Here is a 288358-nt window from a genome sequence, read left to right as displayed (position 1 = left end):
AATAAATATCAACAGTTTAAATGCAAAAAGCAAACGGCCCTCACAAGCACACCCAGATGCAGAGAGCTGTGATATTACAAAGAAGCTGATAACCCCAGCTCCTGATGGTCCGTGTGCTCAGCACACTGCCATGGCAGACCATGAGGAGATGCAGACCTCAAGCAAGGGACATCACCGGTGAAAGGTCCACAAAGTCACACTCCTTCAGCACCGTTTGGCATGTGGCCAACATCCTGCACGTGCCGTGTGTGGATGGAGCCAACCTCTAACTCAGCATAGGGACTCTGAATGATACCAGTGATACCACATAGGAATACAGAGACTAATTTGGAAAAATCAGCTCTGTCTTTCCCTTTATAAATATGAGCTTGGAAACTATTCAGAATTTTGTTTACTTTTGAGGGTTCTGTTTGTTTTCCCTGGAATTAGAAAAACTGACTTTTAAGGATCAACGGTTCTGGAGTATTTATCTTCTGCAGTGGAGTTTTGGTTACTCTAAACCTCCATAAGCCGAGTAATATAAACAAAGCAAATAGGGTAATATATGTTAATGGCAGTATAGGATAGCTATTATTTTATTAAATAGTTAAAGTTTTTATGTTATTAAACCCGAGTATGACTGACCTGTATGGGTTTGCCCCACCATGGATCTGCAGACCCACCATGAGTTCCGTAGAGCTTGCAGCTACCTGGTGATAATTAGCACAATTTAAAATATAAAAAATGGAGTTGAGAAAATACTAAATAAGTTACTTTTGACTTTAGTTTTTCGAACAGGAATCAGAAACCTTGTTATAGATGATGAAACAACCTCAAGTCTGAGAGTGATGTGGGAAATTTCAGACTACAATGTTCAGCAGTTCCGAGTGACCTACCTCACTGCGAAAGGTGACCGTGCTGAGGAAGCGGTAAGAATGGTCTGTATGGGTTTTGTGAATGGCTTCATAAGCTTGAAAAGTTTATTTAATAATTGCTAAGGCATGATCTCTCCTTACAACAGTCACATTGCAATTAGTAAAAGAGCCATATTTGGTGTTACTGTGGGACTGAACTTCGAAGTTTTAATCGTATAGGGCCTGCTGTAGTGCAGGCAACAGCAGTCAAATGTAAGATCAAGGCCCAGTCACACAGATGTTTCAAGAAATCATAGTTAAAAGACTAGATGCCTGTCCTGTTTTTCCTGTATTTTAAAAATTTCTCTAAATCTGGGGGAGTTTTCTGTTTTGGAATTTTTTTTACTCCTAGGCCTTTTTCTACCCTGAGATTGTGGTTTAAAAATCCTAAATGTTTGTACAGGACAATATTAAATATTTTTTTTTCCCTTCAGTGATTTTGTTCTCTCTCTAAAAGTCTCATTTTATGCTAAAACAACATAATTGAAGTTTGAATGCAGAGTTTTCATATTGCTCATTAACCTCAACGTGTCACAATAAAGACAGGACTTTTTAATCTAGAGCTTAAGAATATTTGTTATCTTTCTAATACCATGTGAGGATCAAAATTAAAATTGTCTTACACGAAAAAAGTTTCTGGTGATCAAGATTTTGGAAAATATTTGAAAGAATGAAGAGTGCTATGTGTACTCTTTTGTGCATATAGTAAATAATAAAAGCTCTAGCTGTATTTTAATGTATCACAATTTTTGAGATAATTTCAGTATTCTGGGAGGCAAAGTACTTTAAAAAAAAAAGAAAAAATTGGGGAAATTTTGAGATAGCTCTATGTAGATACATTTAAGAGATTCAATTGTATAATTTGAGGTTATTTTCTTAGTAAATAGCTGAGAATGCAGAAATATTCCCCATATCACTCTCCTTCTATGTCTGTCATGTGGCTCACTTCTGTTCATAGAACAGTTATATCGAAAATATGAGATATTCTTGCATGTCTAGTAGCTGACATTTTTAGCCCTGTATCAGACTATATGGATTAAAAATATTACAAGGTGTTACTTGAATATCTTTTTTCTAGAAAAATATGAATCAGTCTTTTTTCATTTTGGTTTCATTCATCTTTTATGAGTCTGTGCTAGAAAATTACTTTTAGCCATCTCTTTCAACTATAATCTGAAAATGAACTTTAAATATAGTGGTTTCCTTTTGGAGTGGAAACATGCTTTATGAATTTCCTTGACTGTATTATAATATAGTATATGATACAGTGGCAAACTTGCACAGCATGATGGCACAAATTGTTTTTCCAACAATAACCCAAAGTTTCTGAAGTTCAGATCCCAGATTTACTGTTTCAGCTTTAGGAACCTCAGTCATATTCATCTGCATGATATAAATGTAGTTCTGTTTTAGTATTCAACGACTGTAATTTTAAAAGGAAATCAATACTGTAGGAAGGGCATTCACATTCTGGCTATCTGAAGGATATTAGAGTTGACCCAAAAGCTCATTAAGGAAAATTATAAAATTGTAAGATTAGGGAGGTATCTTGGCTCTAATTCCGCAAATTATTTAATTTTAAGCACACTCTCAAGTCTTATAATCTTTGGTCACAATTCAGCAAACAGATTGACTACATGTTTAATCTTTGAAATTAATCATGTGTCTAAATACTTTACTGAATAAGGAATGATGTAAGATTGTAGGAAAAATTAAGCACATTTTAAATGGAAGGAATGTGTTTTATCATGTGGCTTCAAGCACCTGAGAGGTGCAACACAGATGTCAATGGAAAGACACAGACATTCAGTTTTTAGGGGACTGTTTATATGTTTAAGTACATTTCTTAAGAAGAACCAAAAAGTTTTGTGGAATTTGGGCTTAAATATACGATAGCGTGACAATTCTGTGGTGGACGCTTAAGTTTTTTGGCTCCCTTTCCATAAAAATATTAATAAGTTTTTTAATCCCACATGCAATTGGCTGAAGGTCGGGGACTAGAAAATGTAATAGGATACTTTTCACTACAGAAGGGTCAAGCTCTCAATTGCACGTATGTTCTTGGGTGTGCTGTACATACTGGAAGGATCATATTTTTTATTTTTTTTTTCCTTAAAGCCAAGAATGTTTCTCACTGCTGAAAACTATATTGTTCTGTAGATCTCCAATGTGCACATGTGGAAAAGAGAGAGTTCTCAATGCTTGTGTCCCCTCTTCTAAAAAACAACAACAAAACATAGTTTGTATGTTTTGGGTTTATGTACGGAAGAGTTTAGCATGGAAATCTTTCATGCACAACTATTTAGATGGTTTTGTCCAGCTTTAATCAATGAAGTACTTTTTGACAAGGCTTAACACCTGGGTATGCTAGTTTAATTTCCTTCTGTGTATCACTTGCCAAAATTAGAATGTATCCTGGAGTGTTAAAACTGGTGAGAGCTTTCTTCTCTGAGTATATGCTTCAGAAAACTTTGCCCTCAGCAGACGCATCAGTCTTCTTTAAAACAACAAAATACTTTAGGCTCATGTTCTGCTTTTCCCGCTTGAGCTCAAAAGGCCTATAGATCTCTCAACTTCTTGCCAAATATGTGTGGTTGCTGGCTCAGATGATAGTTTCACACAACAGACATGGGCCAGGGAGGGTCCAAAATGAGATAGGATCTTGGCACTGTTGCTTCCAACAATGTTACTTCATAGCACAAGTTTGGTGCATGAAACATAGCATTAGTTTCTCATTTTTACTATGTCTGCTCTACATACTAGGTAGCTCCCATTCAGACTTTGGAGGATCTCTGAGATTAAAATTTTACTGACAAGTTAAAAGATTTCAAGGCTTTACTTGGGCACCTCTACCACCACTATTATGATACTAGTTTTTGGGGCTCTGGCTAAAATATCCTAATCTATTGAAGAATTTCAGAAATAGATGCTGGTGGCCAGACCTTGTACTTCATTACAAGAAGCAGTGCTCAATTCAGCAGTTTGAAACATTTGCTCTAGCACACCCAAAACTGCCTGGATGGATTTCTACAACTTCTCTGCTTCTACTGGGTTGCCTGGTTGGACTTCTGATGCAGATCTTCCATGTTTCATGGCAGTTTTGGACCCTCTGCTATTTGTGGGATGTACTCCTACTTCCGCTCCTAAATGGCTAACTTCATTTGCTTGTCCCCAGACTAGATGCAGATGGGACAAACATGTTTTATTCCTACTTGCTTGGTTCATGCTTCCCAATTTCCTGAATTCATTTTCCTTCCTCCAAAGAGGAGGAGGATTTTCTGTCCCCAAAGAGCATTAACAATCAACTTTTATTAATGAGCATATCTTTGGACAGTCATATTCATAGCAAGAATAAATACAATTAGAGGATTTATTCTGTCTGTACTAACCATCCATATAGTACCAGTGGTTTACGGATGTTGTAGTTTAGCTCCAGCCAGCACTAGGACCACGTGCTACTCACTTACCCCTCTCCCCACTCCCCAAGGGAATGGGGAGGAGAATTGGGAATCATATAAAAACAGTTTAAGAGAACCGCAGAGGAACAGGTGAACAACAAAAGCAATAACAATGAGAGAATATATAAGGCAAGGAATACACAATGCAATCGCTCACCAACCCAGAAGACCGATGCTCAGCCTGGTGCTGAACAATGATTCTCCGAGCAGTGATTGCAAACACTGGACCACGCTTTTCACTCAAACAACACTGCACTTCACCACCAGTCCCCAAAAACAAAGTTCCAGACAGCAGCGATTCCTCAAGCAGCGAGTTCCTCTCCCAGCCAGCTTCCCCCAGTTTTCTACTGAGTGTGGTGTCACACGGTGTCAAACATCCCTTTGGCTAGTTTGGGCCAGCTGTCCTGGCTGCATCCTCTCACAGGTTCCTGTGAAAGTGAACTCTGTCCTAGCTAAACCAGCACAATGGGGCTGTAGTGGCTCACAAGTTTAATATAAAGCTGTTTTATTCTATAGGTGCATTCTCCTTTTTATTTTAGTCAGGTATAACTAGAAGATCTGTTAAAAGCATGGATAATCTTATTATTTTACCATTGAGTATCAGAAATATCTAAAAATGGAAGCTATACAGCAATACCAGTGGAATGTGGTGTCAGAGATCATGTAGGATATAAAAAGCCTTTGGCCCTAGTCGTTAAGCTTGATGGTTTCTGTTTTTCTGACCATCCAGGTGATGGTGCCTGGGAGACAAAACACTCTTCTGCTTCAGCCTCTGCTGTCTGACACAGAATACAAAGTTACCATCACTCCCATCTATTCTGATGGGGAGGGCGTCAGTGTCTCGGCTCCTGGCAAAACTTGTAAGTATTATACAAACTTCCTGCTTGTCTTCGGCTGGGGTATGAATGAAGAAAGGCTCACTCTTTTGGCCTTTTTCCTTGACTGTAGTAATATATTTCAGTATAAATGATGGCTTATTTTGCATTACTTATATGACTCAAACTTTATATTAAGATTGGTTCAGTGATTTATAAACAATGGGTTGCTTCTAAATTGATAAATTATATTTTATATTCAAATACTGTGAGTTTGCAGAAACTTGTTGAGTAATAAAGCTGTTAAGTCCTTGATAGTTAGCCTACCAAGGCCGAGCCAACTAATGCAGAAAATAAAGTAAACAATGCCTGCTGGAATAGAATCAAATCAACCATTGTACTGTTACATTTTCTTTTGTGTGAGATCATTACTTTCTAAAGGTCATTAGAAAGTAGAAATTAGAAATGCTGCTGAACTTTCTATAAAAGTGATTGCATTATCTCTAGAGCTTTGACCAAGTACCAAAAGATTACTCAGCTGTAGCTTAAGTTCCCTCTCTACTGTATATTGGCAAAAAAATAATCTTATTGTGCGCTGCTGGTCATGACAGTGTAATTTTATTGAACTATTCTCCTAATTTACATAATTCCTGCCTAAATTGAAGTGCTATTTGTGCAGACACTTAAATCAGTTGTAAATCATTCCTTTGATTCCATTTGAAAGCAGTAAGTGTTCACAAGAGCATGATTTATACATTAAAAACTTCAGTGCACTTGGATTGAAAGAAACTATGTAAATAAAAGATAATTATCTATGAATTATCTTACTTTTTTAATGTAGGGACAAAGTTGGGAACTAATTGGAAAATTCATTGTTTGTTGAACAAAGTTAATAATTAATCCTTGGTATAACTTGGTATAACTTTCTTAAATATATCAATATTAATCCAGTAGCATTAATACCAAGGAAGAATTTGATTGAAGACTTTCATTCTGGCATTTTTAAATGTAAATGTGAGAGTACTGGCTATCTCACTATTTTCACGTGCATGTGTTAAGTTTTATGCCTGTGCTTGTATGAGATAAACTTGTAAGAGTTCAGTTTGGTTTCTTTTCAGTACCCTTGTCTGCTCCTAGAAATTTGCGTGTCTCAGATGAATGGTACAACAGATTACGTATCAGTTGGGACGCCCCACCGTCACCCACAATGGGTTACAGGATTGTCTACAAGCCTATCAACAGTGAGTTTTTAAACTGAATTCTTTGGTCTTTTGGTTTTGATTGTACAATGTCCTCACATCACCTTTTGCTGAATTTGGTACTTAAATCATACAGTTGCAGTTACAGCCTTGAAAGTGCTATTATTTGGGTGTCTCAGGTTTTGAAATGAGAGCTTCACGGTCACAGAATGATGCAGGTTGGAAGGGATCTCTAGAGATCATCTGGTCCAACTCCTTGATCAAATCAGGGCCAGCTTAGAAAAGGATTCTCTGGACCTTGTCCAGTCATGTTTGTAGTATCCACAAGGATGCAGATTTCAAAACCTCTCTAGGCATCTGTTGAAGTTTTTTACTACACTCACTGTGAAATTGTTTTTCCTAATATCTAACCAAAATTTCCCCTGTTGCAAATTTTGTTTTCTCTTACCATCTTCCTGTTTGCCTCAGAAGAGATTCTGTGTCTGTCTTCTCTACCCCTTCTCATTAGGTAGGTGTGGGCAGCAGTAAGATTCCCCCTTAGACTTCCCATCTTATGGCTGATCAAAACCGACTCTTTCAGTCTATCCTTTAATGTCATTTTACCATTGCTCTTTCTATTTATTTCAGAGACTACCTTTGCTCTTTACCTCTCTTCTGAGTTCTCCTGTCCTTCAACTTTCTTCCCCTTACAATGCAAACAAAGCTTTAGTTTCCTTGACTTTTTCCCCCTCCCTACATCTCCCCAAAAATCTTGCCATTTTATTTGTTGTCCATTTTGTTTGTGTCGCATCCCTTGCCCACCAGCACATTTCAGCTAGACAAGGCACACCTCTTCCTTTGAGTTTTTTTTAGAAAATCATGGTCCTCTATTGAGCACAAAACACAAATGTGTGACCATTAAGGGACTAAATACTGTCCAAAGATGACACTATTGCCTGGTTTCTGGAATATATCCAGAACAGCTGAGAGGTGACAAAGGAGCTGTTTGCAGTTCTGAATTGGGAAAGTATTATTCTTTTCTATTTTCCTTATCATTTTTACACAGTGTTAAATGATGCTGTTGTATAAGAACCCTGTAGGGACTGTTTTGCTGGCTGGCGTCTGCTGTCCCCCCGTTGGTCCTGGCACACCGTCAAGCTGAGGAGATCTTTGGCTGCCTATTTAGGGCAGTAGTAAGTCACTGAAGCAGAACAAAAGAGTCTTAACAGATGCCAGTGTCTAGCCCTGCCCTAATGAATCCCACTGCTGAATTTCCTAAGTGTATTGTGGCCTCTGTCCATGCAAGGACTGAGTGGAGTGTCTTTGTTTTTGTGTTTGGTAAAAGAAAAAAACAGGAGTAACTTTAGAAGATCATAAAATTTTAAATGGGTCTTAAAATTTGTTTAAACTACCTGCTAATTCAACAGATGAGAAAATTGTTTGCTTTTTTTTTTTTTTTTTGCAGTTCCTGGTCCTGCATTGGAGACCTTTGTAGGGGATGATATTAATACCATTCTCATTCTAAATCTCTTCAGCGGAACGGAGTACAGTGTTAAAGTATTTGCCTCATACTCAACAGGCTTCAGTGATGCCCTAACAGGCGTAGCCAAAACCTGTAAGAATGATTTCATGCTATTCAGATCTCTACAGGCTGTTTTTTGCTATAACTATGGCTTTGTGCAGCTCTCTGTATAAATTTTCACGTGGAAGACTTTCTCAGTTGTGTGCAAGTTTTTTTTTCCTGAAATGAAACTCTATTGTTTTTATCAGGCTTTAAGATAATCTGCTGCATGCTAGCAGGACAGGGATAATAAAGCAGATGCTATTATTTATCAGCCAAACATGTTTGTTTAGTAGTAGATATAAATCTCCTTAATGGAAAGTAGATTTAGCCTTTTTTGGTCTAGCTCCGTATATATAATAAGATTTAGTCTTTATATAGCTAAAGCTTACTTTTAAATTAGATTTTGACAGAAGTATTGCTGTTATAATGATATTTTTATACTTGTTTGTAGTAACTGAATTTTTACCAGTGTTCATTATTTAGTCTTAACTGAATTAAGTTCCTAACTTTTCATCAAAAGATTCACTTTTTTTTTTTTTCCTTCCTGTTTTGGATTTTATTGCCTTTTTTTTAAGTGGCTTTTGAATTTACTTGTTAAAAATAAATTGGGACAAGTGTTTCACTACAGTTCATTTGTAATTTTTTTCTTGTATGTCTTACTAGAGGTGTAAATTTGATTTTTGGGTATTTAATTTTCAGTGCACCTGGGTGTGACAAATTTGGATTCCTATCAAGTCCGCATGACGAGCCTCTGTGCTCAGTGGCAGCTTCACAGACATGCTACTGCATATAGGGTAGTTATAGAATCCCTTGTAGGTAAGTCACATCATTCAATATGTACCTACAGCCTAACCTAGAGAACTGAATTGCTTAAGTTAAGTAACTGTATGCAGTTTGACCTGTAGCCTGGCTCTTGAAATACTGGAAATGATGAATGAAAGAGAGTTGTGTTCACATGGAAAGTTTCAGGAGTAGAAGTAGCATTGCTGTCCTTTTATATCAAACAGATGTTGATAACTTGTCCTTTTTATTGGGGGGAGTCTTGTCTGTCAGCAGAAGATAAGTGATTATCCGAGCTTTTCACTGGTGTGAAGGACAGAAGGTGGATGAAGGATGAACTGAGTACATCTAGGATTGTAAATAAACCGTCAGTGACAGCTCTGTAGGACTAGGATGGACACAAGAGGCAGGTAGAAGGGCAGGGAAAACTCTGATTGAATCCAGATTGTGCTCACAGAGTCCAGTTTTGTCTATTCTCATTCTGTTGATCATTAATTATAGCTTGTAGTAATGTTACTCTTCTGCATAAACATGAGATGTTCTTGTATGGCAACATATGGTGTCTTGATGCTTTTAGCACTGACTGTGTAGAAGGTGAATTGCAGCCTTTTCCACCTCTATTATTCTCAGGTGTAGCCAGAAGAGGTTATGGAGAAGTCACTATTTGTGCAGACTGTTATCTCCTGTAGACATCAGTGATCTTTTGAATTATGACAAATTAGAAATTTTAATAACTTGAGAGGAGTTCAGTTAATAACATTTAATGGGATCTGACAAAGGTGTCATGAAAAATAATACTAATTCGGTTGCAAAATTAAAGATCTTTCTGTGGAATGGCAAATGGATGGTAATACTGTTTATTTGAAGTCCCAGAATATAGACAAGCTGTTCAGAAAACAAAGATCTTGGCTGGCACAAGACAGCACAGATTTTCTTCTCATCTGGGACCTAGCCAACATTCTGTTTTCATCATACAGAACTTCCAGAGTTGTTTTAACTGAGCCAAAAGAGCCTAAATGTGAGCAGAACGAGCAAAAGTGTGAACAATTGATTCTTATTAACGTCTGTCATGAAGAGTTTTGATTGTCAAATTAGGTGTGTGTCTCATTAAAGCAGTGATCAATTTTTCTTTTATACTAATGTAACACCTCCTGATCAGCATCAGGTGTTTTTTCCTTGGCAGTGAATGACATTTGGCATTTTTCGTGTATACTCTGTAGAGTATGAGATCAGTTGGTCGTGTTTCAGTTCTTTCTGCTACACCTTATGAATTGTGCTGATGATTTTCTTATTATTAAAAAATGCCTTATGCTATTTCCAGTACCTGGCTTTTTTCCATTGACAACATGTTTTCCAATTCAGAATTTATCAGAATCAATTTTAGAACACTGTAAATACTATTCCTTAACGAACTTGTTAAGTGGTTACTAGCAGAAGCTGGAATACAATACCTAGTTTAGTCTCTCTTGCAATTAGTAAGCACATTACAGCCTCTGAGAACCAGAGGCATGGACAAAGGATGCCGTAGAATTACAGAATGCAAGAATTCCTCATTAGACTCTGATAATTTAGGACTTCATCCAGAGCCCATTGATGACAGTGTTAGTGTTTTTCATTAACTTCAGTGCATGGGGTGAAATTCATCTTTTTTTCCTGCAGATGTCTGACACATTCCTCAGCTCCTACTTAATAGGAAGGATGAAATGTTACAGAGACCTCTACACAGAGGTGAACTTCCAGAAATAAGGCAGCATGTAGTTTATTAACTCATGTCAACAGCTTGCCCTTCATCTGCTGTCATGTCCCCTTCTTATTTCAGACTTAAATTACATGATTCAGTAAAACAATAAAGAAATGTTTTAATGGTCTCTTTTACAATTCCAGACGGGAAAAAGCGAGAAGTACATCTTGGTGGAGGGACACCTAGACATTGTTTCTTTGAGCTGATGCCTGGAACTGAATATAAAATCAGTGTTCATACCCAGCTTCAGGAGATAGAGGGCCCTGCTGTCAGCATCATGGAGACAACATGTGAGTAAAATAGATCAGAGTTCAGCCAGCAGCGATAATAATGCCTGATTGCTCCTTGTGTTTTGCCCTTTGCCCACAGATGTGCTGTTCCTATGCAGTTTCCTTCAGCTGAGTTTTTAATTTTTAAACTACATTGTGACTCCTCCACAGAGGTGCAGGATTCTGACACCGCTGCTGTGTGTCACTTGTGAAGTCACATTCACCAACTGTACTGCACTTCTTCAGGGGCATGAAACAGGGAGGATGGTTTTAGCTTTCATCATAAAAAGTCCCACTAGGGGATACTCTGAAAATCTATGACTTCGGGGAAAAAAATAAATCCAGAAAAATGAAGCAAACAGAGAAAGTTTTCTATCCTGCAGCTCTTGTTATTTAGTAAAATTGTAAAATCTCAGCACTGCCTGAATAATTTACAGTTAAACAGGACCTTGATACCAAATCTATTAATACTTATGTATTTTTAAATAACTAAACAAACCTATCTTTTCATTATTATTCTCAATAACACACACACAAAAAACCAAGCCCTCAGAAAACCTCACATCTGTTTATGAAGGCAAGATCCTCCTCTAAATACTGCAAAACAAAACACAGGATGAAAAAAATGAATATTTTAATAATCTCTTTCTTTCTTAGAGCCCATTTTCTCAGTGATACCCTTCTTCTCATACTATATTACTATACACCACAATGCTCTTCAGAGTAGGCAGTGTTTATAATCTTCCTCTTTAGGTGAACACTCCCACACTTACGGTTTCACACAGGAAGAACTTGCACAGGTGCATGACTCTGCTTCTCAGTTGTCCAGGACACCTTCTCAGAGCAGTGAGGAACAAGCCGAGCTCTTTGGAAGAATGGATTTTGTGTGCTCTGCAGTTTTGGGAGTTAAGAGACATAAGGAAGAACACACCTTGGCCTACATATCCATTTGAGAAAGATGATTTATGATGCAGACAAATGACTGTGTCACCTCAGAAGATGACACTCTTCAGGGTGACCTGTAGGTCTCTGGTGCTCAGAGAGCAGCCTTTCAAGTCCCCTTACTGCAGAGGTGACCCTTTCTAAATGAATCCAATCCTGCTCTCTCTGTGGCCATGGAGGTCCCGGGCCCTAGTTTATTGTAGGTATTTCAGAGTCTTGACCTTTTCTCTTGTTGAAACCAGTGTTGAAGGCCCACATCTGCTGCAGAGGGAATCAGCTCGGATGTGGACATGAGGCTTGTCGTGAATCCTGTTGTCACTAGCCTTTCCCAAAGATAGGTGCCTTTTCTGGAGTTGTCGTATCTAACTCTATCCATTGTTTATAAATGTAACTTAGATATTCTAGTAAATAACAAGTATAGTCTTGAAAGAATGATGTTCTGTCATCTGTGGCTTCGTATGTGCATTTCATTGAAAAGAATTGGAGAAAACGTCCTTGAATGAAAGCGTAACTTTTCCTCATATGCAGTTGTGGAAGTCAATGTCTGTGTATGTTATCTCTCAGAATTCAACCAAGACTATATTGAAAGGCACTAAACAGAGCTCTTGCATTCAGCAAAGCTGTCAATCAGTTATCATGTATTCAGCTAGGTTTCTGGGAGACAGTCACTTCAAAGCTTATTTTCAGGAATAGGATGAGACAATTTTTGGAAACTCCGTATTGTAAGCTTAGTAGAAGTTGCTCCAGGCAGGTCCTGTCGAGTTGTGGTCAAAAACGCATTTCTAGCTGGAAGCATAATAAGGTCTCCCACAGAATTTAGGGAAATCTTCATCAGGGCAGGCTGTGATCTGCTTGGAATGAGGGCACTGGCTTGCTTTTGCACAGTGTCTTTGTATTTTGTACTAATACCTTTGTATTAGTACAAAGAGACTAAGGACTGGTTGTGGTCAGAAAGGAACCTGATGCTAACCTTTTACAAAATGAATTATGGATTTAGGTCAAGAATAGGGAAACCCAAAAACAGGCAGTTCCAGTAGTGGTTCAGTTGTATCATTGTATCAGTCCCACTGAAATGCAGCCATTAATTGCTGTGTAATAGTATTATCCTTTTTCAAGTGATCAGTACAGGAGGATGTTACATGCACATGCTCACATACTTTTCTCTCCATTTACATAACTAATTGATTACAGATAGTGAACTTTAAATGTGGAAATGAGTGGAAAATGCTGTGTTTAATATAAATAAAATATATAGGGATTTAAAACATTTTTTAAACATTCCTTCCTTTTATTCTTCAGTACCATTTCCAACTCAACCACCAACAACACCTTCAACACCACCTCCGCCACCGACAATCCCTCCTGCGAAAGAGGGTAAGTGCTGCCTGTGTGGGTTTATAATAATTTTAAGGTGTGTTTTTCTGCTTCTGACACTATTTTAGAAGTGTGGAGATCAGATTTCAAAATGCATTTGCTACAGCAACACTGTTAAGGCAGCTGGCTTAAATTTAATGAGCTAAAAATCTGACATCATTATTGTATTGTTGAAATGTGCAGAAAGGAGGGTTGATAAGTGTGAGATTTTGTTTTTTCAGAACTCCTAAACCATACATATTTTGCACCTGAAACAGGCGTCTGAGGGTGATTGAACTTCTAAAGCAGCATGTTTTTTAAAAATATGTCTACTTTAGTTGATGAGAAGAGTGTTGGCCACATTCGGTCTCTTCTCTCTTTAAATACAGACTTCCTTCTGTTCATCGTTTGAACACGTAGTGTTTTGTACAGAGTCTCATAAGTATTTCTGTGAGGGGAGCATTATTGTTGGAGACTGAGGGTCAAATCCTTCAACTTGCAGTCAGTGGGGAAAACTGACCTACTGAGAATTTAGTTTGTAAGTACAGAAAAAAAAAGACCTTGTGTATCTGCTTTAGAACTGCATAGCAACAGACTTTCTTAAAATCTAAGGAGTAATCAACAGAAAACAAGAAATACAGGTATGCAACTTCCTGTCCCATTCTCTGGATTTAGATGAACATTCTTCTTCAAGATGAGATATGTTGAAAAACATCGCTTTGCCTTGAGACTGTTTATTTCTGACCCCCAGCAATAGACTTGGGTTCCATAGGGCGTTGAAGGTTCCAGGTTCCCGTGAAAGAGTGAGCAGCCTGTGTGAGCAGATGTACAGCTCTGCTGGCCGTTTTGCACAAGAACATGCTAGAATAAGATGAGATGGGGGAAACCTGTGTTGCTTCTGAGAAGTGCAGTTAAAGGGGTGAGCACTGGGCACTACAGAGCTTAGGGTAACTTTTTGAATGGACAGTTTCCCACTGGGAACCTCCACAGTCGAGATTCTCTCGTCTTCCTTACTGTGTCATGCTAGGAGTCTGGGATTGTGTAAGTTCCTGTGTGACTTTACTTAACAACCTAAATAATAATGAAAATGTTTAGTGAGATTTTAAAGAACTGTTATAGCCTTGACGCGTAACTTGCGATAGGATCTGCCAGTGCAGAGCGTGCACACCTTGCAGAGCAAAGCTGGTTCTGCACCTGCACTGAAGTCAATGCCAGCAGGTCTGTTTGCTAAAGCATTCTAAACTAACATTAAACAAGGACTTTTCATGACAGTTGGATTTTCTTAAGTGATTTATGAGATTTCATGAGGAGGTTTCATTACTCTAATTCCGAAATACTTTCTTCTCTTTCTCAGTGTGCAAAGCTGCCAAAGCTGACCTAGCATTCCTGGTGGATGGGTCATGGAGTATTGGAGATGACAATTTCAATAAAATAATTAGCTTTCTGTATAGCACCGTTGGAGCTTTGGATAAAATTGGTCCTGATGGAACACAGGTAATCAATATGTACAGAGGTGGAGGGCATATGAACTTGACAGGGTATTTTAGACTAACACCAGAAGTGAAATGAATCAAAAAGTAATTGACACCATTTCACAGTTCTTTTGAAAACATAAACTGGTTTAGGACAGCATTTTTTTCAATATCTTCTTTTCTACACACCATATAGTGAAATTCATTATATGAATTTTGCTAGCATGAAGGCTAAGTATAATTTCAGTCACCTCTAAATCATTCTAATTAGATTTAAGTTGCATTAATGTTTTCAGTATTGGTACTCACTGTGGTAAAAATGATATTGCTAAGGAAAATTAAAGATTTGTTTGTTTAAAATCACATGGTCTACAGACTCTACAGTGCTTGAAATAAAATATATTTGCAAATATCATTCTCCCTATGTATTTGTTTAGAGAGGTGCTTGGATCTGCTCCATAAAATATTGGCAGATATATTCATGTTTGAAGTGTTACCTATATAATATGCAATTTGGGATAGCATTGAAAATTATTTCAAACTTGTCCAAACCCTGAAAAATGCTGAGTTTTTACTGTTTCTTCCTATTCAGTATTTTCCCAGAAACTTGTGCTTCAGAACCTTATGCACAAGCTTAAGCTTAAGCATGTAAATAGCTCCTCTTAAATCAGGGATGCCACTTACAGAATATGAAGTTCAATGTATGTTTTGTGAGTTGTAGGGATTCAGTGTATCATATTGAAATACAGGCTCTGGATTCATGTAGCAGCATATTTGGGAGAGGCAATATTTCAGAATATGTTCTTACATCTTTCTCTTACTTGCTTCAGTATTACTCCCTAACTTAGGTTACTTATGTCCAGCTATTAATTTGTGGAGACTGAATGAAGTCCCTGAGTATGAGTAACTGTACACATGTGAGCAGCTGTAACAAGGATTTTGCTTTTGAGCTCAACTGAGAGTGCTTTTGCCAAAGTGGGTTTTACTTTTCTCATCCTGTTTGCTGCAAAACGAAACCAGAAAGTGATTCCAGCCAAGGCTGCAGAGAGTAAAATTAAACTTTCTTTAGTGAAAGCTGCTTAAAAAGAAAAAAAAAAAAAAAGTGTGGCTTCAATTTAAAGATGAAGCGAAGTTACAAGATAAAACCTTGTTTTAAATACGCTGATTCGCTTACTTTTGGTCATACACTGGATGGTGCTTTAGTAATGAACATGTCTTCTGCGTGCACAGGTGGCCATAATTCAATTCAGTGACGATCCCAGAACAGAATTTAAATTGAATGCATACAAAACAAAAGAGACTCTTCTTGAAGCTATTCAGCAAATAGCCTACAAAGGAGGAAATACAAAAACAGGTGAGAAAGATCACGATTATGATGCAGATTTTCTCCCTGCTACCCTCTGTGCAGCATTTCTTTCCCATATGCCAAGTGATTTAATATATCACTGCAACACCAGTGAGAACATGGTATCTGCACACTGGAGGTGGAAGGTTGGGCTTTGAAGTTAGAAAGTTTTTGTAATCTGCAGTTTACAGCCTTCACCACCTACTGCTGGGTGTTCACCCCCCGGGGCAACAGTGAGGTCGAGGATCAGGGAGGAGGGGAGAGAGGCAGGGAGGCAGAAGGGAATGACTGGGGAGTAATATGAAATCAGCTCAGCAAGTGGAAAAATAGGAGGGGAGAGAAGGTGGGAGGGAGCTTGCAGAGCATGTATGGAAACAGTGGACAGAGTGGAGGAGCTGTTAGGTTACAAGCCAGGACAGGTCAGCCTCAGTGGTATTTTTAAGACTGCACTGTCTGTTAACTGAAAGTAGTTACATTTTAATTAATCCCTTAAGATAGCTCTCTGAGATGAAGACATTAAAGCTGAGTACTGGAAGGGTTAAAATCTGTTTTAATTAGAAACCATATGTTTTATTATTGTCAGGCTGCACAGAAATTTATTTCAGCTGTTGCATTGTATCCAGTCTCAGCAGTATCAAAATAACACATTTTCCATTTATTCAAGAAAATGCTACAATGGTACTTCTAGTTGTTACCTGGACTGTGCCGTACAATCCAGTAAGGGAAGATTTTGTTATCTCTAAATTGCACAGAATATGCATTCTCACACGTCATGCTCTTGAATTTTACCTTCTGGATTGAAGAAATGGATGACTAAAGCCATCAAAATGTAAAGATTAAGGTCAAAATGAAACTTTGCTGAATTTCTATTTTAATAACTACAGAATGCACCAATTTACAGACTGGTGAGGACCCAAAAGCTCTGCCTGACATCCATTTATAGTTAGGTGCTCAGCTTTCTTCAGTCTCATGATAAGTATTCAGGTCTTAAATCATAGCTCTGAGTAGACAACTTTGAGACAGAGAATGTGGAGATATCTCCTTTGATGTTTACCATATGACATGAGAAGCCAATAGAAATTGGATTTATGTCACAGCGAAAGTATGTTGTCTATTTTTTCTGTTCTAGGCAAAGCCATTAAACATGCAAGAGAAGTCTTGTTTACTGGGGAGGCAGGCATGAGAAGGGGCATTCCAAAGGTTTTGGTTGTCATTACTGATGGGCGATCACAGGACGATGTGAACAAGGTCTCCAGAGAAATGCAACTAGATGGTAAAATGTGTAGTTTTAAGAACTATTCATATTTTCCTTTTTCTTTTTAATTGTGACTACCTAAATGTGAGCATGATATAAGGGTAACTTTTACTTTAGGAAGATTTTCTGGAATCCTGGAAAAAAACAGACAGCAAATGCTGAGAAACTCAGAATATCACTACGATGTGGTTTGACTGTGGAATTTTTTTGTGATTAACGTTATTACTTTTCATTTTGGCGGCAGTGCTAAAATCACGTACTAGCCAACGGAATTGCTCCCATGATGAAGAATTTAGGGGACATGATCCTGAGACCGTCATCTATGAAGTGTAGTGTTGTGGTTACCAGCAAGCTGAATGGTTTTGTTTTCTGTACAAGAGGTGTCTGATGCTGAGGTTTTTATCAAAACCCAAGGGGCCAGTGTATCACATGGAATAAAACTAAAGGGTGAAAGAAAAAAGCCATCATCCTTCTAATGTGAGGAGATCTAAGAAGAAATTACATTTTTGCTTTTTTTATATGCCTTTAGACTTTGGCAGCTATAAATTTCCCAGTGAATATTACTGATTCCTGAAAGGCAGAGCAATCGTTGAGTTCAGGGCCTTCATAAATAAAATCATATCGCAAAATAGGAGAGTGTATTGAAGAAAACCTCATATTTATTATTAAATTTGAGTCTATGTCTTAGATGAACAAAAAACATTCAACTGTCATGTAAGACTTGCAGTCACCTTATTAACTATTAGACTGGCAACAGCCTCTAGAGGAGACGGCATGTTGTGGGACTTCGGTTGCAGACCCAAGGGATGTCTCACCTTGGCCAAGTGACTTCGTCTCTGTCGTTCCCTATTGTGCCTGCTGTGTGCTCAGGCTGCAGATAGATTGGAGCTGGTGCTGACTTGCATCTGTGATAGAGACCGGCGCAAAGAGGTGCTGATCTTGAATGAGACTTGAAGGTGTTGTTAAATTATAATTAAAACAAAGTTTTGTTCTGCTAAAAGCTCCACAGAAAGTGAGGAATGTCCCTCGGCCTCATTCGAACTTAAACACAATATTGCTTGACTGGAGTAAATTTGGGACTGAACCATGCAAGAACAGTATATTTGTTAACAATATTCAGCCTGATTTAGACAGGTTTTTTCTTTTTTATGGAATGGAAAATGTTGAAAAACTTTTAGCTAGTTTGCTATTCTTCCAACATATAGGGTACAATTCCCCTTTCATTTAAACCTTTGAAGTCAGGCTCAAATTTTGAACTATACTTGTGCCGAATATAAAGAAGATACTCAACTACTGCGGTTAAGTTGCTGATGAAATGAGAATGCATTTATTTCAGTGCTCACTCGTGAGGAGGCGGCGGCTTGAAAACGGATTAATATATGGCACAGACCAAAAACTGTAGAAGACCTACAGGAAATTAATTTTGATGTTTTTTATTTCTGATATACTTGATACATTGATGTTTTTGTGTGTAATATAGTACAGCATTAAATTAGAAAAGCATTTAAACATATTCTAAAACTTTAAACTACTGAGTAGTCCTATATATCTTCAAGAAAACACTTAAGCATTAACTTTAACTGATTAAGCATAAATAGCCAAAATAAATAGCTTACAGAGAATGTATTACCTTTTAAATTACATGCATGAATTTTCTCTTGTTATAGGATATTAATAAAATTTCCATCTTTGTACTTAATCAGGAAAGCAACCAGTGCAAATACAGTCGTGTTCATATTATATTTCCACTCTCTAAATGAATGACTCATAAGAGCGTTCTTTTTTGTTTTACAGGTTTCAGCTTTTTTGCTATTGGAGTAGCTGATGCTGACTATTCAGAGTTAGTTAATATTGGCAGCAAGCCCAGTGAAAGACATGTCTTCTTTGTGGATGACTTTGATGCCTTTACAAAAATTGAAGATGAGCTGATCACTTTTGTTTGTGAAACCGCATCAGCAAGTTAGCCATTTAATCTTACACTTACTTCTAGAATAATAAGTGCTAAATACTTGGGGGGGGGTGTGTTCTATTATTTTTCTATTTAGAGGTATTCTCAATCTTTTAAACATAATTTATTGCAGATATTATAACTCATGCTATTTCCATAAAAGATTAAGGAAATGAAGGCCTTATGACTTCAAAATAATTAATGGTTGTTTGCTGTAAATCCAGAATACACCCATTGGTTGTCAAAAAGTTATTTCAGGTTTGAAACATTGTTAATGGTTCAGAATTTAGTCATAAAAGGTTAATTGTATTTTATTTTCTAGGTTACTTTAACCACCTCTAAGAGTAGAGTTAGCTACATCCATTATTACTCAAAGCACATGGTTAATTTGGTGGATTTGATGGATGGACTGTTCAGTTGATGAGGAATTGGCTGGATGGTTGCATCCACAGGGTAGTGGTCAACAGCTCAATCTCCAGGTGGAGATCAGTGATAAGTGGTGTCCCTCAGGGGTATCTGTACTGGGACCAGTACTATTTCATCTTCATCAATGGCAAACAGTGGGATTGAGTGCACCCTCAGCACATTTGCAGATGACACCAAGCTGAGCGGTGTAGCTGACATGTCTGAGGGATCAGAAACTATCCAGAGGGACCTGCACAACCTTTCTCAACCCTTCTCAGTGGGCCCCTGTGAACGCCATCAGGTTCAGCAAGACCAAGTGCAAAGTCCTGCGGGTCGAGGCAACTCGTGGTACAGGCTGTGAGATGAAGGGATTGAGAGCAGGCCAGCAGAGGAGGACTTAGGGGTTCTGGTGAATGAAAAATTGGACAAGAGCCATTTTCTGGGCTGCATCAAAAGGAGCATGACCAGGAGGTTGAGGGAGGTGATTCTGCCCCTCTACTCCACTCTGGCAAGATCCCATCTGGAGTCCTGTGTCCAGCTCTGGAACTCTCAGTACAGGAAAGACATGGACCTGTTGGAGAGGGGTCAGAGGGGGCCACCAAGATGATCAGAGGGCTGGAACAGCTCTGCTGTGAGGACAGGCTGAGAGACATGTGTGTTCAGAGGAGGGGAGGGGAGGGGAGGGGAGGGGAGGGGAGGGGAGGGGAGGGGAGGGGAGGGGAGGGGAGGGGAGGGGAGGGGAGGGGAGGGGAGGGGAGGGGAGGGGAGGCTCTGGGGAGGCCTTATTGTGGCCTTTCAGTACTTAAAAGTAATTGAACTTGAGACAGAGTTGGGCTGGAGAAGGTCACAAATAGAGAATTGGGGAGCACTTGGTTAAAACCCAGTATAAAACATACTTTTTTTTTTACGCAGCAGGCAGTGAATTTGTTGCCACAAGAGGTTGTGAAGGCAGGTTCATAGAAGGATAAGACAAAGTAATAGACAACAAATCCATAAAAGGATATATATTGGAGAAACAGGGATGTACACATTAACTTTTTTGCCACAACCCCTGTAGAACCTGAGGAGCTATAACAGAATGGAGTAAAAAGTGGCCAAGTTTGCATGCCCTTCCTAAACGCCGTCTCTTTTTGCCACTGTTGGGGATAGAGTAGAGCTTAGTAGATCGTTGTTCTGACCCAGTAGGACATCTCTTGTATTCTTAAATATTTTTTTTCTTCTTTTCCAGCGTGCCCATTGGTAGTTAAAGATGGCAACAATTTTGCAGGTACAGAATTTTTGTGTTCATTATTGTTCCTGATTTATGTAATAATTTTCATTACCTGATTTTTCACAATATTGGGCAATAAATTTCCCTATATGCTAGAAACTGTTAAACACATGGTGATATGAAACTGTTTGATGCAACTGACTTTGTCCTTTTTTAGTGTTTTTGATGTGGTATTAATTTAAATTAATAGAATATATATTTTGATGCCTTCCAGGATTTAAAATGATGGAAATGTTTGGATTGGTGGAAAAGGAGTTTTCAGCTGTGGAAGGGGTATCAATGGAACCTGGTACATTTAATGTTTACCCATGTTACAGACTGCACAAGGATGCCCTGGTATCCCAGCCTACCAAGTATGTATTGACATGTAAATATTCATAAAACACATTAAGAAAATTGTCCAGTGCAGGCAATTATTCTTTTCAAGGACTAGTAATTTCATGTTGGAAGAGCAGAGACACTTTTGTATATCGACATTATACTAATGAACAGGAAGACTGTTTGGTGTCCTGAGTCCTCAATCAGTTTCATTCAAAAATAGCAGTTATAGGTAAAAGTAGGTGAACCCACTGGCTGTTCTGGGTTTTCCACATGAGCCAAATTCAGGCTGGTGCCAGTTTAGCACCTAGCAATTTCATGCAGGCGTATGTCTGGGCAGATTCGAGTATGTAGAATTATACTTTGTGGAAGGTTCTTCTGCAATGTGGGTTGAAGGCTCATAGAGTGCCGAATATCTCAAGGGAAGTGATGGAAACTCTCAATTTCTTCTATGAACAGCGTGTATGTTGTGTTTAGTTCCGCCCAGTCCAGTCTGCCACTTTATATTAACTGGCACCAGAATAAAGCAGTGGCCCTACTGGGTTAAACATGGGAAGGTGTAACGAAAAGTATTCTTTAGCTGAGATAAAGAAGAAAGAAAAACAATGGGAAATTAATTTCAAGGTTTATATTATATCTCGTCTTAGTCTTCTTGTGTGATTATCCTGTTGCGTCCCAGTTGGAGCTAAACTTCTTGGAGCTGCTTCACATTCTCTGTGCTTAATTTCCTCCTGGATCTAGATGGACTGGAATTTCCAGGGATTAGCATTTCTCACTTATTTTTTCCTTTCTGCTTCTTTTTAATCGGAACTGCTGCATTTATATGCTCTTCTCTAGCTGCCACCCCAGCCCAATCTTACTGCTTCGTTAGGCTTTCACTCCCTTTCATGGTTCAGAGAATACCTTTCTCTTGATGATCTACAGGTATGTCTGAATAGTATCACTTGTTTTTGTCATCTCATCAGTGCACCGAGTGTCATTAATGTTATTCTTTTTGAGTTCTGCATCCCCAAACCTCATGTTTCCCCCAACCTGCCTATTGAATTTTCTTTCATTTGTGCTCGGTACAATGGGCACGCTGTAAAGCTTTGTTCATCTGTTGAGTTCCCTCTGTCTTGTCTCTATGGAAATGCACAGTGTAACATCATGTTTGATCATCTACAGATCACTGTGCAAAATATATTGATTATATGTTGCATTTAACTCCTTTTCCAGCGTGATTCATATCTATACATCTTATATGTGCTAGAAACACTTTATAAGGAAAATACCATATTTGGGGAAAAGAAATTGATTAAATAACCTCTTTAGACATCTTTCAGATCACCCTTTGTTATGATTTTAAGGAATCAAGCTAAGTAACATTTTCAAAATGTAGTCAGTAATTTCAGACATTTGTCCAAATTTCCAAATTTGGGATTTGACAATGAAAGGTTAAATTAAATGGAAAGTACTAAATAACAAATTTCAGGAAATGGCATAAAATAACATACTACTTTTATATCATAAACTTCCTCTCTCTTCTGCAAAACATCTGGGAGAACAGATTGTATTTCTGTATGTGTGTTCTGTTTTGACTTCACTTTCTGATAGTTGGCTTTGAAATGTATAAACTACATTCCCTGTTATTCCTAATTTTTATCTGTTTGTGACGGTTTAATGACAAAGAACCTGTCTATTGAGATGGGTCTTTCAAGCAGTTTCTATTTTCATTGTCTGTTAAACCAGACAATAGCAAAGGTCTTGCAAGTGGCTACTATTTTTAAAAGCTTTTAATATAATTAATTAACTTCAAAGTGACCTCTGATTTGATCTTCAAATTAAAAAAAAATAATTGAGGGCAGTTTTATAAATTTCAAGGAAAAAGATAACTTCTCCTTTCTCCATAAATATTCTTTTGGTAGCTATCAAGTTAAGTAGATTTTGCAGATGTTTCTTCGTATCACTTCCCAGTCTTGATTTCCGAGGAAATATACAGAGTAATAGAAAGTGTGTTAACTGAGCATCTGGTGAAAAAATCACCAGATTTAATGTTTGTTTCAGTTTAAAAGACATTATTTCTCTTACAGGTATTTGCATCCTGAAGGTCTCCCTTCTGATTACACCATTACGTTTCTCTTTCGCATCCTTCCTGACACACCTCAGGAGCCATTTGCTCTTTGGGAGATTTTAAATGAAAAATATGAACCACTGGTTGGAGTTATTTTAGATAGTATGTATTATGTATTTTGTATTTTATCAGTGATTTTTTTCTTTAACTGTATGAATAACTCATTCTGTGTCTAGATTTATTATTGCCAATGTTTTAATTTGCTGCCAGACAACTCCCCAGATCTGGAAGGTGATAGTCTCCAATGGATGGTTTTTAGATTTAGTTTAACTGAGTTTAATTTGGAGTTAGAGTCAAATTATGAATATGCTGCTCTAAACTGGGAACAGTGATACTGAAATCCAAAGAGCTGTACTAGAGGTAAATTGATATAAGGGAGCTACTCATTTGCTTTTAAAATTCCCACTGCTCTGAATCTGGTTCTAACAGAATCTGTTTGATGTATGGCAGCGATGCAGACAGTACAGCACGAGGAGAGGCAATGCAATCTGGTGGGTAGCAACTCAGAGCTAGAGACATGAACTCTCGATGACTCCCTTCATTGCTACTTGATTTGTCTTCCACAACTGTAAAGCAGGGATTATAATTCAGAAGGATTTGATATTTACTGTTGAAAAGATCTAGATACCATGACAGCTGTTCTTTAAGCTGCCAATTTTAAAAGAGATATATTAGTACTTATCTTTCTATCTGTCTTTCCTATGATTTTTTAGATATGTCGTATTGAAATAGGTGAGAATTAGACATTTAGCTAGCTTGAGGATCCATGCCTCCTTTCCTTGTCCAGGTCTCCCAGAGAATTAGTGGGAGAGTAGGTAGATGTGGGTGAGGCAAACTCCCAGTTGTTGGCCCATCCTTCTTCTCAAACCAGGGAAGAGCATTTCTCTGAGAGAACTTGTTACTTCTAGGTCAGTAAATCACTTAAGAATATGTTTTACTAACATTTGATCTGACATCTCTGATCATCTTTGTTAAACACAAAAGTGACCTTTTCAAATAATGTACAAGGCCTTTTCTTCCTTGAACACAGAGCCTTTATTTTTATTCTCACACAGATGGTGGTAAAACTCTGACTTTTTTTAACTACGACTACAAAGGAGATTTTCAAACTGTGACTTTTGAAGGTCCTGAAATAAGGAAGATATTTTATGGGAGTTTTCATAAGGTTAGTAATGGTAATAGGAAAAAAAACCCAACACTCTGAATACAGGTTTTGGAGCTTTTCATGTTTTGGAATCTTCTGTCATGTGGTCAGCTACTATCAAAATAAATGTATTTTACATATTCAGAATCATCTATCAAGCTTTCTTAAGTTTCTTTGCAATATTGAATTAACATTAAAAAATACTAATTTTTCTAATGAAGCTGATGTGATTGGTTTTAATCTCATGCTTTGTGCTTGTATTATAGAGTCAATTGAAAATACTTGCCATCAAAAGTACTTTAGAAATAAATTTACTTTTCCTTTTAAGGTTTGGATTGGAAACGTCACTCAAAAGGAGAAGAAAAGGTCCAGCAAAAAGAATTATCGTTCTTTTGACCAGAGTTGTTATTTTTAGACATATTTTAAGGGCTATACCATGTCGAACTTCTCTTGGCTGTTAGAGAACTTGTAACATTCTTTCTGAAGGCAGATGAAGTAGTGCTGGGATTATAGCACATATTTGTTGTAGAGAGACATTGAGGGTATTTACAGAGCTTAACTTTTCTATGCTTCGTTTTTAATCAGTGGAGTGAGAAAGGGAAGGCAGGTCAGAGCTGGGGTCTGATTCTGACTCTTTTAAGTTGTGCTTTGGAGGAATATATGAGATTTAACCAGATTCTCCTCTTAAGCATTTTTCTGCATTTTTAAATGATGATCCTTGCTGTACTTGTGTTTGAAAGGCACAGGAGACCAAATTTACAGCCAATTTTCAGTTATTGAGTTCTAGCTGAGCCCATAGCAAAGCAGCTACAGGAGTTCATCCTGGCGTTCTCTCCTACGCCTTGAGCTCTGATCTCCATGTAGTGGCCTGGTATCGAGCAGATACTGCATTTCTACCAGGTCTTCATCTGGTCTACCCCCAGAAAAATTGTTCTTTCCTTTGCTTAACTGAGGGTTTGTACATGGCAGGACAGTTGTGGGTAGGATTGTCCTCTCTGCGATGGACAACAGAGTGCGAGGCAAGGCAGAAGGAAGTAACTTTGCTGCTGTGCTCTGCTTTTCTGTGCTGCGTTAGATGTGGCTTGATTTTTTCGGTATAAAAACTTTACTATGAAAGGTCTTACTGTGTGGTTAATGTGTAATTTGGAGGCTAAATTTTACTGCTTAGTTTTGGCTTTTGCAACTGGATGTAAAGGATGGATTGGTGAAAAACATACAAGGGCCAGGAATTATCACTGACCATATAAATCAAGGATTCTTTGCAATCTGGGTGGTATATGAACATTGGGATAAATTATTTTCTTAATGAATAAATTATGCAAGGTGCCTACTAGTATGCAAATGTTCTATAAGCAGTAAAATAAACTAAATCCATGAAACAGATTAGAATCATAGAATAATTCAAGTTGGAAGTGACCTCTAGAGGTCATTTAGATTATTTTCTATGGTTTATTCTCAGTTTCATTAGCAAACATGGAGTTAGGCGCTCATTTCAAAAAATGCCCCCATTTTCCCAGGAGATTAGTGTATCCTACATGTTTTTTTTGTGTTGTTAAAGCATCTTTTCTTTTGCTTAGTTGCATGTTGTTATCAGCAAGACTACAGCCAAAATAATTATTGACTGCAAGCAAGTGAGTGAGAAGACCATTAATGCAGCAGGGAATATTAGTTCTGATGGCATAGAGGTGCTGGGGAGGATGGTCAGATCCCGAGGACCAAGAGACAACTCTGCACCAGTGAGTAGAACAATTCTTTAAACTATTTAAATTATCCTAAAAACAAGTGTTTGGAATCTTTGCAGTTTGTTTTAAATTAAAGTAGAGTGAACTCATATTTGAAACAGTTCATTAAATAACTGAAGTGGTTTGAAACGGATGGCTCCCCAAAAACCCTGCCTTAGTATATCTAGTTCTTTTATAACATAAAATATTTTAAATGTGAAAGATCCTCCCCAAGTTTAAGTGCTCTCTCATTCCTCCAAAATTATTCTCCTAGAAGCAGTAATTGATCTTTCTGTTTGCACAGCAACCTATGGGAGTCTTTCCATTTGGCTTCAGATGGCATTAAGAACGTTTGTTTGGGTTTTTCAGGTGTATTTAGTTGTTGGGGAAGAACCAACTGTCTGGTGATGATCTCAGGAAGGCTTCTTTTCCATGCAGTACTATTTGCTGATTTTCTTTGAACTTTCTTGACCCTAGAATGAGGTTAGCAGGGAATGTGAACCTTGAACCCGAGGCTTGATTTGAATAGGAATGAGGTTTCAAAAATGCATTTACTTGTTACTGTAGGGAAGTACTCTTGTTTAGGAAAAAATAAGCCCTCAGCATATATCTCTGTGTACAAAAAAGAGCCTTTAGGCCTCAGACTTATGGGTAATAATTATATGAAGCCTGTAAAGACAATTACACAGAGAAACCTTTGTAGTCACATTTCAATAGAAACAGAAAAAGGCAAACTTAGGAAATCTTGGAATTAGAGAAGGCTTTGTAGAGATCTGGAAAGAAATGGTGTCTTTTGTTAGAACCCAGGAATCTTTAAAAGATAAGTCAGACGGCCCACTCACTGAAAAATTTGGTTTTGTTCAAATGAACTGTAAAACTGACGTAAGACTACAAATGTGTAGCTACGGATGAAAATTCTTTACTCCATAGTACTGTTTAGCTGCCTTCAAATGTTACCACATAGACCAAATTACAAGCAGGTCAAGAAAGCACCCAAATACCATTCTTTAAAGTCTCCATTCTGCACATTTTATTCATATTGAGCAGAACTGGTGTGAATAGTCACATTTAAGGCATGAACGAGTTGGTTTCCTCTGCTCCAAAAATTAGAGGACATCAAAGGAAACTGATAGGAGGCAGGAAAGACGTTCTTCTCAAAACAGGTGGCAGATCAGTGCAGCTCCTTACCATAGAATTTTGTGGGTCCTAAATAGTTATATAGCTTGTAGAGAAGGGAATAAAAGGGAAATATTGGTTGTTAACAAATCTGAGGCAGGAAACCCCTGATGTGAAAGTCATTGGAAGCTTGTAGACCAAGACAGAATTTTAACTTAGGCCCTTGGGCTCCATTAGATATCACTTGTGCCACTGTTGCAAATAGAATTCTGGGATTTAGTTCATTCCAGTATCTCCACAGTTTTAAGAGGTGTTCATGAAGGCATACATACGACAAAATTTTGGTTTTGTAAAACGTTCTGAAAATCGTTTTGAATTTATATGAAAATTGGTGTTTATTGATAGTTCTGAATAGGTCTTTTTTTCCCAGCTCTATTTTCATGAAATGCTTTAATCTTGGTTTTAGAGATGCTAATTACATAAAATAAAAGCAGGCAGGCAGTTATTCTGGAATAAAACTGGATGTTTTGTTCTGACTGTATTCACGTGGAACAGTTTAACATTGTCAGAATGTTTTTTTGTTGTGGGTTTTGGTTGGTTGATTGGTTGTTTTGTTGTGGTTTTTTTGTTTGTTTGGTTGGTTGGTTTGGTTTGGTTTGGTTTGGTTTTTTTGTTTTTTAATAGAAATTAATCCAGTGCAATCAACTGAATTTTGCAAAACATTTCCTTTTTGAAGGAATATATTTGCGTCAGTGTTTTTTCCCATCAATGCGTGTGGTGTGCAACAGTTCAATGAACACACAGAGATAGGACAAAAAGGGGATTAGGCTAAAGATATCTTTTAACATCCTTTGGTAGTGCAGTGTCTCTGGATTGGGCATTCCAGCCAGCTAGAGCAATAAAACCTGACTGTGACATGCAACAAGTAATGTTCTTTATTCCTTCGGTGGGATTTAATGAAAAGTCCAGCTTTAAAACACAGTTTGTTTACAGTGCACAAACCTTCTCTTTATTTATTTTTTTTTTAATATATTTGTTTACCCTGTGTATATATACTGTTAAAAAAAAGTAATATGTGATGTGGTCTGCTCTTGAGAAATCTTTCCAGAACTGTAGCCTGTTCAGACTTTTCTCTCTTACTGGTTCTGCTTGCAGGCCTGAATATTTAGAAAGCAAAATCACTATGAATACAGAGAATGATGAACAAATGTTTAACAGTAGCAAAGAAATCTTTGTTTGGTTATTTAGTTTGAGACAAAGCAACCCACATAATATTTTAAAATAAGAATATTGAGTCATTCAACATTTGGGTGGTGAATACGGCAATTGAGGGAATGTCTGCTATTTATTTTACACCAACATGCTTTATCACTATGGATCTCTAGATTGTCTAATCCAGAGAACACAAATGCCTACATACACCTATGTAGGGCTGCGTAAATTCAGCCAATACTGTCAACCTTCTGATCATGGTAACAGAATAGGAGGGACTGGGTTATGGGAAACATGGCAATATCACTTACACCTGAACATAAGCTGCTTTCTGCACAACCAGCTCAGGTGTTTCTGTACTCCTTCTCTGGCATGTCTTGGAATCACAGAATAGTTTGGGTCAGAGGGCGCTTTTAAAGATCACCTTGTCCAACCCCCTGTTATAAGCAGGGACATCTCCGACCAGATCACGTTGCTCAGAGCCCCATCCAGCCTGGCCTTGAATGTCTCCAGGGATGGGGCATCTACCACTTACTTTAGCGTCACAGAAATGCCCAGGGTTGTTCCGAGTCCCAGAGCTGCATGTTCATGCATGTTCATGTGCTACTGTGCTCAAGCTAATGAGTCCCCCCGGAATTAGTAGTTTTGGCATGTGTAGTGAAGAAGCATCGAAGTGGTTCCACACGGAGCCATCTTGCATTTGACCCAGCCAGGGACACAGACTTGTTGGACTCCAGACAGACCTTTGTGGAGTCAAACCAAGGGTCCAAAAACTGCCTTTGTGCTGCACTTCAGCTGTCTAAGGCATTTAGCATGGAGCAAGCTCATGTGTGTCTGTTTCTGCATTACAGCATATCTACAAACCACCTAATCTGCTGGCAGATAAGAATTTCTATGTATATGAAAGTATTCCTTTGTTTAAAATATTTTATAAGAAAAAAAAGTGGCAAAACCAAAGGTACGCATATGTAGTTCATTTTAACAACTTTAGAAGCAATGCGGCTTTAAGAAAGTGTTTAAATTCATTCCTCTGTTCTAGTGTTAAATTAATGCCACTGAAAATAATAATAGAAGTAAAACCAAAGCGAGTTCTATCTCTAGCAGTTCCTCAAGTTTTTTAACATGTGGGGTTAATTTAATGGGATGTTCTGTTCCATTCCCCTCTCTACTCAGTATGCACATAAATGAGCCATGGAAAAAAAGTAGAAATAGTAACAGAAGAAGGCTTCATCTCACTAAACCCTTCTGTTCAGTTTAAGGCTGTAAGGGAGACAATTGGTTTTACCATTGAGTCGTATTTAGTATACAGTTTCTGAGTACCTAACAGCCATTATTTTTAACAAATGTGTGTGTTCTTGTATGTTAAATTAATTGTCCAAACCCTTTTCCAAGACCTGTGGTGAGAATTTTCTGCCCCATGTTATCATGTGGTGAGCAAGCTTTTCACCATCCTCAAACTCTCGTTGCCTGGGGATAATATGGATAAGAGAGGGCATATTCTAAAGTAAAATAAAACTGGAGAAGATGATAAATATTATTTGTGGCTCAGCTCCAGTGTAAGTAATAGCCTACAGGAGACCTTGTCCCAGATAAAATCTGAGCACCATAGGAGTGGGTTAAGAGAAATTACTTGGTTTTGAGAAGCTGAGCTCTCTTTTGCCTGTCTTTTGATGCCTCCTTTGCTAGAAAAAAAAAGGTGTTGAGAGGCAGCATTGGGCAAAGTAAGGAGTTTAATCGAGAAGGTGGGGATAATCCAACAAATTCCTTCAGCATTTAACTTTGAACAGCTTGCTCAATCCATGTAAATTCTGATAGTTAGGACAATTTGGTTAGAACACAAGCCTTTCACCGTTTAATATAGCATGTTTGTGGCTAGCTGGTTGAAGTTGATAGCATTTGTCTAATCTGAGTGCTTGGATCAAGGTAACTTTTCTTGCTGAAGGTTCCAGTTTGCACCAACTAACGGTATTTTGTACATCACCCTTGTTTTGAAACAGTTGCAGCTACAGATGTTTGACATTGTTTGTGCCACCTCATGGGCCAATCGGGACAAATGCTGTGAGCTTCCTGGCTTGGTAAGAAACTTCTTCCAATAACTGCAGAATTTACTCTTTACTTTCCCCTTTGAGACAAATACTTTCATGTAAATGGACACTTTAGAGTTTTCAAAACATCCCAAGTCTGCTTGGATTACTTGTCCTATTGAATGTGATGGATGTTTCTAAATCAAATGGGTGCTTTTGAGGCATCCACACAATACTAGGTCTTAGATTCCTAAAATTCTTAACTTCTTAATCTAAGTTTTGGACATCATTCTCAACCTATCTTGATTTTTCTTTAGAGAGATGAGGAAAATTGCCCTGCCCTTCCTCATGCTTGTTCCTGTTCAGAAGCTAATAAGGGTCCCCTTGGACCTCCTGGACCACCGGTAAGGTTTTATTCAGGTTTGTAGTCAACTGTGCTGAATAGTCCACTGACCACCTTTACTGCAAGATGTGAATACACTCCCTTTGTATAACTAATTAGGTTAAATTAGGGTTTTAAATGTTGGCAAAGAGATAAAATTACATACATAGGGAAGATGCCAAGTTAAGATGATGTAAAAAACCTTCTCATCCAATAAGTCCATTAATTTTTTAATGGTTTCATCAAGACCTGAAGCAGTTAGGGTAATCTTTAGACACTGAATCCTGTTACTGGTCTGTAGCATTAGTAGACATGTCATAGTCAGTACCATTTATTTTTGCTATCTGTCTACTCTAGCACATGTATATGAAATGTAGCTTGGAGTTTTGCTTTCTGAAATGCTCAGTTTACAGTATTCTTATGAATTAAATATATGGGGTATGACAATGCCACTTGTGTGATACATGATGAAAGAAGACTTTTCTGTCTTAAAAGCCCTACTTGAGTACAATATTTATGGGAAAGCAGAACTGAAGTGCTGGTTCTTATGAGAGCTCCCCAAGGCAGAGAGGTGCCCAAAACCGGCAAAGGGAAGACAGGATGAAATGAACTGGCTTTGGTGAAAGTTGAATAGGAACTTTTTCTAACTTGCCAGTGAATAATGAAATACAGAGTCACAACTTTTACTTGTGCGCTGTGGTGTTAGTTTGATAGCACTCATCTAAGTGTTTACTGTGTAAATGTTAAGTCAGTGTATATCTAAATTCCGTGCATAACCAGTGGAACTAGATAGTCTTTCCTAGAAGGCAATTATTTAACTTCCCTTCCATCTCAGTGTAGCAGCTTAGAAAGATGGGATAAATCTCCTTTTTCTTTACTGGCTCATGGAAAAACTCAGATAATGGATCAGACCAGACAACTGAGATACAGGTCACTAAAGTTAGATAACTCAGTCTCACATCTCAAGGCTGGTTTTTAGCAGTTTATAACAGTTGTAGGCTCTGTTTGTTATTGGTTTGGTTTAATGAGACTCCTAACTGGCTTGTTCGTAGAATGGTCACATATTTTTTCTTTCACAACTAGACTGATAACTTTGATTGGAATTTCAGGGCTGCTTGCTAAGTTAGCTTGAAATGAGGCCCTCTTGTGAACAGGTTTGAACTGCGTATTTCTCTGCTCCTACTGCGTCTGGGATGTTTTGAAGAGAAAAAGCCAGTGAAGAATGTGAAGGAAAATAAGTTTCTGAAGAGGCTGAAATATGCAAATTACATGAGTTACACATTCAACAACAAAATTAACTTGCACAGAAGACATTAATGTAGTAGATCCTAACAGACATTTATCCTAGTAACAACTCAGAGGTTAGTCTTTTTGCAAGAACTGTTCTTCAAGCCCTGGTACAAAACCTTGAAAAGGAACTCAAGAGAAAATTCACTGAAGAGGTGTAACTTGAACAAGGAAAAATTAATTCCATTCTCTTATTTGAATGTAGGTTATAAATCAAGTATGGATTAAAATTTTTAATTGCTGTATACAGGTGTCTAATTTGTGTTCTGTGAAAAAGAAAATGGATAATTCACAAAAAAATGCAACTGAAATTGAGTGGTTTGACCACATTTCACAGTAAAATGAAAACTATTTAAAAATTAGTTGACTGAAAGTGTGTGTTTTACTATAGTTCAGAACGCATCAGGAATTGCTAGAGCTTAATCCAGCAGTAAAATAATGTATTTCTATTTATTACATTTAGATTAACAATATTTTGAGTAGCATAGTGCCATGCAAGAGGAGGCTTGAATTCCAGCAGGAAAATCACTGTGTAGACAGGGAAGTATGTGATTCTGGAACTCAGCCTCTTAGGAGTGGTACTTTTTTGCCGGTTAGATGGCATAGCTCTGGAAAAAAGTAAGAGGCCTAGGAAAAAGCAGTGCAAAAGAATAAAATCAGCATTCATCTCTGCGCCAACCAAAAGTCAGAAAGTCACATGTGCTATGTCTGGTCAACACTGCTCCAAGTCGTTAAAATGTCGTGTGACTTTTCTCTAAGCCAAGGAGTTTTCTGTTTAAGGGATCAGGATTCTACCATGTAGCCAGTTTTAAACATTAGACTAAAAAGACTCCAAATAAAAGGCTTCCATTTGTGTGGGATACTATCTCTGGAAATACTTTTTTAAGCTCTTTTAGGAAGTGGGTCATTTTGGGTAAGACAAAGTATCGTTTAGAGTTAAGATTAACTGGCAGATTTCATTATGGGACACTGGTTTTATAGGATGATCTTTGCCAAAATTTGATCATGCTGTCTGAAGTTCTCCATGCAAAGTAAAAGTAGGATAGCACACAAACCTGATGGCTGCATTTTGCAAGGAGTACTGCAGAACTGGAGAAGGTGAGGAAAGAGGAAAAAAATAGTGGAGGACTGGAGAAGTTTAATTGCAATGAAAAGCTTTCAGTGCTCCATAGGCTTTAGCTATTAAAAAGAAATAAGACGGTGACTTGATAACAATTGATTAAGAACTGTTTCTGTGGGAAAGCACTGGCTATTAAGAAGTTATTTAAAATAAGATAAAAAGGCATAACAGGAATTCTTGGCTAGAAGTAGAAGCCAAAGAAATGAAAAATTTCAAATTAGTCACACAAGCTTAGCAGTGCTGGTGAATAACCACCAAAGCAAGTTTATGAGAAAAATAAGGGAGGCTTCTATGATGTTTTAATCTTAAATCAATGCTTTTCTGGAATTTGTGCTTTTACCAAGCAATGGTTACTGGGTTCAAAGCATGGGTAAGTATACCAAGCTCAGTGTGAATCTTAAAGCATATGATTTAATGGCTCAGCATCAGGCTATTCTTAAGTATATATTTTTATTCAGTAAAAATGTGATCCATTTCTGAGAACAAAATGAGAAAACACTGTGTGATTTTGTGTATGTTAAAAAGTTGCAGTTATTCTGCTGAATATTTGCAGAGGAGTTTTTAGTCTGAGAGGTAGGAGAAAGGGCAGAAGGAGCTGCTGGGTTGGAATGCAGAGATGTGAGGACCTGGAACTGGGGAACTGGCAGCTGGAACGTGGTTCTGTGGGGAGTGTGGCGTGAGATTTTAGGGTCAGAGTGACTGTGATGGAATGGGTAGTGGCTACAGAGCAGTGGGATGGAAGTGAGAAGACTGAAGGAGCTGAGGAAAGGAGTAGAAAACTGCTCTGTGGTTACGCATGTGAAGAGTGGATCATGATGCCTTCATTGAAGAGCAAGAGTACTCTGGTACTTTCAAACATTTCTGTTATTGCCATTCCTATAGAAAGTCTTATAGATACTAGATATGCATTTAATCTGATAAGCATATTTTCTATTTTAATGTGTTTCATGTAACTGCTGTTATTTTTATAAGTACTCATTGTAACCTCTAAAGAGCACTATTCAGTTACGAGGCCTAGTTGTACAAAGTTCTTTTTGAGTACAAAGAAGGGCAGAATCCCTGTCAAGCTTGTATTCCAAGAGATTAAGCAATATTATCAGGTGGGGGAAGAGGGAAATAGATCTGAAAGAAGTAGAAAAAATAATATGTCTATACTTATGCTGAGCTAGAGGACAAGGCACATGCAGCATGTATATGCAAAACATATTCATGGCAGCCATCCACAGATATATGCAACTCCAGTGTCTCAGATGGTACTAATAAAAAAGGCAACAGTTGGTTAATAAATGATTAACAGATGTAGGCACTGCTGAAGAAAGCAAAACAGAGAAAAACAGGCAAAATACTTTTACCTAAGAGCAGCTCTCAATTAAACCATGATAAGTCTAGTAGATCCTGGAGTTGTGCTTGCTGAAAGATATTCCAGAGTCATTGGAAACTCAGCCTTTAACAGTGTGGAGATTTTGGTGAGAACAGATAGGTGTGCAAGGGGTTTCAACAACTGGAAGGGAACCCATGACCACATATTTACATTTCCATCCCTATTGTAGCTTTCAGTGTAATTTTGATGCTTATGTGGTGTGCATATTTGGCTCTAGAAAGCAGTCGCATCTGGTTTTAAATCTGTTTTTGTGTATCACCACACTTAAGTATGTTCTCCGTTTAATTACTCCAGTGGAAAGAGATGGACAGGATATTCACTGATTCCTGGACACTGATTCAGGAACAAGAAAAAAATGTTTGGGCTTCTCTGGGTTTTGTTTTTGTTTATTTGAGAGTTTTGGTTTTCAACAAGTGCTGTGCTTGTGCTTCACAGGGTGGTCCAGGTGTCCGAGGTGCCAAAGGTCATCGTGGTGACCCTGGTCCAAAGGTACTTCATACAGTGCTTTACAGTTCACATATGCACAGGTTCTTGGTTTATCTCTGCTGCATGTAAACCCTGAAATTAATTCCAGATTGTCTCTGATGTCGCCAAGGAAAAGCACAGTGAAATGCCATTGGCATTTGCTGTGTCTGTTTTCATAACAATTGCTTGTCCTGTTTGTTCCTTGACAAAAGATATAAAATTCAGAATACTGCTGTTGCAGCATAAATCTTCATTTTTTGGTATTTATAAAGGATCCAGGCAATTTTAAATTGAACCCTAACTGCTCAGTCAAATCTTAACCCATATTTCAGATGTTTTTGTGTCTACTGGTATTTAATTCTTCAAACCAAACAGAAGCTGCCTTTGTCCATATGATAAGAGCCTGACTTATGTCTTGTGCTACTTTAGGGACCAGATGGACCTCGAGGAGAAATTGGTGTTCCTGGGCCGCAAGGACCTCCAGGACCACAAGGACCCAGTGGACTTTCTATTCAAGGGCTTCCAGTGAGATTTATGAGATCAATAGGGTTCTTTCCTGTGATGTTTTGAACAGCACATCTCTTAGATTAGACTGAAATATCTTTTGGTGTCCTGATCAGAATCTGAATTTCAATATTTGAGGTGAAATCACAGATTTGTGTTTAATCTATAGGGATGTAGGTTCACTGTCAACATTCCTGTTTGCACTTGGACCTGAACTTTTAGTTAGCTGAAGGGATTTGATTGCAGGTTGAGTATGACCGAAGTATCAGGACTCAAGCCTGGAGATGAGTGAAAAAAACTGCAGTGAGGGTTTTAACATGCCCCCTAACTGAAATGTTATTATTTTATCTTTTTCTGGTTGTGGTATTGCTCATCACAGATGAGTTCTGACTTGAAAGGTATACCAAAGCAAGAACACCACATTCGCTGCCAAAATTAAGCAATCGTATTCACTACAGTTAGAGAATCTATCATCAGAGGAGATGATTAAGCCTGGAGTTTGCAATGCTCTTGTGAAATAAGTCTCAGAATTTCATCATTAAGACACGTTGGTAGAATAATGAACCAGCAGCACTAATATTATTTCATGTATGTCACTGGTGGACAGGTACACACAAGCCTTGAAAGGTAGTAGATGCATCTTTTTCTGCTAGACTTTTTTTCAGAATTTACTACAGTGTAACACACTTCCTTCTTTTTACCCTATCTATATGATATTGCTGTACCATGTAACGAAATCTGTATATTCCTGATGATGCTGTCATCAGAGAATAATACAGAATACCTTAATTAGAATAATAGTTATTTGATACAGAATTTTTTTCTGCACAAAATGTAATTAAAATTAGTTAATTATCTGGAAAAGTATATCTTTATCATGCCTGTGTACTGTAGAAACATGTCTAGTTTCCACAGAAATCCATTAGTTTAATCATGATAGGAAATACTTCTGAGGGCTGAAGACAGATTCCTTTGAGAAGAAAAGAAAATAACTACCTTTTTTGTAACATAATGGCTATAGTTTTGTTGGGTTAATTCTAGAAACTTTAAAATGGTGAAGGGAAATATAAAACCAAAAAAGTAACCATGTGTTTGGTTTACTATGTGTGATTCTTAATTTGCAGGGCCCACCAGGTGAAAAGGGAGAGAAGGGAGATCTTGGTTTTCCTGGCCTGCAGGTATTCCCTATGTTATTGCTTAGCCTCTCACTTACTAAGTTTGAATGTTGAATTGACATCACTGTGAATTTAGGGCACATATTTGAAACAATGGAGAAGTGTGTTGTTGGGGTGAATTTGAACAGAGATTTAGAATCAGGAATCCAGGACCGAATCATTCAGGGCCTGAGGAACCAGTTACTTTCTTGACCTTGTTAAGCACTCAAATATGGTCTCTGTAGACTCAGAAACTATCCACTCTTAGATTTCTGCTTACATAGTGAATAATTAGCATTTGTTTTTTGTTTGTTTTTTTTTTTTCACTTTAAACCCATTAAATTCCTCCTGGAATTACCTAGAAGGACAGATCAGGCACTTAATCTTTTGATGCTATCTTTCACAAGAATCAGCATCTTAAAGAACTGTAGTATTCAGTGCATCTTACTCAGTTTGGTGTCTGCTATTTAGCCTGGAGATTGCATTCCAATTTCTTGCTGCTTTCCAGGATCATTTACACTTCAGTTTTCAGATGCTCCTCTTCTGCTGATGATACACGTCCAGTATTTATTGGCTGTTACCTCTCTTGTTCATATGTGCTAGGGATAGTAAACTTGCACAGCTTTTCCTCATCAATCAGGTTTGTGAGCCTTCTGGACCACCGCAGTGATGGTCCCAGGCTGCTGCTCTGCGGCCGTCCCGAGCCAGAGAGTGACATTTCATCTGAACGATGGGGAACAGCTGGATGTAACATGCGATCCTGCTCAGACAGGATTTCTCTGACTTCAAACATTACAGTAACAGAATATGTTTTAGCAAGGAGAGCAGTTGTATTTTTAGGTTAAGGTACTGATGTTGTGCAGTGGAATTACACTGACACGACATCGGAGTGATGTAGGAAATCAATCTCTTGTCAGCTTAATGAGTTGACAAAATTGTCAGTGTTCTTAACAGAGGATTGTAGTGAGGGGTTATGAATCCTGTGCATTTTAACAATGTGTTTAACCATCTCTTATTTCACAGAAATACCTTCTTTAATCAAGCTCTTCTATGGCCCCACCCATTATTGAATTCCCTACTTCCATTTATCTAAAATATTTATCCAAAAGCATGTAATCCAGTTTCACTGGAAAGTGATTTGGTTGGATTCTGTTAACTTGATCTCATCATTTGCTTAGGGTGTCCCAGGAGCATCAGGTTCACCCGGAAGAGATGGAGCTCAAGGTCAAAGGGTAAGGTAAAATGAACATGTTTTGCATTTGTTTAAAGAGTTTCCATTCCATAATGGATATTCCCAGCATGGCTGATTTATTATCATTTATGTCACTTGTATTCCATCATTTCTTGAGACCTATATCTCTGTGCCAATCAACCGAGAAGACAGAGATAGGGTGGAGTATCCTTCCATCTGGTAGATCAGGGTTGAGAAATACTAAACAAGTAATGGGGAGCCAGGCACTATGTTTGTGTTCAATGCGTTTGACAGGAGTCGATGTCACTAGTGTCCAGCATTGCCAGTTAGACCATTTGCTTATACATTTAAAATTAGATAGTGGCTAAATGGCACAAAATCAACATGCAATATCCAATGCGATGATCTAAATTTGCTTTGTAGGTAATTAATGAATAACAGAGGCACCTACAAGGGAATTTAATATTGAATGTATAATCATGTATAATAATCTGTCTAGGAATTGGTAAAAAAATCTTCACGTGTGCAGTTAAACCTGTAAGTCCTCCACCCTGTTTCCTTGGTGGGATTTTAATTTCATTATTAGATTGATGCTGGAAAATTACTGTTAGCGTAGTACTAGCTTATTGTCTACAGCAAAAGTTAATTATTAAATATGACCTTTTGGTTTCACTTGAACAAGATTTACGTATTCGTGATCCTTTTTTTGGATATGTTAACCTCCTCTGGATTTCCGGCATTGACCTGAGACCTTGTTGTAAAACAAAACTCCTTATAGCGAAACGTGTGTTGGAGCTCACTGCTACAAATTTAAGCGTTGTCATATTTTTATGTATAAAACTACTTCTGCTGAAGTTACTGTACAATTTCAGCAATGCATAGATGTTTTTCTCTAAAATCGAGAAAAGAAAGTAATTTTATTAAGATAAAGATTGATACAGCATTATAGTCATATGAATAACCTTCTAATCAGATGAATAGCCTTCTAATTTTCAATTAAGTTGTGATGAAATATGAAGGTAAATGTGTTCCTTTTCCTACTTTATAATACTGTGATGCTTCTTCTGTATGGAAGATCATTTTTGCCCTTTTGGTTGTTTTTTTTTTAATGTTCTTTTTTACTGTAATGGAATTTTTCCACCTGAATTCCCCCAGCTTGGTGTCGCCTCTTCATCTCCAGGTTAATAAAGACCTGGAGCCTGATGAATACTTGGATTTTTGCCACCACGCTGTCTAATCTTGGTCACAGCCAGGTGGAGGCGACTTGGTGTTAGACGCTGTACATGTGAGGGTTACGTGTCTCCTCTTTCTGCATTCCTGGTCACAAGGGACACTGAGAATTCTGCAATTCAGGGAACAGGGAACTCTGTGTTTTTACTTTATTCTGCAGCTAACTTTCTATCTAGCAGTGGAGGCCCCCAGCCTTGTCTTGGTGTCAGCCAGCAGCTCAGAGCTCTCATAGTTCTCCCACCTGGAAGTCAGCAGGTTGTTGCAGAGACAGCACATCTTAGAAAAACTGGGGTGAAAAACTAGTTCAGCAAAGGCTTTTGATACAGCCTGGAAAGGTCATGCGGTGCTTATTCTGTACGAGACCCCAGTGTCGTCTATACTAAGGCAGGGCAATTAAATAAATTGCCAGTTTTTATAGATATGGTAATGGTGTTTGGTTCATGTGTTCACTTTCTTTTTGTGTTAATCAAAGAAGCTGGATAAATCTCCTAGATCTCATAACACTGGTCTGTCAGCCTGTTATTTTCTCTGTGTGACCCTTGTGCAATATTGTCCAGCAGCAGTTATTTCTATGGCAACAAACAATGATGTTATACTAATTTTGTGGTGGTGTAATTCATTTGATTCCTATGAAGTTATGACAACATAAAATTGCTTTTAATGGATGAAGGTTCAAACCAATGATTTTGCCGCAGTCTCTTTGAAGGCTGAGCGCTGGAGAAAGGCGTAATTCTAATGGGCATAACTGCAGCAACAGCAAAGCGAACTGGAGAATTCCTGAGAAGCAAATTGCCTTTTTGTAAAATGTTCCTTTTGTTGGGCTTCCTCCTGTTAGCCAAGATGCCAAACTGTTTTGCAGATATTATACTACTAGAACTTTTTCTACATTATTCTTCACTTGGCTTTCATTTCCTCTTTAGTATATATTGCTCATTTAAATATTTTGTATTATAGTGGTACCAATGCTGAAAAGTAATTAAACAGATGTCTAAATCACAGTGATTTTAATGAGAGTAAGCACAGGACTGATATTTATTAGGAGATCTCTGAGACCTTTGTTGAACTGAGGATAATGTCATGCTGGACTCAAGAAGTCCTGGAATGAGATTTTTTCCTTCCAGTTGCTGGTAGTGGATATCATTTCACTTTTAGTTCTTTTTCCTACCTTTTTGCTTTGATTTCTAGCATTCACAATTTCTGTTTTTATTTCTGAGATCAGTCGAGAAAAGGCCTTTCTTTCATCTTAATGTTTTTATTCAACAATTAGTCTATAAAGATTCTTTTTGTATTTCTGCTCTTCTGCTTTTTAGTTCCTGGTTTGTTTGTTTTTCGTGGTTTTTAGTACCTCATTAAGAAATAGAGCATCTCCCTTCTCAGTTGTGTGAATTCATACAAAGATAATTTTCATAATGAAATACCCTCCCTATGAAAAACATGGGATGTAATAAAAATACTGTGTGAAGGTTGAACCAGTGTAAAAAGGAATATGCATGATAATATTTTTAAACTTGTCTGGTAATTGGTTTAAATCTACATCTCAGACTCCACACTAGGAACAGTCTCCTTGCCTCTCATCAGCTTCCAGTTATAAAAGAGTGTTAGAAAAGATTTTATAAAATAGAAAATGGTTTATTTTTATTTTATGGCTGGGTCTGCGGTTGCTTCACATCCTCTCTTACTGTCCCATATCTGTAGCTGGCAGTATAGAAATATTTTACTGAAGAGAACAGATTGTGTTTCTCCACCAACTCTCCCAAGCATATCATATTGAAACCTATAGCTTGAATTGCACATGCGGGAGAATCCAAACCGACATCGTGCTTCTGGTGAGTATGTAGACAGGAATTAGATTCTCTTGTGATTTTGGTTCATCTCTTTCAGCCAAGAACATAAAGTCTGGAAGCAGACTGAGCCTGACCCTTGTTAAAATGTGTAGGTGTGGGGGAAATTCTTCCTTTTCCCATATCTCCATGGCTACTATCCAAGGTCAGATCACAATTGCAATCCCTGTTCTTTCTTGCAAAGCGAGGCCACTCGAGAGGACAGATCTATGCAGCTGCAACAAGAGAAACCCAATATATCATCCTGAGTGGCAAGCATGCTCTGATTGATGACAAAATGTAGAGAGGGACCTCCATCCTTCAGATTCCCAACTTTGTGTCTCCTGTACCTGTGATGTTATGACTGTTCACTGTTGCTTGGTGGTTTCCTCACGGGTATGTTCTCCTGATCAAGCTTCTCCTTGGCAAAAAGGCATGGCTCTTCCTTAGCAGGTTAAAAAGTTCTGGAGGAAGCTCTGCTGGATGTGTTTCCCTATATATCTTTCAGGGTTGGGAGCAGAGAGTTAAACCGTCAAGGATTGATTTCCATTGCTCAGGTGCTGCAGCTAGCCTGGACTCCAGAAGCATTAACCAATGCTACCTGATCATGCTTGAAGCCCCTGGTCTGCAAAAAGATACCTCTAACTGATAGAGAGGATGATTCAATCTCTTAAACATTTCTTCAGCTTCTAATGGCTCCTGGTCAAAGCAGAAGGGCAAAGGGACCAGCTGTGAGACACAAAGCCCGCATCCAGACTAGTAAATTAGATATTGTCAGAACATGGTTTTGGGCACTGGCTAGTGACCTCTGCAGTGTATTGCTCGTCATTCCTCTTGACTGTGTTATATCGGGCCAATTGCAACTCTTTCAGCACGTGGTTCAGGGCATGGCATAAATCAGAAGCTATTTCCAGTAAGCAGTTTAAATGCACAGTCTTATAGTGGGATTTATAGAACAATAAAATTAAGGTTGGAGGGGACCTTAGGAGATCATCTAGTCCAACAGTCTGCTCAAAACAGTTCCGATCAGATCAGGTTACTCAGGTGCATGTTAAGCTGAGTTTTGAACACCTCCAAGTGTGAAGACTGCATGTCTCTGGGCAACCCATAATGGTATTTATTTGACTGCCTTCACTGTAACATCTTTTTTCCTAACATGTAATGATAGTTTCCCTTGTTGCCATTTGTATTCTGGCAAATAAAATCCCTTATAAAAAATTCTGTCATAGTTACACTGTTTCTCCATAACTTTCTTTCATGACATTGGCAAAACATGTCCTGACTTAAGTTAATCTTCCAAAATAATATGCATCTTGATTCTAAACTGCCCTGCATCTAAGGTCACACATCAAAACCTGTCTCATCCTACATGCAGCTGTGTGGAGGAGATTCAGTGGCTCTGTACAGTCATTCCTGTCCTGGGTGTGACAGCATCAGAGAGAAAGTGCTGTTGTGCTACATAATTCCCCCCAGAAATTCTGGAGATGGTTAAGCAAAGAGGAGATTTCCATAAGTGGGAGAATGAATAACACCTTAAAGGCTTTGGTGCTCTTAATATAGCTTTATGAATTCTCACACTGCTCTATTTTCTTCTACATTACACAGACTAAAAATAATGTGAGAAAGAGCCAGAAGAAATACATTCCCAGTCTTCCTGCCAATGTCCTGGTACTTACTGATCTCTTTTGCTCACTACTCACAAGTTCAGAAAGAGTATCAGATCCATTCAGGCCATCAGATGGTCTGAGTAGCATCAGCTTCAAACCCTGTTGGCAGCAGTAACAAGTATCTTTTGTCTTTTACCTGCATGAGAGAATAGATATTACCGTACTCTTTCTTGAACCAAACCTCTCTTTGACTTCATTTATAAACAGTAATTTTCACATGTAACAAATACCATAGGAGGTGATTTATTTGTGGCCAAGTGATACAGACACAGTGCCAAGAGAAATGAATCCTAGGAGAATAGGCAGGAGATGATTCTTGAGCAGCCAAGAGTAAGAATACTGCTCAAAGGAAAGAAATGGTGAAATATATTCAAAGATAGTGTAATTATGGTCATACTGTTAGTTCTAGGATAGGAGAAGGGAGTGACATACAGCATTCTTTTTCTTTAGAAGTTTCTGTGAATCCACGCTAGATCCTAGAAGTTGGTGGAAAGCTCTACATTTCCCTCCAAGTTAAATTAAGCACTTTAGAGGGTCCAGCCAGTTTTCATCCTGCCTTAAGAATGATCAAAAATAAACAGAGATTCTAAATATTTTCTTTAGAAAGTGAAATATACTTACAAATATGAGGTTATCAGTGTTCCTCAAGATCCTACTGTTACAAAACCAAATCTAGTTTGCATTACTTTTTAGGAACTTCCATGTTATTATGAAACTGTGAATAGTTATCGTTGAATTTTTCAAAACCTTGTTCAGAACTAAATGCTTCTTCCAGAGAATATCAGAAACTCTATTTTATAGTTTTTAATGCATTTCAAAGTTCCTTATGCCATTGTCTGCTTCCTTTGGAAATATGAGTCTTGAAGACTCAACATGCTTTCCTTTGCACGTTTGAGCTATGCTTGCAATCTTTTCCCTGTGTATATCTTAAAAGTACTGTGACAGAGACACTAGGAGTGTCTTTATTTTGATGCCACGTAGCTGTTACATTTGCTTTAGTTCTTACTGTGATACAGGAGCTACTTTGGTCCTCAATGCTTCAGGAACCATCTGGCTACACTGTGAAAGGGGAACGTATTCCTTATCAAGACTAAGGATGCATAGATGATGTAATATGAGTTGACTATATGGCTTATTTTATCATTGAAACAACCTTCCTGTGGGATTTTAAAAAATCCTTTCCCAGTACATGGCAGATAATATTCCCTAAGCAGTTTTTAGTACCATAAGATAGCAGGTTTGAATCATAGTTTCCAAATTATGTAAAGCATAAAACTAGTAGTTCATGCTATATTCATTACTAAAAATGTGTCAGAAATAAAGTTTCAGAAAGAAAAGTACAAAGTGAAAAAGATGTGATTTTTTTTTCTTTTTTTTTCTGAAGCTGTATGAGTTACTGAGGCCTAGAGTGTTCCTTACTGTGTGTGTCATCATAAACACATTCAAACCCTTCCTTTCCTTTCCTTCTACTCTCGCTTCTATATTCTGGCCTTGAGCCACACATAGCATCACATTCTCCTTTTCAGGCTGTGTAGTAATTAAGGAATTGACTTAGCACCAGGCTGTTCATAAACCTATGTGTTATAGCAGGTGGATACAAAATGTGCATCTGGGTTAATTTGCAAGAATACTTTATTAATAGTGCATTTTCTTCTACATCTGGTCAGTCTTTTTTTTCTCATGATTTGCTTGCTTTCCACTTTCCAAGTTATCTTTAGTCTTTGGCTCTTATTTCTGGAAGTTCTGAAGCACGTTCATAATGGAAACCACATGAGCGTTGCTGCTGCTCCCTGAGGCAGGACCTCGGTGATGGCTCCTGCTCATGCGCAGCATCGCTGGGCAGGGAGATGGACTCACCATTGCCATCTTTCAGCACGTAATCAGCGGGACCATGAATAATTGCAACCACTGAGATGTAGGCATGTGACCCATCTTATGATAGAGCAGTCTGACAGCAAACACTCTCATTTACTCGCTACAGCAACGTTGTGAGTGAAATTTGCTCTGAGGTGAAAGTTGCCGGTACAAAGAGTCTTGCATTGCTGTTTCAAAAATATTGTGAGGCTAGTTGGATTTTTTTTTTAATGTCAGCTATGATATAGCTTCTTTTCAGGGCAAATAATGGACTTTTCTTCTAAAGAAGCACTACCACTGGTCCTTAATTTAATTAAAAGCAAAAGAAAAAAGAAAGACTTTAGATGAAATAGAACAGGTTCACAAAGTTCATATAAAAAGCAAGTAAAATTGCATATATTTCTCTCTTATAGGGCCTTCCTGGCAAAGATGGACCCACAGGCCCACAAGGACCTCCTGGCCCAATGGTGAGTATTGACCGTGGAATTAATTACTGTAAAAATCATCAGGATTTAGGGGGATTGTAGATCATGGTTATCTAGGCTTCAGCGGATAGACCAAGGCCAAGGGTTCTCCTTGGAAGTTAAAATTCTCATGACGCATAAGGGTTGGCAGAGAACTGCTCGTCCAGTGTCATTTCTTTCAACTCTTAATTAGCTCAAGAAAAAATTTCTCCCTTGGGAAGGAGAGACCATTGTTCCATCAGTAGATTGATAGCTTGTTCTTAGTCAAGTAACTGCAATATATAAAGGGTATTATGGCTCTTAATATGGCTCTTAACTTTTGAAACAAGACTCTTTTTTTTTTTTTTTTTGTTAGAAATTCAAATCAGTTTTGTTAATTGAAGTAAATTGCCAAGTTTCGCTTGGTCTGGAGGCAGGCAGTGAATGCAGGTATTCAGATGTTCTCATGAAGTAATCAAGAGACACGGCAAAGGCCACATTCAGCCTTCAAAGCAAGACGTGATGCCTCCAAAATCTGTCTCATCCTTCTCAAATAGGGCAGTAGAGCAAGGTTAATGCCTTCTTGATAGATTTAAGAAATCAGGTGAAACTGCTGATGGTATTGAGTATTCTACAAGCAATCCTGTTCTTTGTACAAAGAATTTTTCTGAGCCGTTGACCCCAAACATGGTAGTAACATCACAGGATTTAGTCTTGTAGTCCAGCAGTCCTGTTCCAGAAAACAAGCTACACAAGTCCTTTTTTCTCAAGAGTTTTTTTCAGAGCTATGCTTTTGTTGCTCTTTTCCCTGCAACATACATTTCTTAGTCCTCTCTCTCAGCATCTCTGATCTTTGGCAGAACTGTCTGCTTTGTGCGCTTCCTCTCCATCACAGTTATTTCTCTCATCAGTTTCCATGGATGTTGATTGTTCTCACCACTAAGTATTTTCTTTCTCTTTTTCCATGTAGGGCATACCTGGTGCTCCAGGTGTTCCAGGTGTTACTGGGAGCCAGGGGCCACAAGGTGATGTTGGAGCTCCTGTGAGTAAAATTAATTAATATTGCAGTATTTGCTATTGTGTGTTGTTTCCTGTTCCTGGCTTCACTATTTTACAGAACTCCTCAAAATTTATAGCTTGGGATCTGTTTGATGTTAGTGCTTAACCAAAACATGTTATTGGTCTTTCTTTGTTCATTCTTTATAATTAAATTCATTTGTTATTCTTACATACAACGTTTGCAATACAGGGATTAGAGAGTCGAACCACAAGATTAAAATGCAGAAGTTAAAAACATAACAGTATGTGAATTTGTAGTCTGTGTGTAATTACTTTCTCCTTTTTTCCCTTGCACTTCAAGTACCACTCAGGAATCCGAAGTATCCATTTATTAACCTGAATATTTCCAAAATATTATTCTGATTTTCACACTGTGAAAATATTGCATGAATGAAAAACTGCTTTCATGGTTACTCTGGATTTACATCAGAGCAGCTGACTAATGATCAAGTCTTTTTCTATAATGTTACTATAAATTTGACCATCAGTTTCATTGAGTGGAAAATTACACCCTCTATACTGAAAATAAGTATTAGGAACCTCTAATACTAAGTTTGTCTTTCAGATATTATTTTCTTTCTATGAAAAAAAAAAACCAACAGTTTAGCTAGAAGAAAGGAATACAACTATAAAATGGGTGTGTAAATTATGTAAAAGAGAAGATTTGCAGGGGACCTCTTTTTCACTGTAACAGTTCAGATAGTATCGTGTATTCACTTTTTAACATTTGCCCACTGAGTTAATTATAAAGTCTGCTCAGTGTTTTTCCAGTGAATAATCATTTTTAAGGGCATCAGAGTATGACAGTGTGTACTTCTGACATAATTTGTAGAATTTTTTTTTTTAATTCAGTTTGCTTTGGAGCTATAGTCCAATGCAAGAATTTTTATCTAGCTAAGTTGAAATGAATTGACTGATAATATATAAGCAAAGATAATAACCTAATGCCCAGTTCTGCATAGTTTCTAAGTGTAATCATGCAATTTACTAAGGAGATTTGGTGAGCTATGGAACTTATTACTGTCAATGTATAACATGCTGACTAGTCAGTTCCTGTCCAAACACATGTTCCAGATATTGAACTAAATTTCCTAGAGCATAGATATTCCCGTGGGTCATGTAAGACCTCTGCTGTGAATATTTAGACTCTAGTAGTTCTGAAGAAACAGCTAGGTGGGTGAAAAAATATTAGATTTCAATAACTGTCTTTCCCAAAAGGTAAAGTAATAGAAAAGTGGTTTAAAATGATCTTGTAGAAGCTGTGTCTTTCCCAGGATAGAATAAGCTGTGCTTTAACCATGCATCAGTGAGATGGTTGGCTCTTTGACCAGATCTTTGCTTGCTTCAGGAGTTCCTGAGAGTTGTCCAGCCTGCCCCAAAATCCTCCAGTGGTGAAGCTGTAACTGCCCCAGACAACTTGTTCCTAGCAGGTGCAGAGCCTTGGTGCAGCAAATGCTGCAAATTTCTGACCGATATTTTGTCACACACCAGCCTTCTCTTCGTCAGTGACAATTAGACCCATTTCAACCAGGTGAAATGCCGTGTGGCCTGCCCTTGCTGCCATTTTTAACAAGTGTAGTCAGTACGTGACAAACCCCTGAGAAAGTCATTGTCTCCATGTAATTGCCAAAGGTGAACATTTTGTTGAGTGCTGAAATGGAAAAGGTATATTCATTATTGTCACAGACCCTCCAGAAACATTGTTCCTTGATTGTTTTTTCTCCTTTTACTGTGGTGTTGCAAGGGAGACAATGTTTAGGGGTTAAAAATCTTGAGCTAGAACAAAATGAGAATTAATTTTGTATTGAATCTTTCCACAGGGTCCTCCTGGAGCTAAGGGTGAAAGGGGTGAGCGGGTAAGTCTATCTTCATGTTAGCCACCATTTTTTTTTGTGGTTTGGCCTTCTGTCTCGTAAAAAGCTTTCTGTCTGATAAAAGCTTTCTCCAACAGTTTGTGTTTCCCTGTGTTTACAGGCACAATAGTTTTCTCTATGCAATCAAGCAAACTTTCCTTCTTTTCCAGACAGTGTTTTATATATAGCTGCATTAATGTTTTGAAGGTGAGAAGTAAGAGGCATTAGGCATTTCCCCAAATCTGTCATTAGGGTTATCTTCTCAGACCTTTGTTTGCTGGCTAAAAACACTCATGGGAAACAGGGAAATCCCAAAACTACTTTGGCTTTTTTCTCATCTGTGAAGGTATAATCTCTCTGGGACAATAAATGTCTTTCATTACTCTAAGCATTTTCAAGACAAAAATGATTTGAATAAATGTGTTCTGATGCTGCTGCTGTTGTTATCCAGGGTGACCTCCAGTCCCAAGCCATGGTGCGTGCTGTTGCTCGGCAAGTGTGTGAACAACTCATCCAGGGTATGTACATCAATAGCTCACATGCTTCTATCTCTAGAATGGATCTTTTCCTGCCACAATTGCTTACAAATACGATGCTTCTCAGAGCATTCAAGGGTATCTATTAATTTTAGGCTAGACAGTCAGGATTTATGTTCCAACTCAACTCATGTTCAAATGGATTTATGTCCAATTAGAGCTGATTAGCATCAGGCATCTAAAAAAAAAGTCTGAATTGTCTCCAGTCTATTATAGTACCCAGAAGCTTCTGCTGTGACAATTTTAAATTTTTATAGACATAAAAAAAAATCAAAGCAAGGAAATAATATTATACACAATAGTTCTCCCCCTTTTCTGTGTACTCCCTAAACCACTGTTTTCCCATTGACAAGCACACAACTTCATTTTATCAAAGCATGACAGACCACAGCCTTGAGGACCTGCCAGTGCTCTGTTCAAACTTAGCTGAAACAGATTCTCCACTGCAACTTGAAAATGGGGACATTTTTTTCCCAACAGGTCATATGGCAAGATATAACTCAATTCTGAACCAGATTCCAAGCCAGTCTGTCTCAACACGAACCATCGCAGGACCTCCTGGGGAGCCAGGTCGGCCAGGGGCTCCAGGGCCGCAGGGTGAACAAGGATCACCAGGCATGCAAGGGTTTCCAGGAAGCCCTGGGCAACCAGGAAGACCAGGAGAAAGAGGTAGGCTTCATACTTCACATGTACAAAAATATATCTCCCTTTCCTGCTACATTCTGATGGCTTTTGTCTCCTGTCTAAATGTGAGAACCGTTTTCTCACTAATTGATTGGTGAACTCAACACAGACCATAGCAAAAGCTCTGGAGACTCTCAGTCATGAAGGTAATATAGGCTTTGCTGAGTGTGATTTGGTAGCATCAGACAGAGGTTTAATGCCTAAATTGCTGAAGACTGGTGGCATCTTATTTGGCACATCCCATCACATCATGCTCTCATTTTAGTAGGACTCTGAAGTGATCTGGAAATCTAATGTATAAGCAAAGAAGCTTTTGAAGAAAGTCAGCGGCAAAACTGATATGTCCATGTTGGGGAAAGACTGAGCATTTCTGCCGAACTTGAAATATGTTCATCTGAATATTTCTAAATTACGATCATTTGAAAGGAGCAAGGTTGATAATAAGAGGGAAAAAATCTTAGTTTATGAGGGGTTGAGAGGATCAAGGAGAGGAAATTATGAAGTCAGAGAGAAGTAATACAATTAACTCTTCATTTGCAATCATTCTCTTCTGTATTCTTACATGTAGCCTAGATCCCTTTCACCTTTCCTCCACCAGTATTGTCTAATAAAAAAACAAGCTCTGTATTTTGATTTACTCACTCCCTGTGCAACCCTGGCAATCTTTGGTGTACCAGAGTAGCACAAACCTCACAGAGGTAGGACTGAGTAGATCTATGATTGTATGAGTGGTTTGAAGAGCATCACAAGAGAAGCTGGCCAAAAACCCAAGAGACAAACGTGATATTCAAGAGCGGTGAATTGGTGTTGCTGTTAATGAACTGCTATGAAGCCTGTTCAGTTCAGGAGCTCAATGGTTCCAGTTCACAGTAGCTATGATGACCAGAGTTAAAGCACTGTTTTCAAAAGAAAGTCTTTGAGTGAACCTGTGAGTCTGTGGGTCCTTCCTTCTCCTCAAGACTAGAATTCCAATTACCTTCTTGAAAAAAGAGGCAAGGTTTAGGGTACTGGCCTCTCAGTCATGCTACTGCCTGCTCCAGCTGAGTAGAGACCAGAAAGAAGGAGGAATGAGGGAGCAGGAGGCAACTAGGAAAGAAAATCAGAAGACAAAGCAAGTGGTGACCTGGAGAGACTAAATGCAGATTTCAGGGTAGTTGCTTCCATATTTTAAATGGCTTCTCAGGCAGGGACTTTTTAAGCACACAGAATATTTTGCTGGGACTTCAGGAATGGAGGAACCAAAATGCCAGGCTACGAAAAGGGAAACCTGTTTAGCATTTAGCATGTATTTTCCATCACATTTGTTGTGCTGAGGACCAGACCCGCATGTTATACTACTATGAAATCAGAGTGATTAGATACAGTCATTTAAATGAAACATGATGTAGGTTAACCCACTGCTGATATTATTAATATCTGGGGATCAACATTGGTAAAAGAGTGAGTACAGAAAGGGTAAAAACACATTAAAAAAGAATATTAGTCTTTTCCAATCTATATAGATAACTGATGTTGCAGGGACTGACTTTGGCAGGTAGTGCTTGTGAGGAGATTCATTCTTGGTAGAGAGCAAGCTCTTATCGAACATACTTTAAGGATTGTAATGAGTCAGCCAGAGCTCTCTGCAGATTTTCATAAAATGCGATGCCAAATGTTGGGAGTGTTTTACAGTATTTATAGCTTAAAATGAGATTGTTTAAGAATCAAGAATCCATGTGTAAACTTAAAGACAAAATAACTGGCTAGTTTATTTGGTGTGAAAACGGATTTTAGTATGCAAATGTAACTGGAGCCTGGCAGAGAATCTGGAAGCATGAGGAAGAAGCTCATTCAGAAAGCAGATAAGAATATATAATAATTTATTAGTCCTTAAGGATTTAGTTTCTTCAGAAACAACTGAAATTTTAGACTGATGTGGTTAATGTAGTAGCAGATTATTCAGCAGAATGATACCTTTTGAGTTGTACAGACCCTTGGGATGTTTCAGAATCCATTTCTAAGGAATCGCTCTAAGCTAACCCCAAAATGCATTAATGTTAAGTAAAAATTATATTTACCAGCTTCTTATGCTTATGGAGATTGCCTGGAAGTTTCTTGTGCATTCCCAGTTCTCTCTTTATTCCTAATTACACATCATACAGTGAAGCATCAGGCTAAAATTTCCCTCCTTCTGAATGGCAGGGGTTTGAGTTTCTGGTGACTACAGAGAGGAGGATAAATAGACTCAGACCCCATCCCTTGCTCTGTTCCAGAGCATTGTTTGTATTTAACTTGTTCAACAAGTCACATGTGTAGTCGTGTCCTGAAGATTTCTAGCCAGCCACTTGAAAGTCTTTATGAACAATATGTTTCTTTTTGCTGATATCATCAGCATTTTGGTTGTATATGAAGTCAATTTAGTGTTCAAAAGCAGTGCCAGATTAGAAAAGAAGTCAGCCTCCACCTTTAAATATAGAAAATACACTGCAACAGAGACAGCAGTGTCCGTAGAGCATAGTGAAAGCAATAGACACTAAAAGTAAAAAAATACCTCTTGTTTATCTTGTGGAGTGTTTGTTTTTTTTTTACATAAGAGTTCAAACTGTTGAGATGGCTGCAAGAACTTCTTAGAGCCTCTGAACTGAGTGGCAAGGTGCTGGTAGAAAGAAGATAAAAGAGCAGGGGCATGCTAAGTGTTTCCTCCTACGCACCCCTCCTGCCCACCACCCATCAATCCCAGCCTGTGAGAGGGGGAAACTTCTGCAGAGCAGCGTGTAGAACTGGTTGGAAATCATACACCAAAGAGCTTTACTGGAAAATGTCAGCAGTGGGAGATTTTCACATCAGTGAACCTCACTGCTAACTTCCTTGGCCAAAAGCTTCTTTCTCCTTGTTGACCTTGTCACTCTGCCAAACATTAGGCAGATGTTTTGGAAGGAGGTTTGGACTGAGACTGTGTCCTGGAGTTGTGCTCAAAACCTCCACTTGAACTTCTAGGTCCAGGGTGTCCCATCTCTGGATGTATCCTCTCACTAGTAACACACTGAGCTGGTCCTTCCAAGAAAGACTCACCTCCGTGAGAAAGCAGAAGTCATTCTCTTGACACAATCAGTTCTCAGTGGCTGTTGCCACCTCAGATTTTTTTTTTTTTCCAGTGTAGACACAAGTGAATGGATTAGGATCACACTAAGACGTTTGTTATTTAGTTTTCGTAGTTGATTATTCTTTTAGCTGTACACTGTGGGGTCTTATAACTTGTATTTTTTTAATCATGTGGAAAAAAAATCATCTCTGACAATCTCAATATTTGCTAGCAATATGAGTATTTTATTGGTGCCCCAACAAGCCATTTGAATTGAACCGGTGATTTAAAGATTAAGGAGGCCACATTATGTTATCAGTTCTCTATAGTACATAACCCCAGATAAATACTAGAATTTTGCTCTTACATACTTGTATAAATAAACACTGATTATTCACAGCACTCATCTCTATTTTAATTTTAACTAGTTCACAGTACTGGTTTCTATTTTTATTTCAGCTAGTTCAAACATCTTTTGTTTTGTTTCTGTGTTTATGAACTGGGACTTAAATAACTAGTGTCTGGCTTCTCAGTGCTGAGAAAGTAGTTGGAGTACTGCAGAATTTTTTTCCAATGATTTTTATAATATATGGGTAGTTTTCTCAACTTTGAGGAAAAATGTAAGAGTGGTAGTAAAGCTTGTGCTGAGGCACCACTAGATTTCCCATGCTGTGAAAGTGCAGTTATTCTTCTGCTGAGTGGACTTCTGATGCACAAAGCTTATGGCTACTCCCTCCATCCCGTTGTGATTACAATACAATAAATACCTAAGCTGTCACTGGGAAAATCACTATTCTCAAGTACAACTTCATCTATATTTGCTTCCTGGCTTCATATGAAAGAGTTAGTTAAATATTTGTTATCAAAAGCCACATGTTTACAGCTCTGATGGAAAAATTTCAATGGAATTACATGGAACTTTTGCCAGTTGAGTCAACTAACAATCACCCTGTGTTATTATACAGTATGGTTACAAGTGAACATCTTTGAAAGAGGACATTTTTGGTAGCTGTTTGATTTTTTTTAATAGCAAAATGCAGTTCTCCTCAAAGGACGGTATTCTGTTAAAGACAAAAATACATAAGCAATACCAAGATTTCCTTTTGTGCACAAACCACGGACATTTGATTTTCTTTGCTAGACAATGTGTTTGTGATCTTGGTTTTGTTTTTAATAACTGATGCTATCAGAGGTATCTTTAGCAGAGCATTGGAAATAATTTATTTCAGTTGCTTGTGATCTCCATGGGGCTGAACCCAAGGCATTGCTTATTTTGGATGGGGACAAGACATAAAAAAGTGGTTAGCGTGAAGGGGGAGAGACAGTTTGATGTTGTTGCTGAAGTATGTCCAGAGCACAAGTATGAAAACACTAGAATCTGAAGCCACTCTAACTCAAATGATAGATCTGGTGCACACTTTTATCCCTGAGAGTGATTAACCATTGAGGCAACTTGGAGAGCGATGCCTTGACTTTCTCTTAGCTGTGCTCTAATGAAATACAAAGGTGACCTTGACAGAAAGTGAAATGGGTGAATTTTGAATTTTCTGTCCTTTACAGGAGGGAGCCATTAACGATGACCAAAAGGTCTGGGAATCTGTTAACTTACTCTCATTAAAGAGCTTTGGTGGAAAGTCCATTAGGAAAGCCCATTAAATGCTTGATTTTAACTCGTGAGTTTTGCCTTAGGAGTAGGGTATCCTTGCTTCGGTGTTTGTTTTCTTTCACGTGGGTAAACTTTACTGGAAATTAAACTGAAAGAAACCTGAAGCAGACTTGTATCTTGGCCTGCAGTATGTTTGCATTAGGAACTTGATATCCATGTGATTTCAAAGGTTAGCCCTGCGCAAGAGCTTCATAACTTGTTCCAGAATGAACATTTTATTCTTAGACTGAGTAGATTTGTTCCATATTTATCATTTCTTACTGCAGTTTATTCTGCGAACATCACGTATGGGCGTGTGTTCTTGTGTGTGTAAAGAATAATAATTGAGCACATGGCAAGCTGTGATTTGAAAACTTCGGGGCAATTGCCTTTGAAGACACCACGTAATGTTGTTGTACAGTAGGCTAAGCAATGGTCCATCATGGACCAGTCTTCTTATGATCAAAGCCATGCACACGGACAGACTTTGCCTTTTGCAAATGGCAAATATTTGTTTACAGGACATGTAGAGGTAATTTAGATAAGTTTACCTTGTGGGAAGGTCTGCAGCAGAAGTAGAGAACTGCAACAGAGTTGTTTGAAGCAAGCCAGGGCTAAGAAAATTTCAGGTACCTGGAATGCAGGCCAAGAGGTTTGCCTGAGCAATTTGTCTTCAAAATGAGTGGAATTCAGTTGCTGATCACAGATGATGTGGATTTTTGGCAGGTTCCCTCAGGAATATAAATGTAGGTTAGAGCATATATCTGCCATGTAGGACTGCTCCCTACATACCCTGTGCAATGCAATCATTCATCAAAGGTTCTGGATAGCACTTCTGACTGAAACTGCAGTCTCTGCTAACCAAACCCAACACTGAAAACAGGAGGTTCAGACTCAGTTTTGGAAGACAGTCTCTGAGAACAGGAATCCCACGTATTGCATTGCTAAGAATCCCAGAAGGAAAGATGTCAGCAAATTTCCAGATGCTGGAGTTTAAACACTTAAAGACCCATTGACCTTCAGCGAGATTTAGGAGCTAGGGCTACCGAGGCTATGGATATTAAATTCCTGAAACTTACCTTTTGGACGCTTTATAATCTGGAAGTCTAAAACAGTCTCAAGGCTACAGCTTTAACAACTTGGTCACGTTGCTTTTACTATACTTGTAGTTTGGCCGGGGGCTGCTTATTATCTACTGGCAAAAGGCTGGTAGGAACTAATTTAGTTGTAAGAGAAAGCAGTGGTTTACAAGCAAGACAGAAAGTAAGAAGATGAGGTGTGAAGGAGTCTTGATAGAAATGATGGAGGTGCCAGTTCCTCTCCAGCCTTTCTCCAGTGGTTAAATGTTAGAGCATAACTTCAGGCAGCTTGAAGCTGCATTCCTTTCCTACCTACTACCACCACTGGGAAGAAGGTCTTGTGGTCCAGTCTGATGAATATATTCCTCTGTGTGTTGGATATTAGATCTTGGAATAAGGTCTGAAACAAGGCCTCCCTCTCCCTGATAAATTTTTGAGCAGTTAGGCTAGAGAGCCATTCTTGATCTTTTTGGGCCAACACATCCCTGTACTCAGCACTGGTGAGGATGCACCTTGAAACCTGTGTTCAGTTTTGGGCCTCTCACTACAGGAAAGACATTGAGGTGCTGGAGAGAGTTCAGAGAACGCCAACAAAGCTGGTGAAGGGTTTGGAGCATGAGTTACATGAGAAGCAGCTGAGGGAACAGAGGCTGTTTAGCCTGGAGAAAAGGAGGCTGAGGGGAGACCTTATCACTGTCTGCAACTACCTGAGAGGAGGTTGTAGCATGGAGGGGGTTGGTCTCCCAGGTAACAAGTGATAGGACAAGAGGAAATGGCCTCATGCTGTGCCAGGCGAGGTTCAGATTAGATATTAGGAAAAAATTCTTCACGGAAGGGGTTGTCAGGCATTGGAACAGGCTGCCCAGGGAAATGGTGGAGTCACCATCCCTGGAGGTGTTTAAAAGATGTGTAGATGTGGTGCTTAGGGACATGGTTTATTGGTGGACTTGGCAGTGTTAGGTTAGTGGTTGGACCTGATGACTTTAAATGTCTTTTCCAAACTAAGTGATGCTGTGATTCTATCCTGAGGTGGTAGCCTGAACCACTGAGTAGGAGGAGAACATACAGCCGTGTATCCAAGCCACCTCATCAAGACTGTCTACACTTGAACATCCAGGATTTCTGGATTTCAGCTGTATGCCATCATCTAAAAATCTGCAGAGCCTGCAGGTGGGATGGGTCTTGGCACAGAAGAGGTCAGTCTCAGCATGGCAGAGCCACTTTGTGCTACTGTCTGCACTGTGGAATGAGCTCTGGACCTCTGTGGGGGGCTCAGATATGCTGGGAAATGGAAGGGCACTAGGGAAGGGGAGAGGAGACCCCTGAAGCCCTATTGACCACAGCCCCCTGAAATCCTACTGGCCTCTTACCCAGACTAGGGCTCATAAAAACTAGTGGGATCATGACACAGATATCATGAGATATTTCAGTGTGCATGCATTTGCCTATTTCTCTAGACAGGTAAGATGCGTGCTGTGGTGAGTCAGCTCTGGAAGCTGTTCCTTCCTTCAGCATTTCTTTTTATTTAATTGTGACTCCCTTAGCACTCCAGATTCTGTAACCTGCCCCAAATGCCTGGCTCTCTTCAGGTGCTCCAGGCTGAGTGTCGGTGCTTAACTGAGTTGTGCACATCAGATGTGGCTTCACTCTGGTGCCAAGCCCAAATACCCTTTGAAAAGCTGGCTTTGTGGCAGCTCTGTAGGTCTTGAGACTTGTGGTTGCAGATCGTTTTGAGAATTTCACCAGAGATTTTTAAACAGTGGAGGAGGTACTTGCTTTGCTTTGAATGTCATAGTAAGCACAGGGGAGAGTATTAAACCAGCAAAGCAGAACCTATGGATCCTTCAGAAGAATTTCATGTCCTTGACTATCATTGTGATCAATAAGTCAGTGTAAGCGTCAGTCATGGGATAACAAACTTATGCTCGTGATACAAGTAAGGATTTGCCAATAAGTTGAGGGGGGTGATTCAGCAACTGAAGAATTCTGGTAATCAAGTCAACAGATGTTAGAGGCATGAGCTGGAGTCTCCAGGTGAGAGCATATTCTGGGGTACACCCTGCACTTGTGTTCCTACACTGGTCAAAGGCACATCTGGTAACACTGCTAACATGTGCTGACATCGATAGGGAGGAGTGTTAGAAGGAACTGGTGCACCATTGTCATCATCAAATGACTAAAGGGTCAGGACAACCAGACAGAAAGATTTCATTTTTGGTAGTAATTATATAAATATTATGTTATCCATAAATTCAGGGATGAGGGGTACAAGGCCTTGTTCTGTCTTGACCAGTATCCTGTGGAAGCAGGAGGAAGAAGACACCTGCTGTTTGCAAAATAATGGTATAAACATCACCCAGATTATCACACCTGCTCTCTTCTGACACTTTCTGCTGATGTATTTTGGCCATGGTATTTCTTCTCTTGGTGGCCAAGTCTCTCCTGTTAAACACCGTGTTACTAGAAATGCTTGGAAAGCTTTGGCAACACCCTAATGGGAAATGTTGTGGAATTGGCTGTGGTTGTATAATTTCTCAATGAGAAAATAATTGGTCACCAAAAGAAATTGAAAAAAAAAAACCAGAGCCCTAAACTTGTGCAATCAAAGGAAATATAAAGTACAAAAGGGAAACAGAAAATACCTCAACTATGCCAGGACAGTGGCAAAAAAGCTTTCTGGAGGTAAGAGAAAGAGCTCATCATGCTTTGGTTAAAAGCACTGTGCTCAGTATGAAGTTACTGGTGGCTGTGGTGCAGCCTGGGTTTTCCACATGGTTGGGCTACACGATATAGTGCCCTGGAAGCCTCCTGTTCTGTAGAAGACCTAGAATTCCTCAGCAGGTACCGAATCCCCTGTAACTCAGCAGACTCTTATTAAATAAACTTGGTGGGAGCAATTCTTGGTCAGTGATGGGTTTTAATTACAATTTTTTCCGCAGTTAGACTTTGTTCTTACTTATTTACTTCCATTGGAATTAGCTTATGAAGGAAAAAAGAAAATCCTCCGTGGCTCCTTGCAAAAAGCAAGTGTCCTCCAGGTGTTTTTCCCTAGAGGTCACACTTATCTGAGCAGGAGGGAAAGAAAGAGGCCAGTCAGTTGAAACTGCAGATACTGCACCATCAAGGGCAGCAGCTGTTTTCTTTCTACTTTGTTTTTACGGGGGTGCTCTATATTGGCTCTGACTCTGAAAGTGCAAAAGCTCTGAAGGGGTGAGAGCAATTACGAGAGCTGGGAGGTCTGAAAAATGGGGGGAAAGTCCCACAAACCAGCCTGGATTTGGTGTTTTTGAGCCATCCAAATCAAACACAGACTTTATGAGAGTTTCCAAGTTGCCGGTGGAAACTCAGGGTCTGGAATTTGTAGTTTTGACACCTACTCTAGTTCGGCACCGCTTATTGTGATCGCTGCGTATAGAAAGTGTTTTTATAGGGTGCCACAGTGGCAGTGCAGACAGAGGTGGAAAGCTGGAAGAAGGTGATGCCTTCTGGATCACTAGATCTGTGATCTCCATGGATCAGACCCAATGATAGAAATTGAGAACCATGAGCAAGTGTAGGAACACAACATCGGTTTTGTGACCAGGAAACTCTTAGATTGGGCTTTGTTTGAGGGGACAGATTTTGACTGTGCTGAAACTCCTTTCTTGCCTTCTAGCAAGACTCTGCAATAACCCACCGTAACTCTCCCCATTTGTGTGTAGAACCATCTTATGCTGAACCACTCTTCAGTGGGTGAATGTTGGAAGACAAATTGGCTGTTGCATTAAAACTTTGACTTTTCTGGGCCACGCAGTAATTTATAGACAGCTTTGTGAGGCTTTGAGGATTCTTCTGACTTCGGATGGTTGTACCCTGGTATAGTCCAGAGGCAGCTTTCCAGCAGGAAGCGCAGCCTGGAAACTGGCCGATGCCTCTGCATACCACCTCGGTGAAACTACCGCGGCAGCAGGAATGTTTAAGACCCCAGGAATGCCATGTTTCCCTTGAGAAGCTGTCGGGGAAGGGAGGGAAAAAGAACCAAATAATTCTTTCTTTTTACCTCTTTCCTTCTCTGCCATCTGTTTCTAGATGAAAAATAGCATATGGAACTATAATCCTTGTTAAATAACAAAAACACTGCACGCAGTTTGGTTCAAAATGTGACTCTGACGAGTACTATTTCCTTAGGTTTACCAGGCGAGAAAGGAGAGAAAGGCAATCCAGGTGTTGGAACACAAGGACCCCGGGGCCCACCGGGATCTACAGGTAAAGTTGTGGCGTATGAGGTGCCTGGGTTAGGCCACTCCGACTCGTGTGGAAAGCCACAGGGGTCCATCCTCTGTTTCTGAGCCTTAAGCAGCAGAAGAGTCGGTAGTTTAGGCACCCGGACTCTCATAATGTTCTTACTCTGTAATACAACATTGTGATGTGCCACATGATGGTGTCATCAGTCACACAAGTATTTTCTTTTTGCCTGTGATAAACTGCTTCGCCAAAACCATTTTTTAAAAATATTTTGGTTATTATTTTCAGAGATGGAGTCTGAAAGGGGAAAAAATTAATCTGGATTAATTGCATTTGTTTTCTCATTGACTTAAGGTGATACCTAACTGTGACTTGCCAGAGAAATGTAGAATAATTGGGCACGTTAATCACAGGGATTTAGATCTAGCTCCTGAAAAAAACGTAGAGGCCGAGATCCAGGTCCTGTTGAAACAGGTGTTAAATTGGATTGCCTTCCCTGGGGCGTTCTGTCCATGGGAGGATGGGTCCCGAGGCGCAGCATCGCCCAGAGGGGGTGAACACAGAGCTGCGCAGGGCTGTCCTGCCCGGGAAACTGCCCTTCTGAACGCCTGAAGCTTGGTGAAACATTTGCTTGGTATAAATGCCTGGCTAAACGCTGTCTCTGGCAAGGCAGATGAAGCAGTGGCCAGAGAGGGGGCTCGTCAGGAGTGGGTTCCTGCTCTGTGGCCGCTGCTTGTTCTTCCTTGCCAAGGAAAGCTTCAGCTCTTCCCTCAGCTCACGCCGACCAGCTCCCCCCCTCTGCTGTCTCCTGGAGGTGTTGGTAGCACACACAGCCATGTTTTCCAGCCCTGGAGAAGAGACGGCCTCAGCTCCCTGCTTTCATGAAGGGGGTTGGACTAGATGACCTTTGAAGGTCCCTTCCAACCCAAACTGTTCTGTGATTCTATGAAAGACACAACTCAGGTGTTTCATCTCACTCTTCTACGCAGGACCTCCGGGAGAAAGTCGAACTGGCAGCCCAGGGCCACCAGGATCTCCAGGCCCGCGAGGTCCTGCTGGTCACACAGGCCCCCCAGGCTCCCAGGGTCCCTCTGGCCCGCCTGGCTACTGCGACCCCTCCTCCTGCGCGGGGTATGGCATGGGAGGTGAGTACGGCATGGGAGGTGAGTACGGCATGGGAGGTGAGTAGGGGGAGCCGATCGCTGGGTCAGGGGGGCATTTTTCCAACAGCCAAAGTGAGCTGGAGGCTACCGGTGAACCTTGCGCTAAAACGTGGTAGAATCATAGAATGTCCTGAGTTGGAAGGGACCCACCAGGATCATCAAGTCCAAATCCTGTCCCTGCATATGACAGCCCCACAGTTCACACCACGTGTCTGAGGGTGTTGTCCAGTCTTTTCTTGAACACTGTCAGGCTTGGGGCTGTGACACCTCCCTGGGGAGCCTGTTCCAGTGCTTCAGCACCTTCTGGGTGAAGAACCTTTTCCTAATGTCCAACCTCAACCTCCCTTGGTAGCTCCCTAAAAATGTGTGTGTCCAGTGGTGCTGTATTTCATGGGACTGCAGCATGAGGAGAAGGTGACCCCGGGCTGGTGATCAAGGGGAACCTCCCATCTCTTGTGGCCTGAAAAACGGATCCCACATAGTGGGTTTTTGTCCTTTATGTGTTTGTGTAGTCAGGACCTTGCTCCATCTCCACGTCTGTGTGTTGAACCCCCGCCTCTAATGTGTGTGACAGCTGAGTTTTTCCATTTGTAGTTTTCCAAATGTTTTTTCACTCGAGTTCCCCTCCCGTGTGCCTCGGAATGGCATGAGAGCATGACCCTTACTAAACCCCTGGTCGAGTGACCTGACACAGGGATGCACGTGTCTGTCATTAACCAGCGAAGCAACCTGGAGAAAATGATTCTTTCTACGTCTTCTCTGTATCCTACTTTCCCATCTCGTTGTAGCACGGAGAGGCCATGGGAGGAAGTTAACACAATCGCCAAAAATCATATCCCCCAACCTAAAACTGAAATTTATTAGCGAAGCACTGGTTACTACAGATGTTAGATGAGATGTATTTGTTTGATGTTTACGGTTTAATCTACCCCGGAGCTGATTTGTATGTTTTACTCACCTGAATGTTTTTGTTGTCGTCTCTTCCTGTCCTTTCCTCCTCCCTTCCCCTCCCCGCTGTTGGATTCCTGTTTGAAGGCCCCATCCCTTACAATGGCTACCAGTCCCGAAGGTGAGAGGCCCAGGCTGGGTCAGGAAGGTCAGAGGTGGATGCTGAACTGCTCTGTGCTTTCCATCAACGACACTGACTACCACTAATGAACTCACTCGCTGCTGGACATGCACTTAGCTGCCTTGCCACGCTCAAAAAGTCTCGCCTGACCCATTTTGCCTGTTAATCACGTATTTTAGACCGTAATTGGGATAAGCTAAAGCAGGCAGGTGGCGCAGTGTGTAAGCGCAGGATTACAACTGGCCATTTGACAAATTCTGGTGGTGGTTTCCAACTAACTTGGCTGTCTGTTGGTGGGTTTCCAATCGCTCCAGCTTATTAATTTTGTTCAATGTTTCCACTGTTCCTTTGTGTGAATAAAAGATGTGTATTTAAAGATGATATATATATATATACACTCACACATTATATATAAATATATCTATACATGAAATGTCAATTTCCTAATGAGTGCTTTAATTTTCTGCCCCCCTCCTCCTGTGTTAACCGTATGAATACTCTTGGTGGTGGTGGGTTAAGGTGGATACGGTGAGCCAACCGATCAAGACATCCCCGTAGTGCAGTTGCCACATAACTCCTACCAAATCTATGACCCCGAGGACATGTATGATGGTGAGCAAGAGCCGTACGTGGTTCACGGGTCCTACCCCTTACCAGCCCCGTACTCCCAGTCCTCCTACCCATCACCTCATATCGCTCAACCAGAGTTCACTCCTGTTCGGGAAGAGATGGAAGCCGCTGAGCTGAGATCCCCGGGAATCAGTCGCTTCACGAGGAGGATCGCCAAACGGAGCCTCAAGACTCCAGCGCGCAACAGCGTGAATGGAAAAAAACCCTCTCGGTGAACTGTTTAGAAAAGGGAAATATTTTATGTGCATCTCTGTGTGGCCTTTTGTCCAGGTGCTGAACCTGTCCCAGAAGATGTTTACAGGCTTTTGTATTAAAGGAGAAAAAAGTGTACATGGCCAATTGACACAACAAATCATGGTAATTATCTTGCATGCCAGAAACTTAGTATGATAGTGGGTTGGTGCTAGATGATGATGAAAGGTCACCTGTAGATCTTTCTCTGGAGTTCTGTTCCGTGCACTATTCCAACTGTATCTAAAAAAAAAAATGCATCCGCTAGTTGGTGTATGTAGAACCCTTCGGAAAAGTTAATGTTTTGTTATCCATGTGTTTCCAGTTGATTATGTTCTGTTGGTTTTGGATGAATCGCTTTACTGAGTTAACCCGACTGCATTCACCGGAGAACAATGCGTAATCAGGTTTCCTTGTACCCAGCTATTACCCTTTTGCAAAGAAGTCTTATATTAACAGAATATTTTTTTTTTATCCACATGATATAAATACACAAGAATTTTCTGTGGGAGCACACTGATAATTTATTGTGAACCTCTTTCATTTCTGTCTTGTATGCAAATAAAACTGGCAAGCTTTTATATGGTAATTCTGTATTTGATTGATTTTTACCTTAGAACAATTGTATAGATCTACAGGGGACAGAATGTAAAGAGAAGAAAATGCATTTTGATTTTTCAACGCTTTTGGGCAACTATTTTAAATTATATAGACACTTCCTATAAACAATATTTAGCCTGATTTTTAAAATTATACATGGACAAGTGGAGAGAGGACTTAAGAGAGGGAGGGGGTTGTACCATCTGTGGATCTGAGATTTTGTATATTGATGTGCCACAGTCCCAGGACCAGCAAGTGTAGCTGAGAAGGCAGCTCAGATCAGCTGATGATGAGAGGATGAGAAAAACCCAACCCAGCTGCTTGAGGAGCACCAAGCACTTGGTGATGTTAAACTAAACCAGGATAAAGTGACTTGTGAACAGTTTTGAACAGCACTGTGGAGACTAAGCATCAAAACAGGATTTAAAGACTTAGACATGGAGCACTTTTAATCCAGCCCTATAATCCAGTCCTATAATTCCAGGACCTTCTTTCCGCTTGCCCAAACTGGGTTTGGTCTGTTTGTCAGGGAAGACCTGTCAGCTTTTGCCTCTGGGCATGGCTGGGGGCTCTCAGCTCAGGTCCCAGGGCCGTTCCTGCTGAGGTGCTGTGTAACTGTTTTCCTGTTACTTCTCTCGCCCTCTAACTCCCACCACTGCCTTGGAGAAAGGTGAGAAAAGTTGCTGGAAATGTGAGTTGAATGTCATTTCCTTACTTGGACTTGCATTTAAAGTAAAGGTAGAAAAGTATAACAATTTACAGACTTAAAGCAGCTTAACCCCAGTTTACAGAATACCGAGCCGCATGACTGTGTGTGCTGGCACACACTGCTGGCAGCCAGAGAGATTATTAAAATGAGATGTAGATTAGTTTACCTGCCTGCTCTGGGCTGTGCACACCCACCTCAACTTTCTCTCTCCCCGGCTGTCACTCTCCCACTCAGGTGTTGTACTGACACCTTGTCTTCCCCATAATGCACCAAATTGTAGGTCCTGTGGAAGTGATGCTGAGGTGGCCACTGACGGAAAACCAGCGTTCAAAGCAATTTTGCCGCTCTTGTCTCAGAAAGACTTGGAGCCTTGGGTTACAGTTCATAATTAATTTACACCCCAGCCTGTGCTATATCCAAATGCCAAGTTCCTGTGGGACCGGGCAGAGCAGCAGGATAACACCAGGGATGGCGGGGGGACAACACAGACATGCACTTCAAAATGAGGGAATTGGTGGACTGCTCATCACAATTTAAAAGCTATTGCTACACTAAAGCACAAACTGTAATTGCACTTCGCTTTAACTTCACATTTATACTTACAGTTACTGGCACCCCGCTAACCAGAATGCTTCATCTGTCGCAGGTTGTCTGGTCACTTGCTGGGTATGCCTGGGTAATAAAAAGTCACTGGTGCGCACTACCAAGTGATAAAAGTATTATTCAGGATTTGTATGTTCGCCAAAAAAAAAAAAGTAAGAAAGACACAGACACATATGGTCAACGTTTTCTCCAAAATTCAGTCTCCAAATAATCAGGAGTGTCTTGTATTTTTCCAGACTGCCTAAGAAGCTCAGGTTGCTGACTGTGAAGTATTTAATACCAGGAACAGCTGATGACACCCAGTTCTTACCAATAAAGCATATGTACTTTATGTGTCCTTATACAACAAAGAGCATTTACTTTACTTTAACATATTGCTTTTAAAAATAAATACATTTACCAGTGAACTAAATGTGGTTACTGACTGGGAAATGAAGTCTGAGTGTTCACTAGAAAAGAACATTGCCTGGGATAAGCCCATCTGAATGCCACAGAAACACCTGGTACCAAACCATTATTTCACATAATGCAATATGACTACAAATAAAACAATCTTTTTCTTCCTACGTGATGCTTGTAGAAAATAGATATAGAAAACACAAACTTTCCTCACCATTGTGAAATTTGGCAGGTAACACATCAGCATCTGCTACTGTACATAAAACAATCGGTGCTTCATTTATTTACACAACAACTTTGGTTTGAGGGTTATCTGTGCAGAAGAGCAGTAATGAACTTCAGGGAAGCAATTTGCAGAATCAAAATATTTTTTAAGACTTATTTGGCATCATTCAACACTTAAGTTCAGTTTCCTCATTTCATTTTCATACTAAAAATTTGCTGCTTTGTTCTTTAGTACGTTTTTTAAGGAAGGAAGGCATGTTTCTGTGCCTTGAATGAAAATCAGATTTGGGCTTAAGAGGGGAAAAAAAAGGAAAAGATGAAATAGGAAAAGGAATATATTTAATACCATTCAGCAGCTACAAAGTAGAGAAGAGTCAACCCTGGTGGTGTCACTCAGCACTCTGGGGATTTAAGTGCAGAGCGAATAACAAGAGTCCGAAAAACAGTAAGATTATTACAAACCAGTTGTTCTCATCTTACACAGTGCCTGGAAGTTCCTTTCCCACCAATGTGGTTTGCAGATGGTGTCACCTCTGAAATCCACGCTGTCCTTGCTGCTCTGCAGTATCCCAGCAGAACGTTCTGTTGGAACTGAAATGGTGCTTCTCCAGCATCCAAGCAGCTGCAGACACTGTGAAACGCTGCAGATTTCCTCCCTGTAGCAAACACACCCTCTATCGCATAAACCCATTTCCCCTGGCTCCGCTTGCAGGGCTGCAAGCACACCCCACAGCATTCCCATCAAAAGATGGTCAGAGCTTCAGCATGAAAAATTATGGTCAGTGACCAAATACTTCTTTGGTCATAATGAACAGGCTAAACTGTCGGCAAAGCACGTTGTGCGGGAAAACGCTTTCTAGAAGATTGCTGAAGACAGTGAGATAAACTCCCACAAGACACAAAAAAATGACCCTCCCAAATCTCATCACCTCCTCATTCTTCCAAGATGCATCTTTTAATACCGTTATCTTATCTCTAACAGGACTACACTCTGCATGCACGCCCACCTGGTATGTGCAACTGCTTTCTCTGGAGAGTTGTGGTTTTTTAATGTAATTTGGCTCTGGAAGAAGTTTGATTTTACTTACCACAACCACAGCAGCTTCAGTGGGTATATTCATCTAAAAAGACAAGCAAACTGTGGGCACACACAGACATGGGTTCAGCGAAATCTCACCATTAATCTCACAGGGTATATACTCTCCGTGTTCTAGAAAAACTTTCACAAGAACCACACAATCAGTTACAGAAACAGAATCACAGAATCATCTGTGTTGGGAAGTACCTTCAAAATCACTGAGTCTAACAGATTAAACAGCTTGAGCCACTGCTTTTTTATGTCGTCCAAAGATAAAATGAGCTCTACATGAACAATTCGCCTTTTCTGAACTAATATGGGCATTCTCTCATCCATCCAGCTGTGTAAGGATGGATCTCCTGTTTCACCAGAAAAGCGAATCAGATTATTAACCAACAGTGCCCTTTGTGGGAGCTCTGTGACCATAATTAGTGGCTGCTCTTACCACACAGAACTCGAGTTTTGCAGCTTTTCGAGTGAGACACATTATTTCAGTAAACAACGTACTGTCTCCATGAGATATAAATATTAGTTAGAAATGTATTAATTCTTTAATAATAGTATTAAAAAAATACCATTAACAAATACCAGATCATACAACATAGAGTACTGCTGGTATTAATACATAATATTTATTTTTAGCTCTTTCAAATACAATGATCTTTATAGTCTTTCCAAATAAAGTTTGCTAACACCTGTCAAATTCTGTATAGAAGGGTTGGCTGAGATGCACAGAAGCTTCTATGTTAGAAGAATTTCTTTTCAAGGAGAAGAGACATTCCTGATGGCAGGTTTTCTTCTTTGAACTACCTCCTTCGAAAATCTTTAGGTCTGGGGGGGAAAAAAAGCGCTTTGTTAATGAAATATATGGAACCTGCAGTGGATTTGTTTTCAGGATGCAATAACAGCCATAACGATTTTTAATTTCCTTATCCTGGTGCCCGCATTTTTGTGCTAATGAATATTTCCTGGATTACATTAAAAAGACAGAACAAACCAAAGAAATTTACGAGGACCTCTATGAATTCACAGACATCAGGACTAGTTGGTCAAGGTGTTTCTTACCAGCTGTTCCTGTTTTCCTAAAGAAAAGGAGTGTTTTTAACTGAATGCAGTGCCACAGGGACTTTAAATGCTACTATTAATTTGTATCCACTTTAAAAAAATAAATAATCTGTGCGTAAGATGGCAATTTTTAAGTTAACAGCATAGCCCACCACAATATGACTACAATAATAAAAACCAATGATTCAAAGAAAAACCTGCTTTCACACACACATGCTGCTTCTCTCATAGACAAACTGAAACTGTGAACTGTGTCTCACTGGAACAGAACAAGAGATGTAAGAATGAAGGTTTTGTAAACATGTAATGGGACACCAGATCAGTGGATTTGTGGCAGAGTTGAAGGAAAATAGAGGAGCAGAGGAAAAGCTGCAATCCATATCAGTAAACAAAGTTACATTTACAATGGTGGTAAATTTGATCATTAATTTTGTTCATTGTTCAAAGCAGATAGCAATGGAAGGAGGGAGCTTCCTTTGGTGACAGAGAGTTCAGATGGCTGCAGAGACACCACACAGTAATCTAATACTTCATCAGTCATTAATATCATGTGTTGCAGACGTAACATTTTTCAACCAACAGCACTGAAACGTGAAGCCATTCATGCAATTCTTGTTCAAGCCTGTAGGTTCTTATGTGAAAGCAGCTCTGGAGGTCAGTCTGTGCTATTTCAAATACATCACATAGAATTTGATGATTATATGAATTTTAAAGAACAACTACAAGGCTAGTGTGCATACCATAATGAATCATAAAGCTTGTTTTCCATTTAAATTGCATATTCTGTATTAACATTTGGACCTGAATCTTTCATGCACGGAAGAACTGCTGTAAGCACCATATACATTTTTACATACTTGCTTGATGTCGGACTCAAACGTGCTGAACATTTGCTGGCTGGTGCGCACAGGGAAGTCAAGTCACACTTCCCAGAATCCTGCATTTCAGTACTCAGACTTATTTCACATTTTCTCACTCAGATCTCACACCTGCACACCAGAGTATTTCATTATATCACACTGTTCGTCCTGTATTAAGAGAGTGGGAATTTGAAAAATTCCCAGCGGTGACTGAGAAGATTTCTCGGTGCATCCATCCCTGAGCGGTGGGGCAGTGCCACGAGATTCCAGAGATGCAGCATGGTAAAGACATCATTGTCTTGCAGCTTATAGTTATTACGCTTTTTTTATAGGTCATTGCTCAAAGGATTTTTCATTTTTCTTTGAACGGCACATTTAAAACTTCACTCTAGGGTTACGTTGAAGTGCTGGAGAGCTGGGGTCTCACAGTACTTTGTTCTGGGGTGAAAATATTCTTTTTTTTTCTTGCTTGTAATCTGCATTTCAATCTTCATGCTCATTGTCTTAAAAGTTAAATGCATAAAACACTGGACTTTTAGTTTGCAGTCTTACGAAGTTAATGAAGCTTAAAGGCGGGATTTTCTACACTGAAACACTTGTGTGAACAAACACAAAAGTTTTTAAAGCCTTTTCTGCCACCACAGTAGGCTTTTATGCCTACTAGTACTTGGCTTTTGAAGGCCACAGTCTCTGCTTTTAAAGAGTCCTTGGCACCAGGAAAGCTAAGCCTTGAAAAACACTGCTAAGTCTTGAAGAAGTGTTATAAAATATTTTGACAGATGGAGAATATGAACCCACAAAACCCTTGTCTACTCAGAGAGAATGATGAACTACTTGTGAACACCAACGGATAACTGCGCATTGATAAAGCACATAAATCTGTGCAAGAGTGTTCTTCAGTGGCTTTTGCCTTCCTGAGCAAAGCCCTGAGATGATGCATTTGGAACAAAGGAAATATCATCTCCTACAAGCGATGGTTCAGAAATTCTCTGACAGCAGGCTCCAAGACAAGGAGAATGAGGAGGCAGGATGTGGGAATGAGCATCTCTGAAATCTGTGCTAAAAGGCAAAGTATTACGGGTTCACTGAAAATATGCAACATTCGTCTGTGCAGCAGATGTCTGCCACCAAAACATGGACAAAAATATTTGTCCCACTAACATTTTATACTGCACATAAAAAGCATTAAGACACAGTCCAGTGAATTCTAGGCAAAATACTCTGCAAATTAAATACAATCAGTGCAATATTGGGAGTGAATGCGCACGCATTTAAAAAAAACATTTCTGAAACTAAGTCCCATTATCTAACAAAATAAGTCAAACGCCTCCTTATACATCAAAGTCACAGATATATGCACCTACAGGTTGTGTCTTTTCAGCCTCCATCATAACTCCCACATCGGAGAAGCTCCATCAGTGACAGCAGTAATGCTACCGGAGCATATACTGTATTAGAAAACATACAGTTAAAAACACCCTGGTCCTGTGACATTGCCAATTTATGGTTCTGTAGAAAGCAAAACAAAACTTTGACTGTATTTACTCAGGAAACAAGTTAATCAGAGCGTAAGAAAAAGCAGAATTGAAGGCTGATTAACAAGACTGAATTATTAATATTAATTTCAAAACGTAAAGTGAGGTAATAAAGACAATCCTCACTGAAAAAGACGCTAATATATTACATCATTCTCTCAGAAAGATGTCAAGATAAGAAAACAAAAGTTCTCAACTTCCTGATCTGCCTCTTTATAACTTATTCAGGATCCCTACAGATTCTGAATAAAATATTAAGAGGGAAATGTTGGGAAGCCAGTTCTGCCTGGCTCACTGCTACAATCTCCTCCCAGCTTGCTGGTTGTCAAATACATAGTGATCTCCAAAACAGGGACCCCTGAACTACCTGCGGCTCCTGAAGACTCCGTGCAGCCTGCACAATTACATGCTGTGCAGAGCAGAGAGAGGAATGGGACAAACAGTTTAGAAAATTAAGAGAAGTTCATTTCACATTCTAAAGATATAAGAGCTGCACATCCTCAGTATAAGGCTTTGCTAATCTGGATATTCTTTTCATACCTATTATTTGAATGTAACGAAAATCGCAGGCTAACTTCTTTGCGTATAAAGGATAAAACGTCAATTTGTGAAGAAACTGTTAAAGGTTGATTTACGACACTCAACAGAATATGTAAAATGTTGGTGGAATTATGGATCAAATGGAAGTTATTCAAACTTTCAGAAATAATGTGCTATATTTAACAGATTCTGAAGACACCCTATATATCCAGGTTATTGTTAGTGATTTAAAAAATTGAGCAATTTGTGAAATCTCACTGAAACACAAAACTGACTTATTTTTCCTCAGAATGAGAGCCATTCAGATGTATTAACAAACTCAAAAGATTACTTGGAGAGGCTAATTCAGATATGCAAATGCCTCAGACACCATTCACCTACAAATATTTCAGAGGTCCTGGTGGACACTAGGTTGACCATGAGGCAGCAATGTGCCCTTGCAGGTGATGCTCCCCTCTGCTCAGCCCTGCTGAGACACAACTGGGTGCTGGGTCCAGTGCTGGGCTCCCCAGTACAAGAAGGACACCGACATACTGGAGAGTCGAACAAAGGGCCACAAAGATGATTATGGGACTGGAACACCTCGTATATGAGGAGAGACTGGGAGAGCTGGGACTGTTTGCCATGGAGAAGAGAACGCTTCCGGGGATCTCCTCAAAGTATCTAAACACCTGAAGGGAAGGTGCAAAGAGGATGGAGCCAGGCTCTTCTTAGGGGTGCCCAGTGACAGGACCAGAAGCAACAGGCACACACTGAAACACAAGAAGTACCACCTGGACATCAGGAAACACTTTTCTGCTCTAAGGGTGACTGAGCACTGTAGCAGGTTGCCCAGAAAGGTCGTGGAGTCTCCACTCTTGGAGGTACTAACAAACAGTCTGGATGTGGTCCTGGGCAACCAGCTCTAGGTGGTCCTGCTCGAGCTGAGGGCTTGGCCCAGATGACCTCCAGAGGTCCATTCCAACCAGCTGGTCTGTTCTAATACAATTATGCAGTTAGAATTACTTTTCAGACAAAACTATAACTGTGTGAAATCTGCATAGATGCTGAAGAAAGAATTCACAAGGTCAAGCTTTAGCCTAAGCATGTCTCTTCAAGTCATCTCTCGAGTCAGTGAAGAAAGGCAGGGCTTCCTCAGTGCACTTTAGAGATCCAGTTTATTTTTTCCAAATGGAGCTTACACTACCTATGCTGAGGTAATACTGAGGTTTTGGGGACTGTACATGTTAGAAGAACTTAAGCAGTTTCTCTAACAATCCCCACCAACTCTAACCTACACCACTTGGTGCAGCTCCACAAAACAAGGTTACCTTTAATCTAGGTTAGTTCCCCAATCCTCTATATTCCTTTGCTACATAAGCAGAATAGAAAGGCAGGAAAAGTCATGGATGATACATAAAACAGCCTTTCTGCCAGAAGAAACGCTCATAAAGCTATGACCTCAGGCTCTGAATATCTCAGATGGCAAACAGACACTAAGAGCACAAAAAGACCTACTTGCATAGTTGTAGCTATGATCAGATCTCCCCTCCCCATAATATCCAATGTTATTTTTCTATAATGTAAAATGTACTCTTCCTAGAGTACTTTTCCTGTCAAAGTGGACAGAACAGAGACCCTTTCCAAAAGTTAAATGTATTCAATTTTCAACTCCTGGAGTGATGGAGCGAATATTTATTTCCATCAAGTCTGAACAGAATTGCTGCACAGTTCTATCTTTATTAAATTCCTGTCAGCACATTCCAGCAAAGATGTTTCCCTTTGCCTAGCAATGTATTGTGGAGGCAAAACAGCCTCAGAATAAAGTGGGAGTATTACTCTGCAAAGGCCAAATCTAAGTAATCACCAGTTTGTGTTATGCTGCAACTATCCTGACTTTGAAAATACATAGGCCAACTTCACTGCCCTATTTCTAGGTAAGTGAGAGAAAACCTTGCAATACAGTCCTGACAGCAGACAGATGAAAAATAGCATTACTTACCTCCAAGAAATAATAAGGTTAAGTCTCTAGAGTAATACATGGCACTATTTTATACATAAAGAAGTTATTTTACAGTCCTCTGCAGCATTTTGATTTTCAGACAACTCTTTAAAAATATTTTCTCTTCGCTTTTAATAACTCTGAATACTTCTTCAAAAGCACATAATTTAGCCCAAATTATTCTGTTTCTTAGAATTTTGAGTGCATGGGGATTAGCTATAACAATATAATTTAGAATCAATCTTGCTCTTCCTTCTTCTTCCAAAAGATGTTACACACCTGACTAGTTTTTTCAACAACATTTTGCTTAGAAAACAGCATTTGATTAAAGTGACCTTATCTTCTTCCAACCTCCAAACAAAATGGATAGTCATCTCTGCATAAACAATCTCTACTCAGATCAGGTTTGTTGTTAGGTTGCATCATCCAAGGCCTTTCAAAAGAAGTTCTACAAAGTCAAATTTCATGGAGTTTCTACAGTCTATTGTGTGCTGTCTCCACGATTGCTAACTAATGGTTCCAAAACTGCCTCTACTGACAAATGAGATTGTCAATGCTGTAGAAGAAGTGACCTGTCAATACCTGCTCTTGACTCAGCAACGCACACCTGCTTTGGAAGCTTGGAAGATCTCAAATTGCATTTTTCTCTTCACCTGCGGGCAATTATCTCACCAGCGGAGAACGTGACCCAGAGATCCCTGTACTTTCTGCAGTCTCACCAAAAATAACAATGAGTGTTCAGAAAGGATTTAACCTCGCATCAGCTCTTCAAAAGGTCAATGCCTTAAGGCTCACTAATGCCGCACACTCATAAACTGACACAAAGATGAAAGCAGTGGTACAACAGGGAAAGTTGAAAAGGACAGGCATGGAATTCTGTTAGGATTTTACTGCTTCCATGAATGACAAAAATAAAAAACACTTCATAAGCATTAAAAACCCCATAAAAAATAATAGCCATCCTGTATGAAAGGCACATCCACCCCCTTTCATTCAGTCTCTGCAATGCTTTCTATTTACTTGAAAAATTTCAGGTCTGTAGGATTCCATTTGCATGGGTTATCCATTAGAAAACAAAAGCATTGGTCTTCAGTCTTGCACTTATCAAAATGTTCGAAGAGTAACTCATGCCGGAAGAAGTTCTTTACGGAGAGAGTGATCAGGCATTGGAATGGCTGCCCAGGGAGGTGGTGGACTCACCGTCCCTGGAGGTTTTTAAACTGAGACTGGACATGGCTCTTAGTGCCATGATCTAGTAAATGGGCTGAAGTTGGACCAAGGGTTGGACTTGATGATCTCTGAGGTCTTTTCCAACCTAGCCAATTCTGTGATTCTGTGATTTTAGGTCTGTGGCTGCTATGAAAGTTGGTGTTTGTTGTTGGTGGTTGGTTGTGGTTTTTGTTGTTGTTGGTTGGTTGGTTGTTTTTGTTTCCTGCAGAATAGAAAAGAGTTCCCCAAAGAGCTGAATGAGATGTTTGGGGAATCAAATGAGTCTTCAGGATAAGTGTGCAGTTTTACAGAACCTCTGCCTGATTTTCCTACACAGATTTCAAGAATTCTAAACCAAAATAGGGATAAAATCTCTCCAAACTTAGGTGAAAAACTAAAATACACCAAGAAAAGCAGTCTAATTAGTGTTAAAGTACTTCTAAACTACCCCCAAATTTGTTGAGTAGTTAACCAATTATATCCACTGGTTCATAAATGTGTCTTTTAGGAGAGTCAGAAACTGTGTTGTTTATGAACAGAAGACACTAGACAGGGGAAGACCAATTAGTCAACAGATCCTGTGGACTGATCCAGCCCTCAGCCAGTCTGTGATCCCACTCCTCCGAGGCAGCCAGCACACGGCTCTGAATTGCTGCAATGCTCTTCTTCATATTTATGGAAAACACAATCACAGGAATGTGGGATTATTGCTAACTGATGACAGCCCATTACTTACACACATTAATTCTATGGCTCATCTTTCATACCCACTTATTAATCACAATAGGTGTTTTTAGCCTTTTCTTATAACAAAAGGTTCCAAAAAACTAGTTTTTGTACAGAACTGTTGCACAACATACACAGCATGAAGTTTGTGGTCTATCTGGCATACTTTTTAAGGTGTATTTATGAATACAACTAGAAAATATTGAGTAAGATTCAGTTTTATAGACAAACTTAGAAGACAGGCTTCAACACAGAGCCAAACTGAGGACCAAGAGGAATATCTATATTTTTCAGCTACACTTTGCAAGTTGTGCCAAAATCAATAGCTATTAGGTAAGTGCACTACAGCTAAAAGGGATTTCTGAACACATTTCATCTGTTTGACTGATCACACTAGTAAATAAAAACCCAAGGATTAGACACGGCTATAGTTCTCTGTAAAACCAAATTATGTGGTTACATTCAAATATGAACAGAGTTTGCAGCTGAGAGGAACTGAATAATTTTTCTACTCAAGATGTATCTACAGCCTCAGGGTAGCTTATGTTTCTGGTAAAATAATCAGTGAAACTGCTAATGATATTTAAACTCTCATTAAATTTCCAATAACCACCTTGGACTATGCTAAACCGTGAACTTCTTGCTCTGCTTGGGGGCAAAAAAACCTTTTCCATATTGGTGCAGTTCTCATGCAGACTATCATCTTGGCTAAAAAGCACTTCCACAAGAATAATTTACTTCACTTGGAGAATAAACCACAGTAATGGAAGCTGCATTTAGTAACAAAACAGAGCAAAAGGTGGCTTTACTGATCCTGTTGTGCCAGCACAGCTGGAGTGACTAACCCTTTCCTGCACACACAAAGCTGAAGATAAATATTTTGTGGTCCTCAACTGCAAGATTATTTTTATTTATTATTTATATTTATATATTATTTATATTTATTTATTATTTTTAATTTTTAAAATACATCCATAAATCAAGTTATATAATGCTCATGTGCATTTAGTGAAATTAAGAAAGGCTTATCACAGTTGAAAATAAACTGGTTACAACCTCAGTTTATCTAAAAACAAATCAAGCAAAACTGGACTAAGCTGCTTAAAAATTATTATCACACTCAGATTTTTACCTGGATTATATGAATTCTGTCTGTAAAATGATTCAAATTAAATCAATGCCATGTACATGTAAACTTCATCTCAGCAAGTTGATGCTTTTTGCAAATGAAAGTGTTTTCTTTAAGTGATACATTCTGCTAAAAACTGTAGGACTGTAGAAAGAAGAGCACTGTGCACTTGGCTTTGTCCAATGAATTACGTTATTCTTCAAATAAACAGAAAAGCGGGTAAAGAAATGGTGAAATGCTTTCCAGACTTACTGTCAGCACCAAAAGTGAAAAAAGCAAATCTACACATTCATAAAAGAGTGATTAAAATAATCTAATTATAATTTCATCTGGGCAAGTAGTTCAACGGTATCATATACAACCATTCTCATATTGCTTGTCATTAATTTAGTTTCTATTCTCACATATGAGATCAGCAGATTTTAGGGAAAGAGAAAAGTAGCTTTGGAACTTTATTTTTGAGAGCCTCCTCAGACAGCTGAAGGGCCCAGTTACCCATTTATTAAATCTCTTACCTTACACTCTAGTTTTAACTACAACATAAGCTGCCCCCAGGTAAAGGATAGAAGAGTCAGGGTCAGTGGTGTGTTTTATGCATGCTAGAAAAAATCCAGTAATTCATTTTATTAGGCTAAATAATCTAAATGTGAATTTGTCATATTTTTAAGATGATTAAGCTACTGACCCTTCTCAATTAGTATCCAGTTGCTGCCTGAGGTTAAAACCTCATGTAGAGGACAGTAATTTTCTTCTCAAGTATTTGTCTGACTTTTTGTCCACGGGAATTCAGATCCAGCTCTGGTAGCCTGAAATGTGAGACTTCAAGACTTCTGTTAAATTTTACACAAAACCATGAGATATTTTTATGCCTTTACTATTAAAAAAAGTTACCAAAGACAGTTCCCAGATTTTAATAGGGGTTAATGATCTCCAGTTAGTTACTGGAATTCCTACAGAGAACTGAAAAAGCCACAGAAAACAAACTTAGGGAGGGATTCCTTGAAAAGTGCATTGGAACAGAACCAGGCTGTATTGGCAGGATAGCTTTTTCCTGGTTTATACAGTTTCTGGTTTTAGGAAAAAGTAAGACTGGCTCAAGTCTTTCAGAGAAGTTTGCGTTGGCCACCTCTTCTCTGAACACTGATACATGCCAGCCCTGCTCTGAGAGAGAAGATGGACTTAGGCTGCAGGGGCAGTACTTACCACTACTACAGAAACACCCCACAGCCCAAAAGAAGAACCAAATACTACAACAGGAGGCATGCTACAAACACAATTCAAACCCCAAGAAGCTTCAGAAACACTTTGCAACTAAGTTGGAACTAAGAAAATGGTTGGAGTATGTTTATTTCAGTGCAGAATTTTTAAAGGCTCATGAATAAACTCAAGATGGTCCTTATAAAAATTACTCAAAACCTCACCATCTTCGGAAGAAACCTTTATGGTTTTCTTTCTGGGCTTCTCTACATAGCCACCCTGCAATTTTTCATTTATTATTCCTTATATTTTATTGTAGAACAAAACACATTTTACAAACTCAGTATTAACTACAAATTACAATCTTTGTAAGATCACTTCACTGGAAGTATTCCAAATACCATTTTTGTATCCAATATTATTTGAGGTGTCTTTTAGTGCTGGTTCCCTGTAATGTTAACTAAGGAAATTAACAGACAAAAAAACTTCATAAAGTAAAACTGCCAGCACCTTACATTTATAAAAGTAATGTTTATAACATGATTTCAGCCATATATCTAGTATATTCCCGGCTGCTTCTTCAGCTGTTACTACTACATCCCAGAAATCATTTGACTAAAATAGGAACATGCACTAGAAACCGTAGAATTGGGCAAGACAAGTACTGTCACAGTCACCTTGTATGACAACAAACAGAAAGGGCAAGTGCGGCCGAGAGGATTTCTTAATCCAAAAAGTCTTTCTGTTTACCGATGTCTACAAATTTGTTTTCTGGGAACATCAGCAGTAGGCTTTAAAACATCAGCAGTGGGCTTCAGGTGCCCAAGTGTGGCAAGGCTGGCTTCAAGGAGCACAAAGCTAGGGAGGAACCGGAAGTGGAAGGTCCATCATTAGCACAGGATGCCTAAGAAGATTACCAGAGCCACCTGTGGTTCCTAGGTGTCTGACATGTTCGTGTTTCATCACCTACAAACCTTTATTCCAAGAACATTGTGGTTCTCTCCTTTAAGAGCCACGGAACGTTGCTGATGAACTACCAAGAAGCTGTGTGCCATGCTGTGGGGATGACACACACTGTCAGGACTGGGCCTGTGCTGTTCAGCTGAAACAAAATTACAGCTTCAGACCAGGTTCTGCAACCCCCTGCCTCAAAACAGGGTGTACAGATGGGGGCCAGAAATCCAGCAAGTTACTCAGAAAAATAAACACTGAAAAGGTGTTGGGTTTTCTTAAACCAAATTTCAGAGTTTACAATACATCAAGTTTCAAAAACGTGGAAAGTGTTCAAGGACTGGTTTCCCCAGAAGGACAAGCGAGGGGCTGTCTGGCCCAGCAGAGCTCCTGGGGGTGCTGGCAGGGGAACAGGCGCTCGGTGTGCGCGGCAGCACCAGCGCCTGGCAGGCCAGCGTCTCCGCTTTCTGCGGGGGAACTCTCGGGAATGCATCCATCTAACTGGAACAACACAGAGCTGCTGTTCTATATATTGGGTAACATTCTTATTTAAGTACTTCTTCAAAAACAATTTCCTGCCTTTAAAACTGTCTGGAAGCATACATCCAGACAGTTAAACAACTTTAAAATGGTATATAATGGGAAAAATTACACATGACTCTGATGTGTCCTTGCTTTTACGGAACAGAATTGTTTGCTTAGTTATATGTGACTGGTGACCTCTGATGATTTCTGTTTAGAACTCATTTAAAAGACGTATAATCTGAAACTTCAATCACACTTAAGTAATGGTTTCATTCATAGTAAGAAGTTACAAAATCAAACTCAGCCAGAGGAACTAGTTTTTGATCTTTCTCCCCTCTAAATGCATCTGGAAAAGACATAATTTAACTTTCCTCTATCTACGTGGTTTTCCACCACCCTTGAGACCTTTCCATCAAGGATCTAAGAGAGTGGCTCTACACAATTTGGGAAGTCAACAGGTTCAGGTTAGGGATAGAAGACCACTCAAAGAAAACCTCCCTCACTGGAAATATGCTGACATTTAATTCTCTGCTTTCAAGGAGCAGGATCCCCTTTGATGTCCAATCACAAACTCCACTGTTCTTGAAGGAGGGTGACGGGAGGGCTCTCCACTCTGAACAACAAACTGCTGGGTTTCCACACCTGACCTGTGTTTTCCTTAAAAACAGTTTCTCTGTTTTAGTGTTCCACTTGGATATTGTGTATTTGCCTATGGTGTGTCAGTCTCCAATCACCAGCAAAACAGTCTTAAAAAAAAAATCTACAGAAAGATATTTTGATACAATATGTAAAAAGTCCAATGAGATCATGAGCAGCACTGAGCACATTCTCTTCACATTTTGACTGAAAATTATTTACATATTACTTCAGATTAAAGAGAAAAAGGCTCTTTTCCTCCTAATACTAGTAAGTTTTTACATAAATTCAGTAATTGATATTATCAGTCTTATAGCTGTTTTATATACAGTGAGGTATATTTCTTGGGTGTAAGTTTTAATGTAAAACGTTAAAGATGAATTTTCTTGTCATAATGGGGTTTACCTGTATTTTATAGCCTTACATACCTTTACTCAAGCTATGCTTTTCATTTGATCTCTTCCATTAAATGATACAGCTACTTTAAAAGGACTAATATAAAAACTGTTATTTTTTTTCATAGAAAGATGTTCTAACTCTGTGGTTTTTTTTAATCATACTCACAGGAATTTAATTCCCTTTTGAACCTCTATCCTCTGTTAAACAGAATGGTCACCAGGCTCAGAACTTCATGGAAGATAAATAATAATTAAAAACAAAAATCATGTAAGACAAGAAGACTAAACGAAACCATCTGAAGAAAAAAAATACATTAGTTGATAGTTTGTCTGCATCCTTCATTTTCTGGTTTATTGTAGGGACTACTCTTACTGCTTGGAAGCTATCTATAGGTTCTGCAGCAGTTCACTGACCAAAGTACACACCAGTAACATATAGGCCTTTTACATGCTAAATGAAGGACACAGAGAACAAAAAAGGGCCACTCATTACAGCGCCGCTTGCTCTTACCCAGACTTCTAAGACCCTACTACAGAGTAGCGAACAACAGCCCGAGGAAAAGGCAAATGGGACTAATACTATTAGCAACATATGTGCTGGGGTTCTTAAACACAGTTTATGAAAATATTCATCTATTTTACTACCTATATATGAAGAACCATATAATAATTTGCATTAGAAGGGACCCCAAAAAGCCATGCACTGAAAGTGGGGCTAACTTCAATGTCACGCAGTCAAGTTCTGAGCATCTCCAAGGCTGGAGATCCCACAACCTGCCTGGGCAGCCTTTTGGAGGGACAAGGACAAAATTAGGAGGAACTGAACAGAAAGGCAGCTTTGTATTCTGAGATATAAGTGTTCCTATAACATTTGGATTTCAAACACCAAATAATGTTCCCTTTACATTTTGAACTCTTCTCAAACAATTTTCAGTTCAGGCAGCTGTTTTTTTGGTACATCACAAACTGTAAAGAGTATCAGATTTATCCAATCATATTTTAACTAACTTGTCTTTGGTTTGTTGAACAAAGCTGTCTACAGTATTTTGTCCCTTTTCCACTTATTTTTAAAAGAACCTTTTCGCTATACACCTAAAAATGGTGACATCATTAAAGAATATGTAAATATTTAAAGCTTAGTTGCTTCTATAGTCTTTGAAAGGAATAAGACAAACCCTACTTTCATGGGCTCACAAACACTGAAAAAGTTCATAACACAGAGTCTATTACAGCTGGATATTCCTACCGCCTTTCTTTCAGTGCCTTTGGTGCAAAGCTGTCTATTCTCAGATGGTCCAGTTGTCACTTAATCAGAACAGTAACCACTACAATTCACTTTAAGTCCCTTCTTACAGACTTCGCGTTTCACTCATCACATCAGAAAGTTATTGTATCAAATTCCCTCAATTCTGTATCTTTTATTTCACAACTAAGCCCCCTCCCCCTCCCCGGCACTCTGAGTGCTAGAGAATCACCAGAATACATTTATTCCCTCAGTCAGGAAGAAAAGCATTATTTTTTTCCCATTACTTCAAATTGGAAACTCTGTCCAACATCAAAACTGCCAGAGAAGTGAACTGAAGGTTAAATTAAAACTCATCTATTTCACACTAATATCTGACATCCACAAAGGTCTGGCTGCAGGCCAGGACAAGAAGCTGAAATTACAACAGCGACTACAGTGATGAGCCCTACGGCTACTGAAGAGATGGCAGATAACCACCTTCATTCTTGATCCCTCTGCTAGCACCTACCAGTTCCTGGAAGCAGAAAAGACTAAAGTCCAACACAGCGGAGGTGTGCTAGCAGTCTTAGTTATGTCCTCCTGCCTTTACCAGCGGCTCCAGCTAGGGTAGCTGACTGAAGGGAAACTTCTGGCCCAGTCTCTCCACTCAGAGCGTTAAAGTTAAGCAAGCACAACTACAAAGGAGTATCTAGATACTGATATCTAAACAAACAGGGTATTTTGTGTGTGCAGAACACACTTTTTAGATGTTCTCCATATAACGTTCACATGATATTTGAAATTTTCCTACCAAAAACCACATTAAATTCTACATACTGAAAATGAGCAGAAAACCACAAGTTAGTACTGATCATCTGGAAGACTCCAGATCATACTCTACTTGCTTCACTCCCACAGCTCTTTGTTTTTGGCACTTAAGTCCAGCATTAGGAATTTAGTAGGAATTCAATTAAGAATTCAATTTCAAATTTTATCTTAAGATGGGTTGTTTAGCAACTGCTCATTTATTTACTATACACAAATAAAATCTGCCCTTCTAGGTCACAGCAAAATTCTGTCATCTCAGTGGTACATGCACAAAGTGAAAGAAACAAGATAATATCCAGCAATATTTATAACTTCCTGAGCCATGAGTCACATCTGGAGAGTCATATTTAATAACCACTGATAGCCATACACTTCCCTCTTTTGAATCCACTTAAAACTTTTACTCAGAACCTACACATTAACTGCAAGAGAGGGAAAACACCCAGCAAGACAAAAGCAAAATGGTGTGCACCTTTGCTAGTCATGTAGTGATAGTCACCCCTCATGACATCACATACTTCACCAAGCTCAATCACTGAAAGCAGAGGAAAAATCTTCTACAAATGAAAGGTCTGATCCCATCTCTGACACAAAATCAGTGCAACTCTGTACTACTACAGTGTGTGTGGATGTGCAAGCACAAATACACATTATACATAAATACAGAGTTCTGCGCTGGGTTTTTCACTTGACTTGAGACTAGATAAACGGCACAGACTAATTTTCTCCTGTTATTACAAGGATTTGCAAGCAAAAGCCTACTAACATTATGAAGTTTCATGAAAAAATTACTTTGGTTTCTGTTAAACAAATGACAGAACAATGGAACATTACTCTGTTTTTCCCCCAAAGGAATACAAATCCTATAAATAAAAGCAAAACAGATACAGACGTTTGTCCTACATGTATTCCTGGGATTTCTTAATTGTATTGGTCTGGCTTAAGCAGTCAGAGCTGCTGGCCCACAAAAGGAATTATGAGCACACTCTGCTTTTGAATTGCAAGCAGCTCCTACTCCAGTGTTCATATATGTTATCTTACTACCAGTTTTCTTCTGGAAAAGTTATGTCTCTTGTCCATGTATCTCTGCTGCCTTCTATCCACTGTCTATTAAGGGTAAATGCCATTAATTGTATGTGCATTATAATGCAGAGAGAATACATGCTGTAATTTAAAATGCTTAATTTACTTAAACACACACACACACAATCCAACCAAACAACAACAACAAAAACCAACACAAAAACCAAACCCACAAACTCCTGTAATATTCATTGTAGCACACAAAAAGCATCAGGCCCCTTTTAAAGGTATACAAACAGTTTTGGCCATTTAAGAATATTCTTCTTACGTGTTTGCCCTTGTTAATTCAAATTGTTTTGTTCCTCCAGATTAACTTTACCTTGCTACATGAATTGCCTCCTCTTTTGGTATTTAAAGCATTCCTTTGTTTGAAAGAGCATTACTGGTTTCACTATTGTACAATGATTTTTTTTCTATTGTACAAGGCTTGCTACTATCTAGTCACTATTAGCTACAAATCTAAACCATGTAGTTGCTGCAGATCATTCTCTAAAGGTGTTCTGCAATCAGCTGGACATGATGATCTATGCTAAACCTATTAAATGCTCCTGTAAAAATAGGAAGTATTCTGTTTTGGGACTTTGAATTCCTGCTGATTTGAACAAGACTTAGTGAAACACAGCAGATACCATCCAAACACCAAGAAACACTTTTTTTACAGTGAGGGTGACTTGAGCACTGGAACAGTTGCCCAAAAAGGCTGTAGAGTCTCCATCCCCCGAGATATTAACAAACAGTCTGGATGTGGTCCTGGGCAACCAGCTCTAGATGGCCCTGATTGAGCAGAAGGGTTGGACCAGGTGACCTCTAGAGGTCCGGTCCAACCTTGACCATTCTGCAATCATTCAGCTATCAAGACACTTGAGAGATCATATCTTAAGCAGACTCATGATAAATAACCAGCTACTACAATTTCAGCAGCTGACCTCAGTCCACATACAGCTACCATGGGTTCATTGGAGCTACTCAAGAGGATGACACGCCATTTGAGACTCATACCAGGTCTATTTTCTAGGATTGATGCAGCAGTAGGTGCACAAGAACATTTTTCTTACAGGACAAAGAGAAACATAACCTTTTAAAGACTACTACAGAAATAGAAATACCTGTACTCTAACGGGAGATAGACGATCATACTGGTCCAGGTGTTAGCTTATTTACACCTTTCCCCATCTCCCTACTTACTACATTTCTTCTTAAATTTCATTAGAATAATCAGGAAGGGGGGCAGCTTTTAAAATTAATATCTCTCTTGACTACCATAATGGGATCTGAAGCCTAAATATGAGTCTCAAAATGAACACAAGGAAAATCATACTGGTACTAATTAGAAAATGTCCTGAATGTAACACATGATTTTCACTAGCAGGTTGACTCAATGCTGCATGTGGTGGTATAAAGCAAACCACAAATACTCATTCATATGCCACACATCTACTGTGGAACTGATTTTGTGCATGGAAAAGAAACTATTTATCAAAATAAACACATGGTATGTTCTCTGCCAAAGATCCACTCTCCAAGGTCTAATTAAGCAGAATTCTTTCCCTTCCTCTGAGGAAAATCTGAAGGGTTCCCCCCTGCAATGAATCATCCCCCCACAGAGCCGCGTGGTGTTTCCTTTGGCTGTGGCTAACAGTTATGTGTTTTAGAGCACACGCAACTCAAACACGGTAATGAAGTTTCTTACTCAACTCATTTTGATGAACAGTTAAAAACATGATTTTAAGTAAAGCTTTTCTCCTTAAAAGAAAGGTCAGAAACACAAAAAACTAAGCAACTACTCCCTTCTAATATGACTGTTATTTGCTTTAATGACCTGCTCTCTCCAAAAAAAGATGACATAAAGAGAAAAGTCATTACTTCTTTTTTTCTTACTGATGAGAGCCTATATGGTACACACTCAAAATGCCCTTTAAAAAAAATCTAAGGTACTTACGGAGTCCAAATCTTCGGAAAGGCAGCAATTTCTTCTGGTGTATACTCATCTAACCTCTTGGGGACTGCACGTGGCTGAGGAATCTCTTGTAGAAGATTCTTCTCTATATCTTCTGGAATAACCTGAGGCAGGTGAGAACAGTCTTAGCTATCTCATTGCTTAAAAACCACCACCATTCCCCCCTTTATCCTAAGTGTTTGACCTAAATACTCAAGACAATCTCACACATCTTATATCTCACAATTTTGTGAAATAATAAAGAAAAAAGCATCAACATTTAAAATATATTTAGATACATAAATAAAAAGCAGCATGATTTTTCTTTATTTACCTTCTTATGACAAGAGTTTTGCTATTACTAATGCTCCCTCTTCACCTCCAAATCACACAGGAATGGAAATTTAACTGCATGACTACTCACATCTTCTGGGAAAAGGTGCAGCCTCTGCATCATAGTTCTTCTCTGAAGGTTTTTTGGAAGCATTCTATAAACAGTCAGTTTAACAATCTGAGGAAAGTTAACATGGTAATAAAAAATCAGACAGGCTACAAATAACATGAAAAGTAAGATGTGTTTCCCTCTACCCATTTCACAGTCACCTTCTAGTCAACTTCTACCATGCTGAAGAACTCTGGCACTACATTCAGAACATGCACTACACTTAACTGTTTTGGAAGAAGAAATAGTTACTCCTAGTCATACAAACACTTACTCCAACAGCCCTATAGAAAAATTTAGCTTAGGAAGTCAAAAACAGCATGCCAGTGAGAGATCAAAATATATCAGATCTCAAAAGAATGGATCCAGAGACTTCCCAATGCATTGTTTAACTGTGGGGATTCTTGATCTAAAAATTACTTTTAACTTCAGATTGTGATAGAACCAGTGTTAATTCCTTAGATTAATAAACTGTACATACACATGGTCCAACATATGAACTATGACTTACACAGTTATTTAACGATTTCACTCCAATAAAAAGAGATTTCACAGTACTTTAATGAACACTTAAATATCTTATTTCTTCAAACAATCAATATTTGTGTCCAATTTTTCACCTTCCTCTGCAGCATATGGTGCAGAGATCCGTTGAAAGAAACCAGTGAACTACACAAACAGCCAGCCTATTCTGGATGTAGATAATTCTGCCTAGTGAGTCTGATATAATTTTTTTAGCCACATTACAAAGAGCAAAAAGCTGCCTCTTAAAAAGTCACAAAGGAAAAGAATGACTGATTTATATGCTCTAGTTAAACAATGAAGAAATACTTTTTACACTGTGTACAGTCTCTGGAGAACTGACAACCTCAGAAGACAACACATGAAAGCAGAACGTGGAGAATGCATCATGTATAATTACATGTTCAGTAATAGTTTCTATAAGTAAGTATGCTAGGTGCAATAAGCATAATCCAAGGTATGCTCTGGTATGTTTGACAATCTTCATGCTGTCCAAGACCTTATTTGGCTTCATGTGCCCTCTTCACACATGCAAGATCTGCAAGAACAGAAAAATCACCCTGACATGAAGCACAAGCTTCAGAAGAAGGGAAGAGGTGATGATGAACTATTATTTGAGATTTGTAAAAAGCCTAATAAGTGTATTACTAAGCAAGCTGGAATGTAAATTTGAAAGGTCCTGCTACTCTATACTTTTATTATTAACTGCATGATAGTTATTCCAACTACAGAACAGAGGACCATACAGGGAGCAAGGACAGTGAAGGCAGTGCTGGAAAACCTCTGGCTTCCTTCATTGTAACTTCTGTCTCAAAGACTTTTCTATAAGCCAAAGCAAATCCAAACCCAGATCCTGGAAAGACCAAGTTTATGTCCAGCTCCTTGCCCAAAATTCTGCCTACAGCCAGAACGTCACTCAAACTGGTGTGATGACAAGTCAAAGAAGTTATTTAAGTACAGGCTTAACCGAAGTTGCACAGACGGCTTTTGCAACTTTGATGAGGTTGTGCAACAGAAGAGGCAGATCCAATCAGCAACATTTACAGGGTGTTAAGTAAGGGCATTCCTGTCACCTGAACATGCTCAAGTTTTACTAAAATTACACCAAGTCTAAATGAAAAGGCATGGAATTGCATGCAACTCTGCTACTGAGCTCATGCAAAACTGTGCTGGTTTGACTGAAAAGGAGTTAATTTTCTTCATGCAGTTAGAAATCTCTCTCTTTCATAGCTAGCACGGTCATTATCTGGACTTAGTTTAAGAACAAGAGATAACATCCGGGGACAGAGTTAATGTTTTTAATTGTTCTGGTCTGACAGCCAAGGACATTCTGAGCACTCTGCCCACAGGTGTGAGGCATTGAGGAAGGGGGGCATGGATAGGGCAGAGCTTGACTGACACCCAGACTGATCAATAAGAGCATTCTGTCCCATTAGCATCATGCTTCATATTTAAGGAGAGTCAGGAGCTTCTGGTCTCTCTCTCTCTGGGGCATTCTCCTCTTGCTCACTCTCAGGCGCTTTCTTTCTCAAGCTGGGGGAGTTTGGTTTGGGACATTCAGTTCAGCCTTTTGCCATTTTGCAGAGGCCTTTGGGCTTTTCTGCCTTTTTCCTCTTTTTTCTCTCTTTGGGATCAGCTGTTGGGACCAGGGTGTGGCTTCCTGGGACTGGCTGCTCAGTTGTGGACAGAATTCACAACGAATTGCCTTGAGTATCTTTTATTTCTATTTTTTATATATATTTACCAGTAATGTATTAGTATTTTGTTATTTTATTATGCTATGTTTATCTCAATCCAGGTTTCTCCCTTCCCTTTTGATTTTCTCCCCTACTGGGGGGAGAGGCTATTGTGGTTGTATTGCTAGCTTGGGTTAAACCATGACAAAAACCCGAACTCAGATTCAATGTTCTCTGAAAACACATCAAAACATGCTGTTTATTTAAGGAATTAACAACAACAACAAATCTTTCTACATGTTTGTAATACAGTTCTAATAAAGGACAATTCTTATTGTTTTCGACGTGATTATGTTTACTTTGGACTATTAAAATAGCGAGATTTTAAAGGTAAAAAACCCAGCTGATTTCTGTGGGACTTCCAAGTGGCAAAGCGGTCCACCTACCCACAGCTCTCACTGCAACCTCAACCTCAGTTTAAAACTAATGAGTACAGTTTAACAGTTTATTCAGTTATTTATGCATTCCTACTGCCTGCTCTCCCCAGTCCTTTATCTCTAATACTAGCAACCTGTAAAATTCTATGTCCTCATAAATTCTCACTCCTAAATGCCATGACACTTTCTTCATCAAGTAAAGACATCCACCACCAGATGTATACAGCCAGCAGATAGTTAATATTTGGGGATTTTTAAAGTATTGAAATGTTGAATGCCCCCATTTCTTCTGATTTACAAAATTCCTGTTGGCTGTAGGTACAATTGTCATCTTCAATACTGCAATACCTTTTTTCCCAAGTTGGCTAATCTATATACTCACAGCATAGACATGCTCCTAATCACAGAGTTATGGGACATTACATTTTTTTGTTTCCAAGCTAAAGGGCTAATCAAGAGGAAAAGAATCTGAAGGCAGCTCTAGTAAAACTCTTGCATTTTCAGTCCCTTAATACATGCTCCAGCATTTTATGAGTACAAATAAATTAAAAATATACTGATTTGTAAGACTGTGTGAGGCTCGAACATCTCCATTTTTGTGACAGGCTTTGGCTCATGTGCAAGTTGCAGATTATGTTCAATGGAGAGCAAGTTCTGAGAAGGATTAATTGCCAGATAAAACATACTTTAAAGAAGGAAATCAACAGAGCAATACCACTCCTGGTCCTGAGAAGCATAAAATAATTGGCCCAAGTTCCAGGAGAAAGCCTATGCTAACAGCTGCATTAATTCCAATAATCACCAGGAAGCAACTTTAGAACATGGCATGGACACAGTGGTCCAGAGAAAACAAAGGGATTAATCACAAAGCATACAAAAAACCCCCTTGAATTTCAGGAGATACACCAGTTAACTGGAAGTACAGCTTGATGCTGTGTCTTCCTTCTAGCAGTTCTTGGTTTTCTGTTCTGTATATGATATAGTTCTTTTCACCACATATGTTACAAAACCGTTCAAAAGAACTTGACCCTGCTGTCTCAGAGAGTTGTACAAGTAGCACAGCAACTGTGAATGTACTTAATGCTGCCATAAGAATAATTTGGTCACAGACAAATTAAATTTCCATTGCACACAATTTTGCTTTCCACTACTGTTCAGCACTTGAGAACTCAGAAGTTTAATGTGTCCTTTAAACTTATATATCAATTTGCCTTGCAAGTTCAAAGAAGAAATGGATTATGATTTTTTTTAAGCAAAGAAGTATTTATTTTTGTCTACTATGAAGTAAAAGACCAAGCCAGCTCTAAGACTTATCTAGAGGACCTAGAGGTTTCAAGATAACAGGTTCCATAACAATATTCTCCTCCCCATGCCATACTAACTTCTGTGTGCCTGCTAATCCAGACTTTGAAGTTTTGTTCCACTTAATTAAAAAACTTTACTCCATAGTAGTAAACGAAAATGCTATTATATCTGGTGTTTCAGTAACTGACTCTTAGTGTGTTCATATTATTATATCTACTATCCCTTACTGATGCAAAGAAAAAACGCTTTGAAACACAAAGAACAAGATTTAACCATGTTTTCTGTCGAGCTTGTCTTCAAAAGATCATTATTATGCAGATATAATGGCGAGTCTATACGTGCAAGCAGCTGCTAAAGAGCATTCAAAAGGATAGTAAGAACATTTTAAGCCCCTTCATATCAGTGCCAGCAGCTGAACAAACCAGAACCCCTGACACCCCCCGAGGGTTCCTCCCAGCAAATTTCCATAGAGCTACCCTGCCTTGCTTAATAATCTTCCCTAGCAGGTAACATTCATTCCCAACAATTATTGCCCATTATTTCTTTGTCAGAGACAATACAGCCTCTGAATACTGCAAAGGTCAATCCTCTCACTGAGCATTTGCCATTAGCCAAACATGATTTTTTTTTTTTGAGGAATTTCTGATGCAGTCAAAAAATAAAAGGAAAAAAAAAGGTAAGCCAAGTTTTGCTTACTTTTAAAATTAGAATGGAATAAAAATTGTTTGAAAACTTTGTCCTGACAGGATTTCTGGCTGGTTCTATAGATTAGATCTGTCAACATATTTTGCAGGTATTTTCATTAAAAGCGGTAAGATTTTTCCAGAAAGATTCTTCCCGATCAGTCTTTGCTCCCTCTCAAATCCATGGCTGTTAAAAGTGCATATTTTAATCTTCCTGTAGTATGTATTTTGAAGTCTAATTTTGAAAGTGTTGGTCTCAGGCCTATCAGCACTTTTACAGCTAAAAAACAAACAAGAAAATACCAAAGTTCTTTGCTTTCCAAATACCTGCATCTCAAAAAAAAAAAAGGATTTGTATTCAAAAGATTCTTTCTTGGAAAAGAAAACACACCAAACCTTTCAACTAGATTTTTCTTAGCAACCCACAATGGAAGTTAATCTTGTCACCCAAATATATATATCCTAAGGGAGTATAAGTACCATACAGAATATAAGTATTGTATTGAACTGAAGAACAGAGAGGCTGGTTCAAGCTACAGCAACAAGCTGTTATGCTATTATGTTATGTTACCTTAAGAACATATTTAATACTGTCATTATGGGTGGTCCAAGAATTTACACTAAATGTAAGCCAGAGAAAGAAAAGGCTGAAATGCAAAGCAGCAATTGTTTTCTTCAATAAGCACTTCCTAAAGTAGCCTGGCCAAGTCCAATAGCTAAGAGCTATTCTCTGCCATTCTCCATGAGAGCAGAGAACTGAAAAGATCAGTAATTTTAAACAGATTCACAGACACACCCCTCCCCAGGTCTCCCAAAGGAACTCAAAGGTGCTAAAAGTAAAAATGTGCCAGACTATTTACTTTTGATATCTTTTTGGCAACACACTGTAATTTTTAGCCCTCCATAAAAAAAGTTTTTCCAAATTTGCTGAGAAACTTGTCATAATGAACATGGAACTGTAAGTCCTGTATGAAACATCAACTATGCAAACCTCTTCTGGTATTCACTGCCCCATACTAACATCGAAGATACTTAGAAGTGGAAAAAAAATAGTAATATTTAGTCAATCTCTGGCACAAAATTATACATCTGAGATTAAACGCTTATAATAGGCACATTCTTTTCAACTAAGAAGAAAAGTCAAGGATTGGAAATGGTTGCCATTGGAAACTTTCAAGAACAGTCTGGATAAGCTCCCCAGTAGCCTTATCTGACTTAACTGCTGGCTCTGCCTTGAGTAGGAGGCTGGAATAAGATCTCCCAACATTCCCTCCGACCGGAATCACCTATGATCCTATGAAAAAATGCACACGTGCATTCAAAATTCAGCACAAATCCTTCTGCAGCACTAACTATTTAGCTGCAAGGAATATAAAGGTCCAAAGTTAGTAAGACAGATAAAATGATGTCAGCCTCCATGAAGTGAGAGCATGGTATCATCATCATCCCTATCGTGGTAACTTGTGAAGGAACCAGAAACAATCAAGGATGATTAACCAAACAGCAGTAAACATGGCTAAATTCTGACAACTACACTTATGACCTTCAGCCCCCTACTTAAATATAAACTATACCATTTTTCATCAAATTATTCATTATAACCTTTTAAATTAGTTATTAGCTATGTTTTTCCTAAAACCAATCTTGCTGTGTACTAGAAACTATGTTTAAACAAAACTGTACGGGAAAAATATTTATCTTGGGGATTTGTATGTTTGAATTTAGACATATGTAAGTAAAGACAGTGCTAAGCAGTACTGGAGTCCTACTATATACACACACGGAATCTTAAAAGCTTTAATCTCTTTCTTACATAAACCAAAACCAGTCACATCCATTGCAAAATCTCTATGTAACACCACTCAAGTTTACAAGGTGTTATGTCAACATCCTTTTCCTTGGAAGTAGTCTCTTCCATTAATTTAATGCCTTAATTTCTGTAACAGCACTATTTCCAAAAATAATATTGACTCATCTAATGAAACACTACCAGGATGAGCTAGCAGGAGACAATAGGACCAAGGGTGGAGAAAAAGCAGTAGCCTCCAGGACGAAAAATACGCTTTACATAATGAAGAGTGATTCCACAGAAAGATAGTCCGCTTCCTACAACCTACTTCCACTGGCTTCACAGAAATTGAATTTAACATGATTAAAAAAGGTCTCTTTTTAATTCAAAGAAGTGAAATGAAGTGATTCACTAATTCTCAGAAATAACTATATGTCATTTAGATGATATTTTGAACATCCAAATGCTACTTAGATTAGGCGCTGTTCTCTCTACAGTAATCGCTTTTCAGGTTTTAACGGCCAGTTCTAAAAATAAAACATGTTAATAAAACACCATCATAACTTCCATCTTGTCATATCCCAGTGCATTTCACAGCAAAGCGATTGAATTAGTACATAAATGATTCTAACCATAAAATCACTTGTAAGTCACAACCTGCAACAGCTACACATACAGAATATATCATATCAAATTACAATCCACTACTATTAATTACAACAAAAATACGTGAGGTATCTTTGTGAGAAGGATAACCAAATGCTTCATCTTCAATAGAATTAGAGAGTTAATAGGTGAGGGCTCTGCACAATCCTGTTTTTTTAATTTAAAAAAAAAAAAAGGTTCTCTCGCTAAATTAGACCAAGTCTTGAGCCACATCACCATTTGCTGAGCCTCTCTGTCCAACAGGCTGCAGTTATTGGCAAGGCATTTACTCCTCCTCTGTCTGCACAGAAATTCATCTATGAGTCTGGCAAGAAAAGAAGCATTTCAGTATGAATGCCAGAAGGGAATTTATAGAACATCCAGTTCTCAGGCCCTAACAAACAACCTGTGCTCTGCTGCCTCCCAGTGCACAGCGCCTGTCTGGAGCTCAAATGAAAAAGGTTCAAGAATTCATTTTAGATATGGAACTACCAATAATTGCCAAAGGAATTACAACTATCTTAGAGCCTGTTCTCAGAAGCTTTTAGGTTGTTTTGGAAACTCCTAGGCACAAAAGAATATTGAACTGTGGGATTTCATTTCCCTTTAAAGAAAGAAAGAAATTGGAAAAGTAAAAACAAAAAACAAGGAAATTCACATCACAGCCCACTTTTGTATTGAGTACTTGTACAACATCTTGTATAAAAGACTCTTGGGACAAACCAGAGTTTCTAAATTATAGATAAAGAAGCCCAAATCACTGACAAAACCCAAGAATTTTACAGCAGATAAAACTTCTCTAGGAAAAGAAAGCAGCATTTTTATATGTAAGGTGATCCAAATCAAAGTATTTCAAAGTCAAAAATAAATACAATTAATCCCTGTGGACCTTATACATTCTGCAACACTAGTACTTAGAGAATTCAGTTCTCCAATGCTGACCATTCAGAACTCTAGTAAAAGTAATTTCATAGCTGTTTAAGTCAATATCCCAAAATGTTCATATCTAGCACCCTGGTTTTTTATTCAATAACAAACACATCAACACTGATGTTCAGCAGAATTAAGAGAAGTCTAATACAGACATTTAGTAAAGAGGTTTAGATTCAATGTAATCACCATTTTCAGTTCTTTCACAGACATGAACATACAGCACTGCAGAAAAGATTTAATTAAAAAAAAAAAATCATTTAACAAAACCTAGAGTTGAATTTTACCAGAAGAAAAAGGCAGGTGTACTTTCTAACATTTGTAAGATAAGCATTATACTTTCTGGCTCTTAAAAAAGTAGAAGGGATGTTAAGCTGAAGTACCGCTTAGCTAAGTCTAACTTGAGGCAGTTCAGTTATGAGAAAGGTCAGACCTCTGAAACTAAAAGTGAATGAATCAGTCAGAAATACGTGAAGCAAATGAACTTGATTTGCTCATTTGGACAGCATGGAATCATCATGAAAATACATAACCTACAGTCTAACCCTCAAAACATACTGTTTACAAAAACTTCATCACAAGCCAAGCTTCTAAGAGCCCTTAGCAGAACGCTATTTAGCTTTGACACACAGGTAACTGATCCTTTTTGTTTAGTGGAATTAATTCAATGAAAACAAAATTAGCTTTACAAATGAGCAGGAAGATGGGAAAACACTTACAGCAGTTGGATCCTTTAAGTGGAGCTGAGTTGCTGTCACTTGTTTGAAGCCACCAGGATATCTAGAAAAACAAAACAAACACACAAGCTTAACGCTGTATGCTCAAGCACGTTAGCACAAATATCACTGCATCTTGAACAACAGTGTAATGGTATTATAAGCCTTCATAAAAAGGGTAGATGTTCTCACAAGGCAAACAACTATGTTGTATTAGAAAGATTCTATCCTAAGTTCAATGCCATTTATACTTTCTTATTTATGCACTTGAGTATTAAAAAGTTTGTGTTTCACAAGCAGATGGATATGTTTTTAAAACCACTTATTAAATACACCATCACAACTACAGAACACAAGGGGAGTAAGTATGCAAATTTGGAAATATTTCAGGATGATCAAGACTCACAGCCAGTCTGTTGCTGACATACAAGACAACAATTTTGAACAGTATTTATTATTTTCTTACTATTTAAAGTAAAACTTACACAAAATCATGTTATCTAGAGTAACAAAATTTTATTTTTGCTGCAATGCATCCATATTTTTACATTTATGTGATTGGGTGAAGTTGCACTCATTTACATTTAAGCATATACCTTAAATGAATGATACAGTGGTGCAATAAATTACGTGGATGTCAGGTAAAGCTGGGTTTCCTTTTGATTTAATTATATTACTAGGTTATAAAATAAGTGAAATGAAAATAAACCAAACACCATTACAATGTGCACTTAGGGAGCCTCACGTATTTAAATATTTGTTTTTATTGTACAACTCCTTTCACTTACTCAAAACCAACTTATCTTCTTACACAAGTGCTTTAACTTACACAGAAGGTTTTAGTGAAAATTTTTAAGAAATCATAAAGGTAGGAGAGAAAAAAAAAGCATTAATTTCTATCAACTCTGAACAAGAACTTCTCAGCAATTCAGCAAAAGAATTTCAGGATTGAAACATTAGTAGTAGCAAAATTAGCGCTCTCGGTATGATTTATTCATCTCCCAACTGGATACTTTTTAACACTTACAGATTTTTACCTAGTGTTGTCAATGTATAAAATAGGGGCAAGTGTTCTCATTTGACTGAACTGATCATTACCATACCATCTGTAATTAACTATTGCGCTTCCATCTGTAAATAAATTATGTCTGACAGAATAGTATATTATACACTACTGTATACATCAGTACCTCAAGAACATCTCATTTCTTACTAGTTTTTCCAATTTTTTTTTCCCATCCTCTGATTCAATAATATATCAATCTTGATATTTACTATTAGGTAAATAGGTAATGTTAGTATTAAGTAATTGAAGCTGTCAAGTGTATATATTTTAAGTGTGTGGTGCTAATAGGAATGTCTTCTACTGTTTAGTAAGTATAACAGTCATTGATCATTTGGTTTATGGGTTCACACAAAACAACCTGGCCCACTAAATCTCTTAACTTACTCAATTGTTCCGACTACATTTGAGTTAGATTATTTTTATAACAACATACACCCCAATATGCTAAGAAAGACAAACTGTAAATAAATTAGGCCATTAAATTTACCACTAGCTTATTTGAATATTATAAAGCTTACCCAGTATGTGAAGAATATACTTTCTGTTCCCATTTGTTTCCAGAGAAGGCAATATGTCTTGTGTTTATTATGACAACATGATCTCCGCAGTCATCTACATGGTAGAAATTAGTGGAAAACATCAAGAGAATCATAGGAATCATCAACCAAAATAACAACTACAAGTGTGTGATATGTACATAGTATCACATAGATACACATTTCGTAAATCTTAGATTTAACCATCTAGGCTTTGAGTCGTATCATCCAAATCTGCATTTAAATACTAACCTTAATTACTGTTTTTGTTAGTACTGTCAAGTTAGAAGGCAGGTCAGAAGGTGAAATACCAACAGACTACATAATTAAACCGTTGTAATTATTCAGTTAGGATCTGGAAATCTGGTTTACAGGTAACTGTACTATTTCATTCAATACATTATGCTTCATTGCACCTATATTTTAAAAAGAACAGTATAAAAAAATGTTAGTTCTAAACAATGATCCTAAATATCTGTTTGGTTTTAGTTTTCTCATAAAAATAGTACCAATGTCTACCAGAGAACTGAATATTTTGATAAGTAAAATAATTCTATTAAATATCTACAGCCTACAGCTAAATATACATATTAAAAAAAATGGGGGGAGAGGAGAAAAAGTCCCACAAAAAACCTTAACCAGCTTTCTTCGGAAAAAACACATTTTCATCTAGCAGAGCAAATATTACAACACATACAGATACACTTAATGTTATATCAGCAACTTTCACATCAAAAGTTTGCATTACAAAAGTCTACAATTCATCACCAATATCTTGCCAGAAAGTTACATTAATAGATCTTTTTTACTAACAAGGTGCTAATAAAACCCATGCTATCTCAAAAATATGATGAAAACATGAAAAAAAGATGTAGTTTATCATTTCAGAAGTTGATCAGCTGTAAAAGTTATAACCACTTATTCAACCAATTGGGAAATTATTTGTCCAAACTTCACTCCTGTATACATTACCATATTAGAACATCAAAAAAATTTGAAGAGGCTAGGTTTATTAAAACATTTTTGCGTAGGTAACAAAGAAGGGCTTAAAAAGGGCTAAAAAGGGCTTAAACTGAGCATGCATTTTTTATAGCACCATATCATCAATGCAAGTTTCACACTCTAAGTTTTCTACCATTTTAAAATCTTGTGTTCTTTTAAAGCTCTACTTTCAACTAAAGCTGAAGTGCAAATACAATTTAAACATCTTCATTGATGCGGCCTTTCACTGCTGACAGATCAGTTCTAAGAACTAACATTGCACTTTGTGCCTTTTTTTTATTAGTTGTGAAGATGACAGAATAAGATCATCTACAGAAATTTTCGCCAATAGTTCTCCACTTGAATAAACACTGAATTACCAATTCCATGCACAAATGGGTCAATTATGAACAATAAAGAGCGAGAAGAAAAACTAACTGGGTACTTAGAAGTTACTTGAATAATGACTGCAACCTGTTCTTTTTAAAGTAGATTTAATTTCTGGATTGCTAATGCCTCCTTCAAAATCTCAAATTAATACATTATTTTGCACTGGTCTTTAAAGAGTGTTTTCCCCATCATCTCAGGGACAGCTGCACTTAATAGGAAGAAAGCAAAAAAATTCATCTCCACAAACACAAACCGCATCTTTCTTCTGAAAAAAAAAAAAAAAAAAACAACAAAACAACAAGAAAACACTTCCTTTAGGCTATTTTCATGCTATAATACTGAATTATTCTTTTATGAAGTACACATTTTCCTCCAGAAATAGACAAAAACAAGGCCAGTATACTTTATTACATTCTGGTAGATGCAATTTGTTACATACAGCATATACATCACATCTCTTCAGATAAGACTAAGCTGCCACAGTAAATCCATTTTGTAGCTCTGTACATTTATAACTTCACTAATTCCTTTCACACAGTACAAACACATGCTTCAGGTGCATGTATTTTTCGTCCTAGACTTGAATTAAGGACTAAACAATAATTAAAGATAGGCACCATACTGTCAACTGTTAGCTCACAAGACTGACAAACTACTTGCCAAATCTTTCATTAGAAAACAAGGCATAGGTGCTGCTTCTGGCCATTATAAACTAACATTGCAACCTAAAGTAACACCTGGGCCAGATCAGGTTTGTGGGACATCTCCATCTTGCCCAGTCTTCTCCTTTGACGATGCGGAGAACAGCAGTGAATCCTATGCAAGCAACAGAAGCAGCTCACCTACACCTGCTCGCAACTGTGGTGGATGCACTTGACCCACCCCAGCCAGCCAAACCAGCAGCATTTGGGTCCAGGTTCCAAAGGAGGTAAAGGCCTGAGCCACAGCAAGGCCAAGAACTGCTTCCAGGAGACCCACAAGGAAGCAGAAAGGCACATTGAATCCCAGTAGCTTGTGGGCACTGGGAGTCTCGTACATACTTTTCCTACTTTATTTGACTACGGGTCAACCACTTTATTCTATAAATATGACAGCCTAGATGAGCCCACTTTGAGCTCTCCCTGCTAAATAAGTGACCTGTATAGCAATGGTTTTAATACTCAGAGTTCAGGGGATGAGCTCAGTTTAAGTTTAATATTAATCATTTGGCTTAAGTAAATGCACACTAAATTTAATGGATTATTTAGAGACATAAGGTTGTATGATTTTTTTTTAATATACTTTTACTCTTTGCTTCACGTTACTTGATAAGTTGGATTTGCTACAATTTTAAGCTGTGAAGTTCTGCTCATGTTTACCAAAAGTAACAAAAAACTACACTGAACACTTACAAGAGGTCTATTCTGCACTTCCCTGAAAAAACAGGATTTATTCAGATTAAACAGTATCTGCAAGGCTACAGATGATAAACAATGTCTACAGCTGAACAAAACAAAGGCTCACATGGAATCAGCGAAAAAGATCCCATGAGAAGCACGAAGACCTCCAAGTAAAATACTGCTATTGGACTGAATCATGGTATGAGTGGTCTGTAAAGATACAAAAGTTTGTAGTTTCCTATGGTCAGGCGACCTTTGCGCAGGTACCCAGCTTAAGCTAGCCTTTCTGCTATTCTACTCAAACTTTTTATTTGCTGAGAATTTTGTCTCCTGAAAGTCTGCTCTGCATACGGTTATCAGACCTCGCCTGAAAGTTTGCCTTCAGAGCTCTAAAAACCATTCACTCTAGAGTTTGTAATCAGGGAGAGAAGAATCCTGACAGTTTGCACTGCGACGGACACAGGCCTCGCCTGAAACTTTGTCTCTGGAACTCCAAGACGCAGTCCTCAGAATGAGCGGTTATCAGGGAGGGAAGAATCCTGAAAGTTTGCTTTGTGAATGGGTACAGGTACCTGGAGAGAAGGTCAGCAGCATTCAGCTTGACATATTTCCCCCAGGCAGTAAACACTAGAGTGAACCTGCCACAGAACTCTCGTAAGTTGTACTTCTCTTTAAGAAATCTAATCATTGTTCTGCAGTAAGCAGAACCCTAAGTTACTCCCCTGTGACAACAACCCAACAAAAAGAAGCAGATCACTCAGTTTTTTAGAAATCTGGCCCACTGTTTTTAGTTCTGGATTGTGAAGCTGCTCACAGGGATAGGATGCAAGGGGATACGGTTAGAAAGAAGGAGAGGTGCAGAAGAAACCTAAAAATGTAGATTCTAAATTCCTGAACAACGTTGTATCCCATTATTTAAGGCATATGGTCTGACAGCATCTAAAATATGAGACTGCAGAGAATAATGAAAGATTATATCTAAAAGAGAAAATAAATATACATGAAATCAAACTTATTTCCATCCCAGTGCTTAAATTCAACTCCAGATACACAATAAATAAATAAAGATTTTATGGAAGCGTATCTGGATAGCACATTTAAAACAAAACAAAAAATCCCCACTGTGTTATTCTGTCTAAGGAGCTGTTATCTTACAGACACTAAAGTACTTCTTGTTAGTTCAGGAAAAAAAAAGGGGGGGAAAAAAAAAAACAGAAGTGCTGAGTACACCAACCACAAATTCATGCATATTTTGATCTAAGAGAGTGAGCATCAAATGTCTCAGTAGCAGTAACCCCTATCAATGTCATCTCAGGTGTAATGCATTGTGTACTGATTTATAGAACACTTTAGACCAAACAAAGTTATCCTTGAAATGACTTTCTGGGATTTTATAACTTCATGAACATAAACGTATCAAAGATCTTTCCCACAGGACAATCAAAAACATTTCCTCTCAGTATTGGCTTTATTTTTCAGACAGACTTAGTATGCAATGACATCTTGTGGATAACAGACAATTTGCAACTGCAGAACTCTGGCATTTAAAACATCTTCAGAACACTACATATGCTATCTCCTGTTATTAAAAACCAGATTAAGTATAATTTCAGTATGTACACTTTACACGTATAAGCAAAGCTTAATGTTTCCTTTATGTTTCAGTAATGTCTCTTGAAAAATTTGCATGAGTATTACAGGAAGCACTGTACCATCAACACCACAGATCATCTTTTTATTACCCATAAAATGCTTACCACCATGAGACAGGCACTATGGTACTACAAATAATGAACGAGATCACAGATACATCTTTATTGCTACATCTTCCAATTTGCAGAAAAGCAAAAACATTTTTTTTTTTTTAAGAAAATATCATTCAACAGCGATTATGTCTCCCATTTAGGAATCAGACAGGTTCCAGCCTCATCATCACAGAATACCTGAGGTTGAAAGGGACCGCTGGAAGTCATGTTGTCAAAACCCCCTGCTCAGTTAGGAGTCACTTTTAAATATCTCCAAGGATGGAGACTCTACAGCCTCATGGGCAACCACTTCCAGTCCCCCTCACAGAAAAAAATGCTTCCTGATGTTCAAAAGGAACCTCCCGTGTTTCAGTTTGTGCCTATAGCCTCATGAAGACAAGATTTCTCTGCACCTTATCCAAAATAGAAGAACCACTCCAAGACCCTATGGCATTGTATAGCTGCTGAAGGGTAGCATTCAGAAAATCTAATCAAGAATCACATCAGTATTCCATTACATGAACTGTGAATTAAATCTTTACATTTAAAATCAATGCAACAAAACAGATTTCAAGTTTTTTTTTAAAAAATGGAAGCACAACATACTGTGATTTGGCTACTAAAAATAAACGATGTATTCATAAGAAGCTTTATATTAATTGGTAAAGACAACAAAAAAGGTTGTAGAGGGCTATGAATGAAAAAGATGAGAAGGAAAACTAAGACATTCATAATTTACAAACAACTGCAAAATGTAACTTCATGTATCAGGCTTGATTTTAAAACTGAAATCAGAGAAAAATAAAAGTGATAGAAAGCAAATTTACTTTTATCTATTGCAATACTCACTTAGTGCATGATAAATAGGTTTATGCTTGCCTTCAAGCCTCATGACAGTCGCAGCTGCTATTTTTCCTGGTGGCTGCATCTTCGCATCAAGCAGATACCAGGCTCTGGCAAAGGTAGCCCATTGCTAGAGAGAGAGGTGGTACTTAACATAGTAAAGAACACACTATCATACATAAATCTAACCTCTCTAATTAGATTGACTTTTTTTACGCTCCAAAATACTAGAAGAAATGTGAATATTCAACAATATCCCCTCTAAAATATTTTCAAATGGGTGCAGAATGCTGCTACACACTGTGATACAACCACTGCTGTAAGTGCTTCCAATGTATGTGGTGACAACAGCACTGAAAGGTTACCAACTCCGAGCATTTTGTTTCAAAAATGAGTATCTCTTGCTACAAGCTTCCATTACTGCTAATCGACCTGGAAAACCAGGCCATTTAATGCCCAACATCTCCTTCCCTCTCAGTGAACAGGGCACAACTCCCCCAAACGTAGTTTTATGAACACGAACAGCCTGAGCCCCCTGCAGCTGGCACCCTGTCCCTCACAGTCAGTCAGTCAGTCAATCAGCCAGCCAGTCAGTCACACCGCCAGCGGCCCCCTTGGGCGAACACGGCCGCTCCGTGACAAGTCCGCCCGCCACCCCGGCTCCCCGGGGCCCTGGTGCTGCTCCAGCCCGGCGCCCGCCCGCTCCTTCACGGCCGCTCTCCCCGCCATGGCGGCCACGGCGCTCCCGCCGCCGCGTCCCCTCGGAGGCAGCGGCCGCTCCGGGAGGAGACGCCGCGCTCACCTGGGCCGCCTTGGTGTAACTGGCCATGGCCGCCCTCCCGCCGCGGCTGAGGGGAAAGGAAGCGGAGCCCCTTGGCCGCCGCACCGGCGGGAAGCGGAAGCGCTGCCCTGGCAGGGGCGGTGCGAAGGCGGCAGCGCGGGCTGTTCGGAGCGACGGTGGCCCCTTCCCCGCCCGGCAATGGATCGCTACGTCCTGCTGCTAAGCTGGGGGCAGCGCAGGGGTCCGGGGCCAGCGGCGGGCGGCCCTGGGGCAGGTACGGCCGTGGGGGGACGGGACGTGGAGGTCGCGTGTGTGGGGAGCCTGGGGCCCGTCCATCCGCCCTTAGGGAGGCTTTTCTTTACGGCCGCTGGTCTGGGACCTGCACCCTTGCGGGCTTTTCTGGGTCCTTACCTCGTTAAACCTGCCCCCTCCTTTTTTTTTTTTTTTAAATAGTTTAATGCCTTAAACCTAAACTCGGGGGGTTATATTTTAGTGTGACACTGCTATATAACTCCTTATAGCGTTCCTGAGATCGCCACTGCTTTAACGAGAATTTTACAAAATTTGTTTCTTTACGTGTCTTCAAATTTGTAGCTGACTTTTTTTTTTTTTTTTTTTTAAATACATAGAATCATAGAGTAGTTTGTGTTGGAAGGGACCTTTAAAGGTCATCTAGTCCAAACCACCAGACTGCTAATATTAAAGTAACTTTATACTGTATTTGCAAGAAAGCAAGACTTCTATAATTAGTGGATTGAAGTAAACCTTTTTTATTTTTCCCCAGCTGGGACTGCTGCAAACATTTATCAGTTTCTGAAAGAAAGCTGTAACTCACCTATAAACACAGATGTGAGCACTTTCCCAGGTAAATATAGAAATGTACAGTAAGGTAAAGGCAAATATTGCGTAGGAATTGGCCTGGGCACATGTTGTGATCCACATGAAACGAGTCAGAATGTTAAGGAAACCCAACTTCTGCGGTGTGGCTAAACCTGCGGGTGGGACTGCTGCTGCTGGTTCTGTGGAAAACTGATGTCAGCTCAGCAGCTGAGCTGTTAGGAAATGTTTAAATAGGTTTAGACAAGAATTTGAAAGACCGACAAATTTCAATGCAGCTTAACAGCAAGTAAGAGGAGAAAAGGGCTTGTTTCTCGTGTCAGTGGGCAGCTTGATATTTTCATTACTTCTATGATGTCTTCTAATATTTTTAGTGAAAGCAGTATTTGTTGAGTAGCAATTCAGAACCCTAATCCATTAATATGTATTAAATCATTTTACCATCTTAAAATAGACTTCTGAAGATCTACTTTAGTGACTTTATGTTTTGGGGGGTCATTTTGTAAACAAATACTTTCTTAGATCTTTACATGTTTTGGATATCTAATGTTAAGCTGTTAAGGTGCACCTTGTTTTCTTAGCTGTCACCTAACTGTGATTCATGTGAGGTAACCACTCTTAAGGTGTTAAAATTAATGAAGATGGGAATAGCAGGCTGTTTTCAACTTTTGTGTTTTTTATTGCATAGCAGTGTTGAGAAAGTATCTCATTTTGTGAACTGCATAAACCTATTTATGAAAGTTGTGATTTAGTTTTGATATCATACACACTATCACAGTATGTTTGGGATTGGAAGGGACCTCAGAAGATCATCTGGTCCAATCCCCCTGCCAGAGCAGGAACGCCAAGGTGAGGTCACACAGGAACATGTCCAGGCGGGTTTTGAATGTCTCCAGAGAAGGAGACTCCACAACCCCCTGGGCAGCCTGTTCCAGTGTCTGTCACCCTCACTGAGAAGAACTTTCTTCTCATATTTAAGTGGAACCTCCTGTGTTCCAGTTGGTACCTTTGTACCCTTGTCCTATCATTGTTTGCCACCAAGAAGAGCCTGGCTCCATCCTCATGGCACTCACCCTTTATATACTTACAGACATTAATAAGGTCCCCCCTTAATCACCTCTTCTCCAGACTAAAGAGACCCAGCTCCCTCAGCCTTTCTTCATAAGGGGGATGCTCCACTCCCCTAATCGTCTTTGTTGCCCTACGCTGGACTCTCTCCAGCAGTTTCTTGTCCTTCTTGAACTGAGGGGCACAGAACTGGACACAATACTCCAGATGAGGTCTCACCAGGGTGGAGTAGAGGGGAAGGAGAACCTCTCCGATCTACTAATCACCCCCCTTCTAATACACCCCAGGATGCCATTGGCCTTCCTGACCAGAAGGGCACAGTACTGGCTCATGGTCATCCTGCTGTCCACCAGGACCCCCAGGTCCCTTTCCCCTACACTGCTTTCCAATAGGTCATTCCCCAGCCTATACTGGAACCTGGGGTTGTTCCTGCCCAGATGCAGGACTCTACACTTTCCCTTGTTAAATTTCATCAGGTTATTCCCCACCCAACTCTCCAGCCTGTCCAGATCCCGCTGGATGGCAGCACAGCCTTCTGGCGTGTCAGCCACTCCTCTCAGCTTAGTGCAACTCCTCCCAACTTCTGCAAATGGAGAACAATATCGACCAGAATGGAGAGGAGATCAAAAACTTTCTTACTTATTAGCAGATCATTAATAGTTAGATATTTGCCTACACACTTACCCGCACCTTAATGTTTAAACCTGAATTATGATGCTGAAGTAAAGTAGAACTTAAGTCATTGTGGCACATTAAATGACTTGTATAGTATTTCAACAAAGATGTTCATTATAATAAGAATAGATTGTAGTGGACTGATTAATGTAAATAATTGCTTCGTCTCTTTTCAGCATGTTCAGTGGCTGGTATTCCAGGTGTAAAGAAATGGTATTTTGCAAGTCATGTTATATGTGGTTACTGTCAGGTAAGAGAGAATGCAAGTTCCTCAACTCTCTGCCAGTCTCTAGTGCAAGTTAAAACTGTGATGTTCAAAATTCTTTTTGCTTCATTAGTTCTGCAGTTCCGACTGGGAGGAAATACATTTTGACACACAGAAAAATGAAGACTCTCTCAGAACAAGTAGTGAGGAATGCCTGGGAGCCATACAGAACTTTGAGGAAGAAGACAATAACAGTAGAGAGTCACTGTCTATGACTGAGTATGCGTGTTATTATTTTCATTGAAAGTATAGTGATCTGATATTTAACACTAATAACCCAAGGGAATTGAGAAAATTTAACAAGTACAAGTAATTACCAAAGCAACAGTTAACTATGAAGAGTCCCCTACTACTACTTAAAACAATTCTATTTCATTTAACATAGCTTAATTTTTTTAGCTATGGATGATCTTTATAGAATAACTGAACAATTTCCTGAGAGCTAACAGTTATATATACAAAAATCAGTGTTTTGCTTGGAGAAAGTTGACTGTCTTGAATCCTACTTCCAGTTTTATTGCAGATTGTTTTGAATTCATTTAGCCTGCTTCTGTCTCAGTATACAGGGACATAAATACATCTCATTGCCTAGGCTGTTTGTGTAGAATTTTGAAGATATGATACTTACCTCAGGTAGTATTCATTAGTTGTAACTTTTTGTTTCTTAATTACTTTTCTTGTTTCCAACCATGTTGCTCTTCATTTTCAGCATCTATGATGAAGCTGCAGAAAGTCTGCATCAGTTAGCTGATAAACTGCCTGCCCCAGGTAACCTCTCTTAAAAGGTCAATCTCTTCTCAAGTTTATCCTGTTAGTTTTTACTTTAAAAACTGAGCTGGTGAAATCATAGTCAAATGGAAAAACTCTGAGGATGTCAGTCTGTTAGTTGAATTAACTTGCGTGTTTGCAAATAGTTTAAGGAACTTAAGGACGATTGGCCTCGCAAATCAGCTTATGCAGTAGTTTGCTGCTCGTTTCTTTGGAGGGCTGTATTTCAGTTGAGATTAAGGTATTTTTTCCGTCTGAAATGGCACTGAAGTAGTGATAAACAGTAAGCAATACAAAAGTCAACATACAGCCATAGGAAGTTTTTATGAAAAAAATGGAAGCAGTTGACATCAGTCTTACATCTGATTTGCCAGCTGATTGCTTGTGAGTGGGAGCCAAGAAGCTCTGAAGGAGCATAGATCAGAACTATTGGATTCAGGTTTTATCAACTGGAGATGCATATCACCTTCTATCTTAGGGTTTCATAATGTTGCAGTAGTGGAGTTAGGATAGCAAAAGAGCTGAATGTGGAAAGAATGAGAAATGACAGTTTAGAGGTGTTAAAAGGAAGAAAATGACATAGCATAGTTGTGCTGGAGAATACAGCAAGGTATAGAGCTGCTATAACTGAGCAAATGGCAAAATACTTTATTCGCAAGCAGCAAGAGGTGAGCTAAGTTTTCTAAATCTTGCTGAAGTTACTTGAAATTGATTTTTTTGTTAGGCCAGTCAGTGATAATGAGTACTTTTGTATCTTTTAATGTCCAAGTCATTTACTGGATAATGGCACTTTGAGTCACACATAACTGTTCTTACAGGCAGAGCAATGGTTGATGTGATAGTGCAGGCTGTTGAAGGAGATGGACCCAAGTTAAAAGACTGCTTACCTGTTATCGGTGCCCTGAAACACCTGAGAGAATGGCATTCCGCACAAATCACTGTCGCAGCAAATGACTCTAAAGGGTATGCCATTTATTTTAGGTCTATAGGTCTATAAACAAGGTTACTCTTGTTTTATGTTAGTTTATGTCCATGTTTTAAAATGAAAACAGCGTCTTGAGTACTTTATATGTATACTTTGAAAATGCATAGGTTTGTCTGCTATTATTGTTTGAGGGGAGGAATTTCTTATGCTGATTTATTGTTAATATGTGCCCTAATCAGAGTGGCAGACAAAAAAAGTGAGCCCTCTGAAGTTCCTGTATCTGTGAGAGCAGATATCACTAGTGGCTTATATGTATACTATGTTTTGAAGATTTACTATGCTACATAATAACTGGTATTGATTGCAGTTTTCCAGGGTTTTTTTTAAATTAATACATAACTCTGCTGGTTTTACTTGAACTTTATATTACCTGTGGTATTACATTTAAGGGAGGTAAAAAAGTGCCTGATTTGTCCTCCGCTTCATAGAACGTGTGGTTAAGCTTAATCCTAACTTAATTAACTGTTTAAAATTTAAAAGCTGAATACTTAGTTCTTGTGTAGAATAAGCAGTATATCTACCATGTAGTACTTTCTAAAGTATATGGAGGATGATAAACTTACTGCATTGACTTCTGTGAGCACTTGATCTCAGTGCTCATTGATATCCTCCTGTGCAGCCAGCTTTAGATTGAATACATTTTTCTGCTGTCTTTTCTGTGGAGTGAGGCATTTGGGCATTCCATTTCTCTGATGAAGGTTCTCTCGCTTATTTTTCCTGTTCTGTTGATGGTGCTGATTTCTCTTAGAGGACAGACTGCCAGTAGGACCCACAGATACTGGCTGGCGGTATTGAATGTGGGTAATCTGCAGTCATAGTTCTACTTCCAAGGCAGTAACTTCAAACCATCTTGATGGGCGGTGGTGGTTACTAGGTTGCTCCAGCTTCTTGCACCCAGCCGTACTGTGGTGTGCCTGCAGCTGCCCGTGGTCGCTCTTCCATGATGGCTGACAAAGTTCTTTGTTGTCATGTTCATGGAAGATATGAACAACTTTGTTTCCAGAGCCTGCAACAGCAATTCTATAATATCTTGTACTTTCTGAAATATAGCTATATATGTCTGGCTTAACATACACAAGACTATTTCAGTGTTAAGAGGTAACAGGTAAATTACACTCCATGTTGATTTGTAATAGTAAATTCAGTAAGATTCATTCTTCCTTATTCTTGCAGTAGCTGGCAAAAGATTGCAGACTACCTGTCAGCAGACTTAGTATCTTCAGATAATGTCACGAATATTATTGATTTAAAAGAACTCTGGAGAGGAAAGATTCAGATCTGGGAAAGAAAGGTAAAATAAAGATTTTCAGCTATGGTTATTTTTTACAATGCATCTATGTACGTCATTTAAAGTACATATTGTACAGTGCATTTTATGTTTTAAGCCCAATTTGGTTTTGAAAATGTAATTCCAAGAATTAATGTGCAACATATCTGAGTGGGTGGGGAAACAACTTGGGTTTTAGCATGATGAAAGAAGAAATGAGATCAAGGCATTGAAATTTGAATTTCAGAAATCCAGGTGCTCTTCACTGAAGTATTTGTCTTAGAACTTCTTGTTCAAAATTAGATTGTTCTGTATCTATCATAAATCACTATCATGTAGCCCCTTAGATCATTGTTGCAAGCACATGTCTAATGTTTCGGATAGCTTTGTAATTGTGAAAGACATTTTCAGTGTTAAAGTTCTGGTTATAGTAATCTATACCTAAGTCTAATATTTTTACCTAGTTTTAAACATCTGCTGGAAATAAATATAACACTAATAGTTTAAAATAATACTACATGTAACTTGCTGAAGATAAATGATTTTTTTTTCTTTCTTTTGACACGTTTATTGTCTGCTTTTTTTCCAGTTTGGATCAGAAGTTAGGTTTCCAGAATTTTCTATGAAGAGCACTTCAGCAAAGACATTCAGCACTTCACATTTAAGTTCTTGCTTTGCTGTTAAAAAAGAGCGACAATCAAGGAATACTGATGCTTTGCCAGAGGCAAGTATTATTCTTGATTTTTCTTTAAGCCACTAGAATTCATGTCTTTCACTTCCCTGAGAAAATTTATAATTGGGAAAGCCTTAGTCAGAATTGAAAATGAAACATTAGAAGTAATGATTGCATAAGATTGAGGAATACTTATTTTGTTCATGTGTGTTCTCAAAACATGTCCTTAAAATTTCATGTTTATTCTTAGGAATATTCTACCAAGCACAAGTAAAAATTGAGACTTTGTTCAATCTTAGTACTCAAAATATGTTATTTATGAATTCTAAATTCTGTATTTATATAACTTTTTCTACTTAATTCTAAAAGTTTGTTGTTTTTTATTTAAATTACTGTTGCTTTTTCATTATTTCCACTGGAAGCAGATGTTTGACGGGAACTCCAGAGTCATATTTGTTGATAAACACAAAAATGGATGTTCATGAAAATTGATATCAGTCAAGAGATTATTATTTTCATTGTTAAGATATGTACAGTTTAATTTCATTTGTCTGTTCCTGGTAGATTTTTTTTTTCTTTGAATTTAGATAGGAGTTACAACCCATTTGATGCACATGTTTGACATTATAGAAAGTAAGTTTTATTGAAAAGAATTAAAAACTTTCCTTGTTTTTTATGGAATTATGTTTAATATGGCATTGTGCAATGTTTTTCTCTTTATAGTCCTCTATACCTCTTTTCAAAAGTACTCGTAAGGCAAGTGCTTCCAGCAAAACACTTGAAAAAGTTGCACTGAGATAACATCATAAATAGCGTTACAGATTTTTTCTTATTTGGTCTCTTTTCAGGTTTTTCATTACTATGGTCCTGCACTAGAATTTTTACAGATGGTGGTGCTCTCTGATCTACCTTCCTTTTTTATATCACACCTGGAATTCGAGCTGTATCCTTTTTTAAGGATCCGAACTAATAGACACAATCTATAGGAGAAAGCAAGCAATCAGGATCTACCCATGCAAGCAATACCTTAGGATTGGCAAGGGCACATTCCATTCTAGGCTGCCAAAATTGTCATAGTGATTCTTTACAACTGGATGTTATAATGTTGAAATTTAAATTACCCTAACAATAACCAGCTATTTTTCATCTTATTGCACATATACTTTGTTGGGGAGTATGCTATTTGTGAGGAAAGGATAGAGAAATATTTGCTGCTATGTAAGTTTAAAAAACCCCAAGCCCTACTCATTAATGTATTTTAATTAGTGATGTATTTCATCATATAACATTTCCAACTGTACTTTTGCCTGGAAACGTGTTTTTCATGTATTTTGTGGTACTGGAGTATGTAGTAGTAACATTACTCTCAATATATGTATTGTTATGCATGTAATAGTAAATAGTACCGGACTCGATGTCCAAGTGGAGGCCAGTGATGAGTGACATTCCTTGGAGGTCGCTACTCGACCGGCACTGTTTAACATCTGTCAGCGACATGGACAGTGGGATCAAGGGCGCCCTCAGCAAGTTTGCCAATGACACCAAGCTGAGTGGTGCAGTTGACACACTGGAGGGAAGGGATGTCATCCAGGGGGACCTTGACAGGCTTGAGAGGCGGGTCCATGCAAACCTCATGAAGTTCAACAAGTCCAAGTGCAAGGCCCTACACCTTGGTCAGGGTAATTCCAATCAAATATACAGTCTGGACTGAGTATGGGTTGGGAGCAGCCCTGAGGAGAAGGACTTTGATGTGTTGGTTGATGGGAAGCTCAACATGACCCGGCTGTGTGTTCTTGCATCCCAGAAAGCCAACCGTATCATGGGTTGCATCAAAAGGAGCATAACCAGCAGGTCAAGGGAGGTGATTCTGCCCCTCTGCTCCGCTCTGGTGAGACCCCACCTGCAGTGCTGCTTCCGGCTCTGGGGCCCACAACATCAGAAGGACATGGACCTACTGGAGAGGGGCCAGAGGATGCCACAAAGATAATCAGAAGACTGGAGCACCTCTCCCTCCTGTGAGGAGAGGCTGAGAGAGTTGGGGTTGTTCAGCCTGGAGAACAGAAAGCTCTGGGAAGACCTTATGCAGCCTTCCCGTACCTAAAGGGGACCTCCAAGAAAGCTCGAGAAGGACTTTTTACAAGGGCATGTAGTGATAGGACGAAGCATAATGGCTTTAAACTGAAAGAGGGGAGATGTAGCTTAGATATGAGGAAGAAATTCTTCACCATGAGGGTGGTGAGGCACTGGAATAGGTTGCACAGAGAAACTGTGGACGCCCCATCTCTGGGAGTGTTCAAGGTCAGGCTGGATGGGGCTTAGAGCAACCTGGTTTAGTAGAATGTGTCTCTGCCCATGGCAGGGGAGTTGGAACTACATGATCTTTAAGGTCCCTTCGAACCCTAACTGCTTTTGAGTTTATGAGTATCAAATATTAGGCACTTGCAGTCTTTATTTAAATATGATGGTAACGTGATGTGTAGAATTCAGATGCATATGGTTTTTGTGAAGACGAGGTTCCTTAAACTGTTCTGTGCAGATGCCTGTCAAGAAAGAGCATCAAGAAGACATCTACACTGCTTTTGGACCAGATTTCTTCTCTCTCTGGGAAGGTAAACACTTCATTTAGATGTAGCAGAAAAGAAGATGTGTATATTGCTCATAAAAGAGCACTGGAACAGGCTGCCCAGGGAGGTTGTGGAGTCTCCTTCCCTGGAGACATTCAAAACCCACCTGGACATGTTCCTGTGCGACCTCACCTAGGCGTTCCTGCTCTAGCAGTGGGATTGGAGTAGATGATCTTTTGAGGTCCCTTCCAATCCCAAACATACTGTGATACTGTGAAGATGCCTAGTTTCTTTGTAAGCTTCTTCAATATTTAGTTCAAATGCAAATTCGGCTTTTAAAGGTGCATGCTATACAGGTTCTGACAATTTGTAAGCCCACTGGTCTTGGTCTTTTTACCTTAGCTAAGTTTCAATCTCCTAAAACGTTTTGTAACTTTTAATCCTATCTTGACAGATAATTTCTGTGCTGTCATAAGTCAGCAATATTTTAGCATGTGTGCGGCCTAGAAAAGGTATCTAGCTAGTCTGAAGTGGTAAGCTTTTTTATTTTGCATGCACATGTTCTGATTTTGGATAAGAGAAGACTTCTTGAAACATTTACAAGCCAACTTCCGCCCCATCCCATCCTTGGAATGATAGCGTGTTTATTTATAGCCACCATATTAGTTTGAAGATGTTTTTTGTGAATGTTTAAGGTGATGTATGCTTATATAGGAAAGGTTTTTTTAGTGTTGATAAAATCTATGCCAGTCAAAACAGATCCTGCAATGTGTAAATGCTGATATAATGAATAGCTTACGTTCTCTCTTTATTATGGAGATGGTTTTCCATTATCAGGCTGTATGTTTTCTCTTCAACTTGTTATTTAAATTTTTAGTAACTTTTTCCTCCCCTGCCAATCCATTCTCCATTAGGCTTAGCCAGGAAAGAAATGAGTCCTTTTTCTAATACTGTACAAAAAAATATCTTTTGGAATAGGTTTATTTTGGTAAATATCCCAAGTAATTTTCATGTTACATGAGGATACTGACCATTTGGTCAAAAATCTTTTATGATCAAAGAACTTGCAGCCCTACTAGTTCTTGTAAAGAAAAAGCCAAAACAGTTAAAACACATTCCCAGGCCACTTTTTAGAGTCTGCACATGTTGAATTGAATATGTTTTCAAGATAACGATTTTTCATAGGGATTTTTTTTCAGTCTACTACTGGAAATAATGTAGAGTTGTGGGTTTTTCTAATAGCTGTAAAAGTGTTGTTTTATTACTTGCGTATTCAAATACTTGTTTTTAATATTAGTATTTACTGGCCTGAAACTTGTGCACAGACATAAACACAGTCCAGTATCTGTTTATTTGAAAAGCATAATATGTAGGAAGGGAAACAAAAATTACATGTTTTTTTCAAGGGAACGCAGAGTTGCTGATGCCAATTATTGCCTTTTTGAAAATTTTATCTTTGAATTCTCTTTTCATTCTGGATACTACAGAAGTGTTTTTAGCCGGATTATTGAAAGACATGTAATAGGTAACAAATGCCTTGTTATGTACAAAATAGAAATTCAGCAGTTGATGATCTCTCAACTGGAGCAAAAAATAAGCACTATTTTTACAGCTTCTATGTCAAATGATGTTCTATCTCAGCGGATGTGACTGGAAGAAATGTTAAATAAAGATATTTTTCTTCAATTGAAGTACATTTGAAATAATGCCAAATCAGTATTTCAAGAATGAAATGTAAAATAGGTTTCAGTAATATTTCATGTATTGTATCTGCTCTCATTATTTAGGTGGGAGCGTTATTTACATTGCCATGTAATGTAAGCAATGTGGTGATCCCATCGCCTGCCCAACTGAGTACCAAGAAATGGAAGGAATATATGGCTCGGAAACCCAAGATCATTACTGGTAGGTGAAAGGAAGATGACTACAGGTATATTTTGTTGTGGTTATGTCTATATATGTGTAGGTATGTATACATATATATGGTGGGGTTTTGTGTACATTAGGGATGCCGTTTTTTCTCCAATGAAGTTAAGTCAGTAATTGTAATCTTCATTGATGCAAAAGGTTTTGGTGAATGTGAATTCAGCTGCACAGACTTGTAGAGGAAGACTGATAATAACATCATGGCAAGCTTTAAGGAAACAGCACATCTCCTTTAAACTGTTCCTGTGTTCTGTCTCTCAGCTAAGATCCAGCTCCCACACACCTTTTTAAGGTGATTGTACAGTCTGTGCGCAAGGAGAAGAAATCCAGTGTTTCAATTAGGTGCTTCCCTTCTTGCTTCAGCATTTCCAGAGGTTCTTCAGTGCACTTGGACTGAACTTCAACCTCTTCCTAGGAAAATACAGGACATCGGGAAATGCTGGATGCCTCCATTCACCTGAGAGTTGTCACACTCATCTTTGCTGCTGTATCTCATTTATTTTGCATGCTCTTCAGTATGTAGCTTTTTAAGTGGCAAATAGCAGCTGTAGTTAGTGTGTGTCCTAAAAAGATGTTAGTAAGATTTCTCACAGAAGACAGCAAATGACAAAATTTCGATGGTGGATTATAGCTTATTTAAAAGCTGCTTTTCTGAAGGTATTTCATAGTTGCGTCCTGGTATTTTTTAAGCTCCAGAAATTGAACTGAAGGGAGAATCTTGCCGATATTATTTCCTACTACAAGGCAATGGCTCTGGAGGATGTAAAGCAACCTTGATTCATTCAGCGAACCAGATCAATGGTACGGCCGCTCTTGCTGCAGTAAATGGGAAGCTAAAGGCAAAGGCAGAAGAAACAGAGTCAAGTAAGAGTTATTACTTATTTATTTGAGAGTATCTGAATGCAAGCAAATGCTACTAAAATTTATGTGCCCCCTCTTTCCAGTCTGTGTTAAAAGGGAGATAACAAAAGGGGACATTACATTTTGATGAAGATCTCTATTCTTTTAGCAATATTTTTTCAAACTGATAAAATAATATATAATTATTTATTCACAGAATTTACTACCACCATATTTTTTAAATCAACTACGTAAAGTTGTCAGTCATTTTTCATAACCCTGATTAATTGTAAATGTTTTAATGTACAGAGCCATCCAGGTAATATTAATGGAAATCAGATTTGCAAAAACTTACATTTTAAAAAGCATGTATTGTTGTTATAAAGACTGGCCAGCCCATGCCTAAAATCTAGGCAATTCTCTGTTGACAACCCTGTTTCACTGAGGATTTGAAATAAAACCCACAAGTCCGACAGGCAAGCTGAATTTCATGGTCATGTCTTCAGTTACTTGGCAGATGTCCATATTACTGCAGGGTGGTTAGGATATGGGCCAGCAGGTGATCAACTGCTCCTCTAGGTAAGAGCATTCGTGTAGACATGTATCTTAGTCATCCTGTTACAACTACACGTACTAGATAACTCTGCTAATGTGTAGTTGCTCTCAATAACACTGACAAAGAAAAAGAGCACAGTGACCTATGTCTTATCCTCTAATTTTCTTATTATCAAAATAAATCCGTGTGCATTACGACTGACTGCTTACCATTTGTCCTAATTAAAATCCCATTAGTACGGTATCAGAAGACTGAAAGTCCTTGACCATACATTGTAAGAAAACTTTTTTTCCTGGTATTAAACTTAGGATCATTTTACCTTCTTCAAATGCCAGTCATGTTAATTGTGTTGTCGGTATATTGCTTTTGTACAGAAATTCAAGCGTACTGGTCAGACATCTATTCCAAGTTACCCCCCGGTGTCTTAATTCAATTGTAATTTATTTATTTATTTATTTATTTATTTAATAGCCAGATTTTGAAAGTCTGGTTATTTCCTTTGAATATGAAATTTGTACATCTACTGTGTTCATGTCTTCTTTTAAGAAGTAATGACTTGGTGTCTCCAAAGTCATATCAGCAAATCTTAATAATAGATTTCTCCTAATCTGTACAGGCTTTTCTATTGCTGATTTTATCAACTCTCTGTCACATTTTTGTGGAGAGGAGATTGTACAGAGAGAAAAGAAACTGTCGCGTCTCCAAGTGTTTGCCTTGAAGGAATATCTCAGTAAGTAACGGGGAGAGCACTGGTAGTTCTCAAACCACTGTTTAAAAGGTCTTTATGTCTGACTGAATGTGACAGCTCACCTTACATGTGAGTTGGTCACCTTATGAAGAAAAAAGTGAACCTTTAAAAAGAAACTTTTTGTAATATATCGATGATTGTATGTCAGATAATCACTTTTAAATATTGAGGGAAAGGGAATGCTGAACTTAAAGTTGGTTGGTGTTTGTTACAATAATACTCTGAAAGTTTGAGCATAATTTTGGAATAATTCTGTGGTAATTAACTTTTTCTCTGTGGTTTTTTTTTTCCTAATGCTTTTTTTCCCTACAAAAGTCAGCTGCTGGAAGTGCCTTCTACAAAACCAAGAATCCTGTTTTATGTTTTGTTTGTTTGGGTATTTTATTTTATCGTTTCTTGCAAAAATCTTAAACAGCAGAGAAGAAGCATGCGTTGGAGATTTGTTACATTTATCATGATACATCATTCATAATAATAACTGAAAGGTCATCCTCTGTAAATTTTCATGACTTTGCAGAGGAGAACATTTGACTGTCCTGATTATTTCTGTCTAAGTCCATTGCTCAAAGAGACTCAATTAAAACAACAAATGCTTCTGAGCGATTGTCTAGATTATTGAAAATGGCATACTGCATAGATAATTTAAGCATATTATCTTTAATGGAAAGCCAGCTTAAGGAAAATAAGATTTCTGCTCATAGTCTTGTCTTCTACTCCCCACCCCCATCAACTTGCTGTCGTTCTCAGATTCCTGTCTACTTTTGAACCCTGAGCTTGGGGCTGCCTTAGAGCTCCTGGTTTAGTTTGTTTTGAGTGAGTGTTTGTTTTGAGTTAGGGCAACAAAGATGATCCAGGGAGTGGAGCACCTCCCTAATGAGGAAAGGCTGAGGGAGCTGGGTCTCTTTAGCTTGGAGAAGAGGAGACTGAGGGGTGACCTTATTAATGTTTACAAATATATAAAGGGTGAGTGTCACAAGGATGGAGCCAGGCTCTTCTCAGTGACAACCAACGGTAGGACAAGGGGTAATGGATTCAAACTGGAACACAAGAGGTTACACTCTAAATTTGAGAAGAAACTTCTTCTTGGTAAGGATAACAGACACCGGAACAGGCTGTCCAGGGGGGTTGTGGTGTCTCCTACTCTGGAGACATTCAAAACCCACCTGGACGCCTTCCTGTGTAACCTCATCTGGCTGTTCCTGCTCTGGCAGGGGGATTGGACTGGATGATCTTTTGAGGTCCCTTCCAATCCCTAACATTCTGTGATTTGTGATTCTGTGAGTGACCCATTTCTGTTAGGATGAAAACTGAATAGGAGCAGTTGGGATTTGCTAGTCATCCTAAATCATATCAGAATTACCTGACCCTTGATATTCTGACCAAAGAGACTGGAACAACCATCAGTATGACAGTAAAAAAATAGGTGGGGAGGAAGCTCTGTAGGCTGGAGCTTCGCTTAGCAAGTCCAGGATTCAAACCCAGATATACTCAAAAAGGCACATATACGGGACTCTAAAAAGGTGATTCACATATGATTTCAGCTGTTTCCTCTTCTATGTTTTTCACTTGTCTGTGAAACAAACCACCCATGCCTTGCTTAAGGTACAATAGCAAGTGTCAAGTTCACTTACTTGTTTTATTGTTTTGGGGTGAGGCTTTTTTTGTTTGGCTGTGTTTTAACAGGGTCCAGTTATTCTTTGTTACTCAGCAGGTGCAGTAGCTTCTCTTTTTTTCCTCCTTCCTTTTATAGAGAGAAAGGAATTGACCAAGCAGCCTCCAGTTATTTCTACTGATGAGTTAAAAAATTTGTTGGAACTTACAAGAGAATGTATTTTGGACCAATGCAACAGTAGTTTTTCTAAAGCTGTTCCACAGAAGGCTGCAAATAAAACTGCGTCAAACACTGTGACTTCTGGTAAGTATTGTTATTTAGAAATTACATTGCTTATTCTCTTTTCATCTATTTTCATGCCTGTTGTCAATTTTTTACTAAAAGAAGGACAATCTTTTACCAAAAGAGGGGAAAAAGGGGAAAAATAAAAAGTTGCTTTCTAGGCTTTTTTGCTATCTGAAATGACGCCCTCATTAACTATATCCTTTATTTTCCTTGACCAAAATAAATGCAGAAAACATTTCTGATCACAGCACAAGGCATATTATCCTTATATTTATATACTTATATATACATATATATAAAGCAATATATGTACACAAAGGAGTATATGTACATATTTATATTTCTTTAAAAAAAAGCTTCTTTACGTCTGTTAAGGGTTATCCACCATATATTTCTTGCAGAATCTGATTTAATGGAGCCAAATCCATTGGAGTGGCCAGAAAGACATGTTCTTCAGAATTTGGAAAACTTTGAAAAAAGCAAACAAAAAATGAGGTAATGGTCAAATACTGGAGGTTTTCTTTGTAGTGGCCATTGAACATCACTCTTGAGGAACTGTATGTGTTGATAGCCATTTTGCAAACTGTTTTCAAATATATTGATAATCTTTCAGAGGAAACATTGCTTAAGGCTAAAACTAAGTTTCTGTCGGTTTCCAAAGGTGTATCTTTTTGGTATTTAAAGTAGCATAGTTTTGATGTTCATTGACAAAATGTAGCTGAAAGTTGGCTAAAAGTAAAATAATTCCAAAACTAATTACCAAAATGGCACTACTGGAAATTAGGAGCCACAGTAGAAAAGTATATAAAATCTTCTTTTTGTTGTTTTTTTTCTTTTAAGCCCAACATGCTCTGGGGCATAAATAATAAAGATAGTATAACAGTTTTTGTCAGCATGTTTGTAGTCTTCTTGTATTTCCTAAACAGTCAGAACTCACAGTACTCTCACAGTAGCAGGTCTCATGTAATTTTAAAGTAGAATATCCTGTTGGTTTTATCTTTGAAATTTATATTTTGTTTTGTTTTTCCTTCAGTGCTGTTTAAGTGAAACCTGTAGACCTTTGTGTCAATACAACCTTTTGATTTCAGTTTAGCTCACACTTTTTATATAAAACTTAATGGTCTCTAGCATTTTCACTGACAGACCTTCAGAGCCAGATGTCCAACTGCCTTTTTCTTAGTTACTTCCATCTCACTTTTCTCTTTCAACTACCATGGTTGACCATGGCCTAGATCGGAGTTCTGCATGTCAGAAATTCTCACATTAGATCTCTGCTTTCTCTTGGGTAGTGGTGGTGCTGTTTGAGAAAGGAAAACTAATAATGATAGCAAATAAATTTCTTCCTTTTAATCAGCTTTTGAAAAGCTTCCTGAGGGGCCTTTGTGTTTCATAGTCAGTTAATGTTTATTTCATAGTATTCTGAACTGGTTATCTTCCGCTTACCCTGTATCAGTGTACAGCATGTTGCTTAACAGTAGCAAAGAGAGAACTTTGTTATACTTTTTTTTAACAGGGATTAATTTTCAATCTTACAGGTCCATAAATGGAAAAACGGGATGAATAATGTACTTCCCATGTTGTATTTCACAACTAAACTATAAAATCTCAAAGAAATTACTTCAGTAGGATGGTAGAGAATTTGCATCAAGTATAGTTTATCATGAACATTTGTGTAAATGTTCCCAAGGAGCAACCTTGTTCATTGTACTTTGGAAATACATTTAATTGCTCCAGACTAGCAGTGATTTTTTTTTTTTAATACCACAAGATTATTGCATTGAAAAGAAAAAAAAATATTTGGTCTTTCTTTTCCTTTTTTTCAGAGTTTCTATGTTTGCATGTTCGTCTGACCAGTTACTGGGGCACAAAGATAGCCAACGGGAGTCGCTGACATTGCTCGACGCTAAAGAATTACTGAAATATTTCACACCAGAAGGGCTGCCCGTAGGGGATCTTCAGCCATTACAGATTCCCAAACGGTATGTATGAATCCAGCATGTTGAAACCGCTGAACACCACACTCGGAACTGGTGTGGGGGACTGGGAATAATGGCTGAATGAGAGTCTCAAAATTGCCTAACTGGATCTGACTTTGTAACTTGCAACATCTTTACATCACATGCCTGTTCTGTGGCAGAACTTTAATTTTATTGGTGTAATTTCTTTCATTCAGTGGAGAGGAGACTAAATAAGAAGAAAACTAAAGTGTAAAAAGGACTAACTGAGCCCATTTAACTGTATTTGTCTCATGTCACCCTGGCCCAGCATTCCTCTCACTAGTCTTATGTGGTTTGCCCAGTTTGCTTGGATTTCTGTCAATTATTATGATAAATTATATGTGTATAATTATGATGAAACCTTAATGTGAGTCTCATAATACTCAGAGATCTTGAATACCTAAGGGAAGTATAAAGACAAAAACAAGATGCTAATTAATAAAACAGACCCAATATTTTTGCTTGGAGGCTACAATGTCTGCCAGTGACTTACACTGTACGTATGTATTCCTCTTCATCTGAAAAGAAACCAGAAAACCTATGAAAATCCATCACTAGATTGCAGTCGGCAGCTTTGCACAATAGATGTTCAAGCACAGTGACTATTGACCCGAAAATTTTCCTGACCAACAGTAGGAAAAAAAGAGATTTTATGAGAGACCAGTGAATTAAAGGAGTTTTCACTTGTTTTCCATGTTTGAGCTTAGATAGAGGTTTGATAGATTAGAGGTTTGACTCTCAGTCTTTCTAAATGACCATCTGGCTAGATAGGTGTTTTCCCTAGATAATTTTTTCAATGGTAATGTTGCAGAGACAGTCTGTGAATAAAACTTGAAGCAATGTGTAAGTTTCAGATACTGCTACATCTTGACGGCTTCTCTTCTCTAGAAGTAACTGGCTGTGACCTTACAGGATATGCTAGGATCTGGTAGCAAGCTCTTTCTGTCTTACTACAGCTTATTCTGTTGAAATGTTTTCAGATACATCCATATGATTTAGTTGCAGAGAGATACTAGCTGGAATTCAAATATTACAGGAGGTAAGTGGTTAGTTATGAAGCCTGGGAAAAGCGACTGTTAGGAGAGACAAAAACTTGAAGCTAAAGGGAAGGAATTCACTGATTATAGCACTGGGTTGAGAAATGGGAGGTCAATTCCCAGTTCCTCTCAGATCATTCTACTACTCAGGTGCCCCATTGTGAAGTGGGGTTATAGTTGCCTCATTTTATTGATAAATTGTTTGGAGCAGTGACCTCCAAACTGGTTGAAATATCTAAGGGCTTCTGTAATAATAATAGCTCAGCAGGTGTTAGTTAGTTGAACTTAAATTCTCACTTCAATAAAGATTTAGTTTTCCATTGATGCTGTACCCCAGGGGCTTGGCCACAAGACATGCTGCTTTGGTCTTCCTGTGTCAAGGCAATTGTTTCTGACTTCTGGAAGTGTAATTTATCCTGACTGTAACTAGTTAAAATAGATCTAATTTTTTTTTCCTTTCAGTGAAAACGCATTCTTTTTGACACCAGAACTTACTCCTCGGAAACTCAGAGGTTTGCCTTTTGAAAAAGCAGCTGGATGCCATTATCATGGACTTGAGTAAGTCTCCTGGCTTCTTTTCCCCAAATTAGTTTTTAGCTTCTGGTCAAAGTATAATTAGAAACCTTTCAAGTAACGTGAACATTAATTATGGAAAACTTTATGTATCCTTTTCCTTTGCACATGCCACTTCCCCCTTTCATACCTTTATTTTATTCACTGGTTTAAATTGCAACAGTTCTGCCGTGATGGTAATGTAAAAGCATTTAATTTCTTCTTTTTTTCTAAGTTGTACTGCTTTAGCTATTCACAGTGTCTCTGAAAATTTTAATTCAGAATTAGAAGTGGCAAGGGAAAAACGGTTTGTTAGTACATATGAAGTCGCCAGAGCAGCATGTGAGTGAACTACACCCGTAGTTTCTACTTTGATATTAAATTGCAGGGACTTTCAGATTAATAGTCATGAGGTTTATGAGGCCTGCTGTGAAGCTACCTCTATTTTCAGGGAACCTGAGGATAAAACCAGCAGGCAAGTGTTAGTGGTAAGAATCTTCAAAAGAATCTATGTGGTTAGGACTGTATTTAGTTCCAGACAGCCAGCGTTAGTTATTCATCAAAGCTTCAGATGGGAAAATGTCATATAACGTAGCTGTATAAAAATAGTTTAGAAAAATATAAATATTGTCATTGAGGAGAAGAGAAAAAGGACATACACAAATGCTAAAGGAGATAATTCAGCATAACTCTTCTATGTAAACAGACTCTTAATCTTAATGCAGTATATATTAAGAAATTCAGTGGATACCAAGCATAGGCAGTTTGGTGTTCATGCAGATTTCTGCCGCCTCCTAAAATCGCATTTTCAGATTATCAGAATGTGACTAATGATACTATTGTTTTTGGTTTTTTTTTTTTCCAAACAACTGCAGAAATAGTTTGGTTAAACCTATGTTTAATATTTGGTAATTTTATCCATGTTCTTGAGGGAAGTGAAACAGTCGTTCCATCTGTTCATTTATCTGTTTCTTCTCTTTTTCTAAGTGGTAACTCATGATGCTGTTAATCTTTTTAGACTTGTAACAAAAGGCAGAGATGGGCAACTGAGTAGACAGGAGAAATGCAGATTTGTCCTCCCAGTTGTGGGAAGAAGGCACTTGGCCCTTGTCTGTTGGTATGTGGGAGCTCGCTGACCTGCCCGGTCCCAGCAGGGAGCGTGCATGGGGGTTCAAATGGGGCACTGCACGGCTTGTGCTGCCCCTTCTCAGAGCAAAATATGAGAGGGGGACACCGCAGAGAGGCCTGAGTGTTGTGGAGAGGAGGGAGATGGTGGATGAAAGATTGGACATGAGCTGGCAATGTGCACTTGCAGCCCAGAAGGCAAATTGTATCCTGGGCTGCATCAAAAGGTGCGTGGCCAGCAGGTGGAGGGAGGTGATTCTGCCCCTCTGCTTTGCTCTGGTGAGACCCCACCTGGAGTCCTGTGTCCAGCTCTGGAGCCCTCAGCACAGGACAGACATGGACCTGTTGGAGAGGGGCCAGAGGAGCCACAGAAATGGTCAGAGGGCGGAACAGCTCTGCTGTGAGGACAGGATGAGAGAGTTGGGGTTGTTCAGCTTGGGGAAGAGAAGGCTCTGAGGGGGACCAAATTGTGGCCTTTCCGTACTTAAAAGGAGTTTATAAGAAGAATGGGGACAGACTTTTTAGAAGGGCACCTTACGACAGGACAAGGGGTAATGGTTTTAAACTAAAAGATAGGAGATTCAGGCCAGACATAGGAAAGAATTCTTTTTCAATGAGGGTGGTGAAACACTGGCCCAGGTTGCCCAGAGAGGTGTTAGATGCCCCATCCCTGGAGACATTCAAGGTCAGGCTGGATGGGGCTCTGAGCAACCTGTTCTAGTTGAAGGTGTCCCTGCTCATTGCAGGGGGGATGAATTGGATGACCTTTGAAAGTCCCTTCCAACCCAGGCTGTTCTATGATTCTTTGAGATCCCAGCATATTAATGTTACAAGGGGAATGTGCTCACAGTGAGGGAGGGAAGCAGTAGAGTGAGATGGTAGAAACGGGTGTGAAAGTGAGGAACCTACAGCTGTACGAGCAGAATATATTGTAGCAAGACTATCATATGGTCTTTTGGAGCAGATGTGTTTTGTACCATGAAGTTGTGATTGCAGTTTCCATCTGCATAGCTTCTCTATTTATATTTGCAAGTGAAGTCTTGTCAACAAAACCAGGAGTAGCAATTATGATTAAATCAAATTTCTAGTGTAATGAACCTGTGCCAAACACTTGAATCCTGTGTTGCAAAGAGAAAGTAATTGCCGTTAAAGCAGACTGAGTAAAATAGCAAATTAACTTCTAAAGATAAAAACATTTTTATTTTTGTAGGCGATGTGATTACTCAGGGGACTGAGAATATAAATAAGGAAAATTAAATACCTTGAAATTCGTAAGTTAAGAGAATGCACTCTTATCAGATAATGAATTTATTTCTAGTGGAAAGTCTTACTCAGCTGTAGAAATAGATTCACCGGTTTGTTGTTAAAAAGGTGAATTTCTCCCTGAATGTGAAAATACTCTGAAGGAAGTGGAAAAATCAGATCTAGCAACTTAACGTGACTCCCTGTTAGAGATGAAAGTGAAAAATATGTCTAGAGTTACGAAGAGTAGGAAACATTGCTAAGCAGTTTCGAGGGTGGGCTGAGAGAGAGCTCCCATTGTTTGGAATGCTCCTTAGGAACAGGTTGGGATAACATTGGATAATGCTGCTGCCTTTCCCTCAGTAGAGGCAATATAAGTTACTGGGCAATGACACCTTGGTCTCTTGGAATCCTGGAAATCATTTACATGAAAGAAAAGTTAGTTCAGATGTGTTTTGTATTGTTGTAATCTCATGAGTATGTTTCACTGAGTTTGCACTGTTCATTTGTTCTCTTTCAGCTCCACCGTATTTAATGCAGTTTCTTCTTTTGGTTTTGTTGATCAAACCACTTATTCTTAGCAACCAATAGGAAACTGGGAAGCTTGTTCTTGTTCAGTGACATGTTTGTGTTTTTAGCATTTGAAAAATGTGAATGTCTCACATAGCAGTGCTTATCTTGGACAAAGCTAAAGGCAGCATTTCCAATGAGCACGGTTAGCAGAGAATCTATGCTAAATACCATTTAAAACACTTACTGTACCCTATCTACCTCATACTTAATGCTCAATACAGTCTCACAGCAACCTAGTTTTTGGCACAATCTGGCTCTTTCTAAAATTATTACGTTACCTTGAGATGTTTTTTTCAGGCATTTCCTATGTGGTTCTCTTATGGCACATACACTGAAGAAATCCTGGGTTGGTTGTTTGGTTTGGTGGCTTTGTTTGACTGGGAAAGTTGCATTCTCCCAGGACGAAACCGAGGCATGTTGTATGACCATATTATCCTATTAGAGTATATAATTTTATATATAATAACCTGATAGTTTCTGAGTGTCAAAGTTGTGGTGAATACCTGCAAGGTCTGAGGTCTGAAGATATTGTATCCATTATGGGTTGCTGGGTTCATCATGTATTTGGGTTCAGAGCTGGCCTCATTGCTGTTTTATTAGTATGTCATGCTGGTTAGCGTGTTAACGAGGGTAACATAAATAGACAGACTGATGATACAAATGTAACACAGAGCTGACTATAAGGAGCAAAAAATTCTTTGTCAGCATCTTAATCCATCACTTACTGTTCAAGGAAAAAGTTGTGCTAATGTCCATGGAAATCTTATTTGTAAGACCAGAGAGAAAAAGACTTAAAAATACCCTGTTTCCCTGAAAATAAGACAGGGTCTTAGATTAATTTTTGTTCCAAGACTTATTACTTTTTTACATGTATAGCTGCCTGGTCACTATTTAAATTGACTTTTTAATGTACTGTAACTAGGGCTTATTTTTGGAGTAGGGCTTCTATTTTGAGCACCCTCAAAAATCCTGAAAAATCATGCTAGGGCTTATTTTCAGGGTTGGTCCTTTTTTGGGAGGAAGCGGGGTAGTATGTGATTCAACTTCTTTGTTGGCGTTAGACTTAAAAATAGCTAAATCCATCAGGCATGTATTAATTTACTGGGCTGTTTTAAGGTGTCTTTCAGAACTGTACATGAGTCCAAACAATAAAAAGTTTTGGAGATTATATGATAGTCAAAAGTAAATGGTTCTGGGTTTGTTTGTTTATTTGGTTTTGGGTGGGGTTTGTTTGTTTGTTTTTGTTGTTTTCTGATTGTAACAAAGCAGAGACTTTCGCAGATTTCTTACTAATTTCAATTTTAGATATTGTCTAGATAACAGAAGAGCCTTAGAGAGAGACGTGGGATATGCTGAACTTCAAACTCGTCTTATTCGCTATGAAACTCAGACTACTTGCACCAAAGAGTGCTGCCCCATGCCGGTCGGCTTGAGCCCTCTCCCATCGCCCGCAGTCTTGTCAGAGCCTGGCAGTGTCCCCGATGGAGAGTCTTTACAAAGTGAATTCAAAACAGAGGCATCAAGGCTAAAACGCCGATCAAAAGACTTGGATTGCTTTTATCCCAAGAAAAGGTAATGCACTGAATAAAAGAAGTCTCTAGCATGAAAGATTTGAGTAGTTTCTTGTGAAATGATTCTTTTCTTTCATCTTGAAATGTTTTTTAGTGAAGCTATCTAGACTAATGTTCTAGTTGTTTAATCCTTTTCTGTAAGTTCGTTTCTTTTCTCAAGTGTGACCTGTCATTGATAGCATTGTATTAATCAAAACCATGCAGCATAGACACCTTTTGTTTAAGAGATTTGGGGTTGTATCTTGCAAAGTCTCAAGTGCCTTTGAAAAGACGACAGCCTCATCTAGACCGAAACTGTCGGTGCTGTTGCAGCACAAATAAATAACTAAAGGTTTAGAAAGCCAAGCACTGTACAAACAGAATACTTGAATTCCTAATCCAAAGAACTGCTGGTATAAGATGACCTACCAAAATTCAAACTTATTGTCAGCCTAGTTTATTAAAATCTTTTCTGGAAGTCTAGTTTTTAACACTTCCCTTTGTACTTTATGCTCACTCTGAAAATGCAAACTCTTTGCATCAATAAAAAATACCTGCTATGTAACGCCACTTCTGAATTCACTTTTTACTGTAATACTTCACTTGTTCCTTCTTTCCAGTCTTAACTTGCAATCTAATCAGAGTAAGCCTTCAACAGAAGTATGGTTTTAGGAATAACTGTATCTTTGGAGCTTACTGAATAGTTAGAAAAGAAGATGTGATTGTACTTAGCACTTTATAAATTGGAGTTGCAAAATTACTAACACTCTTACAGTTGAAGGATCAAGCCTTACAATGTTCCAGTAGAATTGTAACGCCCAGCTTCCCAAAGTTAAAGGTGAGTTGTGACATTCCTGTAGGGCCAAAATAAATTAGATAGTTTAAATAAGTTTTATATTATCCTGAGACTGGAGACAAGTAAACTCTGCTCTTCCTGGCTATCTAGAAGGATGCCTATGCAAAAATATCCCTTCTTCCAAAGAATTTATCTGCTTAGTTATCTCACTTTTTCAGTTCAGTTCTAGACCTTCTTAATCAGAGATGCAATGGTACTACATGTTGGAGACCAAATCGGTCAGTAAAGTGGTGTTCTAATACAAAAATGTTATGTAATAGGATCCTGTCTGCTGTTTTCAGATGCTTTTTGCAGGAACGTGCAGTATTTATTATCTTAGCAGTTTCTGCCTCTATAGCAGAAACAAAGGCACCAAAAGAGTCAGTACCCAATCTAAAAGTTTGGTTTATCTTGGTTTTTTTTTTTTTCATTCTAGACTGACCAAGTCTGGGAGTACAGATTCTCTCCTCTCTCAAGCAAGCGGGAGTAGTGGGAGTCACTATACCGTTGCTGTGACGAGGAAGCGCTCAGAAAGATCAGTCTCTTTAGCTTCGATGCCATCAAAACAGCCTGGTCAGCCCCAAAAAGTAACCGCTAAGGTTGGCTCAGCAAGTCGCACAAGTGCAACCGAATCTGATACTTCAAAGCCAGCTAAGGAATCGAGATCTCAAAAACACACAAGGGTAAAGGTTTATGTTGTTTGCTTCATGAAAAAGAATCTCCTTAACTTCTTTCCATGTGACTTGATTTTTTTTTAAATTTTTTAACTCAAAGGGAACTGTTTTCATCTCTATTTGTTGTTATTAAATTTCATTCTGTTCACTTGGGTAAGTGAATCCTGAAGGCATTGAGGAGAGTGCTAAAGAAGCAAGGAGAGAAAAAGTATTTGAGGAGTATTATATCATACCCAGGGAATTAAGGCTGAGAGAGATAACAACTAGGAATAAAAGAGGTGGGAATGGATATCAATGAATAGGAGTTATGAAATGTAGATAATTATTATAAAACCTAAGGACACCAAAGAAATATCTGTTCTGGAAGGATCAAAGCTATTGTGGAAGAACAGGCTATTCTGGGAATAAAAAGATATTTCAGTAGTTGTACAAGTCCATTACTTGAGATAACATCTAAGTACTTTGATGCAGTAATGTTTAATTAATAGCTGTATATATTAGGACTGCCACTTTTAAAATACAGTACACAAAACTGTTCCTGGCTTGATGATACTAATTTTAAATTAATCTCAGAGTACTAGAGAGGACACTGTGTGAATGTTGATGTCGTACTGTCAAAGGCAAGTTGGGATGAACCAAGTAAGCACAGTTTAAACATCTGATATAAAGAATGTCAGTGTAAATTTTCTAATCTGACTGTAGCATCTGATTTTTTTTTAAATTGTTTTTTTTTAATGTGGGTTTGTCAAGAGAATATCAACATAAAGAAAAGGAATATATATCCATCTATATAATAGTATTTTGAAGAAGAGGAAACCCAAACCATTATCAATTTTTTTCTGTGTTCCAAGCTCCATGTGAATGTTCATTGATTTTTTTTTTTACATTGCTTTGACATGTAAGCATTTCCTTAATTTTTGAGATGACAGAAATGGAAATAGATTGGTAAATAACTCTGTCCAAATTTGGTCAGTGGGTTGATGGCATTTGACCAATAGAGTAAAGACAGAAGCAAGATCAAAAAAGATAATGGTTTTTAGTTTTTTTTGTTTTCCCTTCCCTTCCCTTTGACAATTTTTCATGCCTATAGTTGGGATGAGCTCTTGAGTGTGTTTCTATTGTTTCCAAGATGCTGAAGGAGGTCGTTGCTAAGACTCTTCAAAAACATGGAATTGCAGAGGATCACAAGTGCTTTGCACCCTGCAGCCAGCGTCTATTTGAGATATCAAAATTCTACTTAAAGGTAACTAGAAGACAACACTCTTACAGGTGTTTGTGCTTAGCTAAGCAGAATAAAACTTGAGATGAATTGTGGGTTATTCAGACTTGATTAAGCTAATATTTCCTAGTGGTGTATTAGTCACTTGTAGATTGTGTAGATAAACCTTTGGATTTGTTATCAAATGCAGAAGCTAGTTTTACAGTATATTTTGGTGTTGTTTTTTTTTTAATCTTATAAACCACTAGTCTTTTATGTGAGATAACATGTAAAAGCAGTGATCTGTTAGATAAGGTCATGCTTCTACTATATTGCCTCCTGCGCTGTTGTAGCCACCTGCCAGCCATAGCTGTGACAGCTCAGCTTCCCTCTTGTTCTAAGTCTCTTGGCTTACACAACCGACTCACAAATTCTAGTTCATACCATCACAGAATGGTTTGGGTTTGAAGGGACCTTTAAGATCATCTAGTTCCAACCTCTCTCCATGGGCAGGGACACCTTCCACTAGACCAGGTTGCTCTAAGCCCCATCCAGCCTGACCTTGAACGTTCCCAGGGATGGGGCATCCGCAGCTTCTCTGTGCAACCTGTTCCAGTGTCTCACCACCCGCATGGTGAAGAATTGCTTCCTTATATCTAAGCTACATCTCCCCTCTTTCAGTTTAAAGCCATTATACCTTGTCCTATCACTACATGCCCTTGTAAAAAGTCCTTCTCGAGCTTTCTTAGGGGTTCCCTTTAGGTACGGGAAGGCTGCTGTAAGGTCTTCCCAGAGCCTTCTGTTCTCCAGGCTGAACAACCCCAACTCTCTCAGCCTGTCCTCACAGGAGGGAGAGGTGCTCCAGTCTTCTGATTATCTTTGTGGCATCCTCTGGCCCCTCTCCAGCAGGTCCATGTCCTTCTGATGTTGTGGGCCCCAGAGCCGGAAGCAGCACTGCAGGTGGGGTCTCACCAGAGCGGAGCAGAGGGGCAGAATCACCTCCCTTGACCTGCTGGTTATGCTCCTTTTGATGCAGCCTAAGATACGGTTGGCTTTCTGGGACGCAAGAGCACATGGATGGGTCATGTTGTAGCCTGTCAGCCACCCCAAAGTCCTTCTCCTCAGGGCTGCTCTCCATTAATTCTCTGCCCAGCCTGTATATTTGGTTGGAATTACCCTGACCAAGGTGTAGGACTTTGCACTTGGCCTTGTTGAACTTCATGAGGTTCGCATGGACACACTTCTCAAACCTATTCAGGTCCCTTTGGACGATATCCCTTCCCTCCAGTGTGTCAACTGCACCACTCAGCTTGGTGTCATTGGCAAACTTGCTGAGGGCGCCCTTGATCCCACTGTCCATGTCGCTGACAGATGTTAAACAGCGCTGGTCTCAGTACCAACCCCTGAGGGACGCCACACTTTCCCTGACATGATCACAGAAGTCCTTGTGAACGCATTGTGAATGTGCACAACTATTTAAGACGTACTGACTTGGCAGCACCGTGTAGAATTGCATCAACTTCATTTTTAAGAGGAGATGAGAATTCTGTGCACAATACCCAGGAGACCTTGTGAGTCAGTGCTTGAGCCTATGTTATTTAGTCTGAGCACAAAATCGAGTTAAATTACAGTATAGGGTGTTTAAAAGCTATTGCTCACATGCCGAGCCGCTGCTTCTGTTCATTTGCAGGCGTTCAGCCTATCAGTGTTTGTGAACTAACTCAGTTTAGTCAACTTCAGTAAAGGTGATTTAAGCTAAATGAAGTTGCAATTGAAGAGGGCTGAATGTTTGCAAAGACAATTAGAACATCTTGCTGATGAGCACCAACTTCTTAAATGATTAGAACACAGTTGCACAGTCGTTCTGTAAGTGTTCCTAAAATCTTCCTGAAATATGCCCTGAAGGAAGAACTTCTGATGCAAAATCACAAAGTTTTTATGTAGGCGTGAGTCAGTAAGGAAATCGGAGGGGTTCATGGTTCTCTGCCACATTGAAGAGCAAAAGGCGGAGTGCTGCCATGCTCCTGGCCTTCGGAACACTGATCCAGAGAGAAATGTAGCAGGATTTTGTTCTCCTGAACTGTCTTACAGCCCCAAGTCTGTAGGAGCCTTCTGAATCCTTTTCTGTGCTGTGTGCTTCAGAATCCTGATACCATAGGTATAATTTTCCTTTGGAGACAAGTAGTAAAAGAATTTTCTTACTCTTTCTTTCTCTTCAGGCAAGTTATGTGCTAGCCTTTTTTCAAGAGAGTTTATTAGGTTGGGCTAATTGGACTGCAAAAGAGACAAGACATTCTAGGTTTTTACTTTCTTGCACTCATTTCTTTTTCTCATTTCCTGTATTGCAGCCTAAGCACACAGTTGATTTCTATCTTTATATAGAAATAAGATTTCACTCAAGACTGTAAGGACTTTGAATAACAAGATTTAAGAGAAGAAAAATCTGGAAGTATGTGGGAGGTTAGCAAAAGCATGGCTCAGTCGCACGCTTGAGTGTACTGGGTTTGGGCTGCTGGAGGGGAAGCTGCAACCCCTTGAAATAGATTTAGATTATTTATTTTTTTATAGAAAAAGTAAAATCTGTGGTTCTGAACAAGATGATAAAAGGTAACACCCCCAGTGGTTTTTAGGGCTCTTATAATCCAAATTAGAATGACCATATGAGTTTGTTAATTTCTGTGGCTTTGTGTTTCATGTTTAGGATCTTAAAACTTCAAGAGGACTTCTTGATGAAATGAAGAAAACAGCAAATAACAGCGCTAAACAGGTAAGAACATTAGTTGATTTGTTCCTGTAACTACCCAAGGCTAAATGTAGTGTGGCAGCTTGGCTGTAGGATGGTTTAGTCCACAGTTTTAAGAGCTGAAGAGATGCATTCCTCTGGCTGTGGATCTCCTTTCACTCTCTGATTTCACAAAAACTTTCAATCACTAGTCCCATGGCAAAATTTCTGGCTTCATATATTCAGGTTTTAGATGGTATTTTAATTATAGCTGCCAGTATGATGTGCCACAGTGAGAAATGGAAATGAAGGTGATAAGTGTTTCCACATCACTTGAAAAAAAAAGGAGAGATGAGACTTTTCTTCATTTGAGAGAAGCCTGGATCGTTAGGGAATTATTTTTTTCATTGTGTTGAAGGAAATAACCTTTTTTTCAAAGGTTAGGAAGCAATAAAGGTATCTATAAAAGGAAATAAATTTCTTAAAAGAAGCAATGTAAATTAGTAATTTTAAGCTTGCGAATAACTGTAAGCACAAGGGATATTAGATAAACTTATTTATGTGTAAGGTGGGACTTAGTGAACAGTAACACAGCAAATGACGGGAGTAAATACTCCTGTCCTCCAGAAATTAAGTAACTCTTTGATTAAAATTCTGAAAAATATGCTGAAGTGACTCCATGATTTTAAATATATATAGATGTATCTCATGCATATTTACAGTACAGTTTTCAAAATCATAAATTAGATGGAAGGATTTGGACTGGGGTAGTTAAGTAAGAAAACCCAAACTCTTAAAAAAAAATGCTACATCCCCAGATAATTTATTCTATGAGGGCAGTATTTATTGTGCTCTGTTCTGTGTTCCCTTGTGAATTGCTTCCTACAGATCATAAGGTTTCAAAAACTACCTGGGTTGTGATGTTTGATGTTGAACTGGGATATTGTGCCAATACCATTTCTTACCACCGGTTTTGTCTGCAGAGACCAACTGGTAGTTTTACATATGTTTCCTGTTGGCAAGAGAGACATTAAAATAGGGGATCTCCTAAGCTGGCCACCTCTCCTTGTGTTAGAAAATACTTTGAAACTACCTTATAAAATAAAAATACAATTACCCAGGACTAGTCAGTGGTCTGAACAATGACACTGTTTGGGAAACAGCAGTAATAACGGCGGGTAGATACGGCAGTGCACAAATTATCCTTTATTCTTTCTTCTGTGGCTTTAGGAATTGTTTGTGCTGGAAACACTGGCTGTTTAGCATGGTGTGTGCACCTTGTTGCTGGTACATGGGGAGAGTGGGGTGAAGTAGCCCAATTCCAGGGATCTAAAAATGCCTTTTTTTTAACAACATGACATTCTGTACAGTTAAATACAGTTCTTTTTGTGGTGAATGGAATCAAATCAAGTTGGCGGTCGGTCACGAGTGGTGTTCCCCAGGGCACTTTAGTCTCTTTATCAGTGATCTGGACAAGGGCATTGAGTGCACCCATAGTGAGTCTGCACACAACATTGAGTTGGGTGGGAGTGTTGATCTGCTGGAGGGCAGGAAGGCCAGGCAGAGGGATCTGGACTGGCTGGATCATTGAGCTAAGGCCAAGAGCCACATCCTGCACTTGGGTCACAACAACCCCAGGCAGTGCTACAGACTCGGGGAAGAGTGGCTGGAAAGTGCCTGGGGGAAAGGGATCTGGGGGTATTGATCAACAGCTGGATGAATATGAGCCAGCAGCGTGCCCAGGTGGCCAAAAAGGCCAACAGCATCCTGGCTTGTATCAGGAATAGTGTGGCCAGCAGGACCAGGGCAGTGATTGTCCCCCTGTACTCAGCACTGCTGAGGCCACACCTCGAATCCTGTGTTCAGTTTTGTGCCCCTCACTACAGGAAAGACATTGAGGTGCTGGAGAGAGTTCAGAGAAGGACAACAAAGCTGGTGAGGGGTCTGGAGCACAAGTCTGATGAGCAGCAGCTGAGGGAACTGGGGCTGTTCAGCCTGGAGCAAAGGTGGCTGAGCGGAGACCTTATCACTGTCTACAACTACCTGAAAGGAGGTTGTAGCATGGAGGGGGTTGGTCTCTTCTCCCAAATAGCAAGTGATAGGACAAAAGGAAATGGCCTCAAGTTGCACCAGGGGAGGTTTAGATTGGTTATTAGGAAAAAATTAATCACAGAAAGGGTTGTCAGGCATTGGAACAGGCTGCCCAGGGAAGTGGTGGAGTCACCATCCCTGGAGGTCTTTAAAAGATGTGTAGATGATGTTCTTAGGGACACTACACAGGTGGCAATAAAGAAAGAATTTATGAAGTATATGAGATGTTCTTAAATTGCTTTCAAGAACTGGAGTTAAATAAATCATTTTTCTCATTTATTTTCCCAGGTGATTGAATGGGTTTTGGAGAAGACTGGCAAGTAGAGCTACTGCATGGATGCTATTCCCAGGTTCCCAGGAACTGCCAAGACAGAGCACTTCTGTTTGTAAGACAAACATTACATGGCCTAACGCACGCACAGACATATCTATACAGCGGAAGGACTTTGGTCAGTGTAATTATATGGACTCAATTCTCAAGCGTCACAGCATGTTTTGAAACTTTTTATACTGAAAGTTTTAATTTTTTAAAAAATTGAAATGAAAAAAAGGTTTTATTTTATATCCATATTTATTATGTTTCATTGTTAAAAGGAGAATGGATGACTTGGTTTGATAAAGCTTTGTATGATTTTTAACCAGTATATTTGTTTTTAATGTGAATAAAAAACCTCATCAGATTTAATTTTAATGACAAAACTACTTTGTTTTACCCTTTTGTGTGAAGACCTCTCTTCTTTTTGTTACTACTTGCTGTTGTGGTAACAGCTATTTACAGTGTCGACCGTTGACATTTTATAGAATAATTAAGAACAGTTCCTGTTCTGCAGGTAAAAGCAGAGATAAATGTGACTCCAATTCTAATTATGTTTATGTTGTAGTATAAGAAAGGCAAAAAGCGTCTCTCTTGAAACCTGAAGCAAAGTCCCATTAAAGAAAGGATCATTGTTTTACAAGCTGAATTTCCAGTATAATTTCACGTGTACTCTTTGTAATATTCCTTAGAAACAAGTCATAACAGAGTTTGGAGATTTTTTGTCATGGGGAAGGAGAAAATCGAACTGATGGCAGTAGTGGTTGTAAGAGCGGGGAAAGAGCTGCCATATTATGATGAAATGTAATGGAAAGAAGAATTTCTACCTGAGTTGCAAGGATAGTAAAATACTAAATTCAGCCTCATGTTGCTTAAGTCTCAGGCATGGCTGTGGCTTGTACTAGTGTAATTATTCAAGTTAGTATTATGTTGAGATGAGGAGTTCCTACCACAACAAATATATTTCACAGTGTAAGGATTTCCTATTCATCATATAAACTAACATGATTAAAAATGATAGAGATGCAGTCTTATTGTTTGCTATAATTCTCCTGGAGGGATAATTAGTTAAGCAATGAAATTCAATATGAAAAAGAAATGAAACTAAACCATGTGTAGGTTAGACTCAATACTGTAAAATCTACTCATTCTCTAAAGAGCCTTCCTGATTTTGTGACGTTATTCTTTGAGTAATTCTGTTCTGTGTAAATCCGAGCCCTAAGGAGTTGTTTTTTTTTTTGTCTAACACGATCTTACATTTAGCTCTTCTGTTCCTTTGTTCTGATGTGCATTGTTCTCCTGAACTCTACAAGACCTTTTCTAGGTGGGTGTGCACTTGTTTGAACCGCCAAGCTGGAGCTGCTTTACTGTGACAACAGGCTCTAGTGAGTACAACAGGCGTCCTGGAGCAGGATTACATTTGTCTGCCAAATGCCACATTCGTAGCGTCCAGGTTAATAGCTTAAAGGGTTTTACTGATTTAGAGAAATAGAAACACTGTGAAGGTAGGGGAGGCTTAGAGGTGAGCTCATCACTCTCTAGAACTACCTGAAGGGAAGTTCTAGCCAGGTGGGGATTGGTCTCTTCTCCCAGGCACTCAGCAATAGGACAAGGGGGCATGGGCTTAAACTCTGCCAGGGGAAATTTAGGCTGGATATTAGAAAGAAATGCTTTACAGAGAGGGTGGTCAGGCATTGGAATGGCTGCCCAAGGAGGTGGTGGACTCACCGTCCCTGGAGGTTTTCAAACTGAGATTGGACATGGCACTTAGTGCCATGATCTAGTCAATGGACTGGAGTTGGACCAAGGGTTGGACTTGATGATCTCTGAGGTCTTTTCCAACCCAGTCAATTCTGTGGTTCTGTGATTAGATAATTATTTAATGCATGCATGCACAAAATTGCTCTACTGTATTTATTACTGTGTACATCTCGCACATCTTTGAATTCAAGGTAGAAAGGTTTTCTTCCCGTAATTGTGTGAATGCTCTTAGAGCCAAACAATTTAAAATACATGAACACTTCAACTTCTGATGTGTTAAAGATGTTAATCAAGATATTAATCTTCCTTAACATCCAATATTACACAGTATCACAGTATGTTTGGGATTGGAAGGGACCTCAAAAGATCATCCAGTCCAATCCCCCTGCTGGAGCAGGAACGCCTAGGTGAGGTCGCACAGGAATGAGTCCAGGCGGGCTTTGAATGTCTCCAGGGAAGGAGACTCCACAACCTCCCTGGGCAGCCTGTTCCAGTGCTCTGTTACCCTCACTGAGAAGAAGTTCTTTCTCAAATTTAAGTGGAACCTCTTGTGTTCCAGCTTGATCCCATTGCCCCTTGTCCTATCATTGTTATATTATTATAATATATATTATATATTATATATTATAATATATATATTATAATATATATTATATATTATATATATTATTATTATTGTTATACTGAATAAAGTCTCTACTTCCAAAGAGAAAGAGAAGCCTTAATACTGTTTAACTGGCCTTCTTGATGGAGAACTATCTGCATGCATCTGTAGAAGGGCTTCTATCAAAAAGGGCTTTTTAAAAATATATTTATTTTCTCTTCCCTCTGTTACTGCTCTGTGGTGTCCATAGTGAGCCCTAGATTTACATACTATGTATCTTACTTGATGAGCAAGTAGAGCCCAATGGTTATTGTTTTAATTAATTCTGTAGACTCAAAGAACATGGAAATAATGAGCAGCAGAGCAGTTAGGGAAGCATAAGCATTTTGATGTATAATTTGTTTGCATGAATGCCAGTGCTGAACTAAATACAGTGCTGCCCATGTCTCATTTGCACTTCATTATTATGTTGGGGTTTTTTAGGGTAAGTGATAACTAGTTTATTATCCTGGCTTAATAACACCGTCCCATTTGAGCTGTGATAATTGTCTTTGTGCAGGATCTTGACCTACAAAAAAGCATGCAAAATGTTTAGACCTAACAGTGCTAAACCAAATTCTTACATCTGCCGTACTTTCAAAACCCCACACTAGGAGCTCCCATAGCTCAGCTAGTGTGTTGTAACGTATGTGGTATAGATTGTAATGTCAATCTCTGCCTCTGAACCTAAAATTATGTCCTTTTTTGTGGCTGGTGAACCCCAAATCCAGTCTGGCCTCTGCATACTTTCCTTTTGCAAGTCAGGATATTAGTCATATTCACCAATATACATTTGCGGTCTACCCCTAATCCATGTAATGTGCTTATACAAGTTTGGGGTAAGATAACACTGACGGAGTTGCAATCACTTAGTGATTTGATTACTTTAATATTACAGCAATTGCATGACAAATATCACTGGGCTACCACAGAACTTAACTTGGGTACAAACGCTTTTCCAACTTCACAGGATCCCCAGTTCTCCCTTGGAAGTTGTTTTCTAATGCCTCTAATTATTTACATAAGCACAGAAATTCTGATGAAGGAAACAAACTGAAAAGCTAATCCTATGTGGAAAGAGCAGCCAATACGCTTGCCAGAATTTTTAATCTTAGTTACTTCAATATTTAATGTTTTTCCCCTCATGGTGTTAAATTAAGCTTTTGTCCTGGTTAATCTTGGTGTTCACTTGCATCAAGCAGGTTGAGAGTTTATTGACATTTTGCTAGTATATTATTAATATCTACTCTTTTGAATTTGATGGTGACTTTAAGATTTCAAAGGTTCCATTTTAAATACAATTCCCAATTACTTTATAGTAGTAGTATATATAGTAATAGTGTGTGTATATGTAAGTATGTATACACTATATGCTATAGTAATACTGTGTGTATATATATATATATATATAAATAGCCCTAGTAAACAGCTAGTTATAAACCTGACAGTTTGACTCGTGAAAAATAAGATAAACTTACAAATCAATGATAGCATAACAATCTGGGATGTGTTTGTTGAGGCTCTGATTCCGTTTCCACTGAAACCAGAGAAACTCCAATTAACTTTTAAACAGAAATCTCTTTGCAGATGGAAATCAGATCAACCTCTGTTTCAAACCAGCTGTGCTACCGAAGGGCAAGAGCTGGACAGAGTGAGCTGCAGGGCCTGTGGGAAGCAGGAATACTTACCTGCTGTAGAAAGAGAAAATGTTAATTTCATTAACTGGCAAAGACCAATTCTAATTATGCTTGTGGTAGTGATTTATTTGGTCATGCATAAAGAGTTGTGTTCTGATTTTTAAAGTATTATACCTTAAGAGAGATGCTACTTTTACTTAAAGAGCAGTACTCTTAGGGAAGATCAGTGTGCTGCCCTGAACACAAGCAGTTCACCTTTATACTTTTTTAACAAACACCTAATATCATGCTTCCAGTAACATATATGCCCCAATATGTATTCAAGTCTTTCTAACAGTCAAGCTGCTACACAGACTTTATGATCAGATTGTTCAATGTACAGTCAGGATTTTGTGAAAAGAGCAAAACTCTCGTATAACCCTTTTTAGGATTTCCATGGGATTTAGGATTTCCTGCCATAGCTCAGGTAAGACTGAAAGCAGAGATTTAAAATTCCACAGTTAGCTTTTCTGTTTAGGCTGCTAGGTTAGGAATTAAAGGAGAAGAAAAACATCCTTTTTTCCATAACTGTTCATAACAACTAAGCAAAGTACATGTTGGCTTCACTCCTCGAATGTAGAAGCTTGAGCAGAAGTTTCCGTTCTGCTGGTTTTGGTGGTTGGTGGGTTTGTGGTTGTTTTTTCGAGGGGGGGTGGTGGGAACGGGAGGGGTGCTTGTTTTTTGTTTTGTTCAATAACTTCTGTTAACTGCCCAGCAACACAGAAAGCACTGTGTACCTTTACCAGGTGAGTCTGAACCTGCCCAGAACATCCCCGTGGCCTTTCAGTAAATGCCAACAGCAAAAAAAGTGCTGTGGGAGTTTGCTTTCAGCCCGTCATCAACAGCGCCACTGTCACACGAACACCGAGCTTCCTTGAGAGAAAGCACCAATGCGCCATTGACATATCATTCCTATATGTTTTGTTGTTTATAAATTTTTAGAAGTTGTTCTATCAATATGATGAATAGTTCACTCAGGTAACTGAATTCCTATAGAATGAGATTTCAAAGGTAGTTTCCCCAGCTGAAACCAAGGTGCAGCCTTTGAAACAGCTTGTTTGGGTACAAAGTAAGCTCACCTCACAAAAATCCAATAAATGACTTTATTAAATATATTCTTTTCCTCTAAAATATAAATATTCACTACACTCTTATAAATGTGGAGTAGGTCCATATTTCATTTGTCTATCCCATCCAAATATGAATCAGTCTGAAATCTGAAAATGAAGAAATAGCATCTGTAATTATTTTTTTCTATAAATATATATATAATATGAATTTTCTTTGCAAACTGTTATTCACTTATACTTCATGTAGTACTGAGCACCTTAGATTACATATTGTGTCATTTAATTGTTGGCACTGATATAGGAATTTGTAATATTTACAATGCACATACATGTTAAGTATAACATTCCAGTGATTTGTAAGTGTTAAAGGAAGAAGGAAATAGTGCAGTACAGTTTACTTATGTATTTAACCTACCCCACAGTACGCAAGTTTTCACTTTAACCTCTGGAACTTTTGTAGGAGCCTGCATCCAGATTTTTAAGTTATGCTTTGGAACAGCAATAAAAGTGTCCTGAATCGCTTTTTAGAAACCTCCCACAATGTTGTACTTTGTGACGTGATGTGAGTTCATATAGAAAGACCCCGTCCCCCAGTGTACCGACCGCTCTCGCTTCTCAGAAGACATTCTCCTAGAAGCTTCCAAGCCAAAGGAGACCCAGACAACTGCCAGAGAAAGTTACGTGAATGGCAGTGGTCGCTAAATGAGAAATGTTCATTTGGAAACTGTTGGTAAGTTATGTAATGTGTGAATTTACAAATGGAATTAATTTTTAAGTGCAAGTACCGTGACAGTAAAACCCAAGTTCAGAGCTGGGTGAATCCCCTCCTAAACTGGCTTGTGGGAGATGCTGGACTTGGCTGTTGTTCTTCAATGATTATTTTCAGTTTTTGTGAATTCAGCCCATCATCTTAATTTTTTAATGAGTTTCAGTGATTAAGATATCTATGGAAAACACCACAAACTAATTCCTGCACTGCGAATAAACAGGATGACTTACGCATAACACTCAAGATTTAACTTAAAATCAACATGAAACCAAACTGTGTTTTTAATTTTCCTCTTTGCCAGTCAAGTGACATTCAGTTGAAATTTGTGGGCTTTCTCAAGAATAAAAGTGTTGCAGTATGACAAGCAAACTTCTACAACCTTCGGATTTATTACTTCCTGTACAATTCCTGTCCTTCAAAGTATAAATTTAGGGCGAAACTCTAAAAGCAAACAAAAATTGACCCCTATATGAAGAAGTTCTGTTTACAAAATAAAAGCAATGTAAGTGCCATCCCTGTTCTGCTTCGTTCTGTTCCCACCCAACCACACTAAGCCAGTTGAGTTGTTGAGGTGCAAGGTGTGTGTGTGATCTCAGGATGAAGGTCCTGCCCACCGCCCGCTTCGTGCTCAGCTGAACTGAGAACAAGGCTGACACTCAGAGATTGGCATGTTTTGAGTGAAAATAGTAAGTTGTGGTGCAAAACAGGAACTAGTAAGTTATGGGTACAGAGGTGAATCTCTTCAGTTTCACCAGCAAGGAATAAATAGACTTGCCAAGTTGTGCTCCTAGGAGCTGTTCCCTCCATATTAAGGCTTTTCTGGCAGTGCAGCTCATGTTCCTGCCCTGATGCGTTTCCTCACCATCGGGGAGCTGCTTGAATAACCATTCTGATCTAATCTGGAAAACTCAAAAAATCAAGTCTTCCTCCTTCCTCACATTTGTCGTTCTATCCAGATCACATAACCAGCCTCAGCAGAGCCGAGGGGATGACACGGGTAGGGTAGGAGGACAGGAGGCTCAGCACGGCTTTCTGTTGGAAAACTCTGTGGAAATGTGCTGGCAGAACCTTAAGTCATGCTTCAACATGGGTTCAGGCAACTTGAGGACATTTCTACCTCTGCCCCGCTGGCACTGGGCTCTCAATACATCGCTGTTGTGTTAGGTCCATCGCTAGGAATGTACACAAGGCGTCATTACCGTTTAATTTGAAGGTGTCCCCGCCAAGCAGGGACCATCCAGCTGCTCACTGACCACCTCTGTATTGCTTTAGAGCATCCTATTCAAAGGTGCACATTTGCCTGCTCTGCTGGGTATTGAAGCAACAGGTTCTGATGGTGCCCCAAAAGAAAAATCTTCTGTAAGTGGGGCACAGGTTAGCACAGAAAAATATATTTTACTTTTGGGTGGTGGGACAATCTTGTTTGGAGAACTTCTACTCAAACAACCTTGAGCTGGCATTACAATCAACACCCACTCTTGTCTGCTTAGCCCTTTACTTACTCTATAGAAACGATTACATTGAAATAGGCACAATTTATGATTCTGAAACATTTACACATATGGTGCTACACGCTTTTACTGTCTGATATGGGATTTTAAAATCCCATTATTTACAAAGAAATCCACTGTTTCCTTGTCATGCCACCTCTTTAGCTGATCAAAATGAAACTTGGGCCTTGGAAGACTGCAGAAATGACCAAGGCTCAGTCCTGAACCCCAAGCTGGTGTGTGCTGCTGGCTGGTACGGGTTGTTGCTGTTGACTGTACTTCAGATTAGCATGGTCGCTCTGTCTTCCTGTGCAGAAACAGATGTATTCCGCTTATGCCACCAAGCCAAGTCTCGTAATCTTTGCCGACAGGAAGGAATGAATGATGAACACAATTGGTTTTGGACAGGAATGAAGGTCCAGTTGCTGAAAGTACAGAAGGAAATCAAGTTGAGGATGATTAGATTAGATTGCAGCTCAAATAAGCAATCATTTACAGAGTACTTGATTAATGGCTGCCTGGTATTTTCAACAGACTTCTATTAATAACAACCGTTTATTACAGCATATTGTTTCTTCTTTGCATACAGCTGCAAATATTTAGCTTACTGAAAGTAAATAATAAGCATCTTGAGACCAGATGAGATCCTGGTGCCTCTGGCCTTGCATCCACCTGGGTGAGCAGCAGCAAACGGAGTCAGATGCCGCAAGCAGGCTTCACACGGGCTCCACCTCTCCATCCTCTCGGGCTCTGTTTCTGCCCAGGGATGGTGGTGGGACAGTTGTGTCCCACACCCGCTGCAGCTGCTGTTGGTCCCAGCTGAAGCTGGGATACTGCACCTGCAGCTGATGCTGCATGGCTGATCCTCTCTCTGCTCATACATCCATCAGGGACACTGAATGGGGACTTTTTTTCTCCATACTTATGGTTCAGATGATCTCCCCACATGCTTACGGAGCATGACAGGCTTGTCAGTGCAGACAGCAGCTTCAGTGCTAGGTTCACCTCAAAATAAACCAGATTTTCCCTTTCCACCTGTCATGAATCAGCTTTACTGAGAGCTACTAACAAATTCACTTCTGAAAGCCTGACAATAAGCAGCTCACAGAATACGTTATCAAAGGTGATGTGAAGAATTAAGCACCCACTGTACTCAGGCACTGCTGAAAAAATTTGGCAGGAAAGACCATGTTTACATGTGTAATTTATGGTATCTAAACTGCTCATAGGAATAAGCACCTTATTTTTAGGCATTGCGACAGCTGCCTTAAAGGCCTAAGCAGACAGTTTGCGCTACATCTGTAGTCTTCAACTTTTTTCAACAACTAGATGCTCAGAAATGTCTGAAACAGCTTGTCATCATAACATGAAGTCCCTACGTGTATGTTTGAATTAATAATATCTTATTCTTAAGTTCTTCTACCCACAATCATTTAAAAAGTGAGATGGATATGTATAAAAATTCTAAATTCTGGCTATGCAGTGGCCAATTTGTTTTTAAATATAAGTTAACCTTTGTCCCTCTGTGTGGTTTTACCATTTTATCTCTCTTTTTAGCTTATCTTATTATAAAGCCAGATCATCATGCTGCACTAGAAAGCACAGTGTCTAAATACTGGTACTGGAACCTGGTACCGCCCAGCTGTGAATAGAATAGAAACGAATTGAATCGAATAGAATAGAATGGAAAATGGAATATTTCAGTTGGAAAGGACCTATAATGGTCATCTAATTGAATTTCCCTTAGTGCTTCTCCACTCCCCCCAGGATGAAGGACTCCTGAAGAGATGGTAACATACATCACCCTGCTAAATGCAGTACTTACAATTTCTCCATCCTTTCCTCCGAAGTCTAAATAAAGCATCCTTATCCCATCGTCTGAGGACATTTTCAGTTTTTCATAAGGATACTGTGCAATTGTCTTAGAGAAGGCACCATCTTGCAGTTCAGTTGTAAGAGAGAATCCATGTTCGTAATGGATGGTCAAACGACACTCCTGGCTTTTATACGTGCAAGCTGAAGAAGGAAAGAAAATTTAGGGTGTAATGTTCTTAAAAGCAACAAATTCCATTTGTCTGCAGATATTTGCATTCACATTTTGTTTGAACAGTACCTTGTGGAAACCAACCTATCCTAAAACTGGGCTAATCACGCTCTTAACTGTAAACCCGCAGATTTGGAAAGACAACAGAAATCACTCTGTTATGCAAGATCCAAGCAAGGTTTCTTAGTTATGGTGTAAACACAGAGACTAAAGTCGTGCTTGGTGGTAACAAAACCGATGTCAGTTCTTTCAGTTATTCGCTGTGTTTTTTGTGTTGCAGCGTACATCTACGTGCTGACACAAAAACGATCTACTGATGTTTAAGGCGGCTTAGGCCAAACCTTGACCAAGTCATAGCTACTCTTCTTACATCTAACAGACATAGCCAAAATCAATAAACACGGCACGCAATGCACACCAAAATTAGAAGCTGTAAAGGGTTTCCCAAAAGTATTTTGACAAAGATACTCTTGGGTCCTCATGAATGTCATGGTAACTGAAAAAGGGCCCAGATAACTGTATATAACAGCTACTGCAGCAGAAAGCCTGCATCTTCCCCTCAGCTCAGAAACACAGGCCATGATCCAAATTTTAAAAAACTGTAAGTTTAGGTGTTCACATCCTGAATTCCCTTTTCCACCACTTTCCTGTGAACAATTCTGCCAAGCGGTTAGCCCAGAAGCACTGCCATAAAGGAAGGGGCTGACGTCCTCCTTGTTTTGAAAAGCTAGGCATCCACATCCCTGGGCTGAGGAGATGGACATGGTCTCCTGGTGGTTCCCACTCAACCCCCTGGCTGGTTTCCACATTGGAGGTCTTCACACGGCAGCCCAAGCTCCCTGTGAGGCCCAGGGCCTGGCGGCCTTCAGGTAGGTGTCCCCATGCTCAGCAGCATGTGGCTGCACCGACAGCCTCACAAAATTGGACCTGCCCTTTGTCACGGAGGAGATTCGTGCTTTGGCCCTTGCTCTCACATTTTTAGGCTAAAAATGGAGATAATGTTCAGCTTTGACAGCCCTGCCAACTGGTGAGCCAGTCTGGAAGGACTCCCAGATCCTGGGGGCTCTCAAGAGAGGGGTGCAGCCTCACAGCCCCAGATCCACCCCAGGCTAGCAGCTACCTGGCTGAATGGGGTATCGATACAGAGCATCTGCAGCTGATTACTCTGATGGCAGCTGATTTTGCATGTTGTGCTGGTTTGACTGAAAATGAGTTAATTTTCTTCATGCAGTTAGAAACCTCCTTTTTTCATAGCTAGCACGGTCATTATTTGGACTTAGTTTGAGAACAAGATGCAACACCCAGGACAGAGTTAATGTTTTTAATTGCTCTGGTCTGAGAGCCAAGGACATTCTGAGCGCTCTGCCCACAGGTGTGAGGCATCGAGGAAGGGGGGCATGGATGAGGCAGAGCTTGACTGACACCCAGACTGATCAGTAAGAGTATTCCATCCCATTAGCGTCATGCTTCATATTTAAGGAGAATCAGGATCTTGTGGTATATCTCTCACTCTTTGGCGCTTTCTCTCTCACACACATTCTTCTTCGTTTTTGTTGGAGCTGAGGGAGTTTGGTTTAGGATTTCATTAGTTCGGCCTTTTGCCGTTTTACAGAGGCCTCTGAGCCTTTTTGCCTTTTTTCTCTCTTTGCGATTGGCTGTTCGGGACCAGGTGGCTGCTCCCTGGGACTGGCTGCTTGGTGTGGTTGAGTTTGTGAGTTGAGTATCTTTTATTTTGTATTCTATTTTATATATATCTTTACTGGTAGTGTATTAGTATTTGGTTATTTTATTAAACTATGTTTATCTCAATCCGAGTTTCTCCTTTCCCTTTTGATTCTCTCCCCTGTTTGGGGGAGTGAGGAGTGGGGTGAGTGTGTGGCTATCATGGTTGTATTGCTAGCTCGGGCTAAACCACAACACGTGTATAGAAGTGCTGAAAATGACACTTTGATGTTCAGGGAGAGAAATGTAGCTTTGGACTGTTTTGGTTGTTTGTTTTGTTTTGTTTCACTCTTCTCAAGCATACAGAGCTGGGTGAATAAATGACCAATCTGCACTTGTGAATGTGCTGGTCCTCCTCTGCCTCTTTCCTCTGTAGGAAAAGCTCCCTGTGGGTTTCTGGACAAATCTCTGTTGATCATGCCTCCATAACATGCAGCCCTGCATGGCTGACTTGTGTCTGAAATGACACACCAAAACAAGACCAGAAGTCAAACTAATCGTGACTGTGTAACACACAGGTATCACACCACCTGTGACTGGCTCAGAAACCAAGGGGACAATATTTTAAACACATAGAAGCCTAAATATGCACATTTTTTTTTTAAATTAATCACCTCTAGCAGAAGGAGCCTGAGCTACCCACGAGTGCCCCAACATGTGGAGACACAGCATTACTCACATGTGGTGATTTCCGTGATGAGCTCTGCAGAATTGTGGCAGCCCTGCACTATGCTCCTCGTCCACAGTGAGAGGTCTCGGCTGGTCTCTGTCCTGAACAAATGGGTTTCGATCCCTTGCCTTGTACCGGTACGGGTTGCGAAAGACAAATCCATCCCAGACTGCGGTGAGCCTTTTCCTGGGCCAGAATGGACCAACCTGCAGGTGGAATTGAAAGTGCTTCAGTGGATTGCAATGCTGACACAACGCACTGTGCCAAATCCCTACCTGAGCACACCTCTGCTCCGTATGTTCCTAAACACACAGAGTTGGGAGCACGCAAACTTGCATCTGTTCCGTATTTGGACCTAAAGTGACTCCTAGTGACACTCAGAAGAGTGGAGGTCCAAGGCAGTGAGTACAGAAGCAGCCATACATGCCGGTGATGATGGGGACATCCCAAAAACTCCTAATGCATTGTAGAAAACATCCCTGTGCATGAGGAACTGACAGACATCACTGACTAGTCTGTGATGACGGGATTGGGTCCACAGATACAAGTGCTCGCTCAGACGAGGCAGCTGAATCTGACTCTCACTGTCAGGCTGCAGTTATCGTAAAGCTTAAACACCCGCAGGCAAACAAAAATAAATGCAGGCAGATAAAGTAAGAAGTTCTGTAAAATATGCGGATGCCAGAGTACTGTTTTGTGCATATTTTTCCCATAAGGAACCTGTAAAATGCAAAATGCTGCAGCTATTTGAAATCTGAAATTCTCCCACTTTTTGCTGCAATTATATTTTTGCCTGGCATCAACAGCTGACCTCCCGTGACCAGAAAAGCTCTTTTCATCTGCGCAAACACTAATCACAGGGAATAATTTTGAGTAAGAAAATCAACACCTCATAATATTTAGTTTTTCTTTAAGGCTGTCCTTTTAGTTTTGTTTGGTTTGTTTTTTTCCTGCAGAAGTGTGGACACTGAATACAGAATTCACTCAGGTACATGGCACTGATTCAGCTGAAAAGGACCATCCAGAGGAGTCCATCAGTTTTTGAGACCCAGGCACTGATCTTCAGAGGGAGTCACAAAATGAAACCAGAGAAATTCTTCAGAAAAGCTTATTTCTGTCTTGTGTCTCCTGTTTCCCTTTCTATGGGCAAACCATATACTTCATATGAGACTATAAAGTATGTAGCATGGTAGTAGAATACTTGTGCTGAAGGATAAAACATTAGATTATGCTAATAATCTACTGAATGCTAATTCAGCCTCAAATTACTGTGTTGCATCTGGAAGAATAGCTGCCTGTTAGCTGGCACTGTAGAAGTATGCCATCAAACAGAGATGTTTTAATTGGAAAAAAAGGAAAGAAAGGCAGAAAGGGAAGAAAAAGCCCAACTCTAGCTTTTCAGTTATTGAAATACTAACCATAGGGCAGGGGTGTCAAACTCATTTTCATCAGGGGCCACATCAGCCTTGTGGTTGCCTTCAAAGGGCCGAATGCAATTTTGGGACTATATAAATTTATATTTCTATATTTCCCAAATCCCCTAGCAGTCCGTGCTGACATTTGGGATGTATATTGTGCCGAACAGACACACTCTTCTTTCATACCCCTCTAGAAGGTTTGCAAGACTCATTCACGCTCAGATTCGTGGTAACTTCCTTCGGATTTGGAGCATCAGCCTTGATTTGATGGTCTCAGGAGGCAAGGAGCAGAGTATCCCGGGCAGAGCTGCCCTGCCCTGCATCTGGGCAGGAAAGCTTTTTCCAGAGAGGCACCACCACCCTCCCCAAAAGCTTTTTGGCCTCCAGAAGGGCTGTGCTAATGTCCTGCTCAACTTTGATACTCGAGGCCTCCTAACTGCACCCTGGGCAGATTTGGCAGCTGAGGAATCAGTGGCAAACAAACAGGCCAAAAACTTTTATTCACTTTCATTTGGTGCGAGGAGGTGCAAACTGTGAGAAGAAGCTGCATCTTGATCATTAAGGCAGGAGACCAGGAACTGAAATCTCGGTGGTTCCTGCTGCTGCCTGTCCCCGGTGGGTCACCCAGGCACAGGCAGGGACATCGCTCTGACGCTGCCTTCTGCAACCAGGGGCCTGCGGGAAAGCAGCCTGGAAAATCACATTGAGTTTGTCATTAAAAATAGAACTATCCCATCTTCTCCTTGGGTCATCCCTTCTCTTTTAAACAGTGCTCATCAGCTGTGCTAAAAAATATTTTCTAATACTTATGATACTGAATACATGACAGACAGATGGTTCCAATATTGTATTTCCTTTCAAATCCACCTCACTCCACATCCTCACGCTTTCTCAATAGTACCCGCATTTTAGGTTTTTCAGCATATGGACAGAATGAAGATGTATTTTACAAATTAAAGTATGTGGACACATCCAAAATTAATATTGTTTTTTGCTTGCCTTATCATTCACATTATACCCTCATAATTGAAACCTGAGTTTTGCTATTTAAAAATCGTACTTAAAAATACAACTCCAGACCATGCTTTGGAAAATCATGCAGTTAAACATAAACTAGACAAATACACAAGGGAGCACTTGATAGTGTTTAAGTACCAGCTGTCAGCACTGATGTATTTGGGTACAAGTCAAAGGATTCCTAAGCTTTAATAAAGTTGCATTCGCACTAACTATTTCATTTACATAAAATATGGTTTAACCTAAAGACCACAAAAACACCTTAAAAGGTGAAAGAATAGTCTTAGAAACTTCACAGAAGGCTTCCCCTCACCCCCACCTCCTGTCGCTCTGCCCGCAGCAGAGGGTGTGTGTGAGGTGCATGCTGCACTCCGGAGCCAAAAAGGCCCCCCAGAGCTCTGGTAATATTCACCCACAGTCCCTGAAGGTTACTGGGCTCTGTGGAGATTTCTGAGATATCTGGGAGTGCGCAGGAGCCCAAGGATTCTTCCCTGGAGCAGCCAGAGCCGCAAGAGGGCAGGATGAGGTCGGTCACGATCCAGGCAGTTTGCACAGCACGTAGAGGGCAGGTAGCGGCTGTGAAACACAACTCTTGGCATGCCCCAGGGAGACACTGCTAATCTTCTCTAATTTCTCCCTTGTCTCTTGATGATTTGAGGACCTTTTTGGTGTTATTCTTTGCCCACATGATATCAAGCTGGGTACGGTTCAACGTGAAGTGCTGGTGCCGAGTGAGACCCACTGGGACCTGCTTCTCACCCTAACGCTATGAAAAGAGTTTCAATTATTTGCTACAACAGCAAAATCTAATGGTCCCTTCAAAAACGACAGCAAAACCAGTACTGACATTCAAAGTAAATGTCCAGCTGTTCATTTGAGATTTATCTCAGAAGAAGCTGTGATATAAGTGCATCAACAGTCATGTGGCTCTGCCCAGTAGAAAGCCATGATCATCTGACCTTTCTTATGTTGAAGCTGCTCCTTACGCCTGAACTAACATTTGAAACCTGCTCTGGAATGGCTGTACTCTTTGGAACCCACACACGGGCCCTCATTCATCCGAGCTCCACAAGGAGGGAGCCACGACCACCCTTGCTGCCTCAGGAAGGTGAGCGGAGAACATGCACATCACCTCATACACCTTTCCTGGGTGCTCAGGGACCCCTGTGCTACCCACCTGTCCTTCTCTCCATTTGCCCAAATGCCTTCTCCAACTTTCCATGGCATTAACTATCAAACTGCTTTAATATTTTCTGGTTACAGAGCTCAGCTTCGCGAAAAAGCTACTTACCTGATCTTTAATCAAAGTCCAATATGGGCTGCTTTTTTTTTTCCACCTCATATCTGGCTACAATAGATAATGCATTTTGATTGCAAACATTAAAGATGTAATTACTTAAGCCCTATTCCCATGCTAGAGGGAGGCACTATTACTCAGGCATAAGGAAACACTGAAACAGATTATGACAAAAAGGTCCTTGGAGTCAGGGCTACGAGCCAGCTGCCATGCCTCCCAGTGCAGAGGTTTAAAAGAATAACTTACATCTCCTGATCTCAGTTTTATTTGAGCCATTACTTATATTCGGCACAAAGCTGGGAAAGACTGACTGGAAAATATGTTGAGGTGCTAATAGCATCCATAGGTTAAAGGCAAACTTATCAACAAACAGGGCATATTGAAATTCTGCTATAAGAAGGTTGTAATCCTTCTACCACTTTCCAATTTTCTCTGCTCATTATGTCTTGGGTAGATTAAGCATGAGTCTGTACAGTATCTGGCACTGAGGTTTTCCAGTTTCAGCAGCTTTTCAAATATGCATTAGCTAAGCAAAAATGTTTTCCCAAGGACTCATAAAAATCTGAAAGATGGGAGCAGCCAAGATTACACCATGTGGTCTGCAAACTTTCCAGGTGAAAAGTTCTAAATTGCACTGATCGATGCACAAAGGGGATTAAAAAAAACCATCATGAGGAGGGTAATCACTGACTGAGCATGAACACAGCAGTCAATACCAACAGCAAACCCCGTGTAATTTTTTGGTATAACTGTACTCAGTGTGACAGATGATAAAAGCAGAATCCTGCAGGGTTTTCATCAAAAATAATCCAAAACAGTAGGTGTAATGATTTAGGGAATCTGTCAATTTATGTAATCTGCTCACCTTGGGGATTATGTGTTTATATGTATTTATCAGATTGCGACTTCGTTCTGAATGTCAAGTTTGGTGTATTTGCTCTCTTTTTACCCGAGTGTTAAATTCACAGTGACACTAGTAAGAAATCACAGAGATGGGTCTGGAACGGTTCTCAGGAGGTCACCTGGCTCATCTGCCTTCCCAGGGCAGGGCTAATTGTGCTGACACACTCCTGAGTGTCACCTGTCCTTCAGAGTCCCCAGAGATGAGGATCAGACACCTTCCCTAGAGAATCTAATCCAGTACCTCACCCACTCACCAAGTTTTCCCCAGGACCCTCCCAGAACCTCCCCTGCCACAAGTGCAGCCAACTATGTCCAGTTGTATCCAGTAGGGATCTGGAGAACACGCTCGCCTGTCCTACTCATGTCCCATCTTCATACTTGAAAACTATTAACATGTTTTCCATGGACTTCTCTAGATTAAACAACTAAGGTTTATGGAGTATTCCTCTGCTGATAGTGTTTTCTAGGTCTCACATTTGCATTGCTTTCTTCTAGATCTTCCACAGTTAACTGGCATCTTTTTGGAAGTGCAATGACTCACATGAAGTTTATGTATCACCAGAGGCTTTACTAACACTCTGTAGTTAGGTATGATTACTACATCTGCCCAACATGCAATACTTGGCTCTAACCCAAGATAACTTTCTTTATTTTCCCCTCTCAATAACATAACATGTACATTTAAGCAATTCCAACACATCGGCCAGATGCTTCCTGGCAAGCCAGTCTGCTATCAAATCTAACTCCTGAGAAAAAGTATCAGAGCACCAATGTCCTCCAAGATGAGGACTTAGATTGTTTTATCTGGAAAACTGGCGATCACTGATGATGGGGGCTGGTGATGCCCACCAAAGGGCTGTTTTGACACATGACAAGGTGTGGGCCAGAAGGGGTGGGATGTGCTGCAGGATTTCCAGTCACTATAAGGTGGAGGACCTAGGTCCATGCACAATGACACCCCAAAGCTGTGGGGAGGAGATGCACCAGCTCCTGCTGGGGAGCTCACTATCCATAAACTCTAAGGCTTAGTGACATACCAGGACCCAGCCTCCAGCTTCAACATCTTACACAGTTTTTGTTGGGAATTTCACCCAGAATTGTGAACCTTCACTGCCACAACATGCAGCAGGCTGCAAATTCGGGGCTCTTTCCTCATGTTATGGTAACACAGGGTAAGTTAGATGCCAGCTTCCCAGGAAGTCTGAAAGCTCCATCATGGGTAGGTAGATTGGGACAAAGCAACCACCAGTGTAATTCTCTGAGTACAATTTTATTTTTTTTACAATATAGTGATTTAGCAGCAAAATCTCAGTTCATTTGAGGAGATAACCAGGAGACCAAGAACAAAAATTAACTAATGAGTGTGCAGTAAAAGAGTCACTGCTTTTGGCCATGTGCTACCAGCCCTTCTGAATGAGAACTCATTGAAAATGGTATAATAGAAGCCTGTAGCAAGGCCAAAACAATGGAACAGCAGCTCCTTCTCAAGCCCTTTGACCACACTGGCAGAGAAATGTGATTAAGATTCACATCAAGAAGCACAGAAGGTTCCTACTGCATAAAGACAACCATGGGAAAGCTCTCTCTGAATTAGTGTTGATGGATACTTTCAAAATAATGCAGATGGTTACTTCCAACCCAGAATCAAGAATGTGTCTTCCAAGCTCACAATTTTAAGCTAGAAAAGCCAGTAATTTTTTTTCCTGGAGCAGGAACACAAGCTGTGCTGAAGGTAAGTATCTCCATCACATATGCAAGCCCTCAACAGCCCCAGACTGGTGGGGCAGAACTGCCACACTAGCACATCCAAATCAGGGCAACTATTTCATGTTTTACAGTCTGAAGGAGTGACTGGAAATCTGAGTGTCCCTGCCAAGCCCTCAGGTCTTCACACTGAGATAGAAATGCCAGGACATCAAGCGCTTGGCTTTTTTCAACACTCCTTGCCTCTGGATCTGGGCCAAATCACCATGTCCATAACCCTCTGGTGCATTTCTGGCCATCAGCCTCCACCAGAACTTTAAATGGTGGAGAAGTGAGCAGTTGAGCTGAGCACAGCAGCCCATTGAAGAAGAACCTGCTTCTCACACCACAATATCTCAAGCGTGATATACACCTGTGCACCAGCTATACCTGTTCCTGGCTGACTCAACTGTTTCCATCGCTCTTTGAAGAGGTCATAATAAAAAAGCACAGGTACCTGGTGGCTAGCAGGGGGTAGGTGTGCAGAGGGCTGAACCAAGCTTCCTTCATCCGTGGCATGCTCTCATATATTAAGAGGTCTTTCTCCGTCAAGACCACTAACACTGGCTTCCAGTGCTTCTCGTTGTCTCCTGGCACCTGAAAAAAAGAGCAAAACCTCAGTGAAACAACAAGAGACAAAGCTACCTTTGTGCAAAGCCTGATGATATAAACACATCGAGGCCTGGGTAAGATAATGAACAAAAAAGAGTTTTAATTTGTTGTTTTGACATCTTCCACCTGAATTCATACCCAGCAGGAATGGAGTAACATGCAAGGACATCTGCTGCTCTCATTAGCACTGCCATTTCCAGCCTTCCTTGCAGCCTTCCCGTACTACAGGCTGCTCTGTAAGTGCCGTGGTGGAAGAACATGGAGACAGGGCTGGCTGTTGTTTGGCTGTGGTATGCATGAAAGGACCATAAATGTATATTTATAATGTGCACCATTCACGTGTACCTCACACGTTAACCTGAGTGCTGGACTCTGCTGCTGCTGTTTCTATTTTCATAAATGAGAAAAGCTGCGACATCATCGCTATTAAAAAAGAATGTCAGGTAGTAAATAATACTAGTTTGGGAGCAGATACTTTTTTCCTTAGCAGTTCATGGTTTATTGCTTCTGCTTCCTTCATTCCATTCTTCCAGTTTTACAAGAGTCAATTTATAAAGAGATCCAACTTAAACATGGGGTTGATCTGAGGTATTAATTCAGTGATGGATCTGCATCTGCATTTCGAACTCAGAGACAATGTCTGCAGACTGGGGTGTCAGAACCCTTTACTGGCTGCAGAATCCAGATGTGGAATTATACTTTACAGGTTAGACATGTGGTAGTCCACATCGCTACACAAATACCATTATAGGGACCAAGTACAGATCCTGGTTTTTACTTATTCTACTCTGGCAGCATGGAAGTGTCTTAAAATAGATGGAAATATGAAAGGGTCTTAGTTTCAAGTAAGAATGGAGCTCTCCTCTTTCACAGACAAATCCATGATTTTCCTTTTGGTGCACATAACCAAAAAGAAGACCTGTTACTCAGTAACCCTCACAGCTATGCTTTTAAATCCAAATGTCTTGGCTGGATACTAAAGGGAATTAAATAAATTCTGAGATTCACCAGAGAATCTGTCTGTCTACATGATTCCTCCACTAAAACCTCCTCCAGCAAAGAGAAGCAGTTGCCTATGCTGTTTAATGGCTGATGCCAGCCTGCTTGCCGTGGGCATGTCACTGGACACATCACTGGGTGGGGAAACATATAAAAGGGATCACTCAAAGGCTGGCAAGGCTGGGAGTGGCATGGCCAGGAATAGTGATTCAGATCTTTAACTACGATGTTCCTTGAGTGACGGATTCAGATTGAGAACTGCACTTGAAACACATATTTTATATGAAGAGAGGGTCCCACAAATTTCTAAACTTTTAAGGATTTATGAGACAGTTTTAAGATAGCTTTGCAATAGAACACCAATGTCCAAAGCAGATCCTAAACCAAGATTTTTGGCTTGCATAATTTTTAAGAGGTATTTTTTCCTCCTGAATTAAGTTTTTCCAATAATTATATTCCTGTTCACAGCATTACTTGTTCACTGGTTGCTAATATCTCTGTGTTAATCAACTTAAAGTCATAAATATTTCATCCTTTTAATTTCTTCAGAAGTGTCAATGCTTATTTACAGTTTTCTTGTAGTGGCAGGTTCTTGAAATGCAACCTTTCATTTTCAAATAGGGCTGAATAGAGAAGCCACATAATTAACAGATCTATTGATACACTCCAGAAAGAACAAAAATTAGAGAGTTCTCACAGCTCACGTGCCATGGAAATATTCACACGAGCAAAAAGCATCATCACCTTCTTAATACCACAGTTATTAACTACAGTTAACACCCCAGTTCCTAGCGTGGGAATATAGAAATAAATGTTACAGTTAATATTAACATTTAATTTTTGAGCACCTCCCTGTGTTCTTTATCTAGAAAGATTTCAGTACGTACTTTTGAAGATTTCCAGAAAAGGAAGACAAATATGAAATCTCTTCTAGCATGAAAAAGCAGGATGTTCAGATTCATGATCTGGAGCAGTGAGCAGGCAGAGTACTGCGCTGTCACTTCTTAGTTTTCAATTCTATGACCACAAGCAATCCAAAGAGTACGCAAAGCTGCTCACAACTTTTCTGCAGAACCATCCTGCCTGTGGGGCACTTTCAATCACAAGTTTTGCTATTAGGTGACTGGTCAGTCAGCCATGACTTCAGAAACTGTGGGAGACACTGTTCCTTTACAGGTATCATAAGACAGGGAATATAACTCATTTTGCCAACGGGTCCCACAACTATTTGCTGGACAGCTGTAAACATCAGGAGTCATAATTTCCAGTGCTAATCCAGTGAAGCCCACGGCTTTGCCCCCATCCTTCCCAGCAGCAGGGTGACTATGGGGAAGGTGTGTCTCAGTTATAACTTATTGAAGACTTTTTCTCAAGAACAAGTGACCTTATACTATCTCTCCTTGTAGGTTTTATCTCCTGTTTGTGGGGTGTATACTAGGGAGAGAGGGCTACAAAGATGATGAGGGGTCTTGAGCATCTTATGAGGAAATACTGAGAGATCTGGGTCTGCTCACCCTGGAGAAGATAAGGCTGAGAGGGGATCTTATCAATGGCCATAAATATCTCAAGAGTGAGTGTCAAGAGGATGGGACCAGACTCCGTTCAGAGGTGCCCAACGATAGGATGAGGGGCAATGGGGGGTTACAGACTGAAGCACAGGAGGTTCCATCTGGATATGAAGAGAAACTTCTTCACTTTGAGGGTGCCAGAGCACTGGAACAGGCTGCCCAGAGTGGCTGTGGAGTCTCCTTCTCTGGGGACATTCAAACCTGCCTGGACACATTCCTGTGTGATATGCTCTAGTGAACCTGCTTTAGCAGGTGGGTTGGACTGGATGATCTCCAGAGGTCCCTTCCAACCCCAGCCATTCTGAGATTCTGTGATTTTGAGATGTTTCCCTGCGTCCTGCTAGGAAGACCTCCCCTCCCCACTAAGAAGGGCCATGAAACACACACACTTTTAATCACATTTTTTAGACCTTGCTGGGACCATAGCTGTCTCACTGGTAAAGAATTCTGGTGTAAGCAATACTGCTGCTATTTCAGGCCTGAAGAAGGATTTGTGTGCCTGAAAGCTTGTCTGGTTTTTTTTTCAACTCTAACAGCTGTTCCAATGAAAGATATTGCTTCTCCTTAAAAACCTTGAATTGCATTACTGTTCCCTGATTTTGTTGGGATTTGGATCAGGCTTTAACAGCCGATGCTGTGCTGTTCAACAGGCAGTTGGCACTTCTGGAAAGTATCAGAGAGAACATGCTGTCCTGTAAATGGTAATAGAATATATACCATTAGCCTACAGGGCACATTCAGAACAAATCAGCATGGGAAATTAAACCAGATCAAGCGAGTGTCATATCAAGCATAACAGCAAATTACAAAACAAAAGCAAAACACATGCTGCTTATGGACAGTTAAGTGAAGGATTTGCTCAAGTTTTAAAGGCTTTAAAATCTAATACATCATAAAGATGACACAAAATACTTCCGTAAGAGTAAATTTAAATATCATTTGAGACACGTTTTAGAGGCATCATTTTAGATGATGGTTAGGGACAGCTTCTTAGCCAGAATTTCACAGAATTCAAAGTCCATGTATGTTGCAGACAAATGAAATCACCATCCACACTAAACCACTTTTCAAACTCAACTCTTCTTCAAAGTAAAAAATGTTAGATCAAATCTAGATGAACTAGAGAAAATAAAAATCAGTACTCTTCAATGTTCCACCACAATAAAATGAACCAGCAAATTTTTTGCTGGTCTTCTGCGCACTGTTCAGGTAACTCTAAGCAACAGGTACCAGTGTTCCCTCTCCATGCTCTGCTCATCTCAGCTGAGGTCACTGCATGTATTCCCAGGTGAAATTCCAATTCAAGTCAACGAAAAGCTGCAAATATTTATACCAGAGGAAACTTTGTCTTTCCTATACACACTGTTCCTCTATATCAAAGTCTTCAAGTACAAACCTGAAAAGGGAGAATATATTCTAACAAATAAAAAATCCCAAGTGCAGTGAAGCATCCTTTTTGCTACTCACAAACCTCTTTGCTCTTCATATACTCATCCCATGAAGCACAAACCCCATGTTTTCCCAGATACACCTCTCCGGTTTACCTTGCCAAATTCAGAAAATATTTCATGTATGGCAGGGATAAAAATGAAATTTTTTTGTGTATAACAACAGGATGTATGGGCTTAGGATGACACCAGAGGAGATCTGTGTTTTCATCTTGCTTGGCCACAGGCTTCCTCTGCAAAGTCAGTCTAAATGCTCTGTTTCCTTATGGACACCGCAGTCTCTGCTGGGGTGGCAAGCGCTGCTGTAACGTAAATGTGAAAGCCAAAAAAAAAAGTGCACAAGAACAGCTCCTGTATTTCAGCAGCTACGTGGAGACTTGTCCATCAGCCTTTGGCTAACACAAGATCTAAAGTGCTTCCATGCAGAAAGCAGACGGCTCAGGCAGTGTTAGGACACATCAGATCCCACTGCACTGAGGACGCGCCTGAGCTCTGGCTGCAGAGGTGGGACAGCATCGCTCCTGCTTCACTTTAGGGCCAGATCTGCAGTCTGAAGGATTGCCCCTGCAAATAATGACACAGCAAGCTCGGCACCTACTTGTACAACTGTTCCTGCTGGTTTGCTGGCAACTGCTCTTGTGCTTAAGGCCACTGCTTGCCATGTACCTTTAAAAAGTAACTCCTCTGATACATAGGAAATAATATTTCAAAGAGGAGCCAGCTTATTTTCCCTGCAGGCGATAGGGATCCCTGTCCCCTTTAATGGGTATCACAGCTTTCAAATCTTCAATAGTTTTCACATATAATTAATTGCCGTAAGGACAATGGGCATCTCAGTGGAGATAAATCCCTTTACAAATGGTTTGGCCCTTTGCTCTTTCATCTGATAGGTCTCCTTTTCATAAGGTTTTTCTTTGAATTTCAGTTATTCACCTACTTCAGGCTGCCAGGAATGGATGAAAGAATACTTCTAATCTATGAGGCTTACAGATAATTAAATTAGAGGCCTCAGTCTACTTCGGAAAGCTGTTTCATATTTTCCTTAACTCAAAAGGAACATTTCAATTACGTTCCCTATTTAGTAAACAAATTATAAATTGCCAGCAGACTCCAGTGCAGCAAATATCCCAAATGTGGGCTGCCAGAGAACTGCTGTGAAGGTAGCAAGTTTACACTTACAGTAAGCGGTTTAAGCCCCTTTTCCATCACTCTCTCCCAAATCTCTGAGCTGCACTGTCCCCTCACACAGAGCACAGGAGTAGCAACAGACAAAGAATTTTCTGAAAACTTTTTCTTGCTTTTTTCCTTTCTCCCTCGCTTAAAATCTCTCCATGCTGATAAGAAACAGCTTCCACACAGGCCAGCATGCAGCTGAGGGAACTGGGGCTGTTCAGCCTGGAGAAAAGGAGGCTGAGGGGAGACCTTATCACTGTCTACAACTACCTGAAAGGAGGTTGTAGCATGGAGGGGGTTGGTCTCTTCTCCCAAGTAACAAGCAATAGGATGAGAGGAAATGGCCTCAAGTTGCACCAGGGAAGGTTTACATTGGATATTTGGAAAAATTTCTTCACAGAAAGGGTTGTCAGGCATTGGAACAAGCTGCTCAGGGAAGTGGTGGAGTCATCACCCCTGGAGGGGTTTAAAAGATGTGTAGACAGTGTTCTTAGGGACACGGTTTATTGCCAGGGTTAGGTTAATGGTTGGACTCGATGACCTTGAGGGTCTCTTTCAACCAAAATGATTCTATGGTTCTATGTTCTGCTATGTATTTCTTGTCATTTCATTGTCTTTTAATGAAGAGCTAAATCCATGTTCAGAATAAATTTGATTCATTTACAGAAATCTACTTGTCAGCTCCTGAAAATAACAGTTGGGACTGAAAAGGATTTTTGCAAGACTAACAGCAGCGACGCAGAAATAAATCACACAAACCCCAGTGTATGCAACATCGCTGGTATTTCTGAGAACTCCTTTGACGGGAGGCAATTTGCAAGGCAGGAGTGGGTCTAAGTGACAGCTGTAGGCACGGGACATCAACACCTCCCACGCCACACACGGCTGAGATCTGTTTTGCTGCTACGCTCTGTAGTTTTAAACAGGAAATAATGTGCACATCCTTTTTTTTTTTTTTTTAAAAAAAAAAGGCTAATGAAAATGTGTCTGGTTTTGTTCTTCTCTCTCCTTGACCTCAGTGATGGCTCAGAAGTGGCTTGTGCCATTATCAGATCTGGATTACAGTCAGTACACACATAAAAATCCCCCAAAAGGCACAATATTGCCTACAGTGAGCAGCGAGTGAGCGATGCACACATTTGGCCATGGTGCCCCTGCTGTGGGAGCAGCCAGAGCCACACAGGGAAGGCATGAACCACAGCAGGGACCACGTTGATCTGACCCTTGCGCAAAGCAGAGCCCAGGGATACACCGACAGCTACAGCTATGGGCACTGCTGAGTTTGGACAGGAGGACACCCCTCCTCAGGATAGGTCTATTCAAGCCTCAACTGCTCCTAAATATCCTCTAAAATGACACCACTCAAACCAACTTTTGTCAGAAGTAACACAGTTGACCATGTCAGCACGGCAATACGCTCAAGCCAACGTCCTGACTCTCTGGACTAATAGGATTTTCAAACAGCTCTGGCTCATATCCAAATACCTTCAAATGTCAAGAGAAGCAACTCAGTCCTCTGTACTCACCCACAAAAGAATGGTGGCTGATGTGAGATCTTTCCTACAGCCAAAGAAGAATGCCCGATCCCTGTTTTGTAGTGGAGGTTTGCTCCAGAGCTTAGTGAAGTCTGTCAAAGTTTTTCTAATAACTTTAGGTTTTGGACTAAGCCCTTGGGAAACAATGCTGGAAGGCTGCATGTCTCTCATGCTACAGAGCAAATGTAGACAAATTCTTCTCGGAAGCACACAGTGAGATGATGGGATTCAATATTCACAAGCTGAAACAAGGGAAATTCTGATTTGATACTCAGAGAAACTTTTTCAATTTGTCATGGTGGTCAAACACTGGAACAGACTGTGAAGTGTTCCCCATCAAGATACTCAAAACATGAATGGGTAAGGCCCTAAGCAAGCTGGTCTAGCTGGCTCTGCTTAGAGCAGGTGGGTTGAGCCACAAGAACTCCCAACCTATATTATTCCACGAGTCCATAAAACAACAGAAAAAACGATAAAGAAGTCCAGATTTGGATCAGAAAGCCACTATTTAGGTTGCCCCAGAGCTAAAGTTCGTTGTGCAGTTATTCCATACACATACCATTTTTCATGCATATGTGTTGCATGAATGTTGCATCAATATGAACGCAGTAGTTATATAAAATGGTTATCACAGTTTAAGGGTTTGCAGGATGATTTGTAGATACCTTGTACCTTAAATCATTTACAGCTGTATAAAAAGTGTCTCCTTGATCCTTCTGATTTGGTAGAGCTTAACACTCTGGATTTCCTCTGCAGTACATTGTGCGAAAAAGATAAGGAACGTAAGGGAGTGGAAAATCCATCATAACATAAACTTCATTCACTATACAACATACCTTAAGTAAAAATATATGTCACAACTGCATGAGAAAAATTTAAAAACCTGATGTGTTCTCTTTATTCTTCTGATCCATGGATCCACAGAAATTGGCTAACTAAATACATAGAAATACAAATCCAAGGGACTCAAAAAGGAAAAAATGGTAATTCATCTATTTTTGAAACCTCTGCCATGAGCCAGGATCATTTTGCTGTTCATGAAGTTCATGTTTGAAGGTCTGTCACTAAGAGCTCTTTTGCAGTGAAAGAGGAGACTCTTAACTTTCTGATAATGTCAGGAATCTTTCCAGGGAAGAGCAAACCAGCAGAGAGCACAGGAGTAAATGCCCCACACCATTTGTTAAAGATACCAATTGCTCTTCATCCTGGAGAAGGTGAAAGGAACTCTATTGTGTTTTAAGTATTCTGATGCTTTTTGAATAAAACACATTTTCTTCTATAGCAGCTTCTTCAGACCATGAAAGCACTGTCTGAAATTAAGTACTGGTAATTTATGATACCCAGGCTTTGCATACAGCAAAGGTTCACTCCTGAAAAGATAATAGCTAAAGCTAAAGGATTTCTGTAGAAAAACATGCACTTTGCTATCTCTCTCTCTCTTTTTTTTTTTAATTGCTTCTCAGAAATTGCCAAGGGAGAGCAGGGAAGGGAAGAGGATGTTTGATCGCCCAAGGGCTGTGGCAAGGAAGACCTGCCCAACCTGTAAGTCACAAGGACAGAGAGAGAAGGCAAGTCAGACAGGAGGGAGGTCAGAACAGCCCGGCTGCCACCGGCCACTGAGGCTGATCAAGAGATAGTGGACAGGCCAGCTCCAGTTCAACTGACCTTCAAAGCCAGTTTGACTGGGAACAAACCTGTGATGGAAGAGGTCACATTTTAAGTATTGCTGATAAAAGAGGCACAAGGGAAGGAGGGGGAAAAAAAAGGAAAGGCCATTAATCTCAGGCTTTTCTAATCAGTTATGCTGATTGAACAAATGAATGGAAAGCCTGAAGGGCAGAGGTGAGCACAAAGCTGCTATATAAAAGCAAAAACCTGTGCAAAATTGGAGGTAACCACAGCAATCCCTCTCTTCCAGCACGCTCACAACACACATTCAGGATAAAAGCGAAGATGTTATCAGCAGACATTTTCTTGCCTCTTGTGTGTTCATGCATTTTGAGTATGCATGGCTTATCTATGGGATGTCTGGGCTCTTCAGACCGCAAGTGAGGGCGGCTGTAAACTTGCTTTCTGAAACACATCTCATCAACATATCACAGAAAGGTTGGTGATAGCAACCGCATGAAGTTTAATAAATATTTAAATAAAAATCACAGAATTAAGATGTGGGATGAATTGTACTTCCAAGACACTGCTCAGTTCTGGCAGAGACGAGCAGCTGCGCTGTCTCCAAGATAAACACTGGATCTCAAACCACAATAATCCCAGTACTGTGGGAAAAAACACTCTACTTCCCTTTAAAATGGAGCAGTCCCCTTTCCCCAGCAAGCCCAGCTTGCCCTAGCAAACATTAAGAAGGACCATTGCATGGTCTTGTATCTTCATCTTCAGTTCATGGAGCCATGTTGTGCTTCAGGCTCAGAAGAAAAGGGATCATACCTGTGAAGGGTTTTGAGTTAGAGGCAAGAAAAGAGACAGGAAGATTTGGAAGCTTTAATACATCTCCTGTGCAACAGTTCAAGAATGGATTCTGTTACTTAGTGGTGGGAAAAAACAGTTTCCCCCAGGTATGCTCCAGGATAGTAGGAACAATCATTATTCTCTGCTGTGCCCTGCAGGTTGCTACACGCCAGAGTTTTGCTGTGAGCAGAGTTTTCTGTTCAAGCCAAGGTGAAGCATTTTATGAGGGAGTTCATCATCATCAGCGCAGTATAATGCTAATCGTACAGAAGCAGAATCAATGTAAAGACGCCATAGTTTCAACTCAGTGTCTCCAAAGAGTCTATAATTTACAATTGAATCTGACTTCAGCTGATGAAGTGAGTACCAGATTAAGATAAATCTGTAATAATACCCATTACTTCAAAAGATACATACATTTAATCTTTCAATTCAGTAAAAGCGCATTGATTTCTGATCATCAGCTCAAGAACACTTGTCAACAGCACCCAATCAAACGTGAATGCTGGAGGTGGAGTTCCGATTTGAAAGCAGCTTGCAGTTTTTAATGATGGCTCAAACATGTAAAATGCCATTTGAAATTATTACGGTGTCTGTTTGGTGAAGGACAGATAATCATTGATGTCTACATTAAAACTATAGTAACTGAAATCTGTCCCAGAAGATGCTCTGTGCCTTTGTCACACTGTCTTTCTGAATATCCAGCCTCAGAAATGATGGCCCATCATGATGGGGACCTTTTCGAGATTGACAGATTTTACTACTTTACTCAAGTGTCATTATAAATCACAAGTGCTGGAAGAAAACATAGTAGGGGAGCAATACAGAGAGAACAAGATGGTACTTTGTCATTGTTATTATGTTGTCTCAAGGACAGTCCAGACTACTGTGTCATTTCAGTCCATTGTGTCATTGATCAATATTCAGTAATACTGATGGACTGCAATGCAACTAATGACCTCAAGCAAATGAGTGAATTCACTACATGCCTGGCACAAAAATATATTATCTTCAAAAAAGACTCTACTGGAATTTTGAACATGCTGAGAAATATTTGGAATCCTTATTGAAAAGACAAAATTTCAAGTAGCATCCTTAATAATTCTGCTTAATTTTGAAAAAATGCAAAGCAGCCACAGGTTTCTGAAAATTTTGATGAAAATTTGTCACAATTTGGAATCCAAACCTAATTATTTAGATGACTAGATAAATATATATCACAAAAAAATTTCCTATATTTGTCTTTTTCATTATTTATATACCTGGTTGTGCCCCTCAGTTCAAGAAGGACTGGGAGCTGCTGAACAGAGTCCAGTGCAGGGCAACAAAGACGATTAAGAGAGTGGAGCATCTCCCTTATGAGGAAAGGCTGAGCTGGGTCTCTTTAGCTTGGAGAAGAGGAGATTGAGGGGTGACCTCATTAATGTGTATAAATATGTAAAGGGTGAGTGTCACGAGGATGGAGCCAGGCTCTTCTCAGTGACAACCAATGATAAGACAAGGGGCAGCGGGTACAAACTGGAACACAGGAGGTTCCACTTAAATATGAGAAGAAACTTCTTCTCAATGAGGGTGACAGACACTGGACCAGGCTGCCCAGGGGGTTGTGGAGTCTCCTTCTCTGGAGACATTCAAAGCCCGCCTGGACACCTTCCTGTGTAGCCTCATCTGGGTGTTCCTGCTCCGGTGGGGGAATTGGACTGGATGATCTTTCGAGGGCCTTCCAATCCCTAATGTTCTGTGATATTGTGATTCACAGAGCCACTCAATATTTTGAGACCTTTTTTTTTTTTTTAAATGGATAGAAACAGAAAGTCTCTATCTCCGCCAGCACAATGACAGACCTCCACGAGCTATCTAAGACACTCAAGGAATATACCTGCTTTCTTGCTGTGGTAACAAAAGGAACTTAAACATGTAGTTTTCATTAGAATTTGTTTATGAAATTCAACATTTTCTGATGGGCAGGATGATTTTTTTTTTTTCGCTAGAAACCCAGCTGAGCTGCAAGAGGCCTTTGCCCATGAAACAGGCTTCCAGTATGCTATAACTTGGCAACCAGTATGGAAAACTGGAAGACCATCCAGTAGGTCTTCATGGTAGATCTCAGTATTGGTGGATCCCAGGCTGGCAGGAATGGTAGGAAATGAACAGCTGTTCCATTTGATAGTCAATTCACTTTCTTCCAGTTCTTAACAAAGCTGAATTTTAACATCTTTGCCCTTTCAGAGAGCTGTGATTTGGGATTTGTTAGCTTGATTGGTAAAGAAGACAAACAGGATCTAATCAAGAACTGCCACCTGCCACACTAAAAAGTTGACTTTTGACTTCCAAGAAGGCTTAAGCCAGTCAGTTATTCAGAAATGTGGATAGTTAGATTAATAGAAAGAGGGCTGAAGGTGACTGAAAGATCAACTCATTCAGTCTCTGTCTGCTCAGGAAAGGACAGACTTTGCTCCCAAGATTTGCCAACCTGTTCTGTAAAACCTTCCCTGACAGAAACCCCCAGTTGCTCTATCATAGCTCTTGGCCAGTTTCACCAATAGGAAATTGTTGCCCATGCTGGAGCATGTGCCACTGTGGTCCTGCGAATACTGTGAGGTCAGGTGTCATTACCTGCTTGGGAGACTAATAGAAGACTTGAATTTGGGGTTTTAGCTAAATGTCTTTTTAAGATGGTCATTACCCAACTCTGCCAAAGTAATTCAGGAGAGTGATGATCACAGAGGAAACAGGTAAGTGGGAAGACCTCAGGAGAGAAAGCTCAGAGCTGGAGGGCAACTGCAGCTTGTCATGGGTCCTGTGGTTGCTGGATAGCTGTCACCACCAACTACCTGGTACATGGAGAAACACACACCCCTGACATCACAAAAAAACCTGACAAGGCAGCTTTAATAGGAAACCAGTATTACCATCTTTAGCCTGCCAAAGCTCCCTTGGGGATGTCAATTGAGGCTTGAAAATCAGTCTGAAGCTTGCTTGGCATTTAATATACATTTTTAATTCTTGCTGATCCAACAAGCCTTTTTGCTTTGTTGACATTCCATAGTTTCAAGCTTTTCTCTGTGGCTAGGAACCAACAATAAAAATGAGAGCTCAGCTTTCATAAAACTTCTTTATTTCAGAAGACGGTAGCAGAAGAAACATCCCTAAAGTACAGGTATTCAAGCTATGAGGTTTGGATCCACGATCAGGATGTGAGCTGCCACTTCTTCAGAGGCCTCACCTTCCCAGAGTTGATCTTGCTTATTTTACAAGATCTGATGAGATCACAGGCCAGGGGTTTATGGCAACAACTCTTTTAATTAATCCACTACCTATGACAAAAATGTAGCAAATATTGAAGGGCATGTGTTAATAGAAACTATGAATATTCAACAAACCCATATGAGGAAGATAAACATAAAGAACCTTCTACTTGGCAGTTATCTGTGCTGAGCTTTAAATTATCCACACAGGACAAATAGATTTAGTGCTGTGCGATGCTATTTCATCTAGATTACTAAAAGACACACAATTAGGGCCATCAATCTGCAGACCCAAATCCTACAAATATCAGCAAATTACATGCTGTAAGCTATTCAATTTTGAAAGCTAATGTTCTTTATCTTGTTCTAGTTCTCATCATTTCATATTTTTGCAATAACCACAGCATTTAACTACTCATAGGACAATTCAAATGAGAATTGAACATTGCCCTAGAAGAAAAACTTGTGAGGAATGAAGTTAATTTCCAAAACTAGTACAAACAGAATGCATCTACAGGTTACCTCCCTGGGGCCAGGATTGGACACTAAGGTTTCAGATTTAAAAATTATCCTTGAAATACATAATTTAATAAAATAACGAACTGCCTGGTAATGCCACTAGACTTTTATACCTCTTAACAAACACATCACATATCCAAAGATAAATTATTTTTGGCACAAGAGACATACGATCTCATGAACCAACTGACTTCATCAATGGAAGACTCTTTCCTGCTGTGGGCTAATAAATCACCCCACCCGGCAAGCACCAGCCATTCACAGTAAGAACTGGCTAAGGGTAACAAGAACATCACAGAGCTGCTATTACTTCTGCAGCGACAAGCAAGTGAAAACCCCAAGAGGACAAACACGTATGAATGTTATCAAAGTCACTAGACCTAATTTTGCTCTTGGTATCAGAAATGTACTTGCACTGAAATCACTGGGAAATTTTACAAATTATTTCTTTCAGTTTTTTTTCCTACTGTGAAGACAAATATTTGTCTTTTCACTGAGATCTGTTTTGTAGTTTGTACTGGCCTAAACTTCGTACATATACTGGTATAAAAAAATCTGAAGTTGCCCAGTTGAGTAACATCAGTAGAAAACTATGAAAAGAAAATTGGAAACCATGTACTTCAGTAACATTGTCGTACGCAAATATTCATATAACCCATTTTAGAAGTATAACAAATGGGATTGGATATCATACCAGAGGTTTCATATCAAAATTTCTGGAAATTTAAATACCATGTCCTCATTGGCTTTTTTTATTTCTGTAGCCATATGGAAATCAGTCAGGCACAATTAACTGTTTGTCAGAAAACAATCTATTAATTAACACCATTCTGTGCGAATGAGCTGAAAATCGTGCTCGTTGCTTGCCAAAAACCATCCATTTCTGCCTCATGTTTGTGCTCAGAACTAAACATAGCTACATATATGCTGCTTGACATAACTGACCAAGGGAAAAAAGAACAACTGCTGCTGAGGTTTTTCAGAACCAGCAGCCAGCAAGATTTTTCTAAAGATAGGTAGAGGGTCAGCAGGGCTTCACCTCTGCATCTCACAAAATTCTTTACTGACAGATCTTTGATTTAACTGGGCAGATATAGATTAAATCCCAATTAAGACATTCATATCTTTAGCAGGGCTTGAAAGAGAAAAGTGAGGGGGGAGAGTAAGTCACAGTGTTTTCTAGGCTTAACCTTAAAAATATAGGACCCAACTTTGATTATATTTATAACCATTCAATCCTACTGACGTCAGTGGGTTTACTCCTAAATTATGTCAGGTGGAAATTGGGCTAGCTATCACCACATTTCCATGCAGATAACCAGAACCCCTTTATAAGTACTGTTTAGGCAAAAGCACGTCCTCAGACAACATGCATCCTCAGATAACCCAGCTAAACTTGGATGAACGGGCAATCAGTGATGGGGAAGGCCGGGAGAAAACTGCAGAGTTGTAGAAGAGGAAGGGAAAGAGATCTTTTGGTGTCATCCGCACGTGCACAGAACCTTCACTGCTGCTGAATCCCGGGCACTACACCAATCACCTCCAGGTGACACATGACAACACGGTGGCTATTTGCTTCCCTAGCAGAAAAGTAGTCTGTGATCTGTGCTGCCTCTGAGATCGGTATTCTTGTATTTCATTTTCAGTAGAGCAGCCCGCAATGCTGCTGCTTCCAAAACTTAGAACGCCTTTGCAGGTCCACGCAGGGCTGCAGGTGCATAACTGTTATCAGTTAGTGGTTGGTTAGTCCTCCTGATTGTTTTTCAGAACTGTTCACTCGCTTGGATGGGATCCTGTTACCGCAACCCATTCCTTCTGCTTGTGCTTAGCAATGTCCAAGCAGCTGTTTCAAGTTATTTGAAGGGGTTAGAGACTGCAGTTTTACTTGACGTGCCCAGGCTAATGGAAACTGATGATGTACATGACCTTTGAGAAGTGCAAACAGCCCCTCTATCCATTCTGAAGTGAAAGAAGACAGAGAAGCTAAAATTCCTCTCTTGGAGGTCTCCTCGCAGCTGTGGAGAATTAATCTTACAGGGTTATGAAAGGTTCAGAGAAGGCTGGTCTTATTCTTGCCAATACAGGATATTTCAACACCTTCCAGCCCACTCAACAATTTGTACACCTGTCTGCACCAAACAATCTCTGCAGCTCATCAGTGGGCTACTCCTTCCACTGTCACCTTCCCACAGGCTCCTGTAGCTCAGCTTCATCTCCCAGTCTCTTCCAGTGCTGTCCCACTCTTCCCTTCTCCCAGGCTCTGTTCATCTTTCTTGGTTTATGTACCGCATGGACAAAAATCACGGCAGAAGCACAACCTCTGATGCAAGGTTCCATGTTTTCTCTATCATCTACCTTTCCTACTCAGACAGAGTTTGCAGCAGGATCTGCTCTGGCTAGTACTGTTTTGCTGCAATTTTGCACCATGGCATTCCATGTTTGCCTAATCCCTAGGCCCTCTCATACTTACATAATTATTATTATTAGGTTATTACCCACAACAATCGCCACCAGAATCAGTGTTGCTCTCTTCCTCCTTTCAAACTGTTGCAACAACAAAGCAAGAACCCTACACTAAGTCAGCTCATCCTCAATAACCAGCTTTCCCAAAAAAGCCCACAAAAGCAGGGGGCCTCAAGACAAAAATATCACATAAAAGGTTTTCACATGACCCCGTGCAGCTGTGTGATCCTTCTCCACGCTGCTCCTCTTTGCAATACCTCCAGCTTCTTCCATCTCTTCCAGTTGACTTTGCCTTTTTAAAATCTGCCTGCACTTTTGGGTATGCAGATTTAAACCTCTGTTTTGAAATTTTAAGTGAGAGAACATTAATGTATTCTTTAACCCTGTGATTCGAGGATCCAAAGAACATAGCAATAATATGCATTTTTTTAAGTGGAATGAACACACGTGTGTGTTTAAACCTAAAGTTTACTGTATTCCTCCCCTGAAGGGCCCTGTAGTGAGCCTCATGGGATGAGATGAGGCCAGAGACAACACCATACAACACTTCTTTTCATAATAACGTACAAGCGTTTCATTCCATAAACAAATAGGTAAGCTTCTATTTCCATAGCAGGTTTTTCCTCCAAGTGAATATTTTAGAGCCATTTCCATAAACATCACTGACATTTCCAGTATAAAGCACCAAAAGGCAGCTATATCCATACAACACACAGCAGCCTACTCTTGCTGACGTCTGCAACTATTTTCAGCACAAGATCAATGTTTGCACAGCAGTATCTGCTCAGCAGAAATGTATAAATAAAAAAAGGCCCAACAATAACGCGATGTGCTCACACAGTTTGAGGCTAACAGTCATTAGTATCTAGTGACTGAAACCCAGGTGCTTCCTTCAGCAGGGCTACTGTTACCGTACAAGCACCTGAAACTCGGGGAATCCAAATAACACCTGAGAAAACCTTTGTAAAGTCCATTTGTCTTCAACAGCAACATCACAGAGTCTCCTGATGTACACCCAAAGAAACAGTCACTTTGGCTCCAGAGCCACTTTTTGTACCCTGACTATTGAACAGACAGACTGTACAAGCTGATAGCTCTTTCAAAGGAAGAGGTGGAAATCCCTGTTCTGGGGTATGTATGTATCTAGATCTCCAAGATGGTCCTCAACAGTCTCGCAGCTGGAGCTGGTAAAAACGGGTATGCTTTTGCTGAAGTTGTTGGAGTTGCTGACAAGATGGCTTCATAACACTCTTCATAGCAGCGTGCCACCCAAGTGCTACCATTTTTTAGCATACTTTTCAGACTCTTCTGATCTCTATCTCTAATAAGTTTAACTTCTGTGACTCTACTGACACTCTCTGACATTTCTGGAAAAAGACTGTGTTGTTAGGAGAGAAAAATATTTAACATCACTATTAGACCGGAAAAAAAATGTGACTCCATAAAACATTTCATCAAGAGCAGCTCTAAAATGGACTGCAGAGTTTTCCATGGATCCTGTTGTGTGGTTATTACTAAAAACGTTGTATGACATCTCTGTTGAAACTGCATTATTTCTGTGTGCCATGTTAGTTCAGGAAAAGATCCCATGTCATTCCAATAGGTTCTGTCCTGAGGTCGGGTACGATACAACTTCACCTAATTTTTCTACCGCTATGGTATGTCTGACAGGCTAAGTCCTCAGTGCCTCATGTGAGTGTGAGGCCCCTTCACCTCTTCCACGTTCACTCTCTGCAGGCCTTGATAATGCTGCAGATATGGGGAACTCTATCAGGAATGATGAAAGGATGGGGCAGTTTATCATACATCTAGAAAAATTCGCTCTTGCAGAAGATCCTGTTTTGGGTCCTCCTACTCACTGATTTACTCCTCTTCTCACCCTGTCCCTTTCAAGCTGTTTTTCCTATCTTGTATTCAAAGCCTAATATCAATACCAAAGATCACACCTCTTTGTTTTATTCTATTTGATTTCACTAGATACTCTGTTTGAAGCAGTGGCAGTCCTTCAGCCTTACTGATCAGTTTTCATTGCACAAAGAGAAGGACATAAAACTGTTTAACCTGTAGAAATAACATTTATTTTGTCTCTATTTCTTTGCCCTCAGCAGCTGGTTGTTCAGGGCTTACATTAAAACTGGAAATGTTTCTCTCTTATGTAGTCATTGTGCAACTCCTCCTTTCTTTCCTAATCCTTCAAGTGAAGAAAACAGCCAAGGAGAAGGATATTGTGCGTATTGGAATTTTTGTCCATCTCTCCATGGGGATTATTAGCAAAATGCTGTCTCTCCCCGGAGTTGCAATTGTAAAACAAGATCGAAATCTGGCCCTTCAAGGGAAGTGTTACTTTTGGGAGCGATCAGAAACAGCTGCTTTCATAACCAATGATGCTGGCTGTTTGTGGTAATTCAACAATTGGTCTTAGGAATTTTACTTGTGAGGACAAGAGAACTTTGCTGAAGTATTTTTAAATAAGGTATCTACTAATTAAAAAAACATAGCAATGCTCCCAAATTCCTTACAATGCCATGATAATAATTGGATGGTAATCTACGACAAGGTTAAATCTAATGTTATTCAATGGCAGTTCCCCAAAGTAGATTCCCTTTTGGTTGTAAAATCGTTATCTTACTGTTTAAACATTCAGGCTTCCCTCTCTATTTCACAGTTCATAAAGCACCTTTATGGTGTTGCGATTTTTTTTCTTCCAAACAGACAGAAGACAGTTTGTTTTTCCTGCTTTGATTAAATCCTACATCCCACAAGCAGTGAACCTGTGATACTGCTCCACTATTTTTAATTGTCTCCTTCTATTAAGATGCCAGCACTGTCTGTCTTTCCTGTAGCCCCAGCGCGATTCTGCTACGTGCCTGGCATTAGCGCTGCCGGGTCTGAGGTTAATGTTACACTGTACAACTCATTAGCTGCGCATTACTCTCAGAGCCAAAAATCAACGTGATTGATCCAATAATATGTTTGGGCTTGGGATCGAAACTCAAACGAGGTCTCACCAAAAGCAAAGGTCAGCAACTTGGCACAAATTTTGCTGTGCACAGAGAAAGCTTTTCTTCCAGACTATTCATCAGGGAAGGTACAAATGACAACTAATACAGGCCTCATTAAAAATGAGAAGAGGAAACCCCTTGTAGAGGGCAAGAAGGCTCTCTCGCTATCATTTTTTTTTTTTCTTCGTTCTTTTCCTAAAGCTTTTATTTATGTTACAGTAAAGACAATATGGAGCTCAAAGGTAGCTGTGGGGCTTGGGGTTTAGGAGACTCATTAGACTAATTATTGTGATGCGCACTATCAATTACTGTCCAGTTAAGCAGAGCGGATAACTCTGCAGCCAGAAATAAATCTTCAGGACTGAAGGATCTGGGGGAGTTAGTTAAAACATCAATGTCAAAACATTTTCTCTCTTAAAATAACTAAAATAAAACAGACACTAGTTTAGGAGTCAGAGAGAGGAGAGGAATGATGCAAGAAACCTTTTCAACTGTGGATTTGTTTTAAGTACAGTTCTTACGAGGATTTCACTCATATCTCAAGAACTGAAATCAGTTCTTCAAAATATGCTATTTTACATGTGGTATCATCATGTTCTTTCTTCCTCAGTAACCAAGGGTGCTGAAAGTGCTATTTATACAACAATTAGGCTGTACAAAAAATACTTCCTTGCAGTTTGCAGAGTTGCTGTGTTGCAATATAATTGTCTAATGGCACATTTTTGTAAGTGCCGTCATGGTATTATGGGTATAATTTCATTTTTACAGGATACAATAATAAGGTAAAAGGCTGGCATTAATAGCCTCAGGAACATATTACATAAACAGAGTCTGAAGATTAAAATTGGACTGGATTTGTAGACTGTGCATTGAGTAATTGTCTTGCCACACTGACAATTATAACACATATAACTTTTGCCTCTCCACTGTTTTTTTTTTAACTCTCCTATTCTTCTAAAGGTCAGTCCCTTTTCCCAACAGAGAACACAGCTTCTTCTCAAGGTATTTTTAGAAAATCTGTTTATTTTTCTCTGTTAACAGTTTTTTGGCAAAACAGGATACGAGGCATATATTGCTTCTGCTTGTACTAGCAGTGATACTCTGCTCTTCCGCAACACCCCTCAAACATTAACCAGCTTCATCGGTCCTAAAAACACTTGTGGATAGAGACAACGCACCATGGATTGCAAGCTGAGTGGGTGAGCAGGATGGGGCAACACTATGCAAAAAGACAGGAGAGAAACATTTGCTTCCAAATTAGGGCATTTTTACCAGGAATGGCTCTGCTTTTGCCAGGAGTTTTCTCCACAGGGATCAGCTGAGGGTCCTGGGGGAAAAAGCGCTGCAGGATGGAGAGAAGAGGTTTTTTTTAATGGCCTATTCTGCTGCTTTCTAATCTATTTATTCATGCCATTAATCAAAAAGCTGAAATGTGAGTATTGTTGTGCTAGAAAAAAAAACCCTGATGACTGGGGTGAGAGGAATTCATACTGGGCAGAGCCTGAAGGTCAATGCGTCCCTAATGGGCCCCTCCATTCCCCTGAAGGTGATTTTTAACTTCGGGAGACAAACCCAGCAAATGAGAACAAGGTGACGTTGAACAAAGAAAACGCAGCTCAGCAAGAACTTAATGTTTGGAAAATCTGTGGTTTTCTAAGATTGGCAATCTCTTCCCTTTCAAACTTCTCATATGCAGCCAGTAAGCAGAAAAATGCAGATGAAGGAGCAAACAGACACAGTGCAAAGGCATAGCTGTTGTAAAACACTGTCTCAACACCCATCACATCGCAGCGATGTGTACTCAGCTCTGGGCTTGTAAGAATAAATCTGTTTGTCCTGTACAACTGATCCAGGGGCTGGAGGGTGATTTGGGTGTCCGCAGTGCTGCTCAGCTCAGTGAGGTTGATGGAGGAGATGCTCAGGGCTTTCCTACTTCTTAGTCTGCATTTGCCTTGCTCTTTGTTTTAGTTGAGAGTAAGGCATTGCCTTAATACCAGCCTTCCCGTCCTGGGTAACACACACATCACTCCAGAGCATCTCTGAATGCCCAGGATGAGTTCCACACCTTCTCCAGACAACATGCTGGTCTGCTTTCTCCTACCCTTCACTCCACAGCTGGGCAAGCACAGGCCCTCCCCTGTCCAACTCCACCACTGCTGATGTCCCACTTGGACCAGCAGAAGGAGGCAGAAACACAATGAAGTAGAGAGAGACCAGCTGTATTGGTCTTTCAGTGCTTAAAATAGCTGAGAAGAGCACCCTCTGCTCCCCACTGACAGCAGGGCTGGATAGGGGTTCAGAAGAGAAGTGCTTCCTCATGCAACACTGTTTTATCAAGGAGAGGGTCTTATTGCATTTAAATTGCATTTGAAAACCAAGGAGCATCACTGTCCACAATTCCTTCACTGTCTTTCTTCCACTATTTACTGTCAGAGACTGAGAGAAAAAAGGAGGCCTTTCACCTGCTTCTGAAGGAAGGGGATCAAAGCCTTCCTTCACATCATACCTATATCTTTTCTCTATATGTGGTGGGTTTTTTTGTTGGTTTTTTTTTCAACTGAACTTGACTGCAAATATGTTCAAACAAGGGCTTTCAAAACCCCCAGAGCCCCAAAAGATGAGCTGACCCGGCATGTGTGCAAGGGGAGGTGGACCCTTATGGACAAATCTAACTGCAGCTGCCAAGGTGAAAGATGCAGAGGCCAAACAACATGAAAATTAGCAAGATTGAGGAAGAAAATCCCTTATCTACCAAAATTTAGAAAGTTCCTAGTCCAGCAAAATCCAGCCCAGCCAAGCAGCAGTTCCAGCTTGGGTTATGTAGAAGAAAGAGTTAAGCATCCATGCCGTGGAAGCCATGCTGTGCAAAGTGGCCAGCACTCAGAACCATGCTGGGATGTGCTCCCACAGCCACCAACCCATCACGTTGGAGGAACCAAGGGAAACAGCTCCCACACCCCGGGGAGGCAGAGAAACTCCCCCCATTTCCTTTCAGCATCCTCTCCTCCTTCCAGGCTACAGCCCATCATTTCCCTTCTCAAATCCTGCCCTGGGTTTGTCAGCAGGACATCTGCAGAGATGTCCTTGCAGCGGAGCCACGGCCACCACGTGGAACCCAGCTGTGGTCCGTGTCCCCCTCTGTCCACACAGGCGCAGCTGCCAGAGCAGGAGTCACATCTTCAGGCTCACAATCCCTCCTGATGCAGGAAGGGAGAAGTTGAATAAAACTCCATGATGGGATGACGTTAAAAAAGAACTTTCTCATCGTTCCTGGGTTTCGTAGGAACAGCAATAGCAATATATTGTGTTTTATGGAAAAATTTAAGTCAGTTGTTAGGACAGGTAGATAAAAACTGAAGCAGAGGGAGGGCAGACAGGGTGTGATCACTTCTGCTGGGGTCTGGCCAGAACTAACACAGCCTTCTTGTGGGAAGGTTGAGGGGAGCTACAGGGACCGAGTTTACACTTCAGATCAATTTCTGCAAGAATAGTTTACCACCTGAAGGTTACTGTAGGCACAATGGTGCTCACTCACTATTTAATTGTGCTCTGTAATTATCTGGTGTGGGGGGGTTTCCTTTACTACAACAACCCAGCTGTACTGCAGAAATACAGACTTTCAAGCCGAGGTCCTTCATGCATTTACCATCATATTCCTAGAATTTTTCATTATTTATTAACACTAATTGTTCTTGCACTGAGCACTTCTGCCTGGCTTAGATTTATCATTTTTTCAGCTCTCATTGGCATGGGAACAAACAGCACATGTGTTATGGATAAAGACTGGCAAAGCCTTTAGAACAATACGGTGAATGAAATGCCTGTTTTCAGCCCAGGTTTTCCTTAATATATCCATTTACTGAAGGCACCTAAAGCAAGAAGAGAACAATGTTACTGCTGATAAAAGTGGCCTGTGGAGGAACTCCGCTGATTCTGGGAGAGGAAATTACTCCTCATGCTATTTCAGGTTTACGTCTTTCCTAAGAACAGGCTGATCGTTATACCAGATAATGAAGACTGCTAATGTAATTAAACGCTCTGTTGTGGTGTTTTACAAAGCAAACAAATAAGTTCCAGAATTAATAAGCTGCAAGGTCAAGTGACACAGGGCAAAAGCAGGACTCTTCATCTGGATGTAAGCACTCCACAGAAAGTAATTAGCTGGGATTTAAAAGTATGATTTCTAATTTAGGACACCCAGAAGATTTTCTGTTTTGAGGTAGATATATTTCCAAAAGGTCAGGTCAATTTTAAGATTATAACCAGGTGTATATTATCAATGTGAGAAACTGGGTCCTTCTCTAACAAGTCAGAACAAGAGGCCAGGACCAAACTGCCTTGTTCTTCTTCCTGGGAATTATAGAAGGGTAGTATTTCCAAACACGCCTAAATAATAAGGAAAGAAAACAGAGACTGAAAAGGGAAAAAAAACCAAAACCAACCCTGTAGAGACTAGAAATTGCAAAGGACACCACACTATAGGAATGTAATTTAATTGCAAATAAATTAGGCATTTGACTAATAGTTTTCTTAGCCCATGTTTCTAGCAGGTTATTTATCTAGTTAAAACATACACTGATATGCACTGAGGGTTAAGACATAGCACAAGCCAAAACTCGCTGCAGTTACAGCCTAAACACACACAGGTACTTTCCAGGGCCAGGACACAAGCCTGGGATTAGTACAACTTGACTTTTCCTCTTGAACACGCCGCTGGTTCAGCCTGTGCAGCCTGACGAGGCCTCACCAGGCCGCCACGTTTCCCAGCCCCGGCCCCTTTGCACAGGCCATCACCACTTCTCCGGCACTGGGATTTGAATTTGTCATAAAACCTGCAGAAAACTAACGCTACCCTGCTGAAAGTAATGAGTTTTCTATCAGTGTAACTATCTGATCTGGCTCAGGGCCAGACAAGCACTGTCACCACCATGACGGGAGAGCTGGGAGAGCTAAGGGGGACGGACGGTGACAGCCCCAACCGCGGACACGGACATGCCAGGGTTTTTAAAACACTGCCTAGCAGCGGGTGGTTAAAATCAGATATTCACAATGTTAAATAAAGGCAAACTGTTTTAACTACATGATGGGCTGGTGGTTTTCTCATGCAAAGACATTTTAAGCTCAATTTTACAACCTGGAAATTATACAAAATTTTGAGACTGAAACTTCTCTCCTCTTCTTTGAAAACTTATTTGTGATGAAACTAACAATGTGGCTCTGTTGCTATCTACTGGTTTTGCTAATGAGTGAACATATGTCCAAAGGAAAAAGGTAAATCAGAAAGGCTTTCATTTTATACTGGGGAAAAAAAACCAAAACCCAAAAAACAACAACAAAACCAAACAACCTCAAATACACTGTTATGCCATTTGCCTACATCTTGTTTGGACAGCTTGCACAGCTCACAATCTTTCTGTTATCACTCCCTCCTCTGAATTAGAGCGAGAGCAGGAAGATAAATATAATACTGCAATATACAGCTTGATACCGAAGAAGATCACTCTGCTGTGACATGCCTCGCACTTTCAGCTCTAATACAATGATATGGTTATCTAGGGTTTGAAGAGACTGAACAGCCTGTAATATATTAACACACTTTTCATTTGGAGATAGTGTCAGGAGCTGAGAAACAACTCCAATTCACCGTGGTTATTTCCCCTCCAGTGTCGGGTGTTTTCTCCCATCTGATCTCCGCTCTAGATTTGTGCCCCGTGCAGGCAGAGCAACGTGAGCAGGAATCAAGCACTGGGTGGAGATCTAGTTTGAAAAGCCCAGAGAGGCACTTCTGCAGCTTCAAATATTAACATTATAAGAGACAACTTGCAGCAACTCCTATTTTTAAGCTTCTCAAAGGAGTTTTGAGATCATTTTAAGCAGCCCAGTGCCTGTAAGATATTTGACATGCAGAGAGCAGAACAGTATCTGGCTGCAGAAGCACTTTTTCTTTGCTCCAAACCTACATTTAAAGTGTCATTGGCACAGTGAGGACAGGGAAAGACACAGAGTTGGGGTTTCATTTAGCCTGGCGCCTGGCTACAGCTTCAGCTCCCCCCAAACCTGTCATACTTCTGCTTGTGTGGCTGACTGCTGAATTGGCAAAGGCTGCCTTTGCAAAACCACTTTTGCCAGAACACCTTTTTGTGTTTGCATTAAAAAGGCAAAAGTGTAGATAAAGCTTTTGGCAACAATATCCTGGACTATTGGAACAGAAGTTACAAACTGATAAAACAAACTAGTGTTTCCTCAGCATTTTAGCTGTCTCCAGTGCAAGAGACAAATTTGTTCCTCATGAAGGAACTCAACAGTAGGTGGATGAGTGTAAAGAGAAAAGCAGCAACGCCTGTTTCAGCTCCTCTATAAGCCACAAGATGTGCAGAACTATAAAGACGCGGGGAAAAAGAGAGATGGAAAACACATTTCTACAAGGGTTGAAAGGATCCCTGGAAAGAAAAGGAGCAATTAACACACATATGGAAAAGCTCCTCAGTCAGGATGACATTACTAACATCTTTTTATGTCTTTGGTCACTAAAAGTGTCTTTACAGGGAGCATTAAAAAAAAAGGAAAGACCTGGAAAGACTAAAACCCACATGTAGCTGTTCCTGACAGTTTAGCATGCTTGTTAATCCCACAGGTCTCAGTGAAGTGAAAAGACAAATAAAGGGAAGAAAAGGTGATGGGGAGTGCACACCCCTCATTACAAACCAGCGTTTCTCTTAGTTACAGAAAAGTTCTAGGATGCTGGTGATTAATACAACTCCCTAATCCTTGGCCAGTTTCATAAACTCTTGCCATAAGGTCAAGGTCAGGACAAGGTTAGTGCCTTAATAAAAGAGGGATTATGGCATCTCTAATGATTGCTTCTGGCTGTTTTTCTCCTTACCTATAATAATGCCACAGTGAGTGATTGCTTTCTTAAGGTGATGCAGAGCTCTTTGCTTTACATGCTGAAGGCCCCTCACTGCCCACGCCGGGGCACAGCCAGGGACCTGATGGATATTTCATGCTGAAGACCACAAATTCAGGGCTGTCTTCACAGGGAAGTTCAGTGGAGGTGGAAGAATCCTGTTAGCATGAGATTGCATAGTACCTTAGATAACCTACTATTTATTTTAATGATACCCACCTGAGGGAGGCTCCGCTAATGAATCTATTTTTGTAGTACCATAAAGGTTGAAGTTTAGAGCTAAGTTTAGAGCAGAGACATATAAAAAATGTCAAACCAGGAAATAGCTTAATGAAAGCAGAGAGTAATCACAGCAAATTACAGTGACACTTCTATGGGATTACATTTTGCATTCCCCAAACAAGCAGAGGAATTCATCTCACTTAGCCCTGTTCCATTTTACTGAGAATTGACTGTAAGGATAAGCTATGTAAGTAGCATAATGCAATGCCATAAAAGCTGTTTTTAAAGTTACAGTCTAAGATGCTTTTCAACACGGAGTTCAGATTTCTTCCCACTGCAGTATACGGAAAAATAGCAACATATGCCACAAAATATCACAGAGAAAAAAAAAAAAAAAGATAATATTAGGTAGAATACAAGGCACGTGTTTTATTTTCTGGCTACTAATAATGAGGTCCCTTTCTAAACTCTAACGTTTAGAATCCAACCACCAGTGGATGTGGTAGGGAAGCTCACCCTATGTCCTGGTTTTGTTAAAAAACAAGTTTCTCTTTTAGTTAATTTTGCCTGTCGGCTCAAGCCTTCATATTAGCTGCATTTCCCTGGAGAACCAGACACATGTTTTGGTAAATCTAGCAATGGAATGTAAACTTATTGATAAGCACGGATGGACATCTCGCGAGAGGGGCAATGAGAAACTGGTGACGAAGCGACTGACCAACGGTGTATAAAATTCCATTCACATGAATACTTCATATAAAAGTGGGAGATCACAAGGATCTCGTCCCTTTTCTCTTTCTCTTTTTCCTCATGGCTGACATTAGGAGAGGACCTTGCTGGTTGTCCCTGCGAACTGAGGCCTAGTGAGAGACTGAATCCAGCTCTGGTTGGCTACAGAGTCTAATCCAGGACTTTGGGTGCTGGCTCTGCAGTTGCTGAGACTTTCAAGATTGGTTTTGTATATTTTGTATTATTTCCTCTATTCTTATTAGTAGCATTAGTAAAACATCTCTAATTTTTCCAACTCTCTTCTCTCTGTCCTTCTTTCCCTCCCGATCGCCTGTCCTGAGTGGGAAGGGGGGAGAGTGAGGGGCAAAAGGGGGAAGTGGGGGGTAGAGCAGGTTAACAATACATCTGCCAGGGTTGATTGTCACCCCACAATCTTAACCCTCGACACCCTAGGAGAAGAGAGCTGGTATTCCCAGTATGTTTCCAAAAATTACTGCGGAATTTAATGTCTCCCCAGTGGCAAACCCAGACTTTGCATGAGGAGCATCTAGAAAATCTGTGGTCAGCACCTCACGCGGGTGCCTTGAACACCTCCTCTGAAACAGTGTATATACACTTTACATATATTATACATGCACACTATCTATACCTTCCTCTCCCATGCTTTGGGTTATCTTTCTTTCACCCAGGCTTTACAGCCCACAGTCCAGTAACAAAAAAGCAACTTCACATCACTTTTTATCATATGTAATGATTTTCTCTGCTTTTCAACAGATTTCCAACATGAGAAGAAGTTGGTAACTTTTGACCTCACTCCATTACTATTGCACTGCTCTGGATGGTTAGTTTAATGCAAAAAACCATGTTGACTTCTGGATAACAATGTCACTGCAAATCTCTCAAGGCTAATTCTTGATGGCAACCACTCTAAATACACTGGAACACGCACAGAGCCACAGCCTGGCCCTATTAAAGGCAACACAAGTTTCACCACTAAATTCAGCAGGACCTTGAACCAGTCCATAATGAGTAACGTGAAAAAAGATCTCAGTCCGTAAAGAGAAAAAAGAGGAGGAAGAAGTGCATGAATAGGATACTGTGTGTTAACCATAAGGAAAGGAAATTCAGAAAGTAGAGGCATGCCATATGTGTGCTTAAAATGACCTGTGAATATTTTATATAATATATATAAGGTCTATGTGATCTGCTACAGAGCAGTTACCCTTTCGGAGAAGCATATTTTGCAATAGAAAAAGCCTCTTATGGGAATGAACACAAAATGGAAAATGGGATTAAAGACCACATGGCTGTACAGTTTAACACTGTTAAAATCTACTTATCAATGCTTTGGTGTTTTAAACCCCAATGATTCCCCAAAATTTTTACATTTTCTCCAGGACTAAGCCCAGGATTGTGCAGTCCTCCCTGCTCTGCAAGCATGGAGGGAGGGACAGGGAAACACACAAAATCTGCTTGAAAGGTTTTGCAATCTTTGACTCACCACAAGTGGTGTGGACTGACCCACATTTTGCTAGAAATTAATGGTGTGCCTTTGTAAATGACACTAGATTGAAATATGGCGCCCGCAGCTGTGGCTCCCTTATTTCCCTTATCTGCAAATTTCCAGGTAGAGCTAAAATGTACAGTATTTTTTCAGGCCAATTGCAGTCAGCTTTCCACACCTGTGCTGGATCTACAGGTTGAAAGGGCAGTGTGTACACAGTGGCCATTTTTCCACACACCCCAGGTGGAGAGGCAGACGTGCTCTGAATGGCTGCCCAGGCAATACCTGGATAGGAGGTATTTCTAGGCACAATCCTAACACTGTTACTGTAGAAAATCCACACTTATTAGTTGTTAAAATGCCTAGAACAAATTCTGAGAGTACTGATTTAAAACCAGACCATCTCATACTGACAGCCTCCCTGTGCATTCATGGGTTGGCTTTCTACAGGTCAACAGATCTCAAATTACTTTCAAACTGAATACTATCGTTCCTTTGCGGCATAAAATATTTTGAAACTGAAACTGTGCAAGACACAGGGTAAGAGTTGCAATTGCAAGCTTGCCCTTCTGTGAAGACTACCTCAAATGCAAGGTTACAATTAAGAAACAAGCTCCCAGATACAGCATGGACAAGACCACATGCTGCAGACCATACCCAGGTCCTGCAGCCAGGCACAGCAGGGTGGTGAACCATGGACCGAGAAACTGGTTACTTCCCAGGCTGGGAGTCAGAAGGTGACATCTCCTATATATGAACAGGAGCTCAAGGCTGGTGTCAGTTCTTGTGACTCATGTCCCATGCCACAGACTGTGACAGATCATGACACTCTTGATGGAAAAGTCTTTGTTAATTGGCATACAGAACTGAAGACTCAGGGAACCTTTAGGTTTTTTTTTTGTTTGTTTAAAAAGCACAGAAATTGGCACATTAATGGAAACCTAAATCAAAACTCAGAACCTCATTTAGCTTCTCCACTTCCACACAAGGCTGAATTCAGGAGCAAGGAGCAAAGAGCAAGTGAGAAAGAGAGAGCTTAGAAATGAAAATAAGAATGTTTTCGTTACCTTTTCTGCAAGCCAGCCTAGATGCCTAATCTCTCGACTTCCAGCAATCCCTGTTTTACCCAGCTGGTCTCTGACCTCTGCAATCACCCTGGGGATGAGCTCATTGACACTGGAGTGGATGGCATTGAACCAGGCCTGGGCTGTAGCCGAATCTTTACTCCTGAGCACCACGGTGTGCTTGGCATCAGGTGAATGAACTTCAATAAGTCTAGAAAAATGGGGGGGAAAAAGCATTATGTTCACTCAGGTAGCGTTAAGCGGCTAAATGTATTACCTTGCTTAGTGTTAGCAATGAGTTAAAAAGAAGGGTACTAATATCAAGACCTATCACTAAAAACTTACCTTTACAACACTTGAATAGAGTAGAGTCATTTTAACTGCAGTCACATCTGTACTGGCATGACAGTAAAATACTTGAGAAGGGGATTTGCTAGTGCTGATGCAACCCCACATCTAGCATGTCAACAGGAGTTCCACATGTAAAGGCAAGAGGAGCATTCACCCATTGACATTCTCCCAACACGGCAACCACCCAGAGGTGCATGGGAGATGACTGCAGAGAAGCTGGGGATAAGCTGTTGCCTTCTTTAGTTGCACATAACGGCACGCCCGGAGTTTCTCAATGGGCTTATTTTACACATACAGGGCTAAATGAAAACCACCCTCAACCCAAATGGAAGAGTTTTCTTAGGACCGCGCTGTGGTTTCAGTGACACCACTAAGCATCAAGCAGAAGCCCAGCATAACTGGCCTTCTCCAAGAGTTACCAATATCCTCAGTGCTCCAGTTAGATCCTGCTAACAGCGGCAGCAAGAAAGTGCCTAACCACAACTGTATGATTGCTGCTGGCAAGCATCTTTCACAGTTTTCCAAACCTATGTGGATACAGATTTTATTTTTTTTTCCCAAAATATGTGTTTGCTAGACCATCCTGTGGGCTTCTACTTCACCACTGTGGTTTGAAAAGCATAGATGAACACAGCTTTCAGGAAAACGAATCCTGCCCATCGCTGTTATGGGACCTGTGCCAACACCTTTGCTAACAACAACAACAAAAATGCTTTGAGAGGCAGCTGCATCTATTTCAGCTCTGTTCTCAGTGAAGTTATTAGTGGGGCTTTTTGTGCTCTTTATAGCTTTGTGGGCCATTTTCACTTGAACATTTGTTAAATAACCCACTAAGTAATAGTCTGGTTTATTGTTATCTAGTGATTATAAAACCAAGCTCTGGTCATTGCCCATCACTCAACTCCATATCACATTTGTGCTTTTTCATTATACACATACAGTGATTGCCCCTGAACATTACCCACACAAATTTGATGTGGGATCTGAGCCTAAGCACGTAGTTCTGTCCTGTGTATTGCTGCCTGATCTCTGGGACACACAACGACTCCTTTCTGTAGCAGAAAAGTAATTAGTTCAGTGGAATTTATTCAGGTTGAGGTTCAAGACAGCACTGTCTTACAAATATTTGTTATGCAATTAAAAAATCCTGCAATTTGGAGCTTAACTAACAATTAAGACATTTTAATTAATTGGTTAAACCAGAGCAGAATCCAGAACAGAGGGTGACTTGATCTGCACAGCTCTCTGGGGCTGGGAGAGTGAGGCCCGCTGGTCTTGTGTTTGTCCACTTTGGGAAGGGGAGATCTCCACGTAGACACTGCTCTAAAGATAGAAAAGGTCATGATTTTCCAAACTCAGCAGCTGAACTGTTCAGGGTCCTAAATCATGGTTTGGATAGCTTAAAAAGTGGGTTGATTTTTCAGAAAGCACTGAGCGAACACAATAATGCATGTTTCCTCAGTATAGCTGCTGGAGCTCAGCACTGTCTGAAAATAAAAGCTTTAATTTAGTCACTCCAGAATGCACCAGGATTCAGTCTCAGGTACCAAAAACTCCTTATTATAGATGCCGAAGAACTCATGAATAAGGAAAGTGGCCTCCCCAACAGTTATAATTTAGCCATTTGTGTCTGGTGATCATTAAAATCATGCATGTCTGTATTCCCACTGTATTCAGTGTTGGTGCAGCCTCACCTTGAGCACTGTGTGCAGTTTTGGGCACCACCATTCAAGAAGGATGTGAAGGTCCTTGAATATGTCCAGAGGAGGGCAACAAAGCTGGTGACATGACTGGAAGGAATGTCATGTGAGGACTTTGGGCTTTTCCAGTTTGGGGAAAAGGAGGCTGGGGGGTCACCTTATTGCTCTCTGTACCTTCCTGAGGAGGGGACATGGAGAAGGAGGTGCTGAGCTCTTCTCCCTGGTATCCAGTGAGAGGACACATGTAAATGATTCGAAGCTGCACTGGGAGAGGTTCAAATTGGACATTAGGAGGCATTTATTTACCAAGACAGTGGTCAAACCCTGGAACAGGGATCAAGGCCTATGCCCATCAGTGTTTAAGAGGCATTTGGACAATGCCCTTAATAACAAACCTTAACTTTTGGTCAGCTCTGAATTGGTCAGGCAGTTGGACTAGATGATTGTTGTAGGTCCCTTCCAACTGAAATGGTCTATTCTGTTCTAGTTACTACATCCTGGTCTGGCTTTCTATCAGAAACACTGCTCTCCCACTGCCTTACGAACCTGAGTTTGAACTCGTTTTTGTAGGCAGCTGTCAATGGGAACAAACTATACAGACTTGGATTTTCAAAGCACATTGTAGTAATCGGTGAATCATTGCTTATTACTTACAGAGCACTTCTTGGCAGGAGACCTCACAGCATTTTACAAATGAGGTCAGTGACAGCAACCCCACTTCACCACCAAAAAATGGGAAGATGCATAACCCAGACAAGGCAGGGACCACGCCAGGAGCAGCACGCAGGATTTTCTGCACTCTACCTCCTATTTTAATACATTTTTAAAGATAAAAATTATTTGTTCAGCACAGCAGTATTGTGCTGGTTTTGAAAAATGTTGATGCACTGTATGGATTGTGTGAAACAATGCTATTAAGCCTGTGGTTTCTACAAGGGACTTCCACCTCCAAAGCTGCTGCATATCATGCAGTGAACAAAGTGTTGAACAAGGACTATGAAGATACAGAAGAATGCGCTGCTTTTTCAGTTGCAAAGGAACAGCAGCAAACTCGTGTCATTTCTTTTTAAGTCGGAGTTGTAGCAAGCTCTGTTTTAAAAATAAATTATCTAGAACTGAAAGAGCTTCCAAATGGCAACTTGCTTCCCTCCAATTCTTACATGCTTAAATAAATTCTTAAGTAAAGCAAGCAGATGAGATACAATTGAGTATTTTGCTACTTGGGCTTTCATTTAATTGTATTTCCCTTGATGGTGTCTATTGAAGTATTTCTGCAAGAGTTCTGTCCCCCCTAAAATAATGAACATTTAGACAGCTCTTTACAGTTCTGTGTGAGTGATTCTAAACTATGCTTATTTCAATATATACACATTCTACTGTGATATCAATGTATACATTCTAGTATACACATGCACACACACATACTGAACTATGCTTGCAAAAATACTCTCAAAATATCATCCCTTGGTGCCTTCTAATGGGGTTATTTTTGGGGATGCCTTGTCAGTCCCCAAAGTTTGATGGTGACACGCTAACAACTGCAGAAAGTCTACCTCATTCCCTGAGCTGAGTCACAGGATTGGACAATACATGGTATATTTCTCAAAAGTGAGTTCAAAACAGGAATAAATGCTGCATCTGCAACCCTGACACTGAATCCTTTTATCCACAGCACTGGTCCAGCCCATGGAATACATCTGCAAGCATGGTTCCTGTGCAAGCTGCTAGGTAGTGTACCTTTTTTATTCATACCTTAAGGACAAAAGTCTCAATCTATCTTTTAGAAACCGGGCTTACAGATTTCTGTGGAAGATCCAGGTCTCCTGTCTCTGCAGTCAGTTGGGATGGAGAAACCAACAGAAACTAAAAATCTTCCCAGAAACCCATGGACTCCAACTGCAACCAGATGCGGGAAGTGCTGCGTCCCTATAAAGTCTTCCCTTCTCTGCCGTTCAGCCTACGCTGCTTTGATTCACCAGTCCTTTCAGATGATACTTCTTGTATAACAGCTGACTGATGGCATTTCCATGTTTTTTTGAAACGCAAAATATAGCAGTGACCTCAGTAAACTCCAGCACTAAAGCACTTACATGTTTCCAGCAGTCCAGCCATTGTAGCTTTGATTTGTTCCTTGGCTAAACTGACCACCGCTTACTGACTTCTGTTTATCTGCAGTTCAGTGATAAAGTTCCCTTAATTCCCCACTGAACTGAAATATTTAGGGCAATGCCACAGCTGTGTTTATTCTCACACTCCACCACAGCTATGTAAATACTGCATATGGAGCTGTTTCTGATAAAGCCCATACCAACCCAAAGGAATTATATGTTAGCTCTAGATGATTGCCAAGATGCGCGGCATCTCTCCAGCTTGGCAATGCATATGAATGATATCACATTTTCTCAGAGATCATTTGGCAAACCTTATAATAGAAGAGTAATTTTCTCTCTCCTTCTCAAAGCGTCCCACTGAGCTGAGGAGTGTTTCCAGCATCCCCTTCTCCACCCGCAGAACATGGGGCTGACACAAAACCCAGCGCCTCCAAATGCTGTAACCTTGCACGTAAGAGGCCAAAATTCCCTCCCTCACTGCATCATCCAGAGCTTTTACTTTACAGAGGATTAGAAGAAGCTGAAAGCAAATTTTTGATAGGCCATACTCATTCCACATTTGATAAGGCCTCTTTCTGTAGGAGTGTTTATTATCTAAGTAATACCTTTTATCAAGTCTCTTGAAAGCACTTCTCCCACCAGAATTGGCTCAGGACCAGATCAGGCACTGATTTACACCTTGCGCCTTTTCCTGGATCAGATTATTTATTCAGTGACTGATTAAAGTGTGGAGTAAATCCCTTGAAGTTAATGATAAGCTGGAGCCAGAGTTACTTGAGTCCATCATGCTACTTTGATTTTGCACTGCCACAGCCAGGAATAAAACATTCTGCCACTGACTCTGCAAACTTAAAAAGGGGGTGACAGCCAAACTGCTCACTCCATCTTTTCCATCACTGTCTGCACATGAAACCACAGTAAGTAATTTTGTTGATTTCTGAGTGTGCAAACACAGGAGCCTTTGCAGCATAAGGGAAGTATTTAGAGAAACACATAGACTATATTTAAATAGCTGTAGGGGTTTTTTATAAAATAAATGAAAACCCTGTCAAGATTAATTTTCAGTTCTGCATGCAGCATCAGGAGATGAACTAGGAATAAAGTACATTACAATTAAGCAATGGAAACTTTGGGTTTACTCTATAAGGAAAACATTCCATAGAGAGACTGTTAGGCTTGCAATGAATTCCCCAGCATACAATGAAGAAGCGTCTTCATTTGATACACCTAAATGGATGTGAAAGCAATTTTACCAAGCAAGTGCTATTTGGTAATCAAGTGGAATTTTTCTATGTGAAAGTCTCTTGGTCCCCTCACTGTGACAAGGGTACCCACTGTATCAACAGTTACTTGCTGACCTTCAACTTACAATAGTAAAAATAATGTAGATACTCATTTCTCGGGAGCCGGACTAGACTGACGTCCAAGCAGAGGGTGTACGTATTACTAACGAGCTGCCACAGTTGATTTCATCTCTATTTGCTGCCAGCAGGGCTTTAATAAAAGGGATATCAGTGGAGTTGTGCTGCATGCACATAAGGAAAGGATTTGGTTCTGCAACATGCAACAGACTTGCTCACCCCACTGTGTGTCGATGCCAACTAATCTGCACAGCACATCGCATACTGCAGTGTCCACCCAGAACAATAAACCCATCATTTAATAGTTTTTAAATACCTATGGATGTTAAGGAGCAGAAATCTTTCACCACACGGCCCAAAAGACCTTATCCTTATATTTGTCTTTCTTGAATTTTTCTTTTGTATTCTGGTTGTAATAGTGCTGAATATTGGTAGTGCAGGAATACAGAGAATTTGATTTAACCTTTCAAAGATGCTGCCTGAAACTTTAAGACCAGTTGTTGTTGTGATTGCTGTAGTCAATACATTGACCACAGCTCCCTGAAGCAACACTTTCACAGCAAGGGGGAAAGTGTATTATGCTAGGGTAAAAAAAATGGTTTGGCCACAAAAGGTGCACCTCTACCAAAGCCACAGCCAACCTCAAAACACCTTCTGCGGCAAAGCAAACATTCTGCAGCTGGAGATGCATCTGGGCTAAGCAAAAGGCACCTGACTGTAGCTGGTAATAGTGGTAAATGAAATTGAGATGAGGATTGGATGCTGCTGCATAAATAAGAGATCATGGGCTTGGAGAAGAATTAGATGTCTTCTGAGAAGGAACACCACTGTTGCTGTTTGGCCGTGCTGTAGTAAGACCCAGGGGAAAGAAGGGGACATGATCCACAAGCATGGATGAAAACTAAGAGGGAAATGGAACAAATGAGCAGGGCTGCTGAGAGATCGGCTCTGTCTTCTGGATGAATTGTCACAGGAGAAATTCTCCATGGAAGAGACAAACAGCAGGTCCATCTCATCTAGCAGGATATGTCTCAATGTCTTATTATTTTATACATCTACTTTTTGTATTCCATAATGAAGAAATCCCAGGGATCACAGTTTAGTTGCCAAGTGAAGCAAACCAGAAGCTGGACTGTTCAACAGCCATAACAACAAAACCACAAATTCCCTCTGCATCAATTATTGACCTCTAAGCACTGAGGAGAGGGCACCACCTGGGAGCCAGCCTCCCAGGGATGCTGCCAGCCTCTTCAGGGACAGCGGGCATGGCTCACCTCCTGGCACCTTCACTGCTGGCAGTAAATGCATCTTGCCATTGAATAGACTCAGAGATCAATGGAAAAGCTGTGCTGCCATCCAGCGGGACCTGGACAGGCTGGAGAGTTGGGCGGGGGATAACCTGATGGAATTCAACAAGGGAAAGTGTAGAGTCCTGCATCTGGGCAGGAACAACCCCAGGTTCCAGTATAGGTTGGGGAATGACCTATTAGAGAGCAGTGTAGGGGAAAGGGACCTGGGGGTCCTGGTGGACAACAGGATGACCATGAGCCAGCACTGTGCCCTTGTGGCCAGGAAGGCCAATGGCATCCTTCGGTGTATTACAAGGGGGATGGTCAGTAGATCGAGAGAGGTCCTCCTTCCCCTCTAATCCGCCCTGGTGAGAGCCCATCTGGAATATTGTGTCCAGTTCTGGGCCCCTCAGTTCAAGAAGGACAGGGAACTGCTGGAGAGGGTCCAGCGTAGGGCAACAAAGATGATTAAGGGAGTGGAGCATCTCCCTTATGAAGAAAGGCTGAGGGAGCTGGGGTTCTTTAGTTTGGAGAAGAGGAGACTGAGGGGTGACCTTATTAATGTTTATAAATATATAAAGGGTGGGTGCCACGAGGATGGAGTCAGGCTCTTCTCAGTGGCAAACAATGATAGGACAAGGGGCAACGGGATCAAGCTGGAACACAAGAGGTTCCACTTAAATTTGAGAAAGAACTTCTTCTCAGCGAGGGTAACAGAGCACTGGAACAGGCTGCCCAGGGGGGTTGTGGAGTCTCCTTCCCTGGAGACATTCAAAGCCCGCCTGGACTCATTCCTGCGCGACCTCACCTAGGCGTTCCTGCTCCAGCAGGGGGATTGGACTAGATGATCTTTTGAGGTCCCTTCCAATCCCAAACATACTGTGATACTGTGATGTGTGATGAGAAGAAGAAGTAACAAATTCAGCATAAGTCTCCGTGATTTCTACTGCAGGAAAACAGGAATTTTCATCAGCAGAAACGTATGTGAAAGCTAAAAGTGACCACAGACTATTAAAATAGCAATATCTGCATGTACAACTGAAGCACTAAAGCCCAGCCTCAGCACCTACCAATACTGAGCTGCGGCACCTACATTGGCAGCCCATCACCCGAGGCTCACTCTGTGGCAGTAATTCACAATTTACTGGCCTACAAGTGACTACACAAGGTGCAGGAGGGAGCAGCTTCAAATACACCAGCTGAAAATCCTGCTGGTTGATTAACAGCAGGTCAGGCCAGATCAGAGCTGTAAGACTGAAATCCAATTTGCAGACTCGCTGATAAGGGGGGGAGAGCCCAGCCCTGAGCACGGGACAACAGCCAGGCAGGAAAAAGGGTCTGGAGGTTGTCACTGGCTCCACACCATAGCACAAAGAATGTGGGGACGAGTATGGCAGGAAACTGAAACCTTTGCATATCAACTTTCTTTGTTTGGCAGATCTCAGGGATGTTAGTGTTGCTCTCCAACATTATTTAGCAGCAGCCTGGATGTCAGCACTTGCATTCCTTTACATACAGATACACATAAAACATGATTAACTGTTTGCCCTCCTCTGTCCTGCCCTGCAGCGCTCACACCGCTCCTACTTTCCTTTTAATCTGAGACATTTCCTGGAGCATTCCTCTTTCTCCACCTCTTCAGTGCTTTGATTTTTCTCTTTTTTGCAAAAACGTTCACTAAGTAAAATCTGCTGCAGTTTTCACTCTCTTGGTTCATCACTTTGCCTGGTTGGTTGCCTTCTTCCTCCATCTGTTTTTCTTAATTTGTTCTTCCCCCTTCCCTCTATGCATGTCTCAAGGAAGTTTCTTCTTGTTGTTTCCCCTCCCCTGATTCATTTCCAGTTATTTTGCTCTTATTTCTATTCCTCAGCTCAATCCTCTACAGTCAAAGCTGGTTGGAAAAAAAAAAATCAAGATTCTCTTTTTTAAAACTCCCCTAATTGCAGCAGTAGCTGAAAAAAAACCCCAACAAACCCAAACAATATATGACATGAAACCCCACCATACCTTCTTTTTCTCCCTTAACTCCTTATTTAAATATTTTCACAGAAAATAAGGACTTTGGTTAAAGTTTGTTAATCAAAAATCCAGCTGAAAGCCTTCTGCCGGCCTCACTTACCACCACCTCCACACCACGCACATCCTTCCTTGCCACCCACGCACTGTGACACATTTTATTCCTGTCAGGTCACATTTGGTCCCGTTCACACATAGATACACACACATACACAAAGTTTTATTTACACTCACAAAGCTGCATGCATGCACAGAGACTTTTTTTTGAACAATACATGCAGGAGCTTTGCCCATTCCTATTCAATTTGTGCTGGATATGGGAAGGACACAAGGAGCTTGCCTGTCTGGCCCAGGAGGATGGGGAGGGAAGAAAGCCCCATGTCATTACGGCAGGGGAAAGATGTACCTTGTTTTTCCAGAAAATGAGATATGACCAATCCCAGGTTCACCAGGACCTGCACAGACTGAAGGTCAGTCACAACATGCCATAACTACCCAGTTCTACACTGGTATCTCAAACGTCCTGCAGGAAAACTCAGGGGTTTCCACCGTGTCCCCAAACCCTGGCACATTCCACCAGCAACTCATTTCTCACACTGTTGCCCAGAAACTACAGCAGGTCCTTAGGACATTAAAAAGCTATTTTAACGTGACTTAGAAGAACAAAAATTAAACCTGAAGTAAATAAAAGTAAATGAATATTCAAAGTTCAACCTAGTTTGTTGATGTGTTTGTGTAAATGAATACCCTTGAGGTCATCCTGCAGAAAATGGCCTATGGGTTGTTTGGTGATTTTGTTGTTGTTGTTGTTTTGTTTTGTTTTCTTCCAAGAAGCTTAGCTGGTGATTTGAATCAAAAGAGACCAAAATGTTCCTCTCTACAGAAGGGACAGTCCTACAGATCTCAGTGGCCTTCCAAGAAGGCTGAGAAGAAACTGAAGAGATAAGTGCATATGACCCAGAGTAAACCCAATGACCTGTTTGGCTGGCGGAGAGTTTCACAAATGATTGAGAATAACTATATCTAATAATGAGAAAGCAAAATAAATTTTTCACCCTTTCTGCCTAGAGGTTTCAGAGCTCCAGCTCCTACAAGGTTGGAAAACTGCCCCTTAGCAAGAGAGATGATTGCAGCTTCCAAAATGCGCCAGTGATTGCAGAGCTGCCTGAAAAGCAGATGATGTAGATAATAGACGACCATCAGACAGCCCAGTCTGAAACAATTATTAATTCTAGCAGCTAATGACTTGCCACAAATTTCCAACATAAGAGAATAAATGCAACCTTACGGGTCTCTCCTCTGACAGCCCTGAGTGCATTGACCCCAGCCACGGTGGGGGGTCCCACAGCCATGCAGTTTTTGGAGAGGACATGTTAATGTATGAAGGAGGAGGCCTTCCCCACTGCCTGGCCCTTCAGCCATCCCACCACCCCACTCCTCATCCCCTCCTGCCTACACCCCAACTTCTTCCTTCTCCTACCCTCAGGGTATTGAAGAGGATGCTGTAAATGTCTTTTTAGCTAAGTCACCTAACTTCTCTCAGTTTGAAAAGAGAGAACATTAGATATATCTCAAGTGCCGCCTACTTGTTCACCCCTTCCAGTAAAGAGCAGATTTAGGGGGCAGATTAGCAGTTACAGTACTACAAACAAACAAGAACATGACAAGAAACATCCCACCTTATTCAAAAGAAGGATTTGAATCCATAACAGTAAAATAGTTGGGAGCTAAGGTTAAAAACTCACATTTGCCTTGATCTTAAATGCACTACGTTTTTTGGGCAAGGATGCAAAGGGCTTCACAGTGGCAGATCATCCTTCTATAACAGACCCTGCGCTCTGCACAGCAGGGTGGTTGGAGGGTGAGGGAAGAGTCAACAAGAATTTAACCCTGATTTCCGTCATTTTTGTTCTTTTCTGAATTTGAATTACATCCTTTCAAGTTGCTTTACTTTAATGTCAGATTGTTGATTTTTTTCCCTAGTTTAAAAGTAATCTAAACAGATAACAAACACAGCCCACCAGGAAAAAAAACAAACCAAACCAAAAAACAACAGTAACAAAAATTCTCGATATCAGGACTTTGACTCTAGCAGGCTCAATGACTTCTTCAAAGGACTTATTGATATTCAAACAGTAAAACATGTCTGTACCAATAATGATAATTAAGTGCTATATGCCTTTCATCCAAGGATCTCAAGCTGTAGCTACAACAACATGCGAATTAAGTATGGTCTCTCTATTTCACAGAGATTTTGTCTGCAGAGAGCAGCTCAATAACAGCACAAAGAGCAAGGCACAAATTCCCTGAGGAAGTGTGGAGGGGGATTGTTTTATACTGGTATCTTTATAGTATCTTTACCTTTGCTCTATCCCCCCTGCATACATAAGTCCTTTCTCTTTCTTTTGCCCACCTATAACACATGGTAACAGAAAAAAATAAAATAAAGACCCAAGTTTCCTAAACCAGAGGCCAGTCCTGCTAAATCTGTAGTGTCCATTAGGAAAGGAAGATTTCTAACTCCCCAGGAATCTCCCTAGAATCGCTAGTGTCCACCTAGGGCCGACCCAGCTCCAGTGGTGCCGGCTGGCAGCCAGCACCATGCTGCAGGGAATCTGTCTTGGCTACACTTACCCAGCTTCAAAACCTTTGCCACCAGAGGGCCAAATCCTGCCAACGAGTAACTTGATCCTTAAGACTGGATCCCTGATGAAGTTTCCTGTAAGGATCACATTGCTCTGGACTCTTGCCACTGGAAAAATGAAATCTGTGCATGCTAAGTGCTGGTACGATCAAGGTGATTTCAAAAGTAGACAAGAAAACCTTTTCAGTCTGTGCAGAACAGCCTCGTTCCTCCAGGGAATGTCTCATCTCCTGTGCTGTGTTTTCTATCATGTCCCAAGACTTCAAAAACAACCACGGAACAAATTTTGCCAGAAAGACCTATTCCCACCCCCCCCCCCCAATTCCTTAATATCATCACCAGAAATTGAAGAGAAGATTTTTATACTGCAGCAAGATTTACTGCTTCTTGGTATTACTAGCTGTGACCATTCCCACACATCCCTTCGTTGAGAGTGGATGCTCCTCTCTGACACCTGACATTAACACTTAACGCTGCCACTTACCAGTAAAAACACAGGCAAACAACAGATTTAAGTAGTAATTATTTTAATCTAGTTTCTTCCAGGCTAAAATATAATGATGGCTCCTGTGTCTAGAGGAGAATGATACAGATGCCACTAAGATGCTCTGCATCTTTTCTCCTGTTACCACATTTCTACTGTTAAAATTTTTTTCCTACACATTGAGTTTTGCATTGGTTTGTTTTAAGGACCTTCTCTTTGGTATCTTACAGCTTTTTTAATCAGGCAACAGGGAAGACAATTCCCTACCTCCTTCAGAGTGAGCCCACAGGCAGGGTAGGTGAAGGAGACACCTGAGAACTGCTGGCTCTAAAAGCATCAAGCTTCGCTCCTGCTCTGAAATAACAAACTCACCAAACCATCTGAGAGCAGACAGAAAATTAGGAATCTCTTAACTGGGACCAGTCTTCAAGGAGAAGCAGAAAACCTACGGAGCGCTATCAGTTCTAGTGGGAAATCCATGGGTCTTCTGTGCCTGTTAAAGCCACATTTTACCCCAGCTTTCTAAGATCTGGAGATGATTCAGTGCCAACAAGCAGGTATTTCTTTCTGGGTCCTTTCAGATAGGTATCTTCTCATACTAAACATCAAACCAGTTCAGCCCGGTCCCACAACCCTGCTATGACATGACCTCCAGCCTGCACTGGAGAAACATCTGCACTGGTAAACTTAGGCTTTCTATGCCCATGCTTGATCTTAGGTGGAAATTAGCTCAGCTATAGTCCAAGGGAGGCCTTTTATGGCCAGCATTTGCTCTGGCAGCCTGCCAGCACTGCTCTTCTAAAGCCATCCAGCAAAGTGACACCATCAGTTATAAGATCTATGTGTGTCAGGTCCCTGGGTTGTGAAACAGAAGTGTCATAAGCATGTAAGGACATGGTTTGGGCGCTGCTGTGAAAGAAGATCAAATTATTTTTGTGGAATCCGATTATTATCTTGGGATATATTCCAGTGGGAATGGGTCACTGCATTGTAATTGCATTTCTACTGGGAAATATCAGTTCCAGTATTGAGAATTGTTAAAAATCCCTGATATAGGCAAAGGTGTGAATTGATGGGATGCTGGTATTACACTGCGGTTAGCACAACAGTGAGGTACTGTGTGCTTGGATGGAAAAATCCAGCTTAGCCTGTACACTGCACTGTTTTGGACTACAGTAAAAATCAGAAGTCACTCTTTCCACAGGAAATGACAGCAACACAACATGAAAACCGTGATAATAAGCAAAATGACTCTCCCACGCGTTACTTCCTAGTAACACCTAAGAACACACACATTTGTAGCACGCTTCAAAAAAGTCAGCTCTGTCGCAGAAGTGTCATGAGCAATGGTGTGTGCCCCCGTGAATCAGGCCTTCCAACAAAACTGAGGAGCAGGAGTGTGACAGAAGCTGAGAACCACAATATGATCAAAAAAAAAAGGGAAAAATGCCACAACAATGAAGCCAACATGTGTAAAGCATGTTGTGGTAATTCAAACAATGTGACCTACATGGTTATTTTAAAAATATACTCCATGGCAGACAGAATGACAAAAACTCAGGCTAATGATATAGGTATCAAACCTTACATCTTAAACTATGCAGATTTACATGAAAAAAATGTGGAGGATATCAATAACCATCCTGATTTGAATTTGAGAAAGACTGCTAGGTAATTGCTCTTTTACAATTGCACTTCTGTAGTGGTCAGTTATCACTGACTACGGTGGTAACTGCTTGGTGAGATGAAAAGCAGAAGCCAAGTAAAGCAATACTAAACAATGAGGCATAGAGGAAAAGAAAACACATACCAAAAGAACCAAACACAGACAAACAAAAAAACCCCAAACCAAAAACCAAACAAACTTTAAAGAAGGCCAGACAAATATAAAAAGAAAGACAGAAGATTACACAGATACTGATAAAGTTCCTGAATGGCAGTGCAAGGGAACTCATCCTCCCCAAACCGCCTTCTGCTCTCCCCTCTTCTCCTTATCTTTGTCTGCAAATGAAAATGTAACTTTTATTTATGCTTATACGTAAGTGCTGAGAATCAAAGTCATTACAACCAGCTTCTGGGCAAGCCTGCACTCCACAGCAAAACAAAAAGGCCATTATTTGGATGGAAGAATCAGTCTGTATTACTGACTTGACTGATCCCTTTTTTATTAGCAGCTGTTAGAGAAGGGATCAGAGAGCATGCTGGTGTGGTGCAGCTGTTCCACATATGTTATAAATAAGGGCTGGTAAAAGCTCATCCTATTTTTAGCTTTATAAAAAAAAAATTAAAAAAAACAAACAAGAAGTCACAGAAATTCCCCATTAATGCCTTGTAAGTGGAACTTTTCTCCTATTCTTGACTTCAATGCCCAGAAATCAATGGACAAAACAGGCCATTCTTAAAATAATATTCACTAAAAAAGGAAATACAATGCAATTTGGTGGAATTATATTAAGCCAGGCCGGAAGATGTAACCAATTAGTGTGTACAGTGTCTTTTCCTTCAAAAGCAGACACTTCATCAGGATAAAAACAAATACCTGCAATTCTGTTTCTAATAAAAACATTGGATCACTGCACTGAAGAATTTCTCTAGCACAACCCAAAAGCTGAGGAGCCTCTACGCCCTCACAGCTGGGCACTAAACCTCAATGCTGAACAGGCCAATGACCATTCAACACAAAGGCAAAATCCCAGCCCCGGGTAAATCCTTCGCTCACCTGTTTTCGGGGTCTGACACTGTCATGTTGCGTGTCACGTAGCACATCTTGAGGGGTATCGTCTTCTTGTCTCTGTGGATGGAGAGCGAAAGCTGCGACAGTGGGTCAGCAGAGGCACAGCCCAAGCGGGGAGATTCGGGGGGAGGCGTCTCCCACCCAATTTCTGAAACAGGAGAGCCTTTCTTCACATAGGGGGTTGCTTCTCTCATGTATTTCACTAGGGAAGAAGAAAAATAAAAAAAAAGAAAAAGTAATAAATAAAGGGATATTCAGTAGTTGCATCTGTGTGAGTTCTTTGAATCCTCAGTGCTGTTTGTTATTTCTACTCGTCCAGCATCACAGCATTGGAAGCTGTGCAAATACAGAAGATGGAGATCTGATTGCAGCCCATCTCAGTGTGGTGCAATGAGTAAAACGAGGGAAAAGAACAGAATAGGAGAAATAAAAACATCTGGCTGGTGTAAGGCCAGGAGAGCCATCCAACCTCTACTCAACAGGCTCTGTGTTTTCATGCAGTGACTTCTATGTACAGAAGCTGGGGGCTGGCTGAGGTATAGGGAAGTTTTTGAGAAAGACATTCAACCAAGTGACAGTGAATCTATTCTTCCTCTATCTAAAATGTTCTAGTGATACTCCTAATGCTACAAACTCATGTCTTGCTTCTGGTTCACGCTTGTCAGTGGTCCGTCACTGTTCTCAACAGCTATTTCTGCTTGCTGGCAAGCAGTTTTAGCTGATCTACTTATACATATATAGATAAACAAAAAACAATTCACATCTCAGCCTTCTCATGGGGAAATAAAATTGAGCTTGAGCTTTTCATGAGAATAGAGGTGTTGGATTAAATCTCTTTGCAGCCTCTTCCAGTGCTTTTTTCCAGTATTGATAGGAAAAGTGAGTGTAGGATTCTCAAATAATCTTCATGTATGCAAAAATCAATATCTCTTTTACACTCATACTTCATATTTTCTTACGCAGGCAAATATTGCAACTATTCCCCCGTTTTTGAATTATTTCGGCACTTCAATATCACTTTTGCTTTTCATGTGCTTGTCTCCTCCTTCACAAGCTTGACGGAGCTCAACCAACGAAAGACCTCACATTTAAGCAGTCTGGTTAAATGTATATATCCAATGTACACAGCTGTGACTGCCTAAGTCACTATTGCCACTTGATTGCACCCGTGACTCAAACAGCGACGAGATGAATCGAAAGGGCAGGAGCACCGTGAACTTATTTAGGGAAGTTATTAAAATGCTGTGAGAGACGATTTCAAGGAAATGGTGCAGATCATTATGTCAGCTCAGCTGAGGAGGCTGGGAATGACTGAGTAACAAACAGATGGGTAAATCGCAAAAGGGCATTGTGGTGAGGGAGGTTAAATTATGGAAAGCAGACTGAAACGTTTAAGTTCAAAGTCAAAGCAAGGGAAGCATTCAGAGGAGAGGAGAAGAACAATGGTGCTTCTGTGAAAACCACAGATAAGGTAGGTGATTTCAGCAGCACTATTTTCAAGGCACTTCGTAACAGCTTTCCCAAGAGAGATAGCTGTGAAATGAAATTATTTTCTTCCCTGCTCAGGGAAGAGCTGGCATGAGATTCTACTGGTCTTCCAGAAAGTATTTAAGGCAAAGGGTGTTGAGGTTGATTTTTTGATCTTTTTGTAGACACCTACCTGGAGTCCAATGTCTAAAAACTTGTGTCACCTCACTTTCAAAACAAGTGCTCACCTCTGGGGACCCCATAAATCATCTGATTTTCAAAGGTGCTGAAAATGATCAGTTCTAGCCAGTGCCGTACAGGTATAGGTTTTAGCGCTCAGCATCTCAGTTTGGATTTACTCGTAGCCTTCGGGAAACAAAGAGACTGAACACATACAGATGTGGTGAATCTATTCCTGTTTAAACTGAACAAATATGACTTTCTCATTCACTTAGATGGGAGGAACAGCTGAAGCTGTAAAAATCTGCTTGACTGCAAAGAAAATTTTGTTCCCTTTAAAATTAGAGATTATCAGTTAATCTGTTGAAAAAAATAATCCAGTCATCTTTCAAATTCCATTACGCTGACATGCCAGCGAATGCAATACTAAATAAAGGTCCAGGTCTCAACAGTGTAGCTATTTCTTCTATGCTATTTTCACCCTTTTTCAGCTGCAGATATACGCATTCAACCTGAGCATCTTTTAATTAAGGAAAGGAGAGAGGTGCAGGGGGAGGAAGGAAGCTGGAGTGAAAAATTTGGCTCTAAACCTAGGCAGGAACACTAAATGCGAATTTAATTCCCCAGAAACAGGGACAGAAGACAAGAGCCGTCCTCTCCGTGTGCCAAGAGACCAAGTTTCCATGCGATGCGCCGGTGAATTCACAACAGGCAGCTGCACTCTTTCAGAAACTCCTGCAATAGAGGAAGCGCAAGCAGGAGGAGAGAGCAGAAACACGACCCTCTTTCCACAAACTGAGGCTCAAACACTGCAAAAGCCAAGAAAATTACCTTGAGGGAAAACATCCTATGAAAACTCCTGCCAACTTCTGAACTCCCAGACATCTAGTTTCTACTAACTCTCAACAGGAGATGGTTGTTCAGCCCCAGGGACTTACATGAATAAAGACCTATTAATATACTGGTAAACTGCTGAACACCAGCTTCCCACAAAATTCTGCAGGAGAATTAAAAAATAAAATGAATATAGGTTTTCTCTCTCTTTCTCTCTCTCAAAAAAAAGTAAAAGTAGTTTTCTACTAATTACTTCTTACGTCCCACTAAAATACAAGCACAGCTCTCTAGATTCATCGCTGAATTCTGCTGGGTTTTACAAACCAGACTTTATGGCTCTTGCATATTCAAATGTGTTTCATATTTTAAAAGCCTCTAAATGAATACATATAAATACACAAATGGAATATGGGAGCGAAACAAGTGGCAGAACTTGATCCATTTATATTATTTTTTGTATCATTTAAATTTCAGAGCCAGTGTTTTCCATTTGCCTCATCAACATCTATAATTACATGTCTATAACCAAAGTCCAGTTTATGAATTTAGCTGAAATAAGGCACATGCTGTTCAGATGATTCATAAGTTTTATCAGCAATTATTTCCTATTTACCTCTAAACTTTAGATGCAAATACTGCAGAACACTGTGTTTTATACGAATGCACCAGTAACCCTACTACACACACAGCAATTTATGGTAACCCCGCACGTGTTTACATTTTGCAGTCTGTCCATTAACCAGTTCTTAATCCACCTAGTAGAAAACGAGCTGATACCAGTATGTTTTACAGGCATATTCCTATTCCAAACTGCACTGAGAATCTTGAATGCAGAAATGTTAATGTATAACTGAAGTTATACTATTCAATTCCATCATCAAGCTTTAAAACCAGAAAAAATATCATACAGACTATTGGACATTGAAGTAATAATGTGGATAATATTCTGTTCTCAGATCATTACACTCAAGAGCTAGATTTCCCTTTGGATACAGCAGCACAAATCCAGGTACCGACTGAAAAATAAAGTGGCTGTAGAGAACACTGTTTTTATATGTTACCAATGAAACTACTTAATGGACTAAAACTCCAAAACTTTTAATAAAATTAAATAAGGCATGCCATTGTATAGCAACTCTGAGTTATGGATAACTATTCTACAGGCATGTATATATATATGCCTTCAGAATATATACGTGCATATAATAGATACACAAATACTAAATATATATTTATATAAAAATGCCACATTCTTTAAGGTCACCAGAATGTACTCTGCAAACACAGAAACCAACATGCAAGGACTGATAAGAAATTCTAATGCATTCATTATTATAAATCAATTTACTGATAGACTGTAATTTCAGTTGAAAGTTGTCTCAACTCATCCATTTGATGCTATAGCTCAACCTCAGAGATCTTTATATTCAGGACTAATTAATGATCCGTGCCCTTTTGGTGCACCACTAATTAGATACTGCGGTCAAGCAATTAAAATTCCAATCTCCAGAGCACCCCTCCCCACAAAGAGAAGAGGAAGGGAAGTGGCAATCAGCTGAATTAATCCACTGATACACATTGAAATACTCTGCATTTATTTTTTGATCTGCAAGACAGGCAATGTAGCTTCCAAAAAAGCACTCCATTTATAGGCACTTCTGCCAAGTCCCAAGTCTCCACAATTAATCCTTTGTTACTATTCACAGATGACTTTGTTTTATGGGGGGGAAAGAAGCAGGCTTTTAATGAGAGAAATACTACAGACCAACTTGGTCAGGTTCTTGGCCAGATGCAGTTCTGAGGAACTGGGACTCCTCTGACACATTCAAACTGTTTCCTAGGAGGGAAAACAAAGACCACTGAAGAAAAGCCAGCTCTCCCGAGCAAAGCTCTTTCTTTACTATAGGAATGAGGACAGGATGTGTAGGTTTACAGTATTGAAAGCAAAAGGAACAACATGCTCGAATTTGCTCGAAAAGAGATGATCAAGCAATCCCCCTTCGCAAGAGAAAAGCACAGTCTCTTCTTTATGCATTTGTTCTCTCCTAAGTAAGTACTCAGAGACAACTACCAAAGGTAAGTAGAAAACATCACCCAGAAACCTCTTGAGCCTACTTTCAAAGGATGTGCTAACGTTACTGATACCTATACCAAAAAAAAGTTCCCGCAATTCTATCTTCATCTGGTCTGGCTTCTGCCAGGGTAAAAGATGACCCAGAGAATAGGAGCTAGGCAAGTCCTCTGTCATACTTGAGATGTTTTAAGACAGAATGTAGGGATCAACCTTTGGAGTCACTCAAGCCCACAAACTGAACATGATGAGATCAATTATGTTTATCAGCTTATTCAGTGTGAAGGGGCCGTTTGACCCATCTGTGCTGAAGCGATTACATCAGACCATCTGCGAGGGTATCACTGGCAGCATGGCACACAAAGCTTTTCTTGAGAAAATTGATTCTTGGTTAGTTTAAGAAGAGCTGGTCATGCAGAACTAGAGGAGGCCCAGCCTGCAGGTATACAGTTCCCACCTGGAAAGGAGGAAATAAATGAAGACAAACACTTCTGAGGTTACAGATAGCACCACTACCAGTACAAGTCAACAATTCAGAGCCACCTAACAGGTACTAAAATTATATTGTCCCAAGAAAAAAGTGGATGGTACCAAAACCTACAAGTAATCACAAGTATGTGGCCTTCAGAAGAGCAGAACAGCCAAGGAAGTCAATCACTCGGCACGGTTGTGTCATTTTGCTTGATGAAACATTAAAACACAAAATTTGCAGTCTAGCGGTTTTGGTAAGGCACAAACCAAAATGTCCCACATGGTTTCAAAGCTAGCTGTAACTGAAAGGAGAAGTCTTGCCATAAAATTTATAAACTCTGCCCAAGCAAAGCCAACATAAATGCAGAGTGTTTTACACTACTGTCAATGGAACTGAGATTAACAGAGCTGGAGAAAGGTCTACTGTATTAAAATTAATTCAGAATCATCATACTAGGTTTTATGTTAGAGATAAATTTCCACTGAAGCCAAGTAAACCACACACCCTACAGTAAAGAAACATGTATAAAAACGAGATGAGAATCTATCCAGCTGCTGGTACCATCATTGAAACTAAGACCCAAATACTTGAAGAAAAGAGTTTATGAATCAGATCGTCTATGATGATGTGACGCATGACCCTTTTAACAGCTTTAATGTGGGCATAAACCAAAAACCAGTCAACAATCCTTCTTGTGTGTGTTTCCACTCCATTTCCTACAGAAACATCTGTTACTGTGTTCAGATGAGTAACAACCATTAGCATCATCTGCCTTCCTCCATGCTGAAAGGGATTTGAAATAGTAAACCTCTCAATCTGCCAAAGAGCATCAGGTCTCCACCTCTGGGAAATGATACAAATTAGTTAAAATAAACACCTTGTGAGAATACAAATCCCCTTTATGCTTTGGCCATTTCTCACACTGTAGTTACCATTATCTGCTGGTTTTAAATTAATTCATCTGAATTCAGTGTATGTTGCTCCATCCCTGAAAGAGACGGGCCTGGATCTAAATTGTAGGGGTTTTAAATCCTTTTAAAATATACTCATTGTATGCACTTACTATACTTTTTATTTGGAAGAGGTGAATGAGTGTTTTGAAAGAGAATCTTCAGGAGACAAATACACCTTTAAGATAAAGTCTACCTGAAGGGAAGGCGTTAGCAATTAGTGCCAAAAGGCTGCTGGTAAGCAACCAGGCTTCAAGTGGGCTACAAGCTTTCAGTGAGCTGCAAACAGGCTGGGTGAGAAAGATCAACAGCTGCATTTTAAAAATATTACGAATACTTCACTGTGCTCCTTTAGCTTAGCAGCTGCTTCTATAAAAAAGGTGGAGCAACATTAAGCAGTGCTGTAAGCACCATCATATGCTTGCACTCAAAGAAATGACGGCCTTTCCTGTTCAAAGCACCTTGCAATAAGCGATTTTGCATGGTTAAGATAATTTATTTGTCAATGAGGTAAAGAGACTTGCAATACAGACAGCAGACTGAGGGATCAGCGTGGCCCCCATCAAATGTGAGAAAATAGGCTGCTCTCAGAAGCCACGCATGGGTGCAGTCTGTGAAACCTCATGGCTTTGATAACCTGACAGGGCACCCTGACCGGCCACATTGTGTTATCCATAGCAGGTATCATAAAACGTAATTCTCCACCAAATATGTTTTAGAAGATGAGAAACTGTAGGAGTAAACTCAGCAGCAAGGCTTGGCAGGAACCACAAACAGCCTTCTCCTTCCACCTGCACCAGGGACCTTCCTTTTCCGCTCTGATTTCAGCACTCGTGGAGCTGGAGGTGACATCCCCAGGCCACCATCCCGTGCTTCTCTGTAACACCAAAAAATCTTCAGAGAATTACTTTTTCTCAGTTTGTTATCCTGAGACTTTACCTATGATGTGAGCTGATTCAGTCCCTGATTCCCTAGGCTTGATGTTCTCCTTTAGTAAACACTTCTTCAACCGTTTCTGAGTTTCCTCAGCATAAGTGTTTCCAGGGAGTGAAGGCTTTAAATGTCTGCTCATCTTATGCAGCACATCAATTTTGTCAACTGCAAAACCTAGTGAATATTAATTCATCTTCATTTCTCCACAAAGCCACGGTTTTATACTCCACACAGAGCAAGCAAAATTAAAATACACAACATGCACCTCTCCAGCCTATATTAGCCTGAAAACTTCACTTGCAGTCAGCATCTCCCACCCACTTGTCCCCGCTGTCACTTGGGGCTGGTCACTGCTTATCACCCCCTTCCAACTCCGTTGTGAGTTATGTTGACAGGTTCTAATATCATCATTAGTCCATGTTTGAGGCTAACAGCATACAGGCTCAAGGAAGCAGGACTAGTTTCGATGCTGGGGTAAGATCTTTGTGTTTCCGTTCAAAATACCAACAGAAACTAAACAAACATGAACTTCTGTCACACAGAACCACAGTGAAATCTGAGGCTGGATCACTGGCCTGGCTCAAAGCACTAAATATGTGACATGTTTTAGCACTTCAGCTGATGGAGTGACCAAAAGCACTCACAGGTTGCTGGTAATCTGGCACAGAAAATTTCAAACTGACAAATTAATAATAAACTACAGAGTCTTAGTTGATGTTACTCAATACTTTCCATGAAAATTTCCATTACTCATACCTACTACACTGAATGTGTTACCATTTCCTTCAGCTGAATTAAGTTTGGGGTTTTTTTTAAGTTGCAAAGTTCCTGTTTCAATAAATTGCCTATATTCAGTTCTGATTTCAGATATGTCACTCATGATGAATTCTAATGGCAAGGTCCCATAAGCCATTCATCTGTCTTCCAAAAACATTATGTACTTCCCCAAAATAAACACAGAGATCCCTCTCTCTTCATAATCTGAAAAAAAAGAAAAATTTAGCTTGTAAATACTCTGTAATCCCCAAAAGCACAATGTTTGGTTAAAAGGGCATACTTTGGCTTGCTCTAGAAGGAGATACTGACAGTATCTTGAAGAGCTTGTAGTCAAAAGAAACAGTACTCAGTGGAGAGCAGGGAGCAGCTGCATTGAATGAGTGTCCCTTACCTAATAAACTAAAATCTGAAGAAGACTACTGCCAAAACATGCAAGGAGTAACTACCTAACGTGCTACATTTTTATGTAAAATGTGACACAGCTCATTTGCCACATTGTTATGTGACATTATGAACTCTACAATTAGAACTATGCAAATCTTTCATAATTGAAGTGGAAAACATCTGAAACAGGCAATTTGGGAGCTGAACATGGAAATTAGCAGTCACATCTTGAGCAAAGCCATTGTGGGACCTGTGAGTCACTCACTGACAATCAAACTGGAGCTTCTGCTTGTCTCCAAGGCAGAATGCTTCATAAATTTAAAATAAAATAAAATAGTCACATGATATTAGGACTAGGTCATCATACTTGCAGTACTTGGACTCCTCAGGACCATTTCCTGCCCAGTATTGACATATTGTACTATTAAATATTTTATCTAAAGCTCTAGAATAAGTTGATTCAGAATTTCTCATGTGCTGCTCAGGCTTGTTGTGTCCCCCTCTCTGTTAGTATTTATAGATCCCTCTCCAATCACCCACATGCTCAGATGGAATTCAAGGTGTCTGGCATCACCAGCGTGATATAATTTTTCTATTTACTTGAGTAATCTCAAGTGTCAGAACAAATATTTCAACCACTAGTGATTATGTGAAAAACACGTAAGGGCATTACAGTTTTAGAGTATTCTGTTATTTCAGCAGTCACACAAATCATTAAGTAGTACAGGATAGACTGAAAATGGCACTTGCTGAGGGAAATTATTATGCTGTGTATGATTGTACCTGCTTTACAGATGGCTAAACTGACACAAGCAAGTTAAAATGCCTTCCTCAAAGTCATGCAGTAAGTCAGTGGCAGGGTTCTCTGCATTAAACTTAATTTCTATACCTTTATGACTTTTCATTTTTAAACAACTCAAAAGGATCCCAGTGCCACTGAAAACTGGTTTCACAATGCCTAAAGTCTTCTCCCAAGGGAAGACCTTGAAGATGTTCCAAGATCGCCAGGATTTATTTTAAAAAGCAGGGCTTTCAAAATAATCACTTCCAAAACTTCAAAGTTCATAGTTTTCATTCTTCACTGGACAGCTCCAAGAGCTTTGGAAATGAACAAACTCAAAGCACTCATTCACTTAACAACTTGCCGTATCTCCTGTGGCTGAGCTATCCATTGAAAGGCATCAGATCTACCATATAAGTCCGTATTTTGAGGAATCCTTTAATTAACAGCCTTTCCAATAGGAAAGACCAATGGTCATATCCAGAACACTCAAGTGCCAGTGATAATAAATATTTATATCTATATGTACATATGTATGTAAATACAGACATGTACATAGATATGTAGATAAATACAATGTGAACACTACTGAAGTTTAGTGACGAGTGCCAGTGTGCCTGCCCACTTCTCTCCCCCTTTCTCATTCAAACTTGGAATAACAGGTCCATTTGGGGAAGCATCCAGTCAGTCCTACATTGCCAGCCCCCAAGAATTGCTTCTCTCCATCAAACACCACCATCTCCGTGCTGCTCTGCCATCACATTTCAACAGGAGAAGCACAACAGCTTTTCTAATGACACATAAGAAAGTCTGTACAATAGTTTTAAGACTTCTATATAATTAAGAAAAAAAAAAAAGGAAACACAAGTCAAAGGATGTCCCTAAATCTGTCATTGGGAATTGGGATTAATTTTAGATCAGAGGTGGGCATGATGTACAAACTATACTTTTATTTATTTCAGCGTGGCATAACAATAGCTCAAGACCACCGTTGCCTGGTTCTGAAGTCTAAGTACAGTCTCAGACTGCCTCTTCTCCTCCCAAAGACACTTGCAAGAGGACCCAGCAGGCAAGTGGCAGACCTGGAATGAGGTTTGGCTCCACACCTTTCTCCTTGCTGGATTACAGGCTAGGAGAAAATTACCTGAAGCAGACAGATTACTTGCTGAGACCCTGGAAGGGAGACAAGACCCCACAACACACCACCCCTTGTATTTCAAGAAGAGAAGGAAGCAGGACTGTATATCTAGAGAGGGTGATGAAAAGAGAAGGACAAGGAAACATTAAGGCACAGGCTTGTGCCTCAGTGCTTGGGCTTCCATTTGAACGTAGCCCTTTCCTCCCAGGCACTATGGGTTTTCTCTATGAATAAGCCATCAAAACCCTAACAGCAAACTTCAACAATTAAAGAATAAGCACACTAGTAATTAGCACTGGCTAAAAGGTATTCAGAAAGCACTTAGCACTTCAAACACAGGAAATACTCAGAATTGCAGCACCCAAAGAGACCATGACGGAAAACCAACCATGCTGACATACAACATCATGTGTGGTTATTTGCAGCTCAAAAGTCCCTTAACAAGATGATAGCTCTTCTATTCTCATCTCTGAGAAGTTGTAGTTACGGCATCTCAGAAAATTGCCAATGGTCCCTGATGGAATATGGTCCTTCTGGAAATCTAGTGCATAGTGCTATTTGGGGTGAAAATATTTACTTTTTTGCAGGTTTATTGTTTTTAAATAGCATAATTCAAAACTATTCTGCAGACAGGATCTCAGAAATGCAGTAGTGAACACGGGGAACAGGGGAAGCAGTCAAAATCCTCCTAAAATCCTAAAAATCACAATACAGAAGCTGATTTTTTTTTCTAGGAAATGGTTTTGTGCTTTGAAAAATCTGTTCTCACTTGAATTCATTTTTTCCTCTGCAAACAAAATAGTACTTCGAATTGACATTTTTATTTAAAATGCCCTTTTAAGATCAAACTCCATTTCTAATAAATATTGCATGGAGCATCCCCCAGCATCCATTTTGTCAGATGGAAAATTCATATAGTTATGATTCCATTAGATTTCTTGCAGTGCACTGGGCATTTAATCAATGAGAGCAAAGAGCATCTAAATAGGGTTAGGCTTCAAATTCCTTTCAGTGAGAAGTTAAATCCCCATTAGCTTTGAGCCATAAGCCCCTGTGGGTTTAGTATGCAGCTTAAAAGATAACTCCGTGAGGGGTCACAGCTCTTTACTGTAGTACAGAAAGCCTATTTCACAGATGGCCCTGCAATAATAATGTAAATATAATCCTGTTTCAGTGGACACTTTATCCTTCCAGAAAACAAGCAATGATATCTGTCCCAGAAAAAAAAATCTTCAATTTAAGGGCAAAGTAATCCTCTGCTTCATTCAGGCCCTACTACAGAGAATTACTGAGACTCGCCTGGTAGCCACCGATGCTGGGGCCAGCATGGTCCCCCCAGCCCTCCCTGCAAGAAGACAGACACAGGTCACTCTCAGCAGCTGCTGAACAGCAAGTGCAGTTGACTCTGCACATCAAAACACGTTTCCTCACCGTGCCAAATGCCAGTTTTGACTGTTCCAGGTTAGGTCAAAGCCAGGTTAAAAGAGAACAACCTATTGTTTTTCAGGGTCTGCAAACTGCCCGCCAAGTACTTTTTGGTCAACTTGTACAGGAGGCTGATAACAGAGGTTGGAAAAGGAACTGGCCATTCCCAGCTGAGCTTCAAAGCACTGTAGTGAAATGCAACTCCGTTTCAAATCATCACAAAGAAAACTGTTTGTTTAATCGGTGAGAAGAATGCTAATTTATTTGTATCTGAAATCTATTTGCCATTTGTACTACTGGAGCACTTACCACGATTAGCGAAGAACCAGCACATGACAGCCTCACATGCTGTGCAAACACAGAACAAAAAGCTGGTCCCCTCCCACGGAGCTTAAAAATCAAGTACAAGTTAAGAGACAATAGGGGCATGACAAGGAAATAAGCAGGCAGAAGAGGCTACGGTAAAAATCATGCGTGTATCTCCCAGTGTTGTTACAGTTGTATTGTATTCCTCTGCAATAGAGACAATGATAGCAGGTGCTGTTTGCAAGAAACACTGGAAAAACATGAGGAAGAAAAAGAAATATGAGTAGAGTGATACAGTTGCTAGGATGTATTTGCAATTTTCCCTGTGTTGTTGTCACTGCTGTTTCCAATGCAGGAACTTCATCAAGACTCAAACTTTCAGCACCATCTCAGGCATAACAGGTTTTTGCATTGCAATCATTGCTTAAATTCTGCTGATGGATAGATAGCTATAGCTAGATATAGATGATGAAGATACAGATTATATAGATGTATAGACATAAAACTGTTTGTCTAAAGCGAATGTGAGCACCTAGTCAAACAAGGAAGTGCACCAGAGCCTGTATGGACAGGGGGACTGGTCTTCAGGCACATGTAATGCAATGAGCAGTCCTCCATATGTGTGCAGATTAACTGCAGCTCTGCTGAACTTCACTTTTATTGGCTTGGCCTCGCTTGACCAGGCCAGTTCCCACAAAAAGGGAAAAAAAAGGGAAAAGATTGTCTCTGTATGTCTGTCCTGTAAGTCCTGAGAATAATTCTGTTGCAAAAGTAAACAAGCTTGCAAGGCAAAGGCAGGCTGAAAGCAAAGGATGGGGTATGTGCATGCTTGCCATTAACATAACTGGTTTTCTTTATGCTCCAGTATGGGAGTACCTTTGAAAAGAGGAGCTGAAAGCACAATTTTCCCATCCAGATCACCTATGCTTTTACAGAGCCTTGGGGATACACAACAGGGATAACTATCTGCTTGAGGCTTGTTTGCTTTATTTAGTTCAAGGGCAGGTCTTTCTTGCTGCTTGCACAGAGCACAATCAGATGATATCAGTTGGTTGGTTGTTTTTTTTTTTTTTACCAGCAGCACAGATGGGCACAGAAAAAAAAAATCAAGAACAATTTCTGCCTCAAAGAGCTTCTGATCTCAGGATCACTTACAAGTTCTGCCAAAGTCACTGGGTTCACCTTCAGTGGGAATTAGCTCAGGTCCAATGGTCAAAGCTGAAGATGTGAATAGTCTATAAAGACAGAAGGAATGGGAAGTGAGAGAAAAACTAACCCCAGCAGGTGGCTGCATGAGTAGCTGTTGAAATCCAGATCACCAAGAGATATACCAAGTGGAACCACTGGGAAAAAGTTTTGCCTTTAGCTGCACAGGACCATGCCTCAGCGCAGGTCACAAACACCTGCCTGTCTGTTTCCCACTGTCAGGGTGACTCTTCTCTCATCTTGCACAGCAAAGGCCATCAGAATATTATCAACATATCTCTGAAGAGATCACTCACGTAAATAAGCTGACCTTTGGGCACAGTAGGTTTGTGCTCCAGTTTTTAAAGGACAACTTTGAAACTCTAGATTTCAGCAAATGTCAGAAACTGATAAACAATTCAATATTTATACTGTGCTCATCTCCAGCCCTTCACAGACCACTTCTGCAGTTGCTCCCCTTGCAGAGGCTGTAAGAGGCTGAAGTTGGTGGCAGATTGAGAGCTTAAAGCAAAACTTCAGAGGAACTCTTAAGAATATTCTGCCTGGTTGATTACTGCATTTAAGAAAAGAAGATGGGAAGCTGGGACAGGTTAGCTGATGGTGGAGGTAAGCCTGTGGTATTTACATCTATTCTACCACAGGAAGAGTCAGAAACATTCCCTGGGTGGGTAATAATGGCCCACAAGTTAGGAGCTGAGAATAGTGGAGTGCTATATACACTCTTTGTTTAACCAAGGGTTATTCTGTAACCCTTTTATTAAATGCATGACAGATTAAAGAGTGTATAAGCCTATTAACTGCAAAGAAGGCAGACCAGTTCAGTTCAGAAGTATGTGCCAGTAAACAGTATTTCTAGGTCACTTTAGCTCCCTCAAGACCGTTTTTCACACCATTTATATTGCACTGCCTTGTCTCAGCCCAACAAAGGGCCAAATCATCATCACCTTCAGAAAGAGGGCTGTAAAACTCGTGGGATTCTTTCGGATTGGTACCACAATCCCTGGACTTCAGTTTAACTTACAACCACTAGACCCAGTTCACGCTCTGCAGCTTATAGGGTTGATCAATGATCAGAAAGCTCTCTTCACAAAAGTGTTAAGGAGAACATTTAGTAGTAACAGAACAACTGTACATATACATAAGCCCATATGGTAAAATATAGACCTTTGCAAATATATAAACATATACATGCTTTTCCCCAATGTATGCTATGTCCTAGGATGCTGTTACGGAGCAAGAGCTTTCTGGCTCCCCGTTCCTCGAGAAGATGATACCTGATCACAGTTGTTCTTCCTCAGCCACCTGGATTTGTTCCTCTGCCAGGAACTGCTCATCAGCAGTCTCTTCTTCATGCCAGCGTCTGCCCCAGTCCCTTCCCTGCCTCTGTCCCATGGGCACATCCTGCACATCCAGCTCTCACCACCACAGTGAGTGCCCCTCCCTGCCCCAAACACCTCACCTTCCCTTTCACCCTTCCCCTCCACAGCAGCAGCCTCTAAACTCCCCTACAAAGGAGAGGAAGAAGGGAAAAGAGGAGGCACAGAGATAACCTCTGCTGCTGGCCTGGGTTGCCCTTGACCACTACACCTTTGCTCTGTGCACACGGGCACACACGGGTACACATGTGGGCACACAGAGCATCAGCTGCCGCTGGCCCCAGCACCCCTCCCACGCTGGCAGCACCCTGTGCTGGGGCTGGTGCTGCGGGAGACTCCTGGGCTGTGCTCTGTAGCTTGCAGGTCTGTCTCCATGGGGAAGCCCAGCAGCAAGGGCAGAAACATCCCGTGACTGAGCCACAGTGAATGATGCCAAACACGTTCATGCCAGAAATTCTAACTGTCTGTAACTACATAGAAATATTGCTTCCCTGACAAAATCTTTACAGCATTCAGAGGATTCGCTGTTCATCAGTATTTTCAGATCACTTCATGGCAGTTCAACACCCACCACAGTCTGACCAAATTGCAGCAGCAGGTCTGCACCGCTCCGTGACCCCTCCAGGCAAAAGGAAGCCTCTGATAAAATGGCAATGAGGTGCTCAGGCCAGACTGTGGCAAGGCTCACCACCATCTCTCTGTCATGGATAGGGAGCTGGAACAGAGTGGAAAAAAAATATATTTCATAATATATGGGAAAATTAATTTTTGAGAAAAAGACTGTGGATTTAAAGGAAAATAAAACTTTATCAAATGGAGGATGCGATATCCTAAACAAATAACAACAAAAAACCAACCAAATACAGAACAAACAGAATGGTTACTGTTACTGAGACATTACCTAACAGGATGAGCAAACTCATTACAGCCTGGCTGCCTCCTTGATGTTCTCTGCTTATAGTCTACAGTACACTTCCAGAGCATTAGCTGCAATGGTGAATTCCAGCTATATTCAATAAAGGCAGTAATTAAATGGTTATAAAAATGTGAAGCTGGAATGCTGACAAGCTCCATGAGTGACATTATCAGCAGTGATGGTTGGGGAGTCAATCTGTCGCACTTCTCCAATGGTTTAAATAACGTTTGCCAGGATCCCCCAGTTGACACTTTCTCCCCCCACCTCTTTGCATCACGCCGCAGTAATCACACATATGCCTGCTGTGCTCGGAAGATGGAAAGCTTGAGAGGTTCTTCCGGAGAAGAAAAAAAAACAACAGAAAATCTCATGCAGTTAAGCCACATTTCAGCTTCCAGCAAGACTAACCCAACGGGCCACCAACAGCTCCCCTCCAGCCATGCATCCCCACACACCTATGGCACATCTAAGGATCTTGCTGTTTCCTTCTTATGACTGAAATAATAGATTTTTAAAATATACACTTGGAAGTGTGTGGCTGATGCCTTCCTGCTAAGCTCAAGAGCAAGCAGGTAGATTTACCCTGAAATTCATGACCAGGATCCTCTTGACGGATGAGATCCTCCTGAACGACAAGGTTGACGGAAATGGGCTGTGCTGCTGACTTGGCCCTACACTGCTCACTAAAATCCAGTTCCCAAATGGTCTTGTAGCACCAGGGGCTCTTCTTCCCACAGGAGAGAGGTGAGGAAGGGAGGCCCAAAGTAACAGGGACTAGGTGTCCTGTTGTCTCCATCTCCTCTCAGCTCTGTGCTGGAGCAAACCTCTCCAGTAATTACAGCTGCCTGAAGTCAAGCATCTGAGTCTGCACTGTGACGAAAAACAGGCTCCTTTGCATGGACTATCATATTTGGAAGATTCATTGTTTTTCTTTAAATGCAACAGTTGGTCCTCAAGCGGGAGGAAATGGAATTTGTGCAGGTGCTGCTTCTCAGGTCTACTGGGACCTTCCCGCTCACCACCCCGGGCATGCACTGAGAAAAGCCTCAACTGCTCACACAATAGCAACATGTTAATTAATGGTGTATATTCCAGTCACCTCTCAGATACAGAAATATTAGATCAGAAATAGAGACATAAACCTGTTTTTTTTTTCCTATTTATTCTTCTATGGTGCACTATTTACTACTCTACAATCCTTCAGCAGCCTCAAACAAGCATTTAAATAAAATATCCTTTTCCTACTGTCTCCTGCTTATGTTGCCCTGACTGTATTCCTTTTTAAGGACATCCCTTTGTGCCTGTGATCTCCTTCTTTCACAGAACCTCTAGGGCTTTTCTAGTTGATAATCACTAAGAGGGGGAAGAGCAGAAATTAGCTCTGTTTTACTGTTTGATTTGTTCCCTATGATCAACCAATCAGGTAGGTCAGGGCTGAGTAATTCCATAAAACTAAGCTTGTGTAATTGCTTGCTCATCGTCTTCCACTACTATTCTCACTTTTCAGACCTATTTTATTCTCATCAACAGCTACACACACTTGTCACACCTCATTTTTAAATGCTGATCTCTTCAAGCAAGGCGCTGTCTCTTCTAGCTTGCTTCTGCACTGCCCAGCGCTGCAGGGATACAGTCCCAATGTTTGCTGGGATGAAAAAAGTCTGCCTTGCTTTTGGGTGGCAAGCACTGCAGGCATCCAAGCAGCCCCGCCTGGAGAGGCAGGAGGAAGGAAAACACACCTCAAAAGCCTTGGACAATATTTTGTACCTCCTTGGAAACAGTGATCAGGAGTCCTGATTCAACAGCAAGGCACTGCACAGCAAATGTAGCAGAGCCTCCAAAGGTGCTCCTCAAACCTTGTTTTTCCTCCAGCGTAAGTGCTGTACAGTCACCTGTGGCCAGGCAGTGCCGATATAGTGTGGTCCAGCCTCTAACACAGGTGACAGAAACACTGTCACTTATTCCTGTCCAGTTTCCTTCATGCTCCACCACAATCATCTCCATGGGATACTGTGTGTATCCCAGAAAGCTGAGTAAAATAAAAATAAATGAGAACAAGCAGAAGTTTTAATGGCATGACATTAAATTTCCATTTCTGCATCATCAAGTCAACTGCCACATGGTCCCCTGCAAAATTCAGACTATTAATTTTAGGCTACCAGGTCTTTCTGTTATAAATATCGGAGGGTAAATTTTACTCCTGGTGAGCGGTCCAATTTCCATCACAGTGAATGGAACCTGCTAAAACAGAAAAAAATCCAGCCTAAATCTAATGAAAGCAATTTGGAAGGAGGAGCAGGGGAGGGGAGGGACAGGAGTACGAGACTTTTGTCAGTTTTTTATGTCCTCAGTTTTGACCCAGTGAGGAAAAAACAAATGTCTGAATTCAAATTCTTCACAATACTAACAGTAAAACTTGATTCTCTTAGAAAAGCCCAATAAACATGCAGAGGATCCAGGTATTTGTGAAAGAAAATGTTCAAATGGTTTCTTCTGAGTGTGTTAGAGAAAGATTGCACCACGCAATTCTGCCAGCCTCTTCCCAGATGAGTATTTCTACTCATCATCAAAATAAATAAATGAACGTATCCATAATATTTACAGACATTAGACATAGTTTATAAGCGTGGAATCTCAGTCTTTGAAAACATGTTCTTCATCTTTTTTTTGAGAATAACGAGATCAAAAAATGGAAAAATCTATATAGAATTAAGACATTCTTGCACATGTACTCTGTATTAGGAATAAGCTGTTTCAAACTGTACCTTCTTAAAGATGAGAAAGTACATAATCGCAGCCTCTACACGACAGTGTGTGTGTGGTGGGTCAACCCTTGACTGGACACCATGTGCCCACCAAAGCCGCTCTCTCAGCCCCTCCTCAGCTGGACAGGGGAGATAAAATATAATGAAAAGCTCATGGGTCAAGATAAGAACAGGGAGATCACTCAGATACTACCATCACAGGCAAACCAGACATGGTTTGGGGAAAAATTTATTTAATTTACTGCCAATTACAAATCAGAGTAGGGTAATGAGAAATAAAACCAAATCTTAAAACACCTTCCCCCCATCCCTCCCTTCTTCTCGGGCTCAGCTTCACTTCTAGTTTTCCCTGCCTCTTCCCCTCAGCCATGCAGGGGGATGGGGAATGGGGGTTGTGATCAATTCATCCCCCCTCCTCAGGGGGAGGACTCCTCACACTCTTCCCCTGCTCCAGTGTGGGTCCCCCATGAGGCCACAAGTCCTGCCAGAAAACCTTCTCTAGCATGGGCTCCTCTCTCCACAGGTTCACAAGTCCTACCAGGATCCTGCTCCAGTGCAGGGTCGCAGCCTCCTTTGGGCATGCACCTGCTCCAGAATGGGATCCTCCCTGAGCTTCGGGTGGATCTGTTGTGCTCCACCATGGATCTCCCTGGGCTGCAGGGCACAGCCGGCCTGACCATGGGCTGCACCATGGGCTGTAGAGGAATCTCTGCTCTGGTGACTGGAGCACCTCCTGCCCTCCTTCTTCACTGACCTTGGAGTCTGCAGAGTTGTTTCTCTCACATATTCTCACTCTTCTCTTCTGGCTACTGTAATGCCTGTTTCCCCTCTTAAATACATTATCCCAGAGGTGCTACCACCATCACTGATGGGCTTGGTCTTGGCCAGCAGCGGGTCCATCTTGGAGCCGGCTGGCATTGGCTCTGTCGGATATAAGGGAAGTTTCTGGCAGCTTCTCACAGAGGCCATCCCTGTAGCCCCCCCCACTACCAAAACCCTGCCACACAAACCAAATATTGTGTGCCTCCAACACCCACTGCTGCAAAGCAAACATTAAATTATGAAAGCTGAAGAACTGGTACACCATGTGATGCTGTGGACAAGACTGATTCCTATCTCGTAAGGTGAGACCTTTATCTCCATCTGATAAACTTACTGTCCATTTATAAGCTTAGAAATTAAGCATATTCTCTATGAGAATACAGATATACACAACATCTTACTGCTGTGCAAAGCTAGGAATTTACAGGTTTAGGAAATGCCTGAAGCCCTTCCCTTCCTGCCCAGCTCCCCATGCTATGTGTTTTGTTCCCCCTACTTACTGGGCATTTCTGTTATCTGCACGAAGTGAAGCAGAAAACTGCTGCCATGCTAAGGGAAGTATTTGAATTTTCACTCTCCATGTGTATTAAGTACTACATACAGCTCAAAGAAATAGATATGTATTACTAAGACTACTTTGTCAAGGAAACTTAATCTGATACTCAAAGCAGTATCAACTCTCTTCTTACAATTCAGAGAGAGGTGTGTATTTTTAGGAATGGTTTGGGATTAATTCCTAAATGGCATTTTGCATTCTCCATGCAAACACTCAGATTAAACAAAACAATTTAAAAATACTCCCCTGTCCCCACCGATTTAAAATAGAAAACAATCTTGTAACTTGTTTCTACTAAAAATAAAGACGCACAAATGTATACGGTCACCTAAAGTATGATTCACAGTAAAGGAGAAGTCATGGCACACAGTGCAAAGTCAAGTTACAGCATAAGGCAAAGGCTTGTTTTAAGCTCCACTTCAACATCTGTCATCCCTTGCCCCCTCGGACAGAACTTCTACTTCATGACATCAACATAAATCCTGTGGAATGTTGGGAATCACAGTATGGAAGTCAAATCCAGCCCACTTCAGACAGCTACTAAGAACAAACTCACATACCCTGTGCAAACAAGCACTAGCTTCTGCTCAGTCATATGGCTGCAACCTGATTTTTAAAAGTCAAAAATAAGACAGTTTAATGTTTTATTTCTGACAGGACAGCAAAAGGGATATTGGAGACAAATCTCACAAACACAGATGCTACTGAAACACTGCATTATCTGAGGCAACTCAGGCCTTGCTCTACAATTGTCCCTGAAATCGAGTCATGTCTCAAGTACTCAGCAAGCTGTGAAGTCTTTGGTGTACAACCCAAAATTCAGAAACTTACTGCAATAAAGAGACAGCCATCAATGTCAAAGTCAAACTTTAAAAAGTCCAACAGAGATGCAAGGTGCTGCTAATGGGGATTTCCAAGTCTGGGGAAAGATGGAGGAGCTATAGTATTTTTTATGACATACTCTCTTGGGAGAACACTTGCCAGTGGTAAGATTGAATAAAATTCCTAAAACCATCTGCTCTAGCAAGAAATCATGAGTTGCATCTCACAAGCAGAAAGTAGGTGAGATGGCCGAGCAGCGATGACAGAGAAGCTGGAAACCTTCACATCCTGGCAGAGCACAGTAGGTTCTTCCTTCATCGGCCTCAGAGCAGCCACACACATGGCTATGCAGCCTGATGCTGAACCTGCCAAGGTCCTCTTCTCCCCGCTTCTTGATTCTGGACCATATTGTCCATAATCAGCAGGTCCACTCCTGCAGCAGAGAGCAGTAGTTTGGGCACCACAGGGTGCCCCACTCCTTGTTGACAACAGCAAGCACTGCAGCCCCATGACAAGCAAAAGCTGTTGTTGCATGGCAGGAATATCTATGGCAGAAATTTGTGGGTTTTTTTTAGCTGGTATTGCATGGAAGGAGGGTTTGTGCAGTCACACTACACCAGTCCCTCCTAATAACAGTGTTCACTGATCAATTTTGATCAAAGGTGACAACGGCTGGTAAATATATTCTCAAACACAGCAGGTTGAAGAGACTTTATCAGTGGCCTGCTAAGGGAAATAACCTGAGGCAAACCCCCCTTAGAAACTAGAAGACCTACACAAGGGACACAGTATGAAATATTTTCTCTCTGTGCATATTCTTTGGTAAAGAGATATAAAAGCTCAGCAAAACTTTACCTGTGCTAGCACATTACAAATGTCACTCTCACTCCTGTTTACAAGGCATGAGTTCCCACCACAGTCTTATAATATTGCTGGTTGATTAATTAGATTAAGAAGTCAATCAACCACAAAACAGGATTCACTGGAAACCAGGCTCCATTAATTCTGGGGCTGTCAAACCTCGTTTTTCTTACAAATAACCAGGAAGCCAAATTACGAGAACAGCAAAAATCTAGAACATTGGGTTCTTTGAAGAATTAACATAGAGAGCCCAAGCCCCAAATAATGTTTTGTCTAAGCAGGAACCTGATCTCTCGCAGTGGAAAGCACCTGCCTTGGTAAGACATGTGGCTGCTTTCAGCCTGTGTCAAGTCCCAGCCACAGACATCCACAAACAAAGCGTCATTCCCACATAGCAATGCTCCAGACTGGGGCAGACGGAGCCCTTGATGGAAGCTGAGTAGGTAACTGAGACCTGAAGAGCCATAAAGCTGCTTCTGCCTAGACGTGCCCTTCAGTTCAGAGGCACGGCAATAGGTGGACACCACCAGCACCCAGTGCAGCAGCTGGTCCTAACGCACAACAGGATTCGAGTCACCAATGTCGTCAATCCCCATGCTTAACAAAGCATGGTGACATTGGTCTTTTAACACGAAAAATATGCATTAAGTCTTCTTGTAGAGTAGAAACCAGGCACTGGCTGAGCTCCCAAGACTCAAGAAGATGATTTAATTGTCTCTGCTGCCTTGGCACAGTTAGCTTTTGGTAGACACATGGTGCTGCTATTCCCTTGGTCATCAAGCTGCCAAAATCAAATGACTAAAAATGAGAAGTATGGGGGGAGAAGGAGGCCTTTAATGTGACCTAACACAACTTAAAATCTAAAATGAAAAGAACAGCCAACAGTGTAGCATAAAGGGAGGAATCGACTGAGTTTAAATTACTACCTTAGAAACTGGCAATCTCTATAGTTCAGAGAAATAAATAGACCTCTCAAGAGGGTAATTTGTGCAGCAGTTATTATAAAGTGGGAAGAAATCAGCTTTCAGAGCTGCCAGGTTTTTACTTTTTCTCTGTTAACAACAGGCAAGAGTCAGTATCTTGTCTCAGCTAGCTGTCAAGCACGTAGATAAAGTTCAGAGGCTTAAACTGCACCCAGAAGACCAAGAGACTCCACTTGACCAACCTGTATTTGATTTTTCATTAAATCCACTATTTAAAATCCAAGGTTGTATCATCCATTTATAATTTGTAAATGCTGAAGTGGTGCTGCAAAGACTTGGGAAACAAGAAAATAGAAGTAAATTAAATGTTCTGTGGTTTCTATAAGGTTGGTTCTTTTTAATTACATTACCATAGCAAAATCACATGCATACACATTATTCTTTTGACCGCAAACCATAACCAGAGATGGTAAGGCAGTTCATTATGTTTCACAGCTCCCAACTAATGGATCTCAAAGAAAGGTAGCTCAAACCTATTCATGCCTCTTTTTTTTCTATCCCTCCCCAAATCTATTGCAAATTAAAGGCATAGATTACCCTGTTTCCAACGTGGAGCTTGGATAGGCAGAGGTATGACAGAGACATTCAAGAATTCTTCTGGGTATGTTTTCTTAATGTCATCTTGCACAGACAATAAGGGATGGATGATTAAAATACAGATTTACCCTTACTTTTCTCAGCAGGTGTGAAATTGAATAATCTTTTAAAGTAACTATCTGTGGGAGGCAAAACTAAACAGACAGATAAATTTAAAAGATAGAGACCATCAAAACAACCTATGTATTCTCCTGTTTCATATAGATGTACACAATGCTCCATCCCTATCACTGGGCAGTGTACTACACCACTCAACAGGCATCTAGATGGTCCAGGAACCACCATGTCACATACATTCCCTACAGTGACACTGCCTTCTTTGAAATCTCCCTTGGAAGCTTGAGGGTTTTCAAATGTCCTGATTTTTGTCTTCACAAATCAAAGGTCATGAGACACCAGCACTGTACTATTTACAGCTGATAATCCAAGAGCTGAACAGGCAAACCACAACTGCCACGGCAGTCCCACTGGTCCAGGGGTGGATGTCAGGTCTGACTGCCCTCACTCCACTGCTCTGCTCAGTGACACTTCCCAATGAAAGTGCAGGGAATTTAAACTAAAGGCAAGCTGTCAAAACACAATGTAGTCAAACACAGTTCTGCAAATTAACTAAGTGAACCTCTATTATTATTGCTACCAACATTTATTGCAAAGAGCTTTACTGTAGGAAGTGATGAACTCATGCATTTGCACTGAACAGTGAGGATTCTCTTCAGGGAAGAATTAAACTCAGAATCTAATACTACCAAAAAAGAAAAGAAAAGAAAAAAAAGTTTACAGGAATTAGGACATGTGTTGTCTGTGTTTTGACATTTTCTTCTGTTTAAAAGAATAAAGAGATTTTACTTATACAACTCAAACTTGAACTGTACTCCAAACCCTCATCCATCACTGAATGAGCTACCACCTTATTCCATTTTTAATGGTAAAATGTCATAATTAGTCTTAACTGGACAGAAGAAACTGAACCACCTATTCCCTATTCAAAAATGTTGCAGCTATTATGAATTAACTTTCTCTATTGCAAGCACTAGTCTGGAACACAATTACTTCAGAATTTAGTCTGAACTGGTATTCAAGCATACCACCTTGTACCCTCAAAGCAGGCAACTCACCCTCTGAAGAACTCAAGTGTTCACATGGGAACCTTGTTCTGAACAGCTGCATTAGACAACTGGCACCTATGCCCAAGGTTTTAATCACCGTAATTCCCCAGGTTGGCATTGTTGTATGTTTTCCAGTCTGATATGCATGATTTCAAGGTACAAGTTAAAAGTTAAAGCTATGTGTTGAGGTCTCTAAGGACTTCTTTTCTGCAGGCAGGGCATGTTAATATGGATTGTCAAACAGCAGTTATTTTGGGACTCTTCATTTCCCAATACTAAAAGTCTGTAGAAAGGGAAGGGCACAGAACTTGACTTTTCAAATGTCAGAGCTACAGATGGGTGTGCAACAAATTAAAAAAGTGAAGTTGCAGGAAAAACACCCCAAAAATTTACTTAAGGCAGGTAAGGCATAAATCAAACCAAAAGAAAATTTCAAGATTTTCCAGCCTTATGTGTCAAAATTTACAGACATCTAAGCTGATCAGAGCATGAAGGAAGATATTTTAGTTTGCACAGAAAACCTTTTGCATTTCCCGGCAATAAAAACAAGGCACTGACCTCTTTGCCATAATTTCAGTCAAGGATGGGTGGTAAAAATAAGGGTCAGAAACACAGAGCTCCAAGGAATTTATTTAGTAGCTGCACGGGAGAGACTCAGGGGCTTAAAGTTGTTCCAACAATGAAGCAAATCCGCTCAGCATCCAGCCAGGCCCACTACTGAGACAGTCTCTTGGTTACAACAGAAACAAGATCACAGTTAATCTCCAACAGAGAGCTGCATGCCTTGGCTAAATCAAAACGTGCGTCCCTTCCCGGTGTGCCCTCTGAAAGCCCTGCTGACAGCAGCAGAGCCAACCAAGCGTTAGCTGTGGGGACACAGTAGGGCTGCTGAGGTTGAACCAAAATTACTTCATCCTCTCCTTTTTGGTCAGCCTTGTTGCTCGCAGTTGCAGTGTCATTTTATAGGGAAGTGTTTATTTTTGCAGCTGTTAGGAGGTGGTTATGGACAGCTTGTGCTCTGCTCCTGGCTTCCCTTCTACCTTGTTGCAACTCCTATAGCCACCCAGAGTTATGTAGCTAATTAGCATGGTCATTTGAGCTGTCATTGATAATCAATTTGTCATTTGATGACTCATCAGTCAGCAGATGACTGAATTTTGCCCACTCCTCAGTTAAAGGGATTTAAGAGAGAGCGAAAGGCCAAATTCAGTCCCAGATTTAACAAAGACTTTATCACCTTGTCCAGGTGGAAAAAAGAAGGTACTATAAAACAGTATAGGTAACTCTACAACTTCAATATGGTCTGATTTTGGTTCCTTCCTGAAACATTTCAGATTGAGACAGTCACCGTGAATCTAGACAAAGGCAGTAACGTGCAACTGGGGTACACAGAGGAAAAAATCAAAACAACCCCAAAACAAACCAATAACAAAAACCAACAACAAACAACCCCCAAAAAACAACAACAAAAACCACCAAAACAAACAAACAAAAAACCCACAACAAACTAAACAAAAAAACCCAAACAAAAACCAAACCAAACAAAAACAACCACCAAAACACACTAAGCCCAGAGAGGGTCACAAAATAGCCGTATGTGCTTCTTAATTTGAAGAACCCTGTCATAGAGCAGAAAGGGGGGAACTCAGATGAGCTGCCACACATGAGTCTGCAGGGAAATGCTGCTGTTTCATGCAGGAATTCTTGGGCATGCATTTGTAATCTACTTCTTTACAAGATTAAAAACTTTGAATATCCTCTTGATACAGGCTTTGCTAACACGTACAATGGGCAGGTTCCTGCCAGGCATGAGTTTGCTTACTAAAATCAGAGACATAAAGAACCGTCTGGACATAGAGAATCTAATTACAGAAACCTTTTCGATCCCAAGAAAAGACTGAACAAAACCAGCAAATAAAAGTTCCTCTAGGAAGACAATGAGTCTTTTTCCCTGGCTTTGCACTATTCACAGTAATATTCTGTGGTTATCCACCAACTACCTGAAGAAAAACTTTGCCTTCTACCAATTTCTGCCTTCTTCATGTTTCCTGCACCCTTCTTTGAAAACATCTTCTCTGACTGGTAGTAAGATGCTCATTTTTTTGTAAAAGTAATGATAAATGAATCTAAAGAATCCACATTTGCCTTCCTTATCCTGGACTCATTTTGCCAGCCTTCAGAAGACTTTAATTAATCACTGAACAAAAACTTACAATGCTGCAGGTTGGAAGGGATCTCTGGAGGTCACCTGGTCCAGCCCCCACTTCAAAGCCAAGAGCCACCTGCTCAGGACTTTGCCCAGGCAGGTTTTGAATTCCTCTGGGAATGGCGATTACACATTTTCCAGGGAACTTGTCCCAGTGTTTGACCTCACATTCTGCAGATTTTGTGTCTTATATTGAATTGGAATTGCCCTGTTTCAACTTGCAAAATTAAAAAATATAAACTATGGGCAATTAGAAGCCTTAAGAACTGCAAGTGCTGCCAAATCCCAACTCCCCAGCACAGAGACGGGAAAGCAGAAATGGGAAATAAAAGGACTTGGGTGAAGTCTACATCCATCGGTAACTAGAGGAGACACACACACACGATCATTCCCACTTTTCCCACAGCTGATCTGGGTATTTCAGGCAAGGGAACGGGGAGCTTTTGACCATGGCTCCAATCTGGAGCTTGGGTCAGTGCCATGAGGAGCATCTGCTTTGTTTGCATTTGCATCAAATTCTACCACTAATCCACTCTTTAGGAAATTTTTAAGTTTCACACACTCTGGATTTTAAAGATTAAAGGCTCAAAACTTGTTGCCTGGATACTATTGGTTAGATAGGATTCCTGAAGAGAAGATTATACAGAGAATTACCAGATGCAATGAAATAGTTCAGGAAATGCTTTTGCATTGCTTGCAACATTAGATTTGTCCCCAATTTTTCTCTTTTCATCTGCAGAACTATATATATATATTTTTTTTTAAGCCAAATTTAAAAGGAAAGCAAATAAACTCTGGTCAACAGCAGGGCAGACAGAAAAAAACGTTTGAGTTGGTCTCAACATTTTCAAAAGTTTTGCTGAGTTATGCAGGCTGCAAGCCAAGCATTTCCTGGATATCAGAAGGTATCAGATCTACAGCTTGCTGGTAATTTCTAACTTAATATTGACCCAAGTGAAATATGCCAATTTATTTTTATCTGAAGACAATGTCAATTGACAATTCTATTTCTTAAAAAAAAAAAAAAATCAGAAGATTTTGTTTTCATTTCAATAAGGACAAAAATAAGGAAGACGATGTTAAAAGCTATTTCCCAAAGTAAGAAGAATGTCAGATGTATAAACTGGATATACCAGCTTGTATAAATCAGATGTAGAAAGTTTGTTCCTTTCCTTATTTCCATCAGGAAGGTCTAGTACAAGTCTAGTACAAGTCATTTAGGTTGTATGTGATAGGATTTATTTTTATTTTCAGTTGTCTCTGTTAGAGATCAGTCAGACCAGGGTCATTTTTAGAATAAACTTTGGATAGATCAGTCAGTTCAGTCACACTATTTTCTTATTGAAGCAAAAGTGACACCTACATTCACCTACCAAACCAAAAATGAAATCTCAAAAGCCTTCCATCCAGTACTTACTCAATTCAGTCTGATCAGGTCATTCTGGCAGCTCAGTGGTGGCAATAGTCTCTTTTCCATAATAGCATAAGAATGTTTCCTCTTCCATAGGAAGTCACTTGCTGGTTTGTGTGAGTCCTGCCCTCTGTTTTATCAGGGGATTCCAACAATACCAGCACAACAGTACCAAGCTGTCTTGGACCTGCAAAGGTATCACTGCCTAAGTCTAGATTTCTTATTCTGGTTAAGGTGTGTCTGTAAACAAATGTGACTTTAAATGCTGACAAGTCAATGAGTTCATCCTTAAGATGAAAATGAAGTACAGAAGGACGTGCAGAATGAACAGACATACCAAAGACCTTCCTTCAAACTTTTGCAGTCAAGACATGAAAGTCTTCCAGAAAACTTCTCGGGTTTTTGATATAAGGCAAATATGATCAACAAAACACATTCTTCAGTGTGAAAAACATGTCAAATGTTGGCTTGTGGCAGTCTAATTCTTGAGATTTCTTGGACTGTTCTTCATTATATCAAACTTCATTACAGTCATCTTGATGAATCTTCACCTCAAGACAGATGGACAAGTGGATTACAAGGAGGCCAACTGAATAATTTGAAGTCACAAGACAAGACTGTTAGAGAACAGGAACAATGGCCCAGGACTGGCTGTTCTAATTCTTACGAAAAATTCACCTTGGGATATTAGATTATTGAAGTACGCAAGGTCCAGTCCAAATATGTTATGGTAGATCTAGAACAAACATTAGGTGGTAATATGACAAAAGTGCTAAACTTTATCAGCATTAAATTTCCAGAACACAGAGTGAATCTATTCAGATAGGGTTCTTCTCTCTGAATCTACATCTCATTATCATGAACAGAAAGGCAAGAAAGAGGGAGAAAATAGTATGCTCAGTAATACAGGCAAAACACAACCTCCAGGCAACACACAACTCATGGATTTCTTTGTCCCTCCATCACATTAACAACTACATTTCATCATCCACTAAGACCTACAAATTTGCAGAACACAGCTGTGATTTTGAAAATCTATGGCCACCACAGATATTCTGACTTCCCAAGTACTGTTCACCATGCTCACCATGCTCATCTGGCCTCATACTACTGACAAAATGATGCCTCTAACGTAGCCTGCAGGAATTAGACCATTTTGACCTTAGGACTACATGTGAAATAGTGATAGAAGACCCCAAAATCCAACGCAGTTTAATTTGCAGCCAAGGCGTGAGTAGAATCACCTGCTATGTGAGAAAGGAAGACTGAGCATAAGAAATGAATAAAACGTTTAATACACAGCAGGTAATCAAATGACTAACACAGTTTTGAAAGGCTTTATTATTGTTGTTTTTATTATTATTATTATTATTATTCTCATCATCATTATTATGATTATTGGCAGGTGGTACTAAAGTAGTCTATCTGCTCCTAAACTTGTGTGTCTCAGATGGAAATGCAACATGCAGTTCTTGTGCCTCAAGGCTGAATTAAACTACATTTTAAATTCTGAGCCCAGGTAAAAAATTTCCTACTAAACTTTATGGGCAAAAGAAAAGATTACTTATCTATTATTCATTTTAATATTTCCAGGTCTGTCTCAAAATAGAAACGCTAAAAAGCCTATGATCTGTCAGCCCATTCCAGATCTAAGTGGTTCATGTCTGAGTTATCCAGCACCTGTAATAGGACTGATCTCTGTTTTTTCAGTATGAAACCACTGATGAATGCAGCAGAAAGACCCTGGACACTCACCTTTTGTGAGGGCAGAACATAACATTTCATACATGAAAAGTCCTGGCAGGAAAACCAGGCAAGCCTGTAATTTTAATTTTTTGGCTTTTTTTTTTTTTTTTTTTTTAAAACATTTGAAAGACCTTAAGTGCTAGAGGGTCTATTTTCAAAACCCTTACATAACCTGTTACGCTTTGACAACAGGGCTCTTCTGTGCTCTGAATAATCCAGGCAGCAGCCTGGGAGCAGGGAGCTGGTGCCGGCAGCAGACAGGCTGCAAACAGGACTGGAAGAGGAACTGCACCTCTGCCCGACTCCTGAGTTCAAAAAGACAGGAAAAAAGCTACATACCTGAAACTGGCAGGAAAAAAGGGTATGAGAATCTAATTGTTGGTGTGATCCTGTCAAAAAAGAAATTTGAAAAAAAAAAAGCCCTCTGACACAGCCCAGCGAGCTGCCTCTAAGCCAGCACAGCGTAATTGACCATGAGTTTAATTAAACTTGGCTTGGCGTCAGATTTGGGTTTTGGTACTGTCCCACACCCCTCCTGTGCTCAGCAGGATGATATTTTTGCATTAGCTGTCACATCTTTAATAAACACCTGCTCCTCCCCACTAATTTAACCAGCACTTCAGCAAGCCCTAGCTATGGCTCAGTGCACATAAGGGGGCCATTCCTAAAACAGGATCAAATGAAGTACAAAATAGGTAAAATCAACCAGGGAAGACAGAAAAAAAACCCCCAAACAACCACACACCCCAGCACCCTGAGACAAATCAGAAAATATCATAAACGAGCAGCTCCTGCAATGTAGGTATTTATCCACTGAGAACTACCAGGAAATCAAACAAGCTGTTAATTTGCGAAGGTCACTGAACAACCATCAGATAACAGGATTCAGTCACTACTGACATGGACTGAATTTCAAACACCAGTCAAAGGCTTTATTTTCACATTCTTAAATTCATGACCGAACCACCAAATGCTCTTAAGATTACTGGTGCTCCAAGAACCGAACAGGGGATACATTTTGGGTTAGGGGACATGAGGTCTGCAGTACATTAAAGGGAAAATGTAAAGACTGTACCATAATATACCATGTCTTTGGGTAAGAGTTTTCATCTTCTGGGGCTGTCAAATTAGCACTGTTTACGAGCACAGACACTCAGGCACCTCTTAGTCCAAGTCCTCTGCTTTGCCAGGCTTTGCATTCAACCACAAAAGTCTTCTGGGGATGAGGCTGGGGCAATGCACCATCCTCAAAACATCAGAACGTCTTTTTTTGACAAACCCTCCCAAAGCAGCTATGGTCACCAACACAGCAAGATTCCTGTGAAGAAAAACTAATAGCCAGTTGTGAGCAAAAGCACAGATTAGATGGATTAATATAGAGAGAAATGTAAGTGGAATAGAGCTGTTTTACCTTATTCAGTTATCAAGAGTACATCTGAAGAGTATATTTACCCACTGCAATTGCATGAAGTCTTGGAAGCAGGGATTCAAGTGCTTATTTCCAAGTTTCTCTCATTAGCATTTTTACAAGGAAAAGGGCTGCTTTCAGGAGACACAATTTTCAAACTATTACTTCGTAACTGCTAAAAAGGGAAAAGGGGGGAAGGAAAAAAAAACACAAACAGAAATCATGCCACCACCAGCATTTGGTGTGCCCAGTAATGAGCCACATGCCTTGAACAGCAAAGGAAGCATCTGGTTCTTCTACAAAGTCCCAGGCGCTGGAAGCAGGGATGTGCTGCGTGCATTAGCCAGAAAAGGAGGAGGAGGGTGACTCTGCCTCCTGGTTTGCAGGCACTGCACCACCTGTGGCCTTACTTGCTCCCATAAAAGCTGCAGCTGGAGTGCTGGCTGCTACGTGGGCTCCTGCAGTCTGTCACTTCAAGGGCAAAGCCATAAAATGAGTATTAAAAAAAATAAAATAAAAGTTGTGGAGCTAACACAGTGCTAGCACATACTGCTTTACTCATACAGATACTGTGTTCCTTTCCCATCTCTTGTTTATTTAGACTATGGGCACTTTTTAGAAGGGACACTCTTCCTCCCTGTACTTTGATGCTGACACCCCAATCTCCACTGGATTTTAGGCATGTACCGTAACCCAACCAGGCCAGGCCACGCTGCCCAAACAGGTTCAGAAGTTAAGCACAGGATAAGCTAGTGAGTCCCTCCAAAGGGCTTACTCGTTTAATAAGAGATGTTGCTGAACAACAAAAACAAAGTAATACAAGCCAGTGAGCTTGCAAATAAAGAAGTAGTACAGTTTGTTCACAAATTGGAAAGATTATTAGTCTCAACTGGCTGAGAAGATGGGAAAATGTCGGCATGGGCACCAGTGCAATGAGGGCAGTGGGAAGCCTTGATTTAAATGAACATCACATTTTTATTCTATTTTGCATTTTTTTCTTTCAAGTTATAACTTTCTTTCTTAAAGAAAGTTACTGAACAGTGAGCATTGAATTATCAAAACATATTGACATGCAGCTACATACTGTGACATCACATTTGGTACATTTCTCCTTGTAGGAAAACAAACATCTATAGTATAAGTATTCCAATTAATAAAATCCGTTAGGTGTGTCACTCCTTGCTTGGGTGGAAATGAGGATCCAAGACAAATGGAAAAGCAGGGCTTTATATAGTGCAACCAACCTAAACACGACATGCTCTCAGCATCTGGTTAATGTATGGTTTCTAAGCCAGCAAGTGCCACCACTTCACAGACTGCCGTTTATTTGGAGTTCTATTTTAATTCTATGTTTTCAAAAGAAGTTCAATTAAAATAAGAAAAAAATCCTGTTCCAGTTAAACAAAGAGCAACTTCACTCAACCAGTCTGCGCACGCCTGGCCTCCACAGAGGCCGCCCTGCCTCTCCCTGTCAACTCCCACCCCTCTCTTTCCTTCCCCTCCCTTCAGTTAGATTAAAAGATTAATTAAAAAACTTAAGTTACAGGAGACTTCAAGCAAGCACCCTTAAAGTCATTGACTTGGGGTTGTACTAGAAGTCAGGGAGAAGGTTAAAGCAGACAGCGGCCCTCACAGCCTGGCTCTCAAATCAGCGGGTTTCCATGTGTCTGTTGAAAGACTCCACCTCAGCTCAGATCCCTCCAGCTTCATCCTTGTCCTTTGTGAAATTCAGACACAGAGGGTGATAGTGATTGTGTCATGCAACTCAATGAATTCAAGAGCGGTTTCTTCTCAGTGTAATTTAGATGTTCTAATATAGCTGAAGGACAAATGTGCCGCCACATCACTGGGGAATAGATCTGTGTCGGGCTTTAAGGATCTGGTCAGAGACAGAAGGGCTGAGCTAGGGAACCACTGATAGAAGTATGTCAGGGAGTCACAGGGGACTGCTAAAACCTTGTCATTTGCCTTACACCGTGACCACTGAAGTTATTCCAGGGTTAAAGTGAAAAAATGCATTATTTCTCGTGTGTCTATCAAACAGAGTTGGTAGTGGTTCTTCACAGGACAGTCACATTTGTTCATCGACTCTAATCCCCCCTGTTTTACCTCTGCCTGATTCTCTGGTGTTTCAGCTCTTCATGGAGATGCTATCTGTCTCCCAGTTCTATGCTGGACAAAAAGTCTTTCAAGGTTATTTTAAACCAATCTGGATGGTTATCAAGATAGTCCCATAAGGGATTACTGATGAGATTAATATTAGCTATTACAACTCAGTGAAGAAATCTAAATATGATAGTGGAAAAGGCTCAGAGAACATCAGCTCAATGCTCAGGGACTGCAAGAGAGAAATACATTGATAATACGCTCACATCTCCAACACTGCATTCACTCTTGGTCACCCCATCTCAAGAAGGATTTGGAAAAAACAAGAAAAAGCACTGAGAAAGATAAAAAGGATGCCTGTGTGTGCCAGCTTCCAGGCATATCAGGAGACTAAATATACCAGGACATGTTGAAAAAATGTGTTTGAGAACAGAAGTGACAGAGAAAACAATGAGTATTCATCATTTTTTTCCTACCAGAGAACTAATGAGCATGCTGTGAAATTATCAGCTACCAGGCTTAAAAGAGAAGTATTTTTTCCATGTAATACATTTGCTTGCTGCAAGATATTGCAGGCAGAGTTTTGGGTATCCCTTGGCTTAAAAAAAAAAAGACTTCAAACAAATCTACGGGGGTTAGGTCAGTGGTAGCTGTGACAAGCGGTGGCTGGAATACAACATCTGGCTCTTGAAGTCCCAAGCTGACGACTGCCTGAAGGCAGAAGGGGATATATAAAGGGAAAGAACACCTCACCCTCAGGCACATTTTTATACTTTTCCCTCAAAACAGCAGCTTACTGGCCAATGTAAGGGAGAAGATCTTGGGGTGGCAGACATCCAGCCGTATCTGTACAGATGTTTATGTCCACATACAGAGACAAACCCATAACACGTTTTATCTATGGGTGATCTCAACCCAGGAGGAGCTGCAGGAGGACACCTTCACTGCAGCTTTGGAAATTGCCATGCTCATCAAGAGGAGCCCTTTACACTTCCTACACGTTGCCAATACAAGTCCTTCATGGAGTGTCTAGTGGCTGGCGGTGTGCTCACCACCCCATCCCAGGCCAGTGAAGCCCTCACTGACTGATGTTCTCCAGGGACACTCGCCAGGTGCTGTCCCCTCAAAAGCTGTGATGCCAACAGCCAGCAAAGCTGCAGGAACAAATGTCCCTTCTTCCAAGGACCTACGCTTTGGCAGAGGTCTGACCCAACCACCATTTTCTGAATTGACACCAGGCAAAGTCTCCAACCTCCACCCCCACATGGGCAAAGCAGCAAAAGCAGCCTGGCACACAGCAGTCAAGTTCTCCTCCTTCCCAGCCAAAGGAAGAAGAAAAAGAGTTAAAGACGGGAGGGCATGGTGAGAGGAGGGACTCAGGAAGCCAGGCTGGAAAAAGAGCACAGACTTTGTGTGATAACTTGGGGAAACAGGATGTCGCAAGGAGGCCAAATGCCCACGCTGTTCCCACACCCTGATGCGATGCTGTCCAGGCTCCCGCACCCCCCTGGGGTTTGTCTTTATTTTTAACAAGTGCAAAAAAATCCCCAAGGCAACACTGTACTGACAAATATAAATGACTCAGCTGGAGATAGACTGGCTGGGTAAGCCCCAAGACTAATTTTTTCTCTAGCTCTCTTTCTCTCAGAGGTAATCCCATACCTTCACAATAATGAGATCAAGACAAAATACATCTCTGGTCTGTCTGCTGGACTGGGTCAACAAACCACTTTGCATCTCCCAGCAGCATTGAAAGCTATTGCAAGGCAGGACATTTTTCTCTTAGTCCACTTATAGTCCTAAATAAGCCTTTGTTACTTCAAGTAATGAAAAAGTACTGACAAAATCAATCAAACTGGTCCTGCAATTAGTACTCTCCTAGCCACCATAAAGACGATTGAATTACCAATACCCTTAGTAGCCCCACATAAAGATGGGCTACTTCCCAAAGAAACCCCTTTTCTTGTGTAAATAGAGGAAGTTTGCAAAAGTTCAGCAGTTCAAAACTAGATTCAATTTAAGAGCTGCACAAATAAGGAAGAGTCTCACAAGGTCTTTTGATTACAAGTTCAGAGCACACAACCTGCCAAGGAATTGGGGTGTCACATTCCTAACAGTCCATTAGACGCTGAAGGGAAAAAAAATGTGCAAAATCCTATTCACCAGTAAAGGAACCTACCTGAAGAGTGCATATTCCCACATAAGTAAAATCTTCTTTATTTGTCTCCTAACCATCCAAATAAAATAAAAAAAAAAATCAAAAACATATATGCATAAATCCACTCCATATATTACTTCTGTCTGGATTTTTGTAACAAGAATAGAATTGTCTGAATGATTTTTCCTTCTGAAGACTCATCCAAAGAACCCTGGAATCAATGAAAAGATTCCTTTCTACTTCATGAAATTAAGACGGTTTTGGATTAGGTTCCACTACGTGATTAAGAGTCCAGATAACACATACACTCTCTTATTTTTAATATCCTACAATCCTAATGGATCTCTGCTAAAGATATTACAAAAACATCATTCTTAGATCAAATGAAGTGTGTTAGCACTGACCATATTTGAAGATTCCATTGAACTGAACAATAATATTTATTCCCCTGCAATTTAAGAAAGAATAATTTCACTATTAAAGACCCAGTGGATAGAAGGCTTTCCCAGAAAAACTTCCACAGACTTAATTTCTTGCTTCCATTTTCCACCGGAGAACCCCAATGTGCTTTACTGTCATGAAAATCAACATCTTTGAAACCAGCTGTGCAGGGGGGTGAATTTCTGTTGCTCAGCTTCAAATATGTTAAACTGTGCACAGAAATGCACAAACACCTGTATGCACAAGTTTGGCATTCAATTAATACTGTCTCTGTAATATGCTCATTTGATGAGAGACATTATCCTCAATTTTTTCTTCAGCAACTGAAATGCTAGGGGGGAAAAAAAAGAGTAGAAAATACCATTGCTCTGAATACGAGGAGAGTTTTCTTAGCCAGCTTGTAACAGACCTAATCCTCAAACACAGGCATATACATATCCCTTAAACTGCAGTTTTTATAAGTTTGTGAAAGGTTGAGATGGTTGTGAGAGGTTGAGGTTTTTATAGGTTTGTGAAAGGCAGAGATGACTACATATATAGTCTGAAGAATATAAAGAACAGAAATAGCAAGAAAATTCATAACTAAAAGTGCAGTGCCAAAACAGTAGGTGTTTCAAGCAGTTCAACTTCTGAGCATTTTTTTTTAAATAAAAAACCAGCTCCAATGCATTTGTGCAAGCAATTTTCTTAAGCTCCAGAGGCTGCTTGATCCACTACTCATATCTGAGTGTTGAAGAGACAATGAGGGTGTGCTGTGATGAGGACATTGCACCAGGCGACACTTAGGAGAGGGAGTCTGAAAAAAGAGACAGTGGTGACCCACAAGAACACAAAAGCAGAGAGAAAAGGCAAACAGAGACCTGTTGGGCTCCTCTTGCATATGGATGAAGGCTCACTTTATAGAGCACTTCACAGACACAGACAGACCAAATGAAGAAAACGGTGTGCTAGCCTGATGGCGTGCCCTTACCGCCCAACTCTCCAGGCATCAGCCTCATGTTTTGCAAAGAACACGCTTTGGCTCCTTTTTGTTTTCTAGACTGCTTCCTGTTCACTCTCTCTACTGCCTTGGTTTGTGAAGCCAAATCCTCTGATCAAGCACCAGATTAAGAGAACACACATTAGAAAAGCATTCTTTATTCTTGCGTTTGAACAAAGCTGACATTCCACATATATTCATAATACAGATCAGCTAAAAGGATTTACAGGGCAGATATGCTCCCCACAGGCTATTTGTATCCATAATGGATTCTTTACTAAATCTATAAACCAGGACAGGATGGATTGTAGATATTTAAACAGCAAAACTAATTAACTAAACAGAACTACTTCCTTTGAAGTTTTAGTAGATGGCAAGAATTTCCATTTATCTATTTTTATGTGTGAATTGGAAACATTTGTGAAACTCAGTATTCTTCTGTCATGGAAATTAAGAATGGTCTTTTCAAGCATAAATTATCAGAAATCCTGAACTGAAGTACAGGCCTCCAGCATCTGGCAAGTGCCCTGGATTAGGTGGCAGATGACTCCTCATCTGTAATTTCTATTGGGTTTTGAGAGTTTGTTTTTACTTTCTCAGAGATGCTTCTCTGTAGAAAGAATACATTTACCACCTCTCCACCTGCACCTTCATTTAAGGAGGAGATTTCTAGATTAATCAGCAGGAGCAAACATCAATATTGAAAAAGGTTTCAAAACTGGACACATTTATTAGCTTGCTCAACCCAAAATTGAAAGTTTCAAATTGCTATGGCACACAAAATCATACTTTCTGAAGTCCATGTTGTTACTCTATGAACTTTGCTGGTGTAAAGAGGGCTGCCACTTTTGCCAAAATAACTTAGCCCAGACTAATGCCTTAATTCCTTTCCAGATTCAGCTTGCTTAATATCAGGATAAATTAAAAATATTTTGAGTCTTAAATTCACATTTTGTACGTCCTGCTGCCTTCATTGTGGCAAGAAACATGCCAAATCCTCCAACCTTCTCTGTCCTGTGCAAAACTGCTCCAAACTGTTCAACTCCCAATAGCTTTATCCTCTCTGAAGAGCTGAGGAAAGTGTAGCTGAGATCTGGGTTTGCCCCCACTAAAGCTGAGACCTGGGTTTGCCGTGCAACTGATGCACAAAGTTCACAAGCTTTGCCAAATAGTCACTCCTACTCCAGCGAAGGGAGGATCCCGATCACCCCAAGTGGCTTTTCAGGGAGGGTGCAACTGGGAGAAGGTGGGATGACAGATAAGTGCTGGTGAGGTCTAGAGAAACTAGGCTGCAGAGCAAGGTGAAAGAGCTTTGAAGAGCAAGAACAACTACAGGAACATGTGTAGAGGTGCAGTGTGGAAGATTTGATGAAAGAAGAAAAGGAGAAGAAAGAGGAAAAGGAAAAAAAAAGGAGAGGAAGGGAGGGGAAGGGAGGGGAGAAAGGAGAAGAAGAGAAGGAAGAGGGAAAGGAAAAATGAAGAGGAGAGAAGAGAAATCATCCTTATGGGTGCATCAAGCACAATTACATAGTCTGTTCCTCTACCTTCACCCTGTGCCACACTCTCCATGCCATTGGCACTGACATCACCCCACAGCATCACTGAACAACAGGGACACTGAAACTCACACCAGCTACTGCAGACTGTGGAGAGAAGACAAGGAGGGAGAGGGCAGGAAAGGAGAGGAGAGGAGAGGAGAGTTAAGTGTTAAGATAACTGTGATGCAGTGTCACCATTCACCGGCTATACACCCAAAGCTCCCTGAAGGTTTTCTGACTGCCTCCACCATGTGCTTTCTCGTTTACACTCAGCCTAACATGCTTTAGGGATATTTAAATGGTAACTTGAAGCCCAGGAGCTCATGTAGCCGTGGTGATGTCCAGGCTTGCTGGCCTCACCGTTGGCTGCGCCTTCACAGAAGATGGCTAGTTCCTTGCTGATGCTGTTGCTGAAAAGGGCTGATGCAGTTCAGTCCTCTCCCAAAGGGGAAGCTTTTGTGTGTATTTCTTAAAAACCTTGATAAAAGTGCATGGAAAGGGGCATGTGAGATGTCACAGCCCATTCGCCCACACCATGAGTTTGGCAAGATGCCATCTGGGCTACTGGCAGTGAGGGGTTTCCATGGCCTCCCCATTCTAGTGCCTTTTAGTCATGTCTATTAATTCAAATAACGCTCCCCTCAAAGGAGTTAGTCACTGTTTCAGACACAATGGTTCTTATTTCTCGTACTTACCCAGAATTTGAAAGTTTCAGATAAACTGATACTATGCTAAAATATATCAGTTAAGGGGAAAGAAAAAAAAAAACCACCAAACCAGAACAATGTTTTAATACATGAAGAAGGCTGCTGCCATGGAAAGCAAGGGGTTCAGTTGCTGCTCACAAATCTTGCTTTCCAGCTGCAGGCTGAAACTGGTTAGCATGTAACTGTGATTTCTCTAGCATGCTTAAGAAGTGCCAAGCCAACTTCTCAGTCCACTTCATGAATCACTGATCGCCACCTCCTCTGCTGTGCTGAGGGCACTATATTGGTGGGGGGAAGCTCTAAAAAGGATCATATGAATTGGTCCAAATCTAAGTGATGCAGTCAGGTGACATTGAGTAACTCTGACCACAAAGCAAGCATGTCCGGAGCCAGCAAAGGAATTAGAAGAGATGCTCAGGTAGGAAATTTTTTTCACCCTTTTGATGAAACAACACAAAAACACACTCCTCGTGTTCAGATGGGTGAAGCAACTCCCCACCTGAGTCCAAAAGCATCAGTATTTGCGTAAGTGACAGCTCAGGGCTGCATGACCAGTGCGACAGCCCCACTTTATTGCCAATTTAGTTCTCTGAAGCTGATGCCTAGAAACTCAGATAAATGCCTGACCCACACAAAGCAGAGTCAAGAACACATAGCTGGGGGTGCTAGGAGGTCAGCACCACAGCAGCAACCACTTAGAAAAGCTTTAAGCATAACGCAACCACACTCCAAGTTCTCCAACGTGCATTAACTCACCCCAGATCAGTACATTAAAGTTTTGCTAGGTCATGCCAAATTGCATTTCCATGCTGCAGCACTGAATCTCCTGGAAAAGCCAGAGCAAGGACCTCTAAGAAAGAAGTTGTAAGTCCTCAACAAGAAAATAGGAAGCCATCCTTCAGGCATGAGGCAGTCAGTCTTGCAGCCCAACCTAAGGGTCACTACCCTTTTGCACAATCTGAGAAGTGAGTCAAGTTCCCAAGATGTTTTCAGCGCTATCAGAGTCCGCTAATCCCATTTTTTTCTGTTTTTCTTCTTTCTTCTCATATCTTTGCAACACTTCACAGTTTTCTAATTTAGCGAATGAACATAAGCTTCTTGCAATTCTGAATTTTTTTCCTTTAAATAAAATATTTTTCCCAAGAAAGGAAGTCTTCAAGCATTCAAATATCTGGTAGTCTGAGAAACACTGCAAGATAAATTACTATGTTGGAAGAGCATGCAACAGAGCAAAACACCGGTTGAGGTGCAAAGAACCAGTACATTTAGGTTGAAGTCACCGAGACTCCAAACGAAGAATACATAAACAACAAAAGTGATAAGCAACACATTAAAAAATAAATTGTTTACTAATGGGACATGGACTGAATACATCAGGGAATAGTATATTAAAAAAAGTCTTACATAAATAAGCTAGGGCATTTCGAAAGGTTGCAGGGCTCAAAAAGCAAGTCAAACAGCTATAGCTCTGTGAAATGGGCAGGAAAGTCAATGTAATTAAATGGCCTCGAGGCAAAGTAAATACAGCATGGCTGGGTTTAGCACAGAATAAGTCATCTAGATCTGAGGCCCATGCAAGAACCAAAAAAACCAAATGACAGGAGTCCCACACTGTGCGATCAGCTGCACGGTATGGACACAATTTAGCATGTCCAGATATATACAATGAACTTGAAGTTTTAGGTTATCTATGCATGGTTAGTAAAAGCATGAACTAAGGGTTTATCTGTACATAAACCCATTCATGAATAAGATGAATGTATTATTTAAGCAAGGGGTATACAAATAAAGCTGCTGCACTTCAGATTCCCTTCCTGCCTTAATCCAAATCAACTTTTAAAATGTAAAACTCAGTTGAGTCTGTGCTTTGTTCCTGGACACCACAAGACTGGACTGTCCCTCTTCTCACCCATCAGAAGTTGTGGGGGGTGTCTAATTTTCTGACTTTTGCTCCTCACTTCAAGTGTAAGATCATCCCTCCTGCTATCAAAGCAACCCAGCCTTTGTTCAGGACAGGTACTTTTTAACTTCTGAATTTCCCACTCCCACACACAATCCAGGAGACAGACTGCATGAAAGATTTATATCAATCCTTTGTGCGGCAACACAAGGTTATATAAAAGCTGGGATATGTACAATTGAAATAGGTAAGAAGCACACTTTTACTTGTAGGTGACACAATTAACACTGGCAAGTCAAGATTGTCACACAGAAGTCTAGCGCTTTCCAAAAAAAGAGGGTGGGTTTTCTTTTCAACTGTGGCACAATTTGCAACACTAAGAGAGATCCTGGCCCTGTTCCATCACTAAGTGATTGAAGTTGGTTTCACCAGGGCCAAATTTCATCCATTGCATGTTGACAAAAACAAGACAAGCCTCAGCATGACAGGTGCAGTTTCACAAGAGCTTTATACAGATCTTAAACATGACCTGTCCCCAAAAAAGGGACCTCAAATGATTCACATTTCCCCTGACCTTGCTGCCACCAAGGCAGCCAACTTGGGGACCTGGAGTACCCCAATACGCAGCATGGCCACAGAGCTCAGGTGGAGGAGCAGGAATGAGCTGCCGAGGCCAGGAGGAGGGCAGGAAAGTCCCGCCGAGCTCAGGCTGCGGTTTCATAACACGTTGGCTTCAACGATGAAACCACCGCGCTGGGTTCCTCCTCCAGCCTCAGCACTTTTCCTGCCTCGCGCTGCAGTCCATGGCTCCCTTCTGCTGGCACAACCGCTTTTGAGTCTGCTCTGCAGACTCTATCACCAAACAAATAGAAAACATTAGAGATGACATTGTTTCTGGAGCATAACTTTAGCCCATGTAATTAAGAAAAATAATAATAATAAAAAAATCTTCTGGCACAGCATTGAACACAGTTAAATCAGTGCAGCCACAAAGAGGTGCACTGCAGCACAGGGATGTGCTTTTCTTATGTGTTTCTTGCTAAGGTCAACATACAATGCAATGACAGGCTAATATTCTCAGAGTATATATGTGGTTTTTATATTGTTTGCAATGAAGCTATGTAGTACTTTCTGCTGTTGGGATTGTATCCTGCTCTGCACAAATTCTCTGTTTCACTCAAAGTCCCAGTTGTGGAGAACCACGTAACTGAGTAAGAACTGGGCAATAAAGAACTGTCCTCAGCTGAGCTAGTATCCCTGTAGTAAGTGACGAGGGAGAATGGCATCTCCCAAAGAGCACTCAGCCCTTTACTCTCTCTGCTGCCCACCTTGGGAGCAGGGATGCTCAGCCTAGCCTAAATGCTTAATGAAAGAGTAATCCTCTCTAAAGGTCTGAACACACCTGAGAAAGGAGAAGGCAAAAGCAAAATCACAAGAACTTTTCTCTGCCTATTACCTACGAGCATTCAGAATTAGGAATTAAGATTTTGGTACACAATCAGTAAAAAAGCACACAATAAAACCAGCAAAAGGAAGCACTCAAAGATACAAACAAGTCTATTTCACAGATACATAAATTAATAAATAAATAAGGGGAAAAGGGGGAAGGATTTATCCTTTCAACAAAAGTCCAAACCAGTTAGATTATGTACCTTTAAGAGCAAAGCCTATATCCCACACGCTACCCCTCAAAACAAAGTCAAATGCCTTTTTACAGATTGACAGAGGCCTAGATTAAAATTGCGCTCCATGTATCCTCTAGCTCGGCATCCTTGTTAAAACATATTCCCAGTTAGCATATCTCAAAATTACTTAAGAATGTTCAAAAATTTAGGAGGCAAAGGGCTATGTTCTATACTCTCTGAGTGCTAAAACAATGACACCCCCTTGATAAGTCTGTAAAAAAATTTAAAAGCCATTAATATAATAGTTCTTGAGAGCAAATTAAAGTCTATCTAGAAGCCCAGGCTGCAGTGTGGCTGCAGGGTGCTCCTGGGGAGTCCAGGAAGGTCTGAAACTACTGAGGAGACAAGTTTGGGATGGTATCAGACATTTTTCCCTTCTGCCCCATGACATATAATAAACATTGGTGGGTGATGATAGCATCCCAGCCACAATCCAGTCTCACGCTGTGCTGGCTTAATACTTCTCCACCCTAGAGAAACGACCATGCTGGGACCTCACACACCAGGACATCATGAGTGCAGTGCCCCTCTGTTGTTACCTCTACAGCAAGACCATCAAAAACCATGACCCAGAAGTGAACATGCCAGCTAACCAGGCCTGAAAAGACATGTTTAGCTTGGCTTTATTTGCTGAAGCCCAGCCCACAACTACAAAGAAGCAGAAAAGGATCAATCTCTAGCAAGTGAGCTTGAGGAACAAAGAATGGACTTTCCCTCCAGCACAAAGCTTCTCAGCACTCTAATCAGTGTTAATAGACATAGACAATACTGCTTCTCCTGGCAGCCAGCTGCTGGACCCACCTCTCACAGCCCATCACCACTGCTGCAAATAAAAATACTCAGAAGATGCGGAGGTGATGTACACATCTCTTGCAGGCTCCAGCTTCATGGCTACTCATGTCCCAAGCCTAGCTTCACATCATTAACTGAGGCAGAAAGATCTAGAGTACAACTAGCAAACACAGAAATCAGACCAAGCTCCCTTCATGGCAGGTAGGGTGTGAAAAGCCTTGGCCCTGCTGATGGAAACACTCCAGGCTTTGCTACAGATAGGTTCAGCTAACTAACTGAGCAGGGAGGACAAGCAGCAGGGATGACAGTTCATGCAGCAGTTAAGCACTGCTCTGGATAAAAACAGCTTTTAAGTGTCTTCTTCCTCCTCCTCTGACTGGTAATTGAGATAAAGCCAAAGGAGCCACACCAACATCGGCAAAGCCCAAAACCACAGTCCCGGACATTCCACCCCTCTCCTGTTGAAGGTAAGAGGTGCTGCAAGCTACACTACACTCGAGAAGAACTTTGAATAGCTCTTGGGCCCTGGAAAGTAACTTCAGTTGAACAGAGTTTACTTAAGACTAGCAAAAATATCAAGCACTTGAATGGCATTAGTATAAGGCAGCATACAAATGAAAAGGGCAGTTAGACTCTACCTCAACTCCAGCTCTCCTTAATTTCACAAGGGCCCACCTTCGAAAGTAACAAACAATGGTAGAGGTTATTACTGGTTTTTGTCATTGCCAACTCACTCCCACAAGAGGTATTTCCACTAAACACTTGAAAACTTAAGCTACCAAAAAGAGAAACAACCAGCAGTGGCTTCGCTGGGCACTGCTGCACCTCTGCATCGCTCGGTGCTCCAGGGCAGCGAAGCAGTTCTGAACTTCTAAACAGAGGAGAAAACCTCTGCAGAGCAACTTGGGCAGTCTTGTGGCATGGCTGAAATACCTTATGGCTCATGTTAAACTTTGTCTTACAAAGATTTGAAGTGTTTAACTGCCTGCTCGACGGCTCGCTCTGCAGCAGCAGTTCAATGGGGACACAGAGGAGGCACTTGTCTCTCTCCTTCTGATGGACAAGCCACAAACAGATGGTTTGCTCTGTGTCAGAATCCGTTTTGCCCATTCCCTCCAAAAGAAGAAGGACATTTGTGCTGGGGACACAAAGGCTGATCTGTTCAGAGCTGGCCACAGTCCTCCTGCGTGACTCCCGTTGCTGGCCTGACACAGGCTGGCGTCAAGGGGGGAAGGGTAAAAATGCAAGCGCTGTCCCATTTCCCCAAAGACTGTTCCTAGCAAATGTCATTATTTCAAAATGTTGCACTTTGAGAATATTTCTGTGAAGTGCTCATGAAAATCTCCACTATGTAAATTGGAGTTTAATTTGTATATTCAACATTGCCACTCCTTAAAAAGAAGTTAAACATGGCTACATTTTTTCCAGTGGAAAAAGATGTGATTTGCAAAACAGTTCTCTCCTTGGCAATGCTACCATTTGCTTGTTTGTTTTGGTGCAGTGTAGGTCGGGAGGGAGGAATGATAATAAAAACATGAACACTTTTTCTCCTCACCTTGAACAGTGACAGGCACAACAAGAAGCAGCTTTATACAGTGCAATCAGCACTCGTATGCCCATAGGAGAGGAAAAACAAAATTGTGGCTCTTTGTCTTTCACAGCCTTACCCAAACATAGTTTCAACTAAATATATAAAGACATCTGATGTATGCAGAGGACATCTGGATCTATATAGTTACAGGATCGGGGCATAGAGGAGCCTACACACACTGAACTTCAGCCCACACACACACTGCAGAGAACTGGATGGAGTGTTCTGCCTGTCCTTGCTCCCTGCCCACCCCACTTCAGCCTGCGAAGCAGAATATTTTCACATATTGTTATTTTCCTACATCGTCATTATACGATATTTCTTTAAAGGCTGAAGAGACAGCATGACCTAGATCTGCTCTGCAAGCACTTTCAGGGAGTACCCATGCGTGGGAGCCGTGGATCCAGCCAGGTGGCCGTGAGGAAGGCTGGTCTGAGGGGCTGTCAGTGCCCCTCGCAGCTCCATCCCCTCCACCGCCTCCCACACTTGTTCTGGGACACAAGCAAACCTCTCCGCAGAGCAAGCTGAGAGTGACAGGGCCTCATCAGCCTCCTTGGCCACTGCAGCTCATACAAATCTTCAGCAGGACTATTCAGAGGGCTCAGACTGCACCACAGGGGCCTCCAGCCAGAACCGAATCCCCGCAGGAGCTGGTGCCAGGATGCTGCAGCTGAAGTGCCTGTTGAATCAGCCCCGTTATTTTTTTTTCCTATCATTTATCAATGCAATAATGTTCAAAATGAATGATGTGAACATTGCAGAGCTGTATCTCACTTGACTTTTCTGAATCAGTTATTATACTTTCCCTAGGTACTCTTCATATAATACTGTAAGAACTTTCCAACAATCTTCCAAAGCCTTGATTACATTTTTAAAATTAGGGGTTAGATTCAACTCACTGTATTTTCCTAATGATGACTATATTTAAAAGGAGAAAAAAAAAAAAAAAACGCACAAGGTAATTGGGTTGCAATCCACACCTGAAGACCCCAGGGCTCCTGAACTAACCCAAATTCTCCCAAGACCTCAGACATGAAATACAACACGCTTGCAGTTTATGTACTGTCTTGTGATGATACCAATTCTGTCTCTTTTCAATCACTCTTAAATTACAGTTGCAACTTTGCACCTCTTTAGAGATAAAGAAAACCATCTGGTTTGGCTGTTAGCCAGGTGGACATCAGTGGCTGATGGAGCCTGCCTGGACACAGCATTCATACCCAGCAGGGATCTGCCAGCATTCAGATACACAAAGCAGCCAGCCGGGATAAAGTCAGTCAGCTAACGTTTGGATTCTGCAATTACTTGTTCAGCTACAACTGCAGGTTCTTCTGCATAATCAGGCTGATAAACATCGAACTTGTTCTGATGTTGCCTCGCATCCTAAATGATGCAGTCAGAAGCCAGAAAGGAGGCAAATGATGATACCCAGAAAAATCAGGGGGAGAAAAAAGTCACATTGTCGGGTCAGGGGGAAGCTGCACAGAGGCTTTGGGCTTGGTGTACTCTGCACACCCAGAATATCTCTGTCACAGGCTGGCATTACACACTGCAATGGCACTGAGGTAGCAGCGAACTCTTAATTTCTCCTGGAGAACCATCTACACACACTGACAGTGCTACAGACAGGGCGGGAGGGCAATTACAAACCTCCCGCTCAACAAGAAAGAGGTCAAATTTCTGCTGGGTGCAGCATCTTGGAGAAAAATGTAACTCCACAAACCAGCCTTCACCTGAAAATACATTGTTGTTGTCTCCAAAAACAATGACTGCTTCCTGCTCCAGTTAAACATGATTTTTAGTGTGCCTCTGCTGTTGCAGAGGTCAGAGCTTAGCTCTGAACAAGAAAGAAAACCTGAAACACCCTTTGGAAAGCTGTTGATACAGTATCTGACGCCCTGGAATTTAAGAGAAACCCTGCAGGTTTGCAGAAGTAACATTTTGACATGTGTCTAATTTGAGACAGGGACCCACAGCTTAGGCACAGATCTGACTGAGCTGAATTATTCAACCTTCGTGATTAGCACTGAACAGTAGATGAAGAAATAATCAATTGTTTAATCAATGTTTAATGTGCTCATAATGTTTAAATGTTCATGTTTAATCAACTATTATTGCACAAAATGACTGAACTCAGAGACTGAACTGCTGCCACGTCTGTTTTACAATGCTTTTGCTCATCAGGCTTTGGTAGAGCAGGAAGGGAGGAAGGACAAGCCGAAAGGGTTGCAGAGGGGGAGTACAGAGTCAGGTTTGCTAAGCACAGTAAAGCAATGTTAACACAGATCCTCAACTGAAAAGCTTGCGAGTAGGTCCTTTCAGCCACACAGGAAGCCAGCAAAGTGAGTCAACACCCACAAGGACCAAAGATCTGTCCATATTATTTTAAAGGAGAATTAATGCAGCAGGTCTCAGACAGAGGAATAAACTGCATCAGCATCTTTTTTTTCCCCAATCAGTGATTGATGTCAATATTGCCTGCTAAAAAATAACCGATTCCCGTGGAAATCAATGAGAAAATTCATACCAATTTAAACAGGAGGTGACTTTTCTCTCCCACCTTCTGCTCCACATTCACTCCCCTTCCTCAGCACTCTAGCAGATGGCAGGTTGTCTCCATCATCCCAACCAGCCTGGTCGTTGCCCACTTGCTGCTGGAGGCTCGGTCACAGACAGATGGACATGGACAGTGGGGTCTGGGTGGAGAACACAGACCCTGAGGAAAACCAAAAATGCAGGTGCAGGCTCCTGGGAAGCACTCCAGCAGATCAAGCAACCCAGAGACTCCTCCAGTGCAGGTATAATCAAGACTATTTCTTTCCATTTTCATAGAACGATTAATCTACATAGCACTGACAACAAGCAAATTCTGCCTTAGATATGAGCAAATTTACATACAACACGCATGCAAGCTCATGGTGTATACTACATGAGTGTGTCCACTTGTACCTCGTGCCCATGTAATATTGCTGATAAATATTTATAGCTGTGCCTATACCAGAGCTAGGTCAGCTCAGGAATGAAATAGCTACGTTTGAAGGTATTCCTAAACCAATATCAGCCAACACAAAGGTGAGCGGAGAGAAAGCAAAGGGAAAATAAATAAAATAATGCATCACATATTGCCCCATAGAAATAATCTCCCAGCCTTTTTATGGTTTCATGAACACTTCTTGTCTCCCTCATGTACATACAGTTCCACACAATGTCTTTAATACAGCAGAAGCTAAAAAGGTAGTGGGCCAATTTAATTCACAGGTGCATTGAGAAGATATTAAAATTACAACTAGATGAGCTATTTCAGGCAAGTTTTAGAGACTCGGCAAGTTTCTATCTCATTTCTCTCTGTATTTAAGGCTGCTGCTGTGAGTTTCACAGAAATAAGGAAGTTTACCCCCAGAACTATGACTAACTGAAAAGATCAAATGTAAATGTCTTACAGAAATTCATATAATATATCAATTGTGAGTTCTCCACTGGAAGCATATCTGTCTTGGCTCGTACCAAATATACATCCTTATCCACTTTGTACAATGTGTGTATTGATAGAAAAGCAACAGAACAAAGTGATTAAGGAGAACAGCATGTCTAAATGTTCCAAAGAACAAAATGAATACCTGCACTTGTAGAAATGAACTACATATTTTAACAAAATGGGAAAAAACTGCTGTGTTGAGTTGGTCAAAACTATTTGGCCACGAAAATCTCCTGTTGATAAACATGATGTGAATGCAAAGGTTTTCCAGGAGGAGAAGGTACATTGGGTAATTCTCTGCTCTTCCACATAGAAAATTCTACTTGAAATCGTTTTTAAACGCAAATTCAAATCAGCCTTTTGAAAGCAAATTGCTTTCTTTTTAAATATAAAATGCCATATCAAATTGAAACACAGGAACTTGCGTGTTTTCAAGTCAGCCCTCCTTTTTCCTCCCTCAAAAACCAAAAGGTATTTGTTCCTCAATATTTTTGTTAAGAGAGTAAACCTTGAAACCTTTCTAAGGTCTTAATGCTATTTATGCACATAGAAAGCAAGCTCTGGCAGAACTTGAATGGAAACTCAAGCATTAAATACTAACATTTCAAGGTATGCCTAGCAGAAAAGTTCAATATATATATAAAACAAAATCAACACAGAATGGTCCTAGCATAGCAGTCCTTACAGAGGCAAAGCCCAGAATCAATGTAAGTTTATCTTTATAGGGTAAAATTTATAACATGCCCAGACTCAGTATTTATTTCCTCAAGGCTTCGCAGACAAAGTGTTGTTCTTTTGATAGCCTATCCCACATGTTTATTAAAATAGATATAACACAGTGAAAGGAAAACATAAAACTGACAGAGGATCATTTTTAGTTTCAGGGATAGTTTATACTCCATCTCTTAGAACTTCAATTTATGACTTTCCTTAATGGAGCCTTTCAGGGTTGATTTTAATGTGTTAAGTGGAAATTTCACTAGTTTGTTACTGCAATGTTTTCTTTATGACTTGCCGTCATACATCACTTAGGTCTGGCTTATTTATACAGATAAATGTCCACTGAATGGACTGGGAACATCTTAAAACTAGTTTCTTTCACTTGCATTCTTCCTGAATTTTCCTTTATTGCCTTTTTGGCTGGACACTTCTCCAGCATTCCACAAACATGAAGAAGACTGATGCTACTATGAGCTTTTTAACCTTTTCTTAAGGCAGGAATACAGATTTCCTCCCCAGGGCTTGACAAGAGCCATGTCTACAAGCATCCTTGCATCAGCCGGCAACCCAACCGCTACCCCTGCAAAGAAGAGGGCAGTAAAAGCCATGAGAGCAACAGTGGCTTCAAGCAGATTAGCTGTGGCATCTCTGGCACCTCGAGATTTGTCGGCAGGTTTAAGCATGGCTTTTGTCTCTCCCCACCACTGTGCTCAGGACTTCCTCAGCTGTTTGAAGAATTTGAGCTATGTTAGCCCTTTGACCAGCCTTTTACCTAAGTGTCTAAAATCTGGATGGGTTTAGTGTAGGCAAAGCACAGTATTAACACCTGGAGCTCTTCACGAAGAGCCTGCTGTTATCATCAAAGTCATTCCAGTTTGAAGCTGGCTTCTTTTCTCTTGCAGCTTGCACATTCCCTTGACTGGATTTGACAGAGCTCAAAGCCAGCTACATCCCCTGCTCTGGAAGAGGCTTTCCAGGGGTGCAATACCTAAAGCCTCTCTGTGCAGTGATGAGCCAGGATAACCTACCACACTGCTCTTGGCATGGAGAAACCCACTGGGAAACAAGGCTGTCAATTCAGCCTCTCCAGACCTGGCCCCAGCAGCCTTAAGTTCGTACAACCATGCTGGCCTCAAGCACATTTGAAGGTCAAGCCCCAAACAAGGAAAGTCTGTTGATGGGGCTGTTCATTACTCAAATGTGTATATAAATACATCTTACAGTGTGTGTCTTGGTGCCTAGGTATGTCTTTATACAGCAGGTAATCTTACAGGAATCCTCTTGGTTCTCTGGAGATACCCCTGCATCCCATCCACACATCACTGATGGAGGAGGCTGGGTACCAGGAGAGTTTGCCACTGCATGAGACATGACAAATAAGTCAATAGTTACCAAGTATAATGTGTTTTTTGGGAAACAGTGGTAATTTATAAGCCTTTTTTCTGTCCACAGCATCCCCTTCCCTCCCCCCCATCTAAAAGAAAAAACCCACAAAGGTTTCAAGCAGCAAGAACTGAAGGCAAATCCTGCCCACTTCATTCCTGGAAAATACTCCTGAACATCCAATAATTAAATCCCTCCTTTGGCTTCATGTCAACAAGAGAAGGATCCCGCTGGCTTCTGCCCGACAAAAGTAAGACCAACAGGAAGCTGCTTGCTATGAGGGAAATCACGTCTGCCACTGCTGTCCTGCTAGCCCCAGTACCAGCTTAATCCTCCCAGGCTGCTTCACAGTGACTAAAGCCCAAACTGCAGGATAAACAGATAAACTCTCACTGTCTGAGTTAAAACTATTAGCTAAAAGCAGCCTGATAAGCTACATGCTGGATATCACTAAACCTCTCCAGCATCTCCATCTTCACAGAGCTGCCTCTTGCTCCCCTTGCAGAACCAGAGCCAATGGCAGTTTAAACACACGTGTTAGTACAGTAAATCATCCTGGAAATGGCTATTATTGAAATAACTCAGATGAGAGTGGAAATATGTTATTTCCATGGTATAGCTTTCAATACTCTCTCATAACTACATGATAATGTTAAAAGCCAAAATAGGTATTGCACCAGCAGAAAAAGCCTATGGTAAATGGAACATAAAGGTTAACTAATGGCCCTATTTCCCTGAAAGAGCACATGAGGCTGATAAATACTCCCATGAGGTCATGTTATCTGTTGGAGCAAATCAGTTAAGTTGTGCCTTCTTTGCCAGAAGAGAATTTATATTCTGATACTGTCTCAAAAAAAAAAGTTTTTAAATTTGATTTTTATGTTATTATATGTCTCTAATGTTCAAATACTAGGAAAAGGGATATTGTTTCTCAGATATTTACCACCATATCAGGAATTTGCTATTTTTTAGCATGCCATTAAAGTGAACAGAAGTTATTCACGCAGATGTACACACACACACAAGTTACTCACCTGTGTGCTGCTTGAAGCAGGCTCACTGCTCCACTACATGTCATCTTTAGAGAGAAACACCCCTGAGTAGTGAGGAATAAACATGGCCACAGCCTTAGTTTCCATGACTTTTAGAGCCATGCCAACAAGCACAACTTCCAACAATTCAGCAAAAAGCTGCACAACATTTTTAGGAGTGAGCTGTATGTTAATAATTTCTAATCAGAGACAGTTTCTCCACATCTACTGCTCTGGCTCATTTCCTTACAATTAAGAACTCCATTTTATCCAGTTGCTAAAACACAGATGTGCTGTATTTGGCAGTGACCTACTCTGTCATGCCCTTAGTAAACACACAGTGAAAGCCATAACCAGTTCAGTAGTTCAAGTTCTAGACAGAGGAAATTAAAGCCAGACCATAACAGAAGTGTACAGTAGCAGCAGTTGGAAATTCAAGTCTGCCAAAGAGTCACACAGAAATTACATCTCTTAATTTAATTTGTGTGAAGGAACAAACCTAACCCAAGAGCAAGGCAGTATCTAGCGGCAAGGTGAAGCAATCTGAAGAACTATTCACAGCTGATTAAACTTTTTGTAAGCAAGTTTGTTAACTTATGTTCTGGAGAAAAGTATGTTTTGATAGCTAAGTGGATGATGGAGAAACCGATTTTGTCTTTTCCCAACCTCTCTACAAGCAGAATTAGGTAAAATCTTTTGTGTCCTAGTTCATTACTCAGTGTTGCTGGACTCTGAGACATTGCGAGATGCTGGATGCCGTAATTTCGATGAATCTGCTCTCTTCCAGAAGTGCAAGGCCCATAAGGTAGGACCATTAGACATCTTTCAAAGCATGGAGACCAAGCCTCACAGAGCAGCTTTCTTGGTCCTGCAAAACAGCAGCTGACAGACATTTATTTAAAAGTATGAAGGAGACTCGTAACACACTTTCCAACATGTAGCATGAGTGAAATGTAGCACTCCACACTTTCTACATACCTTATAGTTTCTCACAAACTTCTCTAGCCCAAATCAGCTATGCCTCACCTTGAACATCTTCTAACTCCCTCCTCACGGTGACGCTCCTCAAGGCACGTACCAAATGCTGCCCTGATGTTACTTCCCATCTCTACAACGAGCTTCATGTCCATGCCAAAACAGACTATTTATTCCTGCTATTCAGAGCTCTAGCTCTTTCCCAATCCACCACAACAGTATGATGCTCTCCCTGATTGCTTTAAGTACAGATGTCCTGGCAAAGCCCTTAGCACAGACACAGCTGATGTTGACAGCAGCATTTTTCTCTGCTCGATATAATTTAAGGTTTGGAGAGGTGACCACCTGAGCCAAGCAAAGCTCACCTCACACCATCCACTGCAGTGAGGCACGGGGTGAGCAGTGGGGCGTCAGGTGCGGGTAGGAGAGATGAATCTCACTCACCTCCACCCACCACGTCACAGCCAGCAAAACTGTGTTACACAAGCTACTCACAAACCCTACATGATGTATAACTAAAAGATTTTTGCATGATATAGTAACTCATTGATACCATCCCTTCTTCACCAACTACTTTTCTGAGATGCCTGAAGAATCTCTTCAAACTTGGAAAGCCAGAGTCTCCTGTGCACTGCTGGGACAGCTTTGTTCCCATCATATCTTTTTCATTTACATATGTTATTGCTCTCTTGAACTACTGTTTCCTCCAATTTTCCTTTTTCTGAAGTAGCTGTACCAATTTTAACAAGTAGCCATGGCAACATAATCTTGCAGAATAAAGTACAAAATAATCCTATGATCAGAAATCTAAATAAGAAAAATGGAATGGAAATAATGTGTTCTTAAAGCCTGGAAGTAAGTGACCACTGGAACAGATTAAAAATAGCTATGGTAAACTCTCCAACACTTGTGAAGTCTGAATGCACAAAAATGGACATTAAAGTCAAACTTACAGATAAATTACTACCAGGAGAAGATCCACACCATGTGTTATGAAAACAGTGAGATTAAGAAAGTTAAAAAACAAAACAAACAACAACAACAAATCCCGTGAACAAACAAATAAAAAAATCACAAAAAACCCCAAACAAAACCCAAAACAATCTATACATGAACCCATCAGCCTGCTGGAATCAGCACTTGTTATCCCACCGCAAAGCACACTGTGAACTGTCACAGGAGGAGCCTTGACCAGGCTGTCCCAAATCCAAACCCTGGTTTGAATCACGAAGACTCCTCACCAGCTCCCTCAGGATGGAAACGCAGAAGCGTTTCAGACCCAGTCCCAGTGGGCAGTGGGGACAGGAACAGGACAGGGACAGGACAGTGACATTTGTGATCACCTGTGCGATAATGCCTCCTTGGGAGGGTGGTGAAAAGGCACCTGCCATGGCAAAATAAAGAAACAAACACTGTTTCGTTATAGCAAAAGCCTTCAGCTTTCAATTTCACTCTGTCTAATGACTTAAAGATTCTTCAAAGAGTTATACCAAGTTTTCAATTTAATTTTCCACAGAGGAATTACTGCTGGGTTTTTAATGCTTTTATTTTTTCTAATGATATTTAATATGTAGTCTCTGTATGTGCAATTGAATCCCAGATCCTTAAACATATTTAATCTTCTAAGCACCCTTAAGGAGATGATACTAAGTCCTATAGGAGAATAATTTCTGAGGAAGGGGAAGCGGGGGGGGGGGCGGTGAGGGGGAAACCTGCACTTGGTCCAGAAAAATCCAGGAATGTGTTGCCCATATCTGCCTTATTTTCTTTACAGTAACTGAGAAAGAGGACTTGCACCAGATTTACTGCAAAGAAGATGTACTGATTCTTATCTGTGAAAGGTGATACAGACTGTCTGGGCTGCTAAATTAGCCTGTAATCTAATCTAATCATTGAAAGACACATAAAGTGTTCCCACTCAAGCTTCCCCATCAGCCAAAGGCAGCTGAAACAATCAAAACTGAGATTCTCAGGGACTGCCTAGACTTGGTGTTCTCGAGAATAAGATTACCTGCTCCTTTCCCTTTCAATTTCACTTTCAAACTGATGTGTGCCAAGGGCAGCTACACAGGCTATGAAATCTGGTATAGCCTCTGAGTACAGAGCATTGCCTTAACTGCATATTTGCTGGCACAGAAAGAAAAAAAGAAAAATGTTAAGTGTTTTCTCCATGCGTTTACTGGAAGTGTAAGGAATAACTATGCATACAATTTGCAATCACTGAGATTTACAGCTCTGACTGTAATAAGTAGTTATGTCACATAGGCACTTATTAAGTGCCCTGTGCCTCATTATTTCCCTATACTTGCAAGGGACACACTTTCTTGGAAAAATAATATATACTGCTAACCCCCAGAATCTCTTATTGTTGGTATTTACTGAAAGAAACACGTTGCTTGAAAGAAAACGTAGATAAGTTAGAAAAATAGAGCCAACAAGCAGCCCATGCCTATTTTGCAGTATTTCAACATGTAAGCCACACAGGCAGAATCACTTTGCTTCATCCAAAGGGGATTTAAAAAAGGTAGGAAGCTAAAAAACTATCCTGCAGCCAACAAAAAGTACACTAATGTGTTTTGTTGGTTTTTTTTCTCTCCACATCCAAATACAACATCATGCAGAGGCGTCCTGCCCGACACCAGTGCAGGCTACTTCCATTTTTCATTTTTTCACCAAACACATAGAGAATACAAGTAAAGTACAACCAGCTTAGCTACAGATCATAACTGCTCTCATCTAGGATGCTTTGATAGAAACAAATGCCTTTTGTGTCTTGAGAGTCACTTGAATATAACGTGCTTTGCACAGCACAAGAGGGGCTGCTTGATTTTCCAAAGTGCTTATTTAAGAAGACCCAATTTAACAGAACTGCAGGGAAATTATATGTACAAACAAGAGATGTCATGATAATTTCAGCTGCCTTCCACACCTGTAAATATGCACTGTACAAGGAAGCTGTCTCGTCTCTCACATAAGGAAATTCTTTGCTCTCCTGAACACTGGGGAGAAGCTCCATCCTGATGTACTGAACACCTGAGAAGCCACCCAGGGCTGACAAGCCCAACCCTAGTGCTTCCCCTGCCCCTGCTCACTGGCTCATTTGTTCCCCTGCACTCATGCCCAACCTGGGACAGAAAACTCACATGAAATTTAAACCCTGCATGCAGAAGAGGTCCATCCCTGCAGATGAGGAGAGATTGGGATTACTTAGGGTTCAAACCCTGCATGCAGAAGAGGTCCATCCCTGCAGATGAGGAGAGATTGGGATTACTTAGGGTTCAAACCCTTCCTTGCCATAACTTCCTTCTCCTCTTGAACCTTCTTACAGCTTCTCCTATGGCAGTGTCATCTGTTGCCTGATTCCCTTTCCATTTGTCAAATTCTACCTGCTTTCAAGGCACGCTGGCCAACCCCACAGATCAGACCTGTAGGACGGAAAGGATTTATACAACTTCAGCTTAGCAGCTGGACTATAAAAGTGAGGACTGCGACAGAATAATGTTCTTCTGGGTGCAAAATGAGGAGAAATAACAAGCCAGGATTCCTATTAAATTTGTAGGACTTCTCAGTCCACTGAGCTCTGTAGTTGTGCCACCCCATGCCAGCACAGCTACTGCAGCTTTGCCACCCCTCACCCTTCAGCAAATAATTTCTGCTTCCACCAGCTCAGGAGATGATGACCAATGCAGCAAAAGGGGCAAGTGTTAAAAGGAAGCACTGTCCCATCTGTTCCCCTCTTCACAGACCTTCCTCCTCCCTCCACCCACCTCAGTGCCAGCCCCGCTGCCCACACATGGTGCAAAGGACTGGGGAGAGATTTTCTGCTCCCTTCCTCCCCACATAGGAATGCAGGAGAGACTACAGTTCAGTGCTGAGCTGGTAAATGCCTCATTTCACTGAGTAAGCATTTTCAGGAAGGACATTGTCTAACAGACGGGCTCCAGCGCTCTGCTGTTGGGTGTATTGAGCCATACTGACCACATCTTCACTGCTGATAACCTCTGAGAAATACTCAACTGTAAGGCCCATTCCAGAAACGCATGACATGTTGTGCAATACCCAGAGCCCTGTCGCACTGCTAAATGTGCCCCTCGTGCTTCAAACCTTGCTATGCCTTTGAACTTTGGCTTTCCAGATCTGCAAGTCACAAGTAAGTCTCAGAATCACCCTGAAAATGTCAACGTTACATTTTGACCCTGGAAACATGTGCTGGCATTGCTTTGTTAATTGGAGAAAGATCCTAGAAAGGAGCTACACACGGGTCTTGCCCTGCCCCGGCACAGGCTGCTCTTTGCAATACAGAACTCTCTAAGAAGTCAGGAAATGGCAAATTCCTATTGTCTGGAAGGAGAGGAAAATCAAGGCTCTCCCTCCTATACTTTAAAGGGAAAAAAAACCTTTAGGATTTTCCTTCCTTTAGTAATAAAAAGACCATTTTAGAATGTGCTACTGAAGAAAGTGCTTCAAAGTGGGAAATTGAATTGCAGTGGATTGTTTTAAGCTGCCTGTTTATACAAACCATTCACGTAGAGAGGTTCCCTGCTGAAACCAGTAGTGCTTCCCCCGGCAATGCTGTGGCCAACTCTCATTTTGGTTACTCCGCTGAAATAGGCACAACAAAATACTGAGTTCAGCGTTAGAATATTTTAACTCTACATAGAGGTGACTACTGAAATATGCTTTTGATTTACAAATTCGGTTGCAGAAACAACCACTGAAGCACATCCGCCTTAACGGACCAAAGAAATGCAAGAAAATAGCTGTGACAAAGGAAGGAGTGGAGAGGAGGAATGTGCTAAAAGTTGACACTGAAACAGCTTCATCTTTGCTCCTACTGGGAAGAAATGTGAGGTTTCTTAAGACTCCTACAGCAGCAGCGTGTTCAGGTGCTGTTACTGCAGGTACTACATAAAGAGAGGGACACTGTTGCAGCACTATATACATTACTCATTAGATCACACCAAAGGTCAGCCGCTGCCTGGCCTGCACCCCAGGAAGCCCTTAAACTGCATAAAGAAACCAGTGAGAAAATTTAGATGCAACAGCCTCATTTCAGACCTCACAGAGAAGTTCATATTAAGACTTCACAGGTATCTTCACAAGCAGTTGTTCTGCGGTGAGGGAGGACGAGCCGCACTTTGGTCCCACGAGCAGCGTGGGGCACAGGGAGGGGAGACACAATTGCCCCCAGCTTCTTAAATCCTCACGAGGCACTAGCTCCTTTGGAGTTTTCATTATCATGTAGACAACATCAAATAATTTCTCAGCATACACTGCTGCAAATGTCATTTTCTCACCTTCCTTCCCCTTCAAACTTTTTCTGTAACTTTATGCTGTAGTTAGTTGTTCATGGTGGATCCTCAGCTGCACCTCCTAGCTGCCTGCAGCACCTTTTTTGCTCCTCAGAAAAAGCACCAAAAAGACAGACATGAAAAACTGTGCAGTACTGAAAGGGCTACAGGCACAGCAAGGTGGAACAGCCTGTGGTTCGAAGGAAGGTGATAGCACAGGGAAGGTGCAGCAACGTGCATCAAATGCCACTGACCTCCAGTTAAACGAACTTTTGGGCAAATAAGTAATCACTTTATCAAACACGCGCCAAGGGCATTTCTGAAGTTGTTCGTTCTTTCAGATGGAGCAAGTAAATTAGTCCTTGTGAGAAGACAAGGATTAAATGCCCATTAATGCCTCTCTCCTCATGAACTCACTGTCCTTGCGAATGTGGCTCTGCTTCTGCTCACTCCCTCCCCAACATCCAACCTGTTCTGGGGGGACACCCTGCTTCCATGCCTCCTCCATGCACACCAATGTCTGCTCTTTACTCCGGGCTCAGTTTCTAAGGCCACTTCTTACAAACTGTTTCAGTCACCCTTGAGAAAGGAGACAAAAACCACTGCTTTGCAGGGATGGTTAATGTGTCAGTGAGGCACTGCCAGTTTCGTTGGAGCCTCTTTTTACCCCTCTTCCCCAGGTGGGAGTGGAATGGTGGAAGGGGCCAAGGACTGGCCAGCAGGAGGTTTCACACATTTCGAGCTGGCTCGGGAAAAGCTCCCCAAGTCCTTTGCTTACGACCCGAGGGCTTCTTTACCCCTTTAACCCGTCTTCTCCCGGTGGCCAATTTCTCCCACCGTTCTTACGCTGAAAAGCCGCGAACGTGCCCAGGCGGCAGATGTTGTAGATCGCTCGCCCCGGCGGGGCTCGGCCGTGAGCCCTCAGCCTGGGAGCCGCCGGGACGTGACGGGACTGCGGGGCCCCGGCTGAGGGCTCACGGACGGGGCTGCGGCGGCACCGGCATCTGGTAGGAGGGCAGAAAGTTCAAGCCCAGCTCCCCGGCAGCCCGATCGTCCCTTCCCGAGGCGCTCCGTCCTTAACGCATGCCGTCGGGAGTCCTGGCGTGGCTTGTGGTGGGGAAATAAAAACGCTCCCCACTGGTAAGACGCCCTGAGGAGCGGTACGAGAAGCACGGGGGCACCTGTTCAACCCCCCGGCTCGGCTCCGCCGTCTCATTGGAAAGCGAGCTGACCTGCACCAAAGCCTCCCGCCCGGGGTTGTGCCGGCGGCCGGGCTGTCCCCGGTCCCCCGCCCCATCCCCCGGTTCCTACCTTCCAGCAGCACCTCCTTGCCGGCCCGCTTGAGCGCCTGCACCGCCTCGTCGTGGGTGGCATCCCGCAGGTCGGTGCCATTGACGGCTAGGATGGCATCGCCCACGTAGAGGGCCTGGGTCTGGTCGGCCGCCAGCCCCTTGAAGATCTTGCTGATGAGGATGGGCATCTTGTTCTCCTTGCCCCCCTTGATGCTGATGCCCAGCCCGCCCATCTCCTGCTTCAGCACCTTCACGCAGCGCTTCTTGTTGGAAACGGCCTCGGGCACCTGCTCGGGGGGGTCGGTGAAGGCGGTGCGCACCGCCGCCGCTCCCCCACCGCCCTCGGCCCCGCGGCATGCCACCCCATCGCCTCCCAGGCCATTATGTGCCGCACCGTCGGGGCGCTCCTCGCCGCTCAGCACCAGCGCCTCGCCGCCCAAGTTGGCCAGCACTTTGTGCCAGCGTTCCCGCACCAAAACTTCCAGCCAGCCGCTGCGCTGCGCCCGGCCGCCCCCGCCGCCGCCCGCCGCCGCTACCGCCATCTTAGGAGCATGCTGGAAGCGCTGAGTGACGGCACCCCCGGCACGGCACTGCGCGGCGGCACCGGACTTCAGCCGGGGGGGCGGGGGAGCGCCCGGCGCGGCGGGGTGGGGCGAGGAGCCGCGGCCGCTCCCTCCGGGGCCGCGCCGGGGCGGGCGCACCTGGCGGCACCGCCCGCTGCCGCCGCGCGTGGGTGTGCGTGTGGCCGGGGCTGTCCCGCCCCTCCCACGGACACACGGCGGGGACACGTCCTCGCAGAGCCCCGGCTCTCTTCGATCCCGGGGTGTGATGGCACTTCAGCGCTGGAGGGACCCGCTGGGAGCGGCGGTGTCAGCCCTCGGCAGCTGCCGTCTGCGCTGCCGGGGTGTAGCAGGGACGTGAAGGAAACCAGCGGCAGAGAAGCGTCAACCAAAAATGCAACTTTGCTCTTCCCAGAGAGCTTTTTATAAGGTGGTCTAAAACGAAAAGGTGTCACAGAGGTAGTTAAATTTCAACTGCATGAAAGTAGAATCCAAGTTGTTTCACAGCTTTGTGGCGTGAAGGTGGTGATTGTCACAGATACTTTTGCACATTTTGAAACTGTTTTCTTTGCACTTTGGATTACAAATTTTTAAGACCCTTGGAGGCCACATGGCCTGTTTTGTGATTTTTCCCCTGCTCACTTTCCTCCTAGAAAGCAGTTTGGTGCCTGATAAGAGGCTCAGGGCTCCAGCACTAGAGAGGGCAAAGCTTTCACACGGCTGACATGGAGATGCCACCAGTGGGTCTGATGGTGCTGCCCCGCAGCAATGTGACTCTACAGACACCAAACACCTCCTGGACTGCCTTTGTTTCTCCTCCTTGCAGAACAGCTCTAGCTCCTTCCTAAGCTGGGCCTAAGTTCAGGGCCATTTGGTATGTGCAGAAGCAACACTTTGGGAAGGTTCGGGTGGCCACTATTAGTTCAGTTCATTTCAGCTGCATGAGCCATGTGGGTGCCTAAGTACATCATCTTGCTCCTCTCTGAAGCAATGCCATTCATTTCTGACACCAGGGTTTTGCTCCCAGGCCCACACAAGTGCCTCAGGTTAATGTGGGCTGGGCAACTTGGGATTCACCTCCTCAGCGTGGGTGAGACCTACATATGAGATCAGCCCTGAACAACCTTGGCTTGGTTTACTAGGGTGTCTCAGATCATGCTGCTCACACAGAGCTACACAAAACACAACCTCTTCCCCTCAAAGACGGCAGAAGGAGGTCTCAACCCTCCTCCATCCACAGCCTCACCCAGGCTGCACACAGGTCCCTTCTCCCTGAGAGGAATACAGCCCTGTGCCTAGGGAGAGCAGGAACCCACAGGTGATGGGTTATTCAAGGATAACGGATGGCCAGAGAAAAAGCAGGCTGAAGAGAGGTCTCATCATTTCTCATGTTAATTAATGCAAGGTGAAAAGCTATAATTAAGTTTTCAGGGCTGTGAATCCAGAGTGAAAAGAAGCATGTCCTGCTAAACCTGAACAAGGCACCTAAGCCCTAGACAGGACAAGGCTGTAACATGCTTTTCTCCAGTATTTCTCACTGAATAATTTCGGTAGCTCATATACAACACCTTGGATGTTTGGGTTTGGTTTTTTTATTTTTTTTTTTTTAACCCATTCCTAATTGCCAGGCATGGTGAAAGAGCGTGCTTGTTCAGTTCCAGCAGCTTCAGTTAGGTGAGAGAAGGATGGGGAAGAAAGGACAGGCATGCAAAAATCAGATGCTGCAATGCCGGCTGTTGTAGCACTCATGGTGCTCTGAGCCCAACTGACCAGGCCAAGTTATAAAACCAGGCATCTCTCTTTCCCAAGGGATCAGTTTTTAGCAACTATTTTTTATTTTTAATTCATGAATTAGTGAAGAATCGGTGCTGTTGCTAATAGAAATATGTCTGTAAGTATTTTTTAAAGTCATTTCAGAAAATTTACAAGAAAAAAGTATTCTGATGTTTTCTGTCCTGTTGTGAAAAGGTAATAGAGAAAGGAAAGGAGATGTTTAACACCTGATACTTCTCCTTTGGCACACTGTGTGCTTGGCTGTGTTTACTGAGTGTGTCTGGTTCTCCAGTGGGGTTCCCATGGAACTGCCTTGTATAGACAATTGCACTGTGTGTATTCAAGAGCTGTGCTTGTTCCAGCTATTTTTCTTTCCTGTTCCAGCAGAGGTAAATAAAAAAAATTCCCAGCATCTGAGATATTGGTCCCTAGTAGGAAAGAGTCCTTGTGTCAGTCTTCATTACCTCCTCCTCCTCACCTTGGAACTGTAAGAAAACAGGTAACATTTTAATCTCAAAAATAAAAATAAAAAGAAAATAGTGTAAGAAATGCTAAGGCAAAGGCCCAAGGCAAACAGTCTCCCCAGATTGTCTCCCTGCTTGGACACAGTGTGATTAATACCTGATGACTGAGCTTCCCTGTCTTAGGAGTGCTGGCTCATATTTCTATTTGTGTACCCTGAGTCTTTGTGTACCCGAGGAGTAACTCCTGGCTGCAGAACTAAGGGTGAGAAAGAATAATGGTGAGAAAGAAAAGGTGCCTTGAGACTTCTCCACTGCTACCCCTGCCAATGCTACCATCTGCAAACCTGCCTCAGGTCTGCTAATCACATCTGCAAGGGTAGTTTCTGCAATACAGGTTCATGTAGCAGGAGCAGGAACAGAAGATAAAAATGTGCATTTAATTGGATGAACAACTATTGAATGCTCAGGTTTGCAACAGAGAAAACTGCTACTCCAAAGTCAGTTGCTGGTCCCTAGTGGTTTCCTGCGCATGGCAGAACACAAACTCCTACTTGCAGCTACAAACTTCTCCTGATAGTGATATTTCTGACATAAACTGTAAATACCCACCGTGCAATCACGGTGTTCAGTGTGACTGACTGTGAGGAAGCCAGGATGTGCAGTGGGATGGGCAGAGCCCTTCCAAGCTCCTGTCTCTAGTCCCTAGAAAAGCTTTCAGTGCAGACTAAGCTCAGCAGAAGTCTCTCTCCATCACTTGCCCTTTTGAAAGGAAAGGATCTGCTGTGAAAAGCAGACCCTTTCAAACAACTCAAACAATCATCTTTTACCCTTTTTATTTTAGCAGCATGTAAAAGCCTGGACTAGATTAGGGCCCCTTTCACTCGTGCTGTATAAACAAATTGTTAGGAGAGATAAAGCTAATAGCTGCTGTTGAATAGGTCTTTGATCTGTAGGGGACTGTGGGCTTGGTTAAAGACAAGTGGCTAAATGGAAAAAGCAATTCAGTGAACTGGAAGAAGTGATGGGATTGGAAAACACAGACACTGGCTCCTGAAACAAGGAGCACCAAAGCAAATCCAGGTCAGAAATGCAGGAGGGATGTGTGAGGAGCTACCTAGGTGCCCAAGCAAGGGGAAGGGGTTTGTGGTCTGTGTGCACGTGTGAGAACAGAAATACAGGAAAAGCAGTGCAGGAGGGTTTGTGAGGGTGACGCTGAGGAGGTTCTTCAGGCTCAGCTTTACTAGAGGAGCTACTGTAGACATTCAGGACTCCGCCTGCTCTTGGATTTTTTTTTTTCTCCTGTTTTCAGGCAAAGGAGTCAGTGTTCAGGTCTTATGTAAATAAACTGGCCTCCTGACAGCAAAAACATTGCAAGGCCACATATGCAAGCTCACCACTCAGCAGTGCAGGGAACACAGCTCCCACTCTGTTTCCAGGAGGAAAAGGTAAGGACACAAGAGAGCCTTTCTGTAGCTGTGGCTTCTTTATGACCGTCTGTGCTATTCTAAGGCAGAGATATGTGTTTTGAAGGCCTTTTGGGAGACATCTGGACCCTTTTGGTGCTTTTGTTCTTTTTGCATTGTCAGTGTAGCAGTGATAGCTCAAAGCCAGCCCATCCAAAATTCCTTTGAATTGGAAACAGGGCTGTGATCCTTGAACATGTTTCAGATGACGTAGGTTACACAAAATCAGGTCTGGATAATGACGTTCCCATCTTGTTACCCTGACACCGACCAGCTCAGCAGACGGACCTAGACAGGAAGGAAATCCAGCGTCGGAAGCCCAGTGCTGGAAACCCGACAAGTAATGTGAGAGCTGGAAGGGAGTCCAGTTCCTCCAGTGATCTCAAACATTGCAGCAGCCAAGTTTAAGTAAGCCTGTCTGAGGAACATGCCTCAGCTAACCCGACTCATTGCCCCATGACTGCCCCTCCTATGTCTACGTGTGCTGGGATGCAGCAGGGCAGGCTCCAGCCCTAGTGCAGATGCCTCTGTTGCATGGTGGTGGGACCTCTCACCCAACTAATGTCACGCATTGCAAAAAGACATTGCTGGTGGGGGACTGGCAGCCTGCCTAATCCCACCAGCAATCCACCCCTTTCTCAGTGTTGAGGAAGCCTGTTGGCTTCAAAGTCAGCATTCAGCTTTACTCATTGGCACTGATGGGGTTATGAATGTGTCAAGAGCACCCAAAGATTTTTGTAATTTGGAGGTTGCATTATGGCTTATTTTTAAAACTGTAAAAGCATTGTTTTTCTAGTTTGAAGCTATCCAGGTTTTTACACACATCATGCCATTTAAAAATAAAATTAATGCATAGCTTTTTGCCAGCAAATGCTTTATGCATTTGGTTTTTCGAAGAAGGAACCTACTTGTGTGTGCATGAAAGAAGTATGTGTGTGAAACCTGTGTGTGTAGAGTCACACATTAGCTAGGCAAACTGAGAAAATGTCCCCACAGCTGGAGAGTTATGGACCAGGCTGCAAATGAACATTTCCCTTCTGCAAAGGCAACTCTGGCACAAGTGAAGGCAGAAGCGGGTGCCAGGAAGCATTCACGTTTCTTGTGCACACAGATCTAAGGCTAGTTCCTGCTACCATTAAAACAACTTTAAAATAGGCAGGAACAAGCTTAGAACCCTAGAAACTTTTGCCTTGGATCCAAGCAATTTTATGAGGGAACTGAAACCAATAAACTCTGAAAATGAACGTTCATACCTACAGTGTTGACACTATAGCAAAGTAGTTTTTCCTGTCTTGGTGTTCTGCACTTGCTCTGCAGATCTCTTTCAGTGCATTGGTTTCCTAACTTTTTCATTTCAAGTTACTTTGATCCTGTCACTTTGCAGTTTCTGGAATAGGATTTTTATTTCCTGCATACTGATCTCCCCTCACTCTATACACTAAGACCAATATGTTTAAAATGCCAAGATCGGAGGTTTACACTACAGTTAATTCATGAACATATAATAAATAATGAGGAAAAAGGTGGTGGATCTCCAGATTTCATCCAACACATTTTAGCCCTGATTTTCCTTTTCATTGGAAACAGGTTAATCTGTTTGGCTGTCAAAACACCCAAAGCATTTTTACCATCTTGTTCTTTCCTGTTATTAATCTATTTTTTTTTTCAATGCTGCAGTGTGTGATAGGTTGTATGTTAGAACCACAAGGTTCTGACCCCATAGCCCATGTGCTTGACCTGCCAAATCCTGTGTGCTGCTGCAGGACTGACTTGGATGTGCCCTGCCTGTCACCCCACTCATACTATGGTGCTGGTGAAGCACACTGTCCATGAGGTCTCCAGGCTTTTCCTGTCCTGCGATCTCCTGTGGTATCTGCTGCTCATCTCTCCCCAGACATCTGTGCCTGCTGCCCCGCAGCAGGAGAGAGGCTGTGCTGCCGTGCAGGAGCCAGAAACATTAGCTTACTTTGTACAAAGCAGTTTGACTAGAAAAGCTAGTTTTCTTCTTCTGTAGCCTTGAGCTCCTTCTGTAGCCTTGAGCTCCAGCTGTACCCTGGCACAGGTGAACTAAGGTCATCTTCTCCCTTTCCATTCTACCTCCAGGGCCATAAATCAGCCTTTTAGAATGATGGGAAACAGAGGTGGTCTGCCAGGACAGAAGGAAAATGGAGAGAGGAGTTTGTAATTTGGAAACAGGCAATTTCTCCAAGACTGGTACTGCAAAGTTGATGCTCAGGCTAAGATTTCAGTCCAAGTTTGTCTCCCTAGAACAGCCTCCGGTTCAAGAGAAGGAAGTGGTGTGGTAGTGCTGGTTCCTGGAGAAGAAGACCTCCCCAGGAATCCTCCAGGACTTTAGCAAGACTCTCCTACCTACCCATCCTCATGGAAGCAGCAACTCTATACTCCAAGCAGGATGGGTGTCCTGATTCTCTGTGCTTCAGAAGCACCTTGCTCCATTGTTCGTGTTGCGAGAGGGCAAGGAGGTCAGGCAGCCCATCTGAGCTCTGCACTGTAGCAATGAACCAGCCACAAACCAGTAACTGGGATCTTGCTGCCACCCATCACATGGCAGAACCACGTCAGAGGGGAAGTGGTGGATTTCCCAAGAAACGCCTTGTACTGCACAAGTGAAGTGTGGACAGGCAGAAAGCCTGCTCTACTGAGGAACAGGAGAGTACAAAGCTGTCACTGAAATACTGGGAATAATAGTGTTCACCTTCAGGTCCTCTATAATGTTATTATATTTTTTCATGTGTATGTGGCACTGCCATATTCTTTCTGTTTCAGTTTTCGGCTCTGCAGAGGCTCAGTTCCTCCTCTTGTTTCAGATGATATCTGTGCTAGTTTTCTTCTCACAGCATTGTAAATCGGGTGTAAGCCCAGGGAGGGCAATGGAAGACTGATCTCTGTGAGAAGAAAATCAGCTTCAGTATGTTTTTGTTTACTGGAAGTTTCTCATGTGCTCTAGAAATAAGACACAAAGTACCTACAGTTAATTAAGATAGAAACTATAATGTTCGGGACAATGTGGTTATTTGCCCAGATCAAATTATAAGGCAGGTCTAGAAGGGAAACATTGAAAGCATGTTCTTGTTTTAGTGTAATCAGAGTTAACTTCCCATGTGCAGGAATCACCTGAAGGAAAAGCAGGGCAAGACCCAAGCAAGCCAGGGAAGGTGTGTGAGGCAGGGTAGGAGTGGATCCTTACAGACAACAGATCCATTCACCACTAAGATTGTAAAAGCGACCTGCAGTTCTTTGTTAAATCAGAGATTTCTACTGGAAGAAAAAACACCATGTTTACAAATCACAGACAAAGTTGCTATAAATGCAATTTTGAAAAACTCTGAAGGTATTTGAGGCTGCAATCTAAGTGACATTGGTTATATGACATTAAAGCATTCTTTGTTAATCCCACATGTTGCGTGATGTATCCTGGGAGAGATATTTTAGCATCTTTTCCCATCTGCCTGGAAGATTGCTCAAGCAAATTTGCCAAGTGGAGTAGCTGTTGCTGATTTGTTGTTGTTGTTTGGTCACTTTTTTTGTGGTTTGGTTCTGTTTTTTTTTTCTTCTTTATGTCAGTGCTTTCTTGTGTATGAGCTCTGTCCTGCAGGCTCTGAAAGCCACTGTCCAACTGCAGGGCCATGGACAAATCCTTCTTTTGTGTCCTAGTTCCCTATCCACTAATGGGCAAAATAACACTGATTTTCTTTGTAAGGTACTTTGACTTTCTGTAATGGAAATTATCGTATTAACTAGACAATGTCATTTCACAATATTCAAAGTGGAATTAAACAGTGAGAAAGTCACAGAGGATGCCTCTAGATGTGGCCTCTTGCTCACCACTTAGCACTGCCAAACCACATCCCCATAGCTTTTCCACACTGTACATACTTTTGGTTAAGTGTTAAGGGAACAGGATGTCCTGTCCTACCCCTACCCCTACCCCTACCCCTACCCCTACCCCTACCCCTACCCCTACCCCTACCCCTACCCCTACCCCTACCCCTACCCCTACCCCTACCCCTCTCCTCTCCTCTCCTCTCCTCTCCTCTCCTCTCCTCTCCTCTCCTCTCCTCTCCTCTCCTCTCCTCTCCTCTCCATCCTATGTACCCCTTGTTGCTGTCACTTTCACTGCTTCTGCCCAAAGGGTCTACCTAGATTTAAAGCTTTTAGTGCTAGGACCTTCCCATTACATGACTAATACATGTAACATACTAAACAGATATATTTTTATATATTTAATCTCACCTCCACCTCCAGAATTAAAAATCGTATTTAGCATGGAACATGCCAAATAATTTTGTGGCAGGGAGAAATAGGCTGAATCTTTTTAGAAATTATGGTCATGGTGAAGGTGAAACTTCTGCATATTTGTAAAAGAAGTTAGGTCTTTTGCTAGGTGGTAATTAGACTGTGCTGAAACACACTGTTAATGGAAAACATTTTTTCAAAGATTGTGTGTGGTTTTGAAGTATTGTGTTTTTATTAGGTATTTATATAGTATAAATCAAAATTATGTTGTTAAAACGAGGGTAGTATTAGAAACTGCACAATGTGTTTAACAACTGGTGGGATTGTCACCATGATTATTTAGCCAAGTACACTTCCTTTGGGAATCTAGCTCTGTCACATTTAATGAGACAAAGCACATGGAGAAGGGGGTGATTTTAGCAGAATATGCTTCTTCATGCTAATGCAAATACAGAATAACTTTCTTACTAGTTTTGAACTGAGACAAATAAGCGTGAGCCTCTGAAATCCGGCACCAAGAACACACAGAAGGGTAGCTCTGGACTGCTTCCCAGTTGCCTACAGCAGTGTTTCTAATTTTTTTCTGGGTGGCAATCCATTATTAAAACATAAACACTAAAAGCATGATCTCTGTGCATTTACTATAAGAGTAAAAACGCATTCATGATACCAGTGATAAGCTTGCGTAATTGGAGTGTATGTTTGGCCAGAGAATAATAAATTCCTGAAGATAGTGCTGTTTTGAGCCTGTGGGAATGAGGGTTTTTTTTTTTGATCCAGACTCATTAATGTTGTTTTAAGGCTGGGATAGGGTAAAAGTAAGGAAGTGTGACTGGGAGCAGTCTGGCAAAACAATTCCAGCCCCATGAAGGGCCCATGTGGTGCTTGGTACCACCGATCTGGGGCAGTGGAAGGTGAGTCCTGAAGCAGAGTGTAAGGATCTGAAGAAAGTCTTGCGTAGGGACTGTGGCAGATGCACTCTCTTTCCCCACCGAAAGCAACAGAAACTTCTAGGCTGATGGACCACTATGGTCACTTATATGCCCCTTGGTCAACAGACAGGGCTTTTGACCAGTGAGATGCCTTTGTTGAGAGAAGTTTCTGGACAACTACCACAAATGACCACAGCACAGATTCAACTAGAGTATAAACAGAGCTGCCAGAAACCCCCTTTGAGTTGGTCTTCCTCAGAGTGGTGGCTGTCTCCTCTGTAGACTGGCCATCTAAGGAACATTCCCTGGGGACTGAGACACCTTAATTACCTGGTAAGTGATCTGGGTCCCCTTGAGAGTCCTCACTTTGACACAGAGTGGGAAGATGCACATTTTGAACGATCACTCTGAAGTTTTGGGATCTGATCCCCTTGAGTTTGAGTTGGTTGTGTAGTAACTGAACTCCTAACTGATATCCAAACCTGTGTTGTGTAGTGTTATCAGAGTGCTGAAAAAAATTGGATAAACCTGCTTTGTAGTTGGTTTCTGTTAAACAACTCTGATTAGAATAAAGTCTGTTTGGAGCTTGTTGCCTGCCTAAAGTGATTTTTGGGGTCCTCTGTGACAGGGACATGCACTGGACACTACTTAATAAAGATTGACTTGTTAGACAGAAGCCCAAAGCCTGACTCCTGTTAGTCTTTCACAGCTTTCCCTGCACTATCTGAGGGCAGCAGCTGCAGCTTGCTGTAAACCAGCATTATTTGGTGGCAGGATCTTTTTTTATTTTTTTAACATTTTGTTCATACAGTACTGTATTCAAATTCCTTTCACTGTCAGGAAGCTCTCTGGGCCCACTGCTGGCAGCAGAAGTGAAATCAGTGTGAACATGTATAGATCTGAACAGCTGTAAATGGTCACCAGGTTTTGTAAGAACCAGACAGCCCCAGCCCCAAAAGACCCAAGGCTTACAGACTTTTGTGTGCCCTTCTGCAGACAGTCTAGCAGCTCTGAGGGTTCATGCCCTGCTGATGTCTGCAGGGGTCCCACGATCCCTGGTGCAGTGCTGGGCAAGAAAGTCTAGATGGAGATAACTGTGGAGCTCTAAGGCTTCAGCTGTCACGCATCTGCACAACAAATGTGCAACATCTGTTGTCTCATGGAAAGTATTTGTTTCTTTAAGAAAATCCCTAACTTATTGAGGTCTTGGAACAGGGTAATGCTCACATGGGAAATCACATCTCTCGGATGGGATGTTTGGGTCACTACCCACATGGCAAACGGAGTGGCTGTTTTGAGGGTCCCTGCAACAGAGACTATAAATACATCTGTTAGTCTCATCTTCTTTCAGTGGGATGAGTCCTGCTGAGTTGTGCCCAGTAGACCTATTTCCATGTGCTTATCTGCCCTTGCAGGAATACTTGCAGACAAGATGACACAGAGTCTTTCCTAGTAGGCATTGAGTGTTGCCTGCCACAGACAGTAGACGTTTATATGTTAGAATGTGCTGAGTTGGAAGGGACCCACAAGGATCATTGACTCCAACTCCTGTCCCTGCATATGACAACCCCACAGTTCACACCATGTGTCTGAGGGCATTGTCCAGTCTCTTCTTGAACTCTGTCAGGCTTGGGGCAGTGATACCTTCCTGGGGAGCCTGTTCCAGTGCTCCACTACCCTCTGGGTGAAGAACCTTTTCTAATGTCCAACCTAAACCTTCCCTGGCACATCTTCCTGACATTCTCTTGGGTTCTGTCCTTGCTCACCAGAGAGAAGAGTTTCACACCTACCCCCCCTCCTTCCCTTGTGAGGAAGCTGTAGGCCATGATGAGGTCTCCCCTCAGTCTCCTCTTCTCCACTTATTGTAGTGGTCTGAGTTAAGGTTTCAAGTTTGTTTCAAGGCTGCAAAATTTAATCTGTGTTCTGGTCACTGTACCACTTTTGGATTCTGTTTGAAACCCAGCTTTGGATCTGGTGAACTGCCATTGCATTTGGGCTCAGTGCATTGATATATTTGGATAAAATGTGTTAGCTTTTGTTGAGACTTACTGACTGAGAAAGACAGAGGATTCAAACTCCTCTTCTGATCCTTAGAGTGATTCTCAGAAGGTTTTCCCCAATAAAAAAAAAGTAAATTCAGGGTTCATACTCATTTTCTTGAAATACTACTCTGTCTTCCTAAGAAGCTTTGAAGGGAACACCGCTCTTCAACAGATGGGTGTAGCAGAAGGGAATATAAGACCATAAATAAAACAAATTCCCTTTCTATGCTTTCAACTCACCCGTAAGTCATCATTACTCCCATAAATCTTTGCAGACAGCAGATTTCCCTGTGTTACCCATGATCACTCTATCACTAAAATTGCCCATGTGTTGAGATACAGACTGCATGAGTGGATGACAAGGAGGGTAGAAAATTAGATTGTTAGTGATCGGTGGCCTGGAATAACTGGCAGCCAGTTACTAGTGGTATATCTCAGCAACTGATACTGGGGCCGATACTGTTTAATGCTTTTATTAATGGGATGATATGATAAAGTGTTGTCTCAGTGAGTTTAGGGGTAAGCAGTCAATACCCTGGAGGACAGGGCTGCTATTCTGAGGGACCTGGACAGACTGGAGAGGCCAACTGACAGGTACACACAAAGTTCATCAAATGCCAATGCAAATTCCTGTAACTGGACCAGAATAACCTGCTGCAGCAGTGCAAGCTGGGGGGCAACTGGCTGGGAAGAAGCTTTGCAGAAAAGATCTGGGGGTCTAGTTGAACAGAGTATCCTTGCAGCAATGGCATACTGGGCTGTATTACCAAAAATTCAGCTAGCAGGAGGGAAGTGATTCTTCCCCCTTTATTTAGCACCTTTTAGACTCCATGTGGAGCAGCATGACCAATTTGGGCTCCCTACTGAAAGAAAGACATTAACAAACCAGAGCAAGTGCCATGGAGGGTCAGTGAGATGGTCAGGGACATGTTGTAAGAGGACAGGTTGAGACAGTTGGAGTTGTCTAGCCTGAAGAAGAAAAGGCTCAGGGGAGGCCATGTTGTGGCCTTTCAGTACTTAAAAGGAGCCTATAAGAAAGATGAGGACAGACTTTTTATCAGGGCCTGTTACAGTAGGACAAGGGATAATGTTTTTAAACTAGAGGAGGAGAGATTCAGCCTAGACATGAAGAGGAAATGTTTTACAATGAGGGTGGTGAAACACTGGCACAGGTTGCACAGAGAGGTGGTAGATGCCCCATACCTGGAACCGTTCAAGACCAGGCTGGACGGGGCTCTGAGCAACCTGATCTAGTCGAAGATGTCCCTGCGCATTGCAGGGGTGTTGGACTAGATGACCTTTGAAGGTCCCTTCCAACCCAAACTATTTTATGGTTCTAATAGGGCGGTATAGAGAAGACACAGCCAGGCTCTTCTCAGAGTGCTCACAGGAGCAACGGACACAATTTGAAACGTGGGAAATTGATGTAAGGATTCCTAAGGGGAGAAAAGTCCTGCACGGGTGGGTCAAATTTTAAAACAGGAGCCCTGAAAGATTGTAAATCTCCCTCCTTGTAGATACCCTTGCAATATCAACAGGAGGAACCTCTTGCCCTGAGCAACCTGCACTAGCCCTAATCCTGCTCTGAGCAGAAGTCTGGACTAGAGACCTCCAGAGGTTCTGTGATTCTGTGACTCTGAGTGAGATGAAGGGAAGACAGAAAGGATCTGTGCTTTCCTAGCCGTATCAGTCAGCTTGTTCTTTGCAGACAGCAGGACAGCAGAGCACACTCCACGGCACATATCAGTTGTTCCTTCCCTATTTTTAGCAAATGCTGGAAAATGAGTGAGTGATAGATACAACCATGTTGACTGTCCATCAACACTGTTTAGTGACCAGGATCTAATCCACTTCCCACTGAATCCCATTGTACAATTCCCATCCATATAACGGGATTTGATGCAGGTCCCGTGAAATCAGGAGGATTAAAAAAAGCTGCAGGATTAAAGGCAGAAGTCGTAGTAACTAAGTACAGAATTATCCCCTGCTCTCTCCCAGCTCTCCATCACACACACACACACTTGTCCCCACACACATGCAACTGGAGTTCTGTACTGTAAATCCTATAGGCCTAAAATTAATTAAAATGGAGTTGCGTGTTTACTGTCAATAAGAAAATGATACTCTGTTCATTACAGGTAAAATTGCTTTAAATCTGCAAGAACGCCATGGGAAAGCAGGAACGTTGAGGCTATAAAAGAAATGAAGCGATCAAAGAATATTGGTTTCAGCAACTTGTGTTGTTTCATGACACTCATAATTCAGGACACAGCGTAGCTAGTCAAGTGTGATTAATTTCTTCTGGGATCTGACATCTTACTCTCTCTTGTAGCAAGAACCAGAATATAGTATGTTCATGGGAGAAAACCAATCAATGGAAGCGTGCCATTACCTGAAAGAATATGTTCTTTTGATTATCCTCTGCTGCTGAAAAAGTGCCTTCTGTTCCTGGAGTAGAAGAGCAATATGAAGAGCTGTGTACAGAATAACATAAAGACGAAATAGGCCTTATATAACGTTCTTGGCAGGAAAACGGCAATTTGGGGAGGGGTTTTGTTAATGCCCAAATCCCTCCTTGAAGCTCAGCAGGGAGGAAAGGAAGAGCAGCGAATACAAACAATCAGACATTTGTTAGGTGAGACAGGACCTGTGAGCATATCAGAGGCTGCACTTTCTTTGAGACAGTGCAGTAAAACAAACAGAGTGTGACAGCAAAAGATGAATGGGAGGTTAATTCTATTCACATTTACAGTATTTCAATGGCAGTATTTTCTGAACAATGGTCCCTATTTATGCTACAAGTGCTTGCACATTGTGCCTGCTTCTCGCTGAACAGACATGACACTATTTGAGCAGCTGTATTCTCTAATTGGAAAAGAGAAGTTTCCAAAAATGATGAAAGGCTATCTCTCATCCATGCTGAAAGTGTTTGGAACCTAACTTCTTTTGGTGGTGCCTGTTCATTTATTTATCTATTTATTTTTCCTTCTCAATTGAGATCTCTGGGAAGATTAGTTCCCTCAAGTGGCAGAGTAAGTAGAGGTCTAGTGCTTCATTATTTTATCACAGGCTAGTGCTTATCAGAATAACAAAATAAACACTAGTTTTGTCTACATTAGAAGGAGTTTGCTGTTATGAGCAGGCCATTTAGATATACATCTCCTTTGCCTTTATAAACTGTGTCTCCAGTAAGAGGATTTGCTTGTCTACATGTTTCAACTTGACTAGCAAACTTCTGGTGTGTACAAGGTCCCTGTACACCTTCTTATTCTAAAAAACCCCACTTGGCCATGATAAAAAGATTTGGGAATTAAGGGGGGAGAAAAGGAAAACAAAAGAAAACAAATTTCCAGTGAAATAACTTATTACTCTTTATTAAAGGACTTTATATACACAGATGTGCTGTTTAGGGGTATGAATTCTTCACACTCTCAAAGGACATAGCTCTGCCAGCAAAAACTTTAACAGTAGAAAAGAAAAACCTCTGTCCTGGTCTCTAAGCCAAGTTTAACACCATCTGTTTGGCTTACGGGCCAATTTTTGCACCATTTGGCTACAAAAGCAAATTTACATTAATGCTGTGGATCCTGCATGTTTGCTTGCTAGCCGTCTCTATACCAAGCTGCCTGATTTTCTCAACATCTTGTGCTAAAACTGGCCCGCTCCGTGGCCGCAGGGACAGCAAGCTGCTGTAAGCAGACCCAGGTGCCGGCTGACGCCTGGAGAAAGTCTAGGTCATTTGTACTTTGGGATCTAAAAGTCATGGATCAGAGCTCCAGCCTCTTCCCTCATCCCTTCCTTTCCACACAGCCCAGCCCTCCCTGATTTTGAAACCATTGCCTTTAGTATCCCAGGTCCCCAGGGGCTTACACAAGCTCCTTGGAATTTGGTCCCATCGGTGGGAGCTGTGCTGGTGGTTTAACCCTTGAGGGACACAACAAGGAAGGGCAGGAAAGCATAGGAAGGATTTTCTTAACTATGGAAACATTGCTCTTGAATTATGTCAAAGCAATATAAAATCCTCTCACTATCCCTCCCACTTGATCATACACATTTCCCTCATCTGTCTCTTAAATATCATGATGGTCTTGCTCAGAATAACACCTTGTCTTTTAATTTTCTCTCCTTGAGCAGCGTCCACTTGCATAGCTCTTCTGGAAAAGCACCATAGAAATGACAGAATGGGGGCTAAGGCATGTCATATTACCACAGATGAAAACCTGAAAATTAAGAAGAATAACTGTCATTTTCCACCTTCACTGTGATTTTGTCATCATCTTTAATCAGTAATATATTTTATACTGCTTTAGATTTTCAACACAATGAACAGCAGAGTCTCACAACAACCACAGGGATTAGTTACAGAGATATTATTACCTCTGAACTAGATGGAAAGAAATGATTTTGTAGCGAATGGACACCTCTACAAACCAAAAATATATTGTTTTGATTCAGACAGGTCTCAGACTGTGGACTAGTAATTTAATTTCCATGCTTCAGTTTCTCCATCTTATTGAAACAGGAACACTGATATTCATCTGGTGTGGAGGGGCATTCTGATGAGGATGAGCTGGATAGTGCAGGGCTTTTACAGTGGGAAGGGTGAGCACAAAATCAAATTAAAATTGAAGAGATGAAGAAAGATGGCAGGTGCAGAAAGGCTGAGCAGCTCACTGAAGTCTGCGGAGGCAGGATCAGAATGTAGGAGTTGCCAGCTGCTGCTCCTATGACCAGCAGCTTCTGACTGAAATCACCAGCTTCGCAGAGCCTCCAGGGAATAAAAGTACAGTGTTTTCTTTCCCCAAGTTTGTTATTTTCTGGTTATTATTACAGGTCGTGCCCTGCCTAGCAGCACAACCATGTGCTGCGTGGCTGGTGACATTTTGTAGCGGTGGATACCATGGTTAGCGAAATGCCTTTTAGTGAGGTGAAAGGAATATCGCTGGTTGACCTTTTGCTTGAGACATCTGTCCCAGACTGCTACGTATGTTAGTAAAAAGACAGTCACATGCTTCTTTTCCGCTTTTTCATACTTATACAGGCAAGAAAATCCTGCAACCTCTGAGTGACTGAAAACAATTAAATGCTTTGAGGGGATTGTTTCTTGCATTATTAAACCAGAACCAGGAAGGGCTCTAAGTTTCACAAGGAGTTGAAAAGAGGATAAAGACAGACTGAAAGACAGGACAGAGCAGGTTAGGAGCTCTCTCCCACAGACAGATGTCCTGAGGAATTACAGAGGTGCTGGGCTGGAGTCAGCTGTCCTGCCTCTGCAAACTCTTCTCACAACCCCAACTCTGAGCCTTGGTTTTGCAGCTGATGCCCTGGGTTTGCTGTTTAGTCTGGTCAAGGCCAACCCTGTCCACTGATCCCAAAGGCAGTGGCGTCTTCCTTTCTTTATTTTTTTTCCTTTTATTTTCTCATTTCAGACCAATCAACATCCACTCTTCAGTTCAGCCATGCACCTTTTTCTCACTCTTAAAAAAGGCACTGAGCATATGTATCTTCTACAATTAATTCAGGGGCCTGAAGGATATTGACTCAGCTGGAGTTTTGTATTGTAGTTTGTGCTGCGACAGCTTTGAACTGCTCCAGTGTCTGTGTTGGTTGTATTTTCATGCTTTGCTCAGAAAGCCATATCAGCACTGGGATGAACTCATACATGTAAAAGGCAGATATTGAAGTGCCATCCTGATCTGAGTTTCCTGTACAGGGATATGAGTTTAATCACTGGTATTTTGGTGGTTTCTAAGTAGGCTTTCGGAAGTCCATCTTTGGCTGGGTTTAATCAGGAGGCTCCAGGTGGCTGCTATCACTTGGGCTGGGAACTTTTCATGGCCATTTCTGAAAAGAAACTTTTGTCTGTGGAGGCGTCCATGAGAAAGACTGCAGCCTGAGCTCACAGGCAGGGCATGTTTAATCACAGCTCTAATTCACATTGATGACAAAATCAAACCTGTTTTGAAGAGAAACAATAAGAGTTTGTGAACTTTACATTTTCCGGTCTGGAAAGGAAGCAATATCATGTATCTTATGTGACCTAGGGCAGAGCTTGAATACCAGAAATAAATGTTCAGTCTGAAAGCAGCTCACAGGTTTGAATGCGCTCAGACAAATTTTCTTAGGCAAGTTATGTAAATAGCCTTTAGTATACAAGAAATATAAACACTGCTGCCTGTTTGCAGAAATGTGTCTAAATTCCCCTGCTGATTTTTCACTGCTGTTCATCAGGAGATATTCTTCGTTAATTTCCAGATAGTTTTCTTTATGAAAAATATGTGCTCTATGTGGTCACTTCAAACATACATCAGACCACGGATCATTCGAGTGATCTTTTAATGCTTTTAGATCAGGGGTATCAAACTCGTTTTCACCAGGGGCCACGTCAGCCTCACGGTTGCTTTCAAACGGCCAAATGTAATTTTAGGACTGTATAAATGCAGGAGTAGTAGGAGTAGTTACATTTATACAGTTCTAAAATTACATTCGTCCTTTTGAAGGCAATCGCGAGGCTGACGTGCCCCCCAGTGAAAATGAGTTTGACATTGCTGTTTTTAGATGATATTCTGAAGGTATACTATAACAGCTAAGGAAGCTTATGTGTTCTGTGAAACACAGGAAAGAAATTAATTTTTCTCCCAAAGACCTATACATGGCTGTTAGTGATTTTTCAAAGGTTTGCTTTGAATTTGTTTCAACTGTTTTTTTTCAGACTGAAGAGTAGGAAGACAGTAGTAGGAATGAAGTGGCACTAATAATGCAGCGTCAATTCTTCTTTCTACTTGCCCTCAATATGCAAAGTCTGATAGTTGCTGAAATATATTCAGTCCTGAAGGACTTGAAAAAAACTAGGATGCTGACTGGCTGAATAGAAATATTGACAGTGGTTGTGAATTTTCCAAACTGTTTCAAGTCTCAGAGTTTTCACTTCCAAAACAAAGACAAATTCTTCACTGCTCCCCAGGTATTTCAATAGATACTTCATTGATAACTGGAGATGCAATTAAGCTCATGCTAAAGCACTCATTAGCCATAACATGTATAGCTCTTTAACAATGGGGATGGAAGACAGCAATCAATTATATGAGATAATCATTGAAAACTGCCTGTCATTAACTCCTCACTGTTCGGGAACTAAATCTTGCAGGGTGAGACTTTACTCAGCTAAAACCCTCAGTGAGGACAATGTGAACTTTGCCAGACGTGGTCAAGTGGAAGTGAACGGGTGTTTTGCCCGAGTTAAGAAATAAATGCCTTTTGTTGTGGTTTGAACTTTTCACTTTCCCTCAATGCTGTATAAAATTCCATCAGTCACACGTTTTCTGCTGTGGGGAATTTTTGCAGCATGGCCATTGAAATTGTCTGAATGAGCACTACATTATAAACCTGCAGGACATAGCAATTTCCATGGGCAATGTCCCTTCTCTCGTATGGCCAGCAGCACACTGTCCTGTTTTTCCCTCCTCCCTGGTAAAGATCCCCCCTGCCACGGAGACGCCATTCTGTCCTGCAGGCTGGGGACATCATCTGCTCCCAGCAAAGATGCTCCTGCTGCTTAACTGCTTCTGGGCCTTACAAACAGAACGGCTGCTTGCTGTCCAGATGCTTGATTGATAGATGTGTATTAATTTAGTATAAATTCAAGATTTTGCTTCTGAAATGGCTAAGTGTAGCATTAGTCAGTATTGAAGTGGCTTCTCTTTATCACACGCTCCTCACACTTTCTTTTTGCCCGTACAGACCTGCCCGACAGCTTTATCAAAATGTATGCTAGATTTGTGCCATGGGCAAATGTTTACAAAGAACAAGATTAGCAATTGAGAATAATTTGTTCCATTTACCTAAACTGGTTTTTGAATCTCAAATTGCCAGGAATTATAAAAGCTCATGCAATCAAAGAAAACAAAAAACATGGTAAAATTAGTACATCAGAACAACAATTATTATCCTACAATAGTAAAAAAAAGTCTATAAAACCCCTCTAAGGTTTGTTTGTTTGTTTGCTTGTTTGTTTGCTTTTATTAGCGTTACTTACCAATGCTTTGTTCATTGCTAACATTATTTGAATTTGTATTCTATATATGTATTCTATATGCTTCTGTGCAGTTTTGTTTCTTTCGTGTTGCCATCTTAACAGAACAGAACATTGCTAATAGCAAACTTACAGATAAAGCATATCCTGACACACAGCCACAGCCTTATAAAAAAGGATGAAAGCCCTCTGAAAAAGGATGGAAGCCCAAAAAATCCAGTTCCTGAGCTGAGAATCGGTGTCTTGTTGGACATGAGAGAGCTCAACACCATAAGGTGATGACTGACCTGGCTCTGGCCCAGCAAGAGTCTAGCACATGTTGGGCTGTCGACACTGGAAGAACTCTGACACCAGTTGGGTTGGTCCTCTGCTGAGGGCTGGGCAGAGCTTGGTCATGTTTTGTGGTGGAGTGGACAAAGGCAAGGAGCTGGACACGTTGTTTGAGTCACTGCGTCATTTGCAGTTTTTACATTTTAGGACTTTATTGTTATGCCTCCTTTCGCATAAAATCAGTCACATCACTGTCCTGAACAGCCTTTCGGGCCATAGCCGGAACATCCCATCCTAGGGGGGCTGAGCAATTTTCTCCTCCTCTGATAATAATGGGTTTGTTATTTTGCATGTTGGACCTACTCTGGAAGTCAGGATAATTCAACCTGAGCTACTGCACATGCCAAACCACAGTTTCAGGTTTTAAAATGATTGTCTGACTCAACATGGCTCTGGCTCAAAGCTGTAAGAGCTGCAAGTAAAACACAAGTGGGTATTCAACTTCAGCCTTGTGCTTCCTTCATTGATCCCCACCAGTCATGCCTCAGCTCCATCAAGGAGGCTGTTCAGTTGTTATTTATTTCCATACCAGGAATTCACTACAGCATCAGCAGCCAAAGTGGGGGTTCCCTAAGGTGAAGGCAATAAAACAAGACATAACTGCAAGGAAGAAGGAGCTGAGGCAGGGCTGAAGCTGGGGTGGAGTGAGAGGGCACGATGAGGGCTGGAGCAGCAGCATGGAGCTGACCTGCAAGGCGATCTGGAGAAGAGGAAAGGAATGAAAGCAAAGGCAGAGCAGACAGCTGCTCTGGCTTCAAAGAAAGGAGTGAATCCTGAAAGACTCCTTGCTGTGGTCAGGGCTGTGCATTGCAAGCCTGCATACAGCATGATTCCTGACCATGGACCCTCCTAGGTGACAACGTGATTGTCAGCAGCTGAAAGGGTGGAAGGTGGTGGAGAGAGCTGATGGGGTTGCTTCCACAGTTCACCCACCAAGAAAAGACCACCCAAATTAATAGCTGGTTTTTCATAACTTCAGCAGGACTGGAGTAAGACTATTGTTTTCGAGCTCCTCAGAAGGCAGGGAAGCTGCTGAGCAAACATGGCATGGGAACACACGGTAGTATTGCTGCTGGATAAGGATGGTGTGATTATCCATGCCTTTCTCACCAATACAGGACAAGGCCACAATTATCTATTTTAAGGCAAACAGCAGGTGCTGTTATTATCCCATCAGCTGATCATCCAGTTATTATTGTTTGCATTGCAGGAGTACCCAGAGGCCAAAACTGTGTTGAAACACCTGTTTGCTATGCACAGGACATACTTTTAGGGAGACTGTTCCTGCCTGGAATAGTTTCTCCTGCACACACAAAGCTGATCATACTGCACTGGGGCAAAGAGAAAATGCACAGTTCCACTGAAGTTGTAACTTGGGAAGTCCTTGACAGAGCTGTGATTCACTCTAAGGACAGACTTGTTCATCAGGCAAGGTGAAGACACAGCAGATCTGATCAGCTGATGTTTTGGCTTTGAGTCTAGGGAGAAAACACAGTATATGCCCAGTACAATCTGCCTTAAATGGCGTGGTGGAAGTGCCATTTCCACTTGTTAAAAAAGCAGACTGATCATGAGAGGCTTAAGGATTTTTGTACACTTCTTAGCAAATTATCCCTTTAATTACTTCCTGTAAGTCATCTGGAATGAAAATATCACCATACTCATTTTAAGAAGAAAGGTTTCGTAATGCTGTGTAATATGTATGGATTTAGGGCTCTGTGGATTAAATTTGGCAATTTCAAGCATGCAAAGTTACTAATCCGCACTTTGTCTATGAAAAAATAAAAAGAAAAAGAGGCGCAGGCTGATGCCCCGAGGACGGCCGGGGAATTCCACACATGCCTGTCCTCTGCAACTCGGGCCAGGGAGCAAACATTAACATCGGTGTTGCAATAGTTACGGGCAGACCAAAGGGACATACTTGCAGCCAAGCATAGGTGGTTTCATCAGATACTTCTCTGTGTTTTCACCTCACGGTTATTTTTTTTGACATTTCTCTTCTTCCAATTTCCTAGTGTTTTATAGTACGTATTTGTCACATTTAATTTTATTTTCCTCTAGTAGCATCATCCACAGAGAATTCTCTTGGAGAACAGCCCAGAGATTTTTCTGTTTCTTCTTATGCCTTTATTTTCCCTGCATCAGCTATTACATCATTTATATTGGTTATATCCATATAATTTTAGCTTTTATGTCTTGACTTATAATGTCATAGTCAGGCTGTCAAAATGGCTGAGTCCTGAGGATTTCCTTAAGCCAGAATTTGCACTGAATTGTCTGTGATTGCTTCAAGAAGATGAATATTGTAATATTTCTAGTACGTAGAAGAAAATAATACAGGTAAAAGAAGAGGGCATCAGTAAAAAATAATTTTAGAGGCCAGTAAAGTGAATCACATTGTGCAGCTTTCACGAGGTCAATGATGAACTGGTAGTAATCCAGGAATCTTGATTTTTCATTCAGTTTTAAAGCCTTCACAACACTTTTTTATTCAACAATGATAATGTTCATAGTTCAATTTCATTTAATACTGAATTTAATAATTTCTGTAATTTTTTTCTTGCATCTCAGTGATGATCCTGGAATCTTGTGTCAAATATTTAATGGCTTTAATTTTCCTGTTCGTACTTCAGTTGCATTTTGTACATCACTGGACTTCACCTATCTGTAATTTTTCTGTCTTTCTGTCCCCATCCATCCATCCATCCATCCATTCATCCATCCATCACCTTCATGGCTTGGATAGCCCTAAATCTCACCTTGGACTCAGCGTGTGAGATTTGGTAAATGTGTGTAGCAAAACACGAGGAAGAGGCAGGAGGATTATCCTAGATTTACAGAACCCTTGTAACTACTGTTGCATATTTGAAGATCATACCACTGAGTATGAGTTGCTCGAGGGCAAGATCCTGTAGTGCCTATGGGTAACAAGTCACAGTTTCTGAAAACTATGATTCTTTTCTCCACCCTTCTCCTGTCTTTCTCCCCCTCCTTCTTCCTCTTTCCGAATATCTAAGTGGAAATTCTTTGTTTGACTTAATTCTGCAAGTTGAGAACAGATAAAGGATACTCATACCCCTACCCCAAAAGTAAATAAGCATAATAAAGTCAATTACAGGTTTAATTTTTCTTGCTCAGTCTCTGCCTATCAATCACCGTGTTTTTATTTGTGATTAACCTATCAAACATTTCAATTTCTTTCTCTGTGTCCTCTCCCCAAACTTAACTAGAGTTATTAGTAGCAAAGTGTTGAGTTTGTCGGGGGGTGAGTTACATCAGCATTACTGCCAGACGATTCACATTACCTTTATTCAGAAGTCACACTTCATAAAATGTGTGAGGTGTCATGTTGGGTTGTATCTGCAAACACAGCCATGAGTGGATTTTATGAGTTACATGGCTGTTGTGTAGCATCCTATTTTTCTGGTGAGTCCTCTGACCAGACAGGGGACATCATCTCCTCCGATGTCTGTCTTCTTTTAAAATAGAGTGGTGCTATATGTGTGCAGCCTGAGATATGGCAGAGCAACTCCCAGTGGGGCTTTTTAGGAGAAATGTCTGGTTGATGGACCGTGGTGTGAGCAGTCCCTGGGCTGACCAAGACCACGTGTAGACTTATGAGGAGGTAATATCTGAGCTGCTGGGATTAGTGCTGTGGATCCCATCTTTGAATTTCTCCCCACGTCTCATTCCAGTAGCTTCAGTTACTGAACTTGCTTCTAGTAGGTTCCTGAGAAGATTGATTATTTGTGAAAGTAGTTGTGAATTACAGGAGATTAGAAAAGCTTTATGAACTCTGCTGGGCAATTTCCTCACACAAATGATGTTCGGATTGATGAAGAAATGAATATAGGCAACCTGGGTTGATTGGTTCCTTTTTAAAGTCCCTTCACAAGTAGGTGTTGGTGACAACATTAAAAGAGCCTGGCTGGGTTTCAGATTTGATGAGACAGCAAATCCTCTAACATTTAGGGTCAAATGCAGCTCAGATTGGCACACCAGGTGATCCCACTCCTTGTCAATTATATGAAATGGCTGGATTTTTTCCTTAATAAATCTCAGGATTGTTTGCTGCTAGAGGATATGTGCTGTCAAATAACTTCTGGGCAGCATTCATGCTCTCAGAGAGAGGACCTGAGGAGGGCTCCAAATTATAGATTTGCCCACCAGTAATGTCTTTAAACAAATATCCCACTGCATGCAGATCTCCTGCTGCAGGGCTGGTGCAGCTCTACTGGCTCCTTAGATAAAGAAAAGGAACAGGAAAGGAGAACACAAAAAGGCAGAAGGGTACACCTTTTCCTGTCCTTTTTGGAGAGGAATCATGAGGTAATAGGCAAGATTCAAAAGGAAAAGAAGGCAATTGCCCGCAGTGTCATTGCTCTGGGGACATAGGCGTGGGGAGCTGGATACCACTTCCCTGTTGGGCAGGGGACAAGTTGCAGAACAGGACTAAGTGCTGCAAAGAGCTTGTCTGTCTGGCACTGCAATTAGTTGTGTAATTTGTGGCTGTTTGCGTAGGCACACTTTATCCACTGGTCTCTGCACACTCATTTGTTAATGGGGATCATTGGGCAGGCTTACTTCCCATTACATGTCATCTTTGCTATCTCTCTGGCTCATATTTCTTCTGCTGTGTCTGCATCCACTCTGACACTACAGCATCAAGGGTGCTCGCTTCCTTTGGTACAAGAGGAATCCACTCCAACCAGGCAGTCAATCAAATGGATCAAAGTCCAGGGGCCTAATTTGTCAGACAGTTAGACTATTCTGAGAGTCATTCAGATGGTAGTTTCAGAGGGATATCTCTGATGATCTGAGTGAGAAAAAGATTGTTGCATCCATTTTATAGCAGTATATAAAGTTCTCCATCAGCAGGTGAGTTACAGAAGCAGACGATTAAAAATTTGCCATTCGTATCTATATACAAAATTGAGAATTTAGTGTTTAATAGTATGACCTTATGATACTTTGGTGATTTGGAGTCTAGGCTTTTGAGATATATCATTTTTCAGAGTGTGAGGCAAAGTGGGGGCCAGGGTACCATAAGCAGGGATAGACCCTATCAGGTTCTTGGGTTCAAATGCCTCTCCATGTTATCATATAAAAAAATCCTGCTTCTGTGCTTCTTAAAGATTTATGCTTATGATTCCTTCCACATATATTGGTCATAAATTATAACAAAAATAGCCTATGAGTTTATATTTAGGTGTTTCCATAAGAATCTGGTAGGTTAAATCTGGTAGGTTATATTTCTGCGTGGCAAGTTACTTTATCTGGCCATGATGTGAAGGGACATCCCTCATGTTTTCCCAACAACTATACTTTCTTAGTTCTTACAGGAAAGGAAAGAGTTAAAATCTCCTCCATACAGAACAGGACATAGAGAGAAATTATTTGAATATTGGCCTCAGTTTTCCTGTAAAAGAGCAGGAAAGAGTAACAAGTTCTCTTTTAGTTGTAAGAGCTTTATTGCCCTTGTTAATACTTTCAGTCAACAAAACTTAAGGCGCTTTGTAACCAGGAACAGAATGTGCCACCAGTGCATACTTAACTTTTTTGCACACAGTTATTAGTCAGGCAAACTGAAGCACAGCTGAGGGGGAAAGAAGACCAGCACCCAAGTTTTCTGACTCCTTCCTTGTCCTCTATCGCTAAGTCAGCTGTATTATTGTGAAAACTGAATATATTCTCCATTTGAGGCAGTTTATGCAATAAAGGATAAACAATTCCATAGTTGTAAAGGGTCATCCAGGTGAAAAATGAAAGGACATTTAAAAATGCAGATTGATATTAAGTAATACTAGAAAAAGAAATCCATAGAGATTCTTTCTCGTTCTGAAGGTTGTTATATTTGCGCACATGAGTACTATGTTCATGAAAGCAAGTTTGAAATTAGTGGGCACAGGTTCCTTGAAGAAGTCTTCTACTCCCAAAGTTTAGGAGGAAAAATGTCCTGCAGCATCCCGGCTGAGTGTAGCGGCTGCCTGCTGCACAGCTGAGAAGAGACTGGTGCTGACAGCACAGAACAACAGCACACGGATACCCACCCCAGCTGCTCTTCCTGCAATGTTCAACCCCCCCAAGTCCTATGTACAGTGTCATATTCATTGAGGAGTCCTAAAACAGTGTGAACAAGTGACATAACCAGTTGGATAAGCGCAGTAGAGACACTAGTTCACTTAAACTTGCAATGATTATGATGGATACTAGTCTTAGGTCCATTTGTTTCAAAGAAGTTGAGCTGCTCTTCCTCCTGTTGAAGTTGGTTGTGGAACAACTCATGATGGGCTGGGTAAATTGATGGCAAGGAGCCTCCTCAAGCTGCTTAGGGAAGGATGGCACTCAGGGCTTGGATATGCTGGGCTAATTTTTGATCACTGTAAATCAACAGGCTGACAGCGCTGTGATTGTAGAGAAGGAACTTTGGATCCTGATTTTATTTCCTTTGCTGACAAGGCCTATTCTGATTGTCTCAGCAAATGTCTATGACACATCCAACAAGTGCAGCTTCACAGCGACAGGGTGCTGCTTCCCTGTCTCCGAGATCACCCAGTTTCAAATGGCTGATTGCCCCCAGTGCTATAGTTTTCATCTGGATTCTTTGTCCTTGCAAGAGGTTTAATTCGTTTGAATTAATTTCTTACAGCTGCTGGAATACATCAAAGTACAGAGAGAGGGAGCTGAGCAAACTCAGCCCCCACGGTGCCTATCGGGAGGGACGCTGCCATCTGTCTCCCTGCGAACTACATTAATTTTTTTTTTGCCTGAAAAATCTGCGTGCTTGGTTTCGGTCTCAGACACTGTTCCTCAAAGATGCTCTCTTTAAGCAGCTGACGTCTGATGACAGTGGGCGCTGGGATAATCACTGCTGGTAAAAGTACAGTAAGGCTGCAGTTCAGGTTTAAAGCTCACCTCTGCTGTAAGGTGAGAGGAAACCTCCTGATGGCAGATAGCAGGTGGGATTATATGGTTGCTTTAAAGGCTTCACGCACACTCTGCTGGTCCAAATCATTTTGGGGTAGGATCTTCACTGAACCTTATGCAGTCATTTTCTTCAGGGCAAAGCAGTACATAACACCGCCTGATAGGAGAAAAACAGTCTCCACCTGGGACACTATGGAAGATGCAAGACAACAGAGAAACTCACTTCCAGTGGTAGCTTTACCCTGTTCTCTTCGCACTTAAGTATTTGTTGATGATTTTGTCTTTTTTTGATCTAACTAGAAAGTAAAGTTGTCCTGGCTCAGCTCAAATCAGTGCAAACATCTGTAATTGCAGAGGTCGGAGCTCTGTGCATGCACTGAGCCCTCAGGTACACAATGCCTTCGCTCAGGAAAGTTCAAGCCTCTTCCCACATCATTCAAATGGTGAGGTCAGATGAACACTTTGGAAACATGTGGAGGTCCTGCCTCTGAGTTGTGTTCCACTGAGAGACAGGGTGACATTGCTAAGGCACTGCAGGAAAAAGTGTCTTTGCTTCACCTCTGCTGAGGGCTTTGCTGGGAATCAACAACTTTGAGTGTGGGAAACATGGGTTGTTCAGAACTTTACTGTTGGAGCAGAAGTGACTGCTTGGCCACACCACAATGAAATATATATATATCTGTATCTGTTTTTACAGCTTCAGAGCTGTTTGCATGGTTTGGCCTTTAACTGGTACAACATTGTGGATGGAAAATCCTACAGGCTTTAGACATTCTGTGGGGAGAGGGAAAGAGTTGTCGTGCATGCATTTGTGTAAGGCTCAGCACATGGAGGCCTGATATAATGGGAACATCTAGATATCGCTGCAATATAAATGATAAGTAATAGAAATGCAGTGTCCTTCTAAGATTAATAGTAATGAGGCAGAGCAAAAATGACTACTTCAATGATATTATAATAGCATTTTGTTACATATAGGCATTATAGTTCAACAAATAGGTAGTCAGTTGTGAAACAGTCATCAGGAATCAATGTGCTTGTTCTAGGATATTTTTATAGTGGTCTCTGATTGCTACCATGTGTGCTGTGCTCCAGCCAGGGGGAAGAAGAGGTCCAGTCCATCCTTGGAATGCAACAGCACCTCTCTCTGTTTCTCCCCTTTCCTTGCTGAGATGCAAGTCCCTTTCTCTGTGTTTTAGGGCATATGGTTAGCACTGAGATAAGAATGAAGCCCATGTCTTTAGTTTTCTCCTTCTCACTGGCTTCAAGAGCTTAGAAACTTCCAAGAGTAGAGACTTTGTGTGCTTCTGGGTCCAGTACTCCCCAGCTGTGGGCTCTCTCACCTAAAAGTGATCGCCTCTGAAACGGATCAAGTCCTGTCTTGGGATTTTTATGAATGTCATCCCTTTTTGGGGTTGTTTTGATCCCCACTGTCTTAATGAGTAGAATCCTTCAACTAATTTTCAGCCTAAATTTATTCATGGACAGATAACTCATAACCATTTGCTCTTCTGCAAACGTACTCTCTTCATTAAATAGATCTTTTCCTCCACTGGTGATAAACCTACCTCCTGATGTGTTTATATACAACAATCATGCAATCGCTGTCTCTATTGGCCAAGCTTTTCTAGATCCTGTGGTACTGCTGACTTTCGGTTACCAAATATGAGAAATAGTTGAAGGTCCTGTGGGACAAGATGTCACCCGGCTCTCTGGGAGCCATAGGGTCACCTGATGAGCTGGGACATGGGAGAGAGTATAAAGTTCACATAGCCATCTACTGAGACAGCATGGCTATGCAAAAATATGCCCCAAACTCAGGGTAGGGGTTTGGAGACCAAACCCCGTGTTTATACAATGTCAGTGAGTAGAAAGAAACTTTCACCCACTGGAGGAGCAAGGACTTTCGCAAAGCCCTCCAGAGAGGGTAGGTTTCCTACTGGATGCTCCCTTCCTGAAATTTTGCTTGCCTCGTATCTGAAGGTTTTTATTTGTCCCTGCAGAGCCTGTCTGAAGGAAGATATTCTTGTGCTGCATCCTGCCTTCCCGGGTCTGCATTCAATATGCCAAGACTTATTAAATGGGTATTTCTTGGATGGTGGCTTTTTCTGGATTGTGTGGTTGGCTGGTATGCACAGATAAGGTAATCACCGCTGCCATTGCAAGGAAAAACAAAACTGCTGCAAAGCAGGAAGGCTGGAAATCTACTTTCTATTCTTGGCCATTTTTGTTAGTATAGCCGCTGATTCACTTTCTGCTGGCTGCCTTTGGGAGACAGCTCAGTGCTGGAACTGCTCACTCCAAATCCCTCGGAGTTACCAGACTGCCCATCTGATTGGCCAAAATGCTGGAGTCAAACTAAACTCCGGGAAAAAAAAAAAAAGAGCAAATATAATACCCCGCTGAGCAGGTTTTGAACAAATAAATCCATCCACTTTTCCTGTTTCATAATCCTTTCTCTACCTGTAATCCATTATTTTTTGCAGAAATGAAACTTGTCATTTGTTTGCTGAGGACAGTGCTTTGTGGAGGAAGGTCAGCTGGGCTGAGAAGGTGGTGCCACATACTGAATTTTGTACTGGTAACTGTGCAGAACACACCCCACTGTCCTGAAACACAGGCACAGTATTTTCCTGGTGCCCTGGTGTCTTTCAGGTTCCCAGTTTCATGGACGGGAAAGTAACGAGCTTTTCAGGACAGTGAAGCTATAAGAAGGTGCCTCTATTCTGAAGTTTTCTCTGTCATTAAGGCTGCAACTTCAAACAAATCAGCATATTTTATTCTTGTTGTTTGTCTCTGTTGCTCTGCTGAGTCACACGAACCCTTCAGTGTCTTTCCCAGAGGTTCCCATATATAAGGTCCTTCTGTGCCCCACCCACAAGATGACTTTTTCTGGCTGAGTTGTTGCTTTCCTACACCAAATGCTTTGCAGAGTCAGTTTCAAAAAGAAATATTGAAAACTCTGTAATGCTCAGGAGTTGCCATTTGTAGCTGTCTTTAAACTGTTCCTTTTCTGCCTCATGTTGCACATGAAGCATCTGAAAAATAGTGGGAGCACTGGAGAGTTGTTCAGCAGCATTGGTACCGGTATCCAGCGCTTCTGGCTGTAGTGGAGGAGGCAGATGGTTTGCATGTGGTGTTTACAACATTCTTTCAGGATGCATCCTCTGCACACTGCGGAGGATGTGTTTTGGGATGCTGTGGAAGGAAGCAAGGCATGGCGATGAGCACACCAGCTCTGATTGTCCCAGTGCAGCCAGGAGTAACATTTATCGTAAGCTCTTCTTTGAGAAAGGGTGGGACCCCTGGGAGGGAAGGTAAAATGACAAATCTTTGTAATGAACATGATATGGCTTTTCTTTGCTTTTGCTTTTGTGAGCCAACTCATCCAAATATCAGAATTCGGTTTGTGTTTTGAGGCTGAACTTCCATGGGAATTGCCCATTTTCTGAAAGGAGCTGAGGTCACAGTATTGTCCTTCTTTTGGTGGGGGTATTAATGAGGTCTCTACTCTCTCTCTAATTACTTAGTACTTCTACAGAACTTGCCAGAAGCTTAATAACATTGAGGCATTTATCCCTCTAGTAAATCTGGTTGCTGTAAGCTAAAAGATTCAAAACATATTTGGGAGGAGCTGACTGTTCAACAACACAAATTAATGACATAATTCAGCTGGAAACTGGTCCAAAAAACCCACTGAGGAATGAAGAGAAATTTAGCCAACTCACTAACAATGTTCCAGACCAGAGCTGGTCCCATGTGTGAAAACACAGGTGGGATCTTTTACATGCAAATTGGCCCAACAAGGCAGAAAAGGCTTGAAAACCCTGTGCCTAAGTGTAAAAAGGGTGCTTGCTGTTCAGTCACTGCTCCTGGCTCTGCTGCAGAACAAACTTCTTTCCCTCCTTGTGTCAATTTGCCTTTCCCAGCACGTGCCTGTTTTTTCTGCTCAGATCAGGTGCTTTCGGGGCAGGAGCGGTCTCCTGCTGTGTGCTTGTACAACACCTCTGATAATGAGAACTCCTCCTTGGTTCAAGCTGCTAAGTATTCCTATAACCCCAGTAATAGACACTAATAAATAACAAAAGTAGGAGCAGACAAACTATCAGGAGAGCTGGAGCTTCTTTAGATGGATAAATGGTGTTTGACTACACTTCTAACCACATTTTGAAAGCAAACTGAAATTTTCATTGCTCACCAAGGTCTGTGCCATCACTATCATTTAAAGAAGCGAAGAGCTCTCTTCCACAGTCATGCAGCTCCCTCAGCCACTCTAGCGAAGATATCATCTGCTGCGATAGATAGCCTTAGGTCCGACTTGTGATCATGACAGATATGCAAAGGAAAAAGGGAGCTGGAATAAGTTAATTTTAAAATACATTTATTCCTGCTGGGGTTTGCTAGTCTCTGCATGCTGTGTAGGATCAGAGAGCTTAGCCTGACTTCTTGCTTGTGAACATGACCTCCAATTTTGTTTCACATTTTTTTGACTACCTTTGCTTCATTACCTCAGGTTACAAATGGTCCCTCCACTCCTCTGTGGAAAATATTTTTCCAAGCAATCGTCAGCCTGCCTCTTTTCTTTTTGGTGTGTGTGTGTTTGCTATTGTATTTTTTTTTTTTCCTGAACCCAAGCTCCGTAGGCTCCTAAATGGCCCCTGTAGGCCATTAATGGAAGTTCTGGAATGCAAGAGGGCTAAGGACTGTGTGTATGTGTGTGTATGTGTGTGTGTGTGTGTGTGTGTGTGTGGGGATGTATGGTGTAGGGGAATATATGGCATGGGACAAATTCAGGTTGCTTGGACTGAAATACATAAGTGCACATAGGAAGGGCAGGGAGTGTTTCTGCTACACTGAACTTTATGTCCCTGATCAGAATAATAGGATCTCAAACTGCTTCACTTCTAAGATTGTCCGTGCCACAAACTGTTCCCCTATGTGGGCTGTCTCTGGCAAACAGCAGGTTAAACTGTAAGTGCTACAAAGAAGCATTATGAAAAGTATTTGGAAAAAACCTATTTAATCTAAGGAGGGACCCGCCCTCCAAGGCTGGGGAGCGCTGGGTCAGCAGCTCTCTTGAACCAGGAACAGCTTGGAGCCTTGAATAGTTATGGCAGAAACTGGGCAGCTTTGAGATGTCATTTTACCTCTCTACAGATTTTCTGTAGAGGCATTTTATGCATGACTACTTAAAATAAATGAATGGACTATTTAATAAACAACCCTTAAATATATAATATAATTAAGTAAAATGTCCTTATTTTTCTTTAGTAGCTTTAAGTATTTTCATGCAGCTATAAAATTGCCTATTTTTAAATAACTGCAGCTTTGCAAATCTTTTTCTCATGTGAAGATTCAATTTTGTTACACATATTTTAGTGGGAATTTTTGTTGTTGTTGTGTTTTGTTTTTTTGTTTGTTTGTTTGTTTGTTTTTTTCCCCTTCCTTTGATATCCTTCTGGTCTATTTTTAAAATGTTTCTTAAGCCTGAACACAAAGGCTAGTACTTTACAATGCTCCTTCACTATTTCCAGTGGATGAACATCTTCCCAACCTTTCAACAACTTCACAAATGGTGCTCAGTGTCATCAGATCCTCACTGAGGTTGACTGTAAGATGTGCAAGTCTGCTGGACCCTCCATTACCTCATACTGGCATCTCCCACCAACCCTTCTGGGGATACAAGCTTCACCCTCACCTTCTCATCCTGTAGCATTTTGAGCAGGAACAGCTGGAGACATGGCAGGTCCATCTGAGGAGGATGAGCATTAGGATGGTGAAGAAGCATTGGTCTGTTGTCATTTAATGTTTCTCCTGTGAGAGTCACTCTACACTGGGCTGTCCCCAACGTGTTGGCTTGTCATCATGACCCCATGACACTTCATAGAAAGTGGAAATATTATTGCATATAATTTTCATCTGGATATCCAAATATAGATTAGTTCTGTTGTTTAACACCACTGCCTTAATAATGTGATAGTAAATTTTGCTTTTTACATACAGTTCGTTCTCTATGCATACAACTGTAGCTACATGCTAGTTTATTTTGTGAGGGAGATGATCCCAGAAGACATATACACGTAGTTTACTACAGAATTTTACAGTTTACCTGTTGATGTCAAAACTCCCTTTGTGGCATTCATCTAAACAGTGTGAACCCTTCTGATGAGGAGACTCCTTTCAGCCCCACCAGTGGTTCTCAGCATGGGGCACTTCCATCCCTGGGTACATCGCACAGAAAGAGGGAGCGAATCTTTGTTTTAATGGGAAATGCTGCATTTTCTCTTTCTTGGTTCTGTTTCTCGATACAGTGGGCAACGTGACACTCACTTGTATTTCTCAGCTATGCCAGGGGACCAGATAAATATTTGCACAAGTACTTTTGGTTTCTCTGGTTCAAGTGTGCTCTCTATGGGCTGAAGCCTTCAGTGGCTCTGTGAGGGCAGGGTATGGATCAAGTGGGGCTCCAGGAGAACACGAAAGCCCATATGGACATCCCCGAGCACCAATGTCCATGCCACAACAGAGCTGCTTTGTCTTCTCTTTGGCAGCTGCTATTATGACTTGATTTCACACCTTTCGTTCTCTTTCTCTCTCTCTTTAAAATGTTCATCACACAGGCCTGTCTTCAGAAGTGAATTTCACTTAGTACGATGTATTCCGGTGAGTTGTCTGATAATCAGGACAAGAACATAATTGGCACATTTCTGCTTCAGGTGGGGCAATTAAGAAAATTTGGTGTTGAGAACAGACATTGTTTTGACAGAGAGGAGTTGCTAAGACTCTGCAAGTCTGGAGGAAAAAAAAAGAGACAGTATTGTTAAATTATGTAACTTCCGAAGATGAAAAAGAAGACTTTTGTTTTCCTAGTTGTTGCTCTAGTCTTAAAGTCAATAGAGCTGAAGCACAGTAATGAAAAAGATCATGTTGAAAATACCTTGTCTCATTCAATTCTCTTGCCTTGTCTTTCCAATCTGCACTGAATAAAAATGTTCTTCACTTCTGGACAGATTATCAAATTTAAAGTGTATTAGCAGGCACCAGCTGTGTGCTGTAATTATTTGGCTGAATCTTCTGACGTTAGAAGAGAAAATCTGAGTTAATGGCTCAGATGCTCTCCTGCCTGGTTCCTTAATATCCTGCACCTTGCACCTGGTGCATCTGCACAGAGAGGGGATAAAGCAGCAGGAGGGCAGAAGGGGACGGTCAGGGACATACAGCACAGAGGGACAGATGACTACTCATGTTGCAAGAGCTTTGTAGCAAAATATTAACCATTCTCTGTTAATAGTCCCAAGTGAGGAAGGAAGAACTCAGTTGTAATTCTTTCCAGAGGGCTGTAATGTTGTCGCAGTAGTCAGGCAGTACTGGATTCAGCTGTCTAAAGAGAGATGTCCAAAGTCTTTGGAGATGCCCAAGAGGAAGGATGAATTTGTATGTCTCAGGTGATTTCCAGGGAAGTGCCATCAGTGCAGCTCCTGCAGGGCTGTTGACCCAGAGCTGGAGGAGATGGGCAATGGAGTAAGCTTGGTTGGCATCAGCATGGTTTTGTGGGTTTACTGGTTACCTTCTTTGCCTTAGTTTAGCTAAATGGAGAATGGCAAATGCGTTGCACTTCTAAGTCAGTAATTCTTATTTCAGAGCAGTAGGAGGGGATCAGTAGATAAAGCAGTGGGTGCTGAGACTTTCTGTGGTTCTAGGCTTTACCTTGGGACTAGACTTGGTCTTGTCGTCTGGCCTGATTGTCCTTCTGTGTGTGGGAATTGATTCTGTCTGCAGAACCAGTCAAACCTCCCACCTCCACAGAGGGCTGGAGTGCTCTGGTGTGCACATGGTTTAATTTCTCCTGAAAGGAGTCTAGTCCATGTGCAGCAAAACTACTCTGCAAACAGAGCCAACATGTAGTAAATAGGGGTGATCAGAAAATTTGCTTTCCAGCTGCATGACAGCCATGAACCAAAAATCCTAAAGTGGGAGACATGGAGTATCCAGAGGAAAATCCTTATCTATGCCCAGTAACTTGAATGCTCTTCAAATTTTAACCAACATTAGATGCTAATTAAGATAATTTGTTTATCTACCTTTAAATATAGGGACACATGTTCATTTCTGAAGAGGACTGCACAGACACCTCTGGACAGTTGATGTTTTGAGGTGCACTATAAGATTGATAGGTGCCAAGCAGGCTCTGCCAGCATGTATGTGCAAACCCAGCCTGGCAGAATCAAACAATTATTTTATAATAGCATATTATGAATTCTGTTTAGTTGCCAATCTGTCCTCATCCTTTGGTGGCACATGTTTTTCCTCTTAAAGCTTTTTTCGTCTAGCCATGGGGGACAGAAACTTACCTTAGAAATGAAAGCTGGACCTTTGGGGAAGATCTCTGTTCTACCAATGGGGCCTTCAGGCAGCAAACTACAGAATAGGATGAGACTGGAGATAGAATTGCAAAAGTTGGCAGCCTTTGCATGTATATATTACAGGGATACCAGAGCAGTGTTTGCTAGTATTGAAAAAGCCAAAGGTTTTGACATAGCAGCTCTTGACCTTCAAGTGTAAGCCTCTAGGAGCAGGGTACAGCATGTACACAGGCAGTGCTATTTTAATAATAATTTCCTTTTTTGTACTTGTGTCCACCTTTACCTCACTTCTCTTGGTGTGCAGGGTTTTCAGTAGTAACAATTAGAAAAGCAATAGCTTCTCTGGTGCTCTGAACAGTATCACAATATTCAAAACCATGTAGAATACTATGTGGATCAAGTTATTGCATGTGAAATCTTGCGCAAGTGCTACTTGCAGTCAGTTATTCCTGGCAAAAATATTTCTACGGTTAATAATGTAAGCACTGGGTAAAATGGAAATCAGATAGGAAATTTATTTGTTCTGCTACACCATTTGGAAAAGGGCCAATATGTTAAATTGGAAATGCTGCTATAATTTACCACGATACATCCATTTTGACTATGTGTTGTAAATACCCACTGGTTGATTAAAAGAACGGAGTACTTGGCAGATCACCTGGAGCTTTCTGTCAGAAAAGAGAGGGAATTTGGAAATTCCAAGGTAAATTACAGATGAAAGGAGATTTTATAAATGATTCATGGGTGTCAAATTAAGAAGACTCCAATAAAAATACACAGTCTGAGCTACTTCTTGTTCCACATGCTCTGCATCGTTACCAATGATTGTACAGATTACAAAATATCCTTGTCCAGCAAATACAGAATTCTTGTTATAAGCTTTTTACATCTAACACATGTAGGATTACATGTCTGAGTAAGTCTTATGAGACAGG

General features: G+C 40.8%; 4 protein-coding genes across 11 annotated transcripts in view; 2 read left to right on the top strand and 2 right to left on the bottom strand.

Moving 5' to 3' along the window:
• COL14A1 (collagen type XIV alpha 1 chain) overlaps positions 1-62655 on the top strand; it is a 125950-nt gene extending 63295 nt beyond the window's left edge. For 3 of the 8 annotated variants that reach the window (XM_071803834.1, XM_071803829.1, XM_071803830.1), the window contains 30 exons: positions 766-917; positions 5082-5211; positions 6285-6407; positions 7810-7959; positions 8608-8724; positions 10573-10719; positions 12940-13014; positions 14348-14487; positions 15696-15819; positions 16940-17083; positions 18860-19024; positions 20647-20685; positions 20903-21041; positions 23076-23218; positions 24172-24281; positions 25838-25996; positions 30307-30384; positions 30651-30737; positions 34939-34992; positions 35398-35493; positions 36597-36650; positions 37805-37858; positions 44803-44856; positions 45803-45874; positions 47712-47747; positions 48196-48262; positions 48761-48949; positions 58917-58994; positions 59963-60118; positions 61725-62655. In XM_071803834.1, the coding sequence (XP_071659935.1) occupies positions 766-917; positions 5082-5211; positions 6285-6407; positions 7810-7959; positions 8608-8724; positions 10573-10719; positions 12940-13014; positions 14348-14487; positions 15696-15819; positions 16940-17083; positions 18860-19024; positions 20647-20685; positions 20903-21041; positions 23076-23218; positions 24172-24281; positions 25838-25996; positions 30307-30384; positions 30651-30737; positions 34939-34992; positions 35398-35493; positions 36597-36650; positions 37805-37858; positions 44803-44856; positions 45803-45874; positions 47712-47747; positions 48196-48262; positions 48761-48949; positions 58917-58994; positions 59963-60118; positions 61725-62050 (3458 nt within the window). In that variant the 3' untranslated portion in view covers positions 62051-62655. Of the gene's footprint in view, positions 1-765; positions 918-5081; positions 5212-6284; positions 6408-7809; positions 7960-8607; positions 8725-10572; positions 10720-12939; positions 13015-14347; positions 14488-15695; positions 15820-16939; positions 17084-18859; positions 19025-20646; positions 20686-20902; positions 21042-23075; positions 23219-24171; positions 24282-25837; positions 25997-30306; positions 30385-30650; positions 30738-34938; positions 34993-35397; positions 35494-36596; positions 36651-37804; positions 37859-44802; positions 44857-45802; positions 45875-47711; positions 47748-48195; positions 48263-48760; positions 48950-58916; positions 58995-59962; positions 60119-61171; positions 61206-61724 lie in introns of all 8 variants that reach the window. The other 5 variants (XR_011737348.1, XM_071803833.1, XM_071803832.1 and 2 more) reach the window with 5 other exon arrangements.
• A 3632-nt stretch (positions 62656-66287) lies between these two features.
• MRPL13 (mitochondrial ribosomal protein L13) lies at positions 66288-100547 on the bottom strand. Its single transcript, XM_065832185.2, has 7 exons — positions 100392-100547; positions 99596-99719; positions 94234-94327; positions 92653-92713; positions 83929-84015; positions 83508-83629; positions 66288-66511 (listed from the first exon to the last, which is right to left on the bottom strand). Exons 1-7 carry the CDS (start codon positions 100416-100418, stop codon positions 66487-66489), a joined length of 540 nt encoding a protein of 179 aa, XP_065688257.1. The 5' UTR covers positions 100419-100547; the 3' UTR covers positions 66288-66486.
• On the top strand, positions 100482-133679 carry MTBP (MDM2 binding protein). Its single transcript, XM_065832184.2, has 22 exons — positions 100482-100644; positions 101155-101235; positions 103127-103200; positions 103289-103434; positions 103925-103983; positions 104802-104946; positions 106142-106259; positions 106825-106959; positions 107757-107851; positions 109445-109517; positions 111260-111377; positions 112089-112262; positions 113411-113524; positions 115293-115457; positions 115841-115934; positions 117263-117418; positions 118936-119031; positions 123271-123537; positions 124787-125033; positions 126154-126267; positions 128924-128989; positions 131324-133679. The coding sequence occupies exons 1-22, from the start codon at positions 100569-100571 to the stop codon at positions 131357-131359; spliced, it is 2649 nt and encodes an 882-aa protein (XP_065688256.1). The 5' UTR covers positions 100482-100568; the 3' UTR covers positions 131360-133679.
• A 2838-nt stretch (positions 133680-136517) lies between these two features.
• On the bottom strand, positions 136518-252917 carry SNTB1 (syntrophin beta 1). Its single transcript, XM_065831035.2, has 7 exons — positions 252300-252917; positions 193703-193919; positions 179031-179238; positions 150029-150168; positions 143203-143399; positions 140583-140773; positions 136518-139182 (listed from the first exon to the last, which is right to left on the bottom strand). The coding sequence occupies exons 1-7, from the start codon at positions 252820-252822 to the stop codon at positions 139090-139092; spliced, it is 1569 nt and encodes a 522-aa protein (XP_065687107.1). The 5' UTR covers positions 252823-252917; the 3' UTR covers positions 136518-139089.
• Between the last annotated feature and the right edge of the window lie 35441 nt (positions 252918-288358).

The sequence above is a fragment of the Patagioenas fasciata genome, chromosome 2 (assembly GCF_037038585.1).
Source record: "Patagioenas fasciata isolate bPatFas1 chromosome 2, bPatFas1.hap1, whole genome shotgun sequence".
NCBI lineage: Eukaryota > Metazoa > Chordata > Aves > Columbiformes > Columbidae > Patagioenas > Patagioenas fasciata.
Note: the sequence above shows the minus strand (reverse complement) of the source record. Positions and strands in the feature narration are given on the sequence as shown.

What these genes read in the sequence shown, in the direction of transcription:
- MRPL13 (XM_065832185.2), bottom strand. Translation starts at nt 100,418, where the DNA reads ATGGCCAGTTACACCAAGGCGGCCCAG. An exon ending in TGCACCTTTTCCCAGAAGAT is followed by an intron (nt 83,630 to 83,928) that starts GTGAGTAGTCAT and finishes CACCTGCCTCAG; the next exon opens with GTTATTCCAGAAGATATAGA. An exon ending in TTTCCGAAGATTTGGACTCC is followed by an intron (nt 66,512 to 83,507) that starts GTAAGTACCTTA and finishes TTTCCCCCCCAG; the next exon opens with ACCTAAAGATTTTCGAAGGA.
- MTBP (XM_065832184.2), top strand. Translation starts at nt 100,569, where the DNA reads ATGGATCGCTACGTCCTGCTGCTAAGCTGGGGGCAGCGCAGGGGTCCG. An exon ending in TGATAAACTGCCTGCCCCAG is followed by an intron (nt 103,984 to 104,801) that starts GTAACCTCTCTT and finishes CTGTTCTTACAG; the next exon opens with GCAGAGCAATGGTTGATGTG. An exon ending in TTCAGATCTGGGAAAGAAAG is followed by an intron (nt 106,260 to 106,824) that starts GTAAAATAAAGA and finishes CTTTTTTTCCAG; the next exon opens with TTTGGATCAGAAGTTAGGTT.
- SNTB1 (XM_065831035.2), bottom strand. Translation starts at nt 252,822, where the DNA reads ATGGCGGTAGCGGCGGCGGGCGGCGGCGGGGGCGGCCGGGCGCAGCGC. An exon ending in GTGTCAGACCCCGAAAACAG is followed by an intron (nt 179,239 to 193,702) that starts GTGAGCGAAGGA and finishes CCATTTTTCTAG; the next exon opens with ACTTATTGAAGTTCATTCAC. An exon ending in GAGGAAAGGATGGAGAAATT is followed by an intron (nt 139,183 to 140,582) that starts GTAAGTACTGCA and finishes CTGTACTTTCAG; the next exon opens with CAACTGGACCTTCATTCCTG.